The sequence below is a fragment of the Drosophila willistoni genome, assembly GCF_018902025.1.
Source record: "Drosophila willistoni isolate 14030-0811.24 chromosome XR unlocalized genomic scaffold, UCI_dwil_1.1 Seg143, whole genome shotgun sequence".
Lineage (NCBI taxonomy): Eukaryota > Metazoa > Arthropoda > Insecta > Diptera > Drosophilidae > Drosophila > Drosophila willistoni.
Genome location: NW_025814056.1, coordinates 5477389 through 5730944, shown reverse-complemented (window position 1 = coordinate 5730944; position 253556 = coordinate 5477389). Strand labels below are relative to the sequence as shown.

Sequence of the window (253556 nt, the reverse complement as noted above, 5' to 3'; positions counted from 1 at the left end):
TTAGAGCATTCCTGGCAAAGCCTTTGTTGCGACTTCATAAAAATCAAAATCTACACACATATATATATATACAAATACAAATATATATATAATTTTTTATGTATAAGCCAAGCATTTATGTTAACAACAATAAAAAAAAAGAGAAAAAAAGAAGTATATATACAAATATATATATTTTTCATGTTGGCCTCAAGGACAGACAGTAAACATCAACAACAAGAAACAAAAATAAAAAATAAAGAAACTTGCCTTAAATACGGACAATGAAACGAAAGGTTTAACATTTTAGATTGTTTAATAATTATAAATATTATCAATAAAAACTAATCAAATTATACCACAGCAAATGTAAATATCTTTAAATCAATAACACATACATACATATGTACACATATGGAAAATTTTCTTGTTTCTATTAAATTATATAAAAAAAGTAATGAATTGCTATGAAATGTCGCTTCAGAAGTCATCTTAAACAGCTCAAGATGGGCGGCTCATAACTTTTTCCATAGCCAATCTACCATAATGAGTATTTTATCATTTGATTTTGTAACTATTTTATTCTCTGGTTTCAAAATTTTAAGTTATTTTGTCACCCAGATGAAATATGGTAAGTCAAATAGGAAAAAACTTTTTTTTTAATTATTTTTTATTATTGTTCTCTACAGTATGTTCATATACATATTATCAATTTTAGAGTTTCCCTTTAGGAAGCTCGATCTGCACGCTTTGGGATCGGCAAAATTTTAGAGTGAATAATACAAATACTTTGTTAATATTTAATGGGGTCCTTTTGGTTGGGCTACTCAGGCTTGCGGAGAAAATTTTCAACAAAATTATTTTTTGAGACCATAAAGAGTTATTGCAATTCAACCCAACAAAAAAAGGCACGCTGCTTGCTGCAAGGATAACTCCACGCAGGATCGTCTGAAATTGAAGTTTTAGATTCGGCCTAGGTGTAATTTTGTTTCTGACCCTACTCAGAATTTATTTTTTTTTATAAAATGGCGGCCGTTAAATAATGATAAATTGATCTTTAAAAAGTATTTTGTTAAAGCTATTTGTTTAAATTTATTGAGATATCCAAGTTGGATTATTGGATGCTCCAAATTTATTTGTCATAAGCAATGCAAAGAAGTTTTTTTTAATTAAAATTAATCAAGAGTTATTTAAGATCAACAATTGGCCATCTTGTCTGTTGAACCAGAAGTTAACATAGATGCAGAAATTTATAAATAAAAAATATAGATACTGCATTGTTTTTTATTAAAAACAATAATATGTACTACATACATGTTATTTACTTGCATTTTATATTCAAAATAATTACTAGATAATAAGTTCAACTTAAACTTGGACTACCTACATATATAAGAGAATGACAGCCAGCAATTACGTATACGCACGGTGTAACGAAGTAAAATTATAAGTTAGGGTAATTCGGCCACTGCAGTGCACTGATCACGTCAACTTCGTCCGCGCCGAAGTTGGTATACCCTTGGAAGCTTTCTTGTTACTTTTCTTTTACCTATAGCCGTCAAAGTAGAAAAACATTTTATATTAAAATTCGTATGTTCGCGAAAGAACGGCCAACAATTTGGGGATGGAGTAATGCGGCGCATTTATCATGCCATTTCGTCATATGTTTACATGACAGCTATTTAATATAGTTATCTGATTTTGATCAAATTCGCCACAGTCATTAGCATATATGTAAAAGTGACAAATATTTAACTTTAAAGCAATCAAAAACAACGAAGTTATTGGGAAAAGTCACTGTTTGTGACTTTGCGGTTTGTATGGTATAGCTCCCATACAAAGTGACAAATTCGAGATATACAAACCCTGCAGTATATATGCAAAAATTTCAACCCTTTAGCTCTAACTGTCTAGGAGGAGTTCACGTCGATCCAGACGGACGGACAGACAGGCTATATATACTTGTCTCGTCGTGGTGATCAAGAATATGTATACTTTATATGGTCGGATATGCTTCCTTCTATGCGTTGCACACTTCTGACCAAAACTGATATACCCCAACAACCCAAGAAAACGCTTGAAACAATTTATTTATTGCAATTTTTCTGTTTTTGCTTTTATATTTCATCTCAAAAAATGTCTGGCTTGGTCAAAAAAGAGACTTTTGCTGGAACGGTTTGGATTCTCTTATATAGTTCTTTCAGTTTGGAGTTCAATGCTCTCCCAACTATTGCGCTAAAAATTGGGAAGGGTAGTGTATGAATAAGAAAAAGCGTTTAGCATAAATTAATCAATCAATCAATCAATCAGTAATAATCATTATCTTAAGAACTAAACTAAATTCGATTATAGGTGTCCCAATAAAAAGGGATCAAGCAAACTATATCAAGTTGATGGCTAAAGCTTTATATGGGTTAGGCTAGGGGGGGACACATTAGGGTATTCTTAAGGGTTAGTAGTAGTCGTCATACAAATACTATATAATTCGAATAGAGTTTAAACTATATATATATACACATGTGTATATAAATGAGCTTCATGTGGGGAAGCCTTTTTCAAATACACTTGTTGGTTGGTTAAACAAATAATATACTATATATGTATATATAGTATAACTTTAAGCACAATTGAAGGCTAAACTTAATTTAGGATATGCATAAGTATGTGATTATTTAGTGATGGGTTTAGTTATCGAGACACATTAATGTACAAAAAACCTGTCGCCATTTGAAAACTGAAATTTCAGATTTTTAGTTTGTTTCTTTTTCAAGCATGTCATCGAAAACAAAAAAAAAACAAAAATTATAAACAAAGAATCCGTTTCTTCCAATTATATCGATGCATTTAAGATCTCTTTTCATTACATTATTATTAATTGTAAAAATTTTTTACAACTGAAATTATTCTTATTCATGATTATTTAACATTGTTTAGGGCAATTTTTCTTGTTTTTTTTCGTAACTTTTTTTTTTTATTAAATGTAAAGTAAATGAGAAATTTGTGTCAGATGGTTTACAATATAGCACATATATATTTATATATAGAGCCAGCAGCACGGATTTTAAATAATATTTGCACCTAAGGAAAAACAAATGTTTTTTTGTATATAAAAAGTTGCTATTTTTTTTTTTTCTTCTAATCATAGCAAAATATAAACAATTTTGGTTTAGAATTTGTATTGATTTTTGTTTCTATTTTTCATTTATGAGACAATTATTATTGCTGTCGTTTAGTATTTTTGTTTTTTTCCTTTGATATATATAATATATTTATTAATATATATGTATATATATATATATATATATATATATATATATATACGATATTTGTAAGTTCGATTTAACATGTTTTTGTTTTTGTTTATTATCATATATAGTTCGGTTTTTGTTTTGTTTTGTTTCTGAGCGGATCTTAAAAGTATATTATAGGTATAGGTTTTTTCTTTGTTTATTCGATTTGCTTTTCGTAGCTCTAATTCTCAACTCACATGTCCACAACAAATAACGTTTTTTAGATTATTATTATTTTTTTTTTTTGCATTTTACAAAAATATAGTACATATATTAGATATTTTGTTGTTTTCTTTCTTTCTCTTTTTCTTTTTTTTTTGTCTCTGTCTCTCTCTGTTGCAAATTGTTTTCCTAATCTGTTATCTGTCTGTCTCTGTCTATTCCATTCTCTAACTATCTATATTTCTTTCATGTAAGGCATTTTGTGTGTATGTGGGTGTTGTTGTAGCTATGTATGTATGTGTATTATTATATTGTGTAGTGTTTTATATGATTTCTCTTGAGTCATGACAGTTGATCGAACGAATTATTAAATGCAAAAATATCGTATAAAGGCCTTAAAAACGAATAATAACTGCTAAAAGACATTGATGAAGGCATATTCTAATCGGAAATAAATGAACAAAAAAATGGGAAAACGGGATACAAAACACTACACAGAATTGGGAATTAGGGACAGAAGATAAGGAGTGATGATGGCTAACACAAAAATAATAATGTAAACTAGAAGACAGATTAATTCAACGCCTCACAATACTTGATGGCCGTGGCAAGCCACTGCGTTTCATCTGTGTGGGTTGACGTAGTCCAGATGGTTTGGGTATACCCGTAGCTCCAGTTGTCACCTGTGTTAACTTTGATGTTAGCGTCTGTGCATCTAATGCTGATTGATGGTTATTGATACCACCTACTCCTCCATTTATTGCTTTCATATCCTTGCCATACAGACTTCCACGCGATGAAGCCGACGAGAGACTCTGGCGAAATAATCAAATCAGTCAATTAATGACAAAAAAAATTGAAATTAATGTAGGATTTTTACCTCTGGGGTATCTGCCTCGGGAGCAGGCTTAACACTTAGACTATAGTAACCAGATGATGGCCGCGTCAGGCCATTGCCCATGGTTCTTTTGGCTCCTCCTCCTCCTTGTGCTGGGCCACGCAAGCCGCTGACCAATTTTGGCACCTTAAAAACGGATGGATCCTCCTACAAGATTAAGTTAATAATTAGTATACCATAAAATCTCTACATAATATTTCATTAATTACCTCTGGTGCTTGTTGTGATGCTCCACGCAGTCCACTCATTAGCTTGGAGGGCTGTACACCGGGTCGTCTTAGGCCACCGCCAAGACTGGGACGCGATAAGGCAGCAGCACCACCACCAATGTTGGAGGATAGATTATGGAACGATTTGGACTTAATGCCCATGGGACTTTTGAGCTCACCAGTGGCACCAGTAGGCACAGTGGTTGATACGGGTGCCGCTGGAGGCGCCGCATTCAGACCCGCTCCCGCTGAAGTGGCCTTGCTCACCGTGGTGAACTTTTGCAGACCGCTTATGTAACGCGGACGTGAGAGAGATCGCGGTTGCGGTAGAACTGATGTCGTCGACGATGTTGATGGAACTTCTTGCTGATGTGGTTGATAATGATGAGCTTCGGGCAGCGGTCGTCGACTGATTAGACTCTTTTCCTTGGGTTTCTTATATGTTAGGAAATTGTTGGAACTTACTTCCGTTTTGTTATTGTTGAAGACAGGATTCTGATCGCGTCGCGAAAGTCGTCCTGGTGGCGAGGGTTGTCGTTCTAATTCTGGATTCTCCTGTTGCTCCTGCTGTTGTTGGTGCTGCTCATCATCGATACAAGGCACTATTATGTCACGTTCTTGCTCCTGCTCTTGACGCATTTCCCTGGTGATTTTAATGGTCCTAAAGCGTTCTCTATCACGTTCACGACGCTCGGCAAGCTTAAAGCTAGGTGGATCAATCTCTGTTTGAAGATGAGATTGATGATTTTCTCCAATGTTGTCCTCCTGGTACCGTTGTTGTTGTTGCTGCTGCTCCTCCTCACCTCCTTGGTCATGGTGGTGGTGTTGGTGGTCATCCCTTCTCTGGACAATAAAAGAAGTGGAATTGCAACTGTTGGTGCTATTATTGCTGCCCTGCATGGAGCTTAGATTTAGATCATCATAAAGACGACTGCGTCGACTAAGTAAACGTTCCTTTCCACCACCGCTGCTGCTACTGCTTCCGTTTGCAGCTGCTCCTGCTCCACCACTTCCGTTTGCAGCTCCATTCGTGCTCCCAAAGCTGTGGCTATGGTTGGGTGTCGTCTCCACTCTATCCTTCTCGGCCTCAACAAGATGATGATGTTGCTCCTCCAGCTGGTGTTGCTGCTGCTGATGTTCTTCTTGTTGGTCGCCCCCGTCATCTTTGTGAAAACGCTTTTTGATACTATCCAGAGATTTCTGCATTTTTAATTGCTCAGCATTCAAATTTACTTTGCTGATCTCGGCCAGCATGTTTTCAAATTGCTCTTCATCGCCTTGTTGGGCCAGCAGCTCTACTTCCGCTTCTGCCAGATCCATGACGCATTGCATCTGTTTGTGTTCCTCGGACATGTTATATGTGCCATCCAGTGGCTGCTCGATTTGCTCCAACAATTCCATAGTGTCCATAACGAATTTCTCACCATCGAATGGCGCCATCTTAGGTGTTGGCTCATAGGTGGTGTTAAGACGTTGGGGCGTCCCCACGATTGGCGATAGGTTAACTTCTTCGTTGCGCCCACCCTTCAAAGTGGGCGTATATCCGGTCTTGTTATTATTATTATTGTTGTTATTATAATGATAATGGGAACGCATACTGTTTGTGGTGAGCGGGGTGGACGATTCCATATTGAGAGCAGCCAACTTTTTATCAACATTCTCTGGAGTTTCGCAGCGAGCCTCCGGTGTATCACATCCTTCTGTAAATGTCGTATTAACCTGCCGTGAAGCCAATACCAATGTCTCATTCAACGCTGGGGCCCGATTTGGTCGTTTAAATGTTAAATTTCCATCGAAGGCTGGCAAGGATTCCGAATCAGTTGTTGGTGTGGTCAAACTATCAACCAAATTGAATGTTGTATCACCAATCATCTCCTCGCTCAATATCATGGTTCTTTGTAGGGCATTACAAATGGGCAAATTCCTTTCAGTGGCCAAAGGATTGGACATACTGTCAGTGCTATTGTCCATTGTACTGCAACCGGAGGCTGTTTTGCTCAATGTCAGCGATATCTCATCTATTTGCCCAATGTGCGAGTCTTTGATCAAAGTTCCATCATCATCACACATCGTGAGAGTTTCAAGAGCCTTACGATCTCTGATCATGTCACTCAATGAATATCCACCCAGGCCACCATCACCACCACCACCACCACCAATATTTTCAAAGTTGGTTAATGTCGTTGTTAAATTCAATTCCTGCTCCAAACTTGCTGTTGACTGAAGGAAGTTGAGGTTCGAAAAATCTGCCGATGTTATCAACGAGTTGTTCATACGATCATTTGTCATCGATGAGCATAGGGATGATGGTGGTGAAGTATCTTGCAAGAAGGATTTGTTGTGCATATTGGTATTAGTGGTAACTAGTCCACCAATTTCCAATTGAAGCATGGCTGGTGTTGTTGCCCCTGGAACAGAAGCATTTTGTGTCTGCAAGAACAAAAAAAGACGTTGTTAATTATATAAACTGATTGTAAACTCAGTTCTATTTGAAACTTACAAACTGTGTTTCCAGATTCTGTGCAGCTTGTGATCTTCGTTTAGGCCGTGTAAATGTCTTTGAGTTAAGCTTGTACGCTTCATAAGTATATAAAGTTGAAAATTGTAGGAAATTAATTCATTTTGTTTATCAAGCAACAGAGAGGATGTATTGTGTGTATGTGTGTGTGTGTGTGTGTGTATGTGTGTGTGTCTGTGTCTGTGTGTGCTTGTTAGGGGAGCTGTGTTGTTTAATGAGTCTTAAAGGCTTTCTTCTTCTGATTCAAATATATTCTCATTAATATCGACCTCCAGATCGATGGAATCGTTATCATCACCAATTAAATCCGTGAAACTTGGAATTGGTGATATCATATTTGATCTTAGACTCGATTGTCCAGCAATCGAGCAATCTTCGGGATTTGTCAGCATTAACTGTTTCATATTCTCATTTAAGAGATCAGAAGTTGTATCCTTCTCACTTTTATGTGGATCATTTGTACCAATTGACAGTTCTTCAATTTTGATCGTTTCCATTTTCGGTGGCTCTGTAATGCAGAGCATGTCATTTGATATTAACCAATTACCAACTTCCGATAGAGTCAATATAAATGTCCGTTGAAATTGACGTTTAGTCCAACCGTTTTTCGTGGACTCCAGAAATGAGCCCGTTAAGACGAAAGCTCGCATGTTATCTGTATACATTAGGACACTTATGGTCGAGTCCTTGTGCTGCGATTGAATCTCTGGAATGCGATTCAAAGCCTTCACAATGGCTGAACCACCAATTTGAAGCTTCCTTAAAGGGTCAAACAAGGATAATTGATTGGAGCATTGATTGCGATTGTAATGATTATACGCATCCACGTCTAACAAATTATCGGAAACGCTTAGCGAAAACATTGCCATGGGGCTATAATATATGCCAAGACCCGATCGATCTTCACATTTATCAAAATGTGGGTAATAGGTCTGATGGAATCTTAAAAAGAAATCTATTGCCATTGCATTCGAATTGTGATCAATTTTTGGTAGTAGAAAAGACGTTGGTGATTTGATAATATCTACGGGCTGCTTGTCCATACCATGATCCAACTGCAATGTATTGCATATAAGGGTCGTGTTAGGTGAGATTTTCTTCATTTCTTCCAAGCATGTGTGCTGACCAATCCCATTTCCCGAAAGGATTAAAGTATTTACTTTCAATGTATTTAGAAATGGCAAATCATCAAAAATCTTGATATTATTGAAACTTATATCGAGCGTCTCCAACTGGGGATAAGGCCACGATATACATCTAAATGCCAGCAATGAACACAAATTGTTGTTTTTTAAAACAATTTTCTTTACCATGGGCACTTCTTGCGATATTACCTGGAGGACACATTTCAACAATTTCTCCACATGCAATGGACAGAACACAGTCATCTTACTATGAAATTGAGTTAGGTCAAGACATTGAGTATTTGGATCATAATTGGCTTTCAAAGCACTTCTAATCCCGTTTACCAATTCCATAGTAATCTTTGGATTCATTTCGACTGATGGCAATCCAATGACCACTCTCACGTCAAGCGGTTCCGAAATGTATTGCTCGGCAAAAGCATGTTCCAAACGCATCAAGCGTTTAGCCACCAAAAGATCGTCGAGATAAAACTGACATTCAGTGCCAACGCGCTCAAAATTGTATGGTCTGACAACTAGGGGTCTTAAAATCCATCCTATGGTCAGCATTATTGAGGAGTCGCTGACTGTTTCTCCAGTTCTAATGTATACGGTATACCAACAAATTTTTACAACTTTCGCAGTGTCCTGCTGCTGTGCCTGCCTCTCATTCTTGGACAAGCCATTTGGAACATTTGCTAGGGCTTGAATGAAGCGTTGCAGTTTATCGTATTCGTTTACGCTTGTATTGGGTATGACCACTTGACGTTTCACAATCCCGCGACCTCCATTACTTTTGCATTTTGTCGCTATAATTTTCATTTTAATTTTTCTTTTTTTTTTTTCTTTAATTTCGAATGTTCTTCTATTTGCTTCAATGTCAGAATGATTTCTAATATAAATTTTCTATCGTAGTGTTAGTGGATGTCAAAGGATTTTACAGTTGGAGCAGTGTTGCTTTTAGTTGTCACTTTTCTGACATTCATTCATAATCAAAATCCTAAATCATAACCATCGATAACATAAATTGAAAACCTTGACAACATCTGACTTAATATTATATTCAGTTTCATAAACTAACAGTCAACATTTTGGACAAGTTTTCGTATTTGCTGATTAACTTACAAGAAACCATATAAAAAAAAAACAGCTGATTTATTTTCTTGATCAATCGATCTCTGTGAAATGTTCATCTTTCTTTCTTTCTTTACATTTACATGCACACATAGATAGATTAGAAAATCTCCCACACAACAAGCATATTGATTTCTGTTAATTAAGCAGGAAGTGTAATCAATATATGTTGATACTCTCGTAGCTCGCAACCGGAGTTACTTGTAAGGCATTAGTTGTTATTTATTATACATTATTCTTTGCCAATATCCATGGCCATATAGACCACGCACAGCTGTTTGTCCAGCATGTGAGTGTGTGGAATGGAGTGGAATGAGTTTTTGTCGCTTGATTAATTACCGCCGACTGGGCCATTTATGGCAAAAACAACATGGAATTGGACGGTTGGAAAACCATTATTACCAATGAAACGGTATGTAAGTAAGTTAAACACAACCAAGCTCCTGCCCACACTCAAAGTAGTGCCCAATGCCGCCGCGGCCACCCAATCTCAATCACATGAATGTGTGTGTCTGTATATATGTATGTGCATACATATATTGTCAACGACCGTCGGGGCTGGCAGTTTAACCCAAATTTTTTGTATTTTTTTTTTGTTTTTAGAAAGCGCAACTGCATATGGGAGAAGAAGGCGGCGACTGCATATGGCAGTGATGCAGACACAGGCACACATATGTATTGGTTGGTTGTTGTATGTATGGATAATTTCTTCTTACCTTGCTCATTGCTGTAGGGCAGCTGCATTTGCATTTGCGTCTGATTATTTGTTTTCCACTGTTGCAATATATTGGAGACATCATCATGGGACCTATCCGCCAGAAATCTGTCGGAATGCACACAAGTATCATATGTAGAGTTATTTTTAGCATCTTTCGCAACAGAACGCCAGGAACGATGATGGGGTAGCACAATGGTTTTTAGATTTTAAGAAGTAGCTTACATATATGAATCATCCTTAAGAGCCTCATCAATATCAAGTATATCCATGTCCAGCGATGGAATTTCTTTTATAACGGCTTAAGCTTAAGCTTCTATATAAACAATAACAATTTTGAACTTTTTTTGTTTTACATTTGACTTAAATTATTGCGAGACAAACTGGACAAACAAAAAGACTTATTTATGTTATAGTTGGCTATTCGGTCGTGTTTGTGTGTGTGTGTTTGATATACTAATTTTTCAACAAACATATCGCCCATCACTAGAACATCGATATTTATTTTTATCTGGCTATCATGCAACGGTAACAGTCACAGTCGCAGTCGCAAAATCTGTAGAAACAGCTGTGCAATGTGAAGTTTTTTTTATGTTTATGTATAATTAATTTAGAGTATATTATGCTAATATTTAATTTGGGTTGAACATCAATATTTAAATCGATTTAACTTAATAGTTTTTAAAAAAGTGCCAGTCTAACGGTGAAGAAATTTAAAAATGTTATCGATAAACATTATTCTACCGTCAGCTGTTTGATTATTTACATATGAATTAACTAAATAGTAATTAAGCGGTTATTTGTATACAAATGCAAAAATGGAATGTACCCAAGAAAATGGCAAGCATTTGTGTCGAGTCTGTATGGATAGTTCTCTCACTTTGATCGAGATCTTCTCCAAGCAACAGGTGACTGATCTTTGTTATCCAGCCTTGCCGGATATGATAAACAATGTATTAGAGGAGAACTATCAAGTCAAGCAAGATGCACTGCCTCAACATATTTGTCTGGATTGTGTATTAGCAGCCGAAAATGCTTTTCATTTCAAACAGCGATGCCAACAAAGTTTTAGCCATTTCTGTCAACTTTTAAAAGGGCAACGAATTGAGGATGCAGAAAACCCAGTCGGATTAAGAAAAGAAGCGAAAGAGACCGACATACATGTGACCAAGAACATGGTGGCTAGCTGTCAGTTCGTACAGGGTGAGGAAAATACGGACAAAAATTTGGAATAATATGTTCTCATCTGTGCGCTTCCTTTCAGTGATGTTGAATGATACAACAGAGGACGACAAAGTCATAGCTTTACAAGATATATCTGATCCCAAATCAGATGGAGGTATTCTCAGAGCAGACAAGAAAGAGATGGAATCTCTGCTCTGTACCGAGTGTGGTATGACTTTAAAGTCGGAAAACTCTCTTAGCCTGCATATGGGTGGTCAAAAGAGAATTGTAGATCGTTGTCATCTCTGTGAGACTTGCGGAAAGGATTTTAAATCCAAGGCCCAATTGATTATTCACACACGTTCCCATACAGGCGAACGTCCGTTTAAGTGTCATCATTGCGATAAGTCTTACTCGCAGCGTACAACACTGCGTATGCATTTGGTTACCCACGGCGAGGATCGTCCCTTCAACTGTCAACAATGTGATAAAACTGTCTATCTTCATCGCAATCTTAAAGCCCATCAGCGACGACACAATGGCTTGCGGCCTTTCCAATGTCCCAGCTGCCCGCTGGCTTTTACCAAAAATGCGAATCTTAAGACCCATCTGCGTTTGCACACAGGAGAACGGCCCTTTAAATGTACAATATGTGATTTAAGTTTTCGACAGAAACAGCACTTAATCATTCATCTGAGAGGACATAACGATGATCGTCCCTACAAGTGCTTGCAATGTGACAAATCCTTTTTTGTCGATGCAAATTTAAAGAAACACATACGTGTCCACACCGGTGAGAAGCCATTCAAGTGTGAAACCTGTGGCCAGGCCTTTTCGCATAATCACCATCTGAAGTCCCATTTGCGTATCCATACGGGCGAGCGTCCCTACAAGTGCACAGAGTGTGATAAGCTATTTGCCTCAAATCAATCCTTGCAAAAGCATCTCATCTGGCATCAAGATAATAAGGACAAACCCCACAAGTGTCCACATTGCCCCAAGGGATTCGATAATTTCAGAAATTTAAAGTATCATCTTCGCATTCACATCAAAGCACCAATTAATCTTCCCGAGGAGAAAACTTTCCCACACAAATGTCCTTTTTGCGATATTGGCTTTGAGTTAAAAAGAATACTGGAAACGCATTTAATCACGCATAAGGCGAGACCATATCAATGTGAACAATGTCCCAAAGGATTCTCCCATCCTCAGACGTTAAAGAAACACATTAGAACAATACACAATAATATTGAGAGGGATAAATAAAATAAAATTGTTCCTAAACGGCCTTTTTTGTTCGGGATCAATAGTGTAAGAAGGAAAGCTGCTCTGCTCTCCTTGCGTTGCGATAGTCACCGTCGTGTCCATCTCTAGATGAAAGGATTTGAACAGCTGATTGTCGAAAAGGGGGTTGGACTCAAAAAGGGAAGCTTCTCAAAATGTATGGTGGTGACAAAATAAGGACAGTATAGCAGACAGACAGACAACAACAACAACATCATCAACGAGGATAGCAGCAACATGGAGGAGCGTGCTTTATTGGCCAATATAGCGACAATTATAACAAAGGATTTGCTTATAGATCAATCCTCAAGCAAAACCATTGGACCAATTGGTGGTGGAGCAAACCAAAGTTCCTCTCTATTGGCACCTAGTGACGATGAAGCCGAAATATTTGCATTAATGCAACAAAAGCGAGCCGCCAACAATAACAACAACAACAACAAAGGTCACCAGACTAGAAGGAAACGCAGCCGGGGGGACACGGCATCAGAAAATTCGAGATTACCACCAAAAAAATCGTCCAAAGTTGAATGGAAATATGCAGAACTTAATTTACTCCATAGATATGTGGATGCCCAATTTGAATCCTATTTGCATATGCGAAAATTGACTTTTCTGGTGAGAGTGAGTAAGACCTGAAGTGAAAATTCGTTTTAACCCCTCCCTCCACAAATTGTTACAGAAAATTCAACAATCTCTGGAGGAGATGCTAAAAAGAAATGCCGTACCAGGCTCGCCCACACCGCAAACTATTCTCTCGCTTGCTATGTGGAAACTGGCCACAGATGAGCACTTCGAGGAAATAGCCAGAAAATTCCAATTACCCTGGTCATTGTGTCAGCAAGTGGTCCGCAGTTTTTGGCACATTATTTCCGATCAATACGAGAGTTTCATTAAATGGCCAAATTCCCTAGCCGCACAGCAGAGTACGCTCGGAGGCTTCCAGCGTCTGGCGTCGTTGAAATGTTTTCGAGACCTTTTCGGTATTATTGTGCTAAAGCGCCTAGATATATTCCTAGAATCGGAGCACGCCGAGGTGGCAGTGGTGTTGCAACTAATATGCAATGGCGAGAACAAGATTATCGATTGCTATGTGGAACTGGCACAGGATTATACATTTGAGGAATCGCCAATTGGTCAGACACTCGCCCTTAATCCACGGACAATGCCAGCCGGAAGCTATCTCATTGGCAGTGAAGTCTTTCCACTTAAATCGTATTTAATGCGACCTCTTGAAGCTGAATGCTTTCGTAAGGATACACTGTTCAACGATCTACTGAAGCCGGCGTTCCAATTGGCTGATGATGTCCTCGATACATTGGCTCGCCGCTTCAACACTTTGTATGCCCTAGAGGCTAGGGATTTAAATGAGGTTCGTTTAATTGTGGAGAGCATTTGTGCCATGCACAATCTATGCGAGGAATTCAACGATGACTATTTGGAGACCGGACAAGTTAAACTCAAGTGGGGCGGTAGCCTAAGTGGATTCCGGGGTGGGGAAAAGGATGTGAAGGGGCTGCGTAAGAGAGTGGAAATGATAGATGAACTGGTGGTCATTGAACAGGGAGAATAAAACAATAAGTTACAAAGGAGTACAAAAAAAAGCACACAATTTTATTAACTATTTAATTTTTACTTGGCTTTTTTGTTTTCTGTTTGGCTTTACCAACTTTTCCTTTAGCCAAACCTTTGGATTGATCTTTACCATTCGGTTTGCTATTAATCTTTGCCAGCTTCTGTTTTTTCACCTTGGTCGCGACTTTTTCAGTTTTTTTTTGCCCTTTATCAAACTTTTTATGCTCTTTTTCAGGCTTCAATTCTACGGGCTTGATCTTAGTGGATATTTCCTCCCGATCGAGGGGTTTCTTAGCCCTCATTTTGGCTTCTGATTTCGAAACTTTCTTCATTTGCAGCATATATTCAGGAACCGTTCCGCCGGAGTTTTTAATAATCTGGGCAATGCTGTAAGTCGAAACAAGATCTTAGATAAAACCCAAGCTGATTGTAAATATATATATTTACCTCCTCAAATTGGCCGTATCCTCTTGTGTGAAGAAGGTAATAGCCCGTCCTGGTCGACCGGCTCGACCTGTTCGACCAATCCTATGTATATAGGATATGGTTGTTGGCGGAAAATCATAATTGATGACCAAATTGACTCCTTTAAAGTCAATACCGCGACCCATTAACTCAGTACAGATGAGCACCCAAATGTTGCCCTCGCGAAAGGCACGCACACAGTTATCTCGTTGATGTTGAGTACGTTCGGCATGGATGACATCCACATTGATGCCATCGTAAAGTAGTTCCTCAAATAGTTGTTTGGCGCGATCTTTGCTTTGGACGAATATCAGAACGGGAGGATGAAGTCCTTCTTTTACCAAGTTTCGTATGGCCACTAGTTTTCCACTCTCGGATCCCACAAAGAGCAATTCCTGCTGCACTGTATCGGTGGCACTGTTCTGCACTCCTATAGTAATCCTCACCAAGTTCTTTAAATGCCGCAATGCCCATTTGGCCACAGGTACTGTGTAGGTGGCACTGAAGAAGGCCACACGCTTTCCGGAATGGGAACAAGCCGAGTATATGTCATCAAGCTGCTCCTTGAAGTTATTTTTGCCCTCTTCCATTAAACGATCTGCCTCATCCAAGACGAACCATTCCACAGCGGAGAGATCCAGAAGTGGAGGCTCTTGTTGTAGTAGGAATCTCACACGATTTGGTGTTGAGATTAGAATATCATATTTTTGCTTACACTCCGGGCCATGTTGTTGCTTCGCCTCGCTCACTTTGCTGATGAAATGTGTTCGCAAGCCCGTTTCCCGTGTCAGCTCCGAGCACTCGCGATATATCTGCTGGGCAAGCTCTCGTGTGGGTGCCAAGACCAGAGCTCTTATACCGGAGGTTTGATGGCTACGCAGTCCATTTATAATTGGCGTAAGAAAGGCTAGAGTCTTACCGGATCCTGTAGGAGCACAGGCCATTAGGGCCCGGTTTCGCAGCATAACAGGCAATGCTTGCATTTGTATAGGAGTGGGCTGCTGAAAACCATAGGACTGAAGATTCTGATGCAGACGCGGCAGCAACTGGAATTCTTGTTGAAGCTCATCAAAATTGTTTATAGGCGGCGGTATGTCCTTTCCCAGGACCGATATATTGTGATTCTTTCTCAATTCGTTCACTCGCGCCTCTTGCTGCAGTCGCTCCTTTTCCTCTGGTGTCAACTCCTTTGCCTTTTTCTTGTTTTTCTGAGCTTTGGACTGGCTGTTCTGGCTATTATCGGCCAGTAAACGAAATTCACTTGTAGTTGATTCATCCGACTTTTTTGCCTTTTTCACCTGTGGCTGGGTTTCCGCCTCCAATGTGGTTGATTTCTCTGAACAAGCATTTGGTTTGTTTGGTGCCTGGCAATAGACTTAATTTATATGATACATTTGCATTTAGACGGAACGTTTTACTTACCTTTCGTTTCTTGGTGAATCTAGCTCCAGCTGTTATTAGCTTAAATATGTCAAACTCATCCATATTTCTTTAAAAATTTATAATTATTTGGAGCCAAACGCACGTGCATTTGTTTTTGTTGTTTACACTCACACCGAATCGATATACTAATCGATACTAAATATTTCCTATCGATATATTGAAAATGATCGATACATCGACTATCGTGTATGGAGCGCCAAAAAAATATAATTTAAATTTCGATCATTACGTGAAGTTGCAACTAAAGATTAAAATCTTAAAATTTGCTAGAGACTATACAACACTAAAATTGCTAAGTAAAATTACACATAAATATCAGAATCATCTTTACCGTCTTTTGAGTGAACTTACTTCATCGCTAATCACATGCTATATAATATCGTTTTTAGCAAAATGATTATTGTAATAAACATACATACATGCACAGTATAAATACTCACAATCACAATGAATTGGGTTTTGTATGCTCACTGATTTAGTCGAGTCGCAAACTTTATCGCGAGAGGTTTACAATGCTGAAAGGTAGCTCCACTCAGTTGTTGGATCTGACAGCTGAACAGGTGAGCAGTTGGCTCCAAAGCTTCGATACAGTTCTCAGTGATTGTGATGGTGAGTTGGAATATACACACATACATATATATTCTATTACACACTCTCTGTGAATATGTGCGTGTGTTTGTAGCTATGTGGGTTGTGTGTCTATGAGAGAGTAAACGCGAGAGAGAGAGAGAGAGAGAAAGCAAGACACAAGAAGAGAGCAGTCATGTTGTCCATATGACATTGACCGAGGTTTTCACTTGTCTCACGATGATAACACAATATCGATCAGATGGATATCAATAAACATAATATTTTATCAAATTTAAAAAAAAAAATGCGCATATGTCATATATATTAGTTTTGTTCATATTTTCTTATTCTTGTTGAAGCTTGCGGATTGATTATTCTATTTTTTTAGGTAAACATATGGAAAACTGAAAACACTTAAATTTTACCCCCTAAAGTGAGCAATTAGGCAGTCACGGAAACTAAAGAACCTTTTTAATATATAGTGAATATAGAATAGTCCTAGATGCAAGCATTAATTATAGAAATTTGTTTTTACTACAGGTCAGGCCAAAGTTTATTTTAATGTCAAGAATTTTTGGAAACCTATTGCATACCTTAAGGAACTGATTTTTCCATACTATACATCACCAGATCCTGCTTTGATTCTTCTGCTTTGTTTTCTATATAATCTAAATTTCTTTTCATTTACCTTGTAGGCACCATATGGCATGACGATATAGCAATAGAAGGAGCTGCCGAGGTTCTAAACACCCTACAAAATCGCCTAAACAAAAAGGTCTATCTCATTACGAACAATGGTTTGAAAACTCGTCGAGAGCTCTTTGATAGAGCTCAACGTTTGGGCTTCCAATTGCCAAATGAACATCACATTATATCACCCACATCGACCATTGTGGATTATCTGCAGGGAAACGGACGATTTGACACTAAAAAACACAAAGTCTATGTGGTTGGCAATGCGGCCATTGCTAGGGAATTAAAGGCCCATAACATTGACAGCTTTCGAGCAGGTGAGCGAGAAGAGTTGGCTCCAACTGACAAATGGCAGGATTTTGCATTGAGAGAGTTTACCAAAGAGGAGGCCACCGTCAATGTGGGAGCCGTTGTCGTCGGCTGGGATGAACATTTCAGCTATTGCAAAATGGCTCGTGCATGTCACATACTTTGTAGCAATAAAAATGCTGCCTTTCTTGTGACCAACAAGGACGCGGTGCACAAGTATCCAAATTTTCACATACCTGGCACAGCGGCCTTTGTATCCGGGATTGAGGCTTGTGCTGAGATCAATGCACTGGAAATGGGTAAACCGAATCCCTTCGTCTTGGAGCCTTACATTAAGAATGGAGATTTAATTCCAGAACGCACTCTAATGATTGGTGATTGGTAAGTGGATGGTATTTTAGATTCTTTGATCATTTTTTTTGTAATCTTTTTGTTGTATTCCACTGCAGCTTGAAAATTGATGTAGGTTTTGCACATAATTGTAATATGCGTTCATTATTGGTGGGCACGGGCAGCTATCAATTGGATACGTTGGCAAAACATCAAAATTTGGTCCAACCAGAAGTTTATCTACCCAAATTGGCCGATCTATTGCGTTATCTATAAAGCCAAAATTGAAACAAAATAAATTATTCAACTATAACACAAACTAGATACATCAATCTTACAGGAAATTTGCAAAAATATCTCTCATCGATCGGTTCTGGGTGAAAAAGTGATTAAGCGGAATAATATGTGCCTTAACCTTGGTTAAATCAAAGGAGCTTTGAACAAATTTCCCCTTCTAATGCATTTAGCTTGGTTAAATTAGGGCATAAGATACTTGGCTCTCTCTAGATCTCCTATGAACTGTAGGACAAGTAGGAAAAAAAAAACAACTTTAATATATTCCATTTATTTCTATTTGTTTTTTCCACATACTGTACGTTCCTACATAGATTTTACATATAGCATTTCGATTTAAATATTTTAGTTGCTGACAAGTACATACTTATACATACATACATACATACACATATAATTCCATAGATCTTCATTAAAAATATGCATTTATTATTATCCATTTAGATAGGTACTTGACTTGCCAGCTTTTAAAAAAAAAAAACCAGAGACGGCAATTTTTTCTTAACATCCCATGATCCCATTTCACAAAAGCTCTTTCAATTCTTTTAAATATCTGTTTTAAACTAAATACATAAATTCTTGAGTAACTTAGCATAAATACAAGTACAAGTGTTTGGTTTTGGTTGCTTCTCACTGTTTGTTTGTTTTGTTTTTTGTTTGCTTGTGTATACATATATAAATTACATATAAATTATAAACATTAAGCAGTTTTAAAAGCTTGAATTCAGCAACTTATATGCTAACTGTACAAATTAAATATATATTTATATATGTGTATATGTATTTATATACCAAAAGTCCTGGTGATATGTTCGATAGATATATTTAGCAATTTAGCGCATAAAGAAATCATGTAAAGCGTTATTGTTGTTCTGCAGATTTGAACAAATCAAGATAAAGAGCAAAAACTGAAGCCCAAAAATTTGTATAGCCCTTCTTTAAATAAATTTACCCCTCTTTTCAACCATGCTCCTTCCCCCTCACTCACTCACTCACTCACTCTATCTCTTTGTTTCTCTTATTTCATTTCATCTAGCATAGATATTAGTTCTTGTTGCGTCGCTTATTGATTTCTTTAAGGACTTGTGTCTAAATTGCTAAAAGGTAACATCAAGTGCTCGTTGGCGTATTGGCCAAAATGCGAGAGCTTCTCGATAGATAGCCATACCAATAGAACACATTGATGAGAAAGAAGAGCAATGGGAAAACAATACGCGAGGCTCGATCGATTTTTGACACGGAATTGTATTGCGGTGTTCGTTTGCCTTTGCGGCGAGCCTCCATTTCCTCACGTCGATAGAATGACATGCGTCGACGTCCAGTATTTGGAGGATTAGCGGCTGCCGCAGAAGCTGCTGCCGCTGCCTGAGCTGATGTGGATGGCAGCTCGTGAGCCCGCAATTGTGTCTGCTCATCATCTTCATCATCGTCATCGGAAGAAGCCACCCGATGCCGGGACGGTTGTCGTTTCCAGTCAAAGCAGCGCAAAAAACTCATTGTCCACAGTCCATGGCGACGATTGCGTGAGGCTCGCCTCGATGGCAGCATTCCCAGGCGACTACTACCCGCGGAATGTGGTCCAGCCGGTATATTTATAGAACACATTGATAAAGGGATGACCTCATAGATTTTTGATTCGGTGCTATCGCGAAAATCGGATTGCCTTTCCGTCTCCGAGTCGGCGGAATCTGTATCCATTTCTTCTATGATGAAATAACATTCGCCCGAGCCATATTTTGTGAAATAATGTACCACAGCAAATTGTAAAATGGTCGCGAAAATGAAGGCAAACGATAGAAATACAAAGAAATCTAAAGCCGTGGGATAGGAGACCTTTGGCAAATCGGTGCGTGCCTCCAAACCCAGAAATGTCATTGTAAGCACTGTGGTTATACCCAAACTGACCCGATCGGCGGTTGCCTCACGATTTAGCCAGAATGAGACCCAACTTAGAACGACCAGGAGACAGCAGGGACCATAGACCTGAATCAAGAAGTTACCCATGTGACGCTGAAGATGAAAATTCACCATTAGCATGGAATATTCAGCTGGAAATGATAGATCAAACAATGTCACCCATAAATTAAGTTATCAATGAAATTTCTTACTCACATGGATGATTGGTCTCCAGTGTGACACTTCCAGCTAAATTGGTTACAGCCCCTCCTCCGCCCACACCCTTGCCGGTGCCAAAGGCTCCCTTGTCCAGCTTTAAACCAGTGCCACGAACATGCTGATTCTTGGCTGCTGGCCCCGCGAATGTGGTCATCACTTTGCTTGTTGGCTTTGGACCACCAACACCCGTTTGTAGCATATCCTTGTTATTGTACGAATGATGGTGAGGCTGGGGCATCGGTGCAGCCGCCTTGTAAACAATGTCTGTTAAATTGCCTGCCGGACAATCAACCAAATCGAATTGGGACAACTTCATATCCTCGGCAATGGCCACTGCCGGTCGTTCTTTGTTCCAACGATAGATGACATCGGAGGTTGTGTATCCGACTAGGTAAGAGGAGGAAGCAATGCAGGTGTTTGAATTCCGATATTCCAACAAATACAATCCAAACAAAAAATGTCAATTCACACACACACACACAAACAGACTGGGAAACAAAGACAGGGACAACCAATTTGGCACAGTGATGATGAACTTCACATGCAAAAATCACAGTTGAATAACTGTGTTTGCATATTTCACATTTATTATATCAGTTTTCAGATATGTTGACTATATTTTGTTAAGGTCTTTTAGCAAATTACTTAATTGATTTTAAACAACATTTCTTTCAAATTTTGTGGAAATTGAGTTTTGCCTAGAAGTATGCAATGCAAAAATTATATGTAGAACTTGAATTTAGTTTTTAATTATTCTCAGTTTTCATATCAAAATTGTTCAATGAAACTAGACAACATAAGGCCCACAAAAAGGTTTTTCTCTAACTCAGCTCTATTCATTCAATTATCCATTCTCCATATTCTCACCTACAAATATTCACCCCACCAACACACACACACACACACGTATTTCATTTGTATTGTTGTTGCCCAAATGCACAAATTGCCAAACATTGCGCCATCTGGATGTGGTTGTGTATGTATATATGTGTATGTGTATGTGTGTGTGTGTCTATGTCTATGTCTATGTATTTGTGTTTGTGCGGGATTGGTTTACCTGATATTTTTCTATTTTTTCGGCAACATTTTTCTGTACAGAGAGTTGACTTCCATCAAATGGGAAATTGTCAACATTAAGTGGCAGGCAATAACATCATGCCAATAGGTAGCTAGAGATGCAGAGGGGCTGGAGAGGTGTGGGGTAATTGAATTCTCGACTGCATACAAACATTATTCACAACAAATCGGAAGTAATAATACATTTCGTAGCTCAATAGATGGATGGAGAAGAAGTGAAAGCGGCGGTGGTGGTGTAGGTGGTGGTGTTGGTGGTGGTGCTTAGGAAAAACGTAGAGCAACCGCCTTCTACTCAAGTGTTCGTCTGTTAATTTTCATTTGCGATAAGCTAGCAAATGAGAAAATGTAGTTAACGAGAGAAGAGAAAAGCGCCAGATGGCGATAAATTGTTGCCAACAAAATTTAAATATACCAAAGTTGACTTAAATTTTTCATTCTTTACACAAAAAATAGACAGTTGACAATGGGGCAAGAGAGTCGTCTAGAAGAAAAGGATATACATACATACGTACATACATATGTGTAAATATTTTGCATTTCTATGCAAATTGTGATAAAAATTCATCAATGTCATATACGAAATAGAAATGTCATATGCATAAGGAAATGCTAAGAATTGTAAAAGTGAAAACAAAATGCTAGCTTGATTAGCATAGTAATATTTTAGTTAATCCATGCATAAACTCATAGGGTTATTCTGGAAACAGTTGAAATAGTTTTCCATTTCGTTTCGAATGCTTTTGTTTCTTGGGTTGGGTTTTCACTTTCACATTTACAATACGTATATAGGGAATGTTTTCAAGGATGTGGTTGGGTTTTATGTCTGCTGGTAAGTTTAGACTTCAACATTTATATTTCACTTTCATTCATTTGTTTCGTGAACAACAGAAGAACTAAGTTTAGTTTAGCATTTTTCGGATTAGGCTTGACTGCAGTTTGAAAGTTGAAAGACTGAAATTTTAAACGACGATTAATAAGTAATTTTGATTTCTTTTATTCTGCTTTTGACCTAAATAATCTTATCATATACTGTTATATTGCCCTTTTTAATTGTCACTAAGCTGTTTTAAGCCTTTCATACAAATGTAAATTAGACAACCAATAATTCACAAATTAATTGTCTTCATATTTCGCTCAACTAACTCATTGAAAACACTAAAAAATTGCTATTAAATACATAATGGTATCTTCATACAAATTTGTATCTTTCCCAATTTAATTGTGGTTAATTTGTTCATCCAAAACAATGATCTCAGCACATTCATTATCTCATCCTCTTTGATTTTCTTGGTTAAATTTTTTTGTAACGTTCCTTAAGTTGCCATGGTCTAATCAGTTAATCATGCTTTTCAGTTCTCTGACGGTCCTTTGTGATGATTGTTGCTTGCTTCTCCGAAAAACACAAAAAGTGAAAACTCGTATCCATCAGCTACATGTCCACCCTTTTCCCACACTTTTCTCTAAACTTTCCTAGTTTTATTTTGGACCCAAAAGTTATGTTGGTTCCACATTTCATTCTAATTTTTGATGTCACAATTAAAACGCTGTGTGTACGTTTGAAGTTAGAAAAGATTTTGATTGCTTTTTCTCTATAGCAACTCTCACTCATGGATTTTTTTTTCCTTCAATAATGAAATATAGAATTTTTACTTTTGATTTGACAGATTATTATCCAAATTCAAATCAATATCTCTGTAGTTTTAATCTAACCAACCATCTAACCAATGTATCGTATACGCAATATGAAATGAAATGAAATTTAGAATGTTATTATTGGTAATTGATCAATTGATTTCATTCAGCAACGAAATTTCATGCCAAAAAATTGGTATTTTCTTAACTCAATTAATGGCTTAGTTTAGTCAAGTGTTTTGGAGCAGCAGCTTTAATATCATTTAGCCAGCTGTCTCTGGTTAGCCATTTCGAATGGTCTTTGTCATGACAACCAATCTAATCCTATTTTTTTTTTTGTTCTCTCATTCTATTTTTTTGTTTTTGCCACTCCATTTCAAAGCCATTTCACTATACATTTTCTTGTCGCGTACAATCCAATGTCATGGCATTCAAAGCTTTCCCCCTTTCTGCCTCTTCCTGCTCTTCCCTTCTTGTTGGCGCACACATAAAACATATGCTTGAAGCCAATCGTCGTCCCCGCCCAACAAGTGGCTAACCAAGAGAAAGAAAAAATGAAAAAAACTAAATCACATCAAAGCGCTATGAGTACCAATTATGAACAATTATGCCACGCCCACTTTTTAGCCCTTTTTTTTCTACACAATTGCATTTGTTCTCCGCCCACCGCCCCAAAACACACAGCACATACACATACATACATATGCTTTATATATCCATATATTGTATCTAGACTTACATGAACCAAATTTTAATGGACATTTCTGTATATCCATGGGAAAATCGGCCAAATTCATGGGGCAGCCGGCTTTAATTGTCAAGCGACTTGAGTAGAGTACACGTCCATTCTGATAGATGCGAACGAATTTATTTGGTGTTGTAATTGTGTGTAAATAGCTCTGTTTGCCATTGTAAAAATATGTATCCGGTTTCCAGATCCGTGCCAACATTGAGACACTCAAGGCTAGCGTATCCTGAGCGCCCTCAAAGGCGAGACGTTTATCCACCCAGGATTGACGAAAATAACAGTCCATCGAGTAGGTCTATAAAAAGCAACAACAACAACAACAACAACAGTAGATTGAAATTTCGGGTAGGAGGTAGACACAGAGGCAACAGACAACTGAGAGTGAGAAACTGACAGGAAATATGGAGATGAGATGAAATGAGACGAGACGAGACGTGTTGGGGGTCAGTGGAAGGTAGAAAGAAAGTGGATTTGTTGTAATTGAATGGATGGATGATTTGCTTAACTTGAGTGAGAGTTGAGAGGTGAGAAGTCTATTCACTTTTGATTCAATCAAATGTTAAATAGGACTGACTCTCTTGTTGTCATATATCTGTAACTTACCATATCAACTTCTGATATTGGTCCCATACTTCGAACCATAATATCAACTTCTATGGTAGCAGGAGGACCTATAAAAATGAAACATATGTCAAAAACAAAATCATTGATAAACAATCATGCAATAGATTAAATATGTCTTTCCATCCGTTTGATGGCACATATCCCTATGGTTTCTGTTTGTGTGAGACGCAAACCCTTTCGTCAGTCAACTTGTTGTTTACCCCTTTCCTTGTGCTGTGTTTGTACTTATATATGTGTATGTGTATGTGTATGTGTTTTTTTTAGCCTTCTTTCTGGTTCTTGTAATCAGCAAACATTCGCAGATTTTCCGCTCAACGGAAACATTTAATGAAGCGGAAATGGCTGCCAGAAGACATCAGTCATAGAGCTTCAAGGTGATGATGGGTGGATGGATGGGACCCCCTTAAGACCTCTCTGTCCCTTCTAGGCAAATAGTTAGTGTCAAATTGAAATATTTACATACAATTTTGCATTGCGTTTTTATTCGATTTTATCGAGGATTTCCCTCTCATACACATTACTTTTCAATTTTCCAAATGGTCTGGGCCATAAAAATTTAAATATTTTCGAAATTTAAAAGCCTCCTCATTCGAGCACTCAATGAGCTTAACGCGGGCTTTTGGTTTACGTGCGCGGGATGAGGGGGCGAAACAGAGACGACGAGGTCGGACGGACCGGAAAAAGTTCTTCTTTTGCAGTTTTCCCATTTTTCTTTCATTTTTTTTTTTTGTTTCATTTTGGCGCGTGGCTTAAGCACAAATTACATTGTTTTTAACACTTCATTAAGAATCGCAGCGCATAAAGGATACGTGGGCATGCACATCCTGCCCCGATGATGATGCAAAATGACGATGGCGACGCTAAACGCATGTTTGCCAAGCGCCAAGCACCAAGCTCAACAGCAAAGTCATTAAAAACTGTTCGCATAGGCAAAAATAACACAAAAAACAACAAAAAATGAAAAAAAAATGCGGGGCAAAAATTGCATATTAGTGCAGAAAACATAGATAAGATGTGTGTGTGTGTGTGGGGGGGCAGAGGGAGGGAGGTGATCCAGGAGGGTTTCATATAAAAGAGCGGAGGGGAGTGGCCTGTTCGACTGTCTGCCAAGCGGATTAAGTGTCATTGTTCATCGCTGAGCAAAGGAGAATTTAAATTTTCCACATTCATTATTCGATTTCGATTGAATTGAACAAATTTTGACAAACATATTTTGGGTATATGAAAAAGGAAACTACCAAAATGGAAAAATGATCTTGCCATTAAATGAAAAATAAACCATAAAATTTCATTGTGGATTTGAGTTAAGCTCAGTCGTCTGTCTAATTAGAGGTAATGGGTTTTCTTTATTTTTTTTTTGTTTAAACTTACCACCAAAATCTGGACGAATGCTATTATCATAACCTCTGAGTAAATTGTCAAGCAATTCGGAAATGTTTGCATGATTATTACTTTGTGTTAGCCATGCCGACGACAACGATGTGGTGCTGGCCAGTGGGCCAATCTCATCAAGACGATGGGCTTCGCCACGTCCCTTGATGCTGCTGGCCATGGCGCCGACACCCCAACTCCAACTGATGCCTGAACTCGATGATGAACCAAATCCCGATGCGATGGACAATTGCCAGGCATTTGTGTAAATGCTCAACATTAAAAGGCAGCAGCAGCAGCTAATCAAAAGTTTAAATATGCGCAAGTTTAAGCAGTGTCCTTGCCCTGAACGTTGTCTCGTTTTGATACTGGTTCGGCCACTAGGACTGGGAACAGTGCCTCCGATGAGGTCATTTGATGCATTGTCAGATGCGGATGAGGATGCGGTCGAGCACATATTGTTGGAGTTTTGTTTGCTGTTTGTTGATTCGGTACCGTAAGTATGGTATGGTTCGGTTCGGTTCGGTTTTGTTAGATTGTTGGTTAGTTGGCTGGCTTGTTGGTTGGTTGGTTGGTTAAACTATTGTTCAGTCCGTCGTTGTCTTCTTTGCTTCTAATCTACACATCCTGCAAAGCAGGTCCTGCACTTGACAGTTCTTGTTTTGCGCTTTGTTTGGGCTTCGTCTTCGTGTGTGGTGTGTACTTTCTTTATGCACCGGAAGTTGCACTAGTCGGCACTAGTTCAGCAATTTCATCAGCATTTTTTCTTAATTTCTCTCTTTTCAGATTTCTCCTTTTTCATGCATTTTCCGTTCCGTTTGCCTTGGCTTTTGTCAACGAATGGACAAGATGGAGTGCGGGAATGGGTCACAAGGATGCAGCAGCGTTGCCGGCGTCGCCGTCGTCGTTGTTGGCTGCGTCGTTTTTAATTGTTAAAACTGAGCTCTGACCTTTTGGCAGTTGACAGTTTTTGATTGGCCAATTAGCCAACAACAGCATAACATTGCATCGCATTCGGTTATTTCAAATGAAAATTGTTGATTCTTATCCAAGTTGAACTTGTCATAACTTCTGTTTGTTCCACCAGAGCCTTGCCAGCCTCCTCTTTCCCTTTTCACCCCCTGTATGCACTACCTTCCATTTGTTTTTTGCTTAATTTGTTGAACACACAACATATATACACCCGGATTTCTTTACACATCATAATCAACTAGTTTTTTGGCACAATTTATCTTTAGTTTTTCCGGTTTAAGTTACTTGCTGCAATAAAGAAAGAAAGGGAAATATTTATTTAACACACGGCGTATGCGTAATGTAAAAAAAAAACAAAAACTGAAAACAATATTAACAAAAATAAAAACAAACTGCACGCCTGGGAGTTAACAAAGATTAATGAATACAAAAAACTTCGTGTGCGTGTGGTTTAAAATGTGGCTTTCATGTATATTCATATTTCAAACATATACATACATACATACATTAATCTTTGCCATAAAGGTTGAGCTGTAAATGCATTTTCACTGAATTAATGGCAACTTATTAAATGAAATAAATACATCAGAGATGAAGAAATCAAGAGCCAAACGAAACTTAACCCGAACCAATCCGCCAGAAGATTATTTCGTTAATGAAAAGTCAAACCTCTCTGTGTCCATTGGCCATGTCCATGCCGTATAATAATAAGACATAAACGCTGACGACACTAGAGTCTGCCATCAAGGCCAAACACCCAAGACAACATCTCAATCTAATTATGCAAAGAGAAAAGAAAAAAAATTAAAAAAAAAGCTAACCACTAGGACAGCGAGGGGACAGGTGCTGTGTGGGAGCAAACTAAAAATGAGAAATAAGTAGATGGACAAACAATGCCGACCCATAACTTAATTATGTCTCACCCACTAACCTAATTCCATGCATCCGGCTGTGGCATCCGCATCAGGTTTTTGCGATAACTATTTTCAATAGTTTTGTGTGTGCGATGAGTGGCCACTTGCATTTTGCCTTCAAGTCAAGTCTAAGGGTCTGGCCCCGTATCAGACTGAGTATATCAGTATTCAGCCTCGAAGATGCTCAATGCTACTTGCCACTTGATTGGATTCACTACAACAAACATACAAACAGGCCTCTATGTATGTATCCTATGTTGCCTACTAATTATGGAAATATGTGCACAGGACACAACACACTTTTTGCATTATTTTTAGTTGAATGCATTTTAAGTTTAATTTTCCATTGTGTTTCTTTTTTTTTTTTTTGTCATCAATACATTATCTTTACCTATTAGCGTGAGTAAAAGCAAAATAACAACAACAGGATAAGTTCATGAATAAGTTCATTTGGATATGGTAAGAAAGATTTCTACAAGAATGAAATGAAGTCATTTCCGAACAGAGTTTTCCTCTTCGTTGTATCCTCAGATGAAATATAATATTTTTTTTATTTTCCCCTTTCGAAGATCCAAGAAATTGTGTCAAACTGAAGTTGTTGCATTTAGTTAATTAAAAGAACAAATTTTTCATACATTAATGAACAAGAAACTGAGTTGTTCTTGATATTACATAAATGTAATCGGAGCCATATTACTTTCTATTTGTTTAAGAGATTTTATGACATGACAACATGATGACCAACATAATCATAATCATAATCATCATCATCGTCATTATGATATTGTGTTTCCTTTTCTGGTTGTTGTTGTTGTCTTTGCTTATTTCTAATTTCTTGCCTTTTGCATTTTGTTAACTGTGTGAACGGGTTAAACTTAAACGCAAACCGAAACCCGAGCACAAGGCATCAACTTGAGCACGTTCAACGCATTTTCTCATCAACATCGTCTAAATTGCACTCAATTTTTGAAGGCTGCCAGACCGCCCCTCTACCCCTCGCACCCGCCATTGCCGCCACCTCAGCTCCTTCTCTAGTCCCCACTAGTCTGTGGTCCTTCTCTTCTTTGCCAGCTTCCGTTGGCTTCTTCTCTATGGAATAAATATGTCGCCTTTTTTTTTTTTTTGTATTCTTTACTATCTTATGGAGAATGCATTGCCATGAGCTATGCTATGCCATGTTATGTATATATATATATAGGTATATACCCTGAGGAAGGCTATCAAAAAAGTATTTTCGGGTGTTGAAAATAAATTATTATGGGAAAGATTTTTCAATTTCAAAAGTCAAAAATAATGTAATTAAGTCGAAAGAAGGCCTGAATCTACCAATCATTATTTATCAGGGTATTTGCATATTCGCATCCCCAAAATTTTGAATTGAGGATGACAACTTTCCCTCCTTTCTTTTTTTTTTTTTTTTTTGAATGTGTGATGTTCCAAGCATCTGCTGCAGATTTGTACGTACAATACACAAATTCTCTTGGAATACGTATACGTAATAATCCATATACATACATTTGAAAGCATGCATGTATATGATGAACGTATCTCACTGTGTGTGTGTGTGTGTATTATGAGGTCGTTTTTTCGGCCTGCAGCAGGTGGTTTATATGGTTGAATCCGGTGCCTTATTTGCTTGCCACACAAATGAGTTGTGCATTTCAATTTGTCCTAGAATATACATATAATTTTCGTACCATTTTTTAGTTTTGCCGTGTGAAATTGCATTGTCAGAGTCAGAGTCACGACCCCCAAAAAAAGGAAAAAAAAGAAAAAACAAAAAGTGGGGAAAAAAGTTACCCACAAGTTTTCTAGTTAACCTAAGTAGCTTTAAAAATGGGCAGAGACACAAAATTTAATTAAATGCAAAGTCGAAAAGGCAGTTCTGATGTGATGACCTAATGAAGTTATGCTACATATCTACATTAGGTTAGTTTTGGGGGGCTAAAAATGCAATTGTTGTAATTATTTTCCAGTTCAGATGCAGCACGTGCCCATTCTTGCAGACAGGATGAATCTGGCAAGCAACCAACCAACTAACCAGGATGTGCACGTTTTGCGGAAATGTTGCCAGGATTAAGGAGGCGTAAAATGCCTCGCCCAGTGCCACGCTCACATGTCGTTCACTTCGGTTCACTTCGTTGAGTGTCTAGTATTATAATGCACAAATGTTTGCACTTTTCATTGTTAAGTGAGTTCCCTTGTTCGCTAGTGATAAAATGGGAGTCAGAAACGATGTCTAAGTGAATAAATTGGTGCATCGATTCGCATACAGGTAAATACATCCATACATACACATTAGCTCAACTATGAATCAATTTCAACTAGTTGGGCCCAGCGGTTTCGAAAGGCAATTAGAGTATGAGTAATGATGATAAACTGGTTGATTGTGGTACAGATGAAATTAGATTAAAATAGAGGTTCACTCTCTGAAAAGACTTCTTTAGAGCCCTAAAACTAGATATAGATTGTCGATTCAAAAGTATTACGCCGCTGGGTCTTGTATCGACAAAATAAAGCAAAAATCTTCTTCTCTAATTATTTATGTACATATATACATGCATATGGGCATTTACGATGATACACTTTGGCCAAGACCTCCATTGTACACAATAAGTAAAAAGTAAGTAAGAACATTTCAACTGACTTGCAAATTTAATGAACACAAATGGAGGGCAGGCCCAAATGTCGACCAAGAAGTAACTAAACTAAAAACGAAAGACCCAATGTGAGTGGATACTTTTGAGGGCGGAAAATGAAAAAGCCAAACGCATATAATGACAAGCACACACATTTAGAGAGACAGACAGACGGACAGACAAACGGACATATATCCAGAGAAGAAAATGCATTCCGGATGACGCTTAAGTAAACTTTGGGTGTCCAAAACTTGACTTGTGGGTCATTGTAACAAATCCCCAAACCAATTCAATAAGAGCAATAGACCAAAAGCCTGACGAAGCACAGCCAGACGATGGCTTTCCACAAAATAAAAAAAGTGAAAAAAATCAACGAAAACAAACAACAAAAAAATCTGCAAAATTCAATTAATTTAAATGCAGTTTTCTTTCGGTTTATTTTGTTGCTTTCGTTGACGTTGTATATCATATACATCCTTATACTATATGTATCTAGGGGAGCGTTTTTTTCGCATCACTTTACAATGTAAATCTCAAGAGTGCGATGCCCAGCTGCTTTTTATGCTTTTGCATTTTGTAACAAAATCTAGTCAAAAAAAAAAAAAACGAAATAAAAGAGAAAACCGAGCACTTTTGAAAGGCAAATCCAAAAAAAAAAAAAAACCAAACTAAAAAAAAAAAAACGCACCGAGAAGTAAAATAACAAAAAATAAATTTGTCTAAAGCGCGTTACAAAGCTGTCAGTTTAAACGTAATGTCTAAATAGGAAGGCAAGTTGCAGAAAGTGACTATTGAGGTCAAAACGATGATGGCTATAGCTTTGGGGTATATCATATTACTCGTTAGTCGAAACTGAAGCCGAATATTTGAATGAAATGTGATGAAAACCCTCTGAGAGTGTGACCCATTTATTGGGACATTTCGATATTACAATTTCTTTAGCTGCTTATTCCAGTGGCTGTAAAATGGGGAAAGTTTGCCCCTCAAAGTATGCAATAAGGAGTACAAGAATATAATTTTTGATACATATGTATAAAGAAATTTTTGGAACTACTGTGAATTGAAAAAATAATTCTTGTTTTTTGGACAATTTTTAAGTTACAAATTTTTTTAAAATAATGAATTTTTTCCAATCTCTTGCATATACAACATATTAAAGGGCCCTATTTCCCTATTTCTCAGTCCTAGATCCGCCAGTGGCTTATTTATGTGAATTTACTGATGTAAAATTTATAAAATTTTGCGCTCGAAATTGTGCAATATGGAGTTAAATTTTTTCAAATTGTATATTTAACATGGTTGGCAATGTAAACAACTTTAAAGCTCATTAATTGATTAACTTTTGCATATTTAAGGGAGCGATTTAATGTTGCTAGACCCGCCACTGCAGCAATACAATATAAATGATAAACTTTTCTTTAATTAAACTGACTATAAAAATGCTAACTTGATTTAATAATAAAGTTTTTTATTTGAGCTTTGCTACATTAGAAACGAATATAAAACTGATTAAAATATTCAGATTAATTTTTGTAAATAAATTGCACTTTGCATATTATTGAGTACCAAATTCGACGCACGGCCAAATGGCAATTCCCTTAGTTGTTTTATAGTTTTGTTAATGATTTATTTGGCTAACCAAAATTCGCTGGTGGCTTTGGTCAACTTATGCATATATTGTACTTCAAAATGTATGCATTTTATATTCTCTAATGTGCATTTAAATCAGCGATAATTTCATTTTATTTATTGTACATTTATACACACATATGTATTTACTTTATGCCCTCTACGTCTGTCATCCTCTGTGACTGTCATATTTGGTGGTTTATGGTATTTAGTACCCTTTTGTGTGTGTGTGTGTCAACCGCATTTCAATTGATTTTTAATACGTTTCATTTTTTGCTCGCTTTATGTATTAATTAAGCAGATATTATTTAATTTTTTATTGAGGGACAATTTAATGTTGTGAGTTATCTATTTACATATACATACTTATGCATTTATCGGTTTGTTATTTTTGTTGTTCTCTATCCGTCCTGTTTAAGTTGTTTACACAAACTATGTTAATTGAGTTGAATTCGACATTTTAATTGGCTTTCAAGTGGAAGGCAATTATTGTTTGACAGTTAAATTAGAAATCCGCATGAGGGTTCAAAGAACAAGGGACAAGGGACCAACCAGATTGGGGGTTCCGTTGAGGAGGTGGTAAAATATTTATGTGAATGGATATTAATGATTCAAAAAATGGGGGCATACTTAAACCTTCTTTGTTTGGTCTCTTTTAATTGTAGGTATATTTTAGGCTATACAAATTCTCTAATTAAATCATCCAAAGGATTATTTAAACCAATCAAAGTATTGAAGATTTTTTATCTTCGAAAATGACTTGGAAGTGAGTAAATTAGGTTATAACTTGTATTTGAGTTGATAATCATTCAATAATTATTTTAGCTAATCATTTTCAACAGCTGTAGCTCATTTCCGCTATTTGTCTTCTGATTTAGCAGAGAGCGGAAATAAGGCAATGGCCACTTCAGCCAGCGGCGGCCATTATTTCAAAGAAGAGAGAGAGAGAGAGAGAGAGCGCGGCAGCCATTAAAAAGAGGGAGCTAAAAATTATAACAGAGCAAAAGCCTTTGCTTCTTCTTCCACTGTTACCTCCCTCTCACTTATTGTTAGATGGAGAGAGAACGAGCACTCTGTGCTAAGAGAGCGTGGCTGATCAATGCTGCTGCTTTTACCGCTGCTGCTTCCGCATCCTAACTCTTTCTCTCACTTGGAAAAGAGCATTGGGCAGAAGCTGAGCAATATCTGCCTGTATTGCGCTGCTTTGCCTAAGCATCGGTATGATCGGTTCAAAGAGGAAGAAGTAGAGGACAAAGTGAAAATTGTTGCGAAAAAAAGATTCAAAGAAACTATTCAAAGGTTTTATTAAAACAATGTCTATTACTCTAAATTAGTACAAACACCGTTGCAAGATTTACAGTTATCCATAAAAAGTGGGAGTTAAGAAAGTGAACGTGAAATTCTTATTGAAAATCTTCTGTTTCGTAATTTTTATAACTGTTTTTCGCGTCGACGTTTATTAAAGTATAATAAAACGGCTAAGAAATTGCTTGAACTTTTGAATAAACAATATTATTATTATTATGAATTAATTAACGTATAAATCAGAGCTGTGAATTATCACCACTTTTCTTTTATGGATCAAGACTTTACCAAAAATATCAATAAAAAAAAAATTCAAGGCCACTTAAATATTTAGTTAATTAAATGATGAAGAATATTACTGGATAAGTTATTACCATTCGTTTAACACACACTTTAAATAAATCACCAAAAATAACTGTTTTTAAGATTCAAATTTTGGAATATGTTTAGGAATAGAGTTCAGTTTCAGTTTCACATTGTGGAATGCACGTTAAGAAACACTTGTTCACTCAATTTGATTCGATTTCTGTGTCAATTCTAAAAGCGTTTTCAATCTTTTCTGCCGCATTCAATTCTAATAATCGAAGAAGTGCACACAAGAGTTATTTTCTTTGCCCGTTGGCCAAAAAAAAAAAAGAAAGAAATAAAAATACTGTCAACAATACTTAATGCCCGACAACAATAACAATAACACCAACAACAATAGCAACAAGGAAACATCAACCAACAAACTGAGATAACTGTAAACGAGTAATCATCATCGAAAATGGAATTCGAGGAACGAATCTTTAATGCCGCAGAATAAGAAGAAGGACGTCCAGACGCGCCAAGCGCGCAACGCAAACTGAAGGCAACAAAACACACCAGGCCAGCCGCCTGGCCAAGATTCAATTGCTGGGCCAGGATATGCCGACAGCATAAAGCAAGCACTCGCACACACACATACACACAGAGTGCCAATATATACATAGAGGGACGCACCCACACATTGAGAGGCGACGGATTCATGGCTAGAGGCGCACCCAGCATGAAATCCATTAACACCAGCCATGGCCAGGGCAGATACCGCCTAGTCGTATCAGAATGTGGGTGGTAAGGTTGTATGTTCCATCGTTTCATTCATAAAATCGCAAAGTTTGCACTTTGTTTACGTTTTGAGGCTTTTGCCGATTGGGACGCAGGCGCAGACGCAGTCCAACCATTTCATTCATGCCACTTGTTGCTTCCCCTAACTCACTCACATGGAAGGGCAGATTCGTTCAAATTTTGGAGCAGCCAATTGCCTGTCAATCCGAAATTTCAAATTGTGGCCAAAAATTGTTTTTGGGTCTAATGACTTAAGTGGTTTGTGTCGCCCTCTGACATCAACGACAGGGACTATAAAAGGCCTTGGAAAGTCGTTAATATTCGGCAGTTCAAGATGTCAAATTCGACTGTGTTTCGCCTAATTTTGTTTAATTTGTTGCAATTCAATGTGCAAAATGTAATTGTATTTCATTGTTGGCCAAAAGAAGGTAACGTTTTTTTTAAATTGTTTAAAGAAGTTTCTTAAAAATTGTCTCAATTGAAATCATGTTTCAATATTTGGCTAAGATAATTTCTTCTTTCGGTTGGTGTAAAATGTCCGCCTAACAATTTTTGGTGTTTCTTTGCCTTTTTTTTGAAAATTATTTTCCAGCCTTATATTCACTAACTCAACTCATGAATGAAAACAATATATTCTCGCAATTTGTGGATATTGAAGAATTGAAATATTTGGCTAATATACATACAAATTATTTGGATACTGATTTGACAAAATTAGGAATTATCTTGGACTTGAATTGCTCACAATCAGTCGCCGTAACTAATCAGGTAAGACTTTGGCTTTAATTTTTACTTTTATTTTCTTTTTAACTCTTCTCAAGTCAAGTCGAGCTCGTCTTTATAATCACAATTACCATTGGATACTCTACGATCAATTGGGTAATACGGGCAAATTGATTGAGTATTTCAAAGATGCCAATCTCAGCATTAATGCAGATATAACTTATATAAAGCCATCATGTGACGAGAAAAACAACTTTATACTCTACGATGTCTACAATAAGGGCAGTTGGTTAGGTGGACGCTTGAATATAACTATCGATCAGAGTGTACAGTGTAATCCAAGTCAGTGTAAGGTGCAAAAGTATCTAAGTACTTTACATGAACGGACTAGGATGCAGCAGCGACAGGATTTAACTGGCATTACCTTTCGGTTTGCCACTTTGGTAACTATAATTATAAACAATAATAAATTAATTACACTAGAAAAGAAATACTTCTAATTAATAGGTTTCAACAATGCCATTGAATTCGAGTATGGAGAAACTTTTGGCTTTTCTCAACAGTGAAGAATCCAAGCATTTGGATGCCATTTCTCGCATGGGTTACCAAATCACTTTGCTGATGCAGCAAATGCTGCACTTTGGGTGAGTTTCTCAAATAACCAAAACAAATTGGTAGTTACCTAAAAGATTTTCTTTTAGCTTAAGCTACCATTTGGTGGAAACATGGAGCATTAAAGACTATATTGGTGGAGCCATGGGCCTGTTGGTCAATGAGTCAGTGGAAATTTCCAGTTCACCTTTTGTGCTTTCCTTGGATCGTTTACGGTTTGTCCATCCCATGATATATTTTAGTGAATTTCGTGCCGTTTGCATATTCCGTACACCCCACAATGCGGGTATTAAGGCTGCCGTATTCTTGGAACCCTTTCAGCCAAGTGTTTGGTTTGCCTTTGCCATATTGCTGGCATTTGCCGGTGTTTTGCTGTGGCTAATCTTCCACTTGGAGTATCGTCTGATGGATCAATATTTGGAGTTTATGCCATCGCTATTAACGGTTTGTCTAATAAGTTTCGGTTCAGCTTGCATACAGGCATCGTATTTGATACCAAAATCAACTGGCGGTCGATTCGCCTTCATATCTGTAATGCTGACTTCGTTTTTAATGTACAACTATTATACATCGATTTTGGTATCCACTCTGCTGGGATCTCCGGTAAGTTCGAGTATCAAGACCATTCAACAATTGGCTGACAGTTCGTTGGATGTGGGATTCGATACGGTGCCCCATACCAAGGCTTATGTGACGGTAAGTAAAGTAAATATAATGCATTAAATGATCACATTAAAGGGAACTTTTTTTGTAGTCGTCGCAACGTCCGGATATACGCAGCTTGTACAAGCAGAAAGTAGAAGGCAAGAGGGATGCATCAAATATCTGGTTATCGCCGGAAATCGGTGTGCTAAAGGTTCGCGATCAACCTGGATTTGTTTATACATCGGAGGCCTCTTTTATGTATCATTTTGTGGAGAAATATTATCGCCCACATGAGATTGCGGATTTGAATGAGATAAAATTTCGTCCCGAATCAGCACTCTATACAATTATTCATAAGAATTCCACGTACAAGGAACTATTGAAACGAATTCAATCGCGAATGCTGGAAAGCGGCATAACATCAAAGCTAAGTCGAGGCTATATCAAAACAAAATTGCATACATTCTCAAAGAGTTATGTGATCAATGTGGGCATGGAATATGCAGCACCTTTATTCATTTCCTTGGCAGTCTCATACATAATTGCTTTACTCATCTTGCTAATGGAATTGGCATGGCAGAAATATGGCAAAGAAAAACTTAAACGTTTAGTGCTTACAATTAGAGATAAATAATAGCTAAATGCAGTACATACTTGCATCACAGTGAATAGGTAAGTTGGTTTCATTCTATTTTAAATTGCCCAATTAGACTGACGGTTCCAGTTATCGTCATAAAAAACAACTTCTTAACAACCTGCCAGAAGGTATCATTAAGTTGTCAAGTTCTTTAAGCAGGTCCTCAAGTCCTTCAATGATTGATACTTATTGTGGAAGATATTGATTATGTCAATGCTTTCTGACATTATGCTATTGTTCCTATAAAAAGCAAACTGATTTCAGGTTAATTGTCATATTAGCTCAATAATTGTTCAGTTCAGCCAAAAGATAGAGATAAAATGCTCTTGTTGTATAATTTTATTTTATATAATTTCTTAATAATGTCAAAATTAAATAATATTTTAATACTACATTGTTGGCCAGAAGAATGTAATTAAGTACCTAGTTAAAAATATTATTTTTCTAAATAAAATATATCTTTTTTTACAGCACTGCTACGCTTTGCATACTTAGCCAACACTGGAAATGCTTACACCAATTATATGAATATTGGCACTGAAAATTTAAATAGAAATAAACTGTTAGAAATTATGATTAAGCATAATTTAATCAAGTTGGGAATTTTTATGGATATTAATTGTAATCAAAGTGATTATATTTTAGAAGTGGTAAGTGAAAAATAATTCATCATCTCTCAATCACTGATTCTCCCTTCGATTGGATCTTTCTTTTAGGCCAATTCGGAGCAATTGTATGGACCACGCTTACACTGGCTTATATATGATAACGGTTTTAGTTTTCAACGCATGATCAAACTATTTTCCCAGGCTCAATTATATTTAAATACGGATCTTACCTATGTGCTCAGGAATCCAATGAATAATCATTTTATACTCTATGATCTATACAACAAGGGAAAGCATATAGGCGGACAATTGAATATAACTATTGATCGGGAAATTGCTTGTACAGAGATTCAATGTAATTTGCATCGTTATCTGAGTAGTCTGTATGATCGAGATCGTTTGCAACATAGGAGATTCCTAACCAATTTGACCCTAAGAATGACTGCAGTGGTAAGTTTGCCTTAGTTTTTGATATAAATAATCAAACTAAGCACTCGATTTATTTCCTTAGGTAAATACGAAGCCTTTGAATACTTCTATAGAGGAGCTTTTAGAATTTCTTGAAAGTCAAAATCAGATAAATATTGATACTTATGCTAGATTTTCCTTTCAATCCCGAAAAATACTAATGGACATTCTAGGTTGCAAGTAAGTGAGCTAGAAAAGTGAATTCAAGTAAATTCCGTTTTTTCGTTTTATTAGTTTCACGTACATTTTTCGAGATCGCTGGACCAGTGATGATCTAAGTGGAGGTCTTATAGGTGATCTATGGGACTCTAAAGCTGATATTGCCGCCGCTCCGTTTATTTATAGTCCATCCCGTGCAAGATATTTCCAAGCTTTAACCCAATTCTGTTCGTTTCGGGCCGTCTGCATGTTTCGGAATCCACAATCGGCCACAGCTGGTTTTAAATTTAGTGAATTTCTCGATCCATTCTGTTGGAGTGTTTGGTTGGTCTTTGTCGGTGTTTTACTCCTGGCCGGAATACTTTTATGGCTAACCTTTCGCTTGGAACAACGCGAGTGGAAGCCATCGCTACTAACCAGTTGTTTGCTCTCGCTTGGAGCTGCCTGCATTCAGGGTGCTTGGCTCACACCCAACTCAACGGGTGGACGTATGGCTTTCTATGCCCTTATGTTGACTTCATTCCTCATGTACAACTATTATACATCGGTTGTGGTATCCACTCTTTTGGGACAACCAGCCAAATCGAATATCAAGAGCCTACAACAATTGGCCGATAGTAATCTAGATGTTGGTCTAGAGCCAGCTCCATATATTAAAATCTATTTGGAAACATCGGATCAACCGGCTGTGCATAGTTTATATCTAAATAAGATAAAGAATAGCAAAAAATCACATGACCGCATTTGGCTAACCGCTGAAGAAGGTGTTAAATTGGTTCGAAAGAATCCTGGTTATGTGTTTATAGCCGAAGCAGCCTTATCCTATGAATTTATACGCAAATACTATTTACCCCATGAGATATGTGAGCTAAATGAGATACTGCTAAGGGAGGAGACGGTAACACATACTTTGGTCCTCAAATCATCCCAGTATGCCGAATTGATCAAGCTAAGGTAAGAATATACGAAATATGATGAAAAATATCTACCATGTATTAAAGCGAAAAATTCGCCAGTGAGCTGCGAATGCTGGAAACTGGCATCCATTTCAAAATCGAACGCTATTGGGTACGCACCACACTGCATTGCTATCAGAATAATCTCACAGTGGTTGTGGGATTGGCCAATGCTGGACCCCTCTTCATCATGCTGTTTTGCTCGTATGTGGTCTGTTTCTGTATACTGTGCATGGAGATAATCTGGCACAGAAGGCAACGGCTGCGACAAGGGAATCGCTAAGGTTTGTCAAATTGGTCTAGTCAATTTAGTGTAATTTCAAAACAAACATGTTGACAGGTAAATTGATTCACTTGTAATCTCTTTTCTGCACAATATTTGTATATAAAAGAGCCAAAGGAATTCAGTGTTAAAGTCTCAACAATGCAGTTGGTCAACTTTTTATTAAATAATTTGCTTGATGTGCATATTGCCAGTTTAGTGCTCTTTCATTGCTGGCCTCGAAATGAGAGTTAGTTAGGTATAAAAATGATTATTAATCCATTTTTTAATTGAAATTTTAAATTTTTGTTTTAGCTCTTCAAATGGTTAAACATTTTCATAATTCATACCACAAACAGCTCATATATCATCAATTTGTCCATTTCAAATCAGTGGAAAATTTCGAAAATTTGGAAGAACGTTTCTTGGAGCATTTGCAGCCAACTTTGGCAATTTATGTGGACATGAAATGTGAAAAATCAAAAATATTACTAACAATGGTAAGAAACAATTTCAGGATTATTTCAATAATAACAAATTTTGATTTTGGCTCGCAGGCTAATGAGAATCAGTTATATAATCAGCATTATCATTGGCTTTTGCATGACATTGAAAACTCGTCGAATTTCTATTCATTCGTCGCTCCATTCCAATTGTCTATTGATGCCGATATCAGTTATATTCGAGAAGTCGCTATCGATAACTCTTCAACTTTAAGTTACAAGCTTTACGATGTCTACAATAATGGTCAACATATTGGTGGGAAACTGAATATGACTGCTGCCTATCAAATCGATTGCAATAGAAGAGTTTGCAATGGCAAACAATATCTTAGCTCATTGCATTTGCGTACCAAGTATGGGAATCGTGAACAGCTTAACGATGTGACTCTTCGAGTTTCGACTGTGGTCACTCAAAGGCCAACCAATTGGCCAGCCGAATGGTTGTTGCGTTTCCTAAGTCAAGAGAATGAAACCCATATAGATGGCATAGCCAGATTTGGATTTCAATTATCTTTAATTTTAAAGGATTTACTAAAATGCAAGTAAGTCAGCTTATTACAAATTTCAAGTATAACTGAGTACCTTTAACTATTTCTAGCATGGACTTTAATTTCGTTGATCGTTGGAGTATTTCGGACACCATAGGCGGATCGGTGGGGGCTGTAGTCGATAAGACAGCCGATTTGGGCTCTGCTCCGTGCCTGGCCACCGAGGGAAGACTTCAATATCTATCGGCCATCATTGAGACTGGTTACTTTCGTTCGGTTTGCATGTTTCGTACACCGCACAATGCGGGAATACGCGGTGATGTGTTCCTACAACCGTTCAGTCGTCTAGTTTGGTACATTTTTGCCGCCATTCTATCGACGATAGCTCTCCTCCTCTGGTTGATATTCTATTTGGAATGCAAGCGCATGCCTCGCTTCTGGAACTTGGAGTATGCACCCTCGTTGCTGAACACCTTCCTGGTCAGTTTTGGAGCAGCCTGCATACAGAGCTCAGCGTTGATACCACAGTCCACGGGTGGAAGATTAGTGTATTTAGTATTATTTTTAATTAGCTTCATTATGTACAACTATTATACATCTGTGGTGGTATCCTCTCTTCTGAGTTCCCCCATCAAATCGAAAATTAAGACTTTGGAGGATTTGGCTGAGAGTTCTTTACAAGTAGGACTCGAGCCTCTATCGTTTACCAAGAGCTATTTGAATGTGAGTGTCAGAAAAATCCTTTAATTACAATTACATTTAAAGCATTCTCCGTAATTATTATAGTACTCCAATCGCCCTGAGGTGCACACATTCAAGAAACGTAAGATCGAATCGCAATCGAAGAATTCACATCTCTGGCTTCCCGCCGAACAGGGAGTACTGAAAGTTCGCGATAATCCTGGATATGTTTATGTTTTCGAATCCTCGTCGGGCTATGCGTATGTTGAGAAGTATTACACTGCCCAACAGATTTGTGACTTGAACGAAGTGCTTTTTCGTCCCGAGCAATTGCTATATACATGCTTGCATCGCAACTCCACATATAAAGAATTAATCAGATTAAGGTAAGGGAACAACAATTTTAAGTTCAAAATGAAACAAACTTACTTTTGATCTCTTTTAGATTTCTTCGAATATTGGAAACCGGAATCTATCGCAAACAGCGCAATTATTGGGCTCATATGAAATTGCATTGCTTTGCCCAGAATTTTGTCATCAACGTGGGCATGGAATATGTGGCACCATTATTTTTTATGCTATTATGTGCCATCTTGTTGGCCATTGTAGTGCTACTGCTCGAGTTGGCCTGGCAGCATTATAGACACACAAATGGGAATAAAAATAATCCCCCTCCCCCCTGAAAATAACAACTAAATGCAAAAAACCCCTTTAATATATATCGTAATATCGCTTCACCCATCGTCAACTTCTGCTGCACCCCGCTTTAAATTGTTATGCGAGAAAATGTGAAAATAAAAACACTTTACGTTCAACTTTTCGCATGTAAAATTATGCAGAATCCGTCGTTTTGCGTTCGTTTTTCGTTTCCTGTTTGTGCCTTCCGCGTCGTTCACATCGGACCAAGCGTTTTCCCGTTTCCCCCCCCCCACGACTTTAGACTTTTCATGCGATTTTCGTTATTTGCATTAAGGAAAAAAGATACGAAAAAAAACAAAAACTTTTTTGCGTGTTTTTTTGGTGGTTTTATAGTTTTTTGCAATGATTTTTCATTTGCATTTTTTGCCAAAAGGCCTCTCTCCGGCCAGAATGGCCTGTATCCTGACACCAATTTAGCAACTTTATACGCGCGTGTGTTCGCCAACGAATTCAAGAGATAAGCATTAAAGCTCATTAACAATTTCGTGTCAATAAGTTGAAGTTGTGTGGGTACTTCTACTTATACATATATGACACCCAATGAATCAATCATAATTATAATCAGAATTTTTTCCACGTGAGTTATGTTGATAATATCAAGTTAGTTACATTTGTTGCCTAGCGGCGACAATTCCAATAGATTACATTGTTCGACTCGGGCTAAAGGAATTGAGGGGCGTGTTTTAGCCATCATTGAAGTGGGCTTGAAGAAGGGAAGTGAGCCAATTGAAAATAGATAAAATTATATCGATTACTGTCAATTCCTGTTAATCAGCTTGTAGTTCAATCCTAAAAAACTAATTTAGTAATCATTAACTTTGGCGTCTTCTTAGCATTAAGTAAAGAAGTAAAAACAAATATATTTAAATAGCTGGGCATTTAACAATTTTTGTGTTAAAATGTAATTCGTATTACTTATTCCCACACGAGTGAAAACAAATTCCATTGGCAATGGTAATGGAACTCTAGTAATAGGTTTAAATATTACAAATACAAATAATCGCTTTAGATTATTATTTTACTTTTTTAAACTTGTCTAGTAAGTAAGTATTTTTACTTGATGAGTCCCAAATTAAATTTGTATAATGCAAACCTTATTACAATTTGAGTTAAGCCAAACTAAATATTTTAAACTCGTTCTTTGTTCATTTCGCTTAAATGCCACAAGGATGTGTCTATCCGTGTTTGCCTAGATACTTCTCGACACATCGAATGCCTAAGCCTTTACTATTTATAATAAATTACCTAAATAAACTGGCAATATGTCAGCTCAATCTTATTGTCAACAGGCAGTCACTTTGTGCTTTCGATCGAGTTGCTTTCATTTTGCTCAAGCCACAAGAGAGACCCCCGTAAGCGTTTCTAAATTGACAGGAAATAGTAAATTATTTACAACATTTGCGCGAGTGGTTTCCTTCCCTTTCTATCCCTTTCTATCCCTTTCCTTATTCTTTTTTTTCTGTATTTTTTGGTTCACTCTGTAATTTGTCAATAACATGCATTGCCACTCTTTAATACACTTTCATTGTGGTATATCACCTTAACTGCATAACTTAATAGAAATATAACCAACTAGCTAATCAATATCCAATTGATGCTCTTAACTGTTACTAAAATCAAAAAACCAATTAAATATAAATTTCCATTCATATATTTTAAGAGCAAAAGAAAATCTTTAACAAAACCTTGACTTTGAAGAGCATTCAGTAATTCCAGGTACTTGCAAAATCAATTATTTATAAATACATCTGGTAAACAATTAAAAGGACAATTACTTTAAAATGTCATTAGATGGTACAACCCAGTGCTGAAATAGCCATATAGAAGCAAAATTTCTTATCGCTTGAAAGTTGATTCAATGTTCATTCACTAAAAACTTATATTTAATCTTTTTATCGGATTGATTCTTTGCAACTTAAGACTGAAAAAAACGTTTGGTTTTAGGTACTTTGATTGATAGCTAAATTAGAAAAAAGAAACTAGCAAGGGTATTCAAACATTGGTTTGTATTAAGCTTTAGTTTTTTGCTTTGGTTGTTGTTTTTTATTTTGTTAAACAACTTTTCTCGGCCACCATCCAACTCACATTTGGACAATCTCTCTCGCTTTTACTTTCGTTTGGTTTCCTTCGCTCCCTCTCTCTCGCTCTCTCTTTCTTTCTCGTTCTGGCTAGCAACATTTGCAACTAGCAGGTGTAAAAGTGTTGCATGCTTTGCGGCGGCTTGGTTAATTTTTCAGTTTTATTTGGTTTTGTTTTGTCGGTTGAAATGAAACGTGCTTAAGAAGCGTCAAATGGATTTATGTGAATCAAATAAAATACGATACAATTAAATGCAATGTTTCTTCCCTATAAGCCTGATAATAATGATTTTCATAGGAAGGTATGTACATAGATATATATAGCCAATAATAAATTTGCTAAACCTCTGTCATTTTATGACAGAAATTCTCAGTCAGTTAGCAAATTTGTTATTGCCCTTGTTGCCTGGTTTGTTTTTTGTGTGATATCTTAAGATTTATATTAGTCCACGTTTTATACACGGCATGGGCCACATCTTATCTGTGTTTTAATCTATATTTTAATGATAATGATTATGTCGATTGCTAGCTCTTAAAGCAGTTTTCGACATCATTCAGTTGGTGTTGATTGCTCGAACGTCGGAGGTGGAATATACCTATATATACACACCTTTATATATAGAGTAAGAGTAGTAGGCACATACTATATATGTATATATAGGATATTGATAAGCTTGGCGTGTGATGGCGAATGAAGAGATGGGGCCATTTATTTTACGAAGGGTTTGAAAAGTGATTTTGTGAAGTGTTTGCGAGTGTTTTTTTTTTTTCGTTTTTAACTGAATGCATAACATTTCCAGTCAAACGTGTTATTAATTTTAGTCAAGTTGAATGCACTTGATGAATAATTTGTTCATCTGTATCCAGAGAGCTTAGATCAATCGCATCCGCATAGCCATCGCTAGCCATATTATGTATACGCCACGTGCAACTGCTTCAACTCAAATGTGGCAAAAATTGTCAATTAAAAACAACAAATTCATAAGGCTGAACAACAACAACAACAATAATAATAATGCTTAATAAAATAAAGACAACAACAATAGCTTACTTGCATTCAAAATTTTTGTTTAACCAACAACAAAAGAACAAAAGCAAAAAATATAAAACCAAATTCAAATATTTGAACTTTTCATTAACAGAACAGCTCCCATAAGCAGCAACAACAACAACGACAATAAGGGAAGGCATAAAACGTGACGTTTTGCTAACCGGCCTCCACCTTCATGCCCACTACTAGCTAACTGCACTAGGCTACATAATACAAACGTATATGTAAATGAAATAATACAATCTGCCTATATACATAATTATATCTGCCTGATCGGCACTTTGGCACTTGTTGCTATTGTTTAATTCGCTTAAATTTTTATGCTGCCACTGGCAAACTCGCGTGATTTGTAGACGTTCAACAGCAGTAGCAGCGGATCGCCGTTTTTTTTTTTTTTTTATATTTTAAGATTGCGGTCTCCATTTAGGTGGGGGGCCCCATTCAGGTTCAGTCGCTCATTGAACGCCTCAACGCGCGAAACGTCGTCGTACGTCGTTTTTGTCGTATCGTTTGGCATTATCTTTCGGAATTCTTTTTAGAATCTTTGCCCAAGTTGAAACGACGTGTAAAAGTGTGCTTTAATAAGATTACAAAAGGAATCAAGGTTGGTTTTTCCACCCAAAATAGAAAAAAAAAAACGCGAAACGAATAAAGACATTTTTTTCAATGAATCCCTAAAAATAATTTCAATTATAATTGACAAATTTCGGCTTGAGGCCTTTAATTGGGATTAGAGTTTCTTCATATGCTCTTTTTCACGACCTGAAATGTTGCAAATTTCGAGATCAGCTTACTTGCATATTGCCACATTTCGAAATATTTACTTATATTTTGGTCAGAGGTGTCAAATTTTCTTTGACGGCGCATATAGCGAGAGTTGATGAGGCAGTATTATCTTACATTAATTGGGTCAACAACATTTTGGTTCTGGGAAAGTGTTGAGTGAAATTCCTTCTCAAATGAGTCACAGACAATAGCTACGGCACCTATAACCATATATACATATATATTTGTATAGATATAAACATTTATAGGTGGGTACAGTTATTGCAGCTACTAATTGATTTAATTATTGCCACTTGTTGTCTATTTCTCACGTAAAGGGTTGCGTTTTATGGTTTTCAATTGCGGTTCGCTAATCTTAAGCAATGGCAAGGTCAATGAGTTGCAGTAAAAAATGAAAAAAAAACCTATCGAGTTGTCATTCAAAAAGCACGATGACATTTAAGATCAACTGATTTGGCTTAAATGGAATTAAAGCAATTTGCAAACAGTTTGTTAAAATTGTTTCAAGATACAGATCTACATAAAGTACATTTTTACTTCCTGAAATAAAGAAAAAGAAGGTTTCAAAAAGTTAAAAAAAAAAAAGTTTAAGTAATTTAGAAAGTTTAGTTGTTAGGATTACCTCCTGAGTTTATTGCTAGCGCCTTTTTTTTCTATCCTTCATCTATTTGCATGTTTTTAAAAAAGAAAAACAAAAATTTAGTTAATCTCTAGTCACAAGTTCTATCGGATGTAAACAAATCAAACAACAATAACAACAACAATGTGCACTTTGTACCAATCTAAATCAAAAAAGAACAAAACAAATCTTTGCCAATAAACCGATTGACTATATATCCGGGGCTGACATAGTTCAATTGCCTCTGTATATATATGTATATAATATGTATGTAGATATATGTATATATATATAGTTTGTAATTAGTTAAAAAACAAATTGCATTCTAATGATCTACATACAAATAAATGTATATAGGTATATATATATAAAGAGAGAGGGAGAACAAATTATTGTTTTTCTCTATATGTATATCATTTAACAATCTCTATAGTATATGCCAAATAGTTAGTTTTTTTTTTACATAATTTAACGTTATAGCAGTTGTGTTTATTACATGGACGTTTGAAAAGTAAATCAGAACTAAAACTGACAACAACAAACAAAAACTCTGACGCAATTAATGTTATAAATTTTTAATGAAACTCGTCGTTATTAATTTGCACAATAACAAATTGGTATATCTAAAATGTGTAAATGGCAAAGTAAACAACAAATATCAAGCAATTGAGAAAGATTCAAATGTTAGCCATAGTATGATATATGATTTGTGTCAATAGTTCCACTTAATTTCTTTCACATCTTTTTCTAATGGCAAACATCAATTAAAAATCAGTCTAAATAATATACTTTAATGTGCGGGTGTATAACCTCTGTTTATTTCTAAAGTCAAAATCCCAATAATTTCATGAAACGGAAATAATTCAAGTCACAATATTGAGTTGTTTGTTTTAAATTTATCACTGACCGCCTTATGCAAATTACGAAAAGTTATTATTATAGTACTATATATCCATCCATATATATATGCATGTATAGTATAAATATGTTAAGTTGCAGCGTAGAACTGACGGGTGTTACCTTCATTAAAATTTTATAGTATTTCAAACACGTTTCCCTATTATTCAAGTTCAAAAACATTTGCTTTACCGTACTAGGCAAATGTCTACTTCCCCTCTTCTGTTTGTTTTCTGTTTTTTTGTTTGCAGTTCAAGTTCAAGACCCCCAAAACAGAGAATTAAAATGCTTTACTTTAATATCCAAAGTAATTTCAAACAACATATTAAAGAGAATCTTTTCTAAGCTTTTTCAAAGAGCACCAGAAAGCTTGTTGAAAAAGGTAATAGCCCTTATCTTTTGATACCTGGCCAAATAAAGAGAGATAGGCATAGAGAATAAGAGTGAGAGTGAGGGTGAGGGAGAGTGTGTGACAAATTACACTAACAAAAATGTTAATGGGCCATAACTTTTTTTTATTTACTAATATTACTCATGTACTCGAATCGAAGTCGCATAGGCTATAGTCTTTTACAAGGCCAAGAAGAAGATTGGGAGGTTGAGAATGAAGATGAAGTTGAAGATTTTACAGGTCTCGATTTGATGTGATCTGTGTTGCGAACAAAAACTTAAGGATTCTGTTTTCTTATTTAAGAGCTCCTGCCCAAGATGTCGCCAACGAAGCAACAAGAGGCAGAATCCAGTAGCGATCATGATCCCCAGGTGGTGGTCACACCTGCTGAGGCCACACACAGTAAACGACAAAATCGCGGTCTATGGCGTGATCTAACCGCCTATTGGATTCTCGGTCTTTGTAATAACTATGGCTATGTGGTAATGCTTAGTGCTGCCCATGATATAATCAAGCAATTCAATCCGGTAAGAGAGAGAGAGAGACAGAACCAGAGAGAGAAAGACACAAACTAATACTAAACAATCCCATTTCAGACAGACGAAACGGAGGAAGCCACAGGACGAGGCTGCCATTTGGTCTCAACGGGTGCCATTCTGTTGGCTGATGTTTTGCCCTCATTGTTTGTAAAAATGCTGATGCCTTTTTTCCCGTTTTGGGTCAAGTAAGTCTAAAGGATATGATCGATTTGCATTATTATTATTATTATGCATATTTTTTTGCAGCTTTCGTATATCCATTGCTGTGGCATTTTCAGCAGCTGGATTTCTACTTGTGGGCTTTGCCAATGCCGAATGGATGGCTCTGTTGGGTGTGATAATTACCTCAGCCAGCAGTGGCATCGGAGAAACTACCTTCTTGGCCTATTCCTCAAGATATAACAAGTGAGTTTCTGCCCACTAATTGGCAGAATCCAACAGTAATCACATTTATTTTCTGTATATATAAAAGGAATGTAATCTCTACTTGGTCATCGGGAACTGGCGGCGCCGGCGTCATTGGTTCACTAAGTTATGCCACTCTGCGAGATCTTGATGTTAGTCCTCGGGATACAATGTTGATTATGTTAATCTTTCCTGCAATTGAAGCCTTTGCATTCTGGCTTTTGCTGCGACGTCCTCAAGTCGATATTCTGCCAGTTACCACAGTGGAATCCACAGAGGTGCTTATAAGGGATGACAAGCCATTGGTGGGCTTCAAGGAGAAATTCTTCTACATCAAACATTTGTTGAAATACATGCTTCCATTGTGTTTGGTTTACTTCTTTGAGTATTTCATTAATCAGGGCTTGGTAAGTGTTTGCAAAAGTTGCTTATAAATTCAAATACTAATCTATTCTCGCATCTTCTTTTTTTCCTGTTACAGTTCGAGTTGGTTTACTTCGAGGACATATTCCTTAGCAAGGAGTCACAATATCGCTGGCTCAATGTTGACTATCAAATTGGTGTTTTCATCTCCCGTTCTTCGGTTAACATCTTCCAGCTGAATAGGATCTGGCTAATGTCCGTCTTTCAGTTCATCAATGTTGTATATTTCCTCACTGAGGTCATATGGTGGTACACGCCCAGCATTTGGATTGTCTTTGCCATCGTATTGTGGGAGGGTCTATTGGGCGGTGGTGCCTACGTGAACACCTTCTATCGCATGTCCAAGGAAATAACGCCAGATCGACAGCAGTTTGCCATGGCAATGGTGGTCCAATCGGATTCCTATGGCATAGCTCTGGCCGGCTTTTTGGCCATACCCGTACATAATGCCATTTGCGGCCTGCCCGCAGCAGTAAGGAATGTCGCCTGGTAGTGATCGCGGATCAACTAGAAATTAGTAATGATGCCTTTAAAGTATGAACTAGATAAGCTATCTCTGCGTGTGTGAATTTTTTTTTTTGTAAGCCCTTGGAGTGGATAATTATCTGCAATGTTTGTATCTATGTCTGTTTCTGTATATATAGTAATTTTAAAAACCAATGTTAAATTAATATTAAGCTTATAAACAAGCCGAATTTCAATATTAGAATTCGCAAATTACAAAAAGAAAAAAAAACGTCGCTCACAGTGTTCAGTTTTATAATTTGTTGGTTTTGTTATTTGAGAAAACGAATGTTACTTGCAAGTCGACCTAGAACGGCCTATATTCAACTTAAGTCACATTTTCAAATGCCAAAAAAGTATGCTACGTAATGTTTATACCCTTGCACAAATGGTAAATAGCATATAAAGTATACATATATATTCTTGATCAGCACGACGAGACGAGTTCACATAAACCCCTCCTAGACCGTAAGAGCTACAGAGTTGAAATTGCATGTAAGCCTGTATATACTGCACAGTTTGTATATCTCAGATTCAGCCGGATCGGAGCACTATATTATATAGCTCCCATAGGAACAATCGGTGGTAAACCAGTCGCCTACTAAGTTATTCTGTTGGCCTGGGATTTCATATTTTTAAGATTATTTTCTGTCCCAAATAAGTATGCAACACTTTCTTGACAAATTCATTGTATTCGCCCTAAAAGTATGCTACATATTTTTTATTCAGTAGGCTTAAAAATTCATTTGAAAGATGTTTTTTATATCCTGTGGCATGATGGAAGTCCTTAACAACGCGCATCTAATGACATCACCATGTCCTGGAATGTCCTTCGAAATGTTGAGAAAAGGGTCTTTTAAAAAGATTGCATGTTCTGCATCCTTAGGGGACCCCAACATTTTTTTGAAGCCAATCGATAGATATAATCAAGGACATCCTAGGAAACCATGTTCTTTAGTCCTGCGAAAGGATTTGTGGATTCTAGAGCGAAAAAACGAAAATAGGATCATTTTCTAGAGGCCATATCTCCGCAGCACATTGATCGATTTCGTCAGGACATACTTTTTCTGGTTGTCCAGTATCAGATTTTTCGATCTGCTTTCTGCTTTCAGGATTTTCAATATCCTTCTAAAAATATTACTCGATTTTTGTAAGGGGGTTTCAGAAAAATTTTTTTTTTTTCTTTTTTTGGTATATGTGTATTTTAGCAAGGAATCGATTCACAAATGATCTTAACAAAGCTTTTAACTTAACATAATGTAATACGCCAAACAGTTATTACTAACAGTGAAAATTTTAATCTTATTTATATATGTACATTAATCTATATTTTTAGTGGTATGTTTTATTTAGTTATACAAATCAGCAACTTAGCGTATCCTTGTAAGATATTGCCTTCTCTTCAGCCTGTCGATGGTCCTTTGGCTCGCAAGGGGTCTCGCCAGCCGGTTTGCATGTGTCTGCAGCCTATCATTGTACCTGCTGGTGTGGCGATTTATTTGGCCTTCTACCGTTTCCACGTCAAGATCATGGTGTAGTGATGCGCCTCGGATAAACCATGGACACCCTGTCATCTGCCGCAGAGCTTTGTTTGGAAAAGTTTGTACCTTTTTTCTATTGAAATCTGCCACCATCCCCCAGATTTGGACTCCATATCTCCAAGTAGGAGCTATTATGGCATTATATAGTGCCCGTTTGCATCTTAGTGGCAATTTGCTTTTGCCATTTATCAGCCAGTTTAGTTTCGACCAGTTGATTCTGCATGTTTTTAGAGAGGCTTCGATGTGATCTTTAAAAGTAAGGCGTTTGTCTAGGACTACTCCCAGGTATTTTGCCTTTTCTTCTGTTTTTAGCACCTTACCGTTAAGCCATACACGGAGAGGATGCTTTCTTCTCAATGTGAAGCATATATTTAAGCATTTGGCCTCGTTTAGCATTATATTCCATCTGCGAGCCCAGCTCTCAAGCAGATGGAGATATTCTTGCACTCCATCAGCGGCAGAATACTCACACGACGAGGAATAAAACATACAGACATCATCTGCATAGGAAGCTATTAAGGACTTGTTTTCTTCCTCAGGCCTGGGTATATCAGAAGTATACACCGTGTATAGTAGAGGACCGAGAACACTTCCTTGAGGCACGCCCGCAGCCACATCATGAACACTGGAGACTGCAGATTTAGTAGGTGACTGGTTTAAATTTTTTCCAAACTGCGTAGCATACTTTAGGGGTTGGCGGGTTGGGCAACGATATTTGAAGTTTAAACTTCAAAATTTGCTCTGGACAAAATATGAAATACCAGGCCAACAGAATTACTTAGTAGGCGGCTGGCTTAAAATTATTTTTAAATGCGTAACGGACTTTTGGGCATTTGAATTTTTGAATTCAACTGCCAGTTGGATAATTTGAATTTAGCGGGCAACGATATTTGAAGTTTAAACGTCAAAATTTGCTCTGGACAAAATATGAAATACCAGGCCAACAGAATTACTTAGTAGGCGGCTGGTTTAAAATTATTTTAAATGCGTAACGGACTTTTGGGCATTTGAATTTAACTGCCAGTTGGATAATTTGAATTTAGCGGGCAACGATATTTGAAGTTTAAGCGTCAAACTTTGCTCTGGACAAAATATGAAATACCAGGCCAACAGAATTACTTAGTAGGCGACTGGTTTAAAATTATTTTTAAATGCGTAACGGACTTTTGGGCATTTGAATTTTTGAATTCAACTGCCAGTTGGATAATTTGAATTTAGCGGGCAACGATATTTGAAGTTTAAACGTCAAAATTTGCTCTGGACAAAATATGAAATACCAGGCCAACAGAATTACTTAGTAGGCGGCTGGTTTAAAATTATTTTGAAATGCGTAACGGACTTTTGGGCATTTGAATTTTTGAATTCAACTGCCAGTTGGATAATTTGAATTTAGCGGGCAACGATATTTGAAGTTAAACGTCAAAATTTGCTCTGGACAAAATATGAAATACCAGGCCAACAGAATTACTTAGTAGGTGGCTGGTTTAAAATTATTTTTAAATGCGTAACGGACTTTTGGGCATTAGAATTTTTGAATTCAACTGCCAGTTGGATAATTTGAATTTAGCGGGCAACGATATTTGAAGTTTAAACGTCAAAATTTGCTCTGGACAAAATATGAAATACCAGGCCAACAGAATTACTTAGTAGGCGGCTGGTTTAAAATTATTTTTAAATGCGTAACGGACTTTTGGGCATTTGAATTCAACTGCCAGTTGGATAATTTGAATTTAGCGGGCAACGATATTTGAAGTTTAAGCGTCAAACTTTGCTCTGGACAAAATATGAAATACCAGGCCAACAGAATTACTTAGTAGGCGACTGGTTTAAAATTATTTTTAAATGCGTAACGGACTTTTGGGCATTTGAATTTAACTGCCAGTTGGATAATTTGAATTTAGCGGGCAACGATATTTGTTCTTTAAACGTCAAAATTTGCTCTGGTCATAATATGAAATACCAGGCCAACAGAATTACTTCGTAGGTGGCTGGTTTAAAATTATTTTTAAATGCGTAACGGACTTTTGGGCATTTGAATTTTTGAATTCAACTGCCAGTTGGATAATTTGAATTTAGCGGGCAACGATATTTGAAGTTTAAGCGTCAAACTTTGCTCTGGACAAAATATGAAATACCAGGCCAACAGAATTACTTAGTAGGCGGCTGGTTTAAAATTATTTTTAAATGCGTAACGGACTTTTGGGCATTTGAATTTAACTGCCAGTTGGATAATTTGAATTTAACGGGCAACGATATTTGAAGTTTAAACGTCAAACTTTGCTCTGGACAAAATATGAAATACCAGGCCAACAGAATTACTTAGTAGGCGGCTGGCTTAAAATTATTTTTAAATGCGTAACGGACTTTTGGGCATTTGAATTTTTGAATTCAACTGCCAGTTGGATAATTTGAATTTAGCGGGCAACGATATTTGAAGTTTAAACGTCAAAATTTGCTCTGGACAAAATATGAAATACCAGGCCAACAGAATTACTTAGTAGGCGGCTGGTTTAAAATTATTTTTAAATGCGTAACGGACTTTTGGGCATTTGAATTTAACTGCCAGTTGGATAATTTGAATTTAGCGGGCAACGATATTTGAAGTTTAAACTTCAAAATTTGCTCTGGACAAAATATGAAATACCAGGCCAACAGAATTACTTAGTAGGCGGCTGGCTTAAAATTATTTTTAAATGCGTAACGGACTTTTGGGCATTTGAATTTTTGAATTCAACTGCCAGTTGGATAATTTGAATTTAGCGGGCAACGATATTTGAAGTTTAAACTTCAAAATTTGCTCTGGACAAAATATGAAATACCAGGCCAACAGAATTACTTAGTAGGCGGCTGGCTTAAAATTATTTTTAAATGCGTAACGGACTTTTGGGCATTTGAATTTTTGAATTCAACTAACTGCCAGTTGGATAATTTGAATTTAGCGGGCAACGATATTTGAAGTTTAAACGTCAAAATTTGCTCTGGACAAAATATGAAATACCAGGCCAACAGAATTACTTAGTAGGTGGCTGGTTTAAAATTATTTTTAAATGCGTAACGGACTTTTGGGCATTTGAATTTTTGAATTCAACTGCCAGTTGGATAATTTGAATTTAACGGGCAACGATATTTGAAGTTTAAACGTCAAACTTTGCTCTGGACAAAATATGAAATACCAGGCCAACAGAATTACTTAGTAGGCGGCTGGTTTAAAATTATTTTTAAATGCGTAACGGACTTTTGGGCATTTGAATTTTTGAATTCAACTGCCAGTTGGATAATTTGAATTTAGCGGGCAACGATATTTGAAGTTTAAACGTCAAAATTTGCTCTGGACAAAATATGAAATACCAGGCCAACAGAATTACTTAGTAGGCGGCTGGTTTAAAATTATTTTTAAATGCGTAACGGACTTTTGGGCATTTGAATTTAACTGCCAGTTGGATAATTTGAATTTAGCGGGCAACGATATTTGAAGTTTAAGCGTCAAACTTTGCTCTGGACAAAATATGAAATACCAGGCCAACAGAATTACTTAGTAGGCGACTGGTTTAAAATTATTTTTAAATGCGTAACGGACTTTTGGGCATTTGAATTTAACTGCCAGTTGGATAATTTGAATTTAACGGGCAACGATATTTGAAGTTTAAACGTCAAACTTTGCTCTGGACAAAATATGAAATACCAGGCCAACAGAATTACTTAGTAGGTGGCTGGTTTAAAATTATTTTTAAATGCGTAACGGACTTTTGGGCATTTGAATTTTTGAATTCAACTGCCAGTTGGATAATTTGAATTTAGCGGGCAACGATATTTGAAGTTTAAACGTCAAAATTTGCTCTGGACAAAATATGAAATACCAGGCCAACAGAATTACTTAGTAGGCGACTGGTTTAAAATTATTTTTAAATGCGTAACGGACTTTTGGGCATTTGAATTTAACTGCCAGTTGGATAATTTGAATTTAACGGGCAACGATATTTGAAGTTTAAACGTCAAACTTTGCTCTGGACAAAATATGAAATACCAGGCCAACAGAATTACTTAGTAGGTGGCTGGTTTAAAACTATTTTTAAATGCGTAACGGACTTTTGGGCATTTGAATTTTTGAATTCAACTGCCAGTTGGATAATTTGAATTTAGCGGGCAACGATATTTGAAGTTTAAACTTCAAACTTTGCACTGGACTAAATATGAAATACCAGGCCAACGGAATTACTTAGTAGGCGGCTGGTTTAAAATTATTTTTAAATGCGAAACGGACTTTTGGGCATTTGAATTTTTGAATTCAACTGCCAGTTGGATAATTTGAATTTAGCGGGCAACGATATTTGAAGTTTAAACGTCAAAATTTGCTCTGGACATAATATGAAGTTGTAATGAGTATCAGACTCTTTAATGAGTAACAGACTCGCGAACGAGTAAGAATATTTTTAAAGAGTTTTTCATAGAGATAGTAAATTTATGCAAACGTAAACCTTAGAGCTGGGAGTCCATCGATAGTCGACAGAACTATGTGACTTGATAGATTTTGCAGCGCTGGAAAAAAAACGATGGTAAATATTTACTATAGCTACTCGGGCCCAAAACGCGCTTAAAGTTTATTGAATTGAGAACAAAGAAAAATAAAATTTTTTTTATTTGGTTGGACAATAAAATCATATCATTAGCATCCACCTGTGGTGGTTGTTGGAGGAGAAATGCTGAATTTAAACTCATTCATATAATTATTCTGATTTTCTTCCTTTTCCCATTACATTGTACTTTGAATTGCTCTCTCTCGTAGCACATAACTTTAAGAATTTACTGTACCATGTGAACTCGAATGCGACGAACGCAAATAAATGTACAAACGGAATAACGTCGACTAATCTTTTCGGGAAAATTGTGTGGCAAGGGAAGTTATTAGGCATCGAATCTCCTAACAAGGACACAATTAAGTAACTGGCCTAGAAATTGGACAACAGTGGGATAATTCCCAAGGACAAAGTTTGTCGATTCAACAAAGCCAAAAAAGAATATGTTGAGATTGACCGTCCGTTTGCGGGTGCACAATACAATAGGTATTTGGGAGGCGTTGATTTAATCGACAGGAACTGGAAGATACAAAATTGTACCAAGAAGTGGGAGGTTCGTATTTTTCACCATCTACTGGAAGTTGTTGACTTTCGGCTAAATATTGTCGATATTGAGATACTAACGAAGCTTGAAACCTAATCAAATGGTGCGGCAGGATGAAGTTGGACATTTGCCTATTTGAGCAGAAACGCGAAAAGGGTACAAGTACCCAAACTGCACAGGATTTTCACAAGTAATGTGCGAGAAATAAATAAAACAGCCCTTAGATGAGGAACTGGCGGCTCTGGATTTGGACCAGTCTAGTTCCTCCTCTTTGGGCAATGATTCCGATGCCCAATCGTAGTGAATATGTGGTGTAACCGGAACTCCGCTATATACCTATGTTTTGGGTATGTGCTTTTAGGGATCAAAGTTACGCTTTGATGCACCCCCTTCGCAGTCCAACAATCCGACATAAAGATAGTGTTTGTCCTTATTACCTCAAGCAGAGCTGGCCTCATTTCCGTTTCCCGAATTCACCCCCCAGTAACAGGTATACCTCCCGAATAAAGACATTCCATGCTCATCCTCATTGAACTTCTGCTCCATGGTAGCAGATCTTTCCCAGACTTTAGATTGCTCAAAAATCGAGTCTTTCCTGACAAAAATTTACACCTGTTATACATTTGCCGCCGATTCTGTACGCATCGGTATTGACGTTGACATCGGAAATTAAGATCCTTGATCAATGTCGCTGGTTTACCACAGGAGGTACAATTTACTGTCCTTCAAAGTGCTCTATGAGCAAACAAAAATTCATACAACTCATCATCCGTCATTTTGATGATTTTTTTTTTAATTTTTCTATTTTCGGTTTTGTTTTCATTTTTAATTTAATTTTGAAATTAACTTTTTTTTGTTCTTAAAATATTAAGATTTAATATTAATCAGTATTTTAAGTCTTATTTTTAGGTAATATTTTTAATTTAATTTTGAAATTAACTCTTTTTTGTTCTTAATATTTTAAGATCTAATTTTAATCAGTATTTTAAGTCTTATTTTTAAGTAACATTTTTTCATCTTTTTTTCGCAGTACTGGGTTGGGGGGAAAAAAATTGAAATTAACAATACGTTTTAAATTGCCCGCAAAAAAAACACTGTTCAAAATACGCGCCAAAAAACAAGACAGTCTGGCAGCGCCAAAAACCTAGAATAACTGCGTTACACAACACTAAAATGCAATTTAGCGGATTTTTTAGCCGATTTTTATTTTCAAACACTGAAATCTCGAGTAGCTATAGTAAATATTTACCAAATACTTTAAATAATTAAAAGAGTAAGACACTGTTCAAGCTTAAAACCAGTAAAGTAACGGCCAAACCTAGCTAACATTCAAAGTGTGACCGTTTCTTACGATTCCGAGAGTGACAGTTCTTCTCGAGTCCAAAGGTGGCCATTTCTCTCGAAGTAGAGAGTGACCGGCTAAACAGAACCTGAGCGTTCTAAAACAACACAAAACAACACAAAAAAATATGCCGAGAACCGGCGATAAAGTGAAAGTAAATGTTAAGGAGCGGGTGGAAGATGAAATGTGCGATCTCAGCTTGTCTGAGCTGAGCGAAATACCTGTCCGTGAAATTGTAAGTGGATATGTATAAACTGATTTTATTATTGCTTGTTTCAGTTGGTGGTATCTATGTTTCTGCGGTTTCCTCTTCCTACAGCGCTCCATACTGTCCTCCCCTCCATACATCCATCCATCCATCCATGTTAGTCGCCCATGTCTGGCAAGAGTCTAGCCAGTGTGTGCGCAAACACGGATCCCACTTCTTAATCTCTCCCCCCATTCATTCTTCTTCCCATCTGTTGTTGTGGTTGTTGTTGTTCGTTGCCTACCGGCTGGGTTGCAATTAACGGCGACTTCCCCCTTGTCTCTATCTCTCTCTTTCTCTCTACTTGGTCCCATTGCCATGCATTTACACTTGAGAGCACTTGCGGGCCGTGTGTGTATGACTGCAGCCCAAAATGGCTTGAGGGGGTTGATTTTTGGGTTTTGCCACCCCGTTCAAGTCATTGCCAAAAAAAAAGATGGAATTTTAAAGTAGTTTTCGTTTGGTTCCACAAAAATATTCAGTTTGCTTTTGTCCTTTCACAGGCTTCATTCAAACGGATCACGGTACTGGATCTCTCCAGCAATCGCTTAATATCACTAGGAGTAAGTTAATTACTTATGTATATAATATATCTATTTCTTCAAAGATATTTCCATTGGGCCGGTTCTAGAAAGAAATAATGGTTAAGAAAAAGAAATCTTAATCCGTTACTGTGTTTAATTGACGGAAATAAAAGTGGTGGAAAGTGAATAACTCGCAGGACTTCTCGCTCATATTCACTTAAAATTTCACATTTTTCATTTCATAATTATGATAAACACTTTTTATATCTGCATATCAGCGCAACTTTACCTCCCTCACACGATTGGTTCGCCTAGATTTGAGTAAGAACCAAATACGATATCTTCCGGAGGATTTCGGTCAATTGGAGCAATTGCGGCATTTGGACTTGTACAACAATTATCTGCAACATTTACCCCTGAGTTTTGCCCGTTTGACTCGTTTACGCTATTTGGACTTGAAGGGGAATCCCTTGACACCAGCCTGGGAGAAAATTGTGGGTCGTTGCTCAACTCTGAAGGACTGCCAACAGGCGGCCAAGAATACTGTAAGCTAAAAGTGGCCCTTGATTATTGAGTGGTCTCCTTTGACATATATGCTTTCGTTTACATTTCTGGCAGGTCAACATTTGTGCAAACTTCAAACCCGAATTCATTGAACGTGAACAACGACAACAAAACCAAAGCAATTCAATGGCTGAAGGAGGCGATGCTCAAGGTAATGGGACGACCAATGCGACCAAAAAGCCAACGAAACCGAATAAAAAATCAAAATCAAAGAAATCCATGGCTGCTGGGGACAATGAATTGACGTTTAAGCCCGTTAATGCTGCTGCAACTCCTCCAACGGCATCTGTGAATAAATCTTTGAGTCAACAAAAGACAAATCAAAAGAAGAAATCTTCAACAAATGGAAAGAACTGGCTTAAACTACTCTCCAAGGCTGCATTTTCCTCGCTGATGACATTCCTGATGCTGTTTATAATCAATGTATTGCTTATCTATATGATTATGTTCAAGAATCCAGATATAGCTGATAAAATAGTTGAATACATACCACATCAATATCGCGATTGGATTCTAACCAAAACAGAAATCTTTCGGTTGCGTGTTACCGATTGGATCTCTGAGTTCCGTACACCACCCGAAGAGCACTGACGTTTTATTTATTTGAAGCCGTAACTTAAAGAGGAATTTCAGATGGGAAGACAGAGCGCTGAAGGCTTCAAATAAATGTTAAAATAAAAACACGGATAAATAGCGCCAATATGATGTGTGTGGAGAGAAGGATATACATACGACTGCAAAATTTTTGATAAACTGCCATATATACATACATATACACTTAAAAAAGTATACATGCATATATATATATATATATACATATACATATTATCTACAAGAAATGTTTACCACACACACACGCACACCTTCACACCTGCAGACAGACTTTAACTCAAAACTATTTATACATAAAAAGGCTAACCTAACTACACTCAATCAATTCAATTTATCTAAACTAAACAATAGCTCAAACTCAATAGTAACTGAAATACAGTTCCAAACTGGCTAATAATTACATGGATATATATATGCATATATATATATGTCCTATATGTACATATACTTATATGCATATATATATCCGTGTATAAACATAAATAGAAACTATAGACACAGTCATTACATGCTTACATACATACAACAGATTCCAGATCACACTCTAATCCATATAACTAAACAAACATTCTAAAAGAATTTCTTGTGCAATTTATTTCCCAAAAAAACAAATGAATTCTATTCATTATGGTATTGCTGATCTTTCTGGATTCCCAATTTTGCCCAAAACAAACTAGGACCAATAAAAAAGGCTTTTCGAAAGTTTTGGCAAAATTGCGAATACGGCATTTAGAGCTATTTCTGCTGACATTAAGTCAAATAGATTTAAAATCTCATATGCGTAATTTATAAATGAAAAACCTAAAAACACAAAGCACGAAATTTTACTTTTAAATTGTAATATTCATGTAAATTATACAAAAATTTGAAGTGGTTTCATCGATTATTTAAACAAAATTTTAATTGTAAAAAGGCAAAATGAAAAGAAAAAACAAAAATGAAACAAAAACAAAAAACGATTTTATTGAAATAAAGATTTATGAAATGAAACATTTCTTTTGATTAACATAATTTTGTGGTGGCCTTATCACATAGTAAATAAGTAATTATTTACCTCAATCTAAACAAAAGGCTTGTAACCAAATGATTTTTTGTTTTTAATATAATCAAAAATTGATTTATATGCCATTTCCTAGTTGATATATTTGATTATCATATCAGAGATCTATACATGTATGGTATGCCCACTTAGACTGAATTCTGAGGGGAAAAATAATCAAACTTTTTATCTCCTAGTTGATTTCTATTATTTATATATAACATATAAATTCCAAGTTAAATATATTTATATTATTTTATTCAATGGTGACAATTGGATTTATATGTAGTCTACTGACTTCATCTTCATGATTTGGCAAAAAACTAATCTCTGGGAATAAAATTTGATTTGAAAATGTTTAATGTAATAAATTTTTAGTTTTTGTTTATTCAACTATGTACCTCCATAAGAATGATTTAATTTGGTTTCTAAAAGTTTAAAAACCTTGTTATCTAATTGATAAAAGTGAAAGCTAACTGAAAACAAATCGAACCATTTGATTAGAACTCTAACATACCCTGTACATGTTGGAATTGGATAGTTTGTAGCTCTTAAAACCAATCATTATAGTTGCGTGACTAAGTTTTTATTAGTTGGCTGAAGAGGGTAGGAGGGCGAGGAACTTCTCCCTCGAGTGTGGAACGGTACACGATTTTGGAACGTGCTGGAGATGCTTTGCTTTTGACGCTACCAACTAATGATATATCGACAATTGTATTTGGCATATTTAATTGAATGACTTGCAGAAATGGCATGAAACCGGCTTTCTCGGTACTATCTCTGTGTTTACCACAACAGAATTTCATCACAACAAATCGAACATTATGGAACAAATATGTATGTATGTATGTATGAATGTATATTCAAATGACGTATTTTCGTGGGGGTGTTGGTAGTTTATTCTAAAAAGTCATTCACACTTACATATGTATGTATGTATGTATGTTCATATGTTTGTTTTCTATATCCATTATTAATGAAAGTGAAACGTAACATGACTAGTTACTGATAATTGAATTGCTGATACATACAATACCGATTCATTGGAATTTCTTCGTTTCGTTTTTGAGAACATAAACTTTCAATTAAAAGTCTTGGCTTACAATCAGAATCGTCCACTCAAGCCCTTCTTATGAAAGATGGGCAAACATTTCATCAGCCAAAGTGCAGAGCCTTTTCTTTGTTCTCTCAATTCAGCAGCATGTCCTGGCCAGACTATCCTTTGTCTTTTGCTGTTCTCACACTCCTCAACCACCGCTAAATGGCGAACCAGTTCGCTCTCTCGCCCTCTCTTCCTTTCACCCTCTCACGCTCTTGCTACTCAACTTCTCTTGCGCGCGCCGCGGCGTTCAATACGAAACGAGAGAAAATGAAGTAAGTAAGTCGTCTCGCCGACTTGGGTATACCATACACCAGGTGAAACAAATATTTAAAATTTCGAAAACCAAATGTATGTCTATTAAATTGTTTTAACATGCTATCATGTTTACCATATGCTATCTCGCTCACTCTATAAACACACGAGCACTCTAGCGCCGCCACTAGCCAACGGCCAATTCTGCCCTTATGGATCGCGTAGCAAAATACGTTCATACGTATATTTTGCATATTTCTAGTCCGATTTCAATCAAATTTGGTAGTTTGATAGAAATAGATAAGATTTAAAAGAAATTGCAAGAGCCAATCGGTTTTTTCCAAATTATGGAGGCGGAAGTGGGCGTGGCAACATATTAAAATATATATATTCTGCGCGCATACTAAGCCAGTATACATACTAAATTTGGTGACTTTAGCTTTGTTAGTTTTCGAGAAAATCAGTTTTGTTTAATTTGCGGGGGCGGAAATGGGCGTGGCAAAATTTTTAAATAGTCAATATCTGCGCGTCTATTGGGCTAGCTTACATACCAAATTTAATGTCGGTAGCTGTCACAGCTTTTAAGAAAATCTGTTTTTTGTAAATTCCGAGGGCGGAAGGGGGCGTGGCAAAAAGTTGGAACAATTATTTTTTGCGCGCTAACTAAACGAGTATATAAACTAAAATTTGATGTCTCTATCTGTTATACTTTTTAAGAAAAACAGTTTTATATAAATTCTGTGGGCGTAAGGGGCGTGGCCAAAATTCCAATTAACTCTATATATTTACATACTACACGAGTCTACATACCACATTTGGTGGCTCTAGCTCTTATAGTCTCCGAGATCTACCTGTTCATACAGACGGACGGACATGGCTAGATCGACTCGGTTGTTGATCCTGATCAAGAATATGTATACTCTGTGGGGTCGGAGATGCTTCCTTCTGCCTGTTACATACATTTTGGCGACTTTAATATGCCATTTCACTCCATGGGTGTATGGTATAATGAATGCTTGCTAAGGGAATTTGTATAGCTGAATACGCAGCATTGGGGCGGGCGAATTCTCTCGCTCTGTCAGCTGCCGCGCGCTCGTCGTTCCTGGTTTATAAGCGGCCGCTGAGCAAAGCGGCTTTCAGTTGATATTTGATTTTTGTGCCGCGTTGTGGTTTCCCCCCTCGAAAGCAAATTTTGAAGGTATATTTTAACCCAAAAGGGCGGCATTTTTATTGTATTTTTGTGTTGTTGGCAAAAATTTGTACATTTTTTTATAATCAAATAAAAAAGTGTTTGCAATATCAAGAAGAAGCAAAAACAAGAGAAGTGCAAATCGTCACTGTGTTCAAGAAAGCAAATTGTATAAACCAAGTGTTTTAAAGAAATTCTATACCAAAAAATAAAAAGAAAAACCAAAAAATTAAGAAATGCTGAAAAAAAAGTGTCAAGCACATGGCACCAATTTGGTTGGTTGCGGTCTCAAAATAGCCGCCACAGAGTGCATAATAACATCGAGCGTTAGAATGGCAGAAAGACAGACAGACAGAGACAAAGAGAGAGAGAGAGAGAGAGAGACACTTTGAGAGAGAGGACGAAGAGAGTCTGACACGCACATGGTTTCACACGATGCAGAAAAGATATGAAAAATAATTAGGAAATGTCAAAGAAATTTTACGAATCGTTTTGAAAATCAGACAATTTTTCGTTATTTTCCTGTTTTTTTCTTGTCAAATGTCAATTATGCAAAAGCAGATTTGGTTTATTGCGTTGCACACGACAATCTTCTTTGCCATTTTGTATAACAAACAAAACACAGACCTCATAGTACTTACCTTAACCTTACAAAGCCCCCCCTCTCTGGCTTCAAATTGACACGCGTTCTCTGGTAATGGCAACGTCAACTGCAATGTCTCTGCTGCTGCTGTTGCTGCTGCCGACCTGCCTACGTTGCACCTGTCCCGTTATTAATGCTTGACGATTTTTAGAGACACAAACGAAAAAAACAAAACCTATAAACGTAATTAGGAATAAAAAAAAAGTGTGGAATACCTTTTATTTTGAAAACCTTGTTTTCCAAAATCATGAATGAAAATATGTTGAAAAGCGCGCGCTTTCCCCCACTTGCAATTTGTTGGCATTTATTCGAATTCTGTTGCACTTTGAAGGTTTTTTTTTCTCCAAAAGGTATATTAACTTGAGCCACAGGTTTGCAATACACAAAAAACAAGGGCCCCACAGCATTTGCAATTCGGCGAATTTTATATGAGCTTGATCAGCAGCAACAGCAGCTGGCCTTAGATTTTCATCAAATCGGTTTTCGTAAGAATTTTCAACTAAGTGGAATAAGCTCTCGTATTCGTCTGGGGGATTTGAGAGGGGTCTTTGTGAAAAGGATTAAACGAATAGCTTGTAAACTTCTTATACTTAAATTCATACGCATTATCTGAAGAGAGAGAATATATTCAAAATGATACAATTAAAAAATTGTAAAGTGCATCTAAATTACAGGGTATTTAGCAGTCTGCCGCTTGAATTTGCTGACAAAATGTTTTGGTTTAATTGTCTCTTCGACATTTGCCTTGCTAATGCTCCACGTTTCTTCCACAATTGCAATACGTAATTTAACGGTAATTGTGAGAAACTCGATTTTGGGAAAGTTGTTGAATGCGTGTGTGTGCGTGTGTTTTTATTTACCTATCTAGACACCGTGACGAGTACATAAAACTACGACAAAATTATATACATACATACATATGTACATCTACAATATAATGGAATTGCCCACATTTGTAGTTTACCTACATACGTCAATGCATTTGGTACACCTCCACGCAACTCACACACACATACACAGGCACACACACACCTTAAAATTGAATGAATGGCAAAACTGACTCATCCAAGGACATGCCAAAAATGCATTAAAATCGGTTAGAATATTGCCGGGACACACTATAACATTTAACAGCCAAACAGCTGACCTTCAATAGTAATTTTTGTTGTTGATGTTGTTTAAGTTCTGCTTGGTAATTCGTCCTTATCTGCTGGTGGTGGTGGTAAATGTGGGTAAGGCTATTTATTATTGCTGGTCTATTGATTTTAGGTTCTTGTTGTTATTAGTGTTAATTAACATGACACTGCGAACGGCGACGCAATATGCATTCTATGTATGTAGTTTGTGACGTCAGAGAGCGAGAAAGACATTGAACATTGAGCTGAGAGAGTGACAAGAAGAAGGCCAAGAACTCCCACTCACTGCTTCTGGAGCAAAACTGTTGCTTTTTCTCCCAAAAGTATTCGTACTTCGGTCTTAACGAATGAAATTTTAACATAATTGAATTGAAATTTTAAGAAAAATTTCATTGACTACTAATACTCGATTAAAAATAAACTATTTCAAACCTATTTTCGAAAAAGTAAATGCTGGTTTTCGAAATGAATAAATTCAGATCTAAATACTAATATCTAAATACCGTCCAATATTTCAATCCAATGGCGATTGAATCCCTTTGCTTTATGTAAGACAACTTAGACGAAGACTTTGTCTTCGTTTCATTCAAATTGCGTTTTAGCCCCGCCTTGTTACCGTTATATCCATTCATGTAGTCTGCTGTCTGCTTTGCCGTTATTTCTTTATGTGCCACTTGTTTTGTTTGCCAATTTGTCCATACATCTGAATATCTATATATGTATGTATGTACATATGTACACCTACCCGCCTTCTTCTTGGTGTAATGGTAATGTGTTATGGAACCGCTCTTGGTTAGTTACCACACCTCACCCTAGACCCGCCGCGCCCCGCCCACACACTTGAGCAACCCCATCTAAATGATGAACAGAAAATTGATTTATTTTTAGATGTAACCAATTTCCGTAACTGTTGTTCTCATTGTCGGCGAGCGGCACACCTAACAAAAAGGAACGGAAGAACGTAGCAAGATTGGCCTAAATGCCAAGTTCAAAGTGACAGATGATAAGCACACTTTTATTTTTTTTCTTTATTGAAACAAGGAAGTGCTTCAAGATAATATGCTTGAAAATGTCACCTAAAAATTTGACTGCATAACACCTTACACACACACACACTCAGACACACACACACACTCTAGTGGCTATAAAAATTTGGACCTTGCCTTTGCTTGCTAGGAATAAATAACGCAAAATATAGAAAAATGTTATCAACATTAAAGTTGCATAAACATTGCTCTTTCTTTTTTACAGATTCTATAGATGGAAAATAATATAAACAATTCGGATCTAAATCAACGACTTTAATAGAACTTATAGATCTATATAAAAGGTCTCAATAGAAACGAGTGTAGTCTTATTTTTGTTTTTACATATGTATATAGTAGCAGATATTTACAGGGCTGGACTTAGAGAAGTCTGGATCAGTCTCTCAGCCCGACTTGTAGGTTGAAAAAGTTTTGGGATCAGGTGGATCAGACTGGTCCTAAATTAATAATACTTTAGTCATTTGAAGACTTTCAACGATTTTCTTCCTAAAGTTGTTTTTGTTATGAAAGATATCTTAAAGATATTCTTTTGAATCAAGTCTTCGTATTGCTATATATCTAATAATCTCATATTAAAATAAATACAATTACTTTTGGCCACCAGTGTATGTACATATTCACATACATATATCTACGTAGGATTTTATAAATTGGAATTTGATTCTTATCTATATCAGGTGGTTAGCCTTATGACCCCCCACACCAAATAGCAATCACTTCAAACATACATACATACATATCTAACCCTTTCAGTCAGTCGATAGCCGAGAATTTTAATTATAGGTGGTTACAGTATATAAGACACACAGTACACACGGTGAGTGAGAAGAAGGGGGTGAGAGAGAGTATGAGGGTAAAAAATCCAAAGCACGTGGCGCCTATATATATTACGAATTGATAATGTCGTAGACGCTTACTAGTCATTTTAATTTGATCAACGGCAATCTAGTGACAGCTTAACAGACAGTTACAACATCCCAACAATACCAACAATTGCAAAGCCTCTAACATAATTGGAACATTTATTTTGTCTATATAAATATGTATGTATATATGTATCTTAAATAGGAAATATGTCTGTACATACATATCTATCTATCTATAGTGACGTCAATTAGGGGCAATTCTTATGAATGAAAGACCTTTGTTGAATAGCTCCATAAATAAAGAACGCTTAGACCAACCAGTTGATTAAATATTTTTTTGCAAACGTATTTTAAAGTTAATAATAGGATAAATAGTTTAATCTTTTATATATGTACATAGAAAGATATGAAAGTGTGATAGTTCATTTAGATTTCCCTGATGACGGTCAGAGCAAAAAGTCGGCAGCTATTGAGGATTATCACAAGGCTTACGAGTATCTTATCAAATTCATTAGTCTAATTCAATAAAGATTATGGATTAAAAATTGATTACTGCATTAAAAATCAAATCACTAAAGCATTAATATTTATGTACTCTTGCAGAACTGAATCGATCAATCTCTACTAACGCAGAATGTAATGTGTCAGTCCTCAAAATAAACATTTTGAGCAGGATCAACTTTCGTCACTTTAGATGTAGCTACTCACATACGTTTGGGGGAATTCTAACCACATTGCAAAAAACCTCATAACTCACAACAGAACTTTCCCATGCCCATTGTTATCACTCTTGAAGTAAACGCTTGTATATGGTGGTGGTATATAGCAATGAAATATGATAGCGAGTCTTCCTATTACGCGTTATCATCAATTTATTTGAAAATTGAATTTCTCAAGAAATCAAATATCATGAAAAACTGACGCCAATTGGCGCTAGCGCCACTACACACAAGACGTTTGGCTGATGAAATATTATGAAAAGTTTTACAAGAAACTAACTTGATGCTAAAAATATGTATTTTATCTTAAACAAAAAGTACACGGAAACACAGGAAACTAATCTCTCAATGGGTGGGTGGGTTCGATGAGTCGCCTACATAAAATTGTCGGCTGCTCCAGATGAGAAAGAAATATTATAAATAAAAATATTTGCGTATTCTTTTTGCTGACAAATGCGAGAAACACGTGTATCATGATGCATTTTATTTGTTTGAGGGCTTGGCCGGCAGTTTTTCTTTTGAGATAAAGAGAAGATAGAGCGTGGGCGAGAGCAAAAGATGCTGAAAAAATGTCTGAGGATATTGCTGAATGGTCTTAGAAAATGAGAGAGCGAGAGAGAGAGTGACGTCACTCACAGTTCTGAGTTTTTCTCTATTGAAATTGGGATTCTGAAATGATTATTGCATTGGTGTTCTTGCCCCCGTTTCTTAGCTTTTTAGATTTGTTTAGACTTTTGCCGATTTTTGCCGCCATTATTTGACTAATTTTCAGTCAAGCAATATCGCGTGTGTGTTCCTTCCTTGCTCAACCTCAGAAACAAAGTATCTGCATCTATAAATATATATAATGTATTTTAAAAATGTTTTCTTTTTGCATTGTCAAAAACATTTCAATTTCAAGGTTGGCTTTTTACTTTACCTTACGTGTGATGATAATCAGGCGGCAACAAATAGATTTTTGAAAGCATTGTCAACAAAATATATATGCCCCCTTCTCTAGTATTAGATATTGATCCTTGATCCACATCAACATATTTAGACAAGCCGTTTCCAAGTGGTCTCTCTCTCTCTCTCTCTCTCTCTCTCAGTTTTGTAGCATCTCATTCATGACTTGGACTTTTTAAGGATTTCAAACTCAAATAGGATTGTGAATAGTCATAATTAGATCATATATAAACAACTACTGCAAATTTTCTATCCCTTATTATTACATATATTTTCGCCAACTTAGTTGAGGATATTTCAAAATATACAGATTGTTAAATCTTTTCAACTTTTGTAGCTTTGGGATACATTTTTTCTCTTTCTTCAATTAAGTTACTTAAGTTAAATGATGTAATCGACTTTATTGCCATCACTCTTTCGTGTTTTTGGCAATTTCTAAGCTACAATTGCCCTCAATTAGCCTCAGATCGAAACGAAAGAAAATTAGCAATAGCCACTTAACACTTAGACAAATTTTTTTTCGGCTATGACACGCACCACAAATTGTTTATACATACATACATATACATACATATAAATATCTCTATGTACGTATGTATGTATATATATCTGGCAACGATATCAATAGCATATAGTATCTATGTATTTATCAGATGATCCTATAACCAGTTCAAACCCAATTCTCGTCGTATCAAAGTGGCCAAAACAGTGAAAACTATGCGATAAGGGCAAACATTTGGCATAAAATAAAAACTTGTAGCAAAAACAACAACAAATAAAAGAAAACATGAAAACTACCGTCTAAAAAAACTGTGCCAAATTTGTATAGATTCTATATATATATATTTAGATGTATGTTTATGTATAGATAGGTGTGTGTGTGTGTGATTCGTCACTGGGTGAAGGTTCTTCTACACGAATATTTGTTTTGTTTTTCTCACAGGTTCATTCATTCGCTGAATATACATATATGTACATATATTCTCTGTGATTGGGCCTACATATATCTTATCTTCGATTTGTATTGTGCGTGATTTTATGACGTTTGATTGGAACTAGACACTGAAAGAGTGAGAAATAAATAAATGATATAATGTTAATGATAACTTTTTTTTTGTATTAGCCACGTTATGTTTTGTTTTGTTTTTTTTTTTTTGAGATATTTTGCATACTTTAAGAGTCAAGTCCAAGTCAAAGTTCATTCAACCTTGTTTGGCTAGAAATTTGGCCGACAGCAAAACAAAAACGAAAAAAAACTGTCTACGCAGCTTTCATTGAAATGAAAATTAATACGCTTAACATGTAAACGAGATCCATTAAGAAGGGAGGGGGGGATGGATGTCTGAGGGGAATTCATAGCTTCAGCCCTAAAGCCAGAACTTGAAAATATCGTATTCAGTTATTTATGTAGACACATATACAAGCAGATTGTTCCATATAATATCATGCTCCCAATTCTTGCCTTTTCAATGTGTTAATTGTTGGCCGAAGGCAAAGTACACTCCACCCACATTCGAGTATGACAAACACAACACATGTGGCATACATTTCTATAGATTATTGCGTATATAGATAGATATGGATACCTAGAGTTTTGGTTCCATTGTGAATTTTAACACATGCGACAGAGATTTAACATATGATTAATAATACATCACAAGCCAAAACCAAACGAAAAAAAAAACTGCTAAATAAAGTTCATTGACAATATCTAAAAATAAAACTCATTAGGCGAGATTTCAGTGAGCGAAAGGCAAAAGTCGGGGCGGCATTAAATTAAAATTGGATTCAAAGCAATTTACATGTAAATTGCTAAGAACGAAAACACCAAACCCAAAGAGCAAGAGAAGCACTCAATCGAGAATTCAAAGCCATTTTAAAATTGCAAGAACTTGAGTTTAATTTTGAAAAATTAAAAAGTATTTTTATAATATGTTAGTTTAATCCTTAAACAATACATAACCAAAATTTCAAAACAAAATCATTAGTATTTCTTACACAATGAAGCGTTACGAACCGGTTTTCTAAATTTAACAAAACTATTTGGGAAAACTACTCCAAAATTAATATTTTTTTTGAAAGCAAGGTTCTTATATACTATACTAAGGTTAAATTGAAGTACATACCAAATTTGAAAGAAATCAAACTTGAAAACTTGTTTTAAATGAGCGAAAAGTGAATATTATTTATGCATGCCCCTAAAGATATGCTAAACTTTCGTGAAAAGTAATCGAAATCTTTTAGGCAAATTCTCTATCGAGAAGTTGATTATATAGAAGAGAAGTGAGTAATTCTAAATGCCTAAATTTCAAGTTGATTGAAAATAATTCGTTAGAATTATGTGTCCCTTTTTGATTTATTAACCTAACAGTAACTTAGGCATATAAAAAATACATATATCATGCAGCTTTACAATTCGTTTTCTTAATAAATTGCCAAAAATAGAAATCTATATGAAATGATATGGTGAATGAATTGATTACCATAAATTAAAGTAAATGGCTACAAATTGAAAGGGAACCCGTACAAACCATTTAAAATGCTGCCTGGAATTGAAAGCAAATCAAAAATTTCAATTAAAATCCAATCAAAAGGGAATTTTATTAAATAAAAGTGTCTCGTCTGTGAAGCAATCTCTAGCGATATTCATTTGGGCACTGTCAGTCAATTGATATTCATTATTAAATCAAGAAAATCGATTCTTCTAATTGCAGAACATACACTGAGAGAAATAGACAGACACACAAAGCAAAATGGTTAACATTGCGGTAAGTATTCTAAACACAAACGAAATTCTCAAAGAGAGACACTCTATCTAATAAATAAATATATCAATTTTTTGTTCTCTCTCTTTCATGAATACAACAGGATAGCGGCTCAAAACATGCGCCGCAGGAAATGGAACAATTTATACCCGGCACTAAGTAAGTTGCTCCGTTTAAATGAATACATCTAAAAATACAATCTAAATTGGCGAAACATTTTTTATATTATTTTTTTTTTTTTTGTGTGCGCCAATTAAATGTTTAGCTAGGAATTAATTTCATAAATTGACCGACAAAACTTGACACAATATGATGCGAGTGTTGTATACACATTATTCTATTATGAATTCTAAAAAATAAAGATGCACTTTGTGGACATTAATTTGATAACTAGTTACTTTCAGTAAACTGGAATGTCATATAGAAAGATCACGTAAGAGTCGGAGTAAAAGCAGCACTTAGTATGCCCACTTTAAAACGCAAAACCAGAATCTATATAGCTATCTATATACATTTACGTTTCCACATGTAATTTGTGTTGTTTTTTTTTTTTGTCAAATACCCATTCATGAAAGGGCATATTCATTTTAGGTAGTTGTTTCTTCTCAATACTCATTATTGTTTTGCATAATTCATATCCTGTTTTTCAAGTTTATACTTTGTGCTTCCTAAAAAATAGTTGTAAAGTCATTCGCCATTTCAGCTATTTCAGATTGGCTGTCTATATACCAAAATTTGCAGGGTATAGAAACTATATACTAAACACATTCATGTCAATTTGTAATCGCTTTCACGCGTACAAGGTGTTGCCTGCAAACAAAAATTCTTCAAACGAAACCTGCTGACGTAGTTGAACCGAATCATATTTGTATCTAAGTATATACATACATAACAAAATTAGCGTCTTTTGTTGAATCTGTTTAATCCCAACTTTGTGCAACATGCAAACTCACAATTCAAAAAAAATACACACTTTTCTTGCTTTGCTATTACAACTATCCAACTTCTCGACTGATCGTTCCTAGTAATCTGATTCAATCAATTTTTTTTAACTTTATCTTTATATGGTAATAAAACGATTAAATTTCAAGTTTGATTCCAATAATTCTTGAATTAGCAATGTGAAACTGATTAAACAGACCGATGGTTATTGCGGCTTGTTCTCTGCGTTACAATCATCTGATAAAATTTATATTACCTCCCGCAAGGGTATAAAAAACTTACTTAGACTTACTGCCTATCGCCAAGCTAATAGGACTAATTAAAGTACTAAGTAGTTAGCAGATTATGTTGATTGCCTTTTAATTCAACATAAAGTCTATCTTTCTAAAATTTTGATTTATTGATTGAATAATAATTGTGGCGCCGCCTTAAAGTCTAAATGTTTTATATGGTAAGATTAATTGGCGATTTTTATTTTTTATATTCTAATTTCCGCATATTTGTATGCACATTGTTAATTTCGCCAAAACCTTGGCCAAGGTTCAAATATACATACATATGTAATAACTGATTGGAAAAGATAGATTGAAGGAGAGAGACAGAGGTGAATGCAAATTCCTTATTTATTTTTCAAATGCAAATATTATTGTAATGAAAACCAGACAGACGTAACCAACAACTGAAAGTCAAATTATTTTCCAACTTAAGTAAAGATTATTCTTTATAATGAGCTTATCGATAAAAGTTGAATGATTTGCAAAATTCATAAACTCCATGTATACATATATATGTAAATATTAAAGACAATTTATAGCCGTTTGTTTTTGTCAAAATGCCAGGGAAATATTTTGTTTTTTTTGCTATATTTTTTTTTATAGAAATCAATGAACTAAAGCTGATAACCTCCTCGCCATTTGGGTAGTGGAACAGACCTTGCTATGAACATCATCATCAACTGATAGGAATTTATTTACTTTAAATGAAATAAATAATAATCATTAACAATTAATACAGTGATGATTGTTCTGGATTTCAAAATCCATAGCGAATCGAATTGAATTTTGGCCTGAGCAAAGACTCAGTTTTCCACCCCGTGTGACATTGTGTAAATGTCCGGGAAGATTATTTTCTTAAGTGTCTTAAGTTATATATATGTATGTAAATATATATATATATATGGTATATTAATGCAGTTATATTTTTCTTATCAACAACTGACCCTGAAACTATTTGGAGTGATGATAAGACAATTAACCATTATGTGGCAACTTTAACATTGAATATAGTTTTTTATTAGATAAAGAATTTATACAAATTTTTGTTAAATTTAGATTTCTTAGCCCCATTTTATTAGGCTATTGAATGTATTTGACCTTTTTTAAGAACGACCTTTTGGTAAATTCCCAAAATTTCAAAATATATATTTTTCTGATTTGATTTTCACGCTATATTCAAGCTTTGCCCATATAAAGGGTTAACCACTCAACATTTTTCCAACCAGACGCCAAAAAGTATGCTTCACTTTTGTAAGCCTGCTCCAATATGGGTTATCTTGAAGTTTGCTGCACCAATGCAAGGTAAAAAGCTGATGCAATAGAAATGGTCAGACAAGTCAGGCTAGGCACAAAGAATTCCATCAATTGGACAGACAAATACGCCAAATTGGGCTTCATGCAATCCACAGACGCATGCAGTTTATACAGATTTTTGTTATAATTACATGTGTTGGTGTTGTATTGAGACTCTTTGGCTAGTCAGTAGTCAGTGCAACGACAGCAGCACCAACAAGAAATGTAATTGCAGATGCAGCAATTCCATGACAGAATTTCACTGGCATATAAGAAAACGTTGCAATTTTATAGCGAGTTTCAGTTGCTCAGAGACAATCAAAGAAGCATAACAGCATGGCTACCCATGGTTTAGTAGGCTCCAGCAATGTGGAAATGAGGTTGACAATTCGATATTGAATCAATACTACAATTGGTGGAATATTCATTTGTAATTTGTGTGGGTTTTTGCTTTACTTTATTTCAGACATAAAATCCAGCCACGTAAATCAGATGCCGAGCAGGCCTTGGCCAACAATGATTTCGATCCATTTGCAATGCGTGACAATGAGCATCCCACAACGTAAGTTGGCAGCAAGATGCCTTCTATATATATGTGTGATTTACAAGATTCTTCAATTTGAAACTCTTCTCTTTTCTAGTGACAACGAAACTCTTACCCATTTGCTTAAGGCCTCACTGGGCACAGGAATTTTGGGTATGCCTTTTGCCTTTGGAGCGTCCGGTTTAGTTATGGGCATCTTTGCCACAATCTTCACTGCGTTTATATGCACACACTGCAGTTATGTGCTGGTAAGTACAATAAATTCTTTTTTAAAAATTGTGTCCGATGGATTCTTCCATCTTATTCTTATTATGAGATCAGTTTGTAATGTTCTCTCTCGTTTCTTTCGTTTTCTTGTTATGCTCAGGTCAAATGCGGTCACAAGTTGTACTACAAAACACGTCGCACCAAGATGACCTTTGCCGAAATCGCTGAAACTGCATTCCAGAAGGGCCCCAAATGGAGCCGTGGCTTCGCCCCCATTGCAAAATTCTCGATATTATTTGGCATGTTCCTAACCTATTTTGGCACTTGCTCTGTATACACTGTCATTGTTGCCAAAAACTTTGAACAAGTGCTTAACCATTGGTTCGATACAAATATATCATCGCGTCTCCTTATCTGCATAATGCTGGTGCCATTGATTCTCATTGCCTGGGTCCCGAATCTCAAATACTTGGCCCCCGTTTCGATGGTGGCGAATGTTTTTATGGGTCTCGGCCTGTTTATTACGTTCTACTATCTCGTCCAGGACTTGCCATCGCTAGAGACACGTAAAATGGTGGCTATAGGAACACTGCCAACATTTTTCTCGATTACTATATTTGCCATGGAAGCCATTGGCGTGGTTATGCCATTGGAGAATAACATGAAGACACCACAGAATTTCCTCGGTCTTTGCGGTGTCCTCAGTCAGGGTATGTCCGGAGTGACCCTTGTGTATATGCTGCTGGGTTTCCTTGGTTATTTGCATTATGGTGATGCCACCGAACAGAGCATTACCCTTAATTTACCCGTCCATGAGTGGCCTGCCCAGGCGGTGAAGGTTCTTATCGGCTTGGCTGTCTATTGTACATTCGGACTGCAATTCTATGTGTGCCTTGAAATTGTCTGGGATGGTATTAAGGAGAAGTGCACCAAGCGTCCAGTTTTTGTCAATTATGTGCTGCGCACTGTGCTGGTAACTGCTGCCGTTGTATTGGCTGTATCTGTGCCAACTATAGCACCATTTATGGGTCTCATCGGAGCTTTCTGTTTCTCCATACTTGGATTGATCTTCCCGGTAAGTTGCTTTGATACAGGTTTCCTTTTCTTTAACAACTAAATGGATTTTATTGCTTTTTTTTTTTGTTAGGTTCTCATTGAAATTGTTGTCCATTGGGATACTGGTTTTGGTGCCTACAATTGGATTGTCTGGAAGAATATTATCATTGTCATCTGTGGATTTGCCGCGTTGATATTTGGATCGGAGGATGCCATTCGTCAAATTATCGCTGAATATAAACCAACAGCGGAATAAGCACACACACACACACACCAACACCAACACACTCTGTTACACCGCATTGCTGCTATACCAAGGGATATATATATTTATTATACACACACACACACACCCACACTAAACATATATACACATGTGCATATATATATATATATTTATATGTATATATATATATATATATTTATATGTATATATATATATATATATTTATATGTATATATATATATATATATATATCAGAGAAGGATATAGTTAGTTACGCTATACTGAGGCAAGCTCTATAGATTTGTTCTTTTTTTTTTTAGTACTTGTGGAGTTTGCGTTCCAACATTTCCTACAATGAATATCATCTAACTATTGTTAGATGTAAAACTAGGCCCATACAGACATCAACTTTTTTGTCAGTTGTTTAGTGTAAAAAAGAAATCCTATAAATGAGAGTGCCTACTATTTAGCACATCTAAAAAAAAAAAAAAAAAAAAGAAAAAACAAAGAAAACACACACAGCACCAAAAAGAAAAAAAAACAACTATGCCGGTTTAGCACGTTTTAGTACACTTGCATACATATACAATATATAGATATATATATATATATATATATATATATATATATAGAACGTATATATTTTGTAAATTAGTTTCCTAGTTTGGCAGACAAAGTTAAGTAGAAAATTCATTAAGCAAACAAATGATGATATGAATGAATGGGAACATTTTTTAAATCAATTTTTAGTACAGTTTTTTAGTACAGCCCACGAGTCCCGCCTAATTTCATCTTCGTCAGCCATGTTTTTTTTTTTTTTTAACTTTACCTTGTTCTCTCTTTGTCTGTTCTAAAAAATAGTATTACGATATCACCAAAATTTGAACACATATATATATATATTTCAATCAACTTTTTCCCTTTTTTTTTTGTTTACTGAAGTTGCACTTTAAGTTTTTTTTCTACTCCATGTTTTTTTTCACTTTTAGCATGTTTAGTTCTTAGAAAGCGTTAGCAAAAAAAGTAAAAACAAAAACCTCGTCCGTTTCTGCCATAATTAATGTTTACAAAGAATGAATTCATTTTTTTGTATACAGAATTTTGCAAGCGGTTACTCAAAAAGAAGAAATACATACCTACATTTTTTTTTAATACATCAAATTCGAGATGATTTAGCAATGAAATATAAAATATATGTATATACTATCTAAGTATGTATATATATATGCGTATATATATATAGATTAATATGTATATTCACTTGAAAGATATTCGTTTAAATTTTTTTTTTTCGTTGCTTACAATTTTGTATTTTAATTTTTTTGGTATAAGTAAAAAACAAAATAAGAAATGAGAGAAAATTAAAGATAAAAACATTATTAAAAACAAAAACAACAAAAAAAAAAAACACTATAAATCTTTGTTTGCATTTAAAACTTGAAACAGATTTATTTGTAAATTACGAAAAAGAGACAGAAACGAGTTAACTTTTATATTAAGTCACCACACAATGAAGGACATAAAACTATGTAAAATCCTTTGGTCAATTGTGCATACAATTTAAATATATATATATATATATATATATATATATATACGTAAATTGGCAAACAAGTATTTTGTCCACCAAAAAAAAAAAAAAAAAACAAAAGATAATTTAACATAATCGTCTACTTTTTGAAAAGTGTTTAAATTATCACACACACAAGAAAATTATTAACGTAAATTATTGAGATGTCCATATACAAATATTTAAAACTTTAATCAGCTCGAAAAACATAAAAGACGATTGATTGAATAGCTAAAAGACAGTCAGTGAATGAATCATGATGTACGTCCGATGTTTGAGATTGCGAAAATCCACCAAGATTCCCTTTCGCCTCACTGTGTGCCTCATTCTTTAGATGCTTGGAATCGGTAGGATATATGTATGAATGAATGTAGAACCTAAAGACCTAATGGAAATATGTCATGATCAATCAATTATTAAACGCCTTATGAATTAAGTTTTTGTTCGAGTTGATTAAACAAAGTAAATACGAGCTGAGTTACCTCAGGTACATCTCTAATTAAAAAATAAAATAATGTAATATAAACCCATCAAACAAATTATAAAAATTGCCTTTTATTCTTGTTCTGTCTTCGTCTAAACTTTAATCAATTAATTTAGATTTTGCAATCGGTTCAGTGTTTGGTTATACATAGGTGTAATTACCATTCATAAATCAATCAATCTTAGTTCACTCCCTTGAACTTTTATTGTCAGTTGCTGACAGGTTTACCACAGACAACAAAAAACAGAGAAAAAAAAAAGAGTACAAAATCAATACCCCCATATAAAAAACTTGCCCCGAGGGTCCAGCGCGTGGCATCAACACGTATATATACACACACACAAGAGGAGTTAACAAAGAAAACCAACTTCAATTACTAATAGTTAAAAATCGTGCGTTAATTGGCATTAAGTGTGCAGACAAACAAAATGGAAGACATAAAGACTGCGGCCGCAGCGAATTCAAATTTCTCATTTCGGATTGATCGGAAATCCCACACAAGTTTTGATTTTTTCTTTCGGATTTTTGATGATTGCAAATTCAATCAGTTGCCATTACAAACTAAACTCTCAATTGAACTTGTTGCCGTTTGCTGTTGTTGTTGCGTTGCCTATGGGCCAATTAGGTAACCTCCAATGGAGCTGAAGATGAAGATGGAACCACTCTGTCAATGAGAGAAGATCAAGTTGATGTTCCCAGTCGTGGTCGTTGCCGTGTGGTATTGGCTTGTCATCTCTTGTGACAACTTGTGGCAACCAACCAAAAATTTGGAATAGAAAGGCCTCTGACTTTAACGTGGGAATGTCTCGGAAATCCTTGACTTCTTCTAACACAATTTAGTCTACTGGCTGCTCATGATGACGATGGGTTCCAAGGTATTACGCCCCTTCAGGAAACTACCAAAAACTTCAAGCTAATTAGCTCGTGACAAGTAACCGCAAATCTAAATGAAAACTGTAATAGTTAAAGCCTAACGCAATTGTTACAAAAATAAAACCAAACAAAACAATCAAGTAAACTCCATTAAACAAGTTGCTTTATGAAGCACAATCTGAAAGATACCCTGTAAGTTAAAGATTTTCTTGGGAAAAGGAAAGGGAAACTGGTGAGTTACTTCTCATATAATCTTCTTCTTAAATAGATTCTTTGGGTTCTCCGTTTCTTCACCTGAAAAATAAGTATTCTTTGACTCTGCCAATCTTCACGGTGGAGATTTATGTTTTTCAGGTTTAGAGATTAAGCAAAGTCGTACGAATCGAAATCTCGAGAATACCATGGATGAGGGAGCAGTTGTCATGATGGAATAGCACTTCTCTTCTTCCAAATGGAGCCTTTTTTTCTGTCAAAACCTGTCAAAAACGATTCGCAAACATTTCGCTTTAATGCAAAGATTAAAATTTAAATTTTCATAAGAAAAACTGATATAATTTTAATAATTGGTTAAAAATTGGCGGAATTACAGATTTACAAAGTTAGGGTTATTTGAATATTTGAGATTTCTTCTACTTCAAGACAATTTTTGAAGAGATTTAAATGCAAAATGAAAGACATTATTCTATCATGAAAATAAAGACACGAATTTTTCAAATAGCCCAACAATAGATTACATTAGAGCTTCATGAAGTTAAGTATTAGTGGAATACTTTGCTTTAAATTAAAGTTAAAAGCTTTAAAAAGAGATTTCACATTTAAAAATCGTTTAAAATTGGGCAAAGCTACAGATTTGCAAAGTTCAGATTTTATACGAATATTTCACATTAATTTTTTGTCAATTGAATTAACTTTTCAGTGTTTATACATCTTGGATCTTTTTAGCTGAAATTTTGATCCATAATAATGTATGTAGATAGTTAGGGCAAAGTTAACTACTAATCCTCGTGTGTCAATTTAATAATTTAAAAGCAAACATCTATATTATAGAAGTTACAGATTCTATAGAAAATATGTAAGATATATACATAAATCCAACACAAGTCACTTTGATTTTGAGGTATACCCATTCAATTTATAATTAAAGGGTATTTTGAAAGAGGTAAAAATTAAACTGCCCACAGCAAGCAGCTTCGACAATTTGTCTAAGAGGAGCCAAGGTTGGTGGCGCTTTAAAAAAAAAAATTAATCTCTGGACGGTCATCATTTTCTTCTTCTGAATTGTGGATGTTTGGGATGTTGATGTGGATGCTGTTGATGTTGCATTTTGATTGCCGATGCCGTTTCAAGGCTGTCTGGCAGTAGAAGTTGTTGCCAGTTAACATTTTTGCTCTCGTTTCCAAATGGTAATGTAAAACCATTTTTACAGCCAAATTGCGTAATCTGAACAATTACAAGAGGTTTCTTCTGTGTGTGTTTGGCATTTGAAATGCCTATTCACCTTTTTGTTTTGTAGGCGTTTTCTTACATTCTTTTATCTATGCAATCATATCTCTGATATAGTAAGTACATATGTACATATTTGAATACTTTCTCCCACTTATGCAAAGTAAACATTTTGGTCTCTGGGTATCATTTTGACACGTTCAAATCATATCGAAAGCAATGGAAATCATATGCCAACGGAATTATAATTGTCATCGAAACAGAAGCGTGGGAATTATCTTCTTTGAGTCAATGGAAATCCAAAGAATATTTCAGTTTTTCCCATCATCGTCTCATTCCTGAGTAACTTGGTATTATAGTTCAGGGACAATCTTGAACTTTTTGCTCTTGCAAATTGGATAACGACAATCTTTATTGAGATATGGCTTTTTGGAATATTGGCTTTGTCCAATTTCCCATTCACAGTGGCCCTTTTACTTTTACAAAATATATTTTTTGCTCAAGGTTTTCGATTTTTTTTTTTTTTTAATTTAAAAGCAATCCACAAAACAAAATTTGTTGACTTCATTTTTTTTTGTATAATAACATTTCTATGACAAATAAAAACATTTCGACAACTACAACAACAACAACAGCTCTTGAAACAATAACAAAACCACTTTACCATATTGAACAGGCAAAAACAAAGAAGCAAAGAAACGACAACAACAACAATAAGTATTTATTTATAATAATAACAACAAAAAAGAGATGAAACAAAAAAACAATCAATAAAAATTTATTGAAGAGAAGACATTTAAGAAAAGTGTTGACTTGCGGTGCAATCAGCAACAAATAAATACCCAAAAACCCAAAAACAGAAACAAAAAACAAAAAAAAAAAGCGAAGAGAAAAAAAGGTTTGAAAACCAATTTCCATTCACTTTCAACAACCTTTTTGGCCATGTCCAAGAAACTTGAAGTATTTGTAATTATCTATAACAAAGATATATACATATATATATATATATATATATCTATAATAGAGACCCAGACCCTTTCGAATGAACAGCCCCAACAACAACAACAACAACTTGTTGCAGCTCATCATCTTGGCAAAAAAATAAAAATTAACTTAATTTTTTTTTTGGTTGGCCAAAAATCACTCGAAAATGCTTTAACTATAACGGATCGAAAAAGTGGTATGACTAAAAAGTTAAAAACCTCAAAGTAAAAGCAATAGGAAACGTTGGTTAACACGACGAATTGCTTGCCTTTGGTTTATTTAGTTGAGATTTTGCCTATACCCTGTAATTGCTGCCCTAAAAAGAGGGGTATATCGATACCTTAATATTGTGGGAAAGGGGGTCGGCATTAAATAATCTCTAAATACTTTAATTCTGTTCAAGTTTCCATCATTTTTTCTTACCAAGATACGAGGTATACTTCCTTAACTAAGCATAAGAAATTGTAATTGTTGTTGTCTTTTTTTGGCCAACTTGAAATGATGGTTTTATGCTTACCACGTGACGTCTAAAGCGACTGCGCGCATTGAAACGGCAGCAGAGGAGGGCACCCCAAAAAACGAATGATGATGATCATCATCATCGGTCTAAGTTGGTCTTCCCACTGTGCATTTGCATTCAAACTGTCGACGCGATCGCACATCATCTCTTCCGATCATCGCTCATCCGCCTCATAGTCAGTCGTTTAAAGACTTTTGTCGTGTGGATCGATCGGTCGATCGATCTTGGTTTTTGGTTTTATTATTTGTTTCGTGTTTGTGGTTCTTTCTGCACGTCATTCCGTTTGTGTTGTGCAATTTATTTGAGATCTGCATTTGGAACTCTTTTGAATGATTTTTGCATCTCCTCTTTTTTTTTGGGTTTTTTTTTGCTTGTGTGTGTTTGTGTGTGTTTACCAAGAACTAGAGTTGTGAGTTGCGGCTTGTCGATCAACTTGACCTTTTCAATCTTAGATCAATTGTGAACGGAAATTGTTTAAATTCTTTGACCAAAAAAGTACAACAAAATTTAGAAAAATATAGACAAAAATTTCAAAAAAAAAATGTCATCTACATTTGTATTCACATGGCTTGTGCTACTCTATGTGAGTCTCAGTGCTTTTGGTTTGGCCCAAGAATATCCAACTGCCAATATGGAAAGGAATCATAAGGTATGAGAAAGGCAAACAAAAAACAAAAAAGAATTTTGATTGCAAACTTTAATTTGTATATAAGATATTCAGGGCGAACTTGTTAAGTCTAAACTTGAGTTAAATTATATATAATTAAATCTATGATTGTTTGTGAAGAGAAAACTATAAATAGAAAATAGAAATTTCTCTTTCTCTTTTCATAATGGATCAAAAGAATTTCAAAGAATGGAGAATTAAATTAATCAGCATTAATGGTAAATTCAAATTCTTAAAACTCTAAACGATTTTATAGGCTTTAATTTAACTGAAATTAATCATTTTTATTGATAGATAAATAATCGAAAAAGACTTAAATTGCAAAAAACTTGAATTTTTTAATAAACAAGGTTAATAAGATTTTTATTCTGTAAGGTAACTGATAGAAAATTAACTCGAAAGTTTCAGTCAATTAAATATATTAGTTCTTCTGCTGGTTGTTTATCATAAAAGTCAGATCTCGTCAAGTCTCAATTGTATTGATTTATGTGTGTTCATTTTTGTAAAACTAATTTCAAGAAACGTCAAATTTATCGTGAGCAAGTCTTACCACATGCGGGTGGTAAGATACCAGAGACAGCCTTTGAAACGGATCGTCTTTTTCTGAATCGATTGCAAAAAGAGGGCATTGCCGTGCCGGATGGCATTGTGCCGGAACAACGTAATCCCCAGGTAAAATGGAGGTCTAATAGAAAAGAGTGGAGCATTGAAATAATACATATTATTTGAACCATGCAGGTCTATCAGTATTATAACAAACCCATGCGCACCGTATTCCATATAGCCCTCAGTTCGGATGGACGTTTTACTCCGCGTGAGGGGCGCTATCATTATCGTCAAGTGCCCACTGTTGAGACCACATATCTCTATCCCCAAGCTGTGGGTCGTCAGCACATTTTGGTGCCACCCAAGCATGCTCTGCCAGTCTATAGACAACTTCAATTGCATAATCCCTTGCTTAACCAAGTGAAATTTCAACCCAAGAAAAGTGAGTTTCACGATGATAAAAATAAGTCTAAAAGAATTGTTGTCATGGTGGTTTGACTTTTTATCTTCTCTCACTCTCTGTGTCTACGTATACACATGTGTGCAGTGCCCAATTTCTTGGACTTGGCTCCAACTGTGGGCAAAAGTCGTACTTCACCAGCTGCCGGCTCCGCCAAATCGGCTAAATCTTATCAGAATATTAATCTATTGCATGGTCCAGTGCTGCCTGCATTCAAGAAAACCACTGGAGGCAGCAAAACTTATGTGGATAGCTATGGCACCACTCATGTGAGTTGCTGCAATATATACCCAAGTGTTATTATAAAAATATGAATATTAATTAATTACTCATTTTAGCTTTTCAGTGAATTTGATGATCTACTAAGTAAATTGGATTTGCCGCAAACAAAACAAAAATTGTATTAGCTTAAAAATTTATTTAATATATCCAACTAACTATCATTCCTATGACCTTGCAATATATACTTTGTTTACATATAGAAAATTTTGATAATGTCATGTCATTCCGTTTATTCTCTTACAGAGAATATTTAAGATCCTTTTAGCCATTAGCCAATTTACAAAATATCGAAAAATATCAACGATTTGTATATATTTTCAATTTGTAAGAGTCTTCTTGATCGATCGGCCAGTCGATCATGGCTTTTGCAATGGGTTTTTGGAAAAATTGTAATTTCAAAACATTTGCCATTTCAGCCATTTTGGAAACGTATTCAATTAATTGGTAATTACCAAGCATTTTGGACGGTCGTACATAACCATAAATTATATTTCGTTAGTCTTTAATTGATAAATGGATCCATTGAATTGAATTGTGTATACAATATGTAAAATATGTTTAAGTTAGTTAAGCATAAACAATTTTTTACGGCTTGCAAAATAAACAAATCAACATGACATGGAACTTAACTTATTGTTAGTTACTAGTTAGTAGCTCTGTCTAACTTTCCTTTTGTCTATTGGTTATAATTTGCACATAATTAAAGCATGGCAAAAGCCAAATTGGCCAAAAGCTTTTCAAAGAAAAATAAATAAAAATAAATACAAAAAAACAATGGTGGTGGGGTGAAGTGGGTAAAAAACGAAAACGAAAGTTACCGAAAAAACAAACCGTTACCCTTGAAAGCTTGCCACGACATGAAGTGGAGTCGATGCTGGGGCTTAGATGCTTTGGAAAAACTGCATTCAGTGCGATTTTCAAACTCAGCTCGAACGGTTGTAAACCGTAACTGTAACAGTAGCAGCAGCAGCGAGAGATAACCTTTAATTGAAACTCGATTCCAGTCAGGAAAGAGAGAAAAACAAGACAAGACAAAACATGATGGGGAAGCAGCTATTATTTACCTGGCTAATGGTACTTGGAGCCTCAGCTTTAGTGGTGGCCATTGAAGTTCAGGTAAGTCAGCATTAGCATAATTATGACATCTACATTAAGGTTTGGGATGGGTATGTCTCTCTAAGCCTGGTCCACATCCAACACAACTAACACATATGTACATACATATGCACACACATAACTGTAAAACGCGCCTACATACGTTCACTTTTGACCCAAAAATTGTAACATGCAATTGAAGCACACATACACACACACACACATGCACATAAACAAACACATACACTTACATTAATTGTTTGCTAATAATGTGTGGCACAGCACACGCTAAAAAGGAGAGAGGGAGGCTGCAACAACAACAACAAGAAAAAGAAACCGGTTACAACATGAGAGCTTTCTTATGCAATTACCGTTTTAACGTTTGAATTATACCCCCCCTCTGCCACAATCTCCTCCCTCTTGCAGAAATTCGGCCATCTATATAATCCACCCCAAGCCGAACATCCGCATCATGAGGAGAAACAGGATCTTAGTAAAATTCCGGGTGTTCCTGGAGTTGATTACCCCATCTACCATGAGGTACCCCACACCCAATTCAGTTGCCATAACGTTCCAGCAGTACCGGGAATGTATGCCAATGTAGAGACTGGCTGTCAGGCCTATCATGTCTGTCACGATGGACGCGAAGGGCATCAGGGTGCCTCATTTTTATGCACCAATGGCACCATATTCAATCAGAAGGAATTTGCCTGTGACTGGTGGTACAATGTCAAGTGTGAGGAGGCCCTTAGCCTGTATCAGTAAGTGGCAAGAAATTACATGTGACAAAATTATTATAAATAATTAACTTTGCACTTAATTTTCCAGTTTAAATGCCGATCCAGAACATAATCCTTATATACCCAAGAAGAAGTTGGAGCCAGAGTTAGATCATTCAGCCATACATGGAGGTCATGGCGGATTCTTAATACAAGCTTAAATCTATAACTCACGTTTCGTTCTTTTTGTAAATTACTTTTTTTTTTTTTTTGTTTCATTGTAAATTTTGTACATTAAAATCAAAAATAGCATATAAACATACATACATACATATGTAATTGCAAATGTCTTGACTTTAGGAAATGAAAATATTTCTTGTTTAAGACATTAATCCATCGATGGCAGCAAATAACGTTGCAAACAATTCTTGATTAGAATAGTTTATTTAGATAAAACAGTTCAGTTATTAATGATATGGGATACTTTTAAATGTAACCATATGAATTCTGCCTTTTTGCATATTTTCCCATTGTTAAAAAAGCCATTTGAGTAAATTTTGTAAAATGTAAATATGAAAATATCTTATTTTCTTTCTTTCATCATTTCAATGCAATTTGTAAGCAACAATATTTAAAATTACTTCTTCATTTCGATTTTAATGAATTGACACATTTGCCTAAATTATTTAATACATTTTATGAATCCACTTAACGTTTTTTATTATTTATTTATTGGCCCTTTTGAATTCATTTTCATATGTACGTTATCCAAAGTTAAGTTGGCAGCGCGAAATATATAAAAATCTGGTATTTTATTTCATGAAAATACCAAAACAATGTGACCGCTTCGTGGTGAATGGCAAAACAACACGTGCCGCCTTTGAGCTTGGAATTGTCAATTGTTGTGAAATATTTAGTTTGGCTTATATTTATATAGCTTTCAATCGATGACTGACTTGCATAAATATAGCGATCCCGAAGAGGACGAAGAGGAGCTAAAGAACGTAAATACCATATCAAAACCCCACAGAAATGTAGTAAAACTTTGAATTGTCGTTTCTTGCAGTCGGAATGGCTAAAGAATTCTAAACCCCGGACAGTAAAGCACACAATTTGCAAGGATATAGAAGTCTGTGCCAAGGGTCCCAAAGGCTTCGAAGACCAAAACATGACTGAGCTTCATAAATACAGTGATCCCGAAGAGGATGAGGAGGAGCTAAAAAATGTAGGAATAAACGCTACACACAAATTTAGTTACAACTTCTAACTATCTTTTGTTGCAGTCTGAATGGATTAAGGATTTTAAATCCTTGACAGTGAAGCATGAAATTTTCAAGGATATAACAGTTAAGTCTCAAAACGCCAGCGATAAGATGGCTTCAAGTGCTTTAGAGGCTGTCAACGGACATGAGGAGGATGGAGATGTGGATTATGATGATGACGATGAAGACTACGATTTAAGCGATGGCTATGATGCATACGAGGAGACCTACAGTGGCTTCAACAAACCCAATGCCCATTCACAAGTGACGGCTACTGGAGGCGCTGGCGGTGGAACGGGAGGCGGAGCAGGCGGTGGAACTCGGATTAGCAGCTATCAGCCAAATGAAAAACTATTACGTCGGTATTCTGCCCGCATCAATGTGGAGAAATATGACCCCACTACCAACATGAGTGCTCAGGCAGCCAATCGTCTGGTGAACTTTGATCGCCGACAAGAAACTGATCGGGTTCGAGTGCGTGACAAACATGATCGGGCCACTGCCGAGCAAGTGATGGACCCACGCACTCGTATGATCCTATTCAAGCTGCTCAACCGTGGTCTCATTCAGGAAATCAATGGCTGCATATCCACGGGCAAAGAAGCGAACGTATATCATGCCGTTTCCAAAGATGGCGCTGACGAATATGCCATTAAGATCTACAAGACATCGATATTGGTGTTTAAGGACCGTGATAAGTACGTGTCGGGTGAATTCCGTTTTCGTCATGGCTACTGCAAGAGCAATCCACGCAAAATGGTTCGCACCTGGGCAGAGAAGGAGATGCGTAACTATTTGCGTTTGCGTAACGCTGGCGTTCCTGTTCCTGAGCCCATCCTCCTACGCTCGCATGTGCTGGTGATGCGCTTCTGTGGACGCAACGGTTGGCCAGCTCCCAAGCTCAAGGACGTAGAGCTGAGCACGTCTAAGGCCCGAGAGTTGTATCGCGATTGCGTTGTCCTCATGTGGCGCATCTATAACCAATGTAATCTGGTTCATGCCGATCTTTCTGAATTCAATATCCTCTACCAGGATGGACAACTGGTTATTATTGATGTCAGTCAAGCTGTAGAGCATGATCATCCACATGCCTTTGACTTTCTGCGCAAGGATTGCACCAACGTTTCGGAATTCTTCCGCAAGAAATCAGTTGGCACCATGACGGTGAAGGAGCTGTTCGATTTCATTACAGACCAATCTATTACCGAGGACAACATGGAACAGTGTCTAGAGCGAATCTCAGAGCGCATTGCGGATCGGGATGTTGATGCCATTACCGCACAAGAGAAGATCGATGAGGCTGTTTGGCAAAATACTTACATTCCCAAGCGCCTCGACGAGGTGCGTCATTTTGAACGGGATGTGGCCAAAGCCAAACAGGGCGAGCAAAAGAACCTCATCTATGGCAAGATTACGGGTCTAACTTCGGGCTTAGATGTGCAAAAGCAGCCAGATTTCTTACTGGATCAAGTCAATAACGGAGACCAGTCAAGTGACGAAAAGGAAGAACATAGCGAAGACGATGATGATGACAATGAGGGCAAGGATGATTCACACTTCAAGTCCTCTGCCCGGCCACGTGACGAATCACCAGAGAGCAAAAAAGCTCGTAAAAAGGCTGTCAAAGATGCCAAAGCAGAACAACGTAAAGTAAAAGTGAAGAAACATGTGAAAAAGCGCAAGGAGAAAGTTGGCAGCATGAAATAATAGATATATACATATATACAAAAATGTGTTTGTATGATTTTAGCTAAACAAATAAATATGTACATAAATACTAATGTAGCCTACAAGATCTAGTTGTTGTTAAAAATCCTATATCAGGACTAAATTCAAATGGGAAAACTAAAAATGAAAAACTCTGAGATTCCATAATTCCTCCCCTAAGTGATGCCTTGTCTTAAATATGGCTCAATATGTTTCAAAAGAAGAATAATATAGTTAAAACTAAAATTAAGTACTCATTTTCTTTTTGAATTTTGCATTAATTTATTTCGACATGTACTTTTAGAGTTTTTTTCTTTTAATTGTTCTTTGTTCATTTTTTTTTTTTTTTTGTTGTTGATGAAACGCTCTCACATTAAATTTTAAAAACAAAAGCATTTACAATATTTTTTTTTTTAATTTGTTCTTCAGCGGTTGTTAAGAGAAGATATACACATATACATATACATATATATATTTTTTTTATTGGGATTGGGAGAGACATTTCTTATGCATTCATGTAAATCAAATTGAAAATTTAGCAATTATTTTCTCATTCATTTATGATTTTGTTTGCATTTTCTAAAATATTTGTTTTGTTTGCATAGAATTTTCACATAGAATTTGAATAGAGTCATTATGGTACATCATGAAGTAAATTTTCTTCTTTTTTTTTGTTTTGGGTTGTGGTCGTCGGAGTTTTCGGCAAAAGTGAGTAAAGTTTTAAAGCTGGCTTTTTGGTTTTTTTTTTCATTTTGTGTGTGTTTTTTGTTTTTAAATATTTGTTTTGTTTTCTTTTAGCAACTTTTGCCCATTTGAGGGGGGCTATAAATATTTTGGTTTTCATTTCATTTATTTAATTAGTTTTTCCTTTGAACAATAAATTGCATACGTTTTGATTCGATTTGGTATCATTTTATCTTTTTTTTGTTTTTTGTCTTTTTGGGCGCAATGGTTCTTAGTAATTTACATTTATATTTGTATGTGTTTTAGTGTGTGTGGGTGTGTATCTGTGAGTGTGTGTTTAAATTACAGCGAGAATAATTTAAAAAGTTTTCCATTAAAAACTACAATAATATAAATATGTTTGTATGTATGTATGCATGTTGTATATATATATATATATATTTATATATATATTTTAGACAATATTTCATTTGTATTGCATGTAAATAAATATCCATTTTGAGGGGGATTCACTTAACTTAGATTCATATTTGCTTTTGTTTTTCTTATGTTTTTGTTTTGGTTTTTAAATCACAGCAGAAATCATAAATGAAAATTGCTAAAACTATATATAAAGGAACCATATACGAAAAGAATTAGTTGTGAGAACTGAATATCTAAATTAAAATCAGTTGTTTAATTATATAGTTAAATAAAGTAATCAGTAATCCGTACTGGGTAATCAATATCATCCATTGTCTCCATCTTCTCTTCAACAAAGCGATTCGATTCGTTACGATTCGATTCATCCATTGGATTGATTACTCGATTATCAAACAGCGCGGCAAATGTTCCTTCAAATAGTCAAAGAGCTCATGCGAAGCACCTGGACAATTGGTTAGCTCCAGTTCCTGCAAGTGACGCAGCTGTATGAGACTCGAGAGACCTGATGAGGTCAACAATGGACATCCGGCAAGTGATAGCACTTGCAGATTGCGCATGGAGCACAGATGCTGCAGGCCAAAGTCACGGACCTGGGAGCACCAGCGCAGAAAGAGGGCCGTAAGCGACAGCATGGTGGAAATGTATCCAACGCCAATATCCGTTATGTGAACGCATCTAAAAAATAGTAGATAGTAAATTTATTACATTTATTGAATGTTTTAAGTAGTTCGCCCTTTAAACTTAAAGGAAAGGGGTTCAGAAACTAGAAGTTTTTCGTTTGTCTTTTAATCCCTTGATTCTACATACATATGTATATGGTTTTTGCCTACTCTACTATGCACATATCTTCACTGTGTTTCGTTTCAGCCAAAAACACTTTTGTGTCGTGATTCATTCAGCAACCATCCCCATGCCCATCCCTTACCCCTCTGGGGGCACTCTAGTAGGAACGAGTGCAATCATTACAAGGAGCTGTAGTTGCCGTCTATGTAAATATGACGCGAGAGAAAGAGAGAGATGTGGGTGGGTGAACTGTGGCTATGACTGTGAGGTGAAAGGTGGCGGAAGGTGTGTCTGAGGCGTTGGCATGGGCGTGGCGACGGAAATTGAATTTCACTCATGAATAATTACGAGCACAATCAGCAGCAGCACCGGCAGCAACTATAACAAAGCGACCTTGTGAACACAACAACACTCACCTATCCAACGTCAATTCCTCCAATTGATTCAGATCACAGGCGATATACTCGAGCGAGGCATCCGTTATGCGGGGACACCAGGAGAGATCCAGGGCGCGCAGCTTCTGCAGATTCTCGGCAATCAGCTCGACTCCATCGTCGGTAAGTTTACTGCAACCGGACAAACTGAGCACCGTAAGATGCGGCAAGGAGTGCACTAAAGAGAACAAGAGAAAAAGGAAAAAAAAAAGTTTACATTAACTTTAACTGGCAAAAGTTTTGTTCTGTTCTGGTTTTCTTTCTTTTTTCTCTGCCATTCGCGTCACGTAAATGTTAGGCAACTGACTGCAGCTGCTCCACTTTGTTCTTTTTCCAGAAGTAGGTTGAAACTCGGTCCATGTTTCTTTATTCCTGGCTGACTGGCAGCCGTAGTTCTTAGGGCAATATTGTGCATAGTCCATGAGGCGTGTGATTCAAGTTGAAAATTCGTTTTCCCCCCAAAAGAATAACTACATATGTAGGCACATACAAACATATATGCAGTTTAAACGCAAACGCAATCAATCAGCTTGCCAAATATGTCAGAAGCAATGAGAATTATCTTAAATCGGATTTATTCGTCCATCTATTTGGAGTTAAGAACTGTAAAGCTCACCAAAGGTTCACTTCACATTGAGTACTATTCATATACATACATACATACATATATATATATATATATCGAATTTTCATGCTTTATAAATTTTTCAATTGAAATTCATTGAATGATTTTCAAACTGGTCAAAAGGTTGCCTCGATGATTGACAGATGAATTGCAATTCAATTGCCAAATTGTCTGCTTTAGTTAAAATCAATAAATGCAAATACATACATATAAACATACTTATTGAATACAAATTGTTAAACATTTGAATGCAAATCACAATAAAATCAATTGAATGGGATATGACAACAAAAGGATTATCAGATATATTTTGTACCTTTGACAATCAATTTGTTGCAGCAGCAGAATACTTGGCTATAACTCGATTTATTTGTACACTTACAGATTTGCATACATTTATTAGGTAGGTAGGAGCAAGTACATATTTTCTGCTGATTTCTATTCAAATTGGTCAGACATTCACATATCAAGGACCAGAAGCGGATCCAGACATCTGAGGTCTTGGGGGTAGGAGAAATTTACAAATTTCTTGAGTTCCTCCTCTTTGAAGCCGCCACTGACAAGGACAGATAAGGTGATTTTTTTTTTTCGTTTTCCTGGGTTTTTAATCTTTATCAGAATTATAGTTCAACCCAAAGTAAGAGTAGATAAGATTTTCAAAAGATCTGCACTAAAAAATTTTGTCTTATTCATTGTTTTCTATGTAGAGAAGGAGACACTTCCCATTTTATGTTATTGTAAATTGATTTTAGATATTCTAGAAAATCATATTTTATTTTTCGTTAGGATTTCCAAATTTTAGAGCGAAAACGGAATCACCGGAATATTATTTAAAAAAATATCTCAAATATTCTCAAATAAACCTATCTTCGTGAACCTGTAATTCGATCAATTATTGACAGATTTTTAAAATTCTTATTTAGATTTTCTTATTCGGAAAAAATCTTTAAGTTTGCAAAAACATTCTAAAACAAGGCCGGGGCTAACTTGTACCGCGTAAAAGTTTCTATACCCTTGCAATTTTTATACCCTTGCAAAAAGGGTATATTAATTTTGGTCAGAAGTGTGCAACGCATAGAAGGAAGCATCTCCGACCATATAAAGTATATATATTCTTGATCAGCACGACGAGACGAGTTCAAATAGCCATGTCCGTCCGTCCGTCCGTCCGTCCGTCCGTCTGGATCAACGCAAACTCCTCCTAGACCGTAAGAGCTACAGAGCTGAAATTTTGCATGGAGGCTTGTATATACTGCAGGCGTTGTATATCTCGGATTCAGCCCGATCGGATCACTATATCATATAGCTCCCATACAAACGCCAAAGTCACGAACAGTGACTTTTCTTAATAACTTCGTTATTTTCTGAGCTATTGTCGTGAAATTTGATATTGGTTACACATATAAACAACTATGCCAAATTTGATCAAGATCGGGTGACTATATCAGATAGCTCCCATAGGAACAATCTTTCGAAAACAGTGACTTTTGTCAATTACTTCGTTACTTTTGAAGCAATTGTCATAAAAATTTATATTTCTCAGTTTAGCATAACTATTAATGACTGTCCCAAATTTGATCAAGATCGGGCGACTATATCATATAGCTCCCATAGGAACAATCGGTGGTGAACAGTGACTTTGATCAATAACTTCGTTATTTCCTAAGCCGTTCTTTCGCAAGCATTAGACCTTTTACACAAAAAACTTGCAAGGGTATACAAACTTTGACGCGGTCAAAGTTAGCCCCGGCCCTCTGGTTTTGTATCTCTTTCCCTACCTACCCTCCCTAGCCGTCAAAGTGGAAAAACGTTTTAAAAGTCTAATGTTTGCGAAAGAACAGCCTACAATTTTAGCATAGGAAATAACGATGTTTTTGAACAAAGTCACTGTTTACCACCGATTGTTCCTATGGGAGCTATGTGATATAGTCATCCGATATTGTTTAAATTGAGCACAGGCATTAATAGCTATAAAGTTTAACTGAGAAATATAAATTTTTATGACATTTGCGTAAAAAGTAACGATGTTATGGAAAAAAGTCACTGTTTTCGACCGATAGTTCCTAGGGGACCTATATGATATAGTCACCTGATCTTGATCAAATTTGACATAGTCCATTTCTAGTGTAATAAATTCACTAATATTAAATTTCACGACAATAGCTTAGAAAATAACGAAGTTATTGAGAAAATTCACTGTTCGTGACTTTGCCGTTTGTATGGGAGCTATATGATATAGTGATCCGATCCTGCTGAATCCGAGATACAAGCCTACATTCAAAATTTCAGTTCTGTAGCTCTTACGGTCTAGGAGGAGTTCGCGTCGATCCAGACAGACGGACATGATCAAGAAAATATATACTTTATATGGTCGGAGATGCTTCTGACCAAAATTAATATACACTTTTTGCAAGGGTACAAAAAAATCAATATCTTTGCGAATCGTTTATACAAAAAGGACCTCGCATCCTATAATTATTCATTGCATTGCAATGCATTTAATTAAGGAAATATGGCTTCAAATTACTTTCAACATTTGACAAATTTCTATAATGTGGAAAGTTGCCATTTCATATGTAATTTGGCCTAACAAATTCATCAGCTTATGTAATTAACTAATAAGCCCCTTTGGCAAATGTATTTACAATTGTCTGGAAAATGGCTTTGATTAACTTAATCTGAGAATGCTTTACAAATGAACAATTGCATTCGAATTACGATTCAATGTAATGCATTTTGTGGGGTTTCTCAACTGATTGATGGGTACGAGGACAACGTTTGGACATCATTTCTAATCTTTGTTCTACAAATTGTCGAAACATTATGATTTCTAACTGTGATAAATTTCATGATTTAAAGTTATTTACTTAAACGCAAAGTGTGGCTAAAGCGAGTTGTCTGAGCCTTTGGTGATAAGGGATATGCGATAACGGATAACGGGGTTACTACAATTACCAAAGACTATAAGCTGCTTAAGCGTGCGACTCTGAAGTAACATGGCCAAAAAGGGGGGTGGAAAGGGCATGGGCATAGGCATCGTCATCGGCATCGGCATCGGCATCGGCCTGGGTATGGGCACGTGCGACTGTCAGACAGTCAAGCTCAAGCGTTTGCTGGCTGGTTAAACAAAGATAAAACACAGGCGCAAAAGAAAACAAACTTGACGGGAAGAGTATCAGTGGGAATGGCTTGAAGTGATGTTGAAGTATGGGTTAGATAGGTTGTTAGTGGCATTCACAGGAACAAGAATCCGAAGAAGTCCAAAAAATGCTTGTTCACTCAAGGAGAGAGAGTGAGAGGGAGAGAGATGTGTGTAAGCGGCTTTCAGTTTGAATATGTCTAACTGTGTCCCACTTAAGTTACCCCATCCAACCATCCATCCATCCATCCGTCCATCTATCCATGCTAGCGAGTAGATAAAAGTGCATCTCTTGTTTGGCTTCTGACCAAAAAAACCACAGACAGGGGCACACACACACACACACTCTGTATACATATGCATACAAAACGATTTGAATTACAAAAAAAAATATAGGTAGCCATATACAAACAAACAACTAAAACAGAGACTAACTCAAAGACTCGCACTACTTAATGCACCTAAAACAAAAAAGAAACAACAAACAAAAATGGGCCAAAACAAAATATGAATATACATATATACATTTATACATACATACATACATATGTATGTACATCAACTGAACTGAAACGAACCTTTTGATAATCTATAGAATAGCTCACTTCTGTCCAGTCATGGAAATGAATTCGCTCAAAGGAATGTTAACATAAAAGCTACTAAAAGGTAACCTAAATTTACCCAAAGTAAATATGTAAATCTCAGACCATCGCCTGACCCAAATCATGTTTCCTGAAATGTATATTATTCGAGTAAAATCTGTTGACATTTCCCGTTCGGGCTTCATCTCTTGGTATGGAACTTTATCTTATTCGTCTATTCGAGTACTTGTCTAGGCAATGAGACTATATGATTGAAGGACTTTAAAACACAACTTTAATTTGGGGAATTTTACTTCAAAAACTCTGCCCTACTTGTACGTACATGTATGGAAATTGAGATGACTTTTTACGTTTATTTTATTATAAGAGATAAAAAGTAAGATAAAAATGTCTGATTTAAAGAAAATTTGCCAATATTATGGCTTTAGTGAAATCTTTGAACAATTCAGAGTGGGTGGGTGGTTTTAGGGGTGGGCAAGGGAAACCTCCATTGAAGTGGAGTGGAGTGGAGTGCCCTGAAGCCACAACAATGACAAAATAACCGTAACGTTGACGACGACGACGACGACGACCATCAACCATTGGGAGTCTCATGGGGTGGAGTGGAGTGCCGATTGGCTATAGATTGGGGAGGAAGGTGGCAAATAATAATAATACCAGGGCAACGTTTAACCGCAAGGAGCAGCTATTCCATATATAATATATATGTATAGCAATAACTGTAATTGTATCTATCAATGGAAGCTGCTGCTTAAAAAGGGGGCCACAATGATGGCGACGCCTTCAAAGCTAAAAACCGCAAAAAAAAAAAAAAAAGGAAAAAATTGAAAAGAAAAACCAAAGAGCAAACTAAAAGAAAAGCAAATAATCAACAACAAAAGGCGTCTCTATGCCAGAGAATTACACTCTATGTAAATATACATATATATATAGGTATGTATGTATGACATATGGCATTATATTCAAGTTTTCATATATTGGAAATTGTGTGATTAAAAGCCGCCACAACTAATCACAAAGATAGACAGAGAGAGGCGAGATGATCATTTGAGTGACATCGATTGAATTACATATGAAACCATTAGAAAAATCTCAGTCTCAGTCTTAATCTCAATCTTTATATCCCACTCCACTCTCAGACATCGGGGGATTGTACATATATTTATCAAGCATGTAATCGCTTTTGAAATTCATTTCGTTATCAGCATCCAATCGACGCGCAACAAACAATTTGCAAATGATTTCAACTTATAGAAAATTTATATTCCTTATTTCGTTTGTGTTTTTTTTTTTTACTGTTGTTTTGTGATTATTTTTAATATCCTGTTGCAGTTTCATTTTGTGACCGACACTAACGGGTAGTAACGGGTTAACAAAGTCGTTTTTCTGGCCTTTTACTCGTTTTTGCGATCACAAATTCTGAAATTGCAGCAAAAGATCAACGTATACAACAAACACATAAAATGATAAGACAGAGTAGACAAGTGAATAGATGAAAGGGACGTGTAACATTCAGTGATAACTGTGTGTGTGTGTGTGTGTGTGTGTGTGTGTGTGTGTGTGTGTATTTGAGTGTAAAATTATCAGAATTTACTATGGAAATTATATATATTGTCAATCTCGATCAAGTGACATTCTCTGTGTGTATTCAATATTGATTATATTTGTCTAAAGAATCGAATTCGTTACGCTCAATACAGTTAATCACGTCTTTTGACTGGGCGTTTCCTTATTTCAAAAGAAGCTTAATCCGGCTTATACCAAAGGCCCAACAAATGATCCTTCAATAAAAGTCTAATAGTTTTAATACTCAAAGTAACAATCTTCTAAAAGGTCTATAACAAAAAAAAACTAGTCCCTTCGATCTGCAACCAAGGGCTCTATTGAATCAGGTCTTCTTGAAGGGTAGTTAATAGCAACTAAATACTTGAGGGTCTTGTTAGAACTAGGGAAAGCTTGCTCAGCTTGCTAATTATCCCTCTATCTAACTCTAATAAGTGTGTGTACTTATTAACTTTGTTGTGGAATTTTGTAGAGTACACGATTTTTGACCGATTTCTATTTGCCATAATGGTCTGATTAGGCTGGTTTTGACAAATGTGCTGCTTACATTAACAAGAAGCTCAAATATAAATAATCATTGAGATGTCTTAAAAGATAACTCTACAAGTTACCAACTTAGATATTAAAACGATATTCAAAAGATCATTTAAAATAAATTTTTTAAATTAACAAGAAGATGTTTGGTCTACATTCCGTTGCGTATGAATTCGCAAGAAATTTATAAATAAAATATCAAAGAAGCTAACATCGGCTATGCCGAAGTTTATATACCCTTGCAGTCCTGGGCAATAATAATTGTACATGTTCAATTCATCAATATACAAACAAAATAATTTTACTCTTTATACTACAACTTGTTCTTCTTCTTCCCTCATTCCCTAAGCACACATACACATACAGTTTACGTAGCGTTGCGTTTGTGTGTGTATGTGTGTGCTCTGATGATTCGAGCAATGACGTAGTTGGCTGCTGGCAGCGCTGCCGGCAGCATTTGAGCAGAAACGATTTATATTGCCTGTAACTTGTATTCTATTCAGCCGATCTGATTTATATTTTGGGTTCTGATGTTTTATATAAAAAACTATCATATTAGTATAATTTCATAGGGATACTCCAATTTCTTCAACCATTTTTCTTCTACAACTATATTATATATTGGTCCGATCCCGAAAATTTTCATAATTTATCTTACCCGGATTATTACTAGCTCAAATATCAAGTTTCATCCCAATAGCTCTTAAGACGGCTGAGTAAAACGCATACGCACCGACGGACGGACATGGCTACATATCTCGACTCAGCTTCTCATGCTGATCAAGAATATATATACTTCATGAGCTCAGAAACGTCATTTCAAAGCTTATATTAACCCTTTCTGGAGCATAGGCAACATTATACAAACACTTTGTGTGGACGGTGCTAAAAGATTAATGGCATATAAACTTCAAAAGTCTGGTAAAAATGTATATAAACATCAAATGTTGGCCTGAATTGCCTGAAAATTACTTTTCAATAAGAAAGTAAGTTAATTAACTATGAAAATCGCTTAAAAAATAATAGGATTAAAGTTTCCCAAATTTAAGAGTTTTTAAGATTTTAAGGTAATTTTTTAAATATGACAACTGAGATTAGACTAGAAGTAGTCTAAGTATGTATGTACATACACTGTACAAGTCTATATACCAAGTTGGTTGGCTATAACTTTTGCTCTTTAAGACATTTTCATACACACAGTGACGGATTGGCAATGTGGAATTAGGAGAAATCGAGTATTTTGGAGGAAAAATATTTGTTGCATATTGAAATTTGATCAGTTTCATAGGTGAAAAATCGGTGAAGAAACTCAACACCTTTTTCCCTTCTTATATGTACATACATATGTAAATGCATCCTTCTGCCCATGGTCAAAATGTATAAGAATCCTCAAGCTGATTTAGGATGAATGGTATAAAAAACTTTAGACGGCTTTTAAATATAAGGTAAATACCTTAAATTATTTAACATCAGCATTAATATTTAATTGAAATTTATTTCGAATATTATTTCAGAGTTGATATCACAATTGGTTAAGTTAAGATCTGATTTGAGTCCATTCCAAATGTTTGGACTGGAAAGGACAAACTACAAAAGATTCAAGGCATGTGAAATTAATGAAATTCTCAACAGATGAAGCGAATGGATAATTACTTATTATGCTGGACAGGCATTTTAATGAAAGAGCGAACTATTAACTTGGCACTCACTTAATTTGAATGGCAATTAATTAACTCACTTAATCACATTCCATAACAAACATACCGAAAACGATGTTACATATACATATAATAAGGATATGTATATGCAATTGTGTGTGGGTGTATGTGTGGGTGTGTGTGTGTATATTTTTGGTATTGCAGACTGTAAAATGACTTTAATACGTTGGAATTGAAAAGTATGCGTTGAATACTTTGGGGAGCATCAAATAAATGTCATAAATAAATAAATACACACACACATGAGATAACTTTCTATGAATATGAGTGTGTGTTTGAGTATGTATGAATAAATGTTTATGACTTGTAAAGAAAATCAATAAAAACAGCAAAGAAAAAAAAAAAGAAGAAAAATGAAACGAATTGTTGGCAATAACTGTTGGCCACTAAATATTGAATTTATGATTGAGACTGTTTTGTCATTCTTCTCTGCTTGTTGTTCTTGTTGTTATCCTATTTGGAGTGCGTATGACAACATACGACAAAGATGAGAGCATCAAATTGAGATGATAAACGTTGGAAATGTTAAAAAACTACAATTAACTTTAGAACAAAACACCAATAAAAACATTGATATATCTACTTATATATTAGTGTAGGTAAAATCAGGACTCTTTTAAGTTTCTAGATAGCATTTCGGCAGGGTCTTAGAGCTAAATTCAAAACGATTTTAGTTTCACTTTTAAATGCAATTTATTCGCTTACTGTATTATCATACATATTTAGATAGAGAAAATTCATTTCGATTGCTGTCAAATGATTTTCACTTTCAATTTTCTTGTTGCTTGCTTTTCTTGTTAGACAAATATTTGTTAATTAAATAGCAGCATTAAATTCTCAACAAGCTTATTAAATTATGATTATGAGCAAAATACTTGAAATGTGTTAATGATCAAATTGGCAATCACTTTGGTCTAAGAGGCATTTCGAATGGTTTAAATTCAAATAATATTGGGTGTTAATTTATACATACAAATGTAAAGTCATTGCCTAATATAATCTTTAAGCTTTTGAAGACTTTGCCTTCGTTGAAGTTAGAGAAAGTTAGAGTAACTTGGTAGGCGAATTGCCAATTTTGGCCAACCTTAAGGAAATGAAAAGAGAAAGAGAGAGAAAAACGTAGAAAAATCCTCTACTTAAACCAAATGTCATAGCCACTCAAATGGCAAACTAGGCAAACACATCGGCATATCAATGTCGTTTTGTTGTTATGGGAAATGTAAATGTATCTGAGGAATACATGTTATGCACATAAGTTACACAGTTTCAACTTGTTTACCCAATGTATATAAATATATATTTATTTACGTGTATCAGTCTCTCTATCTCTCCCTCTCTCTATCTCTCTGCCTCTCTCTCTTATTCTCACTCTGTTTGTCTTACTGAAGAGGAGCGCGAATTTATTTTCGTTACACTATTTTCACATAATGTCTTGCCATGCGCAAATTTCCCATTTACATATCAAGTAGGTTATAGGAATTTTCTTTTACTGATTTCCAGGAATCAAAGTCAATTTCCTGAAAAAAAAAATTTGTTTCGCATCCTGTAAAAATCATGAGGTTACAAAAAAAAAAAACCAAGAAAATAAAAAGTAATTGGATTTTTTCACGCCTCAAAGTATGCTACAACTTCCTGAGTAAAACTTATTTTAAAATGCAATTTTCATGCGCTTAAATAAAAGTTTATGTATATCTTTTTCTATCTGGGATATCGAGAATTAAATATAGTCCTTAATTCAACTTTCTACTTTTGTTTTTGAAATTCGCTTCGTTAATTTAACTGAACTTTAATGCAGAAAAAGAAGAAATTGTTTCTCCTCTTAAATTAAAGCTGGAGAGCATAATAAATGTCGTCGCAATGGCAATCATTGAGCCAATTACTTACTTCAGACCATGAAAATTCACAGAGTCAACAAAAAGTTTTACGAGTTTATTAAGCAAAGGCAGCAATGGCAAAAAATTTGTTGGCCAAAAAGTTATTCTCCAGCCAGCAGAGGAATTCTTACCACTGACAACACTAATTTTGTTATTCCTCTTTAATACAGAATATTCATTACGTTGGCCAAATATTTAGTCGAAAGTGTTTTTGTTTTAAGTTCAAGTCGATAATTATGTTATATAAATGTGTGTGTGTGTGTGTGTGTGTGTATATTGGCTAAATCAAAGATTTTGGCCATCAATGTTGGGCTTTCAATCCTCATCCTTTTGGCAATCTTTAAGGCCTCATTTGCTTTAGTGCTTTAACTTGTCAGTCAATTAACAGCAAAGTTTTCAGGCCGCACACAATGAATGCGCAAAATTAGCCAAGGTACCGCCAAATGCTAAGTAGAAGAGCCAACACTGAGTGAATGGGGTGGAGCAGGGAGGAGGATTAGGAGGAGGTAGTCGTGGCAAAAGGACCCGCGGGAGTTGCGCATTCTGGTAGGCAAATAATGTTCGAAACGTGTAGGCCTCATTAGGCGCGGGGATTGCTAAGGGTCTGGGGGCATGTGGCACGAGGCATGGGGGCATGGGGTTGGGTCTGGTGAAAGATTAAACTGCCGCAAAATACGCGATAGGATTACGCAATAGCGTAGGTCGCCATAGCAAGTCATGTACATGTGGAAAGCTCTTTAAATTTCTACCAACATAAATTACGCGGTCATTGAACACAAACTAAAGAGATAGAGAGCCAAAATCAATAGAATATTTCTTATCTATTGGGTCAATTACAACTATTATGTAGATAAAATCCTTTGACCTTTGAGCTTATATATGCGTGTGTGTGTGTGTGTATGGGTGTAAGATTGTTCATAAAGACATAGATTAGGGCAATTTACAAGTCATTAATATGTACATTTATGTTGAATTTTGCCTTTAAACTAGAGCAAAGTCTTCCTTAAACGATTGTGGTTATTCTCAGACTAGCAATTAGAAGCAAAACGAGAACGAGCCATTAAAAAATTCACTGGAAATGCTTGTGAGAAAGGACCTGACAAGATACACACAGAGACACGGAGAGGGAGAGAAAGAGGTGGTGGTGGAGTGGGAACAAGACATACGAAACTGGGTTAACAACAATTTGCAGACATTGTGGGGAAAGGCAGCCGGTGGTGCCAATCAAATTCACCCACGCACATAGCAGACAGCGACCCAAAAGACAAGCACTCCCTCTCCCTCTCTCTCTCTCTCTCTCTCTCTCTTTCTCTCTGTCTTTGTCTCTTTCCCGTGGGGATCATTAGACGACAGTTGAAGTTAATTTTTTCGAATGCATCTTTTATAAACATACAAATAAATAAGTACAAGCTACCAAGTCTAATATCAGGTAATGGAAAGGACTATAATGATAATGATTAGATGTTTGTTGCCATAATTTGCATCTTTTTTCATATAAATTACATAAATCCAATATATACATTTGCTTCAACTTGTTTAAAACATCAAAGTCTGGGTATGAAAGGTAAAAGATTGAAAGGCAGCTCAAGTGAAGTCGCCAGACAGACAATTTCAGTGAAAGTTAGTTAGACCTTTTCTTGCCTGCCTTCCTGCCTGCCTGGCTGCCCATCTGTCAACTTGGTGGCTGAACTTTAACTTTAAATTTATAACTTTTGTGCCGACAGCAAAGGAAAGAAAGTTTTAATCACAGCTCTCAGTATCAAAACAGTCAGTGCTTATCACAACATGCAGAAGCCATTTAGCTAATTGCATTTCGCATCTAATTCAATTGGTTTGAACTTTCAAATCAAGTTTTACAGTGTCTTCCCCTTGGTCTTGGCGCTGCTGTTGATGCTGATGCAGTGGCTCATTAGCTGGCTAGGCGCCAAATGGTCAACGTTTTTTGTGTTTTCTGCTTTTTTTGAATTTTCGTTGTTGCTCTTTTTTTTGGTCTTTATGTTTTATTGGCTTGCCAATGTGGTGTGTGTTGCAGGTCTTTGGGGGATTTTTGATTCTGTCACATCGTTTGGCACGCGATCTGGCCAACGAGGCAACAGGAAACGGAAACGAAAACGGAAACACACACTCGACACATCGGCTGGTTTGACACATTGACATTGACGAGGTCGTTCAACTGGGCGTATGCGTGATTTATGAATGCATTCAAACATACAAATTGCACAACACAACAAGCCAAACGCTAACGCAGCGCAGCACAAGTTAATTTCACATTAATTAACATTGTCAACACAAAAATGCCTCAATAACACAACAACAGAAAAATGGCAACGCGCAAAGAAAGAAAGGAAAAGCCAAAAGAAAGAAAAATACATACATACATACACATATTAAACAGACGAACATCATAGTCATCATCATCATCGTGATTATCGTTGTCATTGGCCACCACCACCTTTAAGGTGATTTTTGGGGTCTTTTGTGGATCCCAATCATCATGTTGGCGTGCAGCTAATGAAGTGCTCGGTTGCGGTTCGTTTCGCGCCTGAACAATTGCAATTGTCATTTATGTCGACGCCAGAAACGAAATGTCCATCAATTTAACCGCAAATGCACTTTCTATTGAAGACTGCAAAAAGCAAAGCCAAAACCTGTCCCAGCCATCACACAAAACAGCAGCACATGGCCAACAAACAGAATGAAATTGTAAGCGAAATATGCTACAGTGAAACAAAAACCTTAAGAAAAATTTTACACTCACATCTGCTCTGTCGATTGATGTTATAATTTAGCTTCTTTCAGATTATCCAACTAATAAAATAAAATTGAGTGTCTTTTAAAAGAGATGGAGTGAGACAGGCAGTAATTTATTCACTATCCTGCTCTTTTTTGTGCATTAGCATTGGCCATTTGTTAAATAATAAACCTCCTTTTATGTGTTTAAACATAGGCGGATTTAGGGCTGTGATATGGGGCAACTTTGCTTACACATGACAATTGTATTTATAGATGGAACGATTTCTTCACGCAATAGTTGTTCGATCGCTCGAATTTAAACAAATGTTCTGCATAGATAATGAATAAGTCTTGAATCTATATTTCATAAGCTAAGAGACTATTTTATATTCATACAGACCAACACTGAACAGTTTTCTGTCCCTCTACAAGGGTTTGAAAAATTAAGCATATGGAAAATATCCCTTTTAAATTTTCAAAAGTTCGTGCCGCAGCAGTTGAAACCTTGAACCACTGTGCAGATGAGACATATCTATCTGTTATATACTAAATTACATAGTCGTTTATTTGCTTATTGTATATAGAATACAAGTACATAATATATATAAAGTGAAAATGTATATATGTATGTATAAGTATTCTTGTTCTGTCATTTATTTGTTTTTTTTTTCCTTTTGCAATTTTTATATCTTTGTTAAATTCTTGTATCTTGCTCATCTTGTTGTGGCAATTTGTAAGAGGAGTGAAAATTCTTAAGCGTAAAACAAATTCATCTTCTTCAGCCCAGTCAGCTAAAAGGGCAACCAAGCCAATGATGGCCTCCCCTCCCCTCCACCACCACCTTGGCCATTTGACCCTCAGATACGTAAACATGAACATTGTCGCATGCAATTTTCTTTTCTCATATCGAGTGTTTGTTTTAATTACATTTGCCTATGTATTTTACTCTTTTTTCATTATATATATTTTATTTTCTTTTCGCTCAAAGCAATGTGTGTTAGTCGTGTGCTAGCACGATTTGTTGCTTTTGTTGATGTTTTGTTTGTCTAGTTAAAGCAATTTTTAATTAACTTTAGTTTGGTGAAGAAGCTTTTTTGATGTCTACGCAGCGGTACCTCCCTCGCTCCCTCCATCTCAACCATGTCTGCCTCTTTCGTCGTCGACCACTCGGCCAACTTGTCAATCAATTGTCAGTTTGTTGCTTTCCCGTTCTGACCATGAACTAAACTTAATGGTTATTTCAAGTGCAGTGCAAGAATGAATGAAAAGCAAACTTTTTCAACTAACTTTTCATAATACAATTAAAGTGAAAATTGAAAACATTAACTTATTCATTTAACTTTTTGATTTTCAAATGTAAGTACTTGAAAATACGAACAGCACAGAGTTTATCATGGAAAATTATTTAAAAGTACTACTTCAATAAAGTAATTTTAACCGTAAGGACCAAGTTGGTTATTTACAGTGCCGGATTGGCCAAATAGCAGGGTGAACCAAACTTAGCCAAATTTCAACTAATTTTTTTTTTAAGTTATATCTCTTTTTAAAGTTAAGTTAATTTAATTAAAATTGGATGTAAATAATCTTAATTATCAGGTTGACCTTGCAAGCGAGAAATCCAATAAACCTCAATTTTGATGTCTGTTTAAAAAATTTATGTCTTTATTTTCAGAATTAGATATCTTTCAGTCTGTATTAAAATCTCGAGAAATACAAAAATCATGAGGACATAAAAGTCCGAACAATGTTTTCAAACCCAACTTACTACTTATGGGTATTTTTCACGGCATTTGTTTAGATCAAAAACTACAACTTTATATAGATTCTGTAAGAACAACATAAAAGAGAGTTCTTATGAATAACCTCTTGGAAATTATACATACATCCAAGTTCCATTCAGATCACAACTTTTAAAGCATCTTTTTATGTAAGTTGGCTGTTTAAGCTCCTTTAGAGCTCATACATTCGTCCTCAAATATCATTAGGTTAGTACAGTTTACCAATTTTTAACTTAAGCTCAAAGCCGTGTGTGCGCACACAAGTACATTCACATATTCAAATGTACATACATATGCGTACTCAGACATACTTATATTTGCATTCAACCTAAAACACAAGTTCAAAGTTCAGCAGACAACCCATCCACCCAACGAGAAAAAAGGTGCAGGGTTGGTGGGGGCGGTGCGGTGCTCATATGTGTGTGTAAACATGTATATATAATTCCTAGCTTATGTAATGCGATTTGAGGGGCAAAAAAGTGAAATCAGCAGCAGATGCCCGAATTGAAGATGGGAGCAAATGGAATAGCAAGAGCGAAACTGTTGCCCCCCCCTTTTCACCCTACTGTGTGAGTGTGTGTGTGTGTGTGTCAAGGCAAAGGACCAGGCCAGGCAGAAATTCCACTTTAATTGCATTTGATGCCACACGCACACACATACATATTTGCAGCCATATACTCTCTCTAAAACACACACACACAAACGCAAAGAAACCAAATTGCGCATAAAAGTATGCAACAGAAAATGGCTATGCCACACGCACCAACTGCGACCTAGAACGAAACAAATGCTTGAATAAGCCCGTCCTGTAGCATCAAAGTCCCTGGAATCAAACGCCCACACGTTTCACAAGAAGTGCCTGCTGACGTACTTAGTTTACAAGACCACAGAGAGGAAAAAGTGACGTCTGTCATCGAATGCAATTAAAGAACATCTCGGTCCGAAACAGAACAAAAAACTAAATCTAAAAAAAGATTTCACAACTGTTACTCAAGTCACAGAGTCTTGACAACGTGAAATACCCAACACACGAAGTATTATCCGAGATAATTAAAGTATCAAAAGTATACATACATATTTATTACAAATATTTGCTGTATAAATGAAGTAAGTAAGTCGTCTCGCCGACTTGGGTATACCATACACCAGGTGAAACAAATATTTAAAATTTCGAAAACCAAATGTATGTCTACTAAATTGTTTTAACATGCCTCATACAATTTGCTATCTCGCTCACTCTACAAACACACGAGCACTCTATCGCCGCCACTAGCCAACGACCAATTCTGCCCTTATGGATCGCGTAGCAAAATACGTTCATACGTATATTTTGTATGTTTCTAGTCCGATTTCAATCAAATTTGGTAGTTTGATAGAAATAAATAAGATTTACTAGTCTGCCAAATTTGATCGCGATGGTCAAAAAATAGCAAGAGCTAATCGGTTTTTTCTAAATTATGGAGGCGGAAGTGGGCGTGGCAACATATTAAAATATATGTATTCTGCGCGCATACTATGCCAATATACATACTAAATTTGGTGACTTTAGCTTTGTTAGTTTTCGAGAAAATCAGTTTTGTTTAATTTTCGGGGGCGGAAATGGGCGTGGCAAAATTTTTAAATAGTCAATATCTGCGCGTCTATTAAGCTAACTTACATACCAAATTTAATGTCGGTAGCTTTCATAGTTTTTAAGAAAATCAGAGTTATGTAAATTCCGTGGGCGGAAGGGGGCGTGGCAAAAAGTTGGAACAATTATTTTCTGCGCGCTAACTAAACGAGTATATAAACCAAATTTGATGTTTCTATCTGCTATACTTTTTAAGAAAAACAGTTTTATGTAAATTCTGGGGGCGGAAGGGGGCGTGGCAAAAATTTGAAACAAACTCGATAAGCGTACATACTACACGAGACTGCATACCAAATTTGGTGGCTCTAGCTCTTATAGTCTCCGAGATCTAGGTGTTCATACGGACGGACGGACGGACGGACGGACGGACGGACAGACGGACATGGCTAGATCGACTCGGTTTTTGATCCTGATCAAGAATATATATACTTTGTGGGGTCGGAGATGCTTCCTTCTGCCTGTTACATACATTTTGGCGACTTTAATATACCATTTCACCCTATGGGTGTATGGTATAAAAAGTCTACATATCTGCGCTTTTGATGAATTTCAGGTAAAAAAGTCAAGAAACCCAATATCTATTAATTAACTTCTAAATTAATTAAGTGTTCGCCCAAATGCATTTGCGAATTAAGTTATTTTTTTAACTTAATTAAATACTTTGGATAAACTAAACTTTTAAACGAAGTAATTTAGTGGTAAAAGGTCTGTAAAGCGTTAGGTTCTTTCATTAGGAGATCTATAGAATGTCATACTATTAGTATAAGGATTAAACTAGTTGTTCATTACAATTGAATATATCTAAAAATGTATGCCTTATCCCTTTACATATATAAAATTTATGATTTAGCAGCAAATTGCTAACAAAATAAAAAAAAAACGAGCTTAATTTTTGGCGTCACCGATATTTGTATGGCATTTTATTATCTCTTCTTACTTACAGGCGTAAAGAACAGTGATAAAAATGTCAAACTTTCTCACAAACAACGAAAATTTGTCACATAACCACGTTTATCAATTAGTTTGATAATTAACACTTAGGAAATAAAGTGCTAATTGTTCCCATGGGAGTTATTTGATGAAATTTGGCACAGGGATAAATGACCACATAAAACTACCAAATGTAATTTAACGACAGAATAATTGGAAAATAACAAAATTCATTGATCTAAAACTTTGTTTTCGACCCATTTTTACTATGTGATATATATATATATATATGTATAGTTGTAGTTGTCCTCTTCTACTAGTATTTGGCACAGATGTAAAAAGATAAAGAGATAAAAAGATGGTCGAAGAGGCTTCCTTTTGTGGCAGGGTATGCAAATCCAAAAACAAATGTAAATGTTGCCCTATGCCTTAAGCCATTAGATATTGACATTTATGTAGATTCCTTTAATGTTTTTGTTCATTCATCAAGTTAGTTGGGCAAACAAATACATATGTATGTTGGTATGCGTGTGATTGAAGTGTCGTATTAAAAGACAAATTTCACACATCTAAAGACAAAGTCAGTGAGAACAAAAGCCAATATCAAAGAATAAATGGTCTTTAATAAAGTCCACACTAATTTAATTTAAGAGATTTTATATTTACGTCATGACTTTTGATCAAAGTTCTAGAATATAAATAATATACTTATTGCGCATACGACAAGTGGTTTTTCCGATGATTAATTCCTTCAAGTTGTTTCTTAAACACGAGTAGTTTTTAGTTTTAATATTTCAGACAGTGAAAATCAATTTAAAGTTTTCGTAGTTTCCATGTTTGCCAAATTGAAGGGTCTGGAGCGAAGACTTATTTAATATGCAATTGACAACATTGGCAGCTGAAGGAGCAGCCAACAGCCAACGGCAACTGGCAGCAGCTACCAGAGGCGCATCAGAAGAAGCCGCAGCCTGGTAAACATCAGAAGCCAAGTGGCAGGCCCCCTTCTCCCCTATGCAGGCTGCCTTTGACCTTTTGCCTATTGGCAATGGGCGATGACGCCCACCTGGGTAACCGGCTCCTAGGTGGTGCCAGGGCTCCGTTGCAAAATGTACTTCAGCAATGTTTTCTCTTTTACTTTTTTTCTCGGGTTTCGGTTTTTTTTTTATTTGTGCGCGAACTTTGCAATCAATTTTCATGGCAAGCCATTTTCTTTTTGTGGTTATTACAAATTACAAAATGGCTGCCATGCGCCATAGATTACCCCGAAAAGCCGACATTCGCTGGCCCAACAACTCCTCTGTATTTGCTTTTTTTTTACTCCCTTTCTCTCTCTCTGTCTCTCTCATTCTCGCCATTTTTCTTCCGCTCTTACCTCTTTCATCTCAACTGTTTTTTAAGTGACGCAAATTAAGCTGGAGACTGCTGGCAGGACCCGCAACCCTTTTGTCCTACGTTAAATTGAAATTGAATTATTGCACTTGGCTACGCCTGGCATATCCTCGGGCCTGCCTGGACCTGCCTCTGACACTCCATATGTGTGTGTAAAGGATGAGGTAATTAAACGTTTTGCATAAAGCGATTCATTATTATTCATCCAGCATCTAGGAAATATTTATAAGTAGTGAAAGGAGCAACAAAAAATGAAATATCCGATTCAATTTCATCGATATTCATATATGCCTCGAAGGATAATTCGGTTAATGGAATTCTCAGAATCCGGGTGCCCGTTGTCATGTCAATTTTTTAAGCTGACAAGGGTATTCGTTCCCATCTTTACCCTTTCTCATCTCTCTTTTTATCTTTTTTTTTTTATTTCTGGCATAACATGACGTCAAAGGGACATAGAAATACCAGTTACATTAGTTTCCTTTTTTTTTTGTTTTTTATTTTTGGCCATCCGCTTGAAGCGGAATGAAGAACTTTCAATTAGTTGAGTGCCTGTAAAATTATCAAGGTTTATATTTATCCACCGCAATGGGAGATCATTTATCAGCGAAGGCCAAATAGGATGCAGTAGATAATCAAGAGTATGATATCTGATTGATAAAATGTTACATAAACTAAAATGTTTTTAGAAAGCTAAATCGTTGAATCCAACTATAGTTTTTACATTTGAAAAATCAAATAAATGAGCTTGACCTCTTTTAGATGCGAACGAACGAATCATTCTATATGCCAGATATAACTTTAGTTGTAGGAAAATCGTATGGAAAACGCTTGGCAAACAACTTTTCAGATAGATACCCAGACTAAACTTTAATGAACTTCAAATTTTTATAAACAACTCAACAATTCTTTTTTTACTTCATTATATTTTGAAGAAGTTCTATGGCCAAAAATTTTTTTCAAAATTCATTGATCTTTGGCCTTGACGGTTTTTTTCGAATAGTTTTTTTTTTATAGATAATGCAATATTTTACTTACCGATATTAACAATGCCATGATTGGTTAGTTCCCAACACGACTGTAAGCGTAATATGCTCAAACTGTGGCTCTGTTTTGGTGAGAAATAGCCTAGGGCGGCATCTGTCACATGGTAAGCCTGAAATGAAGCAACGGAGGCGACAAACCGAAAGATTCAATTAAAATCAGTTACACAGACACCCACCCACACACACACACACACACACAAACACACGCACTCAAGCATATGTAAAAGGAACTTGCCTGCAGCGAAAACTCATAGAGAGATGGCAACAGCTGTGCCACAGCCCCCACTGCCTCATCCGCAATGTTGATGCAGTCCGCCAATGACAAGGAGACAATCCGTGGCGTTAGGCAGGCCCAGAGACCGGCCTCGGTGACCTCATTACATCCAGCCAGCTCAAGTTCGAATAGACTCTAAAAAAATAAACGAAACGAAAGAATGACATCAATTATGATTACGAATTCGCATCGAGTTGCTGTGTAATAAACTGATCTAATAACTTTGTCTTTGCTCAGGTGACATGAAATTTATATATTTATACATATATACTATATATATTTGGATATACTTATACGTATATATTTAACACCTACACACATACATATTGTTTGTTCTCCATAGTCTTGTGTCTCTTTCATAAATTTTGGCACCTCATCATCATTTTGGTCGCATAAAAATAAATAAAAAATGTTTCATGACCCGCTGTACTAATGATCTCTGAAATACTTTTCAACACATAATGCCTTCCACACCGTCGTGTTGTTGTGCATATTTAACCAGCCGTTCAGAAGATTTCATTTCAGAATTGGAGTGTCGACGCTGTGGATACCGTCTAATAGAATGACTTGACTCTTTGCTCAATCACTTTAGTATGAATTTACATTCTCTCCAGTTGACTAATTGATATTTCCACTTGAACATTTCCAAAAATCAATATACTCTTTTATGCCCACACTTTTTGCAGGGTAGCAAAAGCTAATCAAAAGCGTGGAAACCATAAAAACACATTCGAAAGAATATACGAGCTTATATACTATAAGCAGGTGCTGCATTATCATTAACGCAGAGCCTTAAGGTCACTATACTTCTGGAGAAAATTATCATCATTAGTGGACGAACAAGAATCCAACAAGTTTTAAGGAATTATGAAGAAAGCAAGGATTTTAAGCAGCATAGGAAGTTGAATTTTCATGTATTTTTTTGTTTTGTTCACTGTTCAATTTGCATTGTTGATTTTGCCGCCTTCCTGTTTGCCTGTATGCCGGATTAGATTTATGACTAAGGAAAAGTTGTTTGTTTTCCTCGAATTGTTTAAAATCTCGTACATGTAACTCAAACTCAATAAACTTTGACCTTTGGCAACAGCCAATGGTTTGGGGCCAAAGAAAACGAGAAAAAGAGAGGAGCCCTCGACCCCAAATCCTCGTTTGTCGACAATGCCAGACAATGTGTCGGGTAAAATACATATAGTTGCCCATTGTTATTGTTGGATATATGTATGTACATATATCTAGATATATATTTTGAAGTTCTTGGCTAACAATCGAAGGGAATATTTTCATTTGTTTTTCTCTTTTTTTGTAGACTGTCGTCAAGCAAAATAGAAAAAAAACAATGGCCATAAACAAAAAATTTACAAATGCTTTAAGTCAAAAGGCATTATGATCTAAGCCAACAACCTAAATAACTTTTACCCACAAACTATTCCCAACCAGCTGATCATGGACAATCAGAGAGGCCAGCAGAAAGTAAAGATAAATATTCTGAACCTCTAAAAGGTTACTTCAGAATCGCATATCTTGACAAACGTAGCAATCTAATCCTAATACTCAAATTGTATTTCCCCTAGTTTAACTTAATTTCCGAGTGACTACAATTTATATCTAAGCAATTTTTTAACAACATAATCCTCATATATTTTGAGGATGACTTCATGGCTTAGATTCGCGCTAAATGAGTGGTAAAGCAAACTGGCTGCAACTACTTCAGTTGGCCATGGAAAATGAACAAGTTCAGTGCATGTCTATTCGGTTAATAGTCTTGTTAGTTGTTTTTCGTTCTGCCTTTTTTTATGGACAATTGTGTAAGTTGTTAACCCACCAGTCTCGTAACAACTCCCAAATGGGTTGGATAAACATGTAGCCAAGTAACAAGGAAACTCGTTCTTTCCCCAAAAAAAAACCCCAACTCATACATATGTGGTAAAACAAAAAAAAAAGCGCGCCACAAAATCGATATAAAAAAGGGTACCACGCAAACAAAATTCCACAGTAAAAATGTTAATAACCACATATGTGCATACATATCTAACTGTACATATTTGTATATACAATTGTACAACTTTGCATAATTGAATTGAATTAAAGGCCAAAAACAACAAAACAAACAAAAAATATATGCATAAAGTTTAAATTGTTTTAAATTTGTTCAAGTTGTTGGCGCAGTCTCTTTTTATTATGTATTGGCCAAACATTTGAATGCAATTTGTCGCTAATTAATAATATTTTCATAAAATTTTGTACATTCATAATTAAAGAAGTTTCTTTAAACTGTTTGTTGTAAGAAAGTTTAGAGTTTTAATTACTACTGCAGCTAACTATATACAGACATACTTCTAGATGAACTTGCGTGAAATTCGCTCTTTCAAACTTTCTATGCATATAATTTGAAACATTTTCAACTCTTGTATCTATTAAAATTAAGCAAACAAAACAATTTATAAACACAGATACATACATACATAGGAAGCAAATATGTATATAGCGCAAATCTAATCCATACATATTTCAAACGTGTCTTAAGAAACTCCTCGTTAGGGCAGGGTTTCAGCCATCGAACTAGTGGCTTTGCACTAGCAAAGTCAGTGATGGAATTTTCTTTAGAACCATCAACAAGCTAATTTAACTAAGAAAAGAAGCAAGAGCTATGAAAAATTATTGCTTAAATACGGCCTGTTCCTTTTAAGCGTTTTTTGGATACCTCATTAAAGAAATGGATTACCTGTCGTATGAGTAACTTAAATAACGTATTCCACTAGAGCTTCTATTATTGTTGATTTAAGCATATGTTAATACTGGTCATATATGTATAATTTGCGTTTGGATTCAGAAACTTTAAGATTGGAGACTTTAAAAAAGAATAAAATTTCTATGATTATTCTCCAACTGCCAAAATGTCAGATCTGATGGGGGAAATTGTGGAAATGAAAACACAGTTGATAGTCGAGGTTATGCTGTAAACATAAAAACCAAATTGGTTTTTCCTCAAATGCCTATAAAGCCAAAAACGAGAATCTAAAGTATTCGCTTATGCCACAACACATACATAAGTATTTCCATTTAATTTCTTCATACATACGAGAATGGGGAAAAAACTGTAGCATAGTTTTATGGGTCAATGGGGTTCGCTCTCGTTCAAAGTTGAAATTGCCGCAGTAGAGCACAACTAAAGGATAGAAGAAAGACAGCATGTACAACAAGAATGTAAAGGGAATTGTAGGCTATTGCTACTTGCCACTACCATTGACCATTAAATATGTATGAAATGCAGAAGGAACTTAAAAAGTAGCTGCATTTCCGTTGACGTTGCATTCGCAAGGCATTTTAATAACAGCGAAAATTGTCCCTGGTAATGCCGATGTGCATAGATCTAAAGAGGGGAAAGAGAGCGCGAGAGAGGGAGCGAGCGATATGGATGCAGGAATGGGTTATGAAAAGGGGTCTACATATTCAGTCAGTTGTGAAACCCCAAGGTCAAATTCTCTGTACACTTGTGTATTGCTGCTGTCCCTTGCGTGTCATTGTTGTTGACATTTCCAGCGACAACAATTTGCAATCAAACCATTTGTTGGGTTTGCCACACACACATACACACACACATTAAGAGAGGGAGAGAAATAGAGATAAGTAGAAGCAGCGAGAGAGAGAAAGACGAAACGATAGGTTGAACTAGGCTCATAAACATGACATGCATTCACATTGGATTAATTCCGACAGCATCAGCAACAAGAAGTGACTGTATGAATGGCACACATAGAGAAAGAGAGTAGAGTAAACGAGGAAGAGAGAGAAAGGGAGAGCAAAAGAGATGGAGAGATAGTGAAAATCAACTCACTGGCTGACAAGCTGCCAGTACCAACCACAAATTCAGAAGCAAAGTGAACTGAACGATGTTGATGCTGCCAACATTATCCACTTTACTGATTTGTGAGTGTTAGTTTGTCTGTCTGTCTATCTGTCAGTGTATGTGTGTGTGCGCCTGTTTGTGTGTATGTCTGGGATGTGTGTACGTGTTTATTTGTATTTGCAGTTGGTTCTCTGCCATTTCCGTTGGCGGATGTCTCATGCTGAGCTCCTGATAGATTGCCAGGCGGCAGCACACTCTCGATTCAGATTGCTTTTGAAATGAATAGATTAGTTTCATAGATGAACCAGGGGCAATGCCTGCCTCCCATCCAGTCAGTCAGTCAGTCAGTCGGCCCACCAGCGTTTCACTGAGTAGCTACTCATTATGCCACTTGTTTCGCTTGTTTTGCCAAATTAGATTTCGGGCGACGCCCAGCTAACCCGTTGAGAATAAGTAAAATGAAAATACTAAGTAGCAAAGTAAAGGAAGGTTTATGCAATTTCATTATAATTTAGTATCTACCAGATCAAAACATATTTGCAGTTTTTCCCCCAATCTTGTTTACGATTTTTTTCTCTCTCTCTCTCTCTCTCACTCTCTCTCTCTTTCTATCTATCTCGTTTGCTTTATACTGTACCCTTAATGTAAGGGTATACTTTATTTTGGTCAGAAAAAATGTCTTCAACTATAAAGAAAATTCTTGGATGAGTTTAGATAGTCATATCTGTCTATACTTTCTACAATGTAGATATATCTCTGATACTTCTGAATCGTATGACTTTATCAAATGGTTTCTATAGAAATCATCTTTCGCAAGTATGTATCTTTTTCTTAATATTTAAGAGATTTGTATCCATGAGTTGTATGTCAAATTTGACCTACATACAATGACGGATTAGCCATAAAGCAGGATTAGCAACTGAACCTTTAGAAGTCCCGCTCTATCTACCAAATTTTGCATAATTTTTACCAAAATACAATTCTGAGAAATATATATATGTAAGTAAATATCCAAAAATGTAATTTGAAAATTTCAGAAAATTTAGAAAATTCTTTAATACTTTCAACTTTGCAAATCTGTAACTTTGTCCAATTTTAACCGATTTTCAAAACTATTTCTTCTAAATTTCGAATTGAAATGTAAATCGCTATCAAGTTATCTTTTCAATTAAAAAATAATTTTGTTGACAAAACCTTTCTTGTTTCTTGTGGGTTTAAGGTAAGTAATAATGACTATATCGTTTAGTTTCATCTGTGTTGCTATTTTCTGTGTAGAATTAACTTTATCCAATAAATAACTTTTCATTTTGCTAACTGCAGACAGGAATCGAGCAACAAAAACATTTCTCAATGTGTCCTGATTGAAAATGTTTACAGAAAGCAAACAAAATTTTTGGTTGAAGTCTGCCATGACCGTGGAAAGCACACAAATTGACAGTGGTCAGTCACACGGTGAAACCAAAAATAAATCTAACACACACACAGAAAGAGGGAGAGAGAGAGAGAGAGAGAGGGGAAGATAGAGGGTCAACATTTTGGTGCTAAACTATTTGAAATTTTGATATTTTATTTTGAGCATTTGTTCGGCACGCCAACTTGTTAAATGAAACGTGTCAGAAATGGGTAAAAGTGTGTCATCATAAGACAGAGTGTCAGGAGTGTGAGAGAGAATGAGATGGGGCTATGCATTCAGCATTCAGTAATGAATTGATGCGATCAATTTCAGGCGCAAATCACTTCAAAGTCTTGTCATAATTCATTACATTTCATTTCATTTCATTTTGGTGTCCCTAATTGGTGGGGCAAATTTATGCATAAATAAATCTCTCCTCTAATTTGCTGACATTTGTTTATATTCAATTCGAAAAGTGTTTTAAGGCAGTGGAAGGACATGGAATGGGACTTACCTGCAGATGATCCAGTAAAGTCTCCAAGCCCCGATCACTTATCGAAGAGCAGCGCAAACTGAGCGAATGTATATGCTTTGAGGCCAGCGGGAATGAGTGGACCACATCGAGAGCATCCTCATCGGAGGCTCCAACCAGACCCAGGGCATGAAAGCCACGTCGTATGAGCGAGTTGTATAGTTTGCCCCGATCACAGCCGGGCATTTGGCGGAGTTCGCGGCACTGGAGTGTGGGCAATAGACCGGACCAGTAGCGCGGACTGCGGTACAGTATGTCCCGCCATTTGATGCACACCTGGGCAAGCACACGCCGCTCGTAGGGCGAAAAGTATTGGAAAAATCGATTGAGGAAGCGATCATCGAGCATCAGCGCATCGATGCTGTGGATATGAGTGTGAGGCGGGTGGGGCGGCACATGGGGCGGATGCTGTTTATGGAGTATTAATGCCGACTGCTGCTGATCCACGACAGATGCATTGAGCTGACTGTACGGATGATGCATATGCGGAGTGGGCAGTTGTTTGCGCATTTGCAACGGTGTCCCAGTGCCGCCGGCAGCGGCCTTTTGAGCCGCCACCATGCCCATGGTGGTAAATGTGGGCGAGTTACCTCCTGGAATTGTAATATTCATTTGCTTGGCAATCGATTTCACTGTCGGCGTGGGTGGAGCACCCAGGGGTAGGCCGGCTGGTGGCGCTGGAGCACCGCTCATCAAATGATTTGAATTGATCAGTGTGGAGCCGGCCATTTGTTGTTGCATTAGATGTGAAACTGGTGCCACTTGCTGCTGCTGTTGTTGTTGTTGTTGTTGTTGTTGTTGCTGCTGCTGCTGTTGTTGCTGCTGCTGTTGTTGTTGTTGTTGTTGCTGCTGCTGCTGTTGTGCACCGGAGATAGAAACACCGGTACCGGAACTCTGACTACCACGAGATGGCTTATCCGGTGTCGATTGCCCGGTGGCAGTCGTTACAGTTGTCGAAGAGGAGGAGGAGGAGGAGGAGTTAGAATTGGAGTTGGAGTTGGAGCTATTGCCACCACCACAAAGAGCATTCGTTACACGCTCCATCACTGAGGTCTTGCCAGTCGATGTTGTTGTGTTGGAGGCGGCACTAGAGGTCGAATTAGAAGATGTGCCATCACTGGTCGAACCATGGTGATGCTTCGAACGCAATCCCAAACCGTTAATACGTTTCGACAATTCGGCGGAGGCTCGTTCGACCACTCCCTGCGCCGAAATCGAAGACATCGTATGCTGAAACAAATTCACTTTGCTGCCTCCCCTCTCCCACTTCTTTAGGCAATATTGCACTTAGTCCTACTATCCCTACTATTTGGTTGCACCACTCGACCACCTCTCAACCGTTCCCTTACATGTGGGCAACACAATTCATAATTTCCAAAGGGAATTCAATCTGAAATAAGATAAAAAAGAATCGAGAGTTATCACATTAATAAATAAATAGCAAAAGAAATCACAAGTATCGCAGTTTTAGCCATACAAGAGTAAATTAAAAAATATTGTTTTCTATCTTTACAATCTTACGTAATTGGCCAAAACGGTTTTAAATTTACAATATATATTGTCAAAACATTACAAAAGTTTTTGGCATTAAAATAAAAATAAAAATAAAATCGTGGTGGAAAACAAAAGGTAAATTAATGGAGAATTATATTACAAACTTGTACTATTTTTGAAACTTAATTAAAAATTATAGTTTTTATACCATACACCCATAGGGTGAAATGGTATATTAAAGTCGCCAAAATGTATGTAACAGGCAGAAGGAAGCATCTCCGACCCCACAAAGTATATATATTCTTGATCAGGATCAACAACCGAGTCGATCTAGCCATGTCCGTCTGTCCGTCCGTCTGTCCGTCTGTCCGTATGAACACCTAGATCTCGGAGACTGTAAGAGCTAGAGCCACCAAATTTGGTATGTGGATTCGTGTAGTATGTAGAGTGATCAAGTTTATTTATTTTTGCCACGCCCCTTTCCGCCCCCGCAATTTAAAAAAAGCGTTTATCTCAAAAACTATTCCAGCTAGAGACACCATATTTGGTATGTATATTAGCTTAGTAAATGCACACATTTTGTATGTGTAAAAATTTTGCCACGCCCTTTTCCGCCCCCGTAATTTGAAAAACTTGATTATCTCCCGTATTTTTTTACCTTATGCAATCAAATTTGGCACACTTAAATTTAATACTAATATCTAGCAAAATACCAAATTTGATCAAAATCGGACAAAAAACAGTCGAGTTATGCATATAAACGTTTTTCCATAAGGCCGGAGTTGGCCGTTGACTGGTGGGGGCGCTAGGGTGCTCGTATGATTGAGTGAGCGAGATACTAAGATATGCTTGTAAGAAGCATGTGAAAATGCATTTGTTTAATAAAGTTGAAATATTTGCTTTACTGGTGTATGGTATACCTAAGTCGGCGAGACGACTTACTTACTTCATTTTCTATTTTAGATAGAGTATAATAAGACAATAAATATGCATGAGGAAATATGCAATAAAACAAAAAAAAATACCTATTCTAAACGTTAAAATTCCTCATGCAGAATTAGAAAGGAAGCTGATCTTAAAAGAAATCAGAAATCTTAATTCAGGCAGAATTGCAATAATGTTAACTTCGATTTGACTGGATTTAAAGATATTCAGAGCTAAATTACATTTTGTGACTCGTTTAGCAACTCAATCAATGCTTAAGGGAAAAGTATTACCGTTTTTGGTCAAACTCGAATTCTGATTTACATATTTGAAAAGTTCAGCTGTCTGTCTGATCGGGCTTTGTGAAGGCATTCCTATAAACATTAGCATTTCCTACATAGTTTAATACACTTATTAAAATCTTTTTTTTTGAATACACGCTGAAAGGTTTTTGCTTCGACACCTTTTAGTACACGGAAAGTTAGACCACTGTATTAACGTATATAAAAAATATGCTAAGTAAATTTCTCAAAAATACACAAAACTTTAGATTGTTAATCTATATAGTATTTAATCTCTCATGATGTTCATGTTTCTATGTATATAATATGCTTTTCTAGAGCCGTTCATGAATGCCAATTAGAAACTTCTTGACTTAAATTGCAATTGGTAAAGCCAATGCACCACGTGCCCAGATTACCTTGGCTTACTTTTTTTCGCTTTTGTTGTTGTTGCTATTGTTTGCTATTGCTATTCTATTTGCTACTGTTGTTATTGTTGTTTAAATACATTGTTAGCTTAATCGTCAAAGTTTGAGTGCAGCCACAACAAATCGCACAAATGGCAATGGAGAAAGAAGCAGAGAATAAAATATGGTCGAAAGATTGTGGTTTATGACATGCAACCAAAGACCAAAGAACCGAAAGCCGGCGACTCTGCCATGCTAATAATGAATGTGGGCCATAAATTTGCGGCATTTTCCATCCCCCGTTCCATTTCCATTTATAACGAAAAGCCAACCATTGCATGAGAAACTTGTGCACTTTTCCATCGTTTATGCACAGCTCTGTGTTACTTTTTAGCCATTTGAAATCCAATAGAAAAGATGCTCAACAATTTGAGGTTAGCTTTAAAATTAGGTTAAATTCTTTATGTTTTTACAGTGCTGTTTCATTTTTGAGGTTTGCAAAGTTTTCAGTAAAATCGATCTTATCTTACTTATTGTTAGTTATGTTGTTTACCAATTGCTTGTTTTTCGTCATCGTTTGATTGTTTAAGGAAAAATGTATGTAGATCTTTCGGGAATATTTTAAACTTTGCAAAGCTTTAATCCGAACTTAAAGATTACTTTGTGGTAAACAAAAAACTGATATATGAATTCTAAAAATCGGTTGTAAATCGATAGATTTGGAGATTCACTAAGTTTAGGATTATTTGAGATATTTTTAAAACAATCTTCCTGTGATACTACTTTTTTTCCTCAGACTGTATTTTTGCCAATTTCTAACCGATTTCTCAATTACATCGAAATTTATCATATTTCAAAATTGCATTTGAATATACACCTTATGCATCATGATTTTTCGCGAAAATGGCAAATTTATTTCTGGAGATTTTAATGCAGATTGAAAGACATTATTCTAACTTGAAAATAAAGACATTACTTTTCAAATTTTCCAATAATCAACTAAATTATAGCATCATGAAATTCAGGTCGATTGAAATACATTGCTGTTTAACGGTATTGACTCGCTTGTAAAGATTGATAATTAGCATTATTTACATCGAATTGTAAACAAAATTAAAAGCTTTAAAAAGTGATATCATTTAAAAAACCTTGCAAAGTTAAGAGGTTTTAAAAATATGTGCTATATGGCTGATTAGCCATTGCATCAGCCACACCAAGGAAATCCAAAAACATTTCAACATCTTTTTTAACTTTGAAACTAAAATAACATTTACGAGAAGTTGAGCAAAATAGTTTAACAAACTACAGACTACAGAAAATTCTAGCAATCCTCAGTTACAAGTTTATCCAACATTAAGATAAGATCCAACAGAATTTAGATCTTAGAATAAAACATTGGTTTACATTTTTAATTCAAAGAATTGTTTAAATTGCTATCCTCTATCTATGAGTACTATATTTTATTCCACTTTCTATTATTCTTTCCGGTTTGGAAAGCTCTAATGCATTTGGTTAGGGTTAGGGGTAGAGTTGGGCGAAATCACAAAAGTCGTCAACTTGACTTAAAAGTGCCGAATTCATTTCAAACTCAACGCATCAACTAATTCCGATTACAAATCCCATGTCAAGGAGAAAATTGTATAACTTTGAAAGGACAAAAAGGGAAGTTAGCTAAGCTGCTTTGTAAGGACGACCAACTAACTTTTACTTTATTTTGTTTTGTTTCGTATTTGTATTTGTATTTGTCTTGTGCACAACAATTTGTGTATGTACGAGTATTTGTATTTGCATTTGTGTAGCAGCACAATCAAATTTGAGCAACCCAAAACACCAAAAACCTATGGCAATATGGTAATACCATGAACACCAAATATGTATATACTCTTTCGCCAATTTGATTCGCACAGTAATGGCAATAGCAGATATGCTTGCCATTTTGCAGAGAGTAGCAGGTAAACAGAAGGAAGGCAATAGAGAGACACGTACCTATAGAAAACAAATAAAAATAAAAGGGGGAAGTTGACAGACAAAGCCCTTTGTTTGTGCTCACGTCCAAGCGGAAAGACAACTGAAGACAAATGCAAAGATTTAAACGCTCAACGAAGCAGCGAAGTGGACCCGCAACGATAAGCGGCACCTGGCACTATGCATCTACATTATCAGCATTATAATCATCATCCTCATCATCATCAGCATCATCATCAGAGGCAACAACGTTGAGAGGCTTTCACCTTGAGTCTCTAAGAATTCGCGTATTTATGGCAATTAAATTGTCTTTCATGCCACAAGTCCTTTACTCGCTTTATGAGCACAAAGATAAACCTGGCTCAGGGCATTTAAATTAAGCCATTTCAAAACGGAATTTAGAGTAGGTTAAGTTTGTGGCACATACTCACAGTATGAGGTATATAGTTACACCTACAACATACACGCACACACCTTTGTATATGGTATATTGTGTGTATACTGACACTTAAAAAGTAGTACAGTTTCATTCTTCATAACTCACACAAAGAAGAGAAAAATGTGCATGGCAAGCCCCACTATAAGCATAATTAACAAATTTATCTAGATAAATTACCTAAAATTAAAGTCTTAGTTAACTAGTCAATAAAATCTTAATACAGTTCAGGAATAAATCTGCTGAAATATCATTACACATCGATTGAAGTTTAAATATATGTAGATACATTGAGATAATTTCAGTGTATCAATTATCATGGACAAACTTTGTCGGTTAATCCTTTTCAGATGTTAAGAAATCTATAAAAAGTTTTCTTCTTATTTTGATGAACACGGAAATTCTTTTGCCTTGGAAATTGTTGTTATTTTTATTTCAATTTGTATTGAATTTAATATGAAAATTTAAAAGTTTTCCTTTCAGCATGAAACTATGCAAGAAGAAATTTTGTTTCCTCGCCAACGTGTAATTACATCAAAGTAATTTGATTAATATGGGCAAGTAAGTGCATTCCGCTTGGACCGTCACCCGGATGGATAGTCGGCGGATGGGCCTGAAAAAGTTTGCTTTCGCTGCGTATATGAATAAGAGTATGGGGAGGTAAAAACATGCTGCATACTTATGGGCGTCGCAGGTGGGAAGTGAAAGCCACCCCCAAAACAAGCTGAGCTCTCTTGCTCTTGCTCTCTCTCTTTTATTCTTTCGCTCAATACATCTATCTCATTTTCGCTCGCTTTCTCTTTGGATCTCATTCCCCTTGTCTCTTTATAACTCTCTCCCAGTTTCTCAATGTGTGCGTATTTCATATTTATGCGCCCCTCACCGCCCCAACCACCCCATTTTCCGGCGCTTGGGCTCCTGTCTATTTTTGGAGTTTTGGTTCGAGTTTCTTTCGCGTGCTTGTTGGATTTATATATTTTTTTCTTCTGTTGTTTGCCTTTAAATCGGTGCTCTGTGTCAGGGCTCTGCTCTCTAGCACCCAGTACCAGGGCAATATTATCGATTTTCGTCCCCGTTGTTTTCATGCCCATTTGCGCTTTGATCTAAACGAAAGAACAAAAGAAACTAGACGACACATAAGGCGAAAGTCAATAAATTGTGGATTTTCCCTGCTCTCAAGTTCAGTGTTGCTTTTGATTTTCCATTTGCCATTTCCCATTATTCGCCACAGCTGGAGAGTTGCGATTAGTTGTATGCAGGGGCACAAGAAAGATGAGAACAAAACAAAGGCAAATGTCATAAAAAAGGCAAGTTAGTGGGTAAAAAAAAAACAAAGGGGCTGAGAAAAGCAGTGAGAGGAAGAAAAAGAGAGAGCCAGAAAGCTAACACACTTTGTGATAAAGAGCCTACAAACAGTTTCTGCCTTCAATTAAACTCCTTAAAGTATGCACCGAATCGTTATCTCTATCTATCTTTAGGCTATATAATAGCTTCTTAGATTGAATTTAATTAAAAGATCGATTAAATACTTGCTTTTTAATTAACATTAATAACTTTCAACAAAGTTTTTCTCATCGTAAGGGATAAGGTATCACATTTCTATATATCACATTATTAACTATTTTACTATAAATCTCCATAGCTCAATAGAACTGTAACTAAATTACAAATTTTAATGTAATTAGAATACAAATTTGTCATTTGGCTGTATACGAAAATATTCTTTACATAATCATAACTTAAGTTTAATAACTCAACTAAGATTGTGATTCTTTTGCAATATTAAAGAAACGAATTTTTTATTCAATTGAAAAACTGTTGGCATTCAATAGATGAATCCTGTAACCAGCCAGCTGGTACGTCAGTGACGCATATCTGGGTCAAACTATGCAACTTTGACCTGATTTGCAGTAGGCCGACTATCTATGTATCTATTTTATGTGTACATAAGGACATACATACGTATGTACCTACATATATATGAGTCTATGTACATAGATTTAATTTGCTGGCACAGTCAAAGTATTAATGAACGATAATGTGTGTTTTGTCCATTGCAAATCAATGTTGTCCAACCTTAAAGCGGAAACTGGCCAAAAGGATGGGCAGTGCGCCAGTATGTCTAAAGACTCTATTATTACCATTATGTCGATGTCGATGCCGATGTCCAAATCGCTGGGCATGACATCACAGGGCAAGGGGGAGGGGATGCAAACGGAGACGTAGCCACCCTCGTTGGGGGAGGGGGACGGCGGGGATTATGGAGAGGGCTGGCCACATCGAGCCAGCCGAGTTACCGGCTCTTCATGCCAAATGGGGTGTTAGCTAGGATGAATGGTGGATGGCCCAACAACAAAACACAAATTTAAGGAACCATAGCAAATAGGCAAAATGGGTAGCAGCAAAAAAAAAAATAAAATAAAATAAAATAAAAACACTAAATCACGTGCAGGAAAAGTTTGTATTTGCAAAGCAAAAGATATAATCGAAAATTAAAATACAACTTTGTTTTATAATCTGTAAAATATATTTTACATACTTGCTCTAACTATAAAACTATAAAAAACACGCACCTTTTTATGCATATGTATATATTTATATATAAATATATATATATATATATACGTTATTATATATATATATTTTATAATATTCTCTGTATTTATTTATATATATATATATTTTTGTTTTATTTATACATTTCCTTTTTGCCTGTCTCAAGCAATTTTACAAATTTTCTTCAATTTTTTGTTGATGTTTCTTTTTTGTTATATTTTGGTTTTTTTGCTTTTGAATCAGAAAAAAAACAACACAAAAAAAAATTTAAACACTAAATTCTTCCTTTTCGAATTTTGTTGTTGCTGGTTGTTGTTGTTGTTTTCCACGCCGACGCCAAGGAAAAGCAAAAATGCAATAAAAAAAGAAAAAGTAACAAGAACAAGAAGCAAAAAAAAACAATCACAAAACTATTTGCACGCTTTTGATTGGCTTGTACGGAAAATCTGAGGAAAATTCGAGCATTAGCGCGGCACGAACTCAAAATACAAACTGCATGCAAAAGCGGCCAGAGAAAATGGCAAAACGCAGAAAAGGCCAAAAATGTTTTCTTTTACGAGAGAACAAACAGAGGGAGGAACTCTCACTAGAGACATTGAGCCTGCGCACTTGACAGAAGCTTTTATCATGGGCTTAGTTTAAAGGGGGGTCACTTTTACATAACCCCACATGTTTATTAAATTTATTATAAAACAACAATAACATTCATAATTATTGAGTTTTTCATATTTTGGTAACACAACGTCAATTTTGGTAATAACTAATTGTTAGATTGATATTAAATTATTCAACTACCACCCTATGTAAGTATTTTCTTAAGGGAGCGTAAATTGGCTTAACAGAGAGCGCAAAAGAGAGAAAAGTTTTTGTTTATCGAGTAAGCCAAACCAAAAAACTTAAGGCGCTCTTTTCAAATTTTTACAAAACAGTAATAATGGTTTAACAAAACACTGTTGAAACATTAAACAAAACCAGCAGTATTTTCGTTGTTCGAACATTGGATTAAAGAATGAATGGATAAATTCTACGTAAGATATCGAGTTAGTTCTAAATATACTTTGGTAAATTTCTTGATTTTTGTTTGTATTTGCAATGGATATAAATCCAACAAGTCATTTGCTTTGTTATCCTTGCCTTCTTTGTGTATCCAAGCCAAATACTTCATATTTCATACATCACTGTCTAGGGCCGTCTAATTTTTTTTTCTAATGCCACGAACTTCGCCTTACGTTCGAGTGCATTCTGGTGTAATCCCCTAGATCTGCGCTCTCGCCCACAAGTATATAAAACACCCACATTCTCACACACAACACACACAGAGACATACAGGACCCCCACACAAGTTGGCAAACAAATGGAGCAGCCTGAAAGGGTCTTGGGGGATCAGGGTAAGGAGCTTATGGAGAGACACAGACAGCTTTTACGTTTATTTGGAAGACAATATTTTTGGTAAGCAGAGATGGGTTGTAATGTCAATATCGTTTATTTTTAAACCTAAATGTTATTAGTGGGAGTTACAAATTTTTCCATCCCAAATGCTAAATTTGCCGTCAACATTTTTGATTTGCCGCTGAAAGATTCAAATTCTGCAACGCGAATTATCGATGACCGAACGAGTACCACAATGTTTACAGTGTTGGACAACGGCTGGTCGTGGCAGCTGGCGACCAGTTTTGCAAAACGTAGATGTTAGAAAAAATATTAACAAAAACAGTTTGTCGCTGGTTTTATACATTCTAATAGACAACAATTTATCTGCTCAGAAAGAACACACCAATGAAGTATAGAAGAAACTGCATCTGAACCGCATTTCTTAGGTGAGTTGAAAGTGCGCGTTATCCGTAAGTTTGTCCGTCGCTGATTGATTCCCATTCTTCTATAGAAAATGTCATCCACATCGGCTGCGGCATCCAGTGCAGCAGCCGGCTCGAACTCAAAGACAGAGGTTCGTTATGTGACCGAAGTGCCCAGCAGTCTGAAGCAATTGGCCCGCTTGGTGGTGCGTGGCTTCTACTCTTTGGAGGATGCCCTGATCATTGATATGCTGGTTCGCAATCCCTGCATGAAAGAGGATGACATCGGCGAATTACTGCGGTTTGAGAAGAAGCAATTGAGGGCGCGAATTACCACCCTGCGCACAGACAAATTCATCCAGATCCGACTGAAAATGGAAACGGGACCGGATGGCAAAGCACAGAAAGTGAATTACTATTTCATCAACTATAAGACCTTTGTTAATGTCGTGAAATACAAATTGGACTTGATGCGCAAGCGCATGGAGACAGAGGAAAGGGATGCAACCAGCCGGGCCAGCTTCAAGTGCTCCATGTGCTCAAAAACCTTTACGGATCTCGAGGCGGATCAGCTGTTTGACATGGCTACATGTGAGTTTCGTTGCACATATTGCAATAGTTCGGTGGAAGAAGATAGTGCGGCTATGCCCAAGAAGGATTCGCGTCTCATGCTGGCACATTTCAATGAGCAGTTGCAGCCACTGTACGATCTTCTGCGAGAGGTAGAGGGCATTAAGCTAGCTCCGGAAGTACTCGAACCGGAACCTGTGGATATAGATACCATTCGAGGTATAGCTAAGCCGAATCCCATGCGTCCCGATGGGCTGGCTTGGTCGGGCGAGGCGACACGCAATCAAGGCTTTGCCGTCGAAGAGACACGGGTAGATGTCACCATTGGGGATGATGATGGGTCGGATGCAGTGGTTCAACGTAAATCTCGACCCATTTGGATGACAGAAAGTACTGTAATAACCGATACGCCAGACGGAGAAGCGGACAGCCTAGCACCTAGTGCATCTGGGGCTGGAGGTCAACGCAATCGCAAAGAGAATGAAGATATTATGTCGGTTCTGTTGCAACATGAAAAGCAACCGGGCCAAAAGGAACCTCATATGAAGGGCATGCGTCCGTCAGGGTCCTCGGACGCCAATTCAAGTGATGACGAAAAAGAAATTTCCAACGCCAAGAAGCGTAAGTGTCAAAAGCTCATTTTTCATTGTGTAGTTTGGTTCAAAAAAAGTAACTTGAGTTTTATTTAAAGCCGACTTGGATTCCGAGGATGATAATTACATCAACTCCGATTCAGGCGATGATGGTGATGATGTTCCCACGGTTTTAGTGGCTGGACGTCCACAGCCCTTGGATCAAATCGATGATAAACTAATTGCCCAAATGACCCCGCAAGAGAAGGAGAACTATATACATGTCTATCAGCAGCACTACAGCCACATCTATGATTGAGATCAAAAGCTAATGTACAAAATCGTTTATCTGGATTGGCTGACTGAGAATTAGGAATATATATATATATTTATGCATATAGTGTCATTTGTAGACTTAAGTTTGCATATTAAGTTGAATTGCAGTGTACAAAACGAAAAATTTATCAATTGAAAATTGTTTTCAATTTTTTTTTTTAAAAATCGACACATGTTTCCACTGGTTCATAACTGGTTCCACAAAATATTTGGATGCCAGCGCATTGTGCAAAAAAAAAAGCCAAAATGTTAGCTTTTTTTGGCACGTCTAAGCCATAAATGGGCTGAAACGATGGCACTGATTTCTATTGCTCCGGTCAACAACAGCTGTTCTATACATTTATATTTTTATTTGCAAACACAACCGCCGCCGATATTTGGTATTGTGGGCGTACCTACGGTTTCATATATGTGTTAATTAGTGGGCCATAGATAAGCGTCACCGCCGTAGTAGACGTAAACAAGAACTATGCACGCACACATATTAAATAAAGTCCAATAGGAATCGTGTTGTTCAGTTGAGATTTGGATGCGTTTCTTGCCGGACGTGCTCCGAGAGTGATCCATTACCCACAATTAAAATACATTTGTATGTGTATAAAATGACTCGTCAATTTGCTAAATAAATACAGTCTAAAATCGGTCTGTGATAACAATAATCAAATTATATCCATGTATTTATGTAAAGTACACAGGGTAATTGAGTGGATTATGTCTGATTTATAATTACAAATATACATATGTACATACTACCCAAAAGAAACGTGATACACACCAACACACACACACGCACGCACACATAAACATTTTAACCAGAATTCAATTTCATAGTGAGAATTTATATGCTAGTGTAAGCATAATTTGTGAATGAATTGACAAAAATTATAAGAGAGTTTTGTCGGTTGCCAGGGTAACGAAGTCTCGTCTCCTAAATAGGCAATCAGACAAATCCCATGTGTGTTATTGATCTTAATTGAATTGCGATTCAATTGATCATAATTGCTATATCATAGACCCGGCGGATAAAATGAAGATGGCCGTCGATAAGGAGCTGCTGCCCATGAAGGCGCATTACTTTCTCTTCAATGCTGGTAAGTTCAACTCATTAAGTTGAGTGAAATTTAATATCGCTTACATCAGCCAACCATAACAACAACAACAAGAACAACCAGCTGAACAAGTGCCGGCGGGCCAAAAGCACGTGTACAACAGTGGGCCATAAATCGTCAGGTCTGCATACACACACACATACATCAAACATAAGCCAAGTATTTTGTTGGTCCAAAGTTTTTCCAAATCCCATTGAAATATGTAGTATGTATAGCGCCAACTTGATCGTGGGAATTAAAATATGCATGAACAATTGAAATTAACAACTTATGTCCCCGAACAAAAGTGTGAAGATAAGAAGAGAGTCCCTATAGAGATAACGATAGAATTATTCGAACAATTCTATTGTCGATTATAGTTGGAAATATGTATTGTGTATACAAGATAACCCAAAAACTGGCTACATATTCATACATACATATATGTACATGTATGCATAAAGGGGTGATAATTATTGTGGGAGCTACCGGGAAATGTGAACTTAATGCGTGAACAGCATTATGAAATTTCAATTAAAATTATTATGACAAATATTATTAAGACTCGAGCATGATTTTTAAAGATAATGACAAAGACCGATTGCGACAAGGGTAGATGTTTCAATTGTTTCACATTTTCAAGTTTTAGCTGATTTCTTAAAAAATGTTCCATTTTCAGCTATTTTCAAATATTTTGCTACTCCTCAAAAAAAATACTTCTCTTGCCTTGATAATGTTATTTCATTTAAAGCATTCAACATTCTTTTACATATGTATATTTCCTTTTAGAAAGTAAATACAATCACATAATTAAAAAACAGTTCTGGGAATCGCATTAGTCAACACAATTCTGAAATTGAGCTTGCCATTGTTTTTTTTTTTTATGTTTAGTAAAGTTCTTTAGAAATGTATACCAAAATTAAAAAAAGGAAACTCATCAACAAAGCCCCGTCTCAATGGAGACAAACCCAGCTAATGCTACTTATTCTCCCACCACCCACCTGCTGCCACTTTTTATTGTTGAAGCTAGCCACTTTAATCAATTAAATGTCTTCATATACTTTAGTAAATTAATTGAAGAGTCACTTTGTTATTAGTTAAATGCTCCAATTTTGTGTCTATGGACTATGTAACTACAGATAAAAACATTTCATGTTTTTTATCGTTTAAATCATTATCTGATAGTTGCGTTTTGTTTTTATATTTTTTATATATATGTACATATGTATGTATGTATATGTGTTTTCATATTGTCTGACGGCCACGTTTTATCTGTTGTCCACCCGCACACTTAAACGGGTTAATCTATTTGCATGTTATATTTGGTTTTCACTACTATTAATATACCCATACATACATTCTATGTGTATCTATCATTAATTCCCTTTTTTTAGGCACCGCACCTGTTGTACCCTTTATGCCAACTTTGGCTCTGCAATTGGGCTACTCCTCGGTGGTAGTGGGCACCATGTATATGATCTTACCCATTATTGGAATGCTGGCAAAACCCCTTTTTGGCTACATTGCAGATCGGTAAGATGCATAAGATATATATACATATTTTATATCGGTTTAATTATCTCTCTCTCTATCTTTCTACATAGTTTTCATCGCCATCGTTGCCTCTTTTTGAGCGGACAAATACTCACTGGAGTTGCCTTTTTTATGATCATGTTTGTGCCTGCAGTGGAGAAACCACTGCCCGAAGTCCAGTTCCATAGCCATGCGGGCGTGGCTAGTATCAGACACTGTTCTCCATACAGTGAAAATGTGGAGAGCAATTTGGAATCCCATTATGGCAACCGAAGCCTAAACTGTGATATGAAATGTGACGCGAAGCCCTTTATGTGGGATATTGTATGTGAGAATTGGTTGAATGAAACTGTGAATTGTGAGATGGATCGGAATAGTTCCTTGTTGGAATTCAGTACGACAATAAGTATGAATGACATTTTGGAGATCAATGAAAATGACAAGAAGTGTCTACACTTTCTCATACCCCGTGATCATGGAGTTGTGGCCGGCAAAAATCGTACACTCTATAGCCCAAAGGAGAAACAGTATTTCGAGGCCAATTGTCGGATGGATTGCCATGATGATTACATCAAGAATCAGTTGAGAGAGAGTGCAGTGATTAATACGAAGGGTGCCATGGGTCTACCGGAGTTTTGGTTCTTCTTTGGCATGTTGATCATCAGTTGGGTGGGCATGGCCGTTGTGGTGAGCATTGGTGATGCCATTTGCTTTGGAATTCTAGGCGAAAGGCATCATCTATATGGGAAGCAGCGCCTTTGCGGTTCCTTGGGTTGGGGCCTCTTTGCTCTGCTAGCTGGCGTTTTGGTGGATCAAATGTCGTCGGGTGACGTCAATAAAAATTATACAATTGTCTTTTGGATGGCATTGGTTATAATGGGATGTGATTTCTTTGCCTCTACCAAATTGAGGGTAAGTAAAATGAAAATAACCCACAAATCCATCTGTTTTAAATTGACTGTTTTCTTTCTGACCATTATCTTAGCATGCCCAAAAACATTTATCATCCAATATACTGAGAGATGTTGGTCAAATGTTCCTCTCATTTCGCTGCATAGTATTCTTTCTATGGTGCGTGGCAATTGGCCTTGGAACGGCATTGATTTGGAACTTTTTATTCATTTATCTTGAGGAATTGGATAAGGCCTACGATATGGGTGATAGTTCCATTAAGACTCTGGAAGGTCTTGTAATGGGCATACAATGTTTTGGCGGTGAATTGCCATTCTTTTTCCTATCTGGCTGGATTCTAAAGCGAATGGGTCATGTGAATGTCATGAGTCTCGTGCTATTTGCATTTGGTGTACGTTTCATTCTGTATTCCATGCTGCAGAATCCCTGGTATATACTACCAATAGAGCTGCTGAACGGTCTCACTTTTGGCCTATTTTATGCAACGATGGCATCCTATGCCAGTATTGTGGCACCACCCGGCACAGAGGCCACCATGCAGGTGAGTACCGAGTGATTCAGCCTATCGAAATGGTATCGTTTACATTGAATTCTACACTACACAGAGTCTGGTTGGTGCCATCTTTGAGGGCGTGGGCGTATCAATGGGCAGTCTAATTGGTGGTTTACTCTTTGATTCAGTCAGCGCACGAACTACATTCGAGATATTCGGAATTGCTGCCTTCATTATCTTCATTATACATGTCATCATTCAAATGATTCTACAACGCAATGGAAACAGTGGCGTTGAAAATGGTAAGGCAAGAGAATCAATCTCAGAGTCTACCGTATCCGTTGAGAGGAGGGAGGAGGAGGGTGCTAAAGTGGACCAGTTGGCCAACAATAAGGCAAAAACTGGTTTTAGTGATGTCGATTTGTCCAGTTGATGACAAAAACATCTAAAAACTTACTTAAATAAATAACTTGTAAGCGAGAAAAGATTGACAACTCTTCGTGAATTGTCACTTGATACAAATAACAACTTTAAAATAAGAAAGTTGAAACATTTCCACTTGGTATTCTGAATTCGATGCTTTATTTTACTTTCAATTCTTGCCAAAACTTGTTTGTATACTGATTGATTTGAAATCAGTATGATTTATTGAGAGTTTCTTCTTGGAAAAAACTAATATCCTACTAGATTTTGTTTTCATTACAGTAAAATATAAGTTGTCTGCACAGAAAGAACTCCGTAAAGTATACTAAAGTTTTCTTTAAAACAAATAATCGCATAATTTTTAGCCTATTTCAAAAAGGCAAATGTCAATTCAACTCAAGCGAATTTAGTAAAAATATTTACATCGATAGAAAACAAATATTTAACCATAGATAGAAAAATTTGGCACATTTACTTAATGTCATATAAAATGCAAACCAGATTTCGTATTTAAATCAAATCAATTGACTTGAAAAGATTATTAACTTTGTATATATAAAGTATATATCAAAAGACAACATAATAAAAATCTAAGATATTCCAAAACCCATAAATTTGGTTTGATCATAAGAAACGTTTTCTGTTTGTAATCTCGCAACCGATCCGATCACAAATTCTTATGAATAGATTGTTGATGGGGAAAAAGAGAGTTTTTGATTAAAATTTTCCATTACTCACCTGATTACAAAATAAAAACTTAACAATTATATGGTTTAAATGAAAAATGTCAATTCTTCAGGCATAGTATATGTATGTAGTATAGTTGATGTAATAATGGATGATCCGTTCAGCAGATGAAAATGATTTGCTGATCGGGCGATAGATGAATATGATAGTTTTCCAATTTTTAATGGAAATGCCTGAAAAAGTAATTAAAAGTTGTTTTATTGTTTTTTTATTTAAATATAACATTTTGTTTCTAATATTTTTTGTATATTTAACATTAATTGTATCTAATGAATCCGTTTGTTTTTTGTAGGCACTGTCAAGTATTTTGCACCGACAGATGCAATGCACATGCTGAATGATCAGGAATATAGTAGTGTTAGCTAAGCTATCCCAAGATGGATGTTCAAATCAGAAAAACAAAAAGAAAAACATAAAAACAAATACCAAAATCAACACCAACAACTCTACCTGGGAACAACAAAATCACACGATTCTACATATGTATATATATATAAGAATCTTTATATATATATATGTATATGGTATATATATATATATATATATATATTGTTCTACCACTTGAGTCGCTGCTGCTGCTGCATGCTGAATTAGTTTTAAAGTTGTAATCAAGAAATTGTATTGTAAACGTGCTTTAATTTCTTTCCTTTTTTTATTGTGTAGTTGTATGTAGTAGTTAATTAGGCCTTGGCAACAAATCATCTACCGCAATCTCATGCCTCGACTATACACCCATTCAAACAGAGACACACACACACACACATCTACATACGCACACTCATAAGCATATTGAAAATCTATTTAAACATAAAAAGGATGAACTTTATGCATGCCTTACGAAGAACATGAATTTCATTTGAGCTGTGAATGTTTATCTGCTATCTTTACCACACACACACACGCATACGCACACATACACTCGCTCTTATACACTATTTAATTATATATATATATATATTTAAAATATGTTATGGATTATTATACATTATATATTATATGTATACGTATTGTAGTTTAAGTATTGGCTACTTTAATTAGATTGGACTCTTCATCTAACTATATTTTCAACTGCAGCTACAAAATCTCCAAAAGTATTTACTTAATTATACAACGAATGGTTATTGTTAAAAAAGGAAAAAAAAAAACCACAAATACAAGAAAAAGACATAAGAAACAGTAATCTTTACCTACATATAGTAGTTAATTTGTAATTATACCGTCAATGTAATCTAGGTTTCTTCCATTTATTTCTTCCGTGTGGCGTCTATTGCCCTTGGCTCCCAATAAGCGACTCCTCGTGCTGTTGCTTTTCCAGTTTGCGTTGATAATCGCGCTGTTTGCACGCTGCCACATTGGCGGCTCGTTTCTGTAATCGGAGAGTACAATACAATGTTAATAAATATAATGGTTAAAATTTCTGGTTATCTCAATTGTAAATGACAATATTCAATTACCTTTAAGTCTTTTGTGCGCTGGTAAACATTTTGCATTTCCTTTTTGATGCGTGTCAATTTTTCTTTGTATCGTTTCACATCGTTCATCTAAGTTGACGAAAAATTTTAATCGGTTATGTACATTTACCTTAATATACTTTGTGTATTTAAATTATTATGTACATATACGATTAGAGAATATACATATATGTGTATGTATAACAATTGTTCGTTTTGTCAATTACTTTGTTGCTTTATTTACCCAAACCGGCTAAGATTAGATTATATAGTTATATAGCCTAATTTGATTAGAAGTACCTTTTCAAGTGCATGCTCGTAGTTTCAAATTTTGAAATATATTCATTTAAATAATCTGAGTAGCACAATTTAATGGTAACCTAGTTATAAGCTTGTTTTTATTTTCAAAATTGAGTCGTGTCTAAGTTGAATTGTTTAACAATTGCACTCCAAATATTTAGTTTCGGTTGCTAAATCATTTCGTAGCAGTCGGTTTACAAATTGACCTGATGGTTTTATAGAATTTTTGGGTATAGACTCTTATAAGGATCGTGAAACTAAGCCCTCATTTTCATGTACTTACCATATCATTCAGTTTGGCCACTTCACTGCAATCTAGTTTGTATTTCTCCTTGGACAAGTCAATGTAGATTTTGTTTTGCCTTCCACTGGGTAAATTAACAAAAATGAGAAAATTACTGGTTTTTATCATAAATCTATGTACGTACAGTGGCTGCAATGGACTTTCAAATTTTGAAATTTCTTAAAAACTCTTAACTTTGCGAATCTGTAACGTTGCCAAATTTTAACCGATTTTCGAAAGTAATATCTCATTCTCAATCTTAAAAACTCAATTCTCGAACTGTTATTATTAGGTCATCTTCTTAAGAGAGACAATAAATACCAAAGAGCAAATTATTTCAATAATCCTGAGTTTTATGGAGGTCTAATGTAGTTATTAATTTGTAGCATTCATTTCAAGAACTTAAATTTTGACCAATTTTCACAAAAAGTAATGGTTTTTTTTCAAAAATCGTCTTGAATTCTCAAGTATGGTAAATTCCAATTTTGTATGATATACAACTTTTTCAAATCGGTTAGAAATTCCTGAAAAAACAAATGCAGATTGAAAATTGTTAAATTTTCGTTCATGCTCTAAATTGGCATTTTCTTATTTGCATTATAAACCCGAAAACCTATCTTTACGTTTTCAGATTGTTTCACACTGAATTGACACCATTATAGAATCAGAGTACTGCGTGGAAAATTTTTGGCTACCACTGTACATAAACAGACTAATATATTTATAAGTAAATACATACATGTACATATATGTATATTTACTTACATTAATTCCTTGAGCTGGCCACGTACTCGATCCAGCGGAGGTTCAGCTATTGCTAGGATACCAGCTGAGAGTTGAGAACTGGCGCCGGCATTGTTAGTTGATGTTGTTGTTGTTGCTGGTTGTGGGTCAGATGGGGTCTTTACAGGATGTGGTTGCTGTTCTTGTTGGGTTTCCATTTCTCTTTCGCCATCGCTGATAGTGAGTTCGTTGATTATGCTGCAAAAATATTATACTTTGAATGACAACAATAATTAAATCGTTTAATTTCTTATTTTACCTGTTTAAATTGCTGCTTTTTAACATAATAAGATAAGAAATGCTTAGCAAAGTTGTCAACTAAAAACGAAGCAACAGCTGATTAGATCCAGGGCTGAATAAATGCTCCAAGCTATGGAACCAGTTCCACTTGTAATAACATAATGATCAAATTAATAAGATCACAAAAAAGCTACTCAGTCGTACGCATGTATATACATATTCACTATACATATTTAATTTTTAATCCTCATATTAGTTATTATTACGCACGTTTGAATGTGTTTCACTAGAATTCCTCATACAATTATACGCAGCATTTTCAATGAGTTGTCCCCACCCCTGGTTGCAGCTGATTTGCGATATTAACAAAAATAAAAACTACGCGAAACCTATCTAAAAGCTGCGTGAAAAACGGGGACTCCCATTTTGTTTCACCATTGTACTGTATAGCCGTGCACAAAGTCAGTTTCCAAAAAGTGAAGGCTCATGAATTAAATTTTAATAACAATGAACAGCAAAAGGAAGACTATTAGTTTTGAGCAAAAGCTGAAAATATTAAAGCGTTACAAGTCAGGGGAAAAAGCTGCCGACATTGGCAGAAGTCTTGGCTTAGCAGTTACCACCGTTAAAACGATTTGCAAAAGAGATAATGCCAAAATATCTAAACTTGCACAAACTGTCACTCCGTTACAGTTAAAACAAATGACTAAACTAAGAAGTTCTTTGATGGTAAAAATGGAGTCTCTTCTTTGTACATGGATAGAAAACCAAACCAGCCAAGGGATGCCTATAAGTAAGAATTTAATAAAAAATGAAGCTCTATCTATTTATAACTACCTAAAAGAAATTCAGCCATTATCGAGTAGAGTCGTATCAAAGGAATTTGAAGCTAGCAACGGCTGGTTCGAGCGGTTCAAAACTAGAGCGAATTTGAACAATCTGGTTTCAGAAGGAGAGACGGCCAGTGCTGATATATCAGCATCAGAAAAGTTTCAGATAGAACTAAAAGCCATTATTGATGAAGGTGGATATTCCAGTAAACAAGTTTTGATCGTCTATGAAACAGGTCTGTTTTGGAAACGGCTGCCGTCAAGAACATATTTGTCCAAAACGGAAAAATATCGCCCTGGGCCTAAAGCTAGCAAAGATCGCCTAACACTTCTTCTGGGAGGAAATGCAGCAGGAGACTTTAAGTTTAAGCCATTCTTAATCAACCAATCGGAAAATCCGAGAGCTCTCAGGAATGTTACAAAAACTGAACTTCCTGTTTATTGGCGTGCAAATAAAACGGCATCGATGACATCCTCTCTATTTAAAGACTGGATGCACAACTGCGCTGTTCCTGAGCTACAACTTTATTGTTTTTCAGAAAAGATTGACTTTAAAGTTCTCTTATTAATTCACAGTGCTCCAGCACATTCATTATTTTGTGATGAATTTTCCGAAAATATAAAAGTAATTTTTATGCCGCCCAACACCATGGACCAGGGCGTAATATCGACTTTCAAGAGTTACTACCTACGCCGAACTTTTAAGCAACTTCTGCAAGCAACCGGCGATAATGATAAGCTATTCATGTCAATGTTTTGGAAGGAGTACAACATCAAAATGGCAATCAAAAACATAAGTCTTTCGTGGGAAGAGGTCAAGACGTCGTGTATGAATGGAACTTGGCGAAATATATGGCCAGAATGCGTTTCTAAAAATTCTCAAGACCATAATGACATTACAAACGTTTGCAAAGAGATTGCTGACTTAGCTGCTGCAGCTAAATTTGATGGAATGGGAGAAGAAGACATTAATGAGCTGTTGTCGTCAAACGAAGAAGCGCTGGACAACGCAACTTTCCTTCCCATTGCTGCGGGGGACAATGCTTTAGCGGATAATCTTCAAGCAAGTGATTTTATACCAAAAGAAAAAAAATTAACAGCTGCAAAAATATCAAATGCAATGCAATTGATTGCCCAAGCCATGGATATTTTTGCTGAAAATGATCCAGACGAAAATAGAAGTTCAATAGTTGCATTAACCGTTGCTGGCGCTCTTAATTGCTACAAAGTTCTATTAGAAAAAAAACCTGATCAACTTCAACAAACGTTAGAGCAATATTTAAAAAAAAAAACAGAAAAAACAACTGACTTTGGCGGATGAATTTGTTTAACTCTAAAAGCACTCAAAGCTGTTGTTCTATATGGATATAATATGAATTATATTCTATTTTTCATTGAAGAAATAAAATTACCTCATTTTTGAATTGATTATTTATAAGCCTTTTAATAACTATCAATAATAATTATCGCTTTCATTAAATATTTTTTATTTTGGAACCAATTAATTGAAAATTGAAAAAGCAAATGCAAAGAAAACGGTCCGCTTTAAAGACGCAAACCGAGGCTTCAGTGTAGTTTATCGGGAAAATGGGGAATATATATGTATGTATGTACATACATATATACATACTACTTTTTTTTACAGCTTACAGTTTGCGCCCTTAGGGACAATTCCTACCCCTTAACGGACAAAGGAGCTGTTAATAGCTCAAATAAATAACAAAGATCAATTGGATATAATTATGGAATCAATTAAACATCTGGACTACGATTTTTATCATACATACATGTATTTCCCCATCTGAATAACCAAGGCAAAAAGTATCCACATAGATGAAATCAGAAAAAAACAATTCTAACGTGATGAAGATATGGTATGACAGAAAATACACAATATCTAAGAATCTTTTAAAAATTTCTGTTTCTGTAATTTCAAGATAAACGTATTTTCCCGATATTACCTAGCCGTATGTTTGGGACTTTCTACCTACTTTCTATGTACCCTCCCCCTAATTACCCTACCCATATTCGATACGCTGTCATATGGCGAATAGATAGCCCGGTTTACCAAGAAAACATTTTTCGCTGTAATCACCGCCATTTCTTTTTTCCAAGGTCAAAGTCATTAGGAAAACGCAGACATTTCAGAAAATTATCTTCGATACGCGCCTACCTGCGACAGTATAAAAGTCCATGCACAAACTAAAATCGGCCTGCACTTCAAGCGATGCGCTCTAACCGACCGCATCATTTCGCTCTCAGTCGTCCTGATGATCGACCGGGCATCGCCGAAAAAATCCGGATGGATCGTCGATGGATGGATGGCAGCTGCTTGGTCCTTGCCACAACACTGACGCCTTAACCGCTTGTAGTATCAGCCAACTTAAGTTAAATTTTGTACATTTTTTAGTTAAATTGTAGCACTAAGTTCAAATTGTACATAGTCATCTAGATTATAGTTAGCCAATTGTACATAGAAACCTTTAAGGAATTCAATTCAATTCAATTGTACATATAAACTCATAACTAGCAACATTTTTAACTCAAATTGTATATAAAACATATAGCCAACTGTATAGTCAAAGTGTATATTTTAAATATACGTGATACAACATTGCAATAAAATTTAATTTACCTAATACAAATTCATACCTTCTTTTTAATTCAACTTTGTCATCTAATTGGGGAGGGAAACATTCAGGGTTTTCTAGTAACTAGCCCAAGAAAAATTTGATGACTTGGAGCGAAAACTGTTTTCCAGAATTTAAATTTTTACGGCAACATCCAATTAATATTTTGTATAGAATAATTTTTTTTTCTTGTGTTGAAGCTATCTTTGTTAGTAACTTCAAAAATTCTGTCTGTTGGTTTGAGTATTTTTATAGTTTTAGTTAAAATCTAATAATGTCGTATGAATCAGATTTCTATATCCTCCGTCTCCCTCGCTTTAGCAATAATAAATAAACATTTTGAGTATTTAAAGTTTTTCAACATTTTAGTGTAATGTTTTCAAATTTGTATCATTATGTTGGTGTTGTTGTTGTTGTTTGTATAACAGTTGCAAATGATTCTAAAAACTAAAAGAATATAACTAAACTAATGAAAGACATTTACACAGAGTTGAGTTATCATTTTTGTTTTGCCCGGATTGAACACAAAGTGTAGTTGGTCCTTAATATATAATCAGGGATATGGATCGGGGAGATATAACTTAAAAACCGACAAAAATTTGTACTAACTAAATTAGTATGCAATTAATTACATTGGCGCAAGTCATCCTTAATCATCATTTAGCTTTATCCCTTTTTAAAGTCCAACAAATCGGCCAAAGCGGCCGCCTTGCCAGTATCATCCTTTTCCAGTTCGGCACGAGTGCAACGACCACAACAATCGGCGGACGGTCGATTCTCACATTCTCCTAGTGCTGGGGGCTTAAAATTAGGCGTCCAAGGTCCCAAGCTGCCATTGGCATAGAAATCCATGGGATAGGCATTGGTGCGTGGCGACGAATTATCCGGTGTCCATTCGACATCGCCCAAAACCACGGAGAGCTCATACGGATTGAGCAGAGGCTGCGTAAACGCTGATCCCCAATCAATCGATAAGCGGGGGCAGGCAACCTGGACAAAGGCATCGATGTCACCAAAGAGATCTAATTTTTGGGGAAAGATTTCGGACAGCAAAATTGTTGTTGTCTCTATGCCCTTGGCCTGCAGACGCTTCTCCAAAAACCGAAGCACCCGTGAGCTGCCCTGACGACCAAGTGTGCCCAGAATAATGCCAATGCGTTTTGCCTTCTTGGCACGCTGTATTGCTGACAAACGGAGACTCTGCATGGCAGCATGATCATATTGTTCCAACGTAAATTTCTTCTCATATGGATCGTATTTATAGGCCTGCAATTTTATTTAAGAATTTGGTTTTGATTGCATTTCATTGACTTAAATTGTAGTCTTCACTTACCTTCAATAGAGGATTGGCTATCATAGCCGATTCGATATGAAAACGTCCATCACCTAGATAAATAATCATTTGTGTTGTCTCCGGCAACTGGGGTGACGTGCAACCTAATATTTCACCAGGACTCAAGGGTTTTGCTTGGGGCACAATAACATCATACCCGGCTGCCTTAAGCTCTGTGGATGCCGACTGCAGAGTGGTCACAAATTGTATGGTACTAACGAGTGCTATTTGACCAACTTCCGGCTTAAAATTTAGCTTAACTGAATCCAGAAAGTGCAACGGATCAATTTTGATGTCCACAAATATATATAGAACCTTAATGCCGCATGTCTGATCCACTGGTATCAGACAACTGTGTCCATAGTGCACCAATAGCTCGGCTCCCAGTGCCTGTGCCGTGTAATCATCGACGCAACAGGCGCCATATGTGACATCGCCCATAATTACGGTATCGGCGCTAGTGAAACGCTCAATGATATCGCTTATGATCATGGAATACATGAGCAAACCTTCCGGCATCTGCAGAGCAACACGTTTCGCTTTCATTTCCCGAATCCGCCAGACGGTCTTATGCAGTTCAAAGTTATAATTCGCGGGCAGACGCTCGATGGCCCGCTGCAGTACGGGATCATCTAACAACTCCTGGGGTATACGATTGATTCGAGCCTTTGGTTTGAATACCTTTTTGGGCCTGGCTCTGATAACAACCACATCATTGTTGTTGTTGTTGTTGTTATTGTGAGAGTCGCTGCTGCTTAGCTGCTCAGGATTAGTGGGTTGGATCATGTCCAACATAATGCTTAATACTTTTAAAAGATCAAGACCTGCAAATTCCAAAAAAAAAAAAAATATATATATCTAAATCAGTAAGTTTTCCGACATAAATTTCAAAGGGAATCCCTGTCAGTTTTATAATTACTTCCACAATGGGGATGGAATTACCTGGTGTGGCGCCCCATATTAATATGATACTTTGAAAACTAGAACAAATATTGTTTTTGTTTACGTTTACGTTTAATTCAAAGAAAACTATGTTGCATGGGAAAAACAAGAGCCAATGCTTGAAACTTGTCGGGCCATAAATTGAACTTAACTTGGCCATAAACAGAACGAGTATCCAATTTGGACTACGTGACTGCAAACATGCAAATGCGCAACAATAAAACAAACAACAAAAAAAAAAGGACAGGCCCCCAAAATTGGTTAACCAGTCTCGAATCACAAGCAAGCCGGAAAACAAAAAACCCAACCCAAAAGTGGTTATAATTAGCAACAAAAACAAAAGGTAAAATCCAAAATGACTCAACCTCTGAATGCTGCCTCTGAATCTCACCTTCACTTTAATTCACTTCACTTTACTTCAATTTACTTCGCAAACACAAAGCACTGCAACAACTTTCGAATTTGCCCAAGGTTCTATGTTTTTCTTTTTCTTTGTTTTTTTAATCTATGTATTTCCTGCGATTGCCAACAATTTATTTAAAACAAAGAATCTTCAGGTGCACTCAGACTCCGGTTTATTTCTAATTTCGACTCGACGTTATCAGGTTGAACTGTCTGCTTGCTTCAGGGGTTGCACTACAATTGGTTTTGTTTCGATTTGGTCAGTGAACTTGTGTGTTTGTGTTGTTGCGCGCCATTGATAACCGTCTCTGAGTCACGTAGGCATCAGCAGCAGCCAAACAGTGTGCAACAAGGACAAATCTTTTGGGGTGGATGATGTATTAAATGGCCAAGTGAAGGTCCTTTCATGAAACTCATTTAACTCATTCAAATGAAATTATTGCACACTCGCACACACACAGTCACACACATATTTTGTTTGTTTATAACTTTTGTAAGTGATGATATTGCGTATGTTGCTTGTTGACATGTGTAATTTGGAATACAATTTGTTTTGGTCTGACAGGTGGAAAATAATTTGCCGTTATTACCGGAGAAACGTACTTTACCTTTTGCACTTTTCGTGAAATGAAAACTTTTAACTGTTATTAACTTTTTTTAATAAACAAAAACATGCGGCTACCACAGGCACGTTGCTCAAAGTCCATGTATTTGAACCTGTATTTTCACATTACTGCCATCCCAGTATTTGCTCATAAGCGCCGTTCTAGTATCTGCTCGTTAGCGCCATACCAGTATTTGCTCGTTAGCGCCATTTCAATATTTGTTCAGTAGCGCCATTTCAGCGTTTGCTCATTAGCGCCATCTATGCGGCCTAGATATTTGTAGTCACTTTGCTCAACAGCGCCATCTACTTTTTTCACTTGCGCAAAACATTCTTAAAAATAAATTAAACAAAAAGTAACGGATAATATTAAGTATTAATGCAAATAAATAAATAACAAGTAACGGAAATTATTATGTATTAATGCAAATAAAATGTAAGTTAAAAATTCTTTTAAATTACCAATTAATTCTAACTGAAACTATAAAATCATTTAAAATAAACTTTTGAGATCAAAATCATATAAAAGGATCACTATATAAATTAAATTTGTAAAATGAGCTTTTGAAATAAGCAAAAAGTTTCAATCAAAGTTTCATTGATTTTCTGCATCGGCGCGTTGTGCGTAATATATGAAGTTTCCTTGTAATTTATTGATCAAACTGCAAACAAAAAAAAAATAACTGCCATGAGCGCAAATTGTCGCATAACGAAATAAAATTCAAATTGCTTTAATATTCAATAAGAAAAAAAAAAATGGAATTTATATTTAAAAAAGAACGAAGGTCCTTTGGGGCTCGAGTTCATTTCGAGGATAAGGATGAAGTGGTCTTTAGTGAGAATTCTAATCCGGAACTGGTTAAGAGTTTCATTCTCAAGAATCCTGTGGACCGCGTTACACAATATGCGGGCCAGACATCACTCAGTGTGGCCAACACGGAGCGAGCCACCTACAAGAGCACTGGCATAACCCACAATGAGGGCGGATGGCCCAAAGACATTAATATGCATGATCCTGAGGTAAGTACGAGTCGAATGACAGATTCAATTGATAATAATTACAGCCTAGTACTCGTTACCTCGTTAGCAAACGGTGCGGTATAAGCGAAAGATCGAAAAGGACGATAATTATATAACACAAGTGATGAATCTAACTAAGCCCATGGAACACTATATACATCAAAATAATGCTGTCAATATCTATGAGAATTACTTTGAGAATCTTGATCCGGCTCCATTGCCCGAGCCGTGCAAGTCGCGCACTGTGAACGTTTACCGTGATCCCAATCCGATCAAAGTGCCCGTAAAGCATTTGTCCTGGTCACCTGACGGTGGCATCAAAATGGCCGTTAGCCATTGCGACATGAAATTCCAGGGGGATAAGACGGGACAAAAGTGCAATTCGTATATCTGGGAGGTGGAGAATCCGAATGAACCGTTCCTGACGCTAGAGCCTAAGGTTCCCTGCGTGTGTCTCGAGTACAACCAAAAGGATCCAACCAGCTTGGTTAGTGGCATGTATAATGGTCAGGTGGCAGCCTGGGACACGCGCCACGGCAAGCATCCGGTCATGATAAGCGAACGGGAGGTGTGCCATCGCGATCCGGTCAACTCGGTATTGTGGAACAACTCCAAAAGCGGCACCGAATTCTTCTCGGGCGGTTCCGATGGCCAGGTATTGTGGTGGGACACACGAAAGCTTACAGAGCCACTCGACCGGCTGCTAATGGATCCGGTTAAAAGTGATGAGCAGGATTTGTCACGTTCTTACGGCATCTCGGTCTTAGAGTATGAGACGACGATACCGACGAGATTCATGGCGGGCACCGAAATGGGCATGCTGTTCTCATGCAATCGGAAGGGTAAAACACCAACGGAGAAGATCCAAATACGGGTGGGTTATGTGGTGCATTTAGTTCCCATTTAACCTTGTCTAGTCTATCTTATCCTGTCAATTAGATGATGTGCCATTTGGGACCAGTTTATGCCATCACCAGAAATCCGGCTTTTGTCAAGAATTTCCTCACCGTTGGCGATTGGTGTGCCCGCATTTGGTCTGAGGATTGCCGTGAAAGTTCTATAATTTGGACCAAAAGTAGCAGTTCCATGTTAACTGACGGAGCCTGGAGCTATACCAAGTAAAAAGGACTTCGTCTATAATTTGTATTGGCAAAATCAAACAAATTTTCTTACATTCTACAGGGTCTCTCAGTTCTTTATCACTCGGATGGATGGTGTCCTGGATACCTGGGATCTCTTACAGCAGCAAAACGAACCCGTTCTAACGGTCAAGGTGTGCGATGAACCGTTATATTGCGTGCGAACTAATGAGAATGGCAAATTCGTCAGCTGTGGCAGCAAATTGGGTGCCACATTTCTCATCGAAGTATCCGATAATATGATAATGTCGGCTAAAAATGATAAACCTTTGCTGACAGCAGTAAGGATTCGAATCCATGTTATCCTTTATGCTTATTCTATATGTATTTTGATGCCACTTTCAGATGTTTGAGCGTGAAAACCGTCGTGAAAAGATCTTGGAGGCCAAATCACGTGAAAGCAAACTAAAGGTGAAGGCCAATCATGGCCAGGAACCAAACGACATCACCATGCTGAATGGCAAAGTCAATATGGCACCATTTGTCGGAGCCTGCGAGCAGGCGGCAAGTGAATATTTTGCAGCTGTGGAGCAGGAACGACTCCGTCGTCTACCTGGTGGCAAGCGTAGGTGAACGTTTATACTGATTCTATTACCAAATGGCCATTTAACATTTTGTATTTTCTCATTGCAGAGGATGCGGAGGAGGTTGACGTCTCAGAGGCGGATAGTGCAAAGCTATAGGAAACGCAAACGTGTTGGCATTTTGCATTGTTATTAATGGAAAATAAAAGAAATATCGATAGATACATATGTTGAAATTTATTTCCTTTTTTTTTGTTTTCTTGTTGTCACCCATTAAGTGCACCTACAAATGAATCTGGATTTTAGGTACTAACAAAAAGAAGGACCCAACCAAGACTGTCAAATGAACAACCTCGTCCGATTTATCAGACGCCTAGGAGGTTTCAAGCCAGCCTATAAGTCAAGTAGTTCATTCTGCAGTCCACAATAAAACTGATTGGACAAAAAAAAAATTCAATCAGAATGCTAAAATTCTGCACTTTTTACAGTACTTTTGGGATAGAATTAAAAATAATATACATAAGTATACATACACATGTATGTATGTGGTATATATGTATACACATATATATATATATATATAATTCACATAGCCAGATTTTAACATATTTTCTTATTCATTATCCAAGTTTGAAGAAGATTTTTTACATTTACAAGCCTTTGTTGATAAGTAGGTCCAAGCTTTGATTAAATGATAAATATACATACATACATACATCAGATTTGATTTCCTATATTCTTAGCTTTAACTATCTTGCATTCATTAGATCATCTTTAATATATATATATTTATATCTTTTGTTTTTCATTTTTAAACGGCATATTTTTGTTTGTTTGAAGAGTTTTGTTAGGTGTATTCGTTTCTAGCTTTGCTTCCTTGCAACATCACATAAATTTGTTTTTGTTTCTTTGTTTTTATCATTTTGGGTCTCTACTAGTTTGAAATTGTAAACTTTTTAAGAGGGCTGTTGTTGGTGGTGGTGTGGGTGGGTGTGGGTGGGGATGGGGTGGGGTGGGGTGGGGGAGTAAGGATTTAAACTTAATCGTAAGAGAAGTTTGTTGTAGCACCAAAAAGCAGCTGATAAAAAGAAACTACACTTAAACACTAATATATATAATAATAGATCCACGTTCAAAAGACTTAATCATCATCATTATCTTAAACTAAAACAAATAGTCAATACAATACACACAATTATCATCATGATCGTTATCATTCTCTGTACGTATTTGATAAAAATAGGTTTTCCATTTTATTATTTTGCTGTTGCAGTTTATATAAATTTAATTTGCATGTTGACTAAAACCAACAAAAAAGTTTGCATTTGTGGCAGTTGTTAAAATTTGCATATTGGCAAAACACAAAGACTTTTCTATTTTCCTTTTTTGTTTTTCTTTAAATGAGTAAAAAAAACAACTAAGTTTACCACTCTGTTAAAGAGATTTTTGTTTTTTTGTTGTTGGTTGTGTTTGTTTTTTTTTTTTTTGTTGCATAGATCAACTTTTCATGCAAATTTTTGAATAAAAATAGGACAGCATTTGTTCTTTGTTAGTCTAGCTCAAAAAACAAGTCGAGCATTCATTTATACATACATACATATGTAGAAAGATCGATGAGAATTTAAGGTTCTAAGGGATTCCATAACAATATATTATCATTAATTTTAATAAATACATATATATCTCGAGTACCTCACACCAAAAAAAGCCAAATTACATGTATAATCTAAATTTGATTGTTTTGTCTTTTAAGAGAATGTTTCGATCAATTTTGTTGTAAATATGCTAAATGGAACTAAAATTTAGTTGTATATTAAAAATTTCGATAATTTTCCAAATGGACGTAGTACTCTTTGATGTCGTTTCGCAAAATATTCCATGTGACAATGCGAATGGAATCCCGTTAGATGTAATCATACATAAAACAAAAAACATAATTAACTGATGGGGATTTTTACTTGCATTAAAACTTCATTATCACTTTGCTTTCTTCTTGCGGCTTTGCACAATGTTAAAACATTTTAACATGGATACAATAAAAACTTTCATAGGCATCCAACAAGCTCATCCCACAGCAATAGTATCACTTCATCCTAATCATCTTCATCATCGTTTGATACTAAGCTGGTGTGTTTAAAAATATCAAGGTATCTGTCTCTCTTTCTCTTTCATTTCCTGTGTCTCACTCACTTTCAATCTCTCTCTCTCTCTCTCTATCCGTCTCCTTCTAGCACTGTCTCTGTCTCTCTCCATCATCCCGTAAGTTAAGTTAGTTTACAATGAGAAATACTTTAAGAATTGTGCCGGCGGCACGGGCTGAGCCAATTTGGCCAATTGGCCGCGAGCCTCCTCAACGCGCTGCCGAAAATCTGGGCTCTGATCCATAATACAGGGATGTCCATCCGATGGCCAGAATAGGCAACAGCACAGACTGCACAGGGCCAATACCTCGGCAAATTGATAATCATCGTTGACGCCATAGGTGCGACGCAGCTGATGATAGATCTTCTTCCAGTCTTTTTCCTCGCCCATTTTCTTAAACTTATCCAGATCCAATATAATGTTGATCTGTTGCTGATTGAAATGGAAACGTGTCAGTTCACGCCAAATGCGCTGCTCGCAGACCAACTTGGCCATGGTATCCCAAGCCTGGGCAGCCGATTCCAAATCGCGATGATCGGCTATACACAGTATTATCTCACGGACACACTCCTCGGGTAGCTCATGCAACTGAGGCTTGGCCTTTGGATCGGGCTATACAACGAAGGAATAATCAATAGTTATTGAGTGTAAGAGGTTAATCCAGTTAGGGGACTTACCTCTCTGATCTGAATCTGATTGGCCACATCATTGATGCGCTTAATGGTGGCCACATGCTCCTGCCACAAATAGGTGCTGCCCAGTGGCTTGCCCCAGCATTTCTGTTTCTCCTGATCGACAATATTGTCCAGTTTGAGGGCCAATCCGCGCAGCACATTCAGATGCTGTTGGCTGTCGTTGACTAAGAAAATTAAATAGATATATATGTATGTATATAGTTGGAATCAGAAGGATAGTAGCGCGTGGATGGGAATTCTCACCATGTGATGCCACCTCTTCGACCATTTGAAGCAGCTGACGCTGGGCACTGCCCGGCAAGCTGGCTATGCCCTTGTTGGAAACGAGCAAGAGAAAAGCGCAGATATAATGGAAACGTTTGCGGTCGCGGACCGAACGACGGAAATCGAGACGCTTCACCGCCTCACTCAAGCCATTAAATCCCGCTATTTCGCGCGTGCAACGTAAGGTGATGTGATAGTGGGGGGGCATGCCACCCTGCACTTGATACTCCACTCCGCCGCCTCCATCCTTGGACTCCTGTGTGGCTCCACTGTCTTGGCAGTTGCTCCCCTCACAATTGTGGCTGCAACAAAGAGAGAAAGAAAAGAGTCGAAAGAGAAATAAAGTAACGCAAAGTCAATTGAACATTTCGGAAGTAAGTTTCGGTTGGTTTGTTTACCTGTCTACCTGTCTTTCTGTTTGTCTGTATCTGTCTATCCCCCTCTTTCTCTCTCCTTCCTCTATTTCTCTTCTACCTGTTTAGCTAGCTGAATTTGGTTTACAAGTGTTAAATGTTTGCCAGCTGCTGCTGCTGCTTTGCTTTTCCATAGACGGAAGTCATGGGGGAAAAACAACTAAAGTTTTCCCAGGCTTTTTTTTTAACCGGTTATTAAACAAAGTAATTCGGTAAGAGGGAAATATTTGCCCGAGTGTCAACTGCAAAAATTGTAATTACAACCGGAAAAATTTGTCCATTGATAAGAAATGTGAATATTAACTGGATTTTTATTGCGTCAAATGGACAAATGATTTGTTGTTTAATTTTGGTTTAAGGAAATAGTCAATTAGAGATCCTTTTATCGGTGGTTGACGCCTAGCTACATAATTAACGGACGCCAATCAGAAGAGAAGGCAGAACCAGCCTTCAGGAGTAACGAATTGGCCCAAGACACGCCCATTTCACATCCCCCCCAACCAACCAGCCAAGAGTCTCATCACCGGGACGAGCAACTCTGACCTAGTTGGGAACTGGGCGAAAAAAGAAAATGCCTGGCACTCAAGGACACTAACCGCCGCGTCCAACAAATGGTCAAGGCACATCGATCCGGTGAATAAAAGGTAATACACAAACTTTGCTTTATGTTTGCGTGTATTGTTCCGTGTGTGTGAGTGTGTGTGTGTCCTTGTGAAAAGGAGTTTCACTATTCACTTTTTTCCTCTACTCGTTGTCCGCAAATTAGATTTTCCTTTTAGCATCAATTTAGACCCAAAGAACCAGGTCAAAGATGCGAAAAGAAAACAATCAAAGGCGAGACGAAACTGGAACATGGCACAGGCAACAAAACAAAAAAAAAAGCGAAAAGCTCATTTCTTTTTTTCCTCTCCTTCCTTCGCCACCAACTGAACACGGAAAGTAGGTCACCACCAACAATTGAGAACTGAACACACAGACCGACATACGGATGGCGGACAGGGCAGACATAACTGCTCAAATTGTTGGCTATATGAGGCGATATGTGTTGTGTCCCCCCCACCACCACTTTGACTGGAAGTCCTTACTTCGCTCTAACAAGAAGGTGAGGGAAATTATTAAGATTGAAATATACATTGATTGGTTTCTGGTAAATTGCAATCTCTAAATTAGATGATACATATTTCTGTACACACTGGACTTACAGTCGATTAAGCATGTCGGTAATTTACTAAGGCATACACACTTTGTGAATATTTAGTTTTATTATAACAGAAACCAGAGAAATCAACATAGTTATTTGATTTTTATAACATTCAAGTGAATGTCATTTAATCTTTATAACTAAGTCTGATGTTTTTAGCATTGATAGAACACTAAGTGTTATCAGTTTAATTGGAGTACGAATCTTTGTGTAGCATTGATTTATGAATAATTTTATATCATTTCATTTAATTACATGCTTTAGAGTTCCTTCATTGTTATAGCTACCTACATATATCATTTCAAAGTTTAGACTTACATGTGATTTCAGCTAAGATATTAGATAACATTGGCAATAACTTTGTACAAAGATATGTATTTAAATGGCAACGGAAATATGGCATAGAAAAACCTTATGAATAATAAAGAATATACCCTGGGCACATCCTATTTTCAATTTCTGTGCTAAGAATGTAGAAGCTATGAAATTTCGACTACATAACGTAAATGGGAAAAAACAGTTCATTGTTTAGAGCCAATATTCAACGTTTCCGATGTTACAAACAAAGGAATAATCCAGTCAATGTATGGTTGTACTTAAAATGGGATCAATAGGAAAATGGACGTTGGCCATATCGTTTTAAATTGGTATTTTAATATCTTGCATAGTTTGCCCCCCAGCAGAATATATCTTTCGGTTATACTGAATCTATAAACAAAATTCTTCAAAAACACTTCTATTAGTAATATACAACAGGGAACTGAGTGTAATCAATCCGGAAAAGTAAAGTATTCACCAGAAGGAATATTGAAATTGTGGTCATCTTAAAATTGAAGCGTCCCGGGAATGAGTATCCCTATTGTAAGTCCCATACTGATCATAAAACCAAGTTTTCGAACATATTTTAAAAGGAGAAACTTAAATCCAAGAATAATAATAAAAATCTTCGTAGAAATTACAAAAGTTAAGATAGTTGGCAATTCAATTCATGTGGAATCATCTATTTACTATTAGAAATGTGAATTTGATTACATTCGAATAATTTAGTATTAAATGGGAAAACTTATGGAAAATTTTCCTTAATTTGCGGTTATTTAGTTTTTTTTTTTTTGTGGAAAAATTTAAATTGTCATTGTGATTTTTGGTCTAAAACAAAAAAAAAAATAGCAAACGAAACCAAGCCCATTCGTTTTTTTTTATTATTGCAATTTTCAACGGCAATTATTGTGTTTGATTTGTTGTTTTTGTCGTAGTAGTTGTTGTTGTTGTGGTTGTTAAAGCAATTATCTTGGGCCATATAAAAATAGCTAACATAAACAAAGAAATTGTTGCTTTTACTCTTTTTGGTCCATGTGTAAGTGATGTGATTTGTGTGTGTGTGTGTAGCCATCCCATTCATCCAGCCAGATTCGAGTCCAACAGTGACTCCAACTCCGAGGACCGACGACCGGAGCCGACTACGACGACGACCACGTGATTCATATAAATCACTCAACGACATCATCATCATCATCATCATGGTCGTAGTCGTCGTCATCATCAAGCGTTCATTTACCTTTTCTCCAAGAAAAAATTCAACAAATGAAATGCAAGAGCAACTGTGGAAATGGAATTGAATTCGCTTTGTCTATTTTTATCAATGCGACCTTTTTCGACATAAATAAAATAATGTGAGATATGTACATACATATATAGAGACGAGGAGGAGTTTTTGGGGAGTGTGGGCAACCCAAAAGACTAGGAGAAGACGAAGTTCCTATTCTTCTTACACACAAGAAACAAAAAAAAAAGCAGGGAAAGAGCAAAGTTGTTAGTTCTAATATTAGACAAACTTGGAATATGCAGTAAATTTCCCTTCCCCTTCGCCTACGGCCATTAGGTTGTGTCTTCTTAAGAATAATTTTAAACTAAATTGTTCTCTAGCTAATAGATTGAAATTTCAAACACTCACTTGAAAGGCATAAAGGTAACCGCATTAAAATTGTAGAATACTTTTACAACTTGACAGCAACTCGCCTCCATTTTGCCCCCCTTTTCAGCCTTAAGTTTACTCATGTTTTTTCTTTTGTTTTTATTTCGAAAGCAAAACAAAAAAAAAGAAACACAAAAAACGAAACCAAATCGATCATTTGCCACAGATGTTCACTGAAGAGTGCAGTTTAGAGTGGTGAAAGTGGTTCCATGTCCGTGTCCGTGTCTGTCTTACTGTCCATGCACTTTGATTTGCTTTTTTATGCAATTTTTTGAATTTCTAATTATGGCATTATCTAATGGAATTCGGCATCTGAATTGTTAATTAAGCAGCAACAAACACTCTACATAGGAAATTTAAGCATTTAACACAGTTATGAAAGGTAAACTTGGCATTTCTCATGCTGAGTAATGAAAAATTGAAAAACTTTTAAAAACCAAACACGCAAAAGTTACAAAACACAAAGAAAAAAAGTTACTTCATTTCCGTCATTAAATAAAAACACAACTACAATCAACTAATCAAACTATGGGCTATTAAAATTCGATAAGAATTATTATATTAAAGAAAAGGCACAATTCAATTGAAGCATATTTTATTTAATAAATTGTTTCCACTACCAAATGACTGAATGAATGAAAGAAATAAGAAGTTTTCAACAAATAAAAATGTGTATTAGATTAGGGTGTCTTAATGAAAGTGAAAGAGCTACTTTCTTTCAATCCATACCCTCTTTTTTCCTTCTAAAGAACTCGAAATATTTTAAAACCTAAAGCTTCATTTGAATGTTCTATGTACGATATATTTGAAAAGAAAATCGTTTGAAATTTTATAAACAAACATGTATATTTATTTTTTCCATTATAAAAATGTTGCGTTAACTGAATATATGATATTAAATTAGTTAATAAGTTCTATTTAAATGAGTTCTTGGAAAAATGTATAAAATTTAACAATCTAGGCGTAGGCAGCTTTCCCTCCCCTGCCTAGCCCACACCTGACTACGCCCTTGGTTCTAACTTTGATGTCAAACTTTATTGTTAACCAATTCCAATGAATAAATTCCAAGTAGAAGGACTTTTCAGATATTTCTCGTTTTTTTTCAAGTAAAATAGTTTCTAACTCTGCTTTTTTCAAGTTTATTTCGGGATCTGATAATGCAGGTCGATGTTGATCAAAGAAATGACTAGAAAGGTGCTCATATTGTCCAGATGCAAAATAATTAATTCTATTTCAACTTCCCATTTCAAAATCTATATTTACAAAACTAAATTCGACTTGACCTTATACAGAAGTTGAGTTAAGCAGTGCTCAACTTTAAGATGATAAGAAATACAATAAAACGTGCAGTTAGCTAGACGAGCTCTAGAGCCCTTCTCTCTATATAGAAACATACATATGTATGTATGTATGTACAAATGGTATATATATTTTTGGTGCCGTGACTGACCCACTTGAAAGTATCTGGGGTGCCTAGCCTAGCCTAGCCTAGACAGAAGGGGGAGAGTGCAGCGGAGTGCGAGAATTTACATAACACACATGTGCACGGAAAATGTCACTTAAGAGTGCATCTTCTTTTTTTATTTTCCCCCCTCCTTGTCATAAAGAACTGAGCTCGTTTCCTAACAGAGACTGAGAGGAAAACTATTTTTGGCAATTTATTTTTCATTTCATCTGCCCTGACTTGTAAATGAAAGATGGAAAATGCGGAAGTGAATTAAGATTTAAAATTAAATGTTAACTTTTCACATTAAACGTATTAAATTGAATATTTAGATAAGCCTTGAATGGCCAAACTAAAAGTCGGTCAAGTTTATGCCAACATACATATACTATAATAGAAAGGAGTCGCATTTAAAAAGAAGAGTTACAACGCTTCAATGTTCCTGGCCTTTTTTCAACCTTCAAACTCAAAATCGATGACAGTCGATAGCCTAAGGCACTGGTGAGGGGGGGGGGGGAAGCGATTATATATATTAAATTGAATATATGTACATATATATATGAAATATGAGAGAGAGGATTTACATACAAGAGTAGGTAAGGAAATTGATTCTGTTCCCCTTATCTGAGCATGTAATTTGACTTACTTAGACTAAAGAAAATGAAATTCAATAGAGAGAGAGAGAGAAAAGAGGGAAAGGTAAAAGTTGGGTTTCATGCAATTTCCTTCTGATGGGCAGTCATCAATCAAAAAATAATCGATCAATGACTGAAATCGAAAACGGACCACCTTCTCATTCCGTTGCCCGATTTTGCATTAGTTTTTTTCTTCTCTTTTCTTCTATAACGCATTGCATTAGCAGTACACACATGAAGCACATTGAACTAAGTTGAAAAGCAATATAAATCATATTTAGAGAGTCGTGTTCGATAAAAGACAAATGTTTCATGATTTGGCCCATTCATTTTCATTGTGTGTGTCTACTACCATATATATATATATATATATATATATATATATGTATGTGTATGTATTGTTGCTCTTGACACAAGTCATCATCATCATATTGAATGATTTAACAAAAAGTGGTTATGTATTTATGTTTATTTTGTGTGGTCGTTCAAAAAAAAAAAAAAAAAAATAACACAATTAACTACCGCTTTACTTTGCTCAATTTTCATTGGTTTAAATGGAAATAAATATTGCAAGATTTTAATATTAAAGGTCAAGCCTTTTCTTTTAACTAAAAACATTTAGAGCATTTGCATGAAAAGAAAACTTTTAAAGATTTTCTTTCACATTTTGTCATTTTTAGCTCAAGGCAAAGTATTCAAATTATATTTCCATTTCCGTTTCCGCAAGTCTATGAAATAATTTCGAATTTTGAGTCTCAGAATGAGTAATTAAAAATAATTATTACATTTTATAAAGAATCAGAGCTTTCTACGTTATATGTATTTAGAAACTCAACTTTAATCCAAATTGCTTTTACACACACGAAAGTAAAGTCTTTGTTCTAATATCTATTGAGTGTTTGCCATTGATAAAACATTTTTCTAGGTCGTTTGGGGGCCTTGGCTTCTTTTGGGTTATTGCAAAAATCAGCCTAGAATCGTCTCCACCCCGAAAAGGGGGCTTATCTTATCTAGATTGACGGAAGCCTGCCTAGGCCTGAAAGTGAAACGCAATTGGCAAGAGTTGAAAGATTTGAAATAAAAATTGCCCTGAGCATGACCCAAAAAGACAGTTTAGAGATACACACATACATACATATGTACATGCATATGTCAGTTGAAACATCAGTTTACAAATTTAAATATCATGCGTTTTGTCTGTTATTATAAACTGGGAAAAAGGTGACGAATGAATGAAGGTGATGTGACCCAAATCGTTGGTCTAGAGATAACAAAGATGTTTGCATTTTAGCATACGAATGCGTTACAAAGACGGTGGGAGCAGGGGAGGGAGACTGTGGAGCTTTGTTTGCACCATCGATTTGTCGTTTAGTCGTTTTTATAGCTTTACAATTTAAATTTGACTATTGTGTGGCAAAGAGATTTCATAATTTCGATTGTTTTTGTTATTATATTGATGTCCACTCACCGTTTACGTTTGCCACTGCATTCGAGCACCTTCAGACGTTCCCAGCCCTCTTTGGTCTTAACCCATGCCTCGCCAGGTGAGCGAAAATCTTTTGAAATGAATGCCATAATGTTTGTTTTGCTTGATATTTTTTTTCTTTTTTGCTGGTAAATTTGTTGCTTTGGGTTGCACTAATTACTGAATTGGTCACTGCGTTGCTTGTTTATCGTTGGCAAATTTTCTTTTGTTGGTTTTCTTGTTGTTGTTGTATTTAATTCAAAGGTTTCAGCGGACGGCAGTTTACGAAACGCGTTTATTATTTTTTTTTTTTTTCTTTCTTGGTTTTTAGTTAACGGCTGTAAAAAGTGAATTTCGAAATTTAATATAATTTTTTGTTTCTCTTTGACGTTCAAACTGACAGCAAAAACAAAAGTTTGTTGCGCATTTTCCTCAAAACTTGGAATAGACTTCTGTCTATGCGACACCATGATTACCCTTTTGTGTTCCATCTCCATTTGGAGGGTGGAAAATGAAAGAGTATTACGGAATCGAGCAACAAGCGTTGAGAAAAACCAAAACAAAAAGTAAAGCACAATCCAACTAAAAACGAGAGAGAGAACACAACAGAAACGGCAAGAGGGAGATGGAAAAACACGACGCAGTCGGAGAGCAAGAAAGAGAGCAAGCTTCGACCAGCTGTTGTTTTTGTCATAGCCACAGTGGCTAAAAGTGGACAAATCGAATATCGAATGAGCACCAAATTCGAGTTACACACATTTGTATGTGTGCATAGTCCTTTTGGCCTAAGGACCATATTTAAAAACAATTCTTACCAATTTTATCCAGGTTTTACTTTTAGTTTCTGCTCCTTTGCTTTTGATAGTCTTCTTACCGAGTTTTCGAAAGTTAATTTGAAAAAATAAGTTAAATTTTGTAAGAATGGAATAGAACAATCTACTCCTTTGTATGCGCAATTTATAAGGATACAAATTATCCCACGTTTTTTATACTTAATATTTTTTCTCGACGATTTTTTCCACGTTTTTGAATGGTGTTTAGAAAAAAAAAATAAGTTAAATTTTGTAGGAATGGAGTAGAATAATCTACGCTTTTGTATGCTCGATTTATAAGGATACAAATTTGTTCCCCGTTTTTTTATAGATACTTAAAAAATTAAGTTAAATTTTGTAAGAATGAAATAGAACAGTCTGCTCTCTTGTATGATTTGATTTATAATGATAAAAATTGCTTCCACAATTTATGTAGTAAACTCATATGGTTGCTATGATGAATTGTGATTCACAATTTATGTAGTAAATGGTTGCTATGATGAATTGTAATTTTGAATAATTTCGGGTACATTTGTATATGGAATGCTCTATTTTGTTATATGAGCAACCACTGTGCGGGGGCGCGTGGGGCTGCTTGGCTCTCAATTGGAGTGTTTTGTTGTCTCTGCCTCTGCTTGCTCAAATTGTGTATGTGTGTGTGTGTGTTAAACGTGGAACTGTAGGTACACAGCTGATTTCTGCAATTACGCGTTTGTTTTGCCTTTGTCGTTTGTTGTTGTTGGATTTTTTGTTGCTTTAATTTTTTTCAAGCGCAATTTTTTAAAACACGCAACAAAACTTTAGCTTTCATTTCCGTATTGAAATATCCATGTTAATGGCTTCACACTTACACAAGTTTCATCGAAATGTTTGTATGCGTTTCTGTCAATTTAGGTTGCCTATTTTACGCACTTCTTTTAAAAAAAAAGGAAAAACTGGCCAGCTGCTTAGAGCAGTTAATTGCTTTGGTTTTGTTTGCAGCAGAGCATTAGCCTTAGCCTTCAGCCACAGGCCACCAATAACCACAAATAACCAATCCAATCCAGCCCAGACCCCACTTTCAATTTTGCTTGGCTATTTTGTAAACTAATAAGCACTCTCTTTTTTTGATTGTACTATGTACACAAAACAAAAAACTGCTGCGCTGCCACTGCAGTGGCGGGTCTATTTATAGCCAGTGGCTCTGTTCGAACATGTTGCAAGGGGGATCGCAGCTCGATGGAAGCATCCAACATGCAACAAAAGAGCGCAGTTTATGCAAAAGAGTCCCCAACTTCGAACAAAAGAGTAACCAGAGGGCCGGGGCAAACTTCGACCGTGTCAAAGTTTGTATACCCTTGCAACATTTTTGGTAACTCTTTTCTTAACTATAGCCATCAAAGTGGAAAAACGTTTAAGCTAAAAAGGCTAATGTTTCCGAAAGAACGGCCTACAATCTTAGCATAGGAAATAACGAAGATATTGATCAAAGTCACTGTTTTCCACCGATTGTTCCTATGGGAGCTATATGATATAGTTACCCGATCCTTATCAAATTTGGCACAGTCATTAACAAATATATTAAACTAACAAATGTTTAATTTGAAAGCAATCGCGTCAAAAGTAACGAAGTTATTAACAAAAGTCACTGTTTTCGAAAGATCGTTCCTATGGGAGCTATATAATATAGTCACCCGATCTTGATCAAATTTGGCATAGTCGTTTATATGTGTAATTAAATCACCAATATTAAATCACAAAAATTAAATACGGCAAAAGCTCAGAAAATAACGAAGTTATTGAGAAAAGTCACTGTTCGTGACTTTGCGGTTTGTATGGAAGCTATATGATATAGTGATCCGATCCGGTTGAAACAGAGATATGCAACCTGCAGTATATACAAGCCTACATATTCAGCTCTGTAGCTCTAACGGTCGAGGTGGAGTTTGTGTTGATCCAGACGGACGGACGGACATGGATATTTGAACTCGTCTCGTCGTGCTGATCAAGAATATATATACTTTATATGGTCGGAGATGCTTCCTTCTATGCGTTGCACACTTTTGTCCAAAATTAATATACCTATTTTGCAAGGGTATAAAAATCGTGAAAAATAGTACCAACATCAGGTAAAGGAGCGAGCAAGTGAATCAAACGAGATTCAGTGTGACCAGACCTAAGAAGGAAAACTTGCAGTATGAACAGTGTTGCCAAACATCGAAACGCAAAAATAGCTAAATTAAAATATCCAAAATACTCATTAGGATGATTTTTCTATAAAAACATGATGTAACAAGATAAAAATTATTGGCAGTAAGGGTAGAAATTATTAATAAATAAAATACTTATACAATAATATTTTACCACGAAAATGAGTATGCTTTTTTTTAAATTTAAAGTTTAAAGCCATAGCTATAGCCAAATCAATTGTACACAGCTGACATTAATTTCTTGGTATTTTTGCCTTAGCAATATTTTTGTGTGAGATTTCATAATTTCATAGCCGACCCGGAAAATTACAGCCTCAAAAAAGGGAAATCGAGAAAATCCTTAACAATATTAAACTTATAAATAATGTCGGAGCAAGGAGGTCCCAAGATCAAGTACGGAGAAAACGCACCCAAGTTGGATAAGGCGCAGTTGCAGTTTATGAAACTGATTGAAGAGCAGAACTTGGATCGTGTGCAAAAGTTAAAGCGTGTGCGGCGCAACAATTTGCTTACGGCCGGAGCCTTAGGTCTGTCAGTTGTGGCCATTTACGGCTACTCCATATTCTCGGTGCAGCAGGAGAAGTTCCTCGACGATTTTGAGGAGCCAAAGAAAGTGACCACCAACTAGCACAAGACGGTGGCACTTATTAGTTATCTTTGTTAATTCTTTTAGTCCATAAGTCTGATTTCCTTACACTTTTATTTTATTTTGCATTGTTAAACATTTTCAAAGTTGTCTGTAACCATGTCACAGACCGCGGCACGCGTTCTGACCAGTGGCATGCGTCTTCCGCCGCTTCCTACCATTCGGGACCTGGTGAAACTCTACAAACTACAGGCCATGAAGCAGTTAAGTCAAAATTTTTTAATGGACGAGCGCCTAACGGATAAAATTGTCAAGTCGGCAGGCACCATAGATCGGCGTGATATCGTCCTCGAGGTAGGACCTGGACCAGGCGGCATAACACGTTCAATCTTGCGTCGTCAACCACAGCGATTGATTCTAGTCGAGAAGGATCCGCGTTTCAGAGAGACATTAGATCTGCTGAAAGAGTGTGCTCGTCCCCTAGACATTCAGGTGGACATCTACCATGAAGATATATTGCGCTTTAATATGGATCAACATATTTCGGATACCACACAACGCCTTCATTTAATAGGAAATCTTCCTTTTGCTATATCCACTCGCCTGCTGATCAATTGGTATGCCGATCTATCGAATCGCCGCGGAGCTTTTCGCCGACAGGACACCTGCATGACTCTAACCTTCCAAAAGGAGGTGGCTGAACGGATTTGCGCCCCATTGGGTAGTGAGCAGCGTTGCCGCTTGTCAATTATGTCACAAATTTGGACTGATCCCAAGCTAAAGTTCATCATTCCCGGCAAGGCGTTTGTCCCAAAGCCCCAAGTTGATGTGGGTGTGGTTAAGCTGATTCCTTTAAAGCGGCCCAAGACGCAGTTGCCATTTGATCTGGTGGAGCGAGTGATGCGACACATTTTTAGCATGCGACAAAAATATTGTCGACGAGGATTTAGTAATTTGCTGCCACCTGAACTACGTGAAGAGCAAACCCCTGAACTGTTCCGTAGAGCGGATGTGGTTGATACAATGCGTCCCTTCGAACTGTCCGTTGACGAGTGTGTCCGCCTGGCCGAAGTGTATGCCGAGTATATAAAATCAAATCCGGAAGTTGCTCACTATGACTATCGTGCGCCGAAGACAATGACTTCATCATATACTTCTCTATAAATATTGTAAAATTGTATAATGTATTTGATTAAAAAGACTACAAAAGTGTAAGGCAATAATACAAAAAAAAAAAAAGAAGTTGTACATGTTTTTTTTGGACGGGAATGCTTGATTTGAGTGTTAAAAGCATGAGATTCGAGCTCAACTTGGACGGTCGAACTGTCGTTCGTTTTCTTTTGTAAAGGCACTAGTATAGCATCATTGACACTATGCTATAGGCGCTAGTGTAGCATCACTGCCACTACGCTGGCTAGGAACATAGTTAGACCCAGAGCCATTGATTTGCTACTGGCTCCATTGCAACGATGATCCAGGAAACAGAAACAGAATGTGGTATTCGTAAAGTAGTCACGTTTAACATCGTGCTCTTTAATTGTGTGATTCACATAATGTGCTAGATGCCAATCTACGGCTGCTGGACGGCAACCTTCGTACTTATCGGCAGGTATATCCGTGCGGAAACTCAAGGCACTAAGACAATCTCGTGTGATGGTCTCTTGGGCTGCAATTTAACAAATTTAAATCAATTTGAGTGTTATCAACATGCTGTATTTCGTCTTACCTCCTCGGCGTTCTGTGACTTTCACGCATATATCATTGGGCTCTGGGCATTGCTCGCCCAGGTAACCTATGCCACGCCAATTGAAATGGTCCGCACAGCCAGGCGTAGCTGAGGTACAGCGGTAACACCAAATAGCATCACCTGTGTGGGGGAAGTGAGGGTTATGTGAAATAATAAACATTGGAGTTCCACTTGTCAGGACGCACCTTGTTGAATGAAAACTGCCAGCAGCAATAGCAAGGTTAAGGGAATGATTTGAGCTTGCATATTGGAGATTCGTTAACAAGATTTACAAATAGTTTAACTTAATTATTACACAAAACAAAAGTTTACACAAAAACAACGCCCAATAGAAGCGTTGCCAGAAGCAAGAATGTTGCCAGATCCCCAAGACATGATTTTATTTATATGTAAAAGAAATTGATACTTAAGCATGCTTATCGATAACAAATCGGAGCAGGTGGCAATAGATTGGCGCCAATTTTTAACAGTTTTTTGAAACCTATGAGGATGCATGTTGTCAAAAACGGAATATTTTGGCAAAAACTTTTTGCATAAATCTCACATTTGCCAAAAGTAACAAACAAGTATACATATAAGCATTACTATTTCTTTGTTTTAAGTGTATATTATTTTTGAAAATATTTGCAAATATGTTAACTTCGTCATGCCCAAATTTGTACATCTTTCATCACGACTGCTTAATTTATTCAATTATCTCGATGCCACGCTTCACCGTCCAGCCCCGTCGATTCCGCTTCTGGTCTTACGATGTTGACTGTTTTTGGACTTTGTCAATTAGCGTAGACCCTCCACTCCTGCACCCCTCCTCGCCTAACGTATTCATCCACCATATGAAAACAGAGCCCAAATCTTTTGCCTCTGATTCATCGATGAACCTTTAATTTTAACAAACATCGCACATTCCGCTCATAAAAATAAAATCGTCTTATGGCGTTGACCAAATACGAGCAGCAAAAGTTTATTACCCAAAATGGGTCTCCAAATGCTGATCTGAATCTGAATTTTTCGAGGAAATGCCATTAAAACGGTCTAAAAAACTAGGTATTTATAACGGAAATTGGTGTTGAGGTCGTCTAAAGTTAAGGATGAGTAATTTTTCAAAGAATATAAAAACGTCGTTTTTTTTTTTTAGAAAACATTCTAGATTAATATAGATTATTTGTTTATTTTGGTATTTAAATTTACTTATAAGCTAAACAATTACTCATTTAAATATATATATATATTTGCAAATATCGCATACAGGGACTTTTGAATAAATCAAAACAAAATACATACAAATACAAATAAAAAAAAAAATAAAAAAAAAAGGTTCACACATGACAGGTGAGAGAGTTCAAACTGTGTGTTAAATAAAAAAATATTATGCAAATTATTATGTTATTTACAAAAATTATTGTATAATAATAAATAAATTAAAGAGTTAAATGAATCATTCACTCACACATGCACACACACGCACAGTACACGTTCACACCCATACATATCGATTCATACAAAAAGACTATAAAAACTATGAATACATTTTATGTAAAATCACGTTCACGTTCAATATCCTCCGCTCGTCTTCCTCCTAAAGACTTCTTCTAGAGCGTTACAATAAACTCCTTGCCAGTCTTGAAGTCAACACACTTGAATTGTGGACAGCATTTCGGGAATGACCAGTTAACATCGCTGGGCAGCTCCTCGCAGCCAGGGGCCTCGACATAGGGACAGGTCTCTATCGAGATCTCGCCCGCCTCCAAATTGCACGTCATTGTGGCACAGATGCCCTTCGGCTTGTACTCCTTGTCGGGTAGCATGGCACGACGGGTGAACTTATCGAAACATTTGCCGGGATGTGCTAAAAGAGAGGAGAACAAAAAAACAACAAGGAGGATAGGTTAGTTCGTGTGCGGAAGTTGAAGTTAATTGTTGTTGTATGTATGTATGTATATCTCTTTGTTCATGTTCTCTTGAATGAACGTTGCATTTTGCATTTAATTATGCATATGAGGAAGTGGCTATAAATTCTGATTATATGTATGTATCTACATATGTATGTATGTATGTCCGTCAGAATGGCTGAACGGACATTTACATTGGCCTTACTTAGCCTCAACTTGAGATAGGTCGCTGCTGAATGATTGCCAATTATAATAATTTATTAAATTTTTTTTTTTTTCACCAGTTGAATAAATAAGTTGATTATCCTAAATTCTCTGTTACGAATACAATATTCAAACTAATAATAGACATAAATGTTTATTTGCAATTATTGGAGGGTTTCTTTCAAGTGATGATCTTTTCATCTATTAATAATTCTCAACTATTCTATGTCCATATACGAATCACTCAACTCAAGTGGATGCCAAATATTGAAAACTGTAAAGTCATGCCCTAACAAAGTTGGCCAAAATACTTCATGGTGGCTTACGAGAGGGTTAAAAATAAGTACCATATACTCAATTGTCTTTTTTGATGTGGTTATGGGCTATTTTTAACAAAAAACAAAAAAAAAAAACAAATTCCAAGTACTTAAGCCTCCTCCGGCTATATGTGCTTACAATATGTCTATGTCTATGTATTTTTGCGTACTTTTATTTATAACAATTCAGACAAATCAGGCAACAACAACAACATCAACTGCTGTTCCATTGTGAAAGGCAAAATGTTGATTAATGACCGGCGGCACTCTTTTGTGCAATTAATTCTCATATGTGTGTATATATATATATATACATATGTATGTATGTATGTATGTATATGAACTCATCCCATCATTGCCTATTTTTAATTTGGCGCTAATTTCTTATAGATTAGTGAACCAATTGCCGGCTCAGACATAGAGCAAACGACCTTCATAAATTTCTAAGCCCCGAAATCCGCATAGCGATGCAAATTAGTTAAAAAACTAAAACAACGATAAGACAATAACAACAAAAAATCAGCACATTTCTTATGTTAATTTCGGGTTGTTGTTGTTGTTGTTATTTTGCGAAAAACCCATAATACCGCAAAAAAGGGGCCAAGCAAAATGTCTCTTTTTTGATTTTTTCTTCTCTTTAATTTGCGTTGTTCAAAATGTATAATATTTGCTTATATACATGTTTTGTTTTTTTTTACATTGACGTCAACGAAAGATACAAAAGGCAACAACAAATCAAAATATAAATCACATGTCAGCGCAAGCAACACAAAAATAAGACAAAAAAGCGAAAAGAAAGATCCAAATAAACAAAAACAATAAAAAAAATGTTTATGGTTTTTTTTCTCTTTTTTTTTTTTTTTAACTGACAACTGACGTCAAATAAAAATATAACAAGCTCAGACCCATGCTTCAAAAAGGTCAACTAAGTAAAGAAATTGTTTAAATAAAGCCATCAAAAATTTATTTTTAGCCGCTGAATGAATGAAGCGGCAATAAAAAACTTTTGAAGTTGGCAAAAATAAAAAGAGGAAAAAATTATTATTTTTGAATGATGATTATTTAATGGCAACTAACTTTAATAAAATATTATTGCTTTATTATAATGCATTTTGCCGATGCGATGTGTTTTCAGGGCCAAAATGTGTAAGTGAGAGATTGTGACAAGGAAAATTTGCCATTTCCATCAAAAAGCTTCTTGTAAGTATTGCTCATTCAGTTAGTCTGTCTGTCTGTCTGTCTGTCTATCTGTTGCTCTCATCAAAACTTCATCCTCCACTTGTCTCATAAATCAATCACTAAAAATTGCCAACTGCTGCTATCAACTTTTATGTTTTTGTTAGAGTTTTTAATTTTTTTTTTTTTATAGTTTCGCCAAAGGTCGTTTATGGCATTTGACCATGTTTCGTTTTTATTAATTCCACAGAATTTAATTGGAAAACTTAATTAAAAAATTCTCCAACAACCAAACAAACCAAAAAAAAAAAAAAATAAAAAACGATGGAAAAAACAAAAGACTTAGGCAACAAACTTGCTCATACACTAAGCATAGAATTGGACATATCAAAGGAATCTAATCCTATTGATTATATATTTATAAGATATGGACTTGTTATGCTTACCTGGATGTCGGACAGCTGGTTGAGTGTAAACAGCCGCCTCGATTATGGCCAGGCTAAGAATAAGGCAGGCCAGGCTTAGTGTATAAACTTGTTGGCTATGCATTTCTATATAGGTGTGTGTCTGTTTGTGTGTGTTTATTTATTTATATTAACTTAATTTGTTAATTAATTAGTTGTGTTTATGTTTCACTTCACTTTGTTTTTGTTCAATATTTTTTGCTTTGAATTTTGCGCGAGTTTTGAGTGGATGAAACTTTTGGATTTTGGCGTTGAAGCTGAGCTCTGTACGTTGCGCTTGATAGGTAACAACTGAGACTTTAACTAAGCAGCAGCTCATATATAAGCGCGGCTCTCTCTCCGAAAGACGCTCCCGTTCGTTCGCTCTCGCTCTCTCTCTCTCTCTGACACAAAGCACATGTTTTCAATGCGTTGCGGCATTTTGTGTGTGTGTTATTTTTTTTTTTGATTTGTTTGGCGAAATGCTTTTCCACTCTCTCTTTCTCTCTCGCTCGGTGGGTCTTGCTGTCTTTTGTGTTCTTTGACTGATGGTGGCACGCCCACATTTTTCTATTGTTCTGCATTATTTTGCAGTTTTATGTAATTAATTATAGCCATTGACTTTGGCTTCATCATCGTCTTCTTTATCTGCAAATGGCTTGGCGGCACCGCCTTGGGGATTTTTCCAATTTTGTACCTAGGCGGCGGCATCGACCGATATATGTATATGTTTGTATATACATACATACATACATATGTACATATGTAAGTGGTATATCGCCCCCACCCTATTTTTTACTTTGATTGCTTTCGTTTTATGGTGTCCCATTCAAAAAAGGAGATTCACTTAGTCATCCATAAGCCAGAGATATTTGCATACTCTTGCAGCAAAACGAGGCATATACACTTTATACATGACATTAGAAATCTCAAGTCTTGCAATCAAAACATTAAAGCAACTACACACATATATAGTGAAAATCATCAAACTATGTGGGATACTTTCCTCTAGCTATATATAGAATAAGGGAATACCGATCGAAAGGGTATACCATAATCGTTAGATCGGTCACACTTTTTGCCAATTTTGTATTGTCTACCACATTCCAGCAACTCATATTTGGTGGTTTTCTTATAGCATTAAATGACCTTTTAACTGTGTGTTGATGGATCAATTCTGATTATGGAATCTTGCAATTTCAGATATTTTCGTACAGAACTGTTTTACCCTATATGGCCAGCAAATGTTGATGGACACAATATATAATATGGAAATGTCTTTAGAGTCTTTCTTCAGTCAAAAAGAAAGCTACTGCATTGTTATGAAAGAATGAAACGAAACATTTAACAATTATTCAAATTTCAACCTGAATAAATGTATATAATTATAAAGGCTTTATTCTATAAGGCATATATTCTAATTAAATAGGCTTTAGTTTGCCATGAGTTAATGAAAAACTTAAGATTGCATAAGACCCAAACACAGAGAAAATTTTGCGGCGATAGTAAAAAAAAGTGACAAAAACAAGAGACTGACCTTGACCCCTTTGGAGTGGGGGTTTGTGGCAAGACATTTTTTTGTAAAAGTGCCAAAGGGTTGACGAACTTGCCACACAAAAGTGGCATCCACACTAAATTATAGACTACATATGAATAGGTATATATGTATATACATATATAATAGAGGATACTAGAGACAAGTTGCTTATTATACTATTTGGCTGACGCCAACCTGTCGCCTTCAAGAAGAGGGGCGTAACTTATAATGATATTGAGTCGCCTGCTGCCTGTTTTGATTGTTGTTCTTGTTGTTTGTGGCTGTTCCTACCACAGTTGGAGTGGAGACTTGTAAAAGAATTTTGTTTATATACACACAGTATTGTTGTTGTTGTTTTGCTTTAACCACATTTTGCGAGTAAACATTTTTAGTGATGGCTTTAGCTGTTATTCCTCTCTGGCCTGTACTTGTTTAACCCGTTTCCGTTTATTTCCAAGCCCAAACCAGCCTTGATACGCATATCACACTTGCTCTGGCTCCGACTCTGAATCGGAATCTGAATCTGACTCTGACTCTGACTCTCTGACTCCAACTGTATTCGACTCCGTTTTCAACTTTGATTGAGTTGGGCTAGAAGGGTTAAAGGGTTGGATGAAATGTGGCTTGTTGGCTGGTGTTTGGGGTTTTGCGGGTAGGGGGTAGGGTTCTGGTGCTAAATGGCAATCGTGTGACGTCAATTTGTTTGTGTTTGCTGCTGCTGCTGCTGCCCTCTGTCTGAGGCGCACGCTGGAATTTATTAATTATCCCCCCGCCCGCCAGCGCCCCCGCCCCGTCTTGACTTGAATTGCCAGAGCGACTCCAACTTGAACTTGGTTTAGGCCCCCAGCTCAAAACATTTTTGTTTATCACAAGAAAAAAAAAGAGTCAGAGACACAAGGGAAGGAAGAAGGGGGGACTCTATGGCTAGGCTAAAAATTCCATTCGTTTCTTAACCGATTTATGCTTGATTTATTGTTTATACGATGCGATGCTCACTTTAATACCCAGTATAATAATTTAAAAGGAAAGGGTATATGCAAGCCGACAAATTGCACGAGGGAACACCTTGTGACCTTATGACTTTACATTGCCTAAAGGGTATCTCAAAGTTGGCAATATTTAACAATTATTTTGGTCTACGTGCCGTGAACAATGTAAGTCTATAAATTGATAAATATTTATAGGTTTTAGTTGGTATTTTTTTGTTTTTGATTTGTTTGTTTTTTGTTGTTTTCAGTTTTTCGCATTTCGATTTTCTGTTTTGACATGACGCATAATTAGTAATTAATTCTATACAGTAGCCAAGACAATTAATTCCTTTGCCTTTTGGACCAATAAACGAGCAATTAATTGAAAAATGTATTATTGATTAATTGCTAGGGACATCTCCCTCCCCCCGCCCACCAATTAGACATGTGATGTGATGATGGACAAAAGGAAACTTGTTATTAAAAAATTTCATTTTAAATCGATCCTTTTTTGCCATTGGAATGACAATTTATAGAGCCCTGAAAGCATTCTCTTATTGAATCCTTGATTAATACTTTGTTTAACTATCGAATTAATCCATTTTTTTTTTTTTTTGGAACTGGGATTGATTGCAAAGTCCTAGACTTGGGTCTAAAGAATGAAAAAGCATAAACGCGTTATTTAAGAGCCACTAAAAATTGAATTTATGATATTAGTTTTTGTCATTCAATATTGAAAAACTGTCAATTTCATAAAGTTTATGATGGCGACGACGTTGGAGACGATATCGCGAGATATTGGTCGAAAATTCCTGCATAATTTCCATTTCATTGGTCGATGGAGTGATGGAGCAGGGGGCAGAAGGGGGCGAATAAGTAGATTTCGTTTCATAGACATTAGACCGGTATTTTTTGGGATATTTTGGCGGTAGCTCTAGCAACGTGTAATAAAATCTTGGAGCCAACGATTAGCACATGGCCGAGGAGATCGATCGTATGAGAAATCAAAAAACTAGTCAAATTCGATGCTTGATCGATTGTTGGCAATTTCTTTGGCGCCAGTACACTTTGATTTCGACGCCTTCTATGCGGATTTGATGTTTCTTTGGGGGGATTTTGTTTTTGTTTTTTGCCTTTACCATTTTACCATCTAAACATTTTCGATGTGTTAAATATGCAAATTTGCCACAAATTGATTAATAAAAGTCTGCAACGAGTTTGCCATTAAAGAAATTTCTTTCTCTTTTTGTTTTTCCCATCCCTACGCCCCCCTCTATTCGAATGGGCCAATTCCCATTTCGTTTAACGATTTACGATTCTGGGGAATACCTAAAATGAGCTTCCTATTGATTGATTTGGCAACTGGAATAATCTGTTCTTTATGTCTCTATTTAAAGGAATTTTTTGTGTTCTTGTTGTTTTTCTTGATATAAAAGTGAACAGTGAAAGCAATAGACTGGCATTTTGTTCATTCTCTTAATTGTGAATTGAATTTGAACTGATTTTTGCATTATTTTATTTGATTGATCGATTGATTTGGTTATTTCGGTTACGTAACGGTTGGATTTCCTGATTTCAATTACTTCCCCTAGACATTACCGGCTATCGCAAACGCTTACCAACTAAAAAATCATGGCAAAGGGCAACAAGAGGATAGAGAAATTGTCACTAAAAAATACAAACCGCCGATATTCAAATAGCAACATCATTATCTAAATATTCAAACAAAAAGACATTGACCATAAAAAAAAATCTAATTTTACATATGTATGTATGCATTTGATTAAATTAAAATTGTCCAAACAGAGAGATAAACGATTTCGGGGAATTTCCGCATAGTCGAATCAACTGGCTTGTCTGGTGATTCGGTGACTAACCCAAAAAGTACATACAATGAGGTCTCCAAGTAGTACGAGAGTGAGCCTCATCATAACTATGCCAAGTTCGTGTTTGGCACACGCGTTTTGCTATTTAATATTCACACATTTATTGAAGAGCTATTCAAGATACATAGAAAGAAGGAAAGGAAAAAAACTCAGACTCTATTCACGTATACTAAAGTTATCGAAATGATATTTTGAGATCTGACGCAGGTCACTGAACGATGTCTTCTCGATGTGTGACTCGGGACTGCCCTTGGTCTGTAGCCAGCTCTTCATCTGTTGCAGTTGCTCGCCAGTGCCCTCCAGTTCGCCCTGTACAGTGCCATGCTTGGTGTTCATAACCCAACCGCGTATGCCCAGCTGCTTTGATTGCTTCTCTGTGTATTTGCGAAAGGAAACACCCTGCACTTTGCCAAAGATCTCAAAATTGCAGCCATACAATTGTCTAGCGTTAGCCATAACAATAAAATTTGAAAACAATAAACAAAAATAAATACATATACATATGTACAGATATGTAAGACAGTAAACGATTTGAACTATCGACTCGATTGAAATTTCCTTGACCTTGCCCAAAGAAAAAACAACCATCCACATCCCCACTGATTGTGATAGAGATCGATGTTAGTGGTGTCAAAAATCCTATTTCTGCGGTCATAAACATATCTAAATTTTTATATCTACATATATTTGTTTAAAAATCCATCAGTGGAGTTAATTTGCTAATTTATTTAGCTCACAGTAGCTGATTGCTTGACGATCGTGGTCCATTTGCCCACGCTTTTCGATACGCTTTTTGCTTCATTGGCCAAAATCACTTAGCATTGCCATTGGACGGAGATGCGACAAAAGGAATGTCCGTTTGGTAATTAACTTAAAATTTAACTGTAAAATAATGGATAATTAAATTACATTTTAGACATTTTAACATCTATTCAAACAATAGGATGTTGATAATAAATTAATTTTTGGCTAAATTCTTTCTATAGAGATTTGTTTGTCTTATTTTGTTTTCCGTTTGTTTCTTGTTGTTGTTGTTGTTGCTGGTGTTGGGGGTAAACCCAAGCTCTCTGGGAGTTAAACAAATGCGAACTGGTCCAAAAAATTCACAATATGGCGGCTGTCTGGAGCCATTGGCATTGCCGCCACAATGACGCCTCAACTTTCACGATCCGGTCTATGCTTGAATTTCAAATGAGTGACGTGACTTTAAAACTATAGGGGAAGAGAAAAAAAGCAACCAAAAACAACAACAACAAAAACTAAAATCGTTTGCAAAAATCAAGATTTAATTAAGGCGAATTTGTCAACAAAACAAAATACAACAAAAACATGAATATATACAGCAGAGAGAACTTGCATGTGGAGATGATGATGATGATCGAGATGGAGATGGAGCACGACCATCAGTAGGAATTCCCAGATTTTTGTTTTCGATTCGATTTTGTTATTGTGTGAGTTGTTTTTTTTTTTTTTTGTATTTTAAATTTGCATTTCTTCGACGCGCAGTATTTTGATCCACTTTTTTTCTGTTTTTTTTCTTTCTTTCTTGCTGTCTTTAAAGCAACAATGTATTTTGTTGTTTGCCTTTTGCCCAAATAGTTATTACATAGTACAAAGTTTACATGTAATACATTCATACACATGAGTATATAACAGTATTTTTCATAAATAGTTGTGCAGCTTGAAAGTAAGAAGTGAAAATAATAAAAAATTAATCAATTGTTATAGGTTAAATTAATTTTCTGGCTTAAAAGTATGGTGTTTTTTTCTAAATCTTTAAATTTAAATTTAAAAAGTTAATTCAATGTAACCGTCAGATACAACAGGTGATTGAACAGCTGTGCTTAACGGCAGCATTAGCCAACACTAGGACCGATTTCGATTTTGATTGTATTGTTGTGCTCATTTTTGCGCCTGTTATCTCATTTGCGAGTCTGTTATGGAAAGCATGCATTAGTTCCCCTCTACCCCACCGCTAGCTTTACTGGTAAACTGGCAATATTATTAAAAGAAAACATATTTCGCCCAAACGCCACCCCAATGAGAATTTCAATTTGTGAACGGATTTAAGACGAAGGCCTCTTTGAAGACGTAACACAAAAAAACTTGAAAGTTTTCAGGGGCAAGCAATAATCAACAGGTGCAGGTTATAAGTATTGTGACAAAAGTTTTCCAAAATCTAGCCGGCTGCCATGGCTGAAGTGAAGGACTGGCGCCCATTTGTGTATGGAGGCGTGGCATCTATAACAGCGGAATTTGGTAAATATATAGAGAGAGAGAAGATCGCTTATCTCTTGAATCATTATAAACAATTTAGTATACATATGTATATATGTATATGTATGTAAATACACATACACATGTGTGAATAATATACATACATATAATGACCATATTTACTTATTATTTGTCCAGGCACTTTTCCGATTGACACAACAAAGACGCGCCTCCAAATTCAAGGTCAAAAGATTGATCAAACATTTTCGCAATTGCGCTACCGCGGCATGACAGATGCCTTTGTAAAGATCTCAAAGGAGGAAGGATTACGAGCCCTGTATTCTGGGTAAGTATCTGTATGGATGAATGGGATGAAGCCATAGCATGGTAGCATCATTTGATTTGCTTATCATAAAACGTGCAAGTCGCATGTCCAGCATAATGTGTGTGTGGGATGTCGACGACATCGATTGATAAAGCGTCTTCTGCGTCAGCTTTAAACTTTGCTCCCGCTCGCTCCACCGATAAGATGCACGAATTTCCCCTTTTAAACTTTGATATTAAATATATGAATTTCTTTTTTAGAATTTGGCCAGCAGTGCTCCGTCAAGCGACCTATGGCACCATTAAATTCGGCACCTACTACACCCTCAAGAAATTGGCAAATGAACGAGGATTACTCATCCACGATGATGGCAGCGAGCGTGTATGGAGCAATATACTTTGTGCCGCAGCAGCTGGTGCTATCTCATCGGCTATAGCCAATCCCACAGATGTGCTTAAAGTTCGCATGCAGGTCCATGGGAAGGGTACTCAACAAATGGGACTCATCGGTTGTTTCAGTGAGATTTACAAGTATGAGGGTGTACGCGGATTGTGGAGAGGTGTGGGGCCAACTGCCCAGCGTGCCGTTGTTATTGCATCCGTCGAGCTGCCCGTCTATGATTTCTGTAAATTGCAACTAATGAGCGCTTTTGGCGATCATGTGGCAAATCATTTTATGTAAGTTCTCTCTTTCTGACTATCATGGCTATATATGCATATGTTTGTATATATTATGTGAGACATAGAAATTATCTAATCTTTTGTCATTCCAACCACTGACAGATCGAGTTTTATCGCCAGTTTGGGCAGTGCCATTGCCTCAACACCCATCGATGTTATACGGGTGAGTATGCTGCTGAAATGTAGTAGCAATAGTCCAACAATATGATGAAATTATTGCACAGTATTTTGAATGGTTAGACAGCCTTTAAAGTCTCAATACCTATTATAATTTTGTCACTCGTTTCGATGCTTACTTGTTCAACACTCTGCCTTAAATAGTTGGAGATCCCAATATGAAAAAATAGATGATTAAACAATCTTTGTTTATTTAATGTATATTCATTACACAGGCCGACATTTTCGAGGTCATGAAAAAGTGTTCTAAGTTCAATAGGTCTTTTATAGTAATTTGGGTGTGCTGATCACGGCCCTGTAATTAGTTTTTGCCCATCACGTCAGGATTTCGAAAAAAATGCGTTGGAGTTATTCAAAATGGCCTCATTTTCAATATTTTCTAGTATAATATAAACAAGTTATTATACTCAAAACGTTATTATTTTAACCTATTAATATATTAGGAATGATTTAAATGCAATTTACACAAAATGAGTAAAATTCGAACCAAAAAGTATGCTATAGGGATTCAAAGAATTTGCAACTTGTTCATTTTAAAGAATCATTGTAATTTTATGCATCTAAAAAATTGTTTATAAGTAATGTTGGCAAACAACAGCTATTTTTCTTCAACGAGAAATTCTACAATTCGTTAAAAATGTAGAAAAACAATTTTTAACTTTATATAGTATACTTTTGGGTGCCTATTTTCCAACCCTAGATCCCCTAATTTCACAAAATCTGGACGTGATGAACAAAAACTGAGTATGCAGTCAGAATCAGCGTACCCGAAGTAGTTAAAAACACCTCTCAGGTTAACGTCACCAAAAATCATGTCGGCCTGTGTTATTAATGTAAAAGAAAAACATCATCCAAATCAATTTGAGATACTTGGCAATCTATATTGCTTTTATTAAATAGAGAGGCACTAACTGATGTAGAATTTGTTTGCATTAAACGATGAACTTAGGAAAGAAGTGAGCAACTAAATAATTTTAGACCCTTGTCGGCAAATCAAGTTTCTATCAAAGTTTTGCCATATCCCCTTAATATTACTAAGATAAGGAATAAATATTCATGACTATACAAAGCTTTTGTATCGACTGATCTTTAACTTGTCTGAATTGAACAAATTTTAAATATAATTACATTTAATTCTATGCGGTTACTACACTTTTACTCATTCATAAACAAATAAGATAACTATTCAAACTACGATCCTTGAAATAAAAAAGTAATAGGGCAATTTGCAATCATGCTAAAATATATCTGATTTTACTTTAAAACTAGATGGAAAAACTGAATTTTAACAATAACTTTGTATTTGCCTCTGTTTAACCTAGACCCGCCTGATGAACCAGCGTCATGTGAATCTGACCATGAATGGCCTGGCGACCGCATCGGCCACACCCAAGCTTTATAGCGGCAGCTTAGACTGTGCGGTACAGACGATACGCAACGAAGGGTTATTCGCCCTCTACAAGGGCTTCATACCCACATGGGTGCGCATGGGGCCCTGGAACATAATATTCTTCATCACATATGAACAACTTAAGAAATACTAACATCGGCTGTAATCACCATACAAATAATTATCAGGTATCCGAAACCAAAAAGGGCCCATTACAGGCCCAACCGTGTGAGCTATATACATACATATATTTAAATACATTAATTGAACAATTGTTGGGCGCTAACTGAAAAGATTTTCAGTTCGTCCAAGTCGCCAGTTTGCCTTAAAAAAAAATTAGACAGTAGTTAAAACAAGGGACAGCGATTTATGTAGCCGGCGCATTAATAGTATTTCTAGATTGATATATCGAATTGTGTCTCTACTTTTCCTTTGTTGTTGTTTTTTTTTTTTTTTAATATTATTATTATTAGTTTTTTTCTTCGATTGCCTGGCTTATGGGAAGGGGGAAAGTCTTATGCTTGCATTTCCTTTATAAAATCATTTAATTTAGATTTAAAACGGTCGTATTAAAAATACAAAATACATCAACATTTATTTTGTAAAAAAATGCATTTAGTGATAGTGTGCAAAAAGCTTAATAATAAATTGTTGGAAATCTCAATACAAATGCATTTTACTAAAGATTACTCAGAGAGGCAAAGCCAATGGGCTTATCATTAGCAAATTTTTTATAACATACTTATACGTATGTATATGCAATGCATGATTAATAGCAGTCGGTGTTGATAACGAAACGACAAGATGTGACTAAACGCAATCTGTGCCTTGTTCTTTGTTAGTTTGATTTAAGTACTCAAAAGAGTATGTCGGACCCTGAGGAGACACTTAAATATTCTCTGACGCTGAATAATTTTCAACGATTTGAAACTGCATTGAGAAATGGTGCCAGAGCTCAAAAATATGATGAAAATGGTATATGCATCTACGAGATGTGTCTCCAAAGACCCAATAGCAGAGAATTTATCGAAGCCTGCCTAAGAAATGGATGTACAGCGGATTACGTAAGTATAGAAAAAAATTATAAGTAATATAGTTTCCGAACAATTCTAATAATTATATATAGGTTAATGAAGGTTTACAGAAAGCAGCCATCAATTATGCAGCGGATTCGGCGTGTAGTGCTAATATCCTTGCACTTCTTAATTGCAATACTAACTTACAACTAGATCATGAGTATGCAGGATTGACTCCACTTAATGCATTGGCAAAAAGGTTAACAAACGATAATGTGAATGACTTAGATATAGCCATTTTTGAACTTCTATGTCGTGGAGCTTCACCCAATATACCCGATAAGAATGATATAACCCCTCTGCACTATATAGTAATGAAAAGTGATTTAGACGACATTAAAAAGAAACGATTGATTAATCGATTTTTGAAAGAAAAAACTTTGGACCTGGATCGTTTTCGAAATGGTCAATTACGTCAATTATTAAGGGAGCAGTATCCCAATTTGATATTACCAGAACCGCACTCAAAAAATAGAACCTGGGACATAACTTACGATCAATTGTTCAACGCGCTTAGATATGGCAATGAAAATAATTTTATAGCCATGTCAGCGCATTATAATGGTGACGATAATGATATCCTAAATCTCTTGAAAGAATGCATTACACGTGGACGACTTCAGTCATTTGATGAGTTATTGAGAGCCCGTAACAACTTGAATATAAATAAAGGGTTCGCAATGATATCTAAATCTATATGTATTAAAAATTTATGAATCATTTTGTTTAAACAGATTTGCTGGAGATAAAAAACTGACACTCATCGAGTTGAGTTTGATACATGGCAATTGGCATACTCTGGAAAAACTGCTAAATCATCAGGAACTGAAATGGCCCTCGGACAAGCTTATGTTAATAAATTTGATGGGCAGATTGGATGAGCTGCCGGTAAATGAATACTGCGATTATTGGAAATGCTTTCACCTTCTAGTCCAAAGCAAACACGTTGATATTAACGAAACGGATGAAAGTGGTCATACTCCATTGCACTATGCTGCTCAATATCGCCATGCTGACGCTGTGCATTCCTTGTTGGCCAAAGGTGCTCATTTGGGGGCCATAAATGAATTTAAAGAGATGCCTTTGGCGGATATTGACGCTGTGTGGTTAGAAATGTATTTTAATCAATGTATAACAACGAGAAGCAAGTCAAGAGCCGATAGAAGTTTCGAGATAATAATGGATTTTAAGAATTTGGATTTATCTGCCATTGATTACATGGCAGAGACAAAGCATTTACGTTCCTTGCTAAAGCATCCCTTAATCACAAGTTTCATACTATTCAAATGGAGTTTGTATTGTGGATTTTTTTACTTTCATTTGATAATGCATACAATCTTCACTGTTTCATTTTTCATTCATGCATATTTTAGATTTTCTGAACCGCAAAATGAGTCCATCTGGACATTGTGGGTGATATATATTTGTTTAGTTTACCTCACATTCTGTGAGATTGTAACATTGTGCATTAGACTTAGTCAAAAACGCTGTTTTACATTTGGCATTTGGCTTTGGCGCTGCATTCTTTATTCTTTACTTAATATTGTTTTGATTGTACTATCCTATATCAGTATCCACATTTCAAATGTAGAGAATCAGCGAACTTGTACCGCCTATGCCATATTCATAACAATCCTTTGTTTCTCGCATTTGTTGGGCGCATTGCCATATCAAAACTCAATATCTACACATATATTAATGCTACGCGAGACATCCAAAAATTATATCAAGATTTTATTGTTTTATTCAATATATTTTATAGGTTTTGGCTTTTGTTTTTACATTTTATTTGGTACGCCAACAACAGAAACGGAAACAGAAACAAAAACAACAAATGAAAAGCAAAATTCATATCATACTTTCTCTAATCCTGTCAATGCCATGATTAAGACTTTGGTTATGGCCACAGGTGAATTTAATGCCAGCGATATTAATTTTCAAGGCTTATTGAGCTATTTATTCTTTTTACTCTTTGTCATCTTCACAACACTAATTATACTGAATTTACTTACTGGCATATCCGTTGGGGACTCTCAGGTAAATACTATATACTTATATTTGTTTTTATGATTTTAATAATAATGCAAACATTTTTTTGTTTTTTTAGACAATACGAGCTGATGCCGAAATCAATAGTTTAATTTGTCGTACAAGATTATTGTATAATTATCAGATCTTTGAACAGAATTCGGATACCAAAATAATCATATATCCAAATGACAAAAATAGGGTGATTATACCCAAAGATAATGTCCAGGATGTTGAAGGAGATAACTCAATCGAAATGACACCCCTAAGACAGGCTAGTCCACAATTTCAGCAGAATGGCAAACAGAATAGAACATGGCAATGTATTTTGAAACCTATTCTAGAGCTGCATAGGAAATGGTTCAAATGTAAAATAGATAAGAAAACAAGTCAGAGAGCATTAGATATACTGCGTGGTTTATAGCTGGTACCAGAATTGTCAATAAATGTTAATTTATTTCACCATTTTGTTTGTTTACACATTAGCTGTTACAATTAAGTCATAGAATATTGATAATTTGGGAAATAAAATTCAAAGCATAGTAAAGTTGATAATGGCATCCCAATTATCAGTTATTGAGTCCGAAATAGAGAAGGATCTGGCTGCCATATATGATGCAGACCGTTTGGAGAGGAAATCTCTGGTGCTTTGGCGTCGACCATTGATCACCATAATGTATAGCTTCGTTGAGGCTTGTGAATTGATTTTGATTTTCACTGTAAAACTGCTTAACAAATGGTTTATAGCCATTGCGTTTGTAGGATGTCTTATATTCTTTGTACCGGGTCCCCATGAGGTCTATATGGCGATATGTAAAAGGAATTTAGGCTTCATATTGTATTGGCTTGGACTGGGTGTTGTGTCATCGGCGGGCTTTGGCACTGGAGTGCATTCGTTTTTACTTTATTTGGGACCTCACATCGCCAGCGTGGCATTAGCGGCCTACGAGTGTAGGACTCTGGAACTCCCATCGCCACCGTATCCGGAAGAGAAAATTTGCCCCGACGAGCCGTATGCAAAATTATCCAACATTTGTATGTTGGCCATTTTAGGGAAAGTATGGCCAGAGGCTTTACTCTGGGGCATTGGTACGGCCTTGGGTGAGATGCCGCCATATTTTATGGCCAGGCCGCAACGTGCTCCAGGTGAGTATATGGATGGTATTGAAAAGCTGGAATGGCGAGCCCAGCATCGGTTAAACGGCAATTTAAATGTATTGGATCGCGCCAAATTGCATATGGGCCATGCGGTGCAAAGGTCTGGTTTTCTGGGCATATTACTATTCGCAAGTATACCCAATCCCTTGTACGATTTGATTGGCCTAACCTGTGGCCATTTTTTGATTCCATTTTGGAAGTTCTTCATAGCCACTCTCATCGGCAAGGCTTTCATTAAGGCGACCATTCAGCAAATAGTCGTCATTGTGGCCTTCAGTGATGATCTTGTTAGCAGGCTAATCCATGGCTTGGGTCAAGTGCCCATGGTGGGTCCCCACATTCAGGCCCCAATTAGACAACTCTTGAGATCGACCAAGCAACGTATGCATAACAATGGCCAACATGACAATAACACATCGAGTTTGGATTTTATTGCTGGAGTTTTTCAAATTTGCGCCCTTCTGATGATCGCCTACTTTATAATTTCCACTGTCAATTGTCTAGCTCAGAGACACTATCGTCGCTTGAAGGAGACTCAACGAAAGCTGCAAACCGTCTCAATGGTGATCGAAGAGATTGAACACAATTCCACTACGCAGGAATCTTCATCACATCAAGAAATAACAAATACTGACGAAAATGACAAAACTCGAGCCGAAATCTTGAATGAAAACTAAATATGTTTGAAAATATCTTTGGAGAATTTGAGTTTCATGATGAATGAAAACTAATCTAAGTTGCATTTATGTATATTTGCCATAAACTTTAATATTGATCCTAATCTTTTTATATTTCAAATTATTTTCACACAGAATAAAATAATTTGATCAAAAATTAAATTAAAAAAACAAATATTAATAATCATTCAAAAACAATGAAAAAACATTGTGGATTATTTATTAATTTAAACAAAGGTAACACAAAATATTAATATTATTTTTCACTTCATTGTTTTTGTTTTTTTTTAACTAAAAAACGAAACAAGGATAATTTTGTCTATGCCGTAGCATTGCAAGACATTAATCGACTTTGTCATGACATACTTTTCTGGATTCTCCAAAACTAGGACTATCGATCTGTATTGCAGAATTTTCAATATCTTTCCAAAAATATTGCTCGAATTTTTGTAGGGTAGTCAAATGCAAAAGTCATGGCAAAAACTCGCAAAAAAAAAAACCCATTAATGTTCTTATAACTCACCCATTTCAAGGACGAACAGAACGTTCTCTTGTCAGAGAGTAGTTCTTGATGATCTGCTCATACTGGCACTAACAGGATTCAAGGATTCTGTATTTTTTTCAGTGTTTTATGCCACTTGACATACAAAAATTAAATTTTTGACAATTTTCGTGAAAAATCATAACGAATACATCATGATTTTTATGAAAAATCGGTTTCAATTATTTTTTTTCGGTTTCAAATAATTTGCTGCCATTTTAAAATATAGTAAACTGCAATCAAATTGAGATCCAACTTTTTGAAATCAGTTAGAAAGATTTCCCGAACAGTGTATTTCCAAAATTTTACAAAAGTCATTATCTTTGGGGAATCTGTGTAATATGAGTGGAAATTCATATCTTTCATTACAAAAGAAATCTAATACTTATATTGTTATTTTATTGCTGCGCTGGCTTGAATCCGTCCTTGATGGGATACCAGTTGAATGAGTGGCCAAAAACTGTGAAAGATTTTTGAGTGTTCAACCAGAATGATTGTCCAGTTACTTATACATATATGTATATACATATGTACGTAGGAAATATTCTCAAGAAATAATTAAGATAAGCGCACAAATGTTTAACGTTTTGTATTCTTTATTTCATTATAATTAGTTTCGTTTTGCATTTATTTTTTTTTTTTTGGGTTTTGGGTCGGTTTTTGATGTTTTGTTTTATTTTCTTATTTTTGTATATTCTTGTTTGGTGTGTGTGAGTTTGTGAGTCTGATTCTGTTTCTGATTTGGATTTATGATTTTTCTGGTTTCTGAAATTTTTTGTTATTCGTACATATATGTATATATGTACATACATATATACTTATGATCATTGTACAAATACATTTAAATTCAACAGCAATTTTTAACACAAAGCTAAGCAGTTTGTGAGTTTATTTAAACGGTTTTTTGTTTTGTTTTGTGTTGGTATTGTTGTTGTTGTTAGATAAATACAAAATGACACCACATATTAATTAATCTATGAATCAATCAATCATTGAAACAATAATTGCATTTATTGCGGACATTCTGCTTTTGCTTTTGAACAATTAAAAGAGAATTTCTGTATCGGCAAATGCTTAAATTAAAGCATTATTAACTAAAGTGCAATTTAGCCATGCTACACAGTACAATCCGATTCCTAACATTTGCACTACGCACACATACATACATACATACATACATATATATATAAATATATATATAGTATATATGTATGTATATGTATATTAACCTATTATATAAGTACTTTTCATTTTGATGCCAATTGTAATGAATATTTAGTTTGGGACATTTCATTATGTTATTATGTACTCATTATTTGTATTATAATTATAATTAATGGTTATGTATTACGAATTTAACTTGTACATAACTTAAAAGCCTTGATCCAGGCAGTGTGTCCTTTTCTTTCATTATCATCGTTTGCTTGCTTGTCTGTCCCATATGAAATATGCGTTAATATCTAAAAATACATACACATACACATACATATAATAATCATAAAATAATAATAATAATAATGATGATGTTGTAAAGTTGTAGAGTCTTTTCGAGAGAGTATTTAATTGTCAGTGTTTGTATCTATGTGAGTGTGTGTTTGTGTGTGTGTGTGTGTATTGGTAATTATAGTTAATATTAAGTAGAAAATTTCAACATATACATTCGAAAATTGAATCAATCAACCAAGCAGCTCACATTCATACCGTATATACTTATTCATTCAACTTTACTCCCACATTGGATTAATTTATTCACTTGTTTATTTTGGTTTTTCTTTTTTTTTTTCTCTTTCAATACCAAATTCATATTGTTAATTGATATATATATATATACCCATTCCTGTAAAGGGAGGGGGGTGCTATCATGGCAAGTGTATCCCCTATCAATTGTTTTACCTCATTTTCCCCCTTTCCAAGGAATGATCATATTTGAATTATCTTCTATGTATATATGTACTTTAACTACATTGATTACAAATGCATTTTTTATTTAGTTTTGTTTTCTGTGTATTTTTTGTGTGATTTCTGCATTATTATTATTATTATTATTTATGTATCATTATTTTGTTATATATTCATTGTATTTGTATTTGCATCTAAACCCATTTACATATATATTTACTCATAATTTTGTCAGTATTTCAATATTCCTGTATTGCATAAATTATTTACTTTCATGTGGATATTCATAATGTAATTAATTGTTTGTTTAGCATAAATTTATTATCATCATTGAAATAATTATTAAGTTTAATTTTCTGTATGACATATTTTAAAGTTTTCTTTACTTGTTTTTTCTGTTTTTGTTTTCTTTTAATCTGTTTTATCATTTTGTTTGTTTTTACTAAAATTTGACATCTAATACAATTTGCTTATAGTTTTGTTTGCTTACTTTTTGGTTAAAAATTCAATTGCCTATAATTTATGATAAATATATATATATCCTATATATATGTTGCATTTTGTTTCAAAGATATTATTCGAAATAAAAATAATTGATTTTCGTGTTATATATATATATGTTTTTTTCTTTCTTTTTCTTTATTTTTGAAACCCTAAATGAACAGAAAAAATTGAATTTAAACGCATTGCCACGGGTTTAAAATAGGGATCCATATACTATAACATATTGTTCGTTCCAAGTGGGGATATCAAAATTTCAGAATCAATTGAAACCAAAGTGCATTTTTTTTATGGATCCCTGTGTCTGAACACATTATAATTAATTCTAGTATTCAAATTGTTTTGGTTTGTTGTTAGTTTGTTTCGTTTTCGGTTTCGTTTTTGAGATTTGAAGCAAATGAACTTGATTTGAGTTGAACTTGTTGTATTGGAAGTATATTGAAAGACAAAATTGTTAGCAGCTTATTAAATATTTGTTAGTATTATTATTATTATTCTGAAATATTTCAATTTGTTATTATTTTTAGTATGTAGTTTTTGTTTTTAAAAAAATATTAACGGCGGGAAGTACTACAATCATTTTTCAAGCATTTAGTTTAGTTGTAAGATTTTATCAATTTCAATTTAATTGGCTTGTTATATAGAAATCGCTATCATATACGATTTTGTAGCAAAAATTTCTTTCGATTTTTTGTTGGTTTTTTTTTGTTGTTTTTTTTTAGGTTTGATTGTAGAAAAATGTATGCGGACTTTACGCTTTCTTTTAATTTTTCAAAAAGGTTTTTATTGGGGGTTTGTTTGTTTGTTGTTTTATTTTTTCATTTCTTGTTAATATTAGGTTTTTGTTAGTTAGTTTTTTTTTCTTATTTTTGTCGTTTTTGTTGTTGCTGTATTATACTTATCAAAAAGCAAAAAGGTTCTTCTTCCTTTGTATTGTCCTTAATGTCTCAGAAATTTGTTGTCAGTTTATGATGAGAAAGTGGGTGAAGTCTGTTTCTATCGGAGAATTTGTTTTCGGTTTCTTTTTTCTTTTTTTTTTTTGGTTGGTTCCCATCATCATCTACTAATTATCATTTAGGACAATGGAAATTGTTGTTGTTTTTCATCTTTTTCTTTTGTTTATGTTTTCTTTCATATTCTTTATGTTTTTTTGTTGTTTTTTTTTTGTTTGTATATTTTTTTATCTTTATTTTTATTTGTTTTTTTTTTTTTTTTTGGTATTTGTAATTTTTTTTTCTTTATTTATTTTGTTCATTATAATATTGTCTACTACTTTATGTACATCCCTTGTTTTTGTTGTTGTTCTTGTTCATGTTGTTGTTGTTGTTGTTGTGTCCATTGTATTATCATTATTGGTTGTTGTAAAAATCGGAAGTTATATACTTGTATACTTAATGACAGTTATCGTTTTCATATTTCTTTGCTTGAGCTTTAATACTTCATATTTTGGAATTTGTTTTTTTTTGCTATCTTTTTTTTTTTATATTTTCCATTTAAATGCTTTCAATTCGATTGTTACTCATTCCTCGTTTTTTCTTTTCTTTTTCTTTTTATTAGTTTAGCTTTGTTTTTAAGAACGTTTTCTTTCTTAACCCGCAATGCATATTCATTTTGCAAAAAATAAAAATAATAATGTTAATATTGTAATTGAAGAGCAATAGATCTATGATTGCCTTCCTAGGAATTATTCTAGCAAAACTAAATTTCAACAGATATACATAATGCCATCAGAAATAGAAAAGAAAATAAAATAAACATATATTTATTATATATTTTAGTAAGCCGACATGCCGACTCTGAGACAATACCCTGTAGCCAAATAAGGGCCTTGTCTATTGAACTTAATGAAATTTGCAATGCCAATTTACAAATTTGACTTTGGTTTGTTTAAATTTTTTAATGGGCAAAGCCTAGCGGACAGGAGGGAGGGGAAAAAATATTATTAATAAGAAAAGAATCCGTATCCAGGCGAAAGATTTAAAGACAACCCTTTGGGTACAGGCTATAATTTAGTTCATTTGGTAAAGGATCAAAGGGTAAAGGACAGGGGTCTCTTCTATTTGTTGTTTCTTCTTTGGGTTCTAGTTATTTGTGTGGGGAATTTGTTTTTGTTTTCATTTAATATATATTTATAAACTATTTACAATTGCATTGGTTATCCGACAAGAATATATATATTTTGGTTTTTGGAGATATTCTTGCCCAATGCTTGGCGAGATTCTGCTTGGGTACCAGCAGAGATCTCTTAATCATACACCCTGCGCGGTGATGTCCACATTTATTAGTCATACAGTCCTGCAATGCAATGAACGTGACATTTAGATGTTATTATTATTATAATTATTATTACTAATAAAGTAATTTAGTTTACTCACTTCATTTAATGCTCTGCAAATATCCATAAAATTTACTTAATAAATTACAGATTATTGTGCTCAAGTCAATGTTTGTCGGTTGTTGTTCCTCATTTTTGTTGTTGTTGTTGTTCATATATAAATCTTTCATTCATTCATTCATTCGTTGGCCAATTTAGACGAACCATTCATCCTTTTGCGCAGCACCAACAGCTGCAGCAGCATTGGCGGCATTCGAATGATTGCCAATGCCAACAGCGATGTTCGTCTGGCTGAGACCGGCCGAATTTTGTTGTGAAAGATCTTGACCTAATTGACGGAATTTGCCAAGCACCAAATGGGACGGACTTTGGTGGCCATCTTCAAGTAATTGTGTGGAATGCGGTGGTACCCGGATGGTCCCGCAGGGTGATGCCAGTTTCCCGACGTTGGCGGCAATTGTGTGTGCTCCCTTGTCAGAGTGCCAATGCCAACGCCATGGTAATGCAGATGTTTCGATGATCCATTTGTATCGGCATTTGTAGGATGCACTGCATGAAAATTCAAATTTGTATTGAAATCTTTAAATTGTTGACTATTCATATTACTTACACTGCACTGGTAGATTTTGATTGACGGTATTCTCGTCTTGGCGACGGCACACACAAATAGCAATCGCCACAATGAGAGCACTTAGCACAAGCAGAACACCGACCACAATCAATACGAACCAGGTCATATCCATGCCAAAAACTGTGCTGGTTGTTTCACCTGGTAACAGATATAAATATAAATCATCATCATCATCATGCTTATAGACTTTTTTTGTGACTTACTTTGGCATAGATTTTGAACTGATTCATCGGAATTATCGCCACAATGATTTACCCCATCGCATAGTAGATCGGGGTGTATACAGAATTCACGTGTGGCACATGTGAAATCTTTGCAAGTATGCTCTACAAACAGATTGATGATAATGGTTAATATCTTTCATTCAAAAAAAAAAGACTTGTCCAATAAACTTACTTGGATCCTTAACCGATGTTATCACCAATTTGAAACCATTCGCATCGGTACCCCAGCCATCGGTCACGTATTTCAGTGTCACAAAATTTGTGCGGGTCAAAAGAGCATTCACGGTGTTCTTTGTGTTGCGACACGAGATATCAATCTGAAATAATGAGATAGAAAATTGAAAATGAAAATAAAATTCCAACAACTACGTGTAAAGGGTTCAAAATTTATACGTCATCTGAATCTTCTATGTCATTGTTAACTGTCTATGTAGCCAGGGCGGGGCCTGACCAAAATATTGTATATAAAATTGCATTCAAGCATATTTTAAAATGTCATTAAACAATTGGATATGTCTAATGTTTATGAAAAAAATAATTTCGATCCGATTAGAAAAAAAAAAAACAATTTTTGCCGCAAATTTGCAAATTTAGTTCTCGAGATTTTAATGCAGTTTACAGATATTTTTCTAACTTGAAAAAAAAAGATATAAATTTTTAAAATACTCAAAAATTTCACTAAATTAGAGCTTTAAAAATTCAGGATTATTAAAATTTGCTCTTCTTTGGTATTTATTATCTCTTGATAAGAAAATTAATATTCAGCGTGATTTACACTCAAGAATTCAAATTAAAAGCATTAGAAATTCCTTTGAATTTAGCAAACTTACAGATTGGCAAAATCAAAAGTTTTTGAGAATTTTCAGAATTTTGTATTTTGCTCAGACTGTATTTTGGTAAATAAATGAACAATGAATCAACCTTTCAGTAATTGAAAATTGCTGTAGAGCTCTGAAAGCGCGGAGCCCGCCAATCTGGCTAATCCGGCACTGAATTCAACTGATACTGGCTAGTAGCTAATTGGCCATAATTATGGTAAATATATTGCGACACAAATGACAAATGGTATTTAATGGTAGTTAAGCAAACCTAGTTCTGTCATTTATTGTTAGCAGGTTTCCATTTAAGTGAAAATCAAAACTTTTCAGTGACAAAATGTATAGTATACATTTTTGGGTTATGCTTTACTTTTGTGGAAATGAAATCAAGAAAAACGGCTACGGCATGGAGGAAGTGAAAATTGACAATCACTCAAATGTATATCTATCGATATCTCAGTTGCCACCGTCTCCTGTCTCTCCTGTTGCCTGGTCACGTCATCACTGATGCCGCAGCAAAACTGCAAAATGATGACACTGATGATAATGATGATGTCTCTGTCTCGGCTGCTTGGGGCACGTGTATGCGCCACGTCTCCATCTCTTGTGTAAATTTGTAATGTTGTTTGGCATTGCCTTCTGAAACTTCCACTAAGGGTTCATCAACGAGAGCCCCGCACCCGCACCCGCAGCAGCAGCAGACCCGTAGCTTTACCACCCATTCCTTTTCCTACTCCCACTCCTCCTCCTCCCACCAACCGTAACCATTGCCGCTTTTTGTGTGCGTGTCATCGTTGTAGGCTTTGCTGTGGCTGCTTCTTTCATGTATGTGTATGTGTGGGTCTGTGTGGTTGCTGTGCATCTTCGACGTGCCGCGCTTTGTGGCATATTTTAATTTTGTTGCAGCCCGAAAAATGCAAACTTTGTGCACCACACCGAACCCACAACCCCCTTTTACTTTGTCATCATCTTAGCCCCTCTCCTAACTCCTTCTCCACTCTCCCTCTCTCTATGTGTGCAGAAAAATTTTAATTTTGGATTTTTGCGGCCAACTGGCAGCTTTCGGCTTGCAGGCAGTGACAACTTCTTTTGTCAAAAAATATTTACATATACACAAAATTGTATTAGTTTTTAGTGGGAAGTGTGTGCTGTGTGGGCGTGGGTGGCAGAGGAGGAGGAGGCCTTCATTTTTTGGTTGCCTTTGCTGTGGCCGGCAAAACAGAGTTCTCCGAGTACTCTTTACAACTACTGTACATGGATTTATTTCTGCCTGCTACTTCGCACCCCTTTCAGAGGGGCTTAAGCTAAAAGTTAAATCTTTGCTCGCACACACACCCACACACACAAACACATACACACACACACACATATTTATGGGGAAAGAGAGAGAAAAGCTGCTTAAGGTCGAATGATTCTTAAGTTTGGAAGGGCAAAAAAACTGAGAAAAAAAACAAAAGAGAATAGGATGGTTGATGGAAAACAAGTCACTTCACAAAATTTTCCTACACTATAATACAACTTGTGAAAAGGTGCTTATTGGAAAATTCTTTGACTTGCATCTTGCATATTTTGCATCAAGTTTCAAGTGCACAAAGAACAATTAGAATTTGTTTTCAAAACATAGTGAAATCTAATTCGAAATTGGGTGAAAGTTGTGCACTAAATGATGATAATTTAAAGCCAATTGAAAAGAAATTGTAAAAAAATGACTTTTATATCAGATTCATATTGTTTAATGTACTTTAAATTTTAGCTATACATCAACATCTGCTCTTCCTTTCGGTTGTTGTTGTTTTTACAGGGGACGAATATGCCGAATAATTGACATCGGCTAAGACATTTTTAACGAGCTGCGCCTCCGTGTCTGCCATCATCATCATCATCACCATCACCACACCAATATCGATGGCAACAAATTCAACCAATTTAAGCAAACTAATTATCAAAAGAAACACAGCAAAGACCCCAGCTGGAGGCAGTGAGTCCAAGTGACAGTTATTATGCCAGAGGAGGGCAACGGAGGCCAATGGAGGGCAGTGAAGGCCACTGGATGGCAGTGATTCGATTACCCGACTGCTATTGCTGATGCTGCTTATGGTCTTGTCCCTTTTGAGCATCGTAAATAAGCAAGAAGGGGAATTGTATGAGCCATAAAAGTGAAAGTATCATTAAAACCGTTCAGCCAAATCAATGAAATAAACAAGAAACACAAAAAACGGAGAGAGAGAGAGAGAGCAAGGCAAAGAGTGTAAAACGACACAGAGATAAACGAAAAAGAAATTCAACAGGCACACAGCTGCCAATGAGGCCGTTATTAGCCATATCAAACATGGCTTAAAAAGCAAAAGCCACAAAGCCAGACGTACAAACGATTTAAGATTACTTAAAGAGACCTCAATAAGCCTTATAACTTTTTTTTTTTTATTTTGTTAATATTGATTTTTGGGTATATTGATTCGTAAAAGCTTGAAGTTAACATAAATTATTAAAACTCAAAAATAAAAGACACATAAAACAGATATATTATAAGTTCTGTAAGGCCTAAACAAACATTTTGTAGACGACAAAATTTTGAACACATAAAAATATTCTTTGTGGATAAACAAAAAATGCTTTTTCCTTCTTGGTATAGTAAAGATTTGTCCTCATTGTAAACTTTTGTTGTAAAGGCTTCAGTTTGAAACATTTACTAGTAAAATCCACTCATTGAATTATTTAAGCGGAAGCGCAACGTTTGGGAAGGTCCCAAACTATTTGGAGAAAGCATCGAAAACTTTTCAATACGCAACAACAACCTAAAAGGCATAACCTCCTTGATGCTTACAAAGATTCTCGCCAAGCACAAACATTAGAATATGAGGTTGGATTGAATGCGAAACATGTATGTAGCCGGTTATCCTGCAAGCACACAGACAAGGTGGTCTTCTGTACGAATGCCTAGCCGGAATAGATACCTGGGATAGATGTCCTTTAAAAAATGCTCATTACTGCGGTCAAGAGTACTGACCTACATCTCAAAGCTCTTAAATGGTACATAACTTTTTAAAATCGATTAAAAATTTACCAGAAAAAAAACTAGGCAGAGTGAATAAAAATGTAACCTGAAAAACTTCTTAAAAGATTTCAAGAAAAATCTGAACTTTGAGAATCTGTAACTATTTCAATTTTCAACCGATTTTCCATTTAATTCATAAATCATTTCCATTTTCGTCAATCTTTTATAACTTTATCTCAATTGATCAAAACTTGAAATTTTCAAGGGAAGAAATAAACCAAAACGTTGACTTATAACTAAATTTGTGATTTAATAAATATTATAATAGTATTCGGCGAGACTAGAGTAATTATTTGACAATGTATGATCTGTAGTTTGGTAATCGAGTAGAGTCCAGGAATCGATTGTGTCCAGTGAAGAAAAGGGCTTTAAGTCTACTATTAAATGAAGGGTAATTGCCTTTTAAAATGCATTTACAATTAATATTTAAAATTTAACTTTACATAAACGATTTGAATTACTTTAAGTAACTGGAATAATTGTTGGAATAAGGGTTTTTTTTGTTTCTTTTGTTTTTGGCAGTTGCCCAGTAACACAATTGGGCCGCCATGCAGGCGACAGGCATGACTAAAATAATTTGTTGTAGTTTTTAGTTTTATTTTTGTCGCGCATAAATTTTCAAGGTTTCCCCCAGAGAGAAAGTGCTGCCAAAAGAGAAGAGGAATGAGATACGGTTTGTTGGCATTTTTCTAATTTTTTAGTTGAGCAATTTTTTTCCTTAGTTTATTTTACTCATACATACATACGTCGCTTCCTTTGGCATGTTTGCGCGCTGGCAAATAAAGGATTTGGCTTATGCTTATGCCACCACCACAACCACTTGCCTTGGCTCAAAGAACCTCATAGTCTCTCAGCCTCAGTATCGGCTTCAGCTTCGCGTTCACTCTCTCTCTCTCTCTCTCTCTTTCTGCTGTTTGGCCGTTGGCAAAAGCCTTGCCCACATTAAATAATAATGCAGTCAGGCGAGTGCAGAGCATATGAAAAATGGAAATTGTTGCTGATAAAATCACAGCGCTATCAGCCAAAGCAAAGGCAAAAGCAAAAACAGTGCAGGCAACTGGCAACTGGCAGTTGGAGCCGCATTGCAACCGCATTGGACCCACCAAAACCCACTCAAACCACCTACACGTATCCAACCCAACCGACCGACCGACATTCTTGCTGTCATCATTGCAAATGTCGCAAAATTATGCCTTCGTCTACATATGTATGTATGTATGTGTGTATGTGCATGTAACTTTATATATACTTATATATACATGTATTCACATGTTTGTCCGTGTGTGGAGCATCATCATCTTCCCAATCCCAATCCCAGTACTATACTAGCTCAACGGAAGCCCCGCAGGGATTGAACCTAAAATGTCAGAAGCATCAACGTGATCTGGATAATGTGGTGGCTGTGGTTGTGGCTGACTCAGAGTGGGACAGAGGGAAAAGGAGAGCGAGAGAGTGGGAGAAGGGAAGAAAAGAAGCAGATAGTGCAACTCTCTGGTATCATTGGCCCACAATTTGTGGTGCATTTGACGACCAGCCTCTGCTCCTGCCAGCTCTCAGCCCTCAGTTCATCCACTGTAGGCACTTGCAACTAGGCAATGATTACCCTTAACTTTACTCATGTGATACAACAATTTCTGATTACTGATTGGCAAAATTAACACAAATTGCTAAAACTACTCTACAGATTGTAGATTGCAAGCTTTGAATGTTTATTTACATTTTATTTTATTTTTTTGGAAATTCTCAAATGAACTTGCTTAATCAGTTTAAGCTATAAAGGACTATAGCTAGACTATGATAAGGAAAAAAAAAGTCTAAGAGAATTTCATTTACTCTTGCTTAACTTTTTACGTTTTAGTTGTTGACTAGGAATTTCCATAGAAGCAGAATCTATAATAATTAATTAAGGGTAAATATTTACTTAAGCTACTCGAGATTTCAGTGTTGAAAAGTGACAAAATCGGCTAAAGCTAGATTTCAGTGATGGCAAATGCTATTTTTCATTTGGCGCGTTGTTTGACTGCCCTGTCAGCTAAATATTTTACTCTAAATTATAAAATTAAGGAATTTTCCGCTGCTCTGGCAGCCGAATATCGTATTCTGAACTATATTTGTTCTCTAAAATCAAGAAGTAATGTAAACTCAACAATATTTTCGATTGTTGAGAATAGTGCGTACAAAGGTTTCGAAAAGCGCGCGTATTCGAGTATCCGACATTTGGCATCTGGCAACACTATCTCAAAATTTGACAACTTCTTTTAGCCGGAAATAGTTACTTTTAGCTATAATCCCGCTAAAAACATAATTTTCCTTTTGTTAATTACACAAAAACTACATAATAAATCGCCAAGGCGCACCTGAGGTCGTGCTCGTGGAATTTTTCTCTTTCGTTTGATACCAAATTTCTGTAGTTTAAGCGCGCTTTGGGCCCGAGTAACTTAAGTAAATATTTAACGAATTAAGTGCTACTAAATGTTTTTTTTTTTAAATGTTAAACAATGTTACAAAATTTAATTGCGAACCTTAAATTAGTCATTCGATCGAATAATTTGTATTTGCCATTACTAAGCCAAAGCCAGAACTCTCATTTGAACTGAGCAAGAGATAAGTTGGCATATTAAAAAAGTATAGCATACTTAATAGGGCAAGTGTAAATTTTCATTACGTATACGCAGTGTTTACCTACAGATAATTGCTTAAATAGTAAAAGTTGGATAAAATGTAATCGATTGTTTTGATTGATCACTGTTTTTCATTTTTATTGCCATCATTAAGCAAAAGTTAAAACTCTGTATTGCAATAAGCAACATATAAGATGGCATATCAAAAAATATAGCATGCATCAAAAAATGGGGCGAGTGCAACCTTTAACACGTATACGCAATGTTGGCCTTAATGAAATGATACAAATTTATTGGTTTACAGTTTATGTTTTAATTGAAAAGAAAATCTAATTTCAATCATTCATCTGCATCAATTTGATTGGCAAATCGATAAAATATTTGATTTAACACATGGAAAAAAAAGGATTCGTTATCCACAATCGTTTCCATTATCGCCGCGGCACTACCTTTTAGTACATGGAAGTTTCAATGTATTTGTTTGTGAGCTAAATGAATAACTTAATTATGAAATTGTTTGACTTTCATTTTCATTTTTTTACCTTTCTGTTTTATAAAATAACTAAAAATTCGAAATGTGTTTACCACATATCACCACGACTATCTGACTAAACTAGTCGTTTTGCTTAATTATAAGCACTTAAATGGATGAATAATCACTAATTTGTATTCAGTTTGCATATTACTTGATGATGATGTACTATAATGTGCGTGGGCTTGATGAGCAAACAAACCTAACAATGATTAGCTATTGCCAGGGAAATCAATCCCACCAACTATATAAATTTACATAAATACTATGGATACCTAAACATATACATATATGTACATACACACACAAAGAGAGAGATACATATGTATGTGTATGTGTATGTGGCTACATGTATTTATGTATGTAGTTAATGTTGCTGCAGCACTTATGGTATGGTAAATATTTATAAGGATTTCATTTCGAGCATCAATAAGCAGGTTCCTCTGATTTGCATATGCAAATTTGAATTTTGCTAATATAACATTTTACACACGTCGTCGTCGTCGTCGACAGCCGACAGCGACAACAACGACAACAACGACAACAACAACAAGGCACACATCCCTAGGGCATGTTCTGTTTAAAATCCAAAGATAATAATTACTAACTCTCTGAAGGCGAATTTCTTATTATTACCTGTAAATGTATCAATTTAATCAACTGAATATAATAAAACTAAACTGCCAAAAAGATTTTCACTTCATTTCATCTCTTTTTTTTTATTAACGACTTTTAATTTGAAAACCAAATCTCTTTAAGACTTACCTTTGGCGTGGATACAGCATGGGCTCCATCATAGACTAAAAGATGATCATTGCAATCCAATTGCAGCATATCGAAACGCAACATGAAACGCTGCAGAACCGAATGCGTTTGGAAGGTAATTATGCAATCAAGATTACGTTCATTCTGTGACCAGAGAACGGCGCCATCAATTTTTCGATAAAGTTGCTGAAGAAAATGATTTTTGCATAGTGATTGCATATAGTCTGAAATGAAAATCAAACAAAACGATCAACAAATTAAATTTTGTAAAAGAGTTTCTAGAGAGGTAAATTGATCTTGTTGTAAATTGCCATGGTAAAATCATTTCAAAACACACACAGTTTTTAAGTTATCAACTTATGTATGTATGTATAAAGCTACCAAAAATACCAAACAGAGCAGAGGAGAGCAAAGCAAAGCAACTCTGTGGGCAACTTCCTTTTGGCTTAATGGCTGCTCAGCTCCTGCTGTTGTTGCTGCAATGGTTTTCCAGTCGGTGCCGGAAAATGTGCACTTAAATTTTAATGGAAGAATGAAAAATTCATTTACGCTTCGTTTGGCCGTATTACTTGCACATGCTTCCTGTGCTTGGGCTTACTAGTTGCGTTGCCATTATTATGTTTCTTATAAACTGCTTTGACTATATTTAGTTTTTTTCTTTCTTTCTCATTCTCTGTAGCCATGTACAAACGTATATAAAGATAAATAAAAACCGTTATCATTTTACAAAAAACTTGAAAGTGACATTTTGTTGAATATTTCTCGACGATTTCATTAAGTTAATTAAAAAGCTGTAGTTAAATAATAATAAGCATTTTTACAACTTTAGATTGTGCCAAACGAAGACTTATCATTAGCCTGGCTAAAAAGAGAACGAGAATGAGAATTGTAATGCCTAAAGGCCTCAATTTCAACTGAAAATATTCTACTTCGACTACTACCATTACCTCCAATGTATGTGTGTGTGTGTGTGAGTGTACTGCTACTACCCATTTAATGTTTTATCTGCCATCCTGACGATGGCAGCGGCAAAAGATCAAAGCGAAATGTGTTACAAAATTGCCAATTACATATAATGTAGGGGCAACTGTCTATGCCATCCTAGGACTCAATGTGGCACCACAATTGGCGACTCACAGTGAAGCAAAATAGCTCAAAAAATTGTGTTGACATTTCAACAAACGATACATGATAAGATAGAGACATTTTTGATTGTAATCAATGTTAAGGTTTGAACAAAAATTCAACCAATGTTGTATGTTTTGTAACAAATTGAATAAGTTTTTGCTTTGCTAGGACCAGTGTGCAATGATTGCAGGGATTCGGGACTACAGACAGTGTTGAATGAATGAATGAATGGATGGATGGATGGTCGGTCCAGGGATGGTAAAACAAAAGGTGAAGGTGCTGTCGGCAATTCAATTCAATTTTTGAATTCAATTTTGAAGTTGGCAACGCGACAACGACAACATTTGTGAAACGTTTGCCTCACACATGACTCCTTCTGCTATCGTAAAACGAATTTGCAGTAAATTGCTTAGGTGTGTGTGTCCGTGTGTGTGTGTGTATGGGCACTGCTTCTATCCTCCATTTGTCCTGCTGTTCCATCATCTTGTGGGCTCTCACCCAGTCTCTCTCTCTCTCTGTTTTGGTCGCTTCGTGTGCGTTTTATTGAAACGAAATTGAATTAGTGCGGCGGCGACGACAACGGCAAAGAGCGGAAGCGGTTGCTAAGCAGGAAATTGCCTGAAATCAGGCGCACATAAGCTGATGCCACTGCTGCCATCTACCACACTATACCTAAAAGGCCAGACTCAACCCCACACACACACACACACATACACACATACACACACCTACAGATACACATTTAAAACTCAACTGGCGGCACACGTTGACTTCATTTGCATTAGCTGGCCAGAAAATTTTGTCTCTTACCATTTTCATTTTAATGCATTTGGCACTTAAAATGCCCCCCCGCCCGCTGCTCCCACCCAAATACTCCTCGACAAAATAGTTTGGCGTTTTTTTTTCTTTCTATTTTTTGCCTATTAAAACTAATTAAAAGTTGCTTACTATATAATGCAAAATAATTGTCACTATGCTAATGCAATTCAATTTAAAAGGTTTTCACAATAAATATAAGTGAATAAATTGTTTTTGTTTCGAAAATAATTATCAATTTTCTTCCTGAAAAGTAAATTAATTTTCCATTTATAGGCAGAAAAGGAGGAAGAAAGAGAGAGAGAGAGAGAGGAAGGAAGAGTGATGCTAATCTGAGCCGTAGCTGGTTTATGTTGGTTTTTTTGTCTTTTTACATTAACATTTAGATCCGACTGGAAATTTTGTCATAGAATTTCGAGTCGATGGGTCCACCGCATCATCGCATCATAACTTGCGCTAAGTCGGCATGGCCATTGCTGGGATTTCGTTTACTTTTCGTTTTGGGTTTTTTGGCCATTTCGACTCACCAACTGGCTTAATGTTTCCGGCTAAGGACATATAGTGCCGAAGCAGGGGGCACGAGAATGAGGATTTGCCGGATGTATTTGCTGGTCTTTAATGCGTTTACCCAAAAAAAAAAAAAACAGATATTCTTATATACAGAGGAGAAGCATTGACAGTAGATGTAGGGAAGACAGAAAGTGGGATATGCTTTGACTTCCTTTTTTTGGCGTTGATTTCGTTGAAAGATGAGGAAAGATGATGCTGCTGCTGCTGCACATGTTCCAGTGGGATGGTTTTGGCGAGAGCCAAATGATGTTTACCTATGTGCTATCCCATTCCATTTTATACCATACCATCCAGCTTCGCCTTTGCTTTGCCCTGCCCTGTCATGTTTGTCTTATTTCATGCTTCTTTTCGTTAACATTCGATGTCTCAACTTGAATTCTGTGTTTGCCCATACATACTTACATACATGTATACTATGTGTGTGTATGTTTGTGTGTGTGTGCATGTGTGTATTCACTTTGTCCATTCCATTGATAGACTAAGTCCCAGGGACATTTACTCTCATACTTTGCTCAAACAACAATTTGTTGTGCTTTATTTTCGATTTGACAAATATTAAAGTTACACAAAAACAAAAAAAAAATATATATATACATATAAATATGCCCCATCCGAAAAGTAGGCAATATTTTACACAAATCTCAACAATTGCTAACAAAAAACATAAAATACAAGACGATTTCATATACCAACACCCGAGATATAACATTATCCCTAATTTTCAAATATGTCATGTTCCTGTGTCTTTTTTTGTTTTTTTGTGTTTGGTTTTTTGTCATTTTTTTGTTTTTTTGTTGGCTTATTGCCAACCAGTTAGACAGCCAGTCAAGCTATCAATGTTAAGCCCTAAACTCAGTCCGAGTTTTTTCATTGCATAAACAAATTGAAGAAAAGCATTTACACACACACATACATGAAATGGAGTATGGATATTGTGTGATGTCCCTGAAGCTGGTTGCAATTTCAACTTCCCAGATCCGCGAACCAACTGTAAAATGGAATTGTTTTCACTTGCCGCCTCACCGCCTGCCTGACTGCCTGTTTGCCTGCCTGTCTGCTTGGCAGGCTTCACTTTACTTCAACTCGAATGGCAACTCCAAAGGCAACAACAACAACATACGAACATTTGTGTCAGCCAGCAAATGCCTTAATTTATAGAAAATGTATCTACCATCACTGCCAACCCTCATTCCGAGCTATGGATACGGATGTCACATGGGCTTCATTCCCTATCCTTCTCCAAACATAAGCGGGGCTATCGTTTGTCTTACACTTTACTCAGAACATGGGAGCATAGCTCAGCACAGCTGCATGATAATCCCTACACATACACACACTCTCTCTCACACACTCACACACACACACACTTATACCAGAACGCTGACAATCCTGTCCAGAAATGATTGAAGTATTTTTCTAAACAACAACAACAAAGCACTTTACTCCTCAACTCGTCACTGTAATTGATATTTTACAATTGTCTGTCTATGTGCCTTCCTTCCTCATTCTCTACCCCGCATCTTTCTATCTGTCTCCTTCTATCCATTTCCTTTTCCATCTGTCTGTCTCTCTGTCTGTCTGTCTCTATCTCATTCATTCTGTCAGTTTGGTCTCATTCAAATGGTGCAGAAATTGTATTTCTCACTTTCTCTCTGGTTTGCCTCAACTCAATCATCATATGTCGTCGACGATATGCATTTTCTCTTCAACAGAATGAAATGAAATTTTTGAAGTGCATCTTAACAAACTTTCCAACTTACAAAGTCTTATACCTTATGGCCATTTTACACCATATTCAAACCATTCAATTAATTTATTTCTCATTACCGTTTCGTTTTGACTTAGAATTTGGAAACTCAGTCTCATTCATTGAAAATATGCCGTTAGAAAGAGTCGCGAGTGATATGACAGAAGTTATTGTCCCTGATGATTAAAAATATGACTCAAAAACGAATCGAAATTTAATGAAGGAATAAGTCATAATGATAAACGGATCCAAAGGGGAGGTCCTTATCGAAAATCACTGAACCGAAAATCTGTATCTTTTGATTGGATGATTCCAAAGTGACTGAAGTATAATTTTCGAGTGTATTTATGACTATATCAATCAGAAAAAGGATTTGGAAAAGATTTGTTTATAAACAGAAATCCTTTAAAATGAACAGGTCAAAATGAAGCGAAATGTTTCAAAGAAGAATATTTGAAATGAAAAACACCACCTGAGATAAATTTTTTAAACTGAATTTATTTATCTTCACTGAAGATCGTGTAAAGTTGGCATTAATGAAATATGAAATATAAACATTTGTGAGACATATATTTAAAATAATGACTTTAGAATTAAATTTAATTTCCAATTAAATTTCTTAGATATAAATTCCAAACATAAAACACGAAACATTGTAGAAAAATGTTTTTCAGAGACGATTTAATACCTATTGATTCCATCTATCGGCTTACAATTTGTTTACGCATATCTAAAGAAATAAGTTAAAATATATTGTTAGTTTCATAATTCACGAAATTAAATTGCTGTTTTCATTTTCAAGGTTCAATCGCCGACATTAATTTTTTGAAGCTTTCGTTAATCTTGCTATAATAATGCAAATTTCATTTTGCTCATTCTAATCTCTTCAAATTCAAATATCCGAGTCATTAATCGACATCTGAAGGGTAACCCAAAAATATTTCAACATTAATCTGGATTTCGCCTAATTAATGATTCTATGTATTTTAAAATTGCATATTTTAAAAGTTTACTATTATCAAAAGGCTTTCGTTTTCTCCCTCGTCATCTATCTCCCTCGCTCTTTCTGACAACCTCTTCTTTATTCGCATTCCAGAGCTTTCAATTCGCTTGACCGCCAAAACATTGAAATGCAAATTTAATGTAAATATTTTAAACTAATTTTCAGTGATTATGCAAAACCGCAAATAAATCTGCTGCAATGGCAGAAAATCTAAAATCCAAGACAGAAATTCAGGAGGCAAAACTTGCAAGCAGAATATTCGCAGCCAGAGGAGAAGGAGGGAAACAAGAATGGAGGAGGAGAACCGCAAAACAGGAGCAAGCCAACTATATATGAGGAGATAGAGAAGATGGTCGTGATGGGATCGACGGGTGAGGACGGGAGGTGAATGCCATCCATCGACTATAGCTCTAGAGAGCACAATGGTAGGTTAGGTAGGTGGCCTAGGTGGTTTTTTGGCCTGCGGGCAAAAGTTCTATCTGAAATCTGCTCGTTGCAACAAAATAATTTCGTTGGCTCGTTTGTCAAACTAATGGCCAGGAATTTGAGCAATTTAAGCAACAAAGGTTAAACAATGAATTTCCTGCGCTTCAATATTGAATTTTTGTTAACCTTCCACCCAACTCCACCTAACATCCTTCTTCTGCTTCTCCCACATTCCCTCTGCCGAGTGTAAAAGTGCCCTCTAGCTTCAATATTCGACTGACCCGAAGATGTCATCATTTGGAGCAGCCGGAGCAGCACAGTTGACTAAGCCGACCAACTGGTGCCGAGTGAGTTCACACGCTCCATTAGCCCGCGATTCATCCGCCTGGACCTTCCCCCCGAAAATTCATATATATATATTCGTTTACTTGCCCAGATGATGCGCCGCCTCTGGACTTTTGCTTTAATGAAATAATTGAAGTAAATGCTTTTCGGTTGGCCGATTTCCCTTCATTCGTCAGCTATCCTCTAACCATTTTTTGAATTTGGATGTGAAGGCAATTGGCATAATGATTATAATCTTACTGAGAATGAGCGAACACTTTTGATTCCGTCCATCAATTTTACATGGCTCATCATTATAATTTTTATTATCATCACTTTTTTTATCATTAAGCCCCGTCAGCGGTTTATCAATGTAATGGAAACAAACTATTTAGTTTTACAATCCCCAAATTGGCCTTCATTAATAGCTTAATCAAGTTTTAAAATAATAATGTTGAGAAAACAATTAAGAACACTTCTGTCAGTTCCAAAATCTTGAAAAATTTGGCGATAATAAAGAAAAAATACTAAAAGTTGGCAAAGGAGTGAATCAACTGGATTGGCTTAAACGAAGAACTTTTGAATTATTACTTTTTATTTTTATGTATTAGAAGTATTCGTATGGGTAAAATGAATTTTAGTTTCAAATATACAAATATATATATATTAGTCGTATGATACTTGTTTTATAAAAATCCGACAAAAATTGGATAGTATTCATCGCTTATCATTTCTAAAAACCAGTTAAGCATTGCCATACGCTAAAACTGCTTGAGAATTATAACTAAATGAAGTGACAATAGATTGATTAAGCAAAGAATACAGATACTTTATTATTTGAAAATGATTTATTTTGGAAGTAAATGTGTCTAAAAAATGTTGAAGAAATACCAGAACGAGAACTTCATTATCTGCCTATTGCCTTCAATTGGCTCAACTTCTTACAGAGATCTTATGGTTAATACAGATTTCGGCTAAGAAACAAGGCAAAATGTTTTGCTGTTTCGTTTGGTTTTTTTGCCTGATGTCATCATATTGAAAGAAATGAGAGAAAACTAAATGTTTCCTCTCTATTTTAAATGCAGCAATCTTTTAAATGGTTTCAAATGGTTCACTTTTTTTACTACCTTGACCAAATTGTAATGAAAACTAAATGAAAGTTTTCCAAAGGGTGAGAAATAAATAGATTATATGCCATTTCTGACAAATCAATAATAAGTAATGCACTTAGTTGCTAAGTACCACATTACCGACTAACACTTGATGACAATAACACTTATTATTCAATATTGTGAGGAATTTTTTGTATCACATTCGATTGTGGAAATCGGTGGAAAGTAGTCGTCAACTTTTTTACTATATTCGTGGCCATGAAAATTGTAAGAGACCTAAAAAGCATTGTGAAACCTGGACAGGTTTTTGCTTTGATACCGTTTTTCAATATGGATCAAGAGGAAAGCTTCAAATTGGAAACTGGTGGTAAAATCTATGGATATCTTGTGGCTTTTCTGTTGATGGTTAGCTCGATAATGTTCTGCGAGGATGTTTTATTTGACTCATGGGCATACAAATTGACAGCTAGCAAATCGCCAGCCATACAGGGAGACACCGAGGAAATCAATCGCACCATCGAGACACTATTCTGCATCTGCAGTTACACCATGATTGTCCTGTCCAGTGTGCACAATGGCGGCAAACATTGTCGCACTCTGCGTGAGATAGCCAAAATCGATGAGTATCTGGAGGTGAATGGCTTTAAGAGGCAATACAGTTGCCGTATGTTGGGCACATTGTTGGCCATATCATCTGCTGGTGTTGTTGTGGTGGCATTCTACTATGTCCATTTTCTCAGCGAGATGGACATAGAGAGGCAATGTGTTGTGATGTTTGTCTATAGCCTGCAACTGGTCTATTCCTATTTGTTTGCCATCTATCTGAGGATCATACTGATGAATCTGGCCCAGCGCATTGAGTTCCTCAATTGCCGCCTGGATGAGTTCACCAGGCGCCAGGAGAAGTTTCCCACCTATGACAAAGAGAACTGGCGCGAATTGAGCAACTTGATTGAGATGTTTTGTAAGTTTCGTTACATCGCCGAGAACATGAACTCGGTAACGGGCGTGTCATTGTTGTTCTTCTTCGGTTTCTCCTTCTACACGGTCACGAATCAGAGTTATCTGGCCTTTGCCACCTTGACCTCACTCCGGAGTACAGCCAGTATGAGCAATGTCAAGGATACCATGGGCTTATCGTGTGCCTGGGTTATTGCCGAAACAGCCACCATGATTATCATATGCAGCTCCTGTGATGCCTTGGCCTCTGAGGCCAATACCACCTCCCAGATACTATCTCGGGTGTATGGCAAAAGCAAAGAGTTTCAAAATATCATTGATAAATATCTAACCAAGAGCATCAATCAGGATGTTCAATTCACAGCCTATGGTTTCTTTGCCATCGATAATTCGACATTATTTAAAATATTTTCAGCTGTTACCACCTATTTGGTCATATTGATACAATTCAAGCAGCTAGAGGATTCCAAATTGGAGGATACCATTGAGACGTCCGCTGCTAAAAATTAAATTTTACTAAGTATTTATTCACCTGTGCACCTATTGTTCAATAAAAAGTATCAAAAGGCACTTGAAAAAAACTAACTAACACAATACATTCAACTTTATAAATTTCTAATAGTTTATGTTCGAAATCAAAATAGTTAAATTTTGAATTGGAATCTCAATTACTCTAACTATCAAGTTATCTTTTCAAGCGAAGAGAAAAAATACCAATAAAGGGCAAAATATTTAGTCATTTAGTAAAGTTTTGGAATATTTGAAAAACGCATGGCATTTTTATTACAGTTAGAATAATGTCTTAACTCAACATTAAAAGGATTTTAATTTTTTTTAAATTTACATTATGACATGAAAAACATACATTTGGGTTTTAACCCGCGCGCTGGCTTAATCCGGCACTGTTTATAAAAGTCTTGCGACTTATTTTGACAGAAGTTACAACTTTATCATTCCAAATTTTTAAACTTGTTAGATATAAAAACTAAAGTTTCACGATTACCAAGAATATTGTTTTTTATATACTATAAGATTACAATCCGAAATTTCATTGATATATTTCATATTTAGTTTGCTTTCAAAAAAAGTTTTTAGTTTGATTAAACTTTTATTTTTATGCTCGCCTTAGAGAAATAACACTGTCTCGATTTTAAGCAATGAGAATCAATCAAAAGAAATCCAAGATATTTCTCTCTACCTCTTCTCTTTGACTCTCTTGTCTTATGTCTGTCTGTCTGTTTGTCTGTTTTACTGTATACTTTGCAAAGTGTCAAACTTTTCGATATTTTATGGCTATTACCAAGCGTCAACTTCATCACATTCCCATTGCCAATTGGCAAATGTCACCCCACCAGCTCTACCAGTTCAGTCCATCCTCCGCCTGCCCCCTCCCGTCCTGGGTTCTTGCTTCATCTTGTGCAACTTAAACGCATCATTAAACTTTTTGTCAGTTTTCGGGAGAAGAAAGTGCAAAAGATGTGGCAACCTCAAACAAAAACCACTCGAGCATGACCACAAAAGACGAAGTGACACACTAATGAAAGAAAGACAGCAAGAGGAAAGAAGTAAACTGTACACAGAGAGAGAGAGAGAGAGAGGGGTGGACAGTAAGTTTCCTTGGACATTTTCTCCTGTCCTCTTCATTTCAGTTGATTGCAATAATCAGGCATATTGCCGCCTATCAAACGAAAAGTGTAACATATATTTCAAGTTTTCCATTAAATTCAATTAAAATAGGCTATTAAAAAGGTTTCCTCACATCGAGTTACTAAACAAATATCCAAATAATATCCTTTCAATCAATCTATAAATGATTTTTGACATTTTGTTATTTTAATTTCAGCTTTTCTGCCATTATCTGATCATAGCCTGATTTTCAGCTGTCTCTTTTTGATTGACAATGGTCACTGTTAAAACTTTCGACAGTTTTGTCCCTTTTTTTTTTTGTTTTGTTCTCTGCGCACTTTTACAGACGATGAAGGATTTTCTCGTCCTTTTTCCCTCATTTTCAGTGTTTTCCTCTTTACATTTTTTTTTTCTTTTTGTTCTTTCTTCTTGTTATTTTTGCCTGTTTGCACAAAAGTTTTGGCAGCTGCGACTGATAAATTGTTGAAATGGGCATTCGAATTATGCGAAGAAATGACAAATTTTTCATTAAGAACTTGTGCAAATAGAAAAAAAATTAAAAAAAAAAGGGACAAATTATCATTATATAGCTCATTAGCTACATCGAAGATTTTATACGCTTTCAAAGTCAAGTATGTATTAATTTATTTTCCTATAGAAAGATCTTAAGAAATAGTTTAAGAGTTTAATCGGTAAATATATTTCCAACTTGATGCTCTGATCTTTGTCTAAAGGGCTTAAACTATTTAGTAGAGTAGATTAAAAACTTTGTTAATTTCATTCTTCTTCTTTTTCCTTTGCTGATCTATTCAATTTAGTTTCTTGGCTTTCCTATTCACTTTTTTCTTTGTTAATTAAATTTCGTTCGCGTCTGAGATAAATATTTTGCAAAAATTATTGGATTTTTCTTAAGCGAAAGAGAAAAACTTTGTTTGCATAGTTTTACCGCTAGTTTATTACTGCATTGTTTGGTGTTGCCGTTGTTGTTATTGTTGTTGTTATTGTTGTTGTTGTTGTTGCTTATTTTGATGCTATTGTAATATTCTTTTCTATATCTATTTTTTCTTTTCTCTCTCTCTCTGTGTCTCTTTCTTTCTGAACCAAAAGCCAAGCCCGGCAGATAATTTTGTTGCCTGCTTTTGTTTTGCAAGTGCGCGGGAATTTTTTTCTTATATTTTTATTCTTTTTCACTTGTATTTTGTTTTTGCCATGTTTTCAGCAACGCCTAAGTGGATCACGCACACACACACACACATACAAAGTGATAGAGGAACACCGAGATGGGGGAGAAAGTACGGATGATATAGAATAGAAACCAACCCAACCCATCCCATGCCAATCCAACCCAATTCAGCCCAATCCAACTCAACTCAACTCAACGCAACCCAAACCAAACCTAACCAAACCAAACCAACACACAACACAAGCCAACAAAATCCAACCCAACCCAGGATACAAAGCCCAGAGAGGTTTGTGGACTCTTTTTGGACTTTTGTTTTTGTTGAATAGAATAAAATTTTCTGTGCATTTGATTACAAAAGGGATTCCACGTGCTTAACTGAGAAAAGGACGCCGCCGTCCCCACCGCAACGCCTCTCCTTCTTTCTCTCTCTCTCTCTGTCCCCTTTGTATATCCTAACTCTTATCTGTTCACACAGTATGGCGGGGGATTGGTGGGGAATAAAAGAGAATTTTGTATACTTATTTTATGTGCTTTTGAGCTACATGACATAAACAGAAGATACGCCAGAAATTTGATTAGATTTATCAATTAAAGAACTCATCGGATTTCGTATTCATATGTATGAATGTATATTTGTACACACATACACACACCCACATACATACATACATACATATGTATATGCATTGTGTTCATATATTTAATATTAGTTTCACTTGATTTACCAATCTTGCCTGGAAGTATGCAACAAAGTGTGTCAATACAAAATACAAAAAGGAATTCAATTCATTTCTTATGCATCACATCATTAAGTTATGGAATTTTCGGTAAGAGACTAGCTGTTTTACTTATTTTTCTAGCTTATGACCGACTTCAAATTTAAAGTAAACCATACCTTTAAGGCCACTTGAGGTCTCTGCTAAAGAAGCAATTTGGATTGGGTAAAACTTGAAGCAAATGGCAAGAGAGAATTAACTAAATCTTGCACAATTAGATTAATCATTATATATACATACATGCTTTTTTTTTATTCATTCATTCTCAATTCTCGAGCTGCCTATTGAACGTGAGATGTGTAAAATTTTGGCAACAGAAGACAAAATAAGCATTCGTCTATGGTCTACGCATTGTACGTCGTTCTAATATATTGACATGGAATTCTTATCGTTCCGAGACATTTTATATATACATTTAAGGCTTTAGTGTTCAGTATTCCGGACGTTCGTCTCCGTTTGACCCAACCAATTGTGTCAAAGTCTTCACAAGGTTTTGTGCAAATTTTCTTTTCGTTTTGGTTTCATTCTTTCTTTGCAATAATATGAGCATTATACAATCTTATAAAATATGTCACGTTGCCGTTGGCAAAAACATTTCCCCCGACTACTCCAACTCTCGGACTCTGTGTGTGTGTGTGTGTGTTTGCTTCAATCCAGGCCCAGTGCAACCCAACTCAAGCATTCGCATTCGCATTTGCGCTGATGGCCCACTGCCAATAAATTTGTGAGAAAAACAACTGTCGACGACCAAGAAATGGAATAAAACTTTTGCTCTTTGTATGGCATAAATCTGAATGGATGGATTTGGACTTAAAACGTGGGGGCCTGGTTTGGCGCATGGTATGGGTGCTGCTAGTGATGGTGGTGGCACTGCTGGCAGTTGTGGTAAATTGTGGGGGTGTGTGCACAGACATCGGGGACCAACTGGTCCACTGCGGCAGATATACAGACATACAGACGTGCATACTTATATTTCGAAATAAATTTGTTTCAAGAGAAAGGGCTGCTAATACTGCTGCGGTTTACCCACGCTTAAGACCAAGAAAAAAACACACAAACACACAGAGAGAGAAGGAGAGAGAGAAAAATTGGGTAGGAGCTAAAACGAAGATGGAAAAAGGAAGCGGCTTTGCGTGAGCAATAAATTTTAATTTTCTAAAAATCCAGAAGCATACAAAACGCCGCAATCATTTGCTTTACTTAACATTGTGTAAATTATTATTTCGTTTCTTTCGACTGGAAGAAAAAAAAAATGATTTACTTGAAGAACAACAACAATGCAGGAGAATGATTAAGAGAAGGAGGAAAACTCATCACTCATAGATCCATAATCTAAGGGTAAACTCATCACTCTGCATTGACCCAGAGGGTGGAAATATAGCGTAAAATTAAGCTAATACAACATTATCAACATTAATATTTAAGAACTTAAGCATACAAGTAAAGTAGCTAGATGATGAGAACTTGTTTAGTCGTTTGTAATATTAATGATTCAAGAGTCACATAAGAAAGGGAGATTTGAGTATGGAAAACATCATAAAGTTAATCAAGAAGAGTTAAGAGTATCCAATAGTTTGGTAATTCAATTGAATTCTTGTTTGACTATTGGTGATGACTCAGCGCGATATTCGTAGAGAGCAAATACATAGACGTCAAATATAAAGGAAAAAGTGATAAATGTTTATGGAAGATAAATTGCAGCCAGTGGCAAAAATCAAGCAAACGCATAATAAATGCCATTTGTAGCTAACAATTTTTGGCCAAATAGCAAGCCAAAGAGCAACAGCAGCAGCAGCCACCAACAACCAACAACTAACAATCAACAATAGCAACAACAACAGTAGCAGGAATATCACCAGGAATAGGAATAGGAGTTGGAGCAGCCTTTGGGCAATGCCAAATCGACTATTGATGCTTTGGCATCTCATGGTGGAGCTAGTGAAGCACTCTCACATACATCCCCCACCACATCATCGCAGTGAATGGCGGATGGGACTCTTCCTTCTCCTCTCTTATCCTTGCACCCGGCAGCAAACAATGTGAAATTGTCCACGAATTGTGGGTCGGGCAAATCATTTATCAATATTTTCGGGCATTTAATTCGTGTATTTGAATTCGTATTTGGTTTTTGGGTAATTTTGATCCATTTTTAATTGGTTAGCCATAAATAAGGCGTAAATAAATTGCAGCCAATTTGTGATAATAAATTTTCAAATTGAATTTCATTTTCGCTTTTCTATTTCATCTATTATCGATTTTGATACGTTTTTGTCTGTGCGTTAATTGCTGTCGTTTTTGCAAAAAATAAAAATACAGAATAACAACAATAATAACATCAACGAAAGCAAAAACAAAAACATTTAATTAATTAAATTCAATTTAGCAATAATAATTTCAAAAAGGCTTTATATTCTACGACAAAGTCCGTTTCTTGTCTTGTCTTTGAATGTGAAAGAAAAACAATTAAACTCATTTTAGGACTGTGAAATGGGAAAAATTTGTCCCTTTAAGTATGCAATAAACTGGAAAAGTATTGGTAGTATGGCTTCTAACTTGAAAATTATATATTTTTCTATGTTGTATCCACATTTTTATTTGTTTTAACAATTCTTTGCGAATTCTCGGACTGTATGTTGCATACTTATGGGAGCAAAATTTGTCTCATTTGCTTAAACGATATTGAAAAATTTCTTTAGATTTTCACAAAGTTTTAGTTTTGAACTAAACTTCCTAGTGTACAAAACTCGAATATTTAGCGGAAGCTTGTAACATTTGTTACATGACTCTACGGATTAATGATTAGGAAAATAATTTGAAATGTTGTAATACTCCTAATGCTAATCTATGTCCATCCATCAAAGTTATACTAATACGTTGTTTATTCCCTTCAAAACGGCAGATTTCCCAAGTTTCTCCCACTTGATCCTTTCTCTTTCTGGCTGAGTAAGTCAATGCTGACAAAAAAAAAAAAATTTGTTGCCTGAGCACACAAAGTAATTATGAAAACCACTTGGCAAGACAAAAATATTGTCACACATGCATACAGAAGAGAGTTGGTATCTCTTTTACATATACACAGACACGCACACACACACACACTACAGATGTATTTACTTAGGTGTGTGTGTGTGTGTGTGTGGGAGTGTTTGTGGGCCAACAAGTTTGCCTGATGCTGCTGCTGCTGTTGCCTGCTGCTCGTGCGAGTCATTAGAAGTTACGCTAATCAAGTTGAACGTGCAGAATAGGCGGTGGGCGTGTCAAATAGGTGGCAAAGAGACCGCAGAGACTTTGAAGTGTTGGAGACAGGAAATGACAATTCAAATTAAAGACATTACCAACCAAAATTATACATATACATACAGACTATATACACATACATATAGTGAACGAATGTAGACGGCGACGACTACGATGATGATGAAGAAGAAGAACAAGAAGCAAAATGGAAAAAAGGAAAACTGAACGTAGTGAAGTAGTAGGTCGTAGTCGCCTATAGGACCAAGCAGAAGAAGGTGGAGGTGGGAGGTGGAAGTTGGGAGGTTGAGAGGGGTTCGCATTGCCACTTAACATGAAATTAATTATGAAACTTTTGTGCAAAATTTTTGTTGAACGAGTTGAAAAGCCTCCATCCGCCACCGCCCAACGACCACTCCTCGGAATCCCAAAGCCCAACCCCTGGTACTTCTTTACTCTATCCAGAAAAGAGTAGAGTGCAGCTCAGAAATGTGGCCAGCAAAAAGCAAAAGGGAAAAAGAGAGAGAGAGACAGAGAAAAAAAGCAAAGTTTTAACGCGCCTGGCTATAAGCATGGGAAATTAAGTACACGCCACGTGGGCCACAAAAGACTGCCGAGGACAGCCTAGTAAAAAAGGGACGCTAAGGGCTTAAGAGGCGCAGGTGGTGAGAGGAAAGTTCTGTGTCTGTGTATGCGTGTGTGACCGCAGTGAGTGCAGCTAAAGCTAAGCGTTGTCGTTCTTGTCGCCGGAAATGAGCAAGAAAAAGGGCAGAGTCTAGAAATAAATTTATATATATGTATGTATGCAAGCACAGTGATTTCAGATCAAATCTATTTAGCAAAGACATAAAATGTAATTATAGATCAAATTTTCATACAATTTGCCAACAGTCCCTAACAATGTTAGCCAATTTTAAAGGAACCGTTATTTTAATGGAATTTGTTTTTGCTTAAGTTGGATAACACTGTGCGGCATCAACGAGATTTCAATTTCATCGCAACATCCAGAGGCAAAAGCAGGAGAGAGCAATTAGTCGTGCTGTAGCTGCAGCTGCAGCTGCAGCCGGAAACGAACCCAAATAAGTATGCAATGAACTTTATTATTATTATATATTTTTTCCAACCTCCGCTCCTCCGTCTCCTCTTCTGTTGGAGCTAACCTCAAGGAAAGTTTGTTATAAGTTGTTTTCACTTGAAAATTTCTTTTAATTATGATTTAATGCTAAAATACGGAAATAATTTGCATGACTCGCAATGTTCAAGTTATTTCTTTTATGCACTGCCCTGCTGACAAAACACTAAAATAACTACATATAAATATGCACACATATATACTACATACATATGCATGTGCTTATGTGTAAATGTATGTATGTATGTATGTGTACCTACAGATATTTATTTTGCTTATGTATGCACATTGACATTGGCATCGTAAAATGGTATTTATTTGTTGTTGTTTATTCCACAATATGTCGAATGTAAATGACACACACGCACACCCCCGCACACCCACACACACACACACACACTCACTCTCAGGAAAAGAAAATGTTATATGCTTCTTGATATGTGTTTATAGTTCAAACATTTCCTTCATTTTTTTCTTTTTTGCTTGCTTTTTTTTTTGTGGCCTTTTTTGCTGTATTTTGTGGCATTTTTATTACATTTGCTCAAACAAATTTTTATTGTCAGAAAATCACATAAAGCAAACATTCTTGTAGCGACTTTGTAAATACTTTCAGTGAAAAATAATATCGATCGATGGAAATGCAACAATTTCCACAGAGGAAAAATTCAGTCACAGCCTACCTAATTCAGAAAAAATGTGTCAAGCAATTGTCCTTTCCATGTTAATATAAAGCACTATACAACAAAAATTTCCACTTCTATCACTCTTACTTAAAATGTATGGCGAGAAGACACACACACACACATACACATTTCATTTTGCAATGTCAATTAATGCTCTTTATATTGTCTAAATTAAGAACTTAAAATATATATAACCTTAATTGATTAAGGTTTTTTTTGGGGCTTTTCTCTTGTAATTCCAAAATATAACAATATAGTTATGAAAAAAATCTGTTATATTATTGTATTAACTGTAAAATCAATACTTTAAATCTTCCGTTGAGTCACTATATATTGAAAGTCGTGAAAATTCTTAGGGCTATATTTATTCTCCCTTTATAGGTGTTCGGAATAATAGGAATAATTTTTATTTTCTATATCATATTTAAGCTTTTCTATTAGATATCTCTGTTAAGCTTTTTCAAGATTTTAATTTTAATTTTAAGTATTTTTGTTACTATTTGCAAAAACTATTAAAACATTTCCTTCTTATACTATATTTCATTTTAATCAAATAGTCTAAAGTCAAAAAAAATAAACACCGAATTAGTAATTAAATTTTTGAAATCTTGTTGGACAGTGTAATTTTGAAATATTTTTGTTAATGTGTAGGCAAAAGTTTCATATCATTTTTGTACTTACAATGTTTGCTCTTCTCGCCTGCCACTTGACTCTGGGCCATGGCAAAAAGCATGATGAGCAGCATTAGAAGCCATTTGGGAATGCCCGATATGGGGTTGGATTTGCTTTTGCTTCTGTTCCCATTTCCGTTCCCGGCCCCACTCCCGCTACTGCTGTTACTGGTAGTGGTGGCATCTTTTTTTCGTTTTGGTGGCGGACCTGGCCCACATGATGTGGGCGTCATCATCAACAGCATCTCCTCAGCTGCTGCTGCTGCTGCTGCTGCTGCTGTCGCTGATGATGCTGTGACTCAATTTTTGCAGCGATTTTCGCTGCTGCTTTTAGCCAAAAAGTTTTTGCTTGTTGTTTCTGTTTCTGTTGCTGATGATGATTTTGCTTTTGTTCGCTCAGTTTGGTTCGTTTGCTTATTTGTTGTCGTATGGAGATTTGTTGCTATTGCTGTTGTTGTCATTGTTCGGCAATTAGAAGAGCTTTCATTTAAGGATTTTCATCTACATTTTTCCCAAAGTTGACTCTGCAGAAAAAGCAAGAGAGAAAAAAAATTAGGATATGGAGTTTAATTAGTCGTATATATTGGAGAAAAAAGAGAAAGAAATCAAACAATGATGACAAGGCAATAACAAAAGTATGAACAACCTAAATGAATTATTTTTATTTGTTTTTTGTTAATCGTTTTCTATCTATTATTTCAAGTATACAAAACAAGATATGGTGTGAATGTAAATCCGCTCCAAGTGCGAAGCATTCTTAACGCCCGATCATCTTAAATGTTTATGAGAATTCGTGAATTCCTATATATATATATTCGTTTGTATACAATATGAAATAATTGCCAAGTCAGCAAAATTTCTATAATGTATATACAATATATTTGTATATATGTATATTCCTTATCTACTTCGAAAACTTAAACTCAAATATAAAGTATTTTTCAGCAAATTTCCAAAAGTAGAAACCAAAAATTTTAATATAATACCTTTTAAGTTAAACATGAGAGCACTACAATCTCTTAATAACTAATACAACAAATGGCAAATTAATTAATTGATTCTTTCTATGATACCTACACAGAGTCGTAATTGAGTGTGGCTAATAGTTGGGTCCATCGTTGAAAACGATTATTTTTAGCTTTTATCGATTTGCAGTATTCAAAACGATTGCCGCATTATTTTTGAACTCTTAATCTGTTTATTAGACCAAACTAGTTGTAAGTTCAAACCAACTAATTCATCTTGATTTTAATTTAACTTTATCAGCTTTGTTATTCAACTGTCTCACATATATAAAATGAATCCTAACCTTTCACCTTTCTCGCATTCATGTGTCTTTTCATATTTATGCCAGAGAAAATATCACATAAATCGGGAAATCAATGCATAAATTTAACCAACGTCCACGGAAAAAGGACGATGTGTGTGTGTGTGCGGGGTAGGACTCAAGGGACGTGGCGGTATGGCTTGGATGTGGGTGAATTTAAAAGTACGAGTATGTTATGCAAAAAGAAATATTACGTATACGCCGCTTGAAACAGTTTATCATTGAAGCGCAGTCCATGCATACATTGCCCATATAAGGGGAGGTAACGAAGATGAGAAGGAACGGAGACGGGGGAGACGGAGAAGTAGAAGGTTCTGTTGGGGTAGGTGCGTGTGAAAAAATAATGAGCATCAACTGCAAACGGCCAGACGGTGGCCAATCCAAAAGCTCATACTGACTGGGTGCAGCTGCTGGTCCAGGGTTTAATATCGGGGGGTTTCGGTTGTTGGTGGGTGGTGTGTGGTGGGTGGTGAGTGGGTGATGTTTGCTAGGTTGGGGGGTGGTGCAGTAGCAATTGCGGCGCCTTTGTACTCACCAAGTTTATCACATTAGAAATCAGCGGCAGCAGTTACGGAACGAAGCCAGCAAGAGAGAAAGCGACAGAGAGTGAAAGAGAGAGAATGTTAGAAAAAGAGAACTGAACTGTACCTTCATTACCCGGTTTCCCTTATTCATTTTCCACTCTCTTTTTCTCTCTCTCTCTCTGTGTGTGTGTGTGCCTCTCTCTCTCTCTCTCTCTCTCGCTTCCGTTCGTGTCCCACATAAAGGCACAATAATAATGAGAAAGCCCGAAGCAGCAAAAACTTCAACATATATCACACACACACACACACATTCTCAGACACACACACACACACACACACACATACAAATCCATACACTCATATATATTTATTGTGTTTTATTTTGCACAGCTCGAATTTAGCTGGGTTTGTGTTCCAATTTCCTGTTTAATTAAATCGCATTATAGTTTTTCACTTTGTGTCCTCTTTTCTTTTCTTTTCTCAACTTTTTTTGTTTGTTTTTGTTTTTGTCATGATTTACACAATGTGCAACGAACAAAAAGGGGATCAGCCGTTGTATAGTTTTATGTGCTCAATTTTAGGGTATTGGCTAAAATTTATTTCAAGTCAAGCCAAATACACACATCATGGATATATCAAAAATTTATTTTCACCCTTTTACTAACTCTTTATATTCAAGACTATGACTCAATAAAAGTATCGAACAAAAAAAAAAATGTAATGGCCAAGCAATAAACGTTAAAGTCTGAAGGAATACATAATGCATTTCACATTTTTAATGTAACCCATATCACGATCAAGCTATGTATACTATAATATATTGAGCAGACTTTTGGTTTTTACTTTTTCTTCATGGCAATGTGCTTGTAATCAAAAATTCATTGTCATATCTTTGAGACAACTGTAATAGATAGGGAACTGATCTTTTCAGTCACTTTATTTGACATTTTTAATACCAAAATTATATCAATCAAACATTTTCTTGATAAGATGCGTCGGAAAATGTAGATATTTTTGTTAAATATTAATATTTAGAAATTCGCACCTTGGATAATGTATATGTAAAGATGTTTTTTAAGATTAAACATCGTGTTCATCTGAAATGTCTTCACCAAATCAGATGCACTGAAGAAAGATACAAAACAAAACAGAAACACAAAACAAAATTGAATTATAAAGAATTATATGTCAAGTATTGCTTAAAACCAAACAAAAAACCATTTGAGAATATAACAACGAACATAAAGTAAGTATAAGCAATTTACAGCCCCGAAAACGTGGGTCATTAGAAAAAGTATTTTTAAGAACTATTGTCGCCTCCTAGATTCTAACATTTCACATATACAAGGTGGCGCAAAAGAAATCACCCTATTAGAAGATGCTCTCATTTTTGCAAATGGCCGCCAATGTCAAATCTGTTTTGACATTTGTGGACTAGACAGATACAGAATACAAGTGAATAAGCCATGGAGCGATACACTCCCCAAGAACGCGGAATAATTGTGAAGGACGCGTTTCCGGGTCGCTTAATTTCGCGTTTTGGCGATTTGCACTGGCCCTCCGGATCGCCCGATTTAACGGTCCCGGACTTCTTCTTATGCGGTTTTTTGAAGTCCCGTGTTTACATCAACAAGCCTGAGACCTTGGAAGCCCTCAAGGAAAATATTCTACACGAATGCGAGAATTTATCGCCCGAAACTCTCGCCGAAGTGATGGAAAATGCCATATTGGCATACGCCAATCAATTGTAACGGCGCCCATTTGTCCGATTTCATCTTCTCGGCTTAACACAATTAATTGTAAAGGTATTATTATCAAAAAACAGAATCAAAGTTTTTCATTTAGAAAAAAAATAAGAGCCAAACAACATCGGATGACTTGATTTGTATACCCAACAGTTTGGTAAATAAAATCAGTTCACATTTTTTTGTTTTCCTTCTCCATGGAATCCCTATTTAATGTTTTAAGACCTCGTCTACCATTAATTGGCCTTTGTTCATCCCTAAGACTTTAGTTTTTAATGTATTTATCTTAGGGAATGACAATTTTAAAGACCGAAATTCGAGGTTTTTCGCATTGTCAACTATGAATTGCCTGCTCCATCATAGTAAATCCGTAAATTTTAAATATTTATGCTCAAAATAATACAAACAAATAATGTGTAATAAAGTCGAAACCAAATTGTTTCTATGGAAAAACTGCGTAAAGCGAAACGTATTATAAATAAACTGTTGAAGACATTTGTTGAACTCAAGATATAGCTTTATACAGTTCGCTATCAATTAGTCTTCCTTATTTAGAAACAAAAAAGTTTTTGTTGCTATTTTAATTGGTATTGTCCTCTTTCATAATGTTTTAATTAAAGTTTTACTTTTCGTTGAAATTTGAGGCCAAGATCTATATTTACATCTCCTGCTAACAAATGGTTGCCTAGGTTTCCTCCTAGCACAAGTTATTTAATTTTTCTGGTTTGCATTCTTTATTCAAGACTTGGTTTTACAGGGATAATAATTAAAGTGCTTGATTTTTTTGATGGGGAATAGAAAATCATTGAGGGATGCGGAACTGAGTATCCGCTTCTATTGTCTAATAGATTAAACGACTTTCTTTTAGAGACTTTAGAGCCGAACTATATAGTTTTGCGATGTCAGATTCAACGTCATTTACAAGACTATTTATGTACATCATATTTTTGTTTTGGTTGAAGAAAGTAAATTAAAAAAGTATTCAGACAGAATGACATTTAATACATTATAAGCATAAAGTGTTACAATTGAGCAAAAGTAAAAGTTTGCTCGATTTTTTATAAAAAGTAAATATAAATTTATTAAGTTTTTAAATTTTTAAACCGTGTATTAAGATTCCGTATTAAACGAGTTTCGTGTAAAGCGAGATACATGTGTATACATACTATATTTAGTACAGTTTAATATTTTTCATTATGCTATCTCATTCATACGTACATTTGAATGACCCCCGACATGATGTTTTCCTTTTGCTGTTCTCTGTACAAAAAGTTTTCATGTATAACTTATCTATTTTAATTTCGATTAGTATTATCTGTATTTAGATATGTATATAATTGCTAAAACGTATTAGTGTGCAAACAAACACTTTTGTTCAAAAACTTCACACGAAAGAAGGCGTGACACTACACGAATCAACACGAATTTGGTGAGTCTAGCTATTAGAAATATTAGCTAAAATCTAATTGATCTAATCTTGATAAAAGATGCATATACATAGCTATTTTATATAAACTTCAAACGCTCGTCAATGACTGTTTTTGTTTACTATATGTATACGTAAATTTTTTGACAAGGTCTTTCCGACCTATTTTGAGAGGACACAGAAGTAGAAATGAGGACATAGAAATCAGGAGTTTCATACAAATCTTTTGATTCATCAGTTAAGGTTTTAAAATGATCTTTAATCGTATTTTAGTCTAAAATAAAAACATTTAAGTTTCCTTGAGGTTCATAATTTTAAATAGCATATAATATTTATATTGAAATTCTTAAAGAAACACAATTTAGCCTTATATGTGGATTTGTATTCTTATGACAGCTTAGCACAATGAAATTTGATAGTCCCTATTCATTCGTATATACTACAAACATACATTAACATATGCACCAACAATCAGAGGCAGATGCAACAAGGGGCGCAACTTAGAAAGTGTTTTCTTTCCCTTAAAGGATTTGCAGAAGAAGAAAAAATGACTCATGCTGAAAATACAAACATTGTATTCAAAGTTTCCTTCCTCCAAATCTCCTTCTGGATCCGCCTCTGTCTACAATCATAAAAAATTAGAATCCCCTTTGCGGCAATTTTAGCAATTTTACAGCAACAGTTCAACTTTTATGAATTTTTAACCAAATTGTTCGGGATTTGCTATCACAACTACATACAAACATTCACATATGTAGGTATACACATGAATATGTATGTATGTATTGCTATAGTTGTTATTTTGTGTTATTGTACGGACGTACAATCTTTGTCATGGCAACCAAAAAAACTTTCCGGACCAATTTAGAAAATCGCTTTCAAAAGGACATTGGAAAATGTTTTCCTTGTTTTCTTGCTCTTTTGTGTTTAATTTTTATGATTTAATTGCCGACTAATTTAACAAATTGAAAATTGTTCAAAGAGAAAAATAGAGTGGAGAAACATAAAACTTTTAGTCCTTATTCTATTTTTTGTTCATGTGCATGTGAGTCTGTGTGTGTGTGTGAGTGTGAGAGAGAGTTTTGCTAGTGCTTTTCGCATTTCATTCATGTAGCATGGATTCGGTGGTAGTGCGGAGAAGCCGCATAAATTACAAGCACTAGAGGCATATCAACAGCAACAGCAACAAGAATAACAACGGAAAAATGAAGGTCCGCCCCGAAAAGCAACAACAACAACAATAACAGCAGCAACAACGCAACAAAAGCCGCTTTAGTCGACCATAGTAACAAAACTAACAGTAACAACAATAACATAAACCAAGGGAATGGGTATATAAGTGCGTAGCATAATAGAGAGAGAAAGAGAAAGATAGAGAGAGAGAGAGTCAATCAAAAAGTTGTTAGCCCAATGGGCAGCTAAGATCGTTATTTAGTAAATGCATCGAGGACGAAAATCTTAAGCCATAAAGCTCTTAAAACCTTTTCGCCCTCAATGCTAAAATCCAGAGTTCATCAAATTTATTGGATTGTAATGTCTATCAACTACAAATCCTTTAGTTTTATATCTATTACTGAGATCTTTGCTGAACCAAAATATAATAATATATTAATTGCTAAAGTCAAATATCAAACAAAAATGCTAGCTAGCTAGCTGATATTAATGCCAACTCACTTTACTTGCACTCATTCATTTAAAATAAAAGTATTTTCTTAGTAAGCTTGAAAATCTTGAGAAATCCTTCTCTCTCATTTTCGAATCTTGGTTTATCTTTATAAATAGTTAAATGTTCAGAATTACTAGTATTTTGCGAGCAAAACTATTACAGAAGCCCTCGCAGATGAGTGTAAATGTAACTGTATGGTAAAATACTCGCACAACAAAACACAGCAGAGCACAACACAACAGAACACAACATAAAACTGAGTATAAAAAATTAGGCGGCATACAATTAATGGCCCTGTGGGGTTTCATCGCCTGCCATCGCTTTGCAGTTACATTCGTATGGATTTCAGTTAGCTTTGTATGCCTCTGTGCATGTGCGTGTGTGTGTGTGTGTGTGTGTGTGTTTGTGTGAGAGTATTGTATATGTATTTGTGTGTGCCTTTTGTTGGACAAACTAATATTTAGTTTGCTTTTGCCTTTTGCTTTGCCACTTTCTGTTGGTCCTTACTCCTCTGGCTCCTGTCTTTTTGGCCTGGCTAATGGAAGGACATCACAATGACAAGATCTAATTCTTACATCAGAGACTGGCTTACTGTTTACTAAAGTGAATTTATGATAGACAATATTCGGCTAATATCTATGGTAATTATATAGAATGACATACAATTTCCTTTATCTAAAATCATAGCATTAAATGGGTAAAATCAATTTGTTCGAGTCGTTAATCGAGACTATTTCAGCTTTAATTCACATTCAATCAATTTTCATGGGTATAGAATATGAGAGACTCTATTTACATACATATGTATACATATATTGTCTATAAATTATGGCTTGAAAGTATATAGTTTTATATTTATGCGAAATTTATGTACTGCGTGTAATGAGGCAAAAACTTAGATACACATCAACTAACTACAAAGAAAGGAGAAGCAAATTGCAATTGTATTTCGGTCACTTTGCTGGTAGCTCTTGTTGTTGTTGTCGACACCTTTTCCCCACACACACACACACACACACATACACATACACACCTAGATTCCCTGATACAGTCATATACATAGACTGATGTCGGGTGTATTAACTGTCGGACCGATATAACAAAAGAAATTACGCTATAACGGCAAAGTGTTTTATGTTGGCAACACTTCAACCCCGTCGGTGAATGCAAATGGATTTTTGTATGTACGCCTGTATGTGTGTTTTTGTGTGGGTCTGAGTGGGTGAGTCTCTGTCTGCCTGCACTCCTCAACCTGCCGTCAGTCTGTCTTATGTCTGCACTAGGCATGTCCATTTGTCTGCTGAACGGAACTGCCAACAGCCACCTACGCGACGCATGCAAGTCCAAGTATATGTATATCTGTGTGTCTGTGTGTGTGTGTGTGTATGTGAATCTATGTGTGTACTTGCATTTGTATGAGTGAATGAGTAATTTTTCAAGCAAGCTAAAAAGCCGCATTGTTTTGGCCACTGTTTGTGTTACACCCTCAAAGTGTGTCTGTGTAGATGTACATACACACACAGGCATATGTATGTATATGTAGGTATGTGTGTGAATGTACAAGTCCATTTTTAAGTAATTTTCTGCTGGTTTATTCCTTTTCTTTTTGTCCACTCTCACGCTTGACGTTGAGGTAACATTCTATTGAAAATGAAATAGTTTTCTCAAAATGTGTTAAACATTGAAATTGCGTGGCCAAAGAAATTGTATTTCACTTACATCCTACAGACAGACAGAGAAGTCTGTCTGTCTGTTTGTCTATTACAAATTGACAGAAACTCAAGTATCTTTTACACAACGCCAAAAATATATATTATTATACTATATGTATATAAACCATGGACGGATCTAAAAAGGACTTTGGGGGAGGGTCTGATCAAAAAATCAAAGTTTTTTGATTAAGTAATTTTAGATTAAGCCATTATATTAAGTATGAGGATTTATTGGAATAGGATTTATTCGACTCCTAGCCGAACAATGTAAAAATTATTCAAATTACTGAGTGTCTAAACTGCTTCCTTTGATCCTTTCATGATATAAACACAATCTTTCTTGCCAATATGTAAAAATTTTAAATAAAAGATGTGCATACAATAAAATTCCCTGGAGTAGCCCATGGAAGATGGGCTATTAAGATTGACTCTACTATATTTTATACCTCGACTTAACTTAAATGACATTTACAATTTTACAGCAAAATATTGAGTACACCTAGACCTCGCTTTGCGTTGGGGATACGTTCCAAAAAAACACGACGCAAACTGAAACGACGCAAAGTGAATTAAGATTTTCTATAGGCAACCATGGAAAGATCAAAGATAGGTTCCCGGGCTATGAAAATACTAATTTCTAGAAAGAAAAATTAAACAAAGTAAACATTTAAAAACAAAAATATTATTGCATTCATTCATTAAAAAAACTGCTTCCATTAAATCAAAATAACCTATTCAATTATTTTATTTTTATGAGTTTTTAGTGGCTTCGTTCACCAAAAATTTGTCCAGAGTTTGGTTTGTAAATTTAAATAAATTTCTTGGTAGCAGTTGATGTTTGGGATACCATAAAAATTCTCCATTGCTTCGTCAATCAAGCCCATCGCTTTTGAAATTTGTTTCGAGGATAAACACTGTTCTACGAACATTTCTACTAAACCTTCCCCGAGTTTTGATAGCAAGACGCAATTATAAACAGAAGTAGGTAAGCTAGATGTCAATGTTGAAAAACGTAAAACTGACAAAAATTCAAAGGCAATGTTGGTAAAAGTTGATATTGGCGTTGCCACAATGGCTGATTTAGAAAAAAAAAGTTAAACACTCGTACTCAAAACAACGCAACAACGAGAATTTTACGACGCACAGCGAAAATTAGTACTAATAAAGCAGCGACGCAACTTCGAAAAAACGCAAAACGAAACGACGCAAAGCGGGGTCTAGGTGTATTCTAAGATAAAATTTGTATGAGGTTTAGAAAGTTTAGACATTTATTTAAAGGTACTTGCAAAATACAGTCGAGTTTCGAGAATTCGTACCCCGCTAAATCTTATTTTGTAAGAAACTGCTGGTCCCTTGACAAAAACTTCGTTGGAATGAAAAAATTAATCGAAGAATTATCGAGACTTGACTATATTGTAAATTCAAGTTTACGGAAAATTTGTTTAATTTGTTTAAAACAAACCATATTTAAACCAGAGGGCCGGGGCTAACTTCTACCGCGTCAAAGTTTGTATACCCTTGCAACATTTTTGGTAACTCTTTCCTTACCTATAGCCCTCAAAGTGGAAAAAAGTTTAAGCTAAAAAGGCTAATGTTTCCGAAAGAACGGCCTACAATCTTAGCATAGGAAATAACGAAGATATTGATCAAAGTCACTGTTTTCCACCAATCGTTCCTATAGGAGCTATATGATATAGTTACCCGATCCTTATCAAATTTGGAACAGTCATTAACAGATATATTAAACTAACGAATGTTTAATTTGAAAGTAATCGCGTCAAAAGTAACGAGTTGACAAAAGTCACTGTTTTCGAAAGATCGTTCCTATGGGAGCTATATGATATAGTTACCCGATCAAATTTGGCATAGTCGTTTATATGTGTAATTAAATCACCAATATTAAATTTTACGACAATAGCTCAGAAAATAACGAAGTTATTGAGTAAAGTGACTGTTCGTGACTTTGCGATTTGTATGGGAGCTATATGATATAGTGGTCCGATCCGGCTGAATCCGAGATATACAACGCCTGCAGTATATACAAGCCTACACGCAAAATTTCTCTATAGCTCTTACGGTCTAGGAGGAGTTTGCGTTGATCCAAACGGACGGACGGATATTTGAACTCGTCTCGTCGTGCTGATCAATAATATATATACTTTATATGGTCGGAGATGCTTCCTTCTATGCGTTGCACACTTTTGACCAAAATTAATATACCCTTTTTGCAAGGGTATAAAAAGTAGGTACTTAAAATGAATACATACAGCTAAAGAAGTTCGTATGAATAATGAATACCAAATGTATTTGTTTCATTTAATCAGAATGTCTACTTGATTCGAGTTAATTGAAATTTGGAAACAAAATTAATTAGAGACAATATTTGATTATCTTATGGTAGTCTCTACAAAAAAAAAAAAAACATTATCCTTTTGTTATTAAATGTCTTTATAAATATGTATGTATGCTAAGACCAGTGATCCATCGGTAAAATATTTGATAAGGACTTACAAAGAGTTCTTTAAATATTTGAAATATATAATTTATGCAGACAAAAAATGCAATTAGGTGAAATATAAAATATATAAAATATTTTTTGGCGCATGATTTGCTTATTGTGAAATTTTAAATTTTTCCTTAAACCGAATTGCAAAGAAAACTCTGCAACTTGGTTAAAGAGACGTGTAAAAATAAATTGATTTAAGGTAGATGTTGTTTGAAAATCAAGTAAAGGGATAGATGTACATATACACAATTTGAATTTTACCATTTCTGATTTATTTGTGAATTGCTGTCAATATTTGATTAACAACCTTTTCAGCACACATACACACACACACACACACACACATACACACAACAAACATCAACTTTCCGCCAATATACCCCTTTATCATCATTCGCTTCATCTGCTACTTTTCGACATTGGCTCGGCTACTTGCCCCATTTTCGGCGTATTAAGCAAAGTGCCAAATCATGAGATTCAACTTGCGATAGGCTGGCTGATTGGTTGCCTGGTTCGCTGACAAGGCTACGCATCGAGTGTTGACAGCCAAGAGACAATCCCAAGAACATAATGATGCTGCTAGCTGATGAAGAAAGCGAAAAGAAAACCAAAAGACGAAAACAGAACAACAAAATCAAAACCGCCCTCGATTTGCCTTTGGGTAAATCTTTGTGACAGATTAATAGCGAGGACACTAAGCCCAGACTCTGGGATACTGGGATACGCAAAAACCGCAATAGCAATCAAATTTATTTATTTATTTTTATGTTTAGCAGTTGGCAGCTTTACTCATTTTGTGTGCGGGAGGCCACATCGACAACCACACACAGACCCAAAACATACAACAACATATCAAGTTCCTGGGCTTAGAGGCTTCAAGTAAAATCACTGGAAACGTATAAAAGCAAAAAAAAAAAAAGAAAAGGGTCGAGGTCAGGTCAATGATTAATACGTTCTCGAGATGGCGTGTCCAACTGAAACTAATAGAGTTTGGTTCACAAATAAATCACCTGTCGAAAGCTTAAAAACATTGCCGCAAAGCATTTTCTAAAGAAGGCTCCATCTCTTGGCCACTAATAATTGAAAGACTCTATCTGCCTGCCTGACTCAATGCCTACCTAACTAAAGAGCAAAAACCAAAAAACCATAAATGAAAAAGAAAAAAAAATGTAAGAAGAATGGAAAACTAAAAAGGAGACAGGACGCAACAGAATGCCTCTCCATTACACATTTCCTGACCCTGGCTACGGTGAGGCCACATCCATATGAGTGTGTGTGAGTGTGTATGATGTATGTATAATGGAAACCTAAATACATATAGCATACATACATACATATATACAAACGGATGTATGTATGTATGTATTTACATATATGTATGTATGTATGTAGGTATATACAGTGGTTTGACACTACTTTTACACACTCGCAATATGTATGTATGTATGTATGTATGTATGTACGTGAAGGACTTTTAAAATCGACCACTACGCCTAAACGTAATTGTGCAAGCAGGACAACAACATTAACAGCGCCCCAAAGTCTCTCTTCTTACGAACAAACCAAACGTAAAGCGAGATAGAGAGAGCGCAGGATAGAGAGAGAGAGAGAGAGTGTGGGAGAGAGAGCTAGCTTACTGGTTTACTAACTACTCGCTCGTAGTACTCGCATACTCGTACTCGCAGGCGTAAAAATGTGTGTAAAACTCAAATTCGGGCTCTCTGATGAATGAGATTAACCATTACAACACATCCACACACACACACACACATATATACGGCGATATGCCGGGTCGGAATTCCCTCGAAAATCAACCCTCTTTTCATGGATCTCATCAACCCCTGACAACCGCCAACGCAACGCAACGAAACGAAACGCACTTGCTGCTCCATAGTGATGATGATGATGATGATGATGATGATGATGATGACGATGATGATGACGATGAAGATGATGATCATGATGCCCTGCACTCGTTACTTTTTTACCTTTACTTTTATTTCAGATTTATTCTAACCAAAGGGCGGTTTAGCTTCAGTGTAAATCTTTTCGTTCCTTTTGCTAATTTCTAAATAACCCATCACAAACCCAATTTACCAAAATGGCATCCTCCTGTTGTTGCTTATTGTTTGATATCTTTTGTCCATAATTTTTACTCACACTATCAATTTCCATACACCAAACAAAATGGCATACACCAAGTTGTCATTCAACTTTTGTCATTTCAATCAATTTGCATGCAGTTTCAGTTTCTGAAATGTTTGGCAACTTGCTCACTAACACACAAACACACAATGGGGAAACACACAAAAAAATTCCAATTGATATTTTATATATGTATATACATATATATAAATTTTTTTTCCTTCTTCTTGTTAATTTTCACATTGTGGACGACGACGCGTTCTGTAACGTTACCGTCTCAACGTTTCACTTGCGACTGCGACTTGCACTCGCTGATGGTTAGCTTTAACTAGCTTCAGCTAACGGCGGGCAAACACTTTGGCAAACATTCACATTTTCCATCAAGTTGGCAGTCCTAGGCTCTCTCTGTTAAATCATCGATTGACGAGGAAGTTGAAGCGAGACCACGCTAGGACTCACCTTCACCTCACACCACCCACTCACACACTTACTACAACCACCAAATACTATCAATTTGTGTTTTAAATATGTACATACTTAAAAAACCCAGAAACTTGACAAATTAAAAAACAAATTAAATAATAGTTAGTATTAGTTAGTAGATTCTGCACATTTTTAGATAAAACAAATATTAAAATAAAGAGAGAGAGAGAGAGAGACAAAGTTGCCGCCTGCCTTGGGACTGCTGATGCCGGTGTAGCCAGAGAGACGTAACTGCGGGTGATGGTGGTGGCAAATCACAAAACTAGCAAACAAACAACCCCTATATTACGCTCTCTCTCTCTTTCTCTCACCTCGTCTCTATGCAGGACCAAAGATTCTGTGTAGTCAGAGTTTACTGTAATCAAAAATTTGGCGCCCTGCAACCCAAGTTTACAAAATGAAACAAAACCGAACATGAGAGAAAATTCAAGCTACAGTTCGTTTAAAGATGTTAGGGTGGCTGTTTGCTTGCTTTGCAATTTTATCAGATGGGCAAATGTAATATGAAACTTGCTTTGTGACGTTTGTCACTTGAAATCGATTTCATCAGCCAGTTCTAAACGCCAAGTTGGCTCTGTAATTTGTCGCAGCGCCACCTTTATTGCACTGTCATTGCCATCGGACAACTTAATTAGACCCCCACGTAAAGGACGAAGGCAAAGGACCAAAGCGTAGCATGGTGTTGTTAACTTTAAAGGCAGCCCACGCAAAATGGCAAAACGCACTGATTCATCCTTCTTCATCTTTTCATCTTCATTCTAGCTATTCTTGGAAGCGCACTCAAGCTTAAGCGACTTCAGAAACATGCGTTTATCTTGTAATTAAATTTAAATGGCACAACTCACGTTTTATACTCTAGCATAGAGAGAGGGTATATACATATTGATGCATTAAAAATTAAAAAAAAACACAAAAATATCGTATAAAATATATGTCCTCCAACCTGAAACTAACAACTTTGCATTTGAATATTAAATTGAATTGTCACAGAGGACATTACAGAGTATTTGTAGTACTTTGTGACAAAATCAACTTTCATTATGTCCTTTTCTGCATTTCTTTTTCATTTTTTTTTTTTTTTTTTGATGCTGTAGAGTGTTTCCGGTAGAGTAAGATACGGAGATACACAGAGATTATTGATGAGAATGGGAACCGAGTCATAATGTTATATATAATTCATATATACCTACCTATATAATTATAGCGAATATATCGATTAATTAGTAAAGACTTACTAAATTGTATTTAATTCTTATACGCCACTTATAAGTTAACATTTGCTATCCCGTTAAGCCGCACAATTTTCGTTTTTTAGCTAACCAAAGCATTTCAGATTATTTACATTTCAATATTGCACTCTACACTCCGTTTATTGGCGCAGATCTGACGATCGATGTCAAACCAATTGCCAGAGGTACAATAATGTATTTTTGGCTGTCCATTGCGGCATATAAAGTACTTATTGCACATCTTTGAGTCCCGTATGCTGGTACCATCCTCTTTGCCACTGCAGTCGGGTAGATCGCGTTCAGTTTGAAGGGAATTTGCCTCTATTGAGTTTTTAATGGAGCAATTCACTAGACTGGGTATATTGCAATAGCCCTGGATTATATCAAAATTAAGACCATGGGGACATTGTCGTGCTATGGGCACACCATTGGCGCATATATAAATTTTACTACACGATTGATCGTCCCTGATATGAGCACCGTTTGGCAAGTCGCCACAGTCAGGTACTTTGGATCTTGCATTGTCATTCGAGCAATCAACTAGACTTGGGTGATTGCAAACATTTTTCTTTAAGTCAAAATGCAGGAAATCTGGACAATGTTGAGGAATGGCTTTTCCATTGCTGCATACGTAAAATTTGCCACACAGCTGAGGATCTCGTAGGAAGATTCCGTTTTCTAGGTAGGTACAATCGGTGCCTAGAAAAATGTTGCTCAAGAGTTTTTAAATTGTGGCAGAGGGTTTAATTTGTTCAGAGATAATACCTTCTTGGGACGACGATCCAATCTCCTCAGCAACAGCAAAAGACGACAATGATTCTACACGAGTTGGTTTTTTAGGAGAAGATTCTAGTGTTATCGATCCTTTCTTAATCTTCAAAACATGTGCATCTGTTTCGGCCTCTTCGATGCCATTAGAGCAATCAACTAAACTAGGAAAATTGCAAACTTTCTTCTTTATATCAAAATAGAGTCCGTTTCGACAGTGTTGAGGAATGGCTTTGCCATTGATGCAGACGTAATATTTGCCACATAACTGAGGATCTCGAAGGAAGACTCCGTTTTGTAAGAGTGTGCAATCGGTACCTAGAAAAATGTTTTAGAAGAATTTCATAATCGTTGCGGAAGACTTACGTGGTAGTTCTTCGGAGGCAGGAGTAGATGGTTTTTCGTAAGGCTGATCTTTTGGAAATGGAGTAGTCTTTCTTCCTGGAGATGGCTCCTTTGGAGGTCGTGTGGGTTTACCCCCCGGAGATGGTTTTTTTGGAGGTGGGGTTGATGACTCTTCGGGAGCAGGGGTAGGTTTTCCTTCGGGGGATGGTTCTTTTGGAGGCTCTTCGGGAGCAGGGGTAGGTTTTCCTTCAGGAGCTGGTTCTTTAGGAGGTGGGGATAATGGCTTTTCCGGTGCAGGTGTAGACTGCCCTTCAGGAGATGGCTCTTTTGGAGGTCGTGTGGGTTTACCCCCCGGAGATGGTTCTTTTGGAGGTGGGGTTGATGACTCTTCGGGAGCATGGGTAGGTTTTCCTTCAGGAGCTGGTTCTTTAGGAGGTGGTGATGATGGCTTTTCTGGTGCAGGTGTAGACTGCCCTTCAGGAGATGGTTCTTTTGGAGGTCGTGTGGGTTTACCCCCCGGAGATGGTTCTTTTGGAGGTGGGGTTGATGACTCTTCGGGAGCAGGGGTAGGTTTTCCTTCGGGGGATGGTTCTTTTGGAGGCTCTTCGGGAGCAGGGGTAGGTTTTCCTTCAGGAGCTGGTTCTTTAGGAGGTGGGGATAATGGCTTTTCTGGTGCAGGTGTAGACTGCCCTTCAGGAGATGGCTCTTTTGGAGGTCGTGTGGGTTTACCCCCCGGAGATGGTTCTTTTGGAGGTGGGGTTGATGACTCTTCGGGAGCAGGGGTAGGTTTTCCTTCGGGGGATGGTTCTTTTGGAGGCTCTTCGGGAGCAGGGGTAGGTTTTCCTTCAGGAGCTGGTTCTTTAGGAGGTGGGGATAATGGCTTTTCCGGTGCAGGTGTAGACTGCCCTTCAGGAGATGGCTCTTTTGGAGGTCGTGTGGGTTTGCCCCCCGGAGATGGTTCTTTTGATGGAGGGGTTGGTGGCTCTTCGGGAGCAGAGGTAGGCTTTCCTTCAGGAGATGGTTCTTTTGGAGGACGAGATGATGGTTCTTGGGGAAGGGGAGTGGATGGTTTTTCAGGAGCAGGTTCTTCAGGGCTTGGAATGGATTCCTCTGTGGAAGTATTATCTAAAGAAGGTTCTTCAGTAGTAGGATACGTTTCTGATGGAGAAACCGAAGAAGATTCAAATTCTTTAGGTATATTGACTTCTGCGGATGATTCTTCATTGGGTGCAGACACTGGTTCAGAGTTCGAAGTGTTTAGTAATACTTCTGATATTAGTTCACTTGGCAACGATGCCTTTTCATTGGAAGTGACATCTTCATTGGCATCTCTCTCAGCAATGGAGCTAGCTTCCAACGAAAGAATCTTATTCAAGGGATGAGAAATGTGCCTCTCATCGATTTTACATTCAACGAGACTAGGGAAATTGCATACCCTGTTGTCAATGTCGAAATATAGCTCATCTGGACAGTGTCCTGCAAAAATACGACTATTTGCACACACGAAAAATTTGTTGCATGACCTTAAGTCCCGTAGGAATGTTCCATCTGGTAAGAAGCTGCAAAGTGTTAGTTTTTCGTGTCCTGATATGACATGTAGTCCCAATTGTTTCTTTGAATTTGAATGCTCCTCTTCGATTGACTTAGTCGGCGACAACTCACTTAGCAATGGGCTAAGAATTAAATTCTCCCCTTTAGAGATTGGAGATTCTTTCGTAAAATGCGAAGATATTGGATAATTTTTCAATGGTTCCAGAGATGAAATATCATGACCCCTTTCAGAAGTATCCTGAGAAGACTCTTCAGAACTTGAAAAGTTAACTTCATCAAAAGTATTTTCAGACGGTTCGTCATAGTTGACGAAAGTATCCTGAGACAATTGAATAAAAACGTTGTCAGGTAAGGGTTCCTGTGATGGTTCAGTCACATCGGAAGAAGATGGTTCCTCTGAACTTGAAATATTTTCACCAGTCGAAGTCTCCTGGGGTGGCTCTTCATTAGAGTTCTCGAAAATATCCTGCGACAGTCCAACGAAAGGGTTTTCAGGTAAGAGTTCCTCTGAGCTTGGTTCCTGGGAAGGTTCAGTAACATCTGACGACGATGGTTCCTCCGAACTTGAAATATTTTGCTCAGTCGAAGACTCCTGAGATGGCTCTTCATTAGAGTTCTCGAAAATTTCCTGCGACAGTTCAACGAAAGGGTTTTCAGGTAAGGGTTCCTCAGAGCTTGGTTCCTGGGAAGCTTCAGTAACATCTGACGATGATGGTTCCCCCGAACTTGAAATATTTTCCTCAGTCGAAGTCTCCTGGGGTGGCCCTTCATTAGAGTTCTCTAAAATATCCTGCGACAGTTCAATAAAAGGGTTTTCAGGTAAGGGTTCTTCAGAGCTTGGTTCCTGGGAAGGTTCAGTAACATCTGACGAAGATGGTTCCTCCGAACTTGAAATATTTTCCTCAGTCGAAGTGTCCTGAGATGGCTCTTCTGAGCTTGAAATGTTAATTTCCTGAAAGTGTTCATTGGAGTTTGCAAAAATATCTTGAGATAGTTGAATGAAAGAGTCTTCAGGTAGAGGTTCTTCAGAGCTTGGCTCGTCTGAAACTATGACATCATTTTCCGTTGACGTATCTTGAATCGAATCAGTCACAGTGGAAAGCGATGGCTCTTCTGAAGTTGGTCCATCACCACTGTAGAAGTAACTAAAGTCATCAGATGTGTTATCTGTAGATAAAGTTGACCCCTGTTCTTCAGAAGCTTCCGTTGTATCATCATTTAATGGTTCCGATTCTAAAAGTAAAGACAAATTCTTGACAGTGCTTTCGTTGCCCTGTGGGATTATATCCCCTGATGACTTACCATTCTCCGAAAGTTCTGAATTTAATAGCAATGCACTTTGAGATATTACTTTAACAGATGAGTTTTCTGGTTTTTTTACTTCAGTTGACTGTGACGATGGCCAAAAGTAACCAAAGATATTAAAGAAAATCGGTTTTTCTGGGGTTACGTTTTCAGTTGGTTCTTTCGTAGACTTATCCTTGTCTACGCAAGTTTGAAGCTGCTGACTGAACCGAAAACCATCATTGCAGTTCTGGTCCAGTTTTAGACCCATAAATCCCAAACATAAGAAATATGATTCTGGTTTCTCTGGATTCGTAATTTTATAGCCAAATGATTGTCCTTCACAGGTATTCAAAGCAAGTGCCTGTGGAGTGATCAACAGACCAAACCACAGAATATTAACTAAGCAAAACAAAAAAGTCAAAATTACAAGTGAAATGCAAATATTATTTACAGAATTTTACTTACCGAGTTGCATTTTAAGGGCTCATTCGGTTAAATGGTTCATGTAAAATTGTAGCCCCTCTTTATATACATCCCTTTTTTGTGGTTGCAATCAATTAACTGAAAGCCCTTCTTTGTCATGGCCTAAGTAAATAACTCAAGTGGAGAAGCATGGTAAAAAAAAAACAACAGTAAAGTTATTTTAAACAAATTGTAAAAATTCAGGGGAATTTATCATTATTTAAGATAAAGGAAATGGTACTCTTCATGTTCAACACGGGCATCCCATGTTTGCATTTAAACGTTAAAGATAAGTTAACAACGAAACGGATCGATAATACAATGAATATAGATAAATATACCAGATGGTATGTGTTAGTATGTTTACAAATATTAGAACATTATTTGTTATTCTAATCAAGATCTCTAGATAAGTGAGAAAAACGTAAAACAAAAACATTGCTTAATATTGACAAATAACTTTAGTTAAGTACTTTTAAGGCTAGGATACGAAGTCAGAAGTATCCGAAATAAATCTATTTTGTTAGGTATCTGTTCTATAATTTTAAATTTTATTTAAATCACGGTAATTTATAGGCATAAGTATAAACAGTTAAAATGGAAAAAAAATATCGAAATAAAGTATAAATCCATCGTTCATTTTGGTGCCATAATAGGTAATACTTATATTTATTAAGTATGTACATAAATTTGTTAATGACAAAATATAAAATAAAATATAAAATTTCAAAAACCTATTAACGGTAGATCACAATTCATTGAAGCTACAATTCTATTCATTCATCATATTGCAGAGGTTTCTTTTATTTCATTTGTATTAATGAACTAATAAATATGGTTAACATTCTGATATTTATATTCTAATTTTTATGTATTTCTACGTTCCAATATCTGAAATATACATACGGCTAAAATTTTCCTTATTTCTGACATCATTATAATAATTATTCGAAACGTTATTAGTTTGCCCGGCATATGGTGCGTATACGTAATTTTTGACCGATAAGAGATTTACTCTTTAGAAACAAATTTAACCAAGTCCAAACAAATATATCCCATATGCATTTCGCTTATGCCAATGAACGATATGGAATGAGAATAAACAGAACATATAGAAGACAAATCTTATAGATCATTCAAAAAACCCAAAGAGCAGTCTTAAAGGAAATCGAAAGATATAAAATTAAAACAATTAAGGTAGAGAATGAAGAAGTAAAGAGATTGAGAAAATGGTTAAAATTAAATAAAGATATTTAACAAACGATTTTCAGAATTATTATGTAAAGATCTCTTAATCTGTTGTAATCTTGCCTCCCGTGTTGACAACGATTGTTAGTTACTTATCACAATTCACCTTGTTGATGACGACAATGCCTTGACTTGATAATGTAATTATCTAATAAACACATATTCACCGTTACTTTTCGATACGTAGCCAAACCCCAAAATGCGGCACCCGCTTGCTGTTTACCCCCGCCCCACTTGTTAGAGTCAACCCTTTGTCTATCATCTCGCTTGTTGGACAACTGCTGCCTGGTCCGATTAGTTGTTCCAGATAAGGTGCTGTCGCACTACTTATCGTATTCTTGCAATGATTACTCAAAACCCAGGGCGCACTTGCTCCACGTTGTTGTTGCAGCAGCAATTGTTACTCTCTCTCTCTGTCTCTCTCCCTCTATGTTTGTGTTTGTGTGTGTGTTGCTTCTCTATTTTTAGTGAGCCACAAGAGCTTTTGTTTTTAACCTATATATGTATACATATATGTATGTGTGTAGGAAGGTGTGGGGGGGTGCGCCGGGTTCTTGCCTAGACAGATCGGACCTCCATCATATGTAGGCATTTTAGTTCGTACTCTTATCGTAACTTGTGTGGCTTCGAATGTACCTAGTTGAGGAAAAATTCAATGTTGGATTTTGTTACCTCTGGTATTCGAGCCAATAAGTTCGGCCACGAATTCGCATTTTATCTTTTGAATTTTTTTATTATTATTATTATAATTTTTTTTTTTTTTTTTTTATTATTATTTTTGAATTTTTATTTGCAACAACTGCAGAGGTCATCAGTAAACATTTCATCATTGGCTTTAGTCCACTGATAGCAGTCCAAAAAATATGAAAAAAAAACCCACCGAAATTTTTGCTAGTCACTAAATGGTATGACTAAGCAAAGGGGAGGGACTAAAAAATAATTTGACCTAATTAACATTGAATTTAGAAAGGAATTTTCTAGAATTTTCATTTCATCTATGTACATACCTATCTTCTCATCACTATATGCCTATATTTCTCCTTGTAGCTCATGTGCAATCCTAATGACATTTTATTTACTCTCCAAAAGTTACAAAAAAATGTATAAATTGTTGTTAAGGGAGGGAGAAATGTAAAGAGAAAACAAACTCTATCTCTTTCTATCTCCCACATTCATTTACATAATTCAAGATCATTAATAAAAAGAAATTTTATTTCGGTTGCCAGTCTCGATTCGAACCCACAAATTTGTATTCATAGTCTGCCTATACAAGAGTTTTAACCACTAGGCCAAAGGCAGAAAGATAAGGCATACTTTGAGATATCTATTTCAATGTTTCGTTAGATTTTCTGTTGAAAAAAAAAAAAAAAAAATTATTCTTTTGGCCTGAAACTGGAAATAACATTTGGCCAAGTCGACAGTAAGATACTCTCCGGTATATTCTTAATTAAACGGAAATTTTCCAATTGAAATTTTGTTAAATTAACCAATAAAGGAACAATCCAAAATATATAGAAATTGGCTAAAATTATGGCAAAAACTTGCATTAATTTGCATATTGTGAAAAATGTGGCAATGGATTAGAGTGGTCTCGAAACTACACCTCTTAGTGTTATGTTCGAGGAGCCTGGCCAAATTGCATATTCGCACATTCGTTTTGATGGCAAAGTGCATTTTCTTTTTTCTGTTTTGTTTTTGGCTCAATTGCCCCAAGCACTTGTTCATCCGTTAGCTAACGAGACCATTCCAAACACGATAACGATCAGTATAATTGCACATATCAAGCTTGACAAAGCCGTCAGCGTCAAATGCGATCAGCGCCCTTAAAAAATTTTGGGGGCGTAACTGCATTGCAGTGACTAATCAGTTGGCTTATCTTTTCATTGCACTAAAAGCTCGATTGGACTAATGCTAGATGAGCTGAGGTAAGGTAAGGTAAGGGGCAATCTTTCTATTTGAAATAAGAAAACTTTATTAAAACATTCCAGTCTTTTCATACGGCTTTTCCAGTTCTTCCTCACGCTGCAAGCGATTGCCATAAGTGCGTGCCACCAGATCCCAAACATCCATGAAACGATCCACACACTGGGAAATGCAACGTTGCTCCGATGCATTCAGCGAAGTGCCCGGCTGGGCGATGCATGCCTTAAAGCACTTTCCCGTCATCTTGGAGAGCTGACCCTGGGCATTGGCCAAAGCCATTTGCTGCTTCATTTGACTCATTATCTCTTCATTGCTTACGTCAGCCATCCTACAAGCAGAAACCGTGGAAAACTTCTAAAATAAATATTAAATATTTTTTTAAAAATACTTACTTGAAAAATAAATTTATTTTCTTATATGGATTTCTTAAACGTGTGTACGTACTTGTTAGTTAGTTATGAAATTAAATTCACAAATCAATTAACATAAAATTCAAAGGCCATCTACGATGAGTAAAAAATTCATTTTCATAAAGTAAAACTTTAGCAGCCTACTTTCTTCAAAAGTCACGCCCAATATAAACGTACATACATATGTAGAACCTTTACATATTCAAAAGGTACATATATAAACCTTTTTGCAGGCTCAAAAATGTTAGATGTCCAAATATTCAGCGGAAAATATCCTTGGCGTTTACCAATCTGGTTTCAATCTGGTTTTTTCGCAAAATAAGTATGTTGACTTTAACAAGTTCTAAAGGACATTTTGTTAAGTATTTGGGAGAAAAAACGAGGGATCCCTTTTAGAACAACCTTTAGAAATCCATAAAAACTTTAACATTATATAAAATTCTGTCTTTTACAAGGTTTTTCTGACAAAATTGTTAGAAAATGCTTTAGCAGCTTTTACATCAAAAGTTTTAATAATAACGAAAAAGTTATAGGTTATATTATCTGTTTCTGGAATTTTTCTCTTACATTTCACTGAGTGTTTTTTAGAACAGCCTCTGGATCAAAATTTCCAATGGTCTTCTTAAGCATTTTGTTGATATTTTGACGTTAATACTGTTCGCAATACAAATAGCGAAGAAATTAGTACTAAACTGGTACTAAACTAAGAGTTCAAAAGCACATCTAAATAAAAAAATGGATCTTGGGACATAGTTGCCCACTTTTCCATATGTTAAAGTCATCAAAATATTCCTACGTCTGTTCGAACTCAAAGGTCCTTAAATCTTAAGGGAAGAAATTCACCAAATTTAATATATATGCACTTGTAAACTGTATGTTAATATATTGTTCCAAATTCCTCCAATGCTTCTTTTTTGGTAAGCATTACAAATTGCAATTATTTCAATGGGATAACGATAACTAAAAGGGCAGATTCTATTACTGTTAAGGACATATTATAACTATATTTGAACATTTCTAAACATATAAAGTGCATATACATATATCTGCACACTTACATATATACAGTAGTACTTGAGCAGTATTGCTTCCTCGAAAGAAAAAAATTTAACCTACGTCAGGACTCGAACTCCGGAAAAACAGTATTATAGTTCCATCGGAAATAATGGATCAGATTGTGGTTAATCAACATATATTTATCGATCAACTCGAGAGCAGTTTCTAATGCCATGTGTAATATGTCTATATGTCCCTCTGACATTATATGTGAGTATATCGCTGATTCTGCTGTATAAATTTGAGTATTAGTTCAATAACTTTCTTGTCTATAAATTAATTGTCATTAAATTTCTCACTTCTTATTATACCCTTGCAAAAAGGGTATATTCATTTTGGTCAGAAGTGTGCCACGCATAGAAGGAAGGACCTCCGACCATATAAAGTATATATATTCTTGATCACCATGACGAGACGAGTTTGAATAGCCATGTCCGTCCGTCCATTTAGATCAACGCGAACTCCTCCTAGAGCGTTAGAGCTACAGAGTTGGAATTTTGCATGCTGGCTTGTATATACTGCACAGGTTGTATATCTCGGATTTAGCCCGATCGGACCACTATATCATATAGCTCACAATCGGCAAAGTCACGAACAGTGACTTTTGTCATTAACTTTGTTATTTTCTAAGGTATTGTCGAGAAATTTATCATTGGTGAGTTTATTACACCTATAAACGACTGTTCCCAATTTGATTAAGATCGGGTGACTATATTATATAGCTCCCATAGAAACTATCGGTGGAAAACAGTGTCTTTTGTCAATAATTCGATACATTTTTACACAAATGTCATAAAAAAATGTATATTTGTCAGTTTTAATAGCTATTAATGACTGTGCTAAATTTACTCAAGATGGGGTGACTAAATCATGTAGCTCCCATAGGAACGATCGGTGGCAAATAGTGACTTTAATCCATAACTTCGTAATTTGCTTAAATAAGGTGGTAGGCCATCCTTATGCAAACTTTTAGATTATTATTATAAGTATGGGACATAGTTGTAAACTATCAACCTAACTATAATTTACAAGCACTGGCAACTAAGTCCTTAGGCTTAGACGAAAACTACATCCATACACTAGCTTGGCATTTAAACCCGGATCCTCGTTGATCACTTACCTAAATGACTGGTCCACTTAGACAACTAATCTACCGAGGACTGCAGACTTTTTAGATAAAACTCTACTTTGAAAGCTATAGGTGAGGAAAGAGTAACAAAAAACTTGCAAGGGTAAAATACTTCTGCCCCGGCCCTCTGGTTTTAAATATCATCGACTAATTTGATCAAGATCTAGCGGTTAATATCACATGGAAACTATCAGAAAAAGTTGAGATAATTAAGAAATGCTCATAATAAGCTATATTTTAGCTACATTAAATCAACATTGGACTTTTACTTTTTTACCTATTTACTCATACTCAAAATCTAATCTTAGTCTTTGTCCTTGTCGTCTCTAAAATGTTTTTCTCTTGCATTGTTTCATTATACCCTTGCAGAGGGTATTGTAAAATTGGTCAGATGTTTGTAACGCACAGAAGGAGACGTTTCCGACCCCATAAAGTATATATATTCTTGATCAGCATGAGAAGCTGAGTTGATATAGCCATGTCCGTCTGTCCGTCCGTCTGTGCGAATGCGTTTTACTCAGCCGTCTTAAGAGCTATCGGGCTGAAATTTTTTTTCGGGGTTTTTTATTACCCGGGAAAAATAAAGTATGAAAACCATCAGGATCGGACCACTTTATCATATAGCTCACGAAGAACTAGAAGAAACATTTACATAAAAATCGGAGTATGCTATGAAATTTACATATGTGATTGTAAAATAATTGTAAAATAGAGAGTAAAATTGTTTTGTTTGTATATTGATGAATTGAGTTGCAGAAAACAAATTTTGAACATGTAAAATTATTATTACCAAGGACTGCAAGGGTATACAAACTTCGGCATAGCCGATCTTAGCTTCTTTGATATTTTTAAGAACATTTTGAGTATAATTCAAATTAATAAATATCATCGATGCCATATTTAACCATCAGTAAACCCAAAAGTGGTCTAAAAAATGTCAAGTCTAAGTACTTAAGGAATGGTTTTATAGTAACTTTCTTAATACAATTCCGCTTTGCAAATATTTCGCATGTTTTGTGACAGAAGCTCTCAAAGTTGATATAGATTACATACGGATTAATCACTCTGTGATCTAAATGATATATAAAATGTTGTATTTTTTTTCAACACTTTTTATTTGTTAGAAAAATAAAAGGATAGGTACCCAAAATTATTGTTATTAGACATTGAAATTGTTTTTCTTTTTTTTTTTGTAAACATGGTTTTTTTAATTAATCTTAGATTAACATACACACACGTACACACATGCACATACATACATTTATATATAAGACATATACATATACATATATATTCAATATTCATTGATATAAAAATAGAATCTTGTTCATAGCAATATTTCATTGAATTCTTAGAATCTAAAGTACATTTTGTAATTTGTAAAGACACTTTTCATTTTAGTTTTCTTTTGTTTTTAGTATTTTTGTTCTCATTGATAGTTATTATTTGATTTGCATAGGTAAAGAGAGATAGAGAGAGTTGAGTGTAAGAGTCAAATGAAAGTTGAGTATTTCAATGAATACCAAAATTGTTCTTTTCAAATACATATGTGGGCATTCACGTAATATAAGTAGTTTATATATTCATACTTTCAATGTGCGTTCAGTATGTTGCTCCATCAACTATATGTATATATGTATCTTCTTTTACGACAAATCAGTTGTTTTTTTTTTTTTTGGTTTTTTCTTTTTTAATTTAAAACGAATTCAAGCACTTTGACCCCAGCTAATAATTTCATTCATAATTCAATGAGATAACATATACACAATTCACAACATTTAAATCCCTATAATAAATGAATTTGTATAATTTATAGATGTATGTAGAATCACTTTTACATTAACATAAATATATAATATGTATAAATAATATTAAGCAATAAATGCTTGTAAATTGCAACCTATTAATATTGTTTTTGCCAAAATCTGAAATATTTTATCTAGATTCAACTTGTATGTATTTAGTACTCATATTCAATTGGTTATCTAAATATCTATTGTTGTATGCAATTTAAATATGTTTGTTTGTAACTGTGTGTGTTGTGTGTAGTGTGTAGAGAGAAAATATAACTTTGGGAATGCACTCGAGAACACCTTTTATGAAGGATCTTCACATTGTTATAATACTGTATTAAACTGAGTACGAAATATCGTTAAACGAAGAGTAGAAGACATATTTCTTTGATTGATGTGCAAAAGACACTAAATAATATTTTTGTTGTTTTTAATAATTAATATTTATGGTTTATTTAAAAGCCAATAATTGTTATTATTGCATATATGTATATAGTTTCGAGTAAAAAAGACTCCTCTAAAACGCATTCAAAATTTTGTGCGCCAAAACAGAAAAAAAAAAATATGAAATAATAATAATAATAATAATATTGCATATGAATGAAACGACGAAATGTATATAGTATTTACAATATGAATAGCTACAATAATTTTCTACCAGGTGCGTGGAGGGGCGGTGGTTCAGGATTTAGGAAGGGTGTCAATTCAATTTGAAGTATACATAGATGTAAGTAATAAATATCATATGCACATACATATTTATATATCTATATATATACATACCTATAAGATTTATATCTATGTATATATATATGTACATATATATAGAAATATGCATATGTGGAATGTACAATCACTTTTAAAATAAGTATTATTGCGTTGAGACGACAACAGGCACAAAGATGTTATAATAAGGTTTTTTTTTTCATTTGGGTGAGGGGGGGAGATGTTATTATAATTTCCTATAGCTAGACCTAGGCCACATTGCTAGTTTTAGTTTCTGGCCACCGATCCCAGACGATGCCAATCGCAAAGCTCCTGACGTAAATCATGTTTCGATAGATCCAATTCAAAGCCACCAAGAAGTTCATTCTCTTGCAGCGTATCATGCGACCAGACGGTGACCTGTAGACGTCGCTCCTGAATAATATTCAATGGCATGCGATATTCAAGCTAAATAAAAAGAAACAATACATTAAGAGTTTCTTAGAGTTCCATTGGAGAAGTTATCTCTACTATGCTTACCGTTTCCATAAAACTGGGTACACAAGTTTTGCGCACAACTTTGGTCTTGCGTTTGGTTTCTTTTTTGGGATCCGGTTTCAGGTAGCACTTGACATAGGTGTTTGGCTCCTGACCACCCTGTAGCATGGGCAGTCCTTTGGCGTGGTGTATCTAAACAAAATAAGAAAAATGTTACACAAATAATATTCAAATACATTTCTAGTTTTACTCACCATCACAGTAAGTACGCCGCGTTGATATTGCAGCGATAAACGTATTTGGCCAATTTCATTGGGATTATCGCGAGATGGTTGACGTTTAACCTCTGCCAAAGAAATGCATACCATTTAATTGCATATTTTCAGTTTGTGTTTGTGTTTTTTTTTTTCTGTTTTTGGCTTACCCTTAATCTTTGGCATCTCCAATTTGGCCTCCTGCTGATCTCGCAGCAGTGGATGAAAGAATGTATAGACTAAATCGGAATGGGCTATCTCTTCGGATGCATCGAAAAGTGATTTTAGGAAACGTTGTATTAGAGGTAGACGTTTTTCGGCCACTGACTTGATATTTGAACGACCCACATGCACACCAGCTGGAAGGCTGTAAAGAATTATCAAAAGGAAATGAAACAACTAATTAGTATCTCTAGAGCTTTGAATTGAATTGCTTGTCATAATAAATCCATGTCTAAAGTGATACAATTTATGGCTAAATGTGTGTTCTTTTAGACTTTATTATAACAATTGTTTTCAATGCGATTGAAAAATACAAATTTTAAATCTATTGTCTTTCAGGAGCATCAAAGAAGTCTATTAATGTTTGTTTACAATTGACAACTGAAAAATCAATTTCTTTGATTAATCATTCTCTTCTAAGTTGAATTAATAACGACCAAATCCATACCCTTGCCTGGCATCAGAGTATACAAAAAGAAATGTATTTTTGATATTTGTAATAATAAAATAAAGGTTACTTTTATGTAAAAATATGTAATTATATCTACATATATACAATATATAATTTGTATGTACGTGATTCTGATTTCGATTCGTTTATAGCGATTGCTTATCAGTTGACCGCGAATCGTTGTCGTTGTCGTCGTCTAGTACAAGCCCATGGGTAACACCGTTAATAGCTGATAATTTGCCTGACAGAAAACAGAGTGATTTCATTGCAGAATTTTAAGAGCGCACAGAGCTTGAATGAAGAGTACAAGAATCGAGCTTGCGTATGATGTCAATGTGTGGATGGGTAGAGCGAGGGGATTGGGGGCTACTACCGCTCACGATATCGGGCCCGATAAGCGACAGCGTGTTGTCGTTAGCTCTCAATCAGTTAACGAACGAGCTGGCGTACGGTCGAGCCAACTAGCTAGCCAGACCCAGCCAGCCCGCCAGCCAAGTCGTTCGATCAACCAGCGACGACGTGGTGAAGTTTTTTTTTTGGTTTTGTTATTGTTTTTTTGTGATTTTTATTTCTTCTTTCTTTTTTTTTTTGGCAACCAAAAAAAAAAAAAAAAAAAACACATACAGATAATAAAATCAACTGTAAAAATTGCAAAATGCCAGCCAAAGTGATTTAGTTTTTAAAGATATCAAAAAGAAATCCCAAACAAGCAGCAAGACATGGCTCAATTGAGGAATGTGGGCCAAGGTAAATTTTGCAAAACCCCACCCCCTCCACCACCCTTTGCAACCCTTTTGTAAATGTTATCAGAGCACTATAAACAAGGATTACCCCCCACTCATTTGCCAGGTCAACAAAATGCTGTCATCATTGGTCCCATAAGCGCCTCAATTATGTTATTAATGGGCTTGATTTTTGCATTATTTGGCATTAAGATTTGGGGTTTCCGGCGTCGTTTGACATTCGATAGAGGATCTACAGGCCAACAGCAGCAGCAGCAGCAGCAACAACAACGGCAGGCAGCGCCACGTTATGCCGCCTATGAATCGCAGGTGAACAAGACATTATTTTCTTTATATTTCGTTGGCTGGGGCGGGAAAAAAACAACAATACTGCGAATATTGTTGCAATTCATAAAGGTTAATATGATACTCCGATACCGAGAACCACAACTGGGAACTGATAAGGCAATACAAATAGCACCACCAAACAAACCGACTGAGACCGACCAAAATGAGAGAGAAATTGTGTGTAAGAGGGAGAGAGAAAGTTCACCGAATCTGAATTTGAGACGCGCGCGTGAGTAATTTGAATTGTAAATGAGATAAGGAGCAAATACCACAGAAATTTATACAATTTGAAGGCATTTCAATTTAAAATTCCTAAAAGGACAAATTTGAATCATCAGTATGAACAAATTAAATGATCTCATTTTGATTTTTCTCTCACCTATATACATACATATGTGTATGTATGGCTCATCACTAATTAAGTAAGTCCATGCGATGTGTGACTGTCTGTGGTCAGGTGTTTGCCCATTCGACACCTTTACAATTCACATTTGTGAGGCATTCAAGCGTCTTAAACAGCTGAGTCTACAGCTGTGTGAAGCCAAATGAATATATGTAATGCTCTTAAAACATTGAGAAAATAAATATATATGTACATTATTTTTTTTGTGTGTTGCAGATAAATGGCACAGATAATGCAGTCCATGGTGTATTTCGACAACGAAATATTGAGGAATTTGAAAGCACACGGCCATCATCAGCGGCAGGTAATAAACAAACAACAAAAACCAAAATGTAAAACCTTTGATCAAATCAATTCGATATATTGGTCAATTGGAACGAAGCGTATATATTTCTTTGCAAAATGAGCAACTAGAAAACTTACAAAGAAAAAGATTGTTGAAATCATTAGTTACATGAATTTTAAGGAAATTTCATTAATTTTTTGAGAATTAGCAGAAAAGTGTACTTAAGCAAATGAAATATGTTTATGCCTAAACAGCATAAAAAGACAACTTAATAGAATCATCTTTCTTTAGTTATATTCAAATACAAAGACTACAGAGAGTTAGCAAAGACTTTAAGGTAGTAATTACTTGCGTAGTATTTTAAAGTACTTTTCAAAGTTTAGTATACATAATCAGATGATTCACATCTACTTGTCAACTAAATTTCATGAAAATTGAGAAAAAAAATCAACAAAAAACATGCATAAATGTATTTTACTAAACGATAAATATGCCAAAATGGGCCAATAAGTGCGCCAAAGTGTTTTATGCTGTTAAGAGCGAGTGAGATGGCATGCACTTGTTGTCGTTTTGAATTTTAAGTATTTTTTGAATAAACTTTTTTCTATATCATTTAAGGGAACCGTTTTATTACTGGCAGTGTGCCAAATTTACGTTTACATGGAATGTCTTCGCCGGATGAGTCTACAATTGGAAGCGGGCTTAGCACAGTTGTCTATCGACCAGAAGCTCCTCAGGCTTCTCAACGCCGAAGACGCAGAGAGGTGAACAGTGCTAATTATGAGTACCATGAAGTGCCACCACCACCCACACGACAACCACCAGCACCGCCAATTTTGGAAGTAGCTTCAGCAGCAACAACAACAACAACAGCTCTTTCAAATGAAGCAACAGTGCAACAAACTGTGGAACCTGCCCTCGAGCTGGGCATACCAAATTTCGATCATTTTGCTGAGAAATATGAATTGATTAGTGCCCAAGCCTCATCATCATCATCATCTGCCCCAACGAAACATAATCAATTGGGGAACAAGGATAGTGGAAGGTATGTGAAATTCGATGCAGTCGATGATGTACCCGAACTTTTGACACCCGACGATGATCATGTAGGAGCAGCTATAGCTGTAACAGCTGTCGTACATCATCCACAGAAACCAGAGGAGCCAGCAGTGAATTCCTTTCCGGAACCTGAAACTACACAGAGCAGTCAAGTAGTCGAGCAAGCAAACGAACAGAATGACAGGGCATTTGTGATGGAAGTTATTGCTGGAACTCCGTCACCGGGCCTGGAAACGCCAACGGAAAGTAATCTATTCACTGACTTGGAAATTGAGCCGCGCATAGTAGGAGCTGTATGTGCGATATGCACGCGAGCAGTTCGTTCAGAATTCTCTGAAATGTGTGGTAAAGTTCAGATGCTGTGAGCGATTATATTCGATTGTTAGTGCGCAGCGAGGAGTTTGTGGTAGTGCTGACGGTGCATCTCGACAGTTATGTGGGTTATGATGTTTATGTTTATGCCGCATCCGCTGTCTCACTCACTGGTTATTAGGAATTATAGGAGTAGTTGCAAGACGCGTTATGTTGAGACGTATATCGAGTGTGGTCGAAGCCTTGGTCGAGATAATCTAGATCCGTTGAAGTTGATAGCACCGTTGCTGTACGACTAGTATAGAGACCAGTCTGCCAGAGGCCGCAAATTGGCAGAGGCACTCCGAATCTGGCAGAAATGTTGAAGTCGACGACAGGCTAGACACGCCGTAAATTCATGAAATAGAGGCTAAGTGACGAGCACCCGAGAGCCTGAGCCGACCACCCTATAGGCTCGGGATGCCTTCCTTTTTCGTACCCGATTGACGACATTTCCTAATGCACATGGAGAAAACGGCAAAAGCCAATAAGGATAGTTTGCCCAATTACTATGGCGCTGTGTGGGGCAAACAGAATGTAACTAATATATTATGATCTGTAATGATGAAACTAGAAGTTTACTAATGGTGAACACCACATCTTTGACGAACTCAGAGCCAGGAGTATGGACTCATTGTGTTAGCACATGACGAGCTCACATTCGTGTCACATCAGAGTGAGCCAAAGTACATGCCGAGTAGAAGCAGCGACCACCGAGTCATAAACACTCAGACTACCAAAACATATCTTCATAGAGAGCCATACCTTAGTTCTATCACAACCATAATATGCAGTACGTGGATCACACAATAATTCAAATACCGAACATCACTGATACGCTTACCAACAATCAGGAATGGTTAGAACTCAGTAGGCTCCAAGTTGGCATAGGTATGAAAGACGAGGCGCGGCGACTTGAGATTGCAAAGACTAAACTTCAGCAAAGACACTGTGGCCACCTCACATTAGAGTTATAGAACAATCACAATCACAAAAAAAACACCACTACCGCAAATCAAAAGTCCGTTTCGACACTCCAAGCATTATATAGTACTTATCAGATGGATTCACATACAAAAGATCGACTGTAGAAATGACGCCATAGTAAATAGTTCAATTGTGGTAATTAAACACCGTAAGATGATATTCATGATGTGTTCGTTCCCACGCACGATTCGAAATAATGATGTGTATTTTGGTTTCAGAGCGTAGCCAAAGTATACGTAGATTAACAAAAGAGAGCATACACAAAAAATCTGATGCGCGGAAGCACGACGATGAGCTGACAGAGAGGATGATGAGAGAGGCAACCTAATCGACATGACGAATAATACAGAAAGAAATAATGGATGACGCGCAATGTAGTAACGGGCAATTTAGTAAGTTATGATATAACTATTCTTGTTTCTCTTTACGTTCATTTCTGTGTTCTAAGAGAGAAAACCAACATTGTCAGTGTCTCTATGTTACATGTCAATTCACACAGAGGCTTAAGAGAGACTTTGTGGTTCAGATAGCTATAATATTAATGATTCGCACTCTACAATTCTACATATGTTTATTTAGACACTTAAGACAGATAATTACACATGAGTAGTTTAACTGGATTCAAATTGTTATATTCAGAATCAGGGACTACATTCTATAGAGATTTGAGTATAACGTATTATCCTGAATATTGCCATACAGTGTCAAAGGTTAAGTGAGCACAAAACAGAAGGGTACACACTTCACAATTATGTGCAGAAACAACAAGAAGACTATACAATCAGAGCATTATTTAGAAATCTAATTATAAGATAAAAGATAAAATAAAACCAAGAGAGCGAGATTAACAAATGATAAAACCGAATAATAATACGGACCATATAATTTACTAATACACTAGCCAATAATGTGTCTTGATTTAATTAATAAAGTAAGATTAGTTATATATCTGATAGAGTTCCCTCCTCTTCACAGTTATTATAGCAGAATTAGATTATTCTTCTTTTATTAAAAACGTCTTGGAAAAAAAGTGATTATATATATTAAGAGTTTGCATATTTAGCACAATATATTATAATACGAGCGTATATTGTAGTTATTTGTGCACATAATATCTTATTAAATTAATTAGATTAAATCTTACATGTATTCAACCTAATACCAGACTAGTTGCGACAAAAAACTAAAATATAGATTATTTTACAAATAATAATCCATCTATGAGCAGGAACAAAGTGCTATTAAATACAACAACAAACAATCATTAAACGCATCTCCCAAAACCTCTTTCGGAGTGCAGGAGAATGGATATGTATGCACGTACCATATAGACTTACTCTACTCATTCATTGCCCGATCTAACACCCGCATGATAAGACACGCCTCATAAATAATAAAGGTCATCTCTACGCAAGAGTCATAAGCAAAGAACCTCCCAATCCAAACACAAATAGAAATTGCCGAATGCCGAAGGAAAGAACCATCATAGCGCGTTACGCGAAATTAGGAGGAAAGAGACAAAGATAGGAAAATAAGAAGGAGACACCTAGAGAACTAGCAGAATAACATAAAAGAGATATCACCAGAGAAAGAAAGAATAGAAAAAAAGCTAATAAAAGGATTAAGGGCAAAATGAACACGGAAAAAAGTTCGGGCGGATGTTAAAGGCAGTATGCGTACAGTCTGAAACCAACAATATACGAAAATGGAATAATAGAAAATTAAAAACGAGAGAGTAAGAGGCTAAAACTATTGCTGCAAGTTGCTAATGCCAGAGTAGATGTTTTATATTACCGGCATTGCATCCATTGTCATTTCTATAATGTTTTACATGGTTCAATCAATACCACAAGATTCGTACTGTGGTATCAAATCTCTGCAACTGCAAATTATTGACGACAGACGCATTAGATGACTTACAATATTGACACAAAAACCATCTTCTCGCAACGATGCTCGACGATAATTTAGACTATATTAATCAATTAACACAGTTAATGTAATGAGATTTGATTTCTAGTACAATGAATTCTGGTTTACACAAGCCACTTGAGTATAATCATTGAAAGTTGGAAAATTGAACTCACTAAGTTATTAGCTCTCTATTCTGTATTGAGCATCGAGAGTGATTGCACTGAGTACGTATTGAGTTTTACCGATTCTCTTATATAAGAAATCTTTGTTCATTATATCAGCTAGTACTCTTGTAGTATATATTCTTTCTCACACTACCCCATTGATATATATTTGGAAACAACATCACGAAAAAAATGTAGCTTATTTTCATGCACACCACTCGAAAAGAATTACTCTAAACGCTTACTCTCATTCCGATCAGATATAAAACTTATGGGTTGCTTCATCAACGCACGGACACGTACCACATACTGGTTGTCTGAAAAATTATGATGCGACACAAATTTATAAGTTATGAAATTCTGAAGATTATATACCTTTCACATGACAACACGGAAACATTTCTTAATGAGGCTCAGAGTACACTCTCTTTTTCTTGCTTTGATACATATTTCGAAGGGATATATAATGACATGAAAAAAACTTTTAGCAGCTCGTGATGGTCTGGCTTAAAAGTACTGGCCTACCCCGGTAACGGTTGAGGCACGAACACAAAAATATAGTGCGAAAGAGGAATTCAACTCTAAAGGTTCAAATGTGCTATGTTATGATTGAAAAACATTGGACTGCAAATGCATGCATAAGACTATATCTAGTTGATTATGAGAAGAGAGAGAGTAGACTCCGACAATAGAATATCGCCGTTAACTATAAGGTATAGAGATACGAGAATTAAGATGAGTGTTATAGGTTAGTCATCGTAATATTGGAGAGGCTAATGGGCCGGTCACGTATATGGTAAGTATTCACCGCCGTAATACAATACGAGGCGAAACTATGAATGATTTTTCCCAATGCTATAAATGCTCTGGAACCGGATCAAATATCGTTCTTTTGAGGGACACTAAGAGCTTGCACCGACTACAAAGTAGGTGTGTTACCATCCAGCGGGCCAGACAACTCTGCGTATTGCCCATACGATGCCAAGGATGTCAACTAACGAAAAATATAAAAGGATACGTATAAATACATTACATGCATCAATAACTCTTGAGTATCGCAACATTGCGATTAACTTCACATTATTACAATGGATATCGAGAGAGACGAATACGAGAAGTAAGTTCTCGCCGGTTCCATCAAACCGATTAACGCAATGAAGACTTGGAACGACCATTGTAGCGAGGCTAAATTGTGTGCAAAGAAATTTGAATTGGCATATACTCACCAACACTCAGTAAGTAACAGACGCTGTATAGAGTTGGATGCGAGGATTATAACTCATTTCCAGCAAAAGTGGCTGCTCCGGAGACAACCATTCTTTTGCGGAGTATTAGGTTGTCTGATTGCACGAGATGGACAAATAACTTAATATGGCATCAATGGTCCACGTTGACGACACAGCCAACGGCAGTAATAGAGAATTGACACCTTAGGGCAAAATGGAGATCCATTCTGTCAATAAGATCGGATAAAAATAGTCTCGGGCAGCAAGGAGGGTGCATCACTCTATGGTAGAAGCCAGGTGTATAAAGGTGAAGTAATAATAAAAAGTATACTTAAACATTTTTTGGCGATAACTATATTAAACAAGGCACGACAAGCGCAATAAGACAACAGAAAATTAATGGAAATTCTGTAAGATGGCTTATATAGCCACTTAAATAGATTATTCGGAGCATATAGTCTCATCATCAGAAGGTGATGGCACTACATGGTGAAATGATGCGTTATTCTCTTGAACTAAAAAGAACATAAATTCTGCACGAAGTTAAATCTTATTACAGAATTCAATATAGAGGTAATCTCACTCCCCTCTCAGGAGATATCCTCTATTTGTTACGGCGGAATATTTATACCAACGCGTAACTGTACGCAAACATTGTTGGAGCATGAACACTCGCGCCTAAAGAATTCTAACCACCAAAAGTCGCGTAGTGTGCAAATAAGATGGCCTGGAGAAGTCTTAAAGCACGAAGGGTGCTGGGAAATAATGTGGGTCTATCGGTGACGTGACGATCACAGATCAGGCCCTAAGAAACAATATGTGGGTGGTCCGCCTAACACTATAGCCACACGATCGCAGGAATAATGTAAAGATTTTCGTTACGACAAATTCCGATTGATTCAAGGGACTCTCGCGAGGGAGGATTCCATGGTAACCCACCATTCGGATTCGGAATCGCCAAATGGAGGTCGAGCCTTAACATGCGTGTCAGAGCGGCGAGTCAGATCCCATTCAATCATACAGTGAATTTTACACGCATACGTTAGTCCGTGCTGACCCATCAGATGACAACTGTCCAGATGCATCCTCACTCTTCTGGAGTATCCTTGAGGTGAGCTTAGAAGATTGCATAATGCAATGTACATCACACAGTGGCATTGAGGACAACTGGAGTCGTAGAGCACATGTCCCCTGTGTCATTGCGTTTACTTTAGCGTCTTAATGTAAATCTATACTCGTCTTACGGCTGGAGCCAACAGTTATATTATTGTTTCGTAGTTTTTGTATGGTCTGTTAATTAATTTATGACATAGCTCAATTGAAATCTTGGTAAGGATTCAGACATATTGATAAAATCTACTTAGCGAACTCGGAAAATGAGTAGCGCAATCTGGAGCATAAACGTGGCTACTCCAAAAAAAGTGAATCAATGTAAAGATAATAGAGATAACAATATCTGTATTTCCCTTAAGAGGCCTTACCCAAAAATGTTAAATATGGCGGTATCTGGCAGGGGCCTCCTGCCATCAGGACCAACAATGGAATGAGATTTTTTTTATAACAGGCGGAAATAATAATAGTATTATTTGAAATGTGATTTAAGTAAACTTGCAATTGCGTAGTAATGTTTGCCGATAATCTTCGACCAGGATTCTCAAAGCTCGGTCCCAAGAGTGAAACTTTAAGCAAGTATGGGCGTTATACCACTGCTATAACTAGACACTCAAAAATCTAGATCTGGTCGAATATTTAGGACTATCACCCATTACTCTACGGAACACAGGCTGCGACAACCTCTTTTGGCGCATTGACGTGCGTTGTGGAGGCGCGAGCTTCTCTCTACCCTCGACCCTCTTAGGCTCAGCGTTTCATGGGTTAATCTATGTTACACCAAAATTTTCACAGGACGCACACGGCAATACACCAACAGGATGCCCGCAGCATCGTCCATTGATATTTGACATCGATATAATTACGGCTGCATGGCGCATTTATTTTTCACCACAGACTGTGCCGTTTGCCAGGTTCTTTTGACGCGCGAAGCAGTACTTATTATTGGACTTGCGAACGAAATAAGTGAAACAAATTTGTCATGTGTGATTTGAATCTCAGTCACAAAGAAATATTATCCACCTAATCCATACTCAGTTGGTCTGCGTGAAGTCAATTTGAATGAGTTGAGAGATCAGCAATGGGAAAATTTCAAATAGAAAAATCTTGAGGGAGCAGACTGGGTGCCAACGAGTTAGTTACCCAATACATGTGATGAAGCGAAAAAACGCGGCGACTTCCAAGGCGGCACTTATGCCTTAGTTAAGAAAACGGGCGCAAAGCCGAACCCTCAATACAGTAATGCTTGTTCTCATAAAGTACCTCTGAAGGTTATTGCTTAACCTTTAGTTGAGCGGTTCATTAGAAAATATATTCAATTTTCAAAAGCTATGAATTCATTTGGACATTCTGTGTGATTAATATATTTCTACAGTGTCCGGATGCCGAGCTCATTATACACAGTCACGTATCATCAGGATATCGGGGCAATACACACGTCATACCAAAGGGAAACTATGCGCGGCGTACAACCCCTAGGGTGCACAACATTTTTTGGTAACCAATTTGTTATGTCCAATTAACAGCTACGAGCCACATTGCAAATCGATCAATTGAAGCGAGGAAATACACCACCTAATCCTAAAACTATATGAGGAGGAAACAACATGAAAGAACCTATTGGGCAGAGCATACATGGGATCTACAACAAGAAATAAGGATGAGTTTGTAATAACAAGCCTTTTCCCATGTCAACTGTTTTGCCACCACAAAAGAACATTCACGTCGTTCGGGATCGGTTCCTATGAGCTGGTCACTACCCGAGTAATATGATCCACACCCATTCTGGCGGTGTCCACACACTCCTACCCTGCGAAATTTCAGTCATATTTCTTGGCAATAGTCGTTTTATATTGTAACGAGTGTACCGCGAGCACCCAGATAAAAATATATACCTGTCAATATGCACTTATAAAGAGAGAGACATCTAGGTTAATTTTTACGGATAAAACTGAATTGCAGTTAAATCTGTAATTGTAAATTGGTCACTCATCTTATACTATGACTATAGGTTGATCACTGTGGAAGCGGCAGGCCTTGGAGCGCCTCACTTTGATGTAGCGAACAATTATAAAATTGCAGTAACTATGCCCCTTATATAGAAGCACCCTAATAAGCTTACGAGTGCAAAATTTGCGAAGTAGCCCACTTACTAATCTCGAGAGAGTAACATACATCATCCGTTAATTACAACAAGTCCGGATGAACGAGTACGGGAACAGGACGGATCATGTATAGCCGCGAGACATCTGGTAACGCGCGGTCTCGGTTCCATCCACCTAGGATTTCAAATGTCGGAATACTAGTATTACTAGGTGCCCTTCTATATTATGGTACGGAGAGGCACTGCGACTGCTACTAATCTATAACGTGAGGACCACAAACAGATCATCGATGCTCCGTTGGACTTGAAGTCGCGAAAAATGTTTATGAGAACACCCCCCATTTTGCGGCAAAAATTAACGATTGGTCTATTCTTAATTATATTTCTATTTATTTGTATTCTTCATAATAAAGTCACTTTAATAAATTGATGTTAACTAATGTTAATGTCTGCGTTACTCATCATACGTGTACCGCACTTCATTACTAACGAGTACTTGATCGAATGCTAGCCATAACATTCAATGTCATATCCAACTAAACCGGCCGCCTGTTCTGAGCCAGGATCCGGTCAAACAAAGTCTGGCCAAACAAACATTGATGAACTAACGCACTGGAGCCCCATTGGCCCGGACCTCGCGCACTGGATTTCACTACATCACATAGTGTGCCAAAAATAATTATGATAGCCTGATCCGAGATAGAGGACCAAGCCACACTCACGACACTCTCGAAAAATTCAGCGCAGCTAAAAGAGGCCAACCACGGCCCATCATTCTTATTTTTGATACAGGTTCACAGTAAGACATCCGCTCAAGTTGTCTCCTGGATAGACAAAAACGAACTATTTTGCCCGAGTATCGATAGCAAATCAGTACTTATGGAGGCCTAAGGCAATTATCAAGGACGCGAGAGTGAATAATAACCATATCGCTATCTTAATCTTTTCCGACTGTAAACCGGGCGCGCGCGCCACACCTGCGCATGCAAAGCAATTGATTGCTACTCACCACACATAGCGGTTTCGATACACATGAGAATGGGGAATCAAAAGTTCAGCGAGATGTCTTGTTAGCTCAAGGTTTATGTATCTCAATATGTATACGATATCAATCACGCGAGAGAATAAAGTCTAACGCGAAAATCACATTGGCATAATTAAAAGACTTTATCACAGTCTATAGCTACCTTGGACTGAGAAATCTAGTCATTTTCTGCGTAGAACACATCCGTACTCACTTATGGAGAGAGTTGTTTTAAATATTTCTGCTGTCGCGACGGAGCAAAGGACCAGATCGGCGGTCGTCGCTAAGCAAGAGCATAACCTGGGGCTAGTCCACTTACTCGATATTGGAGTCACTTTATGACTATTCGCGGATTGCTGAGGACTTACCCCAGTTATCCTTCGGGTGTCTCGGAGGCGAAGCCAAATATAAATCAAGTTTGTTTGTGCGTCCTTCAGCACGCCTTTATACTTCTCAGTAACACACGGACATATAAAACACTTAATTGACAGCTTGAATCTCTCCAGAAGTAACTAACTCTAAACCGACTGCAAATCGAAGACAGCCGCATAGTTATAGATAGCATCGACCTTATAGACGGAAGTGCTCTGTCATTGAGCAGGAACGCCCAGCGAGAGACACGTCAAACAGAAGGCGCGACCGACAAAGACGTTTGTGTTGCCAGCATGAGTTTGGTACCACGACAGCTGTAAGTTGCAACGTTGGTGAATGTGAAAGCGAGACCTCCTACTTAACACTAAACCAAGCAATCCACGAAATAAAAAGCACCGCAGGATGATAGGCATTAACGTAAGTTATAAGGGGTGTGTAAGAACCAACAATAAGATCTTTTGATCGCCACACTTGGCATAAAGTCTAAAAGCAAAAGTATTGATCACACGATTGTTTTCTTATAACTAGTGATATCCCAAGGAGCAGCATGTCTCAATGCCAGTTCATTGACATTGTAGAGATCAGAGAGTGAGCGTATAATATAACAAGAATCAAAAGAACATACTCGTTGGTGCGCGTAGATACGCACATAAAAGGGAAGGCTAAGTCGTGATAGAAACGAAAAGGACAGACTATATGATTAAATATCGGTTTGTTTTGTTTATTAAGGCCTGTGCAGACGCAGCGTCGATACTCAATTCCCATAAACCTTAAATTTTTTTCCCCGACCATCCTCATGTTCGATAAAAGCTATAAGGACCACTAGCAAGATAAGTATAGATGAGAAAAATACTTAGAGAAAGAAATACAGATAATAAGTAATAAACAGAGACCCAATTGGCAGAAACATGCCTACTAAAAGCTAAACACAGAAAATAGATAGAACAAGACTGTATTAAAGAAACTAATAATTAGGTACACATCACAACTACCACGTTGGCACGTTCAGTATATTAGGATGGGCACTGGGAAGAAAAGAGACCAACATAGGAAAATTAATTTGTGGAATTTGAATCGCACAGAGTCATAAAACTACTAATAAAATGAGTTTTAAGACAAACACACATATTAATAATTTCGGTGAGCACACAGATTTTGTATAGCCATACCCTTAAGCCTGATCACCAGAGCGAGAATGTCTCCATGCCCAATACGGACATTAGCTCACACGCTTGGATTCCAACAACCCGGATCAACTGAAAATCAAAATTATTTTTATTTACATTAATCATCGAATATATCTGCCAATAAAAAGGATTATGGGGCACAGATTTCAACACTTACGTGCCGCTATCACAAGGTAAAATGAGTCACGGGCGTGCCATAGCCCCCCTTTCGTTTCAAACTTTGTTCCCCAGATTTAGCGGACATTTACCGCTGTTAGACCGCCGAAAGTGGGCCAAAAGGCGTGCTGCTGCAGGGTATTAAGGGGCTGGAATGTACAATGATCTTGATGCTAGTAATCCCAGTCAATGTAATGGTAAGTCTGAAACTCGGTCAGCTACCACATGGCCCGGCATTTGGTGAGGGTGCTATCGTCGTGCGGATATCCGGTGCGCAATTTTGTTCACGCAAATCCACCAGTAATATGATCGAACATACCCGAAACTCAAGGCTAGACTTTAAAATTCTTTCAGAGGGCTGGTCTATTTCAATTTCATTCATCAAGTAGATTAACGTTTACCCACGTTTTCGCGAACAAAAAATCCGAGCTACACATATTCTATCAACTATGGTATTCATCTAGTAGATTCGCGTATTATCACCGGTTAGAAACCCTTTATCCGTTAAGGATTAACCCGCGAGATGATCACCATAGACACACTAAAAATCAAGAGCAATATAACGCATGATTTTTCAGAAATGACTAAAGACAGAGGTTAGGAATCTCGGCAGGTATTCTCTTCTCTCCGAGCAGGGTTTGGGTCGATCCAGTAGGTGGGCTGAAACTCAAATAAGAAGCTGGTTGATTTTCCGTGGCGGTAATATACAGGGAGTGTTGGCGTTGAATGATACAATCGATGGTCGAATCCACGACGCCATCTAACCGCACCACTGCCATTCAGCTTCGTATCCACTCTGCTGTACACAAGCCACCATCAACCTCCCAACGCCAAGTAAATAATCTTCTGTACGCCAGCCAATGAACTCTAGCCAAATTAAGATAGTGACACCACGGCTGGGTACAAATTTCAGGACGCAGATGTTAAGCATCCAGACAATTCGGTACTCAGTTACAGGAAATTAGGAAACAATAAATCATTCTCAGTCAGACATATTCCCTTAGGGGACCAAGAGCAGGGGCTGGCGTTCAGGATGATTGGCATGAACAGGATAAAGGGCTGCCAGAGCAGGGTAAAGAATTTGACAAATTCTCGCCGACGAGCGG

The 253556-nt window shown here is 36.1% G+C and overlaps 33 protein-coding genes across 40 annotated transcripts; 19 read left to right on the top strand and 14 right to left on the bottom strand.

The window, feature by feature from the left end:
* Window positions 1–3856: 3856 nt before the first annotated feature.
* Window positions 3857–10484, bottom strand: LOC6645622. Its single transcript, XM_002068090.4, has 6 exons — window positions 10255–10484; window positions 10031–10137; window positions 7039–7115; window positions 4539–6968; window positions 4312–4476; window positions 3857–4246 (listed from the first exon to the last, which is right to left on the bottom strand). Exons 1-6 carry the CDS (start codon window positions 10299–10301, stop codon window positions 4010–4012), a joined length of 3063 nt encoding a protein of 1020 aa, XP_002068126.4. The 5' UTR covers window positions 10302–10484; the 3' UTR covers window positions 3857–4009.
* Window positions 10485–10748: 264 nt separating this feature from the next.
* Window positions 10749–12469, top strand: LOC6645621 (zinc finger protein OZF). Its single transcript, XM_023177306.2, has 2 exons — window positions 10749–11232; window positions 11294–12469. The coding sequence occupies exons 1-2, from the start codon at window positions 10848–10850 to the stop codon at window positions 12457–12459; spliced, it is 1551 nt and encodes a 516-aa protein (XP_023033074.2). The 5' UTR covers window positions 10749–10847; the 3' UTR covers window positions 12460–12469.
* Window positions 12470–12696: 227 nt separating this feature from the next.
* On the top strand, window positions 12697–14076 carry LOC6645620. 2 transcript variants are annotated; one of them, XM_002068088.4, is made up of 2 exons: window positions 12697–13095; window positions 13160–14076. In XM_002068088.4, exons 1-2 carry the CDS (start codon window positions 12715–12717, stop codon window positions 14048–14050), a joined length of 1272 nt encoding a protein of 423 aa, XP_002068124.1. In that variant the 5' UTR covers window positions 12697–12714; the 3' UTR covers window positions 14051–14076. The 2 variants fall into 2 exon arrangements, with proteins under 2 accessions (XP_002068124.1, XP_023033075.1); XM_023177307.2 differs by having other exon boundaries at window positions 12697–13101.
* A 6-nt stretch (window positions 14077–14082) lies between these two features.
* On the bottom strand, window positions 14083–16046 carry LOC6645619 (probable ATP-dependent RNA helicase DDX52). The gene is made up of 3 exons (XM_002068087.4): window positions 15940–16046; window positions 14500–15881; window positions 14083–14439 (listed from the first exon to the last, which is right to left on the bottom strand). Exons 1-3 carry the CDS (start codon window positions 16000–16002, stop codon window positions 14103–14105), a joined length of 1782 nt encoding a protein of 593 aa, XP_002068123.4. The 5' UTR covers window positions 16003–16046; the 3' UTR covers window positions 14083–14102.
* Window positions 16047–16453: 407 nt separating this feature from the next.
* Window positions 16454–18350, top strand: LOC6645618 (phosphoglycolate phosphatase 2). Its single transcript, XM_002068086.4, has 3 exons — window positions 16454–16569; window positions 17226–17913; window positions 17982–18350. Exons 1-3 carry the CDS (start codon window positions 16473–16475, stop codon window positions 18136–18138), a joined length of 942 nt encoding a protein of 313 aa, XP_002068122.1. The 5' UTR covers window positions 16454–16472; the 3' UTR covers window positions 18139–18350.
* Window positions 18351–18908: 558 nt separating this feature from the next.
* LOC6645486 (gamma-aminobutyric acid receptor alpha-like) lies at window positions 18909–27685 on the bottom strand. The gene is made up of 6 exons (XM_002068085.4): window positions 27627–27685; window positions 25724–26983; window positions 24332–24399; window positions 23720–24023; window positions 20269–20658; window positions 18909–20204 (listed from the first exon to the last, which is right to left on the bottom strand). The coding sequence occupies exons 2-6, from the start codon at window positions 26178–26180 to the stop codon at window positions 19267–19269; spliced, it is 2157 nt and encodes a 718-aa protein (XP_002068121.3). The 5' UTR covers window positions 26181–26983; window positions 27627–27685; the 3' UTR covers window positions 18909–19266.
* A 6736-nt stretch (window positions 27686–34421) lies between these two features.
* Window positions 34422–41768, top strand: LOC6645485. The gene is made up of 14 exons (XM_047011911.1): window positions 34422–34696; window positions 34861–35036; window positions 35090–35434; window positions 35499–35635; window positions 35693–36299; window positions 36358–36858; window positions 37602–37943; window positions 38005–38141; window positions 38196–39074; window positions 39137–39280; window positions 40057–40383; window positions 40440–41052; window positions 41116–41396; window positions 41456–41768. The coding sequence occupies exons 1-14, from the start codon at window positions 34603–34605 to the stop codon at window positions 41691–41693; spliced, it is 4821 nt and encodes a 1606-aa protein (XP_046867867.1). The 5' UTR covers window positions 34422–34602; the 3' UTR covers window positions 41694–41768.
* A 3543-nt stretch (window positions 41769–45311) lies between these two features.
* On the top strand, window positions 45312–49626 carry LOC6645483 (battenin). Of its 2 annotated transcripts, none has more exons than XM_023177334.2 (6): window positions 45312–45442; window positions 47837–48058; window positions 48128–48255; window positions 48317–48475; window positions 48543–48882; window positions 48957–49626. In XM_023177334.2, the coding sequence occupies exons 2-6, from the start codon at window positions 47849–47851 to the stop codon at window positions 49389–49391; spliced, it is 1272 nt and encodes a 423-aa protein (XP_023033102.1). In that variant the 5' UTR covers window positions 45312–45442; window positions 47837–47848; the 3' UTR covers window positions 49392–49626. The 2 variants fall into 2 exon arrangements, with proteins under 2 accessions (XP_023033102.1, XP_046867822.1); XM_047011866.1 differs by lacking the exon at window positions 45312–45442 and adding an exon at window positions 47713–47771 and having other exon boundaries at window positions 47835–48058.
* A 7820-nt stretch (window positions 49627–57446) lies between these two features.
* On the top strand, window positions 57447–59413 carry LOC6645482 (leucine-rich repeat-containing protein 59). Its single transcript, XM_002068081.4, has 4 exons — window positions 57447–57638; window positions 58154–58213; window positions 58453–58719; window positions 58793–59413. Exons 1-4 carry the CDS (start codon window positions 57531–57533, stop codon window positions 59327–59329), a joined length of 972 nt encoding a protein of 323 aa, XP_002068117.1. The 5' UTR covers window positions 57447–57530; the 3' UTR covers window positions 59330–59413.
* A 3455-nt stretch (window positions 59414–62868) lies between these two features.
* LOC6645481 (proton-coupled amino acid transporter-like protein pathetic) lies at window positions 62869–75743 on the top strand. Its single transcript, XM_002068080.4, has 7 exons — window positions 62869–62941; window positions 71002–71055; window positions 71156–71211; window positions 74029–74124; window positions 74204–74354; window positions 74474–75388; window positions 75461–75743. Exons 2-7 carry the CDS (start codon window positions 71041–71043, stop codon window positions 75623–75625), a joined length of 1398 nt encoding a protein of 465 aa, XP_002068116.2. The 5' UTR covers window positions 62869–62941; window positions 71002–71040; the 3' UTR covers window positions 75626–75743.
* Window positions 75744–82010: 6267 nt separating this feature from the next.
* Window positions 82011–83549, top strand: LOC6645549. Its single transcript, XM_023177516.1, has 5 exons — window positions 82011–82118; window positions 82656–82808; window positions 82875–83124; window positions 83230–83411; window positions 83481–83549. Exons 1-5 carry the CDS (start codon window positions 82011–82013, stop codon window positions 83547–83549), a joined length of 762 nt encoding a protein of 253 aa, XP_023033284.1.
* Window positions 83550–84345: 796 nt separating this feature from the next.
* LOC111519001 lies at window positions 84346–85489 on the top strand. The gene is made up of 3 exons (XM_023177517.2): window positions 84346–84540; window positions 84946–85280; window positions 85348–85489. The coding sequence occupies exons 1-3, from the start codon at window positions 84463–84465 to the stop codon at window positions 85457–85459; spliced, it is 525 nt and encodes a 174-aa protein (XP_023033285.1). The 5' UTR covers window positions 84346–84462; the 3' UTR covers window positions 85460–85489.
* Window positions 85490–86108: 619 nt separating this feature from the next.
* On the top strand, window positions 86109–88474 carry LOC6645547 (serine/threonine-protein kinase RIO1). The gene is made up of 3 exons (XM_002068077.4): window positions 86109–86242; window positions 86305–86463; window positions 86522–88474. Exons 1-3 carry the CDS (start codon window positions 86186–86188, stop codon window positions 88205–88207), a joined length of 1902 nt encoding a protein of 633 aa, XP_002068113.2. The 5' UTR covers window positions 86109–86185; the 3' UTR covers window positions 88208–88474.
* Window positions 88475–89548: 1074 nt separating this feature from the next.
* LOC6645545 (F-box/LRR-repeat protein 16) lies at window positions 89549–117525 on the bottom strand. Its single transcript, XM_023177364.2, has 5 exons — window positions 116118–117525; window positions 110325–110498; window positions 110082–110199; window positions 90514–90709; window positions 89549–89989 (listed from the first exon to the last, which is right to left on the bottom strand). Exons 1-5 carry the CDS (start codon window positions 117357–117359, stop codon window positions 89692–89694), a joined length of 2028 nt encoding a protein of 675 aa, XP_023033132.1. The 5' UTR covers window positions 117360–117525; the 3' UTR covers window positions 89549–89691.
* An 8354-nt stretch (window positions 117526–125879) lies between these two features.
* On the top strand, window positions 125880–127608 carry LOC6645544 (general transcription factor IIE subunit 1). Its single transcript, XM_002068075.4, has 3 exons — window positions 125880–126015; window positions 126081–127182; window positions 127253–127608. The coding sequence occupies exons 2-3, from the start codon at window positions 126084–126086 to the stop codon at window positions 127450–127452; spliced, it is 1299 nt and encodes a 432-aa protein (XP_002068111.1). The 5' UTR covers window positions 125880–126015; window positions 126081–126083; the 3' UTR covers window positions 127453–127608.
* Window positions 127609–127805: 197 nt separating this feature from the next.
* Window positions 127806–133169, top strand: LOC6645543 (major facilitator superfamily domain-containing protein 6-like protein A). Of its 2 annotated transcripts, XM_002068074.4 has the most exons (6): window positions 127807–128560; window positions 129952–130090; window positions 130162–131002; window positions 131076–131543; window positions 131608–131797; window positions 132958–133169. In XM_002068074.4, exons 1-6 carry the CDS (start codon window positions 128497–128499, stop codon window positions 133029–133031), a joined length of 1776 nt encoding a protein of 591 aa, XP_002068110.1. In that variant the 5' UTR covers window positions 127807–128496; the 3' UTR covers window positions 133032–133169. The 2 variants fall into 2 exon arrangements, with proteins under 2 accessions (XP_023033192.1, XP_002068110.1); XM_023177424.2 differs by lacking the exon at window positions 132958–133169 and having other exon boundaries at window positions 127806–128560; window positions 131608–132447.
* LOC6645542 (biogenesis of lysosome-related organelles complex 1 subunit 6) lies at window positions 132704–135826 on the bottom strand. 3 transcript variants are annotated; one of them, XM_002068073.4, is made up of 6 exons: window positions 135742–135824; window positions 135465–135680; window positions 134700–134784; window positions 134120–134206; window positions 133883–134031; window positions 132704–132838 (listed from the first exon to the last, which is right to left on the bottom strand). In XM_002068073.4, exons 1-5 carry the CDS (start codon window positions 135765–135767, stop codon window positions 133930–133932), a joined length of 516 nt encoding a protein of 171 aa, XP_002068109.2. In that variant the 5' UTR covers window positions 135768–135824; the 3' UTR covers window positions 132704–132838; window positions 133883–133929. The 3 variants fall into 3 exon arrangements, with proteins under 3 accessions (XP_002068109.2, XP_046867877.1, XP_046867878.1); XM_047011921.1 differs by lacking the exon at window positions 132704–132838 and having other exon boundaries at window positions 133643–134031; XM_047011922.1 differs by lacking the exons at window positions 132704–132838; window positions 133883–134031; window positions 134120–134206 and adding an exon at window positions 134498–134622 and having other exon boundaries at window positions 135742–135826.
* A 3702-nt stretch (window positions 135827–139528) lies between these two features.
* LOC6645473 (2-(3-amino-3-carboxypropyl)histidine synthase subunit 1) lies at window positions 139529–142566 on the bottom strand. 2 transcript variants are annotated; one of them, XM_002068072.4, is made up of 3 exons: window positions 142468–142566; window positions 140516–141339; window positions 139529–140448 (listed from the first exon to the last, which is right to left on the bottom strand). In XM_002068072.4, exons 2-3 carry the CDS (start codon window positions 141308–141310, stop codon window positions 139849–139851), a joined length of 1395 nt encoding a protein of 464 aa, XP_002068108.1. In that variant the 5' UTR covers window positions 141311–141339; window positions 142468–142566; the 3' UTR covers window positions 139529–139848. The 2 variants fall into 2 exon arrangements, with proteins under 2 accessions (XP_002068108.1, XP_046867782.1); XM_047011826.1 differs by lacking the exon at window positions 142468–142566 and adding an exon at window positions 141849–142204.
* Window positions 142567–143206: 640 nt separating this feature from the next.
* Window positions 143207–145339, top strand: LOC6645472 (dynein axonemal intermediate chain 2). 2 transcript variants are annotated; one of them, XM_002068071.3, is made up of 6 exons: window positions 143207–143483; window positions 143551–144357; window positions 144423–144601; window positions 144666–144903; window positions 144968–145187; window positions 145256–145339. In XM_002068071.3, the coding sequence occupies exons 1-6, from the start codon at window positions 143220–143222 to the stop codon at window positions 145303–145305; spliced, it is 1758 nt and encodes a 585-aa protein (XP_002068107.1). In that variant the 5' UTR covers window positions 143207–143219; the 3' UTR covers window positions 145306–145339. The 2 variants fall into 2 exon arrangements, with proteins under 2 accessions (XP_002068107.1, XP_015033261.1); XM_015177775.3 differs by having other exon boundaries at window positions 144968–145191; window positions 145256–145318.
* A 1427-nt stretch (window positions 145340–146766) lies between these two features.
* LOC6645471 (F-box only protein 32) lies at window positions 146767–156597 on the bottom strand. Its single transcript, XM_002068070.4, has 5 exons — window positions 156193–156597; window positions 155381–155715; window positions 148227–148549; window positions 147966–148147; window positions 146767–147900 (listed from the first exon to the last, which is right to left on the bottom strand). Exons 2-5 carry the CDS (start codon window positions 155485–155487, stop codon window positions 147421–147423), a joined length of 1092 nt encoding a protein of 363 aa, XP_002068106.1. The 5' UTR covers window positions 155488–155715; window positions 156193–156597; the 3' UTR covers window positions 146767–147420.
* A 2145-nt stretch (window positions 156598–158742) lies between these two features.
* On the top strand, window positions 158743–159006 carry LOC6645470 (cytochrome c oxidase assembly factor 3, mitochondrial). Its single transcript, XM_047011820.1, has one exon. The coding sequence runs from the start codon at window positions 158743–158745 to the stop codon at window positions 159004–159006; it is 264 nt and encodes an 87-aa protein (XP_046867776.1).
* A 117-nt stretch (window positions 159007–159123) lies between these two features.
* On the top strand, window positions 159124–160128 carry LOC6645469 (dimethyladenosine transferase 1, mitochondrial). The gene has a single exon (XM_002068068.4). It carries the CDS (start codon window positions 159124–159126, stop codon window positions 160126–160128), a length of 1005 nt encoding a protein of 334 aa, XP_002068104.1.
* A 1-nt stretch (window position 160129) lies between these two features.
* LOC6645468 lies at window positions 160130–161066 on the bottom strand. The gene is made up of 3 exons (XM_002068067.4): window positions 160897–161066; window positions 160691–160831; window positions 160130–160630 (listed from the first exon to the last, which is right to left on the bottom strand). The coding sequence occupies exons 1-3, from the start codon at window positions 160955–160957 to the stop codon at window positions 160350–160352; spliced, it is 483 nt and encodes a 160-aa protein (XP_002068103.1). The 5' UTR covers window positions 160958–161066; the 3' UTR covers window positions 160130–160349.
* Window positions 161067–162131: 1065 nt separating this feature from the next.
* Window positions 162132–165035, bottom strand: LOC6645467. Its single transcript, XM_002068066.4, has 2 exons — window positions 164744–165035; window positions 162132–162557 (listed from the first exon to the last, which is right to left on the bottom strand). Exons 1-2 carry the CDS (start codon window positions 164844–164846, stop codon window positions 162301–162303), a joined length of 360 nt encoding a protein of 119 aa, XP_002068102.1. The 5' UTR covers window positions 164847–165035; the 3' UTR covers window positions 162132–162300.
* Window positions 165036–169213: 4178 nt separating this feature from the next.
* LOC6645466 (acylphosphatase-2) lies at window positions 169214–169647 on the bottom strand. The gene has a single exon (XM_002068065.3). It carries the CDS (start codon window positions 169585–169587, stop codon window positions 169288–169290), a length of 300 nt encoding a protein of 99 aa, XP_002068101.1. The 5' UTR covers window positions 169588–169647; the 3' UTR covers window positions 169214–169287.
* A 1425-nt stretch (window positions 169648–171072) lies between these two features.
* LOC6645480 (mitochondrial uncoupling protein Bmcp) lies at window positions 171073–174259 on the top strand. Its single transcript, XM_002068064.4, has 5 exons — window positions 171073–171390; window positions 171547–171694; window positions 171934–172350; window positions 172456–172516; window positions 173853–174259. The coding sequence occupies exons 1-5, from the start codon at window positions 171324–171326 to the stop codon at window positions 174072–174074; spliced, it is 915 nt and encodes a 304-aa protein (XP_002068100.1). The 5' UTR covers window positions 171073–171323; the 3' UTR covers window positions 174075–174259.
* A 514-nt stretch (window positions 174260–174773) lies between these two features.
* Window positions 174774–178859, top strand: LOC6645478 (transient receptor potential cation channel protein painless). The gene is made up of 4 exons (XM_047011910.1): window positions 174774–174984; window positions 175047–175669; window positions 175731–176752; window positions 177598–178859. Exons 1-4 carry the CDS (start codon window positions 174787–174789, stop codon window positions 178857–178859), a joined length of 3105 nt encoding a protein of 1034 aa, XP_046867866.1. The 5' UTR covers window positions 174774–174786.
* Window positions 178860–183024: 4165 nt separating this feature from the next.
* LOC6645476 lies at window positions 183025–223396 on the bottom strand. Its single transcript, XM_002068060.4, has 8 exons — window positions 223239–223396; window positions 210183–210696; window positions 192782–193005; window positions 185163–185307; window positions 184970–185092; window positions 184746–184904; window positions 184176–184684; window positions 183025–184095 (listed from the first exon to the last, which is right to left on the bottom strand). Exons 2-7 carry the CDS (start codon window positions 210415–210417, stop codon window positions 184464–184466), a joined length of 1107 nt encoding a protein of 368 aa, XP_002068096.2. The 5' UTR covers window positions 210418–210696; window positions 223239–223396; the 3' UTR covers window positions 183025–184095; window positions 184176–184463.
* LOC6645477 (gustatory receptor 68a) lies at window positions 200166–201377 on the top strand. Its single transcript, XM_002068061.1, has one exon. It carries the CDS (start codon window positions 200166–200168, stop codon window positions 201375–201377), a length of 1212 nt encoding a protein of 403 aa, XP_002068097.1.
* Window positions 223397–224918: 1522 nt separating the features above from the next.
* On the bottom strand, window positions 224919–229381 carry LOC6645474 (msx2-interacting protein). The gene is made up of 5 exons (XM_015177793.3): window positions 229352–229381; window positions 228902–229285; window positions 226070–228832; window positions 225701–226021; window positions 224919–225634 (listed from the first exon to the last, which is right to left on the bottom strand). The coding sequence occupies exons 1-5, from the start codon at window positions 229359–229361 to the stop codon at window positions 225045–225047; spliced, it is 4068 nt and encodes a 1355-aa protein (XP_015033279.1). The 5' UTR covers window positions 229362–229381; the 3' UTR covers window positions 224919–225044.
* Window positions 229382–232544: 3163 nt separating this feature from the next.
* LOC26529969 (mitochondrial import inner membrane translocase subunit Tim13) lies at window positions 232545–232996 on the bottom strand. Its single transcript, XM_015177845.3, has 2 exons — window positions 232912–232996; window positions 232545–232847 (listed from the first exon to the last, which is right to left on the bottom strand). The coding sequence occupies exon 2, from the start codon at window positions 232844–232846 to the stop codon at window positions 232571–232573; it is 276 nt and encodes a 91-aa protein (XP_015033331.1). The 5' UTR covers window position 232847; window positions 232912–232996; the 3' UTR covers window positions 232545–232570.
* Window positions 232997–237760: 4764 nt separating this feature from the next.
* LOC6645249 (phosphatidylinositol 4-phosphate 3-kinase C2 domain-containing subunit beta) lies at window positions 237761–238753 on the bottom strand. Its single transcript, XM_047011812.1, has 4 exons — window positions 238535–238753; window positions 238365–238456; window positions 238153–238302; window positions 237761–238080 (listed from the first exon to the last, which is right to left on the bottom strand). Exons 1-4 carry the CDS (start codon window positions 238548–238550, stop codon window positions 237901–237903), a joined length of 438 nt encoding a protein of 145 aa, XP_046867768.1. The 5' UTR covers window positions 238551–238753; the 3' UTR covers window positions 237761–237900.
* Window positions 238754–239658: 905 nt separating this feature from the next.
* Window positions 239659–242348, top strand: LOC6645250. The gene is made up of 5 exons (XM_047011909.1): window positions 239659–239784; window positions 239887–240089; window positions 240727–240814; window positions 241415–242152; window positions 242242–242348. Exons 1-5 carry the CDS (start codon window positions 239757–239759, stop codon window positions 242346–242348), a joined length of 1164 nt encoding a protein of 387 aa, XP_046867865.1. The 5' UTR covers window positions 239659–239756.
* Window positions 242349–253556: the final 11208 nt, after the last annotated feature.

What these genes read in the sequence shown, in the direction of transcription:
- LOC6645620 (XM_023177307.2), top strand. Translation starts at nt 12,715, where the DNA reads ATGGAGGAGCGTGCTTTATTGGCCAATATAGCGACAATTATAACAAAG. An exon ending in AATTGACTTTTCTGGTGAGA is followed by an intron (nt 13,102 to 13,159) that starts GTGAGTAAGACC and finishes AAATTGTTACAG; the next exon opens with AAAATTCAACAATCTCTGGA.
- LOC6645486 (XM_002068085.4), bottom strand. Translation starts at nt 26,180, where the DNA reads ATGTGCTCGACCGCATCCTCATCCGCATCTGACAATGCATCAAATGAC. An exon ending in CAATATCAGAAGTTGATATG is followed by an intron (nt 24,024 to 24,331) that starts GTAAGTTACAGA and finishes TGCTTTTTATAG; the next exon opens with ACCTACTCGATGGACTGTTA. An exon ending in ACTGGAGACCAATCATCCAT is followed by an intron (nt 20,205 to 20,268) that starts GTGAGTAAGAAA and finishes TATCATTTCCAG; the next exon opens with CTGAATATTCCATGCTAATG.
- LOC6645619 (XM_002068087.4), bottom strand. Translation starts at nt 16,002, where the DNA reads ATGGATGAGTTTGACATATTTAAGCTAATAACAGCTGGAGCTAGATTC. An exon ending in GATTCACCAAGAAACGAAAG is followed by an intron (nt 15,882 to 15,939) that starts GTAAGTAAAACG and finishes GTCTATTGCCAG; the next exon opens with GCACCAAACAAACCAAATGC. An exon ending in GATACGGCCAATTTGAGGAG is followed by an intron (nt 14,440 to 14,499) that starts GTAAATATATAT and finishes TTCGACTTACAG; the next exon opens with CATTGCCCAGATTATTAAAA.
- LOC6645621 (XM_023177306.2), top strand. Translation starts at nt 10,848, where the DNA reads ATGGAATGTACCCAAGAAAATGGCAAGCATTTGTGTCGAGTCTGTATG. An exon ending in TAGCTGTCAGTTCGTACAGG is followed by an intron (nt 11,233 to 11,293) that starts GTGAGGAAAATA and finishes GCTTCCTTTCAG; the next exon opens with TGATGTTGAATGATACAACA.
- LOC6645622 (XM_002068090.4), bottom strand. Translation starts at nt 10,301, where the DNA reads ATGGATATACTTGATATTGATGAGGCTCTTAAGGATGATTCATATAT. An exon ending in CTTAAGGATGATTCATATAT is followed by an intron (nt 10,138 to 10,254) that starts GTAAGCTACTTC and finishes GCATTCCGACAG; the next exon opens with ATTTCTGGCGGATAGGTCCC. An exon ending in GCCCTACAGCAATGAGCAAG is followed by an intron (nt 7,116 to 10,030) that starts GTAAGAAGAAAT and finishes ATACTTATGAAG; the next exon opens with CGTACAAGCTTAACTCAAAG.
- LOC6645485 (XM_047011911.1), top strand. Translation starts at nt 34,603, where the DNA reads ATGTCAAATTCGACTGTGTTTCGCCTAATTTTGTTTAATTTGTTGCAA. An exon ending in CAGTCGCCGTAACTAATCAG is followed by an intron (nt 35,037 to 35,089) that starts GTAAGACTTTGG and finishes ACTCTTCTCAAG; the next exon opens with TCAAGTCGAGCTCGTCTTTA. An exon ending in ATACCAAGGCTTATGTGACG is followed by an intron (nt 36,300 to 36,357) that starts GTAAGTAAAGTA and finishes CTTTTTTTGTAG; the next exon opens with TCGTCGCAACGTCCGGATAT.
- LOC111519001 (XM_023177517.2), top strand. Translation starts at nt 84,463, where the DNA reads ATGATGGGGAAGCAGCTATTATTTACCTGGCTAATGGTACTTGGAGCC. An exon ending in TGGTGGCCATTGAAGTTCAG is followed by an intron (nt 84,541 to 84,945) that starts GTAAGTCAGCAT and finishes TCCCTCTTGCAG; the next exon opens with AAATTCGGCCATCTATATAA. An exon ending in GAGGCCCTTAGCCTGTATCA is followed by an intron (nt 85,281 to 85,347) that starts GTAAGTGGCAAG and finishes TTAATTTTCCAG; the next exon opens with TTTAAATGCCGATCCAGAAC.
- LOC26529969 (XM_015177845.3), bottom strand. Translation starts at nt 232,846, where the DNA reads ATGGCTGACGTAAGCAATGAAGAGATAATGAGTCAAATGAAGCAGCAA.
- LOC6645476 (XM_002068060.4), bottom strand. Translation starts at nt 210,417, where the DNA reads ATGCTGTTGATGATGACGCCCACATCATGTGGGCCAGGTCCGCCACCA. An exon ending in ATGCTGTATCCACGCCAAAG is followed by an intron (nt 185,308 to 192,781) that starts GTAAGTCTTAAA and finishes TCATTATTTCAG; the next exon opens with ATTGATATCTCGTGTCGCAA. An exon ending in AGTTCAAAATCTATGCCAAA is followed by an intron (nt 184,905 to 184,969) that starts GTAAGTCACAAA and finishes ATCTGTTACCAG; the next exon opens with GTGAAACAACCAGCACAGTT.
- LOC6645544 (XM_002068075.4), top strand. Translation starts at nt 126,084, where the DNA reads ATGTCATCCACATCGGCTGCGGCATCCAGTGCAGCAGCCGGCTCGAAC. An exon ending in AATTTCCAACGCCAAGAAGC is followed by an intron (nt 127,183 to 127,252) that starts GTAAGTGTCAAA and finishes TTTTATTTAAAG; the next exon opens with CCGACTTGGATTCCGAGGAT.
- LOC6645543 (XM_023177424.2), top strand. Translation starts at nt 128,497, where the DNA reads ATGAAGATGGCCGTCGATAAGGAGCTGCTGCCCATGAAGGCGCATTAC. An exon ending in TTACTTTCTCTTCAATGCTG is followed by an intron (nt 128,561 to 129,951) that starts GTAAGTTCAACT and finishes CCCTTTTTTTAG; the next exon opens with GCACCGCACCTGTTGTACCC. An exon ending in GCACAGAGGCCACCATGCAG is followed by an intron (nt 131,544 to 131,607) that starts GTGAGTACCGAG and finishes TACACTACACAG; the next exon opens with AGTCTGGTTGGTGCCATCTT.
- LOC6645250 (XM_047011909.1), top strand. Translation starts at nt 239,757, where the DNA reads ATGGCTCAATTGAGGAATGTGGGCCAAG. An exon ending in ATTGAGGAATGTGGGCCAAG is followed by an intron (nt 239,785 to 239,886) that starts GTAAATTTTGCA and finishes CTCATTTGCCAG; the next exon opens with GTCAACAAAATGCTGTCATC. An exon ending in ACGGCCATCATCAGCGGCAG is followed by an intron (nt 240,815 to 241,414) that starts GTAATAAACAAA and finishes ATATCATTTAAG; the next exon opens with GGAACCGTTTTATTACTGGC.
- LOC6645471 (XM_002068070.4), bottom strand. Translation starts at nt 155,487, where the DNA reads ATGGCATTCATTTCAAAAGATTTTCGCTCACCTGGCGAGGCATGGGTT. An exon ending in TGCAGTGGCAAACGTAAACG is followed by an intron (nt 148,550 to 155,380) that starts GTGAGTGGACAT and finishes TCTTTGTTGCAG; the next exon opens with CCACAATTGTGAGGGGAGCA. An exon ending in CGAAGAGGTGGCATCACATG is followed by an intron (nt 148,148 to 148,226) that starts GTGAGAATTCCC and finishes TAATTTTCTTAG; the next exon opens with TCAACGACAGCCAACAGCAT.
- LOC6645469 (XM_002068068.4), top strand. Translation starts at nt 159,124, where the DNA reads ATGTCACAGACCGCGGCACGCGTTCTGACCAGTGGCATGCGTCTTCCG.
- LOC6645481 (XM_002068080.4), top strand. An exon ending in CAATTTATACCCGGCACTAA is followed by an intron (nt 71,212 to 74,028) that starts GTAAGTTGCTCC and finishes ACTTTATTTCAG; the next exon opens with ACATAAAATCCAGCCACGTA. An exon ending in TACTTGGATTGATCTTCCCG is followed by an intron (nt 75,389 to 75,460) that starts GTAAGTTGCTTT and finishes TTTTTTTGTTAG; the next exon opens with GTTCTCATTGAAATTGTTGT.
- LOC6645467 (XM_002068066.4), bottom strand. Translation starts at nt 164,846, where the DNA reads ATGCATAGCCAACAAGTTTATACACTAAGCCTGGCCTGCCTTATTCTT. An exon ending in ACCAGCTGTCCGACATCCAG is followed by an intron (nt 162,558 to 164,743) that starts GTAAGCATAACA and finishes CCTCTCTTTTAG; the next exon opens with CACATCCCGGCAAATGTTTC.
- LOC6645618 (XM_002068086.4), top strand. Translation starts at nt 16,473, where the DNA reads ATGCTGAAAGGTAGCTCCACTCAGTTGTTGGATCTGACAGCTGAACAG. An exon ending in AGTTCTCAGTGATTGTGATG is followed by an intron (nt 16,570 to 17,225) that starts GTGAGTTGGAAT and finishes TTTACCTTGTAG; the next exon opens with GCACCATATGGCATGACGAT. An exon ending in ACTCTAATGATTGGTGATTG is followed by an intron (nt 17,914 to 17,981) that starts GTAAGTGGATGG and finishes ATTCCACTGCAG; the next exon opens with CTTGAAAATTGATGTAGGTT.
- LOC6645474 (XM_015177793.3), bottom strand. An exon ending in TTCAGAACTTTCGGAGAATG is followed by an intron (nt 228,833 to 228,901) that starts GTAAGTCATCAG and finishes CTTTACTTTTAG; the next exon opens with AATCGGAACCATTAAATGAT. An exon ending in TGGATCGTCGTCCCAAGAAG is followed by an intron (nt 225,635 to 225,700) that starts GTATTATCTCTG and finishes ACATTTTTCTAG; the next exon opens with GCACCGATTGTACCTACCTA.
- LOC6645466 (XM_002068065.3), bottom strand. Translation starts at nt 169,587, where the DNA reads ATGGCTAACGCTAGACAATTGTATGGCTGCAATTTTGAGATCTTTGGC.
- LOC6645547 (XM_002068077.4), top strand. Translation starts at nt 86,186, where the DNA reads ATGACTGACTTGCATAAATATAGCGATCCCGAAGAGGACGAAGAGGAG. An exon ending in ACGAAGAGGAGCTAAAGAAC is followed by an intron (nt 86,243 to 86,304) that starts GTAAATACCATA and finishes CGTTTCTTGCAG; the next exon opens with TCGGAATGGCTAAAGAATTC. An exon ending in ATGAGGAGGAGCTAAAAAAT is followed by an intron (nt 86,464 to 86,521) that starts GTAGGAATAAAC and finishes CTTTTGTTGCAG; the next exon opens with TCTGAATGGATTAAGGATTT.
- LOC6645473 (XM_002068072.4), bottom strand. Translation starts at nt 141,310, where the DNA reads ATGTTGGACATGATCCAACCCACTAATCCTGAGCAGCTAAGCAGCAGC. An exon ending in TAGCCAATCCTCTATTGAAG is followed by an intron (nt 140,449 to 140,515) that starts GTAAGTGAAGAC and finishes ATAAAATTGCAG; the next exon opens with GCCTATAAATACGATCCATA.
- LOC6645478 (XM_047011910.1), top strand. Translation starts at nt 174,787, where the DNA reads ATGTCGGACCCTGAGGAGACACTTAAATATTCTCTGACGCTGAATAAT. An exon ending in AACTTGAATATAAATAAAGG is followed by an intron (nt 175,670 to 175,730) that starts GTTCGCAATGAT and finishes TTGTTTAAACAG; the next exon opens with ATTTGCTGGAGATAAAAAAC. An exon ending in ATTGTTTTATTCAATATATT is followed by an intron (nt 176,753 to 177,597) that starts TTATAGGTTTTG and finishes CCCAATTATCAG; the next exon opens with TTATTGAGTCCGAAATAGAG.
- LOC6645477 (XM_002068061.1), top strand. Translation starts at nt 200,166, where the DNA reads ATGAAAATTGTAAGAGACCTAAAAAGCATTGTGAAACCTGGACAGGTT.
- LOC6645470 (XM_047011820.1), top strand. Translation starts at nt 158,743, where the DNA reads ATGTCGGAGCAAGGAGGTCCCAAGATCAAGTACGGAGAAAACGCACCC.
- LOC6645468 (XM_002068067.4), bottom strand. Translation starts at nt 160,957, where the DNA reads ATGCAAGCTCAAATCATTCCCTTAACCTTGCTATTGCTGCTGGCAGTT. An exon ending in GGCAGTTTTCATTCAACAAG is followed by an intron (nt 160,832 to 160,896) that starts GTGCGTCCTGAC and finishes TCCCCCACACAG; the next exon opens with GTGATGCTATTTGGTGTTAC. An exon ending in AGTCACAGAACGCCGAGGAG is followed by an intron (nt 160,631 to 160,690) that starts GTAAGACGAAAT and finishes GTTAAATTGCAG; the next exon opens with CCCAAGAGACCATCACACGA.
- LOC6645249 (XM_047011812.1), bottom strand. An exon ending in GCGGCGTACTTACTGTGATG is followed by an intron (nt 238,303 to 238,364) that starts GTGAGTAAAACT and finishes TATTTTGTTTAG; the next exon opens with ATACACCACGCCAAAGGACT. An exon ending in TACCCAGTTTTATGGAAACG is followed by an intron (nt 238,081 to 238,152) that starts GTAAGCATAGTA and finishes CTTTTTATTTAG; the next exon opens with CTTGAATATCGCATGCCATT.
- LOC6645542 (XM_002068073.4), bottom strand. Translation starts at nt 135,767, where the DNA reads ATGTTAAAAAGCAGCAATTTAAACAG. An exon ending in AAAAGCAGCAATTTAAACAG is followed by an intron (nt 135,681 to 135,741) that starts GTAAAATAAGAA and finishes ATATTTTTGCAG; the next exon opens with CATAATCAACGAACTCACTA. An exon ending in AGCGCACAAAAGACTTAAAG is followed by an intron (nt 134,032 to 134,119) that starts GTAATTGAATAT and finishes CTCCGATTACAG; the next exon opens with AAACGAGCCGCCAATGTGGC.
- LOC6645472 (XM_002068071.3), top strand. Translation starts at nt 143,220, where the DNA reads ATGGAATTTATATTTAAAAAAGAACGAAGGTCCTTTGGGGCTCGAGTT. An exon ending in CGGAGAAGATCCAAATACGG is followed by an intron (nt 144,358 to 144,422) that starts GTGGGTTATGTG and finishes CCTGTCAATTAG; the next exon opens with ATGATGTGCCATTTGGGACC. An exon ending in GGAGCCTGGAGCTATACCAA is followed by an intron (nt 144,602 to 144,665) that starts GTAAAAAGGACT and finishes TACATTCTACAG; the next exon opens with GGTCTCTCAGTTCTTTATCA.
- LOC6645480 (XM_002068064.4), top strand. Translation starts at nt 171,324, where the DNA reads ATGGCTGAAGTGAAGGACTGGCGCCCATTTGTGTATGGAGGCGTGGCA. An exon ending in ATCTATAACAGCGGAATTTG is followed by an intron (nt 171,391 to 171,546) that starts GTAAATATATAG and finishes TTATTTGTCCAG; the next exon opens with GCACTTTTCCGATTGACACA. An exon ending in CACCCATCGATGTTATACGG is followed by an intron (nt 172,517 to 173,852) that starts GTGAGTATGCTG and finishes TGTTTAACCTAG; the next exon opens with ACCCGCCTGATGAACCAGCG.
- LOC6645545 (XM_023177364.2), bottom strand. Translation starts at nt 117,359, where the DNA reads ATGTCTTCGATTTCGGCGCAGGGAGTGGTCGAACGAGCCTCCGCCGAA. An exon ending in CTTTACTGGATCATCTGCAG is followed by an intron (nt 110,499 to 116,117) that starts GTAAGTCCCATT and finishes TTATTTTTTTAG; the next exon opens with AGTCTATTCGAACTTGAGCT. An exon ending in TCTATGAGTTTTCGCTGCAG is followed by an intron (nt 110,200 to 110,324) that starts GCAAGTTCCTTT and finishes GCTTCATTTCAG; the next exon opens with GCTTACCATGTGACAGATGC.
- LOC6645482 (XM_002068081.4), top strand. Translation starts at nt 57,531, where the DNA reads ATGCCGAGAACCGGCGATAAAGTGAAAGTAAATGTTAAGGAGCGGGTG. An exon ending in AAATACCTGTCCGTGAAATT is followed by an intron (nt 57,639 to 58,153) that starts GTAAGTGGATAT and finishes GTCCTTTCACAG; the next exon opens with GCTTCATTCAAACGGATCAC. An exon ending in AACAGGCGGCCAAGAATACT is followed by an intron (nt 58,720 to 58,792) that starts GTAAGCTAAAAG and finishes CATTTCTGGCAG; the next exon opens with GTCAACATTTGTGCAAACTT.
- LOC6645483 (XM_023177334.2), top strand. Translation starts at nt 47,849, where the DNA reads ATGTCGCCAACGAAGCAACAAGAGGCAGAATCCAGTAGCGATCATGAT. An exon ending in TAATCAAGCAATTCAATCCG is followed by an intron (nt 48,059 to 48,127) that starts GTAAGAGAGAGA and finishes ATCCCATTTCAG; the next exon opens with ACAGACGAAACGGAGGAAGC. An exon ending in TTTTTCCCGTTTTGGGTCAA is followed by an intron (nt 48,256 to 48,316) that starts GTAAGTCTAAAG and finishes ATTTTTTTGCAG; the next exon opens with CTTTCGTATATCCATTGCTG.
- LOC6645549 (XM_023177516.1), top strand. Translation starts at nt 82,011, where the DNA reads ATGTCATCTACATTTGTATTCACATGGCTTGTGCTACTCTATGTGAGT. An exon ending in ATATGGAAAGGAATCATAAG is followed by an intron (nt 82,119 to 82,655) that starts GTATGAGAAAGG and finishes ACTAATTTCAAG; the next exon opens with AAACGTCAAATTTATCGTGA. An exon ending in GAAATTTCAACCCAAGAAAA is followed by an intron (nt 83,125 to 83,229) that starts GTGAGTTTCACG and finishes ACATGTGTGCAG; the next exon opens with TGCCCAATTTCTTGGACTTG.